This window comes from Pelecanus crispus, chromosome Z, assembly GCF_030463565.1.
Source record: "Pelecanus crispus isolate bPelCri1 chromosome Z, bPelCri1.pri, whole genome shotgun sequence".
Lineage (NCBI taxonomy): Eukaryota > Metazoa > Chordata > Aves > Pelecaniformes > Pelecanidae > Pelecanus > Pelecanus crispus.
Window position 1 is genome coordinate 51,454,725 of NC_134676.1, and position 288,358 is coordinate 51,743,082.

Consider the following 288,358-nt stretch of genomic DNA (forward strand, 5'->3'; position numbering starts at 1 on the left):
ATTCTCTTGTGTGAGTGAGGGAGATCCCCATCTCAACAGTATTCTTAGCCCCTTGCCCTAATATAGAGCACTGTACAAAGGGTTTGCAGCACTCACAGTGTTTTTCAGAAAAAGAAGTAACTTAAGTTTTTCTCTCTCTGTTCACTCACTTTTTGTCATTTTAGCTCATGTTTTCATTGTCCTGAATTATTCAGAGATGTATAAACTTAATTGTCTGAGTGCTCTTAAATTGTAAATTTTGGTCCTTTCATTTACAAAGACCCATTTTCACAGCATGGCTATATCACTTTCATCTTTTTAAGGTGTATTCTAATTCCACTTTATACTCTAGTACTCCACCAATTTTGCTCCAGTTTTTGATGCATCAGATTAAAAAAATATTGGCCTTCCATCTTCTGGGGTGACAGAGATGCTACATGTTTAAAGAACTTGACACACAGATGAAGAAACCCTGTCTCAGGTCTCAGGGAATTCTTTTGATAGAAGCTCAGTGGTCTATTTTTTGTTTTTCTTCTCTGAAAAACTATGGAGAAACATTTATGCATTTAGGCTAGCTTTTTACTAAGTGCTGCATCATTGCAGCAATGCATTTAGTCACTAAGTAATGTGTGAATTTTTGTTTTAGAATTCTTTGGGATATCTTGAATGCCGCTTTATCATACTTTTCTATATTCCAGTAATACCTATCATAAAAAGATGAGCAGGATGGTAGGTGTTTATTAGAACAAATAGTCATATTATATGTACCATGCCACACACATACTGACCCAAATCACTAATCCAAAGAAGGTGGCACTGAGAAAAGTAGCATATTTATAGTTTTATTTCTTAATTATACCCATAAGGAGACATTCTGCCATGCTCAGAGTATTTGTCTCTTTTCACGATCAATTCCTTATGCTGCACAGGAACATTGTAAAATAGTGATGTCAAACAAATTGTATTTGTGACAAAAAATTGGAATTCAAATAAAACAAGGGAGGGGAATAGCTTAATAAAAATATTTATTGAAAACATTCCCATCAACATCATTTGGCTGTACTAAGTAAGCAAAATGCTGAGTGTGACTATGGTAATCAGGATGCAAACAGCTAGTACCATGAGCAGGATGATTCGACAACATTTGGAATGCTTTTTTTCTCTCTCTTTCTTTTTTAACAAGGTATCGTACCCAGGAGTATAAATATCCCCCATCCAGAACTGTAGATCATTAGGATTTTCCTAAAAGAAAAATCAGAAAATTAACTCAGTTCCTCTCTGTTGCACATAAAGTCATTAGAACATAGCCAGAAGTATTTTGGCTATCATCAGATAGTGATTAATGAATTTAAGGCATCACAACACAAATGCAAGAAACTTTCACTTGAACATAGGTTGCACTACTTGCCAGATGCTGCAAATGTTCCACCGGGGAAAATTAAACCCACACTTTTCAGTCAGGAACCAAATGTAGGACACCAGCCATTGAAAGGTGATTAAAAAGCCCAGAAGAAACCATGTTGTCTTCTCAAGAAGACTTGTCGATTTATAAACACAGATCTGAGTCCCTTTCCAAAAAAGGGAACAGCAGAAAAAAACTCACAAAAGTTACCCTAAAAGTGATTTGTGCCAACCCACAGTGAGGCAGGATCCTGCACAATGTGGATGAAGCTGAGAAAATGTATATTATTTGATAACAGAATGATGTTATGAACAGTTATTAAAGTGGACATATAGTATTTAAGTGCCTCGTTTATAGTTCTTCCCTGTATAAACAGGGAAGCTGAGTTGCAGGGTGTTGCTGTTTAAGACTTTCTCTAGTCACATAGGTCATGTTGTGCAGAACTGAAATTCCTGGAGTCTAACCAGGTACGTAGACTTCTTTTCCTGATCAGACTCACATTAGTGTCATGTCCATACCAGAAAATGCATCCGTATTTACTTCTGGAATCCCCCCAAAAGAACCAAGTGGGCTGCGCAGTGGTTCATGCATGTACCTCACAGCTCATAGCAATTTACTTTGCTCAAACACAGCACAACAGTGTGTTACCTTTACGTGGCTGGCCAAGTTAGAGTGCAGCGAGTGCCTGTCATAGTCTTGCACAGTCCAGGAAGGGGTCTTTTTCTTCTCCTTCCATTTGTCATCCACCTGGATATCACTATACAAGGGGTTGCTTTTGATTGTGGATTTCAGGGTGATGGGTGTAATGTGTTTCCCGAGGGCTTTGTCTATCATTTCTTGGCTGACCTCATTCGAGTCTAAGCCTGGCAGCTCAGTGACATTTCTTTTTTCTCTCTGTAAGGCACAAGTTAGATCAGAAGTTGGCTTTCATCTTCATTTACCTATGACACATGTTCCCTTCCAGAGTTATCATTTGTAATACAACAGAATAATTTTTAAAATTCATGCAATCATTTTTCTTGTTCTGGCAAACATCTACCGTACAGTAAGGGAGCCTGACTGTTCACTCCAGGCAGATTTCTTCCTTCTGGGGAAAGCACGTGGGTACAATCTGAACAGTCAACTCTTTTGCAAATGTGAACTGGCATTATAATGCCTGCTGAAAGGAAGACTCTGCTTTAGCAAAAGAGTGCAGTGGAGCACTGCAGTAGAAGATGTCCCTGCTCACTGCAGGGGGGTTGGACTAGATGAGCTTTAAAGGTCCGTTCCAACCCACAATATTCCATGAATCTATGATTCTATGACTCTAAGATACAGTTCTGATGAAAGCCACAGGCATATGATGCAGAAGCAGAACTGTAAGGACAAAGCAGAATGAAGCACAGGTGCTACGGTGTGTAGCACTGCCTTGACTGGAGATGCATCTCTGACAGCAGGGGTGTGATTCGCAGTTCTGTCCACGCTGTTGAATGCTAGACCCATGTCAGGAAGTCAAAGAGGCCCTTCATTCAACTGAAGGAGAGTCCTTAATTTGGGCACTGTCAGAACTCAAAGGTAATTAAATATCTGAGCAGTCTCCCAGCAACAATTGTTAAATTGGACCTTTTAGAACAGGGGAGTGGAAAGGGAGGGGGAAGAACAACCCTGGTGGTATCACATTTTTGGAGAACTCACAAGATGCTGCTTAACACAGTACTAAGAGACTCTTCGGGAGCTGCTAAGATGGTAGTTACCATATTTTTCAATATGTAATTGCATGGAAGAATGCAACCAGACTCTCCAATTCAAGCTGTTCAACATTTTGGTTCACCACCACCTTCTGTCCCCAAGACTTTGAATTAATCTGTCACTGATCTGCAGTTCCAGAGGTGTGTCAGCTTCCTGGGAGACCTGCTTCTGGCACATCCTTTGCCTTATGCTAATACCTGTCCCGTGTCTCAGGACTGCTTCTACAGAACCATCACAGTGCAAATTCAGCTTTCCTCATTAGCAAACACCACTCACCCATTAGCACCTTTTTCCTTAGGAACTTTATGTTGAGACAAGGGGAGCCTTGGCCTGACCAGGTGACCCTGCTGCAGGCATGTTGGGAGGGGGGGCACACCCCAGCCCTCTCCCACCCTCAGAAATCACAAAGGTGTGGGCAGCACCCACTGCCAGACTCCCATAAAGTGCACGCATATCATAAACAGCCGATGAAGAGGCTGGGACCTGAGAAAATTCCTTCCCTGAAAAGATGTCTTTCCCAAGATTTTTCACTTCTATTGAGATCTCCAGAGGTTAAGGTGCCATGGGCTGGACAGACTTCAGCAGCTGAAGGGCTTGCTGCTGCTAGGGCCACTTCCTGCTCCTCCTTCCACCTTTCTGGTGGGAGCCCAGGGCATCCCACCTCCTCCTGCACACTGGCTCTGGGAGCTGCTCAGATCGCTCATCAGCCAGCGTGGGTCCCTTAGCTGATGGCAAACTGTTGGCTGCTTCTGCTTGAGTAATTTTCTGATGCCTTTGTGGGCTGGTGAATCCAGTTGCAGTGGAAGCCAGCTGCTACATGCCATCACCTACTTTATGCCTCAGTGCCTGTGCACACACATAGACATGTGTGAGTTGGTCTAGGGCAGGCAGGTGTAGAATGAAGTGGGAGGACTTGTTTCCTTCAGAAAGGAAAGGTGGAGAAGAGAAAACAACAGCCTTTGTCTAAGAAACCCTAGGAGGAAGCATCATACTGGCATTCTTATCACTCAATTGTGCACAAGTGACTAAGCATGTTTCTCATCAATAATTACCATTAGTAGGTGGGTGGATCCTCAGTGCCCTCCCAGTCCCTCTACTAGTTCATAATTTCCATATATCATTTCTTAGCCTTGACATATCCCCTGACAACATTACTCTTTGCATTGCAGTTACAGCTGGCACTGAAGCCCTCTGGGTTGTACTGGCCAGATTTCAGCTGAGCTGGTGTTTTTAATGGTTGTTTCTTTCTGACTGCATTTTATTTTATTTTATTTTATTTTATTTTACTTTATTTATTTTATTTCTTATTTAAAATTTGTCATTGACTTTAATGATGCTTCCCTCAGGCTTGCTAGATAGTTGAACTTGGAGAACATTTTGTTGAAGAACACGAACTGTCTCACCAGGGGATGCTTGGTCTCCCTAGGCTAAAATGTTGTGAAAAGAATGTGACTCGACAGTAATTTCTCAAGCTGTTTTGAATAAAATGCTCCAAAACTTGGAATAGATGGCATGATGCAAAATTTGTTCATAAAAAGAGTTCTTTGTGGCAAAACTTTTTGCCCCTTCTGTCTGTAGTACCTTCCTTTTCACGGGCATGAGAACAGGAGAATGTGGTAGCCTGGAGCAGAGGTAGAGAGGGAATAGGATAGGAGGGGCAACAGGGTTTTACCGTGAGAACTGGACTGGAATTTGGGCAAGGAGGTACTTTGCAGAAGTTTTAGAGGACAGACATTGAAGTGCCAAGCTAATGGGGAGAATACACTTGAGTGCAGACAAATGCTTGGTTGTGAAACTTCTGCAGTAGATATGTCCTGGAGACTAGTTAGGGAAAAGGAAGGACAGAAGCCTGAAGCACATATTAAAAAAAGGTTTATGTCCAAGAAATGATACAGAGAAATATGAAGAGGGTGGCATGAAACATATGCATTTATAGAAGCAGAGAAATAGGAGATTAGATAATAAAAATATACCTGCTAGTATTAATTCTAGCAAAAACTACAAAATTTTTCTTTTAAGATTCAAAACATCTCCCAACAGTTTTCACAGACTTCTGTGTTTTGATTCTGATTCATGAAGCAAATGTTTAAAGAAAGAGTAAAGTCTTCTAAACTTAGGTATCCATGTGTGTTGAAGAATTTATATGACATACACTGTGTCTAAGAAGCCAGTGTTAATGAGTGTGGAACAGACCAAATCAGAGGCAATTTATGTTACTGTTCACTGAGTGGAAGGAGGGAACAGCAAATACTCAAAGCAGCAATAGTTACGAAGAACTCTGAGAAACTGTAGTTGAAATGTGTTGACGAAATACTCATTTAACAAGATGAAAAATGCTCAACTCTGCAAACACATAACTGTGTTTGATCTACATATAGCTCATGAGCAAGAAAACTGTTATGGTTTATAATTCGTGTTTCACTGAGAACAGTTTGTACCGCTTTGACAGTCCCAGAGAGCTGGCATGTACATAAAGCGAATTCTGTAAAAAGCCTGAAGATCTGTAGAGAGTCAATGTTAGTTCCATCCCTGGGTCAAAATGTGCTTTCTCCACATGTTTTTCTTGCTGATTATTTCATAATGCAAATTATGCATATAGGTACATTGCAATATATATAATTAAAAAATATAAATTAATCTATGTTGCTAGGAAACATTTTTATCTCATTTTTATCTTGACTTCATCCTTTTGTTCCGGCTGTTGTCATTGTTGTTAGCCCTGAAACAACCTGAGCGTCTAACCATTCTTTCCTCAGTCTGCGATATAAGACATCAAGCTAATTACCCACCAAAACCAGGACATCAACAGTTAAGGCTAGGCCTTGGTGTCAAGCCCATCTACCTGCAAGAAAAGATCAAAGAGACATCTAAAAAATTAAGGAAATTTACTTCCTGCAAGTCAAATTTTTCTTTACTCCCCCCCAAAGAGAGTTAGTTCCTCTTGTCCCATGGCCAGCCATGGTCTCCAGCTGTGGCCGGGGGAGATTCTCAATGAAAGTGACAAATGCCGTTGATGGGCAGCTACGCCTAGAAGTTTTAACCAAGGGTGTCTTCAAGAAACTTAGGGCCAACAGATACTGCAGGATTTGTTTTGTAACAACCTCCTCAATCCTAATGAAAGTGCGTAGCAGGGTGATAATTATATTTGCATGGAATTTGTTTAAGACTATAACCCTCTGTTGTGCAAAAGCCTTGTAACACACCCTGGAGGACTCTCCCAGCACTTGGAAGGGCATTTTTCTGATGTAGAGGCCTGTCTCTAAGACAGACAAAAGGTCTGACAGACAAAAAGCTGCTGGCTAGTAACCCAAGAATCCCTGTGATAGTTGTAACTGTATAGGTATTGCTAGTTATTTGGTCAATAAAAAGAGCTCATTTATCAGGATAAATAAATGTTAGCTCTTTAGAATTCCCTGAACAAATCTGATCTCATAGGGGATTCTGTGGAAAAGCAATCAGGAAGGGAATGAGTAACCAAGGGTAGGTAAGCAGATCTGAAAGACAGTAGGGCAGACAGCTCACATCAAGGATTCCTGAGAATGCAAGTTTTCTTACTGAAGGAACTGAGGGGGATCAGAATTGCTTGTCAGAGACAAGGCAGCATCAGGTACTACAAAGCAACCTGGGAAGCCACCTGACATGGATAGGAAGGAGATCAGTAGGTGGTTATAAACATTTAAGCAGAAGTGACAGGAATATTTAGAGAAAAGTAGGCATTCATATGGACTATTTTAACTGTGCAGCATTGAGAGTACTTCTGTCCTCGTAATGAATTGTTTACCTAAATCTGTCATTGGTAATGGAGTTCTGCAGGGTTGTGAATGCATTATATAAAAAATTCTGTATGGTGTCAGACCAAAGCTCCTGCCAACCTTGCAGCTGGCTCTGACTGTGGCCAATTGCAGATGTCTAGGGAAGAATACAGGAAAGAGTGGAAGTATGTAACACACATATGAGCCAGGGGACAAACAAGCGACTGTAACCCAGCACCTGACTTATAGGTAAAAAAAGAAAAAATCTTGTCCTGGTACACTGAGAAACAAACAAAGGCAGGACACAGGCGTTGGCTCAGACGAGAGACCAGGAGGGGTTAGGAGTGCAGTTAGCATGACAACTGTAATACCTGCAGGCCAAAATTTGTTTGGAGTTGTGAATTCCTAAGCAAGAACAGCATGACAAGAAGTAGCATGGTGTTCAAAGACCAAATGCTCTCTAGCTGTCTTCCAGAAATAGGGAAAAAAGGGAAATACAAGCAGGAAAGAGAAGTCCAAGCATTGCAGAAAATGACCAGGTAGACTACAGGGGACACATGCACCCCAGCTATCAGAAGCAGATACAGGGGATTAATCATCAGGTGTATGCTGAGCACCAAAACATACGGTGCGTGACTGGAAATTTTCAGGGCATTCAGAAAGCGGTCAGTAGCTAGCCATTTGCAGGAGAAACAGTCTGTGGTTTTTATGCTGCTTTTCACAAGGAAGGGCCAAGATTCCTCGACTGCTTTATGGTTTGTTTTATTCAAAGTAGATGATGAAACTATAAGCTAAGCAGGGAAGCTGTTCAGTTTGCCTGATACAGAATAGGAAAGTAAGGAGAAAGAGCAGCAACTTTTTGGTCAGCAATAGGAATCGTCGTTATGTCAAGCTGCTTTTTATAATGGAAATAAATTTAAAATCTTATAGGTGGAGAAAACACATAAGAGCTTAAGTGCACTTGAATTTAAGTGATCTTATAATAAAGGTCTGGAAGAGACCACAAACACACCACTGAGAAGTCACTTTATACAGGGAGCCCTGAGCAGCAATAGGTTCTTAAAAGAAAATGATTTTCTAAAGAGGGAACTTAGGCTACTCTCAAGGTTTAACGACTTTGCAAGTCTGTAGGTCACGCACATATGTTCTGAAATGAATTCTCCTCCCTCCCCCCCCCATTTCCGTTTCTGAATTAACTAACCCTTAACCCCATTAGCTCTCTCATCTTAAAGCAAAACATGTTATTCCTGCGCCATTAGTTCTCCACTGTGCCATCGTGTTTATTCTAGTGTCTGGAACTCATCAGTTCTTTTCCCTTTATTTGATTGTCAGCAAAAGGGAAAAAAGGAGGCGAGCTCGTAAGGGAGAGAGAATAAGGCTCAACGAATTTTATCTGGACAGCTTGAATTCTCTAATGAATACACTTAAAAGTATAGGTTGTGCTCTAGGTTTAACATTTATAAAACATACCGCATTGCAAACTGCATTTCTGGAGACATGGTGAGCACAGACATTTCCTTTGAAATGGCCATCCCAGGGCTAGGAACAGAGTTCCAGGAAAACCCTCTCACTGGTGGCGAAGGGCAGAGCACAAGTCGAAAAAACACAGGGCTCCCCACACATTTTTAATCCTCCTGCAGCTCTGCAGCCCTGGCTCGGTGACAGTGCGTCCTGTTAAACGACAATAGGGAGAAGGATCCCTGCTGCGGAGGAGGCTCTGTGTGTGGCTGCCTCCCTCCTGCACAAAAAAGGGGCTTAGGTGGGGTGGGAGCAAGGCCAGCATTGCACCATACCCCATTGTTTGGGATCCCGCAGGCTCCTTCCCTTGGTTAGGGCTTTTTGCATGGGAGATGATGGGCGACCGTGCGCCGCCCCCCACCCCCCGCCCCCAGCTCTCCTTGGGGAATTGCCAGCAAAGATTACACAATATGAGCAGACGAGGCTGGAGGCATTGGGGTAGGCAGAGGGAAGGGTGTTGGGGGTGGCAAGAGGCTAGGGAAGGTGGGGGGGAGGGCCATGGAAGTGGGTGTCAGGAGGGGGAGGACTTTTGCATGTGGCTAAGGGCTGGAATGGACTCTAGGAGGGAGTGAAGAGGTTTGGGGAGCCGATGGGGAGAAATGTCTGAGAGGGGAGAAGCACAACTGGAAGTAGCTGTGGGAGACTTTAAGGATCTTTTTCTTCCTCTCCTCCAGGTTGACGGTTTCTCGGCTCCCACTCCTCATTCCCCTGGGGAATTGGACCCCCACTCTAAGGATCCTCAGGATGCAGACCGTTCTCCATCCCCCCCCGCAACTGCTTATGTGCGTCTCCATCCCCTGACAAGAACCAGACCTTGGAGCTTTTGCTCATGCTAGGGGTGGGGAAGGCAGGGGGCTCCCTGGGCAGCAGGGAAGGAGCTCTGTGGAGCAGCAAGTGGGGCCCAGAGGGGTGTGAGCTGATGCAGCTGTACTGCTGCTAATCCAGACATGAACTTCGCCGCCGCCAGCTCGAGGGCCTCTGCTAGGCAGTGCACATTTACATACTTACCAAGAAACTGCTGCTACCTCTATATAATAACCTGGATTAATAGAGTTAGTGTGTTTCACACTTTCAACAGCTGTCTGTCAGGATAACAGAAGGTCAAAGCAGAATGAGGAAAACAAGGCAAAATAAAGAGGAAGATACAGTGAACTGTGTAGGCATATATAAGCTCGCAAGACACTAGCAAGAATCTCTGATGCTCTCGCTAATGTCTCTTTTAATCGAGTTTGAGGGATATGGCCTGGCTTTCAGGTTTAGTTTTTTTCTTATTTTGCCCCTTATTGCTCCCCTTATTTTGCCCCCCTCAGTACAATTAATCGGTATTTGATATCAATAGAGTTTCTGGGAAATGGTATGAAAATGTTATAACAAGCAGTAGAAAGCCTAACGTACTGAAACGAAGTCAGTGGACAGCCCTGAAGACAGTGACTCTTCTCTTGGAGCCTGGTCCTCACTGAAGTCAATGGGAAAACTTACAGGGATATTTGTGATTCAGATTCAGAGATTCAGGAAGCTGAATCCACAGCTGAAGTCTCAACCTCATGTAATTTGTCTCCAGATCCCCAAAACAAGGTAGGAAAAATGTCAACCTCTTTTAGACCTTACCTGTAAATAGACCCTGTTGTGCCACCGCTGCACGCCAGGTAAAGCTGTTTCTGGGAATTTTGCCAGGCTGGCTTGTGGAAAGGCAGAGTTTTTCACTAGAGACTTCACCTCCAGTTGCAGAAATTTATCGGGATGGTTGTTGTTTGGCAAAACGGAAAAGTCCATGTTTCTGTCCTGTAAAGTAATAATGAAAACAGCCCCAGCTTCTGCTTCCTGGCTGTGCACGCTCCTTCTATTATTAATGACGTGAAGAAGGATACGACAGTTTCCTGAAACTGTATCTGTCCCCTGTTTGGTGTCAGGCTCACTTATATCATCTACGAATGATAAAAGATTGTTTAGAAGCGGCAGAGCAGACAGGACATGTTTCTGTAAGTGCCTAGCTTAAGTTTTCAAGTTCAAGGTCTGTTTTGATAGATACATATGTGCTCATTAAAGCTAACAGAGTACCAGTGAGTAGATGCATGAGACACTTAAATGCATACCAGCACTTCCTCAAGTGACCTGCCAAAAATGTCAAGCTTACAATACTTCAAAGCAAGCTTTTTTCCCCAGAAAATTAGAAGCAGCTCCCAGTGCAAAGCAAGTCCTCCTTTTCTGTGGCGGTACTCAGAGGCTTCATTGTGCTGTGTGGGTTGGTACCATTTACCACGATGGCTATGACATACACTTCTTTAGGTTCAGGAATTTCTTTCACAGTAAATTCTTCTTGATCCTGGGAAATATTAGATTGTTTCAAGTAATTGATAACAGAAGTTTTCAGGGAATTGATTCTGCTCCTGTTCAAGTGAATGGAAAAAACTCTTGCTGACTTGAATGGTGTAGTCTCAGTCCCTTCACTTTTATTATTTTATTTTGAGATTTGATATTTTCATCATCGTTTTACAAGTCTTTTGACTTCCAGCTAATGAAATTCCCCTTCTCATCATGGCCATTACTTACAATCAGCAAAAGTAGTCTCCTCATTTTTATTTTAACCTTTTTCTTCAAACCTTTCTGTTTTTCTAAGATATTTTTTATTTTTGATGACACTGCCAGAGAGGTTTTTGAAAGCTCATTGTTTGAAGTCCAGGAAAACCTATTTTGGATCAAATTAGTGCTGAGAATTAGGGCATCACAAAAATTTTAGCCTTGTACTTAGACTAGAGAATCTGACCAATCTCTTTTCCTTACAGAAGACTGCTGAAATTTAAAAAGAAAATAAAACCAGTAAACTATTTTTTTAAATGTTACTAATGTGAGATCCTGATGTAATAAATGAATACTTTGATATATGTACAAGTTAAAAACTTTATCTACTTAGAAAGTTCATTTTTTCTTTCATGTATTTATTGGTGACTATTTTACAGTGTATCTGTTAAAAATTATTAATCTGTCACCTTTCAGTTGATACTCATATTAGAGTATTTATGAGCAGCCACGAAAGAGACTGTAGTGACTCTGTTTCTGAGTGGATGTGCATGCTTCTGGGCAACCTACTGCTACATTTAGAACTGTTTCTCCCTGATGTAATGAAGCCCTGAAACACTAACACACCTTTACAGTGTACCCTAAGGAAGTACCATGAAGCTTCTGGTTTAGACTTACAATGACATGTAGTCCCCCTTTTTCCCTGTGCAGAACTAAGGCAATAATAATTTGTGCTCTAAAATAGGTGGTACATATAACCTTGCCTTCTTTCTTGAACATATATACGCCCTTTCCAGCATCTTTCTGAACACAGGATTCTTCCATGCTACTGTAGCATATGATGTGGTGTGCATCTGTGTGAATTTACTTACCAACACTACTTCATTTCATTAGACATGACATAAGAACATAAAAAAGGTCTCACTAGGTCAGACCCCACCAAGCCCAGGATCTATCACTGTGTTTGAAAAAGGCAGGAAGAGATGCTGCTTAGGGAGACTGTGTAGCCCTGGCTGCTTTCTGCAGTTCATTCTTCTTTTACTCCCCCAAAAGCCACACAATTTTTTGTGCTAGTGTGTTTCTTCCCAGGCCTTTTATTATCTATTTATGAACTTCTTGTCCATGAATTTGTCTAATTGCTTTTCAAATCTTCTGACACTACCTCCTCTAGAAGCAAGCTTCAGAACCTCATGACCATCTGTCTAAAGTGTTTACTTTTACGTGTTTTAAACTAATTTCCATACAAGTTTTATCAAGGATGCCCTTTTTGTTGTACTGCAGGATTTTAAGAACAAGAGCTCCATATGCAGCTAATTTATCACCTTCAGGATTTTTTAAACCTTGACCATGCTCATCTCAGCCTCTTCCTCTCCAACCAGAAGTACCAACTTTTTCAGTCTCATCTCATAAGCCACCTGGTCTATCCCCTTGATCATTTACTTGCCTTTTTTAATGTGTTGCAGTGTAATTCCACTACATTGTTCATGAGAACACAGCAACCATAAATGAATGCAGTGCCCAAGCCGTGGGTACACCACAGTTCCAAAACCAGGAAAAATGATGCCCTCTCTTCTGACAACATCCATCAGTTTTTGGCTTTTTTTCCTGCTATTCTCACAGAGCTCCTAACTTCAGACTACAGTAAGCAATGACGCTATGATTCTTCTCCACCTCTATGACTGCCAGTTGCAAGTTCAGTATCTTGTAGGAATAGTTTAGGCTATTTTCCATAGCTACCATCTTACTACCTTATATTTACCCACATCAAAGTTTATTGGCTAACGTCTTGCCTAATCACTCAGTTTTGTGAATTTCTTGCCAAGTGAGGCAACAGTTTAACAGGTTAAGCAGAAGAGCTTACTGTCACCTGCAGAGCTGGAGATCTCCATTTTTGCTCTCTTCCTCATGTCATTGATGAAAATGTTGAAAAAACAAAACCCAGAATCATTCCTTGGGGAACCATACTGCTGACTCCTCTCCTTCCTGAAATATGACCATTTTGCTTTCAATCCTTTAACCAGCTTTCAAGCCATAAAGATTGCTCCTTTAGTCCTGTGTGAATGTTGTTTCTTGAATATCCTGTAACATGTAACCTTGTCAGAGACTTCTGTGTCCATCAGCTCCTCTTTGCTCAGGACACAGCTGAAGCCATGCTGACTCTCCCAACAGCCCATGCTTATCCAGGTACTCGGGGATCTTATTCTTTTTTATTGACTATTACGGCACCAGAAAAGGAACTCAAGACTCCTTAGTCTGTAGTTCAAAGGATGCCCTAAAGTTCCCCTTTTCCACAGGCAGGAATTACACTGCAATCTGCTAGTCGTCTGGCAGAGCAGCTGTTTGAAACAACAGCTTAAGCACCATGGCAAGCAGTTCTGTTTCCTAATTGTGTTCTTCCAGGAATCTCATGTGATTGCCACCCTAGATACCTATTAACATCCAAGACACCTATTTGGTCTTACATTCCCGTGTATTTCCTTCAGCTTGATCCAGCTTCTCTGCCATTTCTGCTATAAGCATGTATTGGGTTTGCATGGCAAAGTTTTGGTAGGGGCGGGGGGGAACTACAGGAGTGGCTTCTGTGAGAAGCTGCTAGAAGCTTCCCCTGTGTCCAGTAGAGCCAATGCCAGCCGACTCCAAGATGGACCTGCCACTGGCCAAGGCTGAGCCCATCAGTGACAGTGGTAGTGCCTCTGTGATAACATATTTAAGGAGGAAAAAAAGTAACCAATGGGACACAAACAGCAGCTGGAGTGAGTCGTGAGAATATGTGAGAAGAACGACTCTGCGGACACCAAGGTCAGTGAAGAAGAAGGGGAAGGAGGTGATCCAGGTGCTGGAGCAGAGGTTCCCCTGCAGCCCCTGGTGAAGACCATGGTGAGGCAGGCTGTGCCCCTGCAGCCCATGGAGGTCGACGGTGGAGCAGATATCCACCTGCAGCCTGGGGAGGACCCCACGCCGGAGCAGGTGGATGTGCCCAAAGGGGCTGTGACCCCCTGGAGAGCCCGCGCTGGAGCAGGCTCCTGGCAGGACCTGTGGACCCATGGAGAGAGGAGCCTGCGCTGGAGCAGGTTTGCTGGCAGGACTTCGGACCCCATGGGGGACCCATGCTGGAGCAGGCCGCTCCTGAATGACTGCACCCCGTGGAAGGGACCCCCGCTGGAGCAGTTGGTGGAGGACTGTCTCCTGTGAGTAGGACCGCACGCTGGAGCAGGGGAAGAGTGTGAGGAGTCCTCCCCTGAGGAGGAAGCAGTGGCAGAGACAACATGTGATGAACTGACCACAACACCCATTCCCTGTACCCCTGCGCCGCTCGCGGGGAGGAGGTAGAGAAAATTGGGAGTGAAGTTGAGCCTGGGAAGAAGGGAGGGGTGGGGGGAAGGTGTTTTAAGATTGTTTTTATTTCTCATCACCCTGCTCTGATTTGACTGGTAATAAATTAAACTGATTTTCCCCAAGTCGAGTCTGTTTTACCCATGATGGTAATTGCTGAGTGATCTCCCTGTCCTTATCTCAACCCATGAGCTTTTCGTTCTATTTTCTCTCCCTTGTCCAGTTGAGAAGGGGAGTGATAGAGGGGCTTTGGTGGGCACTTGGCATCCAGCCAGGGTCAATCCACCACAGTTGCAACCCACGTGCAAGGTACAAGAACCCCTGCAACATTTCAGCTGGAAAGACGGTCCCATTGACTCCCTAGCCAGCTTCCTGCTTTCAATATATTTCAAGTCCCTTTTACTATTAGTTTGAGCATCTTTTCTACAGAGCTCTCCAAATTCTTTCTGAGCACTCTCAATTTTTTTTTTACAATTGACCTGCTAGGCTTTAGGGCCTCCATTGGTCTCCTCATGCAGGCAAGCTTTCCATTTTTAGTGTATTTTTAGAATAAGCAAATGGCTGCTTCTCTGTCACTAAAGATGACAATGAAAATTGAATGAAAAAAACCCCCAAACAACCCAAAACCTAAGCCACATCCTCCAGAACAAAGCAGCAAACTCCCTCCAGAGTAAATGACAACACAATTAAAATTCAGGTATTCCTTTTCTTTAAGAAAAGTATGAGAAGTGGTAACTATTGTAACTTTTGGTCACTGCTGTAGCTAGCCAGCATGCATCTGGGAAGAAGCAGGCCCACTGCACACCAGCCTAGCACAAACCATGTGCACCACTTAAATCCCACTTAATCCAACAAAATAGAATCTAAGTGGGAGTTAATTAGCAGAGGCCTACTCTAGCCCTTGTGAGCTGGAGTGTATTTCACCTTTACTTGTCAGCTGAACTTGACTGATTTGATGTTCATTAGCTGAAATTTTACATATTCATCAGGCTGGATGGAATACATATTAATGCAGAGGGAGCGTGCTGAAAAAGCAAGACCAAATCCAAAAAGCGAGTAAACTTGTGTGGGAATGTCTGTAAGTGCAGAAGGCTATTCCTTCCCTGAACACAGCTGGAAAGGGCTGCCTGCTGTCACCCTGGGCTGTGGCAGAGCTCTGCAGGGCAGGCACATGCACGCACACCCCCTGCAGCGTGCTGGGACTTGGGCCACAGGCTGGGCACGTTCTCAAAATGTTCTTACCATTTTCTGACAAAACAGGTATTCTGGTCTGTGCTGCTTCTCTGAATGATGATAGAGTGTATCAAAGCAGTAAAATTAACTTGCTTTGAAATTCATGCAGAGAAGGAAGAGGCATTTTTGCTGTGTAGACACAAAACTGCTTCAAAATTATTCACACACATCTAATTAATAGTTTTGTACTACGGATGCGAAGGAATCGGAGCCAGAGCTATCAGCATTATAACATCCTGATTTCACTCATTACAGTTAAAAAGAACATAATTTTACTGTGCAACTTTCCATCCCTGCTTCCCATCCAAAAGTCTTCTTTTATGATGCTGTGTAACGGTGATGGGAGGATGATTTCAGCACAAGTCACTCATCTGTTTTCAATGGATACAGGCAGAGTTAAAATGTACTTTTCCATTTTGAGATGGAGCTGACATTCTTGTTAGTGGACTATTCAGAAACAGCAGAGCATAAACATTCAAAATTGCGTGGATGATATCACTGGCTGATGGAAGACTGTCCTCTGGCCCCTAGTCTGGGGGCATCTTTCCTTTCGCTTGATTTTCAGTTGTTGTGATTCAAGCAAGTGCAGGAGTATTAGCAGGACTGGGTAGTAATTAAGTATGAAGAAAATGTAAAATAATGATTGTTTCTTTTGCCTTCCAACTACAATAATTCTGTTAGACTTTCAAATGCATGTCTGTGACATTGAGGAGTTATGCCCAAGAGCAACTGAATTTTCTGTGCATTGAAACTTTTTAATTATACAAAATGTAGTATCACATTCCATGATGTCAGAGTTACTTTTCTTTCCTTGTTTACTTTTTAAAATCAGAAGATACTTAGCACATCATGAAAGTTGCGGTTTTTGAATGCACAGCAGTAAGATGCCAAACCAAAGATTTTGACAGTACAGTTATTTGAAAGCACATATGTTGATTTCAGTGGGAATTAACACTGCAGCTAAGTATTCTTCCTGGACAGAATCAGAGTCCTGATTGGGGGGGCCTCAGTTGATTGAATTGTGTGGATATCTACATCACATCTATACAGTAGACTCTTGCAGAGAATTACAAGGAACAATCACTCAAATAAAGATGAATTCCTTTTTTGCTTTGAGTAGAAAATATTATGCCTTTCAGACTCATTTCTCCAGCTGTCTTGCCTTCAGGGTTTGCTCTCCCTACATATTTTCAGAGGGTGCCTAAAGGCTTGCATCACAAAATGAAGGCAGAGGACCTACCCCTCTCCTCTTGCCAAGTGCAGTGGTTATAGAACTCACCTGAGATAAAAAACTTCTCCACTGAACAATACTCTGTTATACCCAACTTCCCATGTATCAAGGCTCACAGAGTGGCATGTCTGCCTGCAGCTGCAGAAAGGTGCCTAAGTCAAGAGGCAGGAGAAATTTGTTTTAGGGACTACTGTAGCTGTCCCTGCTCTGATGCAGGGCTTGATGGATTTAGCTACCAGACATGGGTGCCCAAAACAGGAAAAATGCAAATAACAAAAGAAGCTTTACTTTTTATTGAAAATGTAAAAATCATGTGAATCATGTACAATATTTTCTCATAAGGAAAATTTTAGCTGTTTCATAACGTTTCACAAAACTGTAAAACATTTCATTTTTATAAAGACTTTTTCATAAAACAAAGATAAAACTAAAGTAGTATTACAAAGCTATTTTCTAAATCGTCAACAGAGAACTGAAAATGTTTAACAGATTAATTCATACAAGTGGCAGGAGGAAGGACTCTTCCATTTGTAAATCTGCAAGAGGACACACAAAGGTATAGAGGGGCATGGGTTTTTTGTTTCAAAACGTTTAAAATCAAGTGACATGTTAAAACAGTACAGACGTGGATTCATAGGATGGTACAAGTTCTAGGACTGCATTTCTCTACACTACCTCAAACAGTGCAACAGTGATTCAGTGTAAATCTCTACAGTGTTTCATTGATTCAATACTTGTGTTCAAGTATGTGTCCATGAGAATGATCAAAATCTCTACTTAGCTATTTTAATTTTCTTGTTTATAATATGTTATAAGTTACAGTAGATTATCCCCTTCAGTATGTTTCTAAATCAAATGAACTGGTTTCACAATACATTCTGTAATAACCTGTTCAATAATGTTAGCTTAATCACCTCAACATCTGTTGCAAAATACACAAGATCATTCTGACTCTGAATGCCAAAAATATAATAAAATTAAAAAGGGCTTTATTTCCATATACAACAAAACTATTCAGCTAAATTAAAATAGATTCAAGATAACATGACTTTTTTTTTTTGGCAACAGAGAGATGACCCTACTGAAAATAAACATTTAAAATACTAGTTACTATTTTTTAAAAATTCTGATAAATGTATCCAAAATTGTTCATATAAAAATTAATTACGAAAATGCCAGAGTATAAAACAAATTGGCTGTCTAACCACAACAATTAAGGATGTCTGGCAGGCAAAAATAAATTAATTTGATTAAATTATATGTAATCTGATAATATTTGGTCTGAAGAAGCGTGCGTGTGTGTGTGTGTACGTGTGTGTGTGTTTATAAATAAAAAGATTGCAAAGAGCTGAGAGCCAGCCAGCCTGACAGAGGTCAACTCTTTTGTTGCATTTTTTGCGCATAAAAGTCCCTGCACGTCTCACAGCACCGCTGATACCACCTCATGTCTTGACAGAGGTTCTTCTCTCTTATCACTCTGCAGTACACAGGCCACTGGTCTCCCAGGCACTTGAATGTTAAAGCAGCTGTGAAACAACAACAAAAAAATCAAATATGCATTTATTAGTTTTATGTTTATTAGTGAAGAATCAGGTAGCAAAGGTGCAAAGGACACCAGAAGTGTATCTGGGGAAGGAAAAGGAGAATAGATGTAGATATGCAACAAAAGACAGACAAAAAAATCCTCCTGCTGTTGATATTCTCAACATTACATTTTTTTAAGGCCAGCTTAATTTATAAATTGGATTAAGTTGCATTGAAAGTAATTGGTTTAATGTCATGCACCTGTCTCCTCATGACAGAATGAAGCCCATCTTTCTGCCCTATACAGAGGCGAGCTGGGGCTGGGGCCAGGGCTGCATGGAGCAGCTGCTCCAGCTGAAACTGCCCTCAGTCTGAGACGGAAGTTGCCACTGGAAAAACAGGAAGCCTCAGCTTGCGTAATACCAGAATGGGGTTCTCAATGACACCTGTGACACCTGTAAGGGATTTTTTTTTTATCAGAGGCAGGTAGGGAAATGTAGGAATTAAAGCATGGAGACTGCTGCTGGTTTTGTGATCAGCCTTTGCTCAAGAAATGAAGACTTTGTGCCATGTTGTCAACGAATGGAAATTGACCAAAACTACATGACATCTTATAGCATCTTTCTTTGTAACTGAAATAATCTACTAGACCTTTAGTTTTGTCTGGCTTCTTTGTTCAAAGGAACAGAAATATATTTTCTTGCTAGCTTGAACACTACAGATGCCATACTACGAGGCACTCATAAGGTTTGAAGACAGTTAGCAAGTCCCATGGTATGTTTTGTAATGTAAATCCATTTTATCTAGAAAAATGAAACTTACAGTATGGAATCAATGACAGTTGTTATGTTGGCAAATATACGTGTCCAGGCCCAATTATCACATTTTGTGCTTCTCAAATGCACAAATACTGTGCGTTTCTTACCTTCCTGATCTTTTTGTCCCCTCTCCAAGTACATTCAAAATGTTTTTTTCTTTAAATTGTCTTCCAATACATTGGTCTGACTGCATCACTCTCTTTTTAATCACTCCAACACATCTTCCCTCCTCCATGTCAAAGGCACGCTGTTAATCCTTACCTTCAAATCTTTCATGTCTTATCTTCACCCAGTTATTCAGGTTGCTCTGTAAGTAGTCTACGGCAGCTTTCTAACTGTGAGAATCCCTGACTACCAAACTCCTCCTCAAAAACTTTCTAAAATGACAAGACATCACACTAGCCAGAAAAGCTGCTGTTTGGTTTACTCTACCTACTCTGACGGTTGCTGTAACTATTCAATTCTCTCTAGCAGTCATAAACATTCAGATGCAGAAGTCTGACTTCTGTTGTACAAAATAGGCATATATTCACATGTGTTGTCTTTTTTCTTGTGAAGCCCTCTATTAATCCACCCACCTGTTTTGCTTACAAAAGCCTCTTACAGTGCTTATCATAGAAGGACCCTGGTACCAAATTTGGATCTTTGCACATTCAGTTATTCAAGCTGTAGCGCATACATGGAATTAATATGGCAAACCAGTGAAAAATAGGGCACAAGAAACAGACATCACCCAAAAACCATCATAAACACTGAACTGAAAAAGTCAATCTCACAGAAGATTTGAGTTACTTTCCTTTTTTAATAGAAGGGAAAGAGAAACCAAGAGCATATTTATAAAAGAGTAGAGGTGGTGCAATCCGTATCAGCTTCCACTAGCCCTACCCCCAAATCTAGAGCACCTATACTGCATAATAGGAATGGAACTGGAGGCCAAAATGATCAATAGATTCAAGAGCAGCATTGCTTTATGTATTTTGGAGATGTTAATATTTCTACCAGACTGGATTCTGACTTCTGCTGGATGAGATTGACCTGTAGATTACTAATATCAGTGCTACATAATCCATTCTACGAGGACAACATAGCCCAGTCTTTTTTTGTGCACTTTACATTAGGTAAAATTTTAATGAATCTGACACTGTGTTTTTTCTGTGAAACTTTGTGATGTTTACTCTGTGACACAAAGCTGCTTTTACCTCACCAGAGGGAGAGCATCAGTGATGGAGTGATGGCCTCTTGCTTCTGAGAGATCAGTTGTACAAAGAATAGATAAATTACAAAGGGCAACCTTACAACAGTGAAAAAGTAGAGGAGAGGACCCTAAGCAACAGCTGCCATCTCATCCAGCAAACTGAAACAATGACTACTACACAGAAATGTTTAAGGGTTAAAAACTTCAAAGAGAAATACCCTTCACTGACTTAAAGGAAGGATTACGCACAGCCTGCAATGTTAGACTTGCTTTCCATGCAGGAGTAATCTATGTGACAGGAGGGTTTATCTTAACAAGGGCTCTGGCAAATCATCTGGAAAGGGTATGCTGTCTTACAGCAAGCTTTTGAATATTCCTCAGTCATGCTCAAGAAGCAGATGAACGACTTGGGGAACTAATGGTAAGACCATCATCAACAACCCACTAGGAAATAACAATTAACAGAATTAACAGTTCTGTAGTTATTCAGTAACATAATTTCTTGAAGACCAACAAGAGACCTGAGTTCCTCCAGGGACAGCAAATCTCTTCATCTTAGTAATTTTCCTTCATACATCCTAATCCATCACGCACAGATTGTAGACATTTGAACTAAAGACAAGTGGAAGGAGCTATTTGTATTTGAGAAACAAATAAGGGCCTCCTTGACCTCACAGATATCATGAAAACATAGTTTGCAGAGCTTTTAAAGAGAAAACAAGGTATTTTCTTATTGGTAAAAGTGAGTGGGCAAATATATATAAACATACATAATATGTTTATAGTGTGTCTAATATAAACGTATTTTCATGTTGGATGTTTTGTGTCCATAATATCATACAGTCCCATAATACGGTCCTTCCTTGGACAGCAAAACCCTTCGCGATTCTGAGGTACAGTCTCTGATGTACACACTGGAACACTGAGGCAGAGAGATGAGTCTCTGCATAGAATTTACATCTCCTGAGTCCTAGCCCTCTGTTTTTAAACTGGGATCATCATTACTCTATGGAGAGAAAGAACTAAAAAGAGATTTCCAGTGAGAATGTGTCATTTTGACTGCTTACCTAACCTGGGTGATGTTATCGTGTTAACATTAATTTTCTCATTGCAGGGGTGGAGATGACAGGGTCTGTAGGCTGCAGGCTTTTCTGAGGAAAAGCATTCATTGCCATGCCTTCCCGTGATCTTGTGCATGCACTGGATGACTCGGGACTGCATCCCTTTGCCACAGGTAACAGAGCACTGGAACACACAGAAGACACATGTTCATTCGAAAGGTATTTTTGCCTGTAAACATGAAGGTGAAATGCCAGTCCAGGTGAAGTCAGTGGCTGCTCCTTCAGGTGTCAGCATTCCAAGATTTCTGCCTTCCATAATGTTAGCTAAAGGCAAATCAATTTAAAAAGCACAAATACATTGGCAGTATTTATTGAAGGACTGATTCCAGCATCCTGTTGCTGTCAAGGCCCATTTTGTAGAACCTGTGATGAAACTGAAACACAGCAATGTGCCTGACAGGAGCAAGGGCTGTTCTCCTTTATCCATATCCTAATTTACTCTTATTAGAGGTGAAAATGGTGAAACAAAAGAAAATGCTTACAGACACTGACAGTGAGAAGCATTTTTAATTAAGCCATTATTTCTGCCAGTGCAAAAGTGCTTTTTCTACTGAGCAGAGTGTATCCCTCCTGTCTTTGCGTCACATCTTCATGTTTTCACATGTGTCCCACAAACGAAATACACAGCGTGAGTCATGCTGCCTGGCCTTTAATCAACCTTCCCATCTCGTTGCCACAGAGAATGAGGTGAGAAAATAAAAGAGCTGAGCACTGTAACAATGGCAATGTTCTAGTTCTATCACAGTAACAAAATATATTAGAAAGAAAACTTGGGCAGTGCTGTACAGATGCATACAAAACCTATTCCAAAACAACAAAATACATGCTTTCCCGTTTGCTGACTTGTGAACAAAATTTCACAGGGCATGAATTATTTTTGTGTCCACTGACATATGTTCTATTGCTTTAACTACAAATTCATTAAAAAATTTCTATACTGCAATCTGCTCCTACCTGCTAATGATTTTGACTTAAGTACCCACAATTTTAATTAAGTTTTGGAGAAATTTGCTATAGAGGACATCTTCATATATTAATCAATTTCTTGCAATGAATGATATGAGCAGTGGCTGAAAATTTATGCCACTGTCATCCACATAATCCTCCAAATCTTTTTATTCTAAAAAATCTCAGTTACATAAATATTCAGAACACGCTTCCTCAGGAAGCTTCAAGAAGCAGCTGAAAAAATATTGAAATGAGAGAGAAAGACAAGGAGAGGGTGCTATAACAAAAGACGTTTCCCAACCATTCTGTCTCAAGATGGAGAAGTATAGTTTTCTGAAAAGAAAGAATAAATTTTGAGTGTAGGAAACTCTAGAGGGATTTCTACTGTTTAGTTTTGTTATCTATGTGCTTTTGAGTCACGTTTTAAACACTGTTACTTGGAGGAAAGATTTACACATGCCAAATGGGCAATAGAGGGCTTTACCCTAATATGTACATCAAGAGAAGTGAGACTCATGTCTTTTGGACTCATGATACGCCGGGAGAAGTACAAGAGACTAGGATACACACTTGAAGGGTGTTTTCACAAGGGACTGAACAAGGTCCGAAGCACACTTCAGTTGGTAACCACATGAAATCAAACACTGGCATGCTACAGAGGCAGCAAATGGACTTGATTTTGCTTCTGTTCTCAGTGATGTACATCAGGAGTAACTCCATAAAGTCAATAAAGAACTATAATTTCTTGTGAAGTTAATCAGATACAGCCTGCATGAGCCAAGGCATGCAAAGACATTCAATTACGAATACATAATTTTCTATTCAATAGCAACCACAGCTTAATATATGAACAAATATGCTGTTTACAGGAGGGAATCTAGCTAGTACTGAAGTCTTTTCAAAGCAGAAGTATGTCATCAAATTTGAATTTAGTATACTGCTTTTAAATTGCATGAGAAAAAGCATCTCCCTGAATTCTCCGCCTTTTTCCAGTGCAGCTAAAAATAATCTGACTTCCTGCAATGGCCTACATGATGCACACGGTAAACATTTATAATCACACATATATATATACCCAAATTTAATCATCAATAGCAGCCAGAACATTGATCTTAATCTTGGCAAAATTCCATCCGCTTCTTGGATTCCTCTCTCCATAATTTCAGAGAGATTTCTCTTTGGAATATTTTAATGGAATAGCAAGTGAGACAATGGAATAACAAAATTAAAAAAAAATCCCAACAACACAAAAAGCCCCAAAACCTAAGAATGAAGGAAAGATGAAGGTAATACGACAAAGATAATATGATGAAGGTAGTAAGATGAAGATAATCTTTAAAGATTATCACAATGATCTTAATTTAGAGTAATTTTGCACACACTATTGTATTTTTTTTCCCTTCAGTAAAACACTTGCATGCTTATTAACCAAAGTAGAGTATGTGTGAGCTTGTAGTATGTGAGCTTCTTTTATCAGAGGAGGCGGACAGGACAGGCAGGTGGATCTGGTACATAAGATCTCCTAAAAATAATTTATCTGCCCTTAACCTTTGGTTATCCTAAAATGACTAGGTGCAACCTAGCCATATGGAGTACTGGAGGGGAGAATGGGATTTGAAAACACTAGACTTCTGCTGAGAAAATGGACTCCAATGGTTTACCTACTAATTCATAATGCATAACAATTCATGTATGCAGGTGCCTTTGTGGAGGGCGCTCTGGCACCAGTCATATCTTCTCTATATCAAATGAGCTCTGGCCTGAAAGCTTCTCGTGACTGTAACTGAGACAATATGCAACAAGCAGACAGATCTCCCTCTGGACTAATGAATGTTTAGGCCCTGAGTTTCTGTGCAGAATTTGGCAAGATTTTGACATTAAATCTTAATTGGTGAATTACCATCCCTTTAATGACTGAGCTGCTACTGGCCTTTGTGAGATATTTCAAAGAGTGCCATGAAGCATTACAAAGTTGTTTTCTATCCAAAGATGTATATGTCTTGCAAACAATTGATTTTAGTCTTGCATGACCTACTTATTAACATCCTAACTTTAGAGGAAGGAACTGACACTAAAGATGATAAAACAAAATGTCTTAGTTCATATAGGAAATATGTGGCAAAGCAGGAAATGAAATAAGAAAATTGCCTTCTCTTTTATCTTCTTTTCTTCTCACAGAAATGAACTGATTTTTAACTTTGTATTTATTCTCATTTTACAAAACTGAGAACTTAATTTATTAAGTCTTGTAAGATGTTAGGGGGAAAATTGAGGCAGGGCTAACACACTGATTTGCAATCCAAAACTTTCAAAGCCAGCCTGATCAATTTACAAGTAAAAGAGTTTTTTCCAAACCACTAGTGTTTTAAAATCAACCAGGGATCTGATAGTCAAGCTGTGCTGTTGCCTGTTCACACATCAGCAGCAGCAGTGGTGTCTGACTTCAGAATTAAGAATTCTACTGATTGCAAACCAGAAAAAAGTATCTTTTTACCATATCAGTATTATCTCACATTCAAAGTAGTAAGAAATAGTATGAAATAGGGAAAACACACTTCAGGTATGGCATTTAGCAGTGCATTTGCTAGCTACACAGACAAACAGTGAGATTTCTGTTTGTCTCCATGAAGTGGTCTTAAACCTGAATTTGTGCTGCACACACACCAGCCAACTGCTGATATAAACTGAAAGCAGCCACCGAATACTGGAGAATAAAAGGCATCCATAATATTTTTCTTTTTCACTCTGCAAAGGAATGGACTTGGTCCAACTTCACTAGGAGACACCTCATCTTCTGCAAACCAGCTAGATGCAACTCAGAGCAACAATTGCATCTCATTTTACTGCATATGCACATGTACATTCTAGCTGAAGCAGACTCTTCCAAAACTGTCTCCTAAGCTTGCCTCACTTTTGGATTTCTCTCACTGAAAATATTCAACCTGAGGCAAATACCTCTCACTGGATGTGCAGCTGTCACATTTTAGGTAGCACTTGTGGCAGGTAGCTAAAGCTTCTGCACAATTCTGGAATTTCCATGTTTAAAACTGTAACAAAGCTTTCAACTTAACAGCAAACAAAAATAGTTTCACTTTTACATATTTAACAATTATTTTAATAGAAAGCAATCTATCTGTCAAAATGGCTTTTATTTCCCATGATTTTGTATATAAATATATATATAAATACAAAGCTTATATATAAAAAATGTACAGAAAAGGCCCACTCCAAACCAATCTGTAGCAACTGCATCAATTCAGCAGATTTCAGATTAATTTCAACCCACAGCTTTTATTACTAGTGAATAAAGAATACTTTTCTGTAGCTCTTCTTCCCACCCCCTCCACCTCCCAAATGTCACTCTTGCACACGCTACACTTTACTTTTGTGGTGGTTAATTACATTTTATTTCTGACTGTTCAGATGACCTACATTTTAAGGCCATGTAGCTGATTAGCAAAAATTCCCATAGGACAACTGTGTTTGTAGGTTTAGACTAAATGTTCTAATATGCAGCCAGAAGTTTTTTATGTGGCTGTTAATCTGTGCATTTTGGACACAGTCCTAAAGGTACTGTAAAACCATTCAAGCAGCAAGACATGTAAAACATTCCTGTTAAAGATTACAAAAAATTCCTGGATAAATATAGTTAACAGCTATTTTTTTTGAAAGTTTTTCTTTCTTTCAAATAAAATCTACCCACCCTGTTTGAATTTTGTCCTACTTTTGAACTTCTTTTAGACATAATTTCAAGGACAGAAACCTAGGCGTTAAATATAACAATCCTTACACTTGGCATGCACACCCGTTACCCAAGATTCCTTCTTTCTGTTCCCTGCCAAAGATATATATTCTGGAGAGAATACATATTCCCAAGGCCAACAGCTGAGGAAGGTGCTGTAATGCCTTAGCTGCTTCCAGCTGGCCTTCAGAAGAAGTAGGAATTCCTAAATTAAGGGAAAAATTGTCACTGGCAGACAGTAACGGTCAAAATGCATCTTTCTGCCAAGACAACAGGCAATCACTGGAGAGGCTGATACAATCCACAAGAAAAACCCAATCTGTGACAATATTAACAGAATTGACTTGGACAATTTATTTTCAAGAATAAATGGATTGTTCAATAAAAGGTTTTTACAAGTCTAAGTAGCATTCAAAGTGGAGAGCAATGTGCTCATAAGGAAACTCAGTGATGAGTTCTACTGGAAATTATTAGCAAAGCATTCCTAATCATTTATGTATAGGTTCATCAGTTCCAGCATTTAAGCAGTTTCAACCTTTTCATAAAGTGAGTGTGAAACATGGATAGCAAGCAATCAGACTTTAGCAACAGGATTTGTATTTGCTGACATACTTGCAATCTGTTCATATATCTTGTATTTTTATGAAGTTTGCTTTCGAAGGCAGGTAGTAGATAAAGTGGTGCATTTGTTTTCAACAAAGACTTTATACTGAGTTTAGCAATATTCTTAAAGATTACTAAATAAAGCAAATAATCTGCAGTTTATTTAAGAACTTTTTTTTTTTAAATAAAGGCATTTGTGAACAGTGTAACTAATACAAAAAGAGGGACTAATGGATCCAAACATAAGATGGAGTCTGAGTTCTCCCATGCATCATTTCCAGGAAGGTCTTTCTGCCTCTCTCATTTCTGACACACCCAACACCTCAGTATGTGAATGCCAAATTTAAAATTCAGAACTTGTGCTAAGTTTAGCTGAAAAAAATCTGCTGTTGGTCTCTCCTAAGTTTAGCAAGTTTGAGTTGTCCTTATTTGTTTTATTTTCCTTTTCTCCTTTTTTTTTTTTTTTCCCTTCTTTCGCCCCCTCATTTTTCTTTCTAGCTGTTCCTTCTGGAGTAATAATTAGTACTGGATAACTGTTTAAAAGAAATAAGATTTTAAAGTAAGATAGACAGAACCCCAGCTCACCTTTGGCAAGTTGGGCTAGAGATAGGGTTCCAATAAAGGAAACCCTTATCACCTCATTTCAGGAATCTGGACCTACCTTTTCTCTTTTTTCTTTTTTTTCTTTTTTTTTTTTTAAAATCCTTGTTAGCTTCCCATGCAAAACAATGCAGCTGTTTGGTGGATGATGAGAAACTAACTTTGGTAACAAGACAAGAAGCAACTGAAAGTTTACGAGTAAAATTTGGTTGAGGAAAACCACATAGAATTTGGTGTAATATGATTATTAATGACACAACAAAACCCAATTTTTTCTAGAACAGTATATAAAAATCTGTACTTGAGAATACCATGACTCTTTTGCTCCGAATCAATAGTGGGGTTTGATAGGCATCAATCTTAACAGAGTTGTTGAACTCAGCTCAGAAGTAGCAAATTCTTTGTCTGTATTTGAAACACAGGTTCAGTTCCCCAATTTCTTTCTTGGATGAACTAATGAAACACAGTCACTCACTTCATGATTTAAAAATCTTGATTGTCCCAATTAAACTAGTTTGGTTTGTTAGGACAGTTGGACTTACTAGTTCATTTAGGAAGCCCGCTTAGAGAAGTAGTGGTAGGACAAGAATCTCCTCAAGCTCAGGGAAGGCTAATGCTGCAATATACTTCTTATTGGACTAAGCAAGGAATGAGTAGAAGACCCTTGAATTTTTGAAGGGAAAATTTCTTGCCAGGCTAAAGAGTTTTCTAATGTGGCACACAGGATAGATTTGGATCCCTCTGGAACCAGAAAAAGAGCAAAAGGGAAGGGTATTTTTTTCTGGTGGATTCTTCCACCACCTTTATAATGAATTAAAAGCCTTTATCATGAAAATTTTCCTTTCCTCCACAAACAGTAATCTGATTATGATAGTATTATTTTCCAAAAAACCACCAGGATAAAAGTTCCTGAAAACTTCAAAGTGAAGACTAAGCTTCAGCATTAAGCTGCAAAAATACCATGTATGACAACCTGGAACCCTGATCCATAAAAACTATTGCAGCCTCTCATTTCCCCCTGCAAATCAAGGAAGGTATCAGCATTTTCCTCTCATCATTAATGACCTATGTCAAAGAATGGACAAAAACTGTAATACTGTAACAGATACAGGAAGCAATGTTTCTCTGTATGCTCCAGATGTTCTTTCCTTTCACATCATTTTCACTTTTGTATTTGTACTCGCCAGAAGAATGAGATGTTATCCAGAGGCACCTGGACAAGCTGGAGAGGTGGGCCTGTGTGAACCTCATGAGGTTCAACAAGGCCAAGTGCAAGGTCCTGCACCTGGGACGGGGCAACCCCCGGTATCAGTACGGGTTGGGGGATGAAGGGATTGAGAGCAGCCCTGCAGAGAGGAACTTGGGGGTACTGGTAGATGAAAAGCTGGACATGAGCCGGCAATGTGCGCTTGCAGCCCAGAAAGCCAACCGTATCCTGGGCTGCATCAAAAGAAGCGTGGCCAGCAGGTCGAGGGAGGTGATTCTGCCCCTCTACTCTGCTGTGGTGAGACCTCACCTGCAGTACTGCGTCCAGCTCTGGGGCCCTCAGCACAAGAAGGACATGGACCTGTTGGAGCGGGTCCAGAAGAGGGCCACAAAAATGATCCGAGGGCTGCAGCACCTCTCCTGTGAGGCCAGGCTGAGAGAGTTGGGGTTGTTCAGCCTAGAGAAGAGAAGGCTGCGAGGAGACCTTATTGCAGCCTTTCAGTACTAAAAGGGGGCCTACAGGAAGGATGGGGAGAATCTTTTTAATAAGGCCTGTAGTGACAGGACAAGGAATAATGGATTTAAACTAAAGAAGAATAGATTTAGACTAGACATAAGAAAGAAATTTTTTACAGTGAGGGTGGTGAAGCACTGGCACAGGTTGCCCAGAGAGGTGGTCGAGGCCCCATCCCTGGAAACATTCGAGGTCAGGTTGGATGGGGCTCTGAGCACCCTGCTCTAGTTAAAGCTGTCCCTGCTCACTGCAGGGGGGTTGGGCTAGATGACCTCTAAAGGTCCCTTCCAACCCAAAGCACTCTATGATTCTATGAGATATCACTGCATGGTATTTTGGCAGAAGATGACTTTCCATTGATTATAACTATCAAACATGGAAACAAGAATCTGGAAGCAGTTAGATTTGACGACCTCATAATTACCTCTGTCCTTCTGATTAAATTAGTTGGAGTATGTAATTCTGGACTGATGAAAATGAACTCTTAGAAGTATTTGAAATATTAGCCTTTGAGTGTATAATTTAACGTTAGCATATATGACAATGCTGGCTTGCTGCTCTGTAGAAAAGCTTCCAGGGAAAAGCATATTTCATCAGCACAAAAATGTAATTAAAGGATTATGGCATTGCTAATGAAAAGACACTTTGAAGAACCCATTAAGGACATAAAGGAAATGTCATAGCAGGGGAAAAAAAACTCCAAGAAACCCCTTTCTCTTCAAAATTTCTACTATTTTATCTATTTACTTTTCAGAAATAAAAGAAACATGCCAAAAAGCTGTTTTGTACCACATAAAATTAAGTATTTGGCTTTAAATAGCATTATGCTATATAGCACTCTCAAGTTTTTCCAGTAGTAGTGTAAGTAAAAGAAAGAGCTCATTCCTAACAATGACTTTACTGCCATTCACTATATCTACCAAATTTTAAATCATGAAGATCTGAAGTGGTAGCAGGTAACTCAGCTAAAGGGATATGAAAGATACTAAAAAAACCTCATAACAAATTGAGAGTTTATGAGGAAACTGAACCCTAAGGACTTTTTTTTAGCTGAAACACCGTAATCCCACATATGGGTCATTACTTTTGAAATAAAAACCTTAGAAGAGAAACAGAGAAAATGAAGTAGAATAATAACTTACAACTATCAATAAAACTTCCACTGGTTAATTTTTTCTTCAAAATGCCTAAACACATTTTCCACTGGAAGCAAATGGATTTCCAGAAAATTATTCTAGCTGCTTTATTAGTAGGAAAACCATACTGAAGGGTAACACTTTCATTATGTATGATGGGGCCACCCAAAAGCAAGACTGTCCTCAGGGAGCTATCAGAGGGCCAGGAGATAGACAATGTTGACCTGAGTTGTTGTGATCCTGTAATAAACTTACCAAAGAATGATCATTACTTTTGGGTGAACTCTGTTTTATGGCAACATTACTGGAAGTATTTGTGGCAAGATTAGATGAGGAAACTCTGGAGATTAAACATAAATCTATGAACAACAGCCTGAAACAGCACTGGTAAAGCAGAAAAGTGAATCTTTCTTACAGTATTTAAAAATATGTAATATTGCCAGTAATTCTTCAAAACTGGTAAATGAATAATGTTAAGTAGCTATTCTGATTCTCTCTTGCCAGTCAGAAATCAGACTTTAATTTGAAACAATTATTTCAAAAGAATTTTTCAAGAATTAGTTATTACATATATAGAAAAATTTTATTTTTAAAGTCTTTTCAGCTAGTAACTAGTTACAAGCTATTAGAAAACAGTAAAAAATCACACAGATTAAAACAAAATAACAAAAAATAAACAACAATAAATACTTTTTTGACAAGATGAGGACCTCATAGAAGATCACATTTATCACAAGAATGAACACCTGAAGCAGTATTATCTACATTAACTGCATGAAAGATAGGATAAAAAATGCATGCAAGAAAAAGGTTTTCTGTACCACAAAAATCAGTTAGATCCCACAAGAGCAGAAGGATTACATAAATTCTAACAAAACCCAAGTGAACTGGCTAAATGAGTTACACGTTGGCAGATGATATGGTCAGAGATGCTGAAGAAAACATTTCGAAAGAGAGAGAGATGATCTTAGAGATGGAGATACACCAGGCAAAAGAACGCCTACTGGACTGAGTCTCAGCACTAGACTGAGCAATTGGATTTTCCCACGAACATTGACAGCTTTGGAATGGCTTGTCAGCTATCAGAGAAAAATCCAAGCATTATCATGAACAGACCAACAAAATGATCTGCCCAATGTGTATCACTAACCAAAAGCAAGGAAGAGCATTAAGACAGAAATTAGAGTAATGAACGTGTAGCAAAAGCCTATGCTGAGAAGATAAAAAAAGTATGTGGTTCAAAATGTCAGGGGACTGGTGTTCTCCTCCAAACTGTGGGACCAGCCATGAAAAGCCAGACAAACTGCAGCATTTTCCAGTTTGTATACTGAGATAGTCTTACAATGTAGACTCAGGTACATAATCAGTTATTGTAAAGAGACTGGAGGTCCTTATGTAGAATGGGCTGTACATACACAACATATTCATTTCAGTTCAGTGAAATTCTGAGAAGATAAAACAGAAGTTGCTGCTTTTGTTTGTCTTGTCCTCCCCTTTACTGTCCAATGTTACTTCGAATTCCATTAACTCCTTTCTTACCTACTTACTTGTGATATTATGTGACGATATTTTTTGCACATAAATTCAGCATAACTCTTTGGGATGCTGAAATTCTGATGGTCAGTATAGTCCCTATCTTATAAAATTTTGTTGAGAATAATCTTTTTAAACCGAGCCTGATTGAGCAAGAATTGTCAGCACAAGGACACTGAAGGGATGCTCAATGTTAATACTCTTCCTCATTCAGAAGAGTACTCTGGCATACTCATCCTGCTAGTTGGGCTATGATGTTCTGTATTGTAATGGTTGTGTAGTAGAGTGTTAGAGTAAAGATTTCCCTGGTAAATACCATTTTTCTACCTGCTGAATTATGCATCAGCCTTCCAGAAGACTCATTGTTCAAAGATCCCAGCAGCCATCAACAAAAATTGGTAGGCATTTCTGGCAAGTCCTGGATATAGGACATCGCTTCTATTCAGCAATTCCCAAGAATGTTTTTCTTTATTTAAATCTATGTTTATATGCATATGTGTGCATATGTAAGTCCCCTGCAGCAGTAACGCCTGGCCTGGCGCCACCAGAAAAGGTTGGGAATTGCTATTTGGCCTGATCTAGACTGCACTAGAATGGCTTGGAAGACACCGACAGTGACGGGAAGCTGTTACTGATATCCTCTGTGACATATGCCTTTGTAGCTGCATGACACATCTCCTGCTAGCTGTTAACTAACTTGTCTCCTTCTCCTGGCCTTGTCTGCTCCAAGAGATCACAACATCCAGAAGTTGAAAGACAGTACTGAGCAAGCCTCAGCACAAGCAAGTGGGTTCCTGCTGTCTTCTCTGTAGTAAAAACCCTTAACAGTTATTCAAAGGCATCCTACTTGTATTTCTAGCTCTAATAATTATAGCTAAGGTGGGTATTTTTTTCCCTAATTCTAGTTTTCTAGTTTCTGATTCAATTTTTTTATCCTGAAGGTAATCCCCATCTCCTTTTTAAAAGTAAGATCCAGCATCAAAGTTTAATGTTGCAATACAAATGTACCTGTAGGTTTTTCTCTTTGTGAAGACATTCAGTAAATGCCATGATGCCATGATGCCTAACAGTTTAACCAAACTTCCTCCCTGAAGCCATACTTTTGTATTACTCTGCAAAATTTCAAGAAGCCTTTCACCTCATTGGTCTGAAAAAAGCCATTCCAAGAACTTAAAACAGTTGACAGTATCTTGTTTGACCAATCCACTTCTCATGTTGTACTCCATGAGAATGTCATTATGGGCACCCACTTGTTTACTTCTTGAAGGGAAAGTTCAAAACAAATGTATAAAGCCTGTACCTTCTGATTGAGACCCTCTCCTAGGACACATTGGAAAAAAAAGAGTAGCTGTTATCAGGTGGATTTAAAATGTTTTTTCCATTCTTTTCATTATCTATTTGGTTATATACTTCTCCTACCATGTCACTTGTCAGGTAAGACTGCAAACATCTTTCAGCAGCAACTGTAAGCTTCTTTTGTTCTTGTTTGTTCTTGTTTGTTCTTGCTTGTTCTTGGTTCATTTTTCTATGGGGCCTAGCAAGGCTCAATCCTGATGGGAACTACTGATGTACCACAACTTAATTTTTTTCTAATATAACCCCACTTACAGATAATGTAATTCAAGATACAACACAACATCCGCCCACAGTTACCTTTTGATTCCAGTTTGGCATTCCCAAAAACTTTGCTTACCCTAAAGAGGCTTGTAGCCAAAAACCAGCATAGAAATCCCGTAGATCTAAGTGTGATACAGATACCAGAATTTCCCATTTATGTGTGATTTTGTGTGTGTGCACAATGGGTAACATCTACTTTTAAAATCCTTTCCAGACTTATCAGTGCTTTTGCCTATTATTAAGGGTGGTCTTGTTCTGTTTTTCGAGAAACTGACATGACATTACATTTATTCCAGGCAAAATACTACACTGATCTATTAAAAAAACCTTTATCTGAAACAAATGATGTTAGTATTACAGGATTGGTTAGAAATGTATAAAAACCTCCTCACTCTCATTTCATTATATTGACATCTTCCATATGATTTGCTCATACTTCATTTCTGAAACAAAGACATACCTCATTTGCTGGAAACTAACTGTATAATGAAGTCAATATAAAAGTTATTAACATGATGCCAGTATTATTTTGACTTCTATTTTTTCACAAAAGTCACATAATTTCTTTGTCCATAAATCTATTAATAGTGTTACACTTTGACTCATGGCCAGCACTATCCTGTTCCCAGAATCTAGAAGAGCTAACAATTTTGGATGGGGACCCAAAGAATAAAACCAAGGCTAATTACCTTGTCAGTAAAACTGTAACATTAATATTATCCAAATTATTTTTTTTAATTGAAGGAGATTAAATCAGTTGAGTCATTTGCTATGCAAATTCAGGGGTTGTTTAAATGTTTAAGCACACTTTAAAGGTTGAATGCCCCATGCTGCTGAATAGTTGGCAAAAAAATAATTTCTTTCTTTTCCTCTCCATTTTCACATGTTCTTTGATTGGGACAGAAGAGAAGCAATCCTCATCACTGACAGCTGCTTTTTGTACCACTCAATTGGGAGATCTCTCTGTCACCTGTTGGGTTCACTGTCTCCACACAACAGCTGGAGACTTGACTTCCCCCCCGATACACACGCACACACACACCTTCTAGACAGCACTGCATATATTGTCTTAAATAAATAATTTGGAATAGGTCATGAATTCTGGGACTCTTTGGTGTAAAAAACCAAGCAGTCGCTTCAGATGTCCTTTCAGACTCACTGGAAAAAATTTAGCAGATTAACCTTTGTTCCCCATTTTTGCTTCTTCAGCCTATAGACAGAGTGAACTCCATCGCAACCATTGGGACCATTATCCCAGATGTTGTATTTGACTCCTCTGCATCTCAGGTCTAACACATAGATACTATTTAGAAATTCTGCTGCTGCTGCTTCATTCATTTCTACCGAATGCATCCTCTTTCCAGCCTCCACAGCCAAATGTCTTTTTAGAACTTATACCATATTATATTCTCTGGTCTCCTCTACACATACACATTATATTTCTTCAACTTAGAAATGGCTGCTCTTAAATTCTACTCCGTTGCCCAGTATTTTGTTCCTATTATCCCCTGCTGAATGTCTCCAAAAATTTCTGCTATAATATCATATCAAACTTAAGCTTTTAATTATTATTTTCAAAACCCATTCTCCAAATTATTCTCCCCTCCAAAATTCATCCTGCCTCTCATGCTTCATTTATTCCACCAATGTTCTGAAGATTATAAATAATAGCAAAAAAAAAACCCCTAAACCACAGCTTCCTACATAAAGTACCCTAGACCTGCCCTTCGAGCACCCTATGCTGTTGACATTTAAGTCTTTTTTCGAGAATGACTGCTACAATGACATGAACTTCTCTAGTAAGCCAGGTAGATGCATAAACACGCAGTCCATATGTATTTCATTTCACCTGTTCCCTGCCTACTTGCTTATCCTTGGATGATGAATTCCTCTGAGCATGACCCTGTCCTCATATAGCCTTGAAATGGGTGGCAATGGGCAGCTTAGTAAAAGACACTGCTGCTAATAAGACTAAGGTATGCCTCACCCTAACTGGCACTACAGTAGCTATGAGCTATGAGATTTCCTCATCTGAAGGTAACTTTTACGTGGTATTCCAAGGACAGCATTCATTGGGAAAAGGCAATGTAATTGGTAATGTTGCTCGGTGCTGGCTCCAGAAGCTCAGTTTGAGCATTTATTCTTTACATTCTCACCGTACTCATTTTCCTCATGAAGGCAGGCACAGAGCCCAACTGATGTTAAGAACAGCAATGTTTAGCATATTGAGCCACCTTGCTGACTTAAGAGCTATTATGGAGTTTAAAGCTGCATACAGGCCAGGTTATACAGCACACTTTTAAATTAAGTCAGAGTTTTAGAAGGATTGATGTGCTTATTGGCCTATTGGAGCTTGCAATTTTGGTCAAATTTTCTTTGATCTTGGTATTATTGTTAAAACATTGAGCAGAAGAATTATTTGATCTCTATGTGACGGTACTTCTAAAACAAATTAACTCCATTACAGCACTACTATGATTATTAATAATATTATCTTTTCAGTAATAGTGCAATTTAAGCTTCATTTAAAATTATGCCTTAGGAGTTCAAGGGGAGCAGCAAAGCCAATAAGGATCGCATTAAGCCTCTTGTTTCAATGTGTGAGAAGTGTCATTTAAATTTTTCAAGCCCAGTCTTGGCATTAGCTTGGGGGAACTTGGCTCTGCTCAAAGGAACAGCCTTCTGTCAATGTCAAGAACAATCCTAAAGAGTAAAAACAGTGAACACAGAAGGCTGTACTGAGCCTCTGAGTTAGAAACAAACAGTGAGCAAAGATTAACATTTATCCGAGCTTTCCACTTGTTTCCCCCATTGCAGACATATTAACATGTATGCCATGATTTCATGTTGCTATGTACTCTACCAATGGAACAGAATAGTAACAGGGAAAAAAAAAAGGAAATCCAAGTATATTTTAAATTGAACTCATGTCTTGGTAGAGAAATTAAAGTATCTATTTTTTGGTATAAATCTTGGAAACTCTCAGCTGCACAAGTCACAGTCAGGCTGTATGTTAACTGTTCAAAAAGTTTTGTCAATTCCATATGAAATATTTCCTTGTCTCCTAATTTTGAACTTTAAGGTACAATTTAGGTGACTGTTACAGCTTTAACTGTAGGGGGAAAGCAGAACATACAAGATGTCAGTAAATTTTAAACAGGAAGAAGTAAGTTCTTGTACATTCATCTATGACATAGATGTTTGTGAAAAGCACTGAATTAGCGAATAAAGCTCTTCTTTTTTCCAGAGGGCACTGGGAACACAGTGTAACCGTCTGAGCATCCCCACATAGCCCCAGCAACCCCGATTTGAATGACTGCTTCAACTAAGAAAGCAGATGGTCATTTCTCCATAGCCTACTCCCTGCTGCTGATGCTAGTGCTAAACGATGCAGGTTTTTACTGCAGTTCTGTGGCATGGAAATGCAAATACTAAACTTTATTGCCAAACACATCTTCTTGTAAAAGTAACCCTGCTACTGAAGGTTAGTTCTTTCTGTTGTTTAAAAAATTAATAGTTATACCATTTTGTGCTTTTGAGGTAGCTAAGGTAGGGGGGTTCTCTTCTAGTTTTTGTGAGGCTGTTCCAAAATATTTCCAAATATTTTAAATGATCATCACTACAAAAAAAAAAAAAATCATTTGACACTAACCTTTATCCTTTAAATGTGAAAAAAGTAAAGAAAACAGAGTAAGTAGTAATGTCATAGTGACAATTTGTACCCCATCGTCATAAAATGGGAGCTCCCAAGCAGAATTCTGTGAAACACTAGTTGCCCACAGAGTACTTGCAGCTAATTCTTGGAAGGCTGGCTAGTCATACACTGCTGGCTTTAGTCCTTGTTTCCAGCTGTTACATCACATGAAAGACAACTAAAAATACATTAAATACTTCTCCATACAAGCAAGTTAAAAACTGCCACAATAATGTTAGGCACTGAAAGTAGAAGTGTTGTGTGGAAAGTTATGAACAGAAGCAAGGTAAAAAAAAAGATTACAATCTCTCTGCTAAAGTGAGGTCTGTAATATGGCAAGAGAAAACCTTGACTTTTAAGGTTCAATTTCAGTATTTCAACATGTTTTGTATATTCTAAAGTGTATCAGATGTTCAAGGTCCTGGTCCAATAACACTCTCAATCACAGATCTAATTAGTATTTTCTGTTACAGTTTGGTCTATGCTTATATGCCTCACTGAAATCAAAACCCATATGCCCAGGAAATAATGTACTGACAACTGTGTCAAGTGTTCAGAATAGACAGTAATAGATGTTTCCCAGATATATGATTAAATGGTCTATGTGGAAATTAAATAGGCTAAAGGTGCTTCCTTATAAGGCTGGATGATGTAACTTAGTGGAAACACAGATTAATAAAATGTGCAAGCACAACAAATGAAATGTGCAAACTGTGAGGTTGGAGTGAGCTGCAGTAGAGGAAAAGAATTATAATTGATTACAACTGTATAACATATAAGCCGGAAACAATATGTTGCCTTGGTTGGGAAAAGGGGTGGAGGGACATCCAGTAGGATGGCCAAAGCAAAGTATTCTAAATGTTTAGTAATGGAAATTAAGTTGTCTCCTCAGAACCATTCTGTTAAGCAATCCTTGAAAAAGTCCCATATCACCATGAGAAATGCATGACAGAATCAGGACAGAGAACAACAAACATCAGGTCCCTGGCAGCCTAGAACGGAGGTGGAAGGGGCAAAGAAATGCAATAGAGCATCTCATCGGAGTGTGTGTTACACATAGCCAATTGATAGCTTCTACTCTGCAATCCAGAGACAATCAGAAAGCTCTTGCTGTGAGCCAAACACAGTACACAATGCATATGACACCTTGTCTCAGTAATATATGAATCCAGAAACAGGAGAGAAAGTAAGTCAAACTAAAAATAAGCAAAGACTACAGACAAGATAAATGCTACTTGATTTAATCAGATGTCATTATTGTTCTCTAACAGGTCTGAAAATGAAATAATCCTGATAGCTGTCTTCACAAACAGAAATGCCTGACTGTCTAGTACTCTTCAGTTTCTGAAGTTGTTTGCCTGCCTACTGACAACAGTAAATTTATATAACATTTGCATGATACTGAAGATTCATCTCATGCTTTCTTCATATTTCTGATTTTTATTTATACTCTGGCCTCAGTGTGACTACTTGTTTTGTTTTGGTTTTTTTGTAGCCTTATTGTTCCCTCAACTGGGAGACTCCTACACTTCTGATAAACACAATTCTTACATAGAACTCAGCTTGCAAAATGCATTATGCTGTGGGATGCTAGTATCAAGGATGCCTCACCTTAGACCAGTCTCCCATTCTCCAGACATAGCATTTGGAATAGTCCTCACAGTCCTCTGCTTCTTTAGGTCTTGTGGACAATACACATTTCTTGCGGGGATTGGTGCACCTCACAGTCCGATGCCGTACTCCCTTACCACACTTTACAGAGCACTGTTGGAAAAAGATGTTTTTCAGGTTTCTAAAAAAGTCATAGTTACCCCATGTTAGCCACTTCTAATGACCTCTGCCAGGCTAACATAAATATTTCAAGACTTCAGTGATTTCCTGGCTTCCAATCGTCAATTGCATAGACACTGGATTTGTTAAAAACTAACAAATGAACAAAAATTCCTTATGGGGCAGAACGATAATTGTTGCTCTTTCAGCTAAAAATACATAATTAGATCAAAAATTATTTGCTTAAGAAAAAACTAGGCTTTTGCATAAGGAAATATCTGAAAAGTTATGAAGTGAATGCAAAATGTTATAGTGAAAAAATCTAAATAATGTTCGTAAGAATAAGGTATGAAGCAACTTCAGAAAAACTTTACTTATGCCTAATAGACCTTTATTGGGAGGGAAAAAAGTTAAAATGGAAAAGTAAATATTCTAAAACTATGCAAGAATCCAGACTGAATTTGAAAATTCAAAGTCACTGCATATACAGAATGTGAAAACTCTCTTTGAGTTGCACAGAAGGTCTTAATCTACATTTTTTCCACGATTCCCACTTACACTGCCAAAAATTATGCCATTTCCTTCTCAAAACATTATCATTGCTTTTGATCATCCCACTGCTTGCAGATCAAAACTCTCCTTTGCCAAGCTGATTATAACTGCAGGAAGCAGTAATGGCCAGCTTCCAATATAATGGTGATAGTAGGAATAGCCATGGGAAACACCTCGCTCTTCAAAATGTATTTATTGCTTCCAACAAAAACACGCTTACTTATTTCTCGTCTCTCAAGTAAAACAAACCAACTAAACAATCTGGGTTTCTTTCTCACACCTCTCTAAGTGAATACCATTCTTCTCACAGCCAGCCCTTGCATTATAAACCTCTGTGTACCAAACCAGGAACTGCTGCTATTTACTTCTCTTATCTCTACCTTAGCATCTGCTTTTCATCTTTGAAAACATTCCCTATGTCTTAGCTCTTTCTTCCTTGGGGATCAAGGGGTGGTCCTGAGCAGAGGAGCCCAAAGAAGGGACTGCACCCATATGCAGAAGCTGCTATTCATATTTTGAACCCAGAGGGACCCATAGCACAGTATGGGTCCTCTAGTACGGGAGGCAATCAGAATTGCCTTGCTCTTCCAATGGGGAGAGACACTTCAAGTACACCCTTCAGCTTGTCCAGATGGCAGTGATAACAACACCCTTCTTCCACCACAGTCAATTACTTTTACAAGTAGTATAGCTTTTCAGAAGAAGAAGAAAGCCAAATGGACATGCACATTAAAAGATCTTAAATTAATAAAGCTTTTTGAATAATAATTACATTCTACAGCAATGCTTCAGGATGCAGTGTATGCAAAATTTTGTTATTTACAAGCCCTTTTGCCCACTGCTTCTGGTGTTCTTGGAAAAAGAGGTAAGAAGAGAGAGGAAGGGAAGGAAATGTCAAGCAGCTCCTCTCATAGCCTCTTGAAGCAGAATGGCAGCAACCACCTGCTGATCAACACCCTTGGTACTAAAGGATGTCAGAGATGACCCACCCTGAACTCAAGGTCTGGTAGCTGATAAATGGTGGCCTTAATTCCATTTACCCCTAGTTACCCAGTACTGCAGTCAGGACATACTTGATTACACGTGCTTGAAAACTGGCCAAAAGAAACTGTTCCACGACATTAACTAGGTAAAATGTAGTAGTTCTATACAGCTAGTTTTCCTAGTCCCTGATCCCTTTGCCAAATCATTGCATGAGGACCGTGAAAATCATTAGGCTGAGCTGTGCCACTTGCTGCTGAAAAAATCATATTCCCAGAAAATAGTAAGGTTTACATAATCGCTATAGACTATTTGTATAAATAAATGCAGCACCTCGGACCAGACGCCCGCCTCCCACACGGTCATGCAGTCCTGGCCTTCACAGCGCTGTGCAGAAGCGGGCTTTGGCCCAAGGCAATCCCTCTCCCTAGCTCTGATCAGGGTCCCGTTTCTGAGCTGCTGTGTGCAGGCTACTTGTCTGTTCTGGGTCCCTTTTCCACATGTCCTTGAACACGGAGTCCATTCTGTCATCATCCATCTACAAAGAAATACAGGCAATGCAGTAACATGAAATCAGGAAGGGAAAAGTACCATCACATCATCTTACTCTCTTGCTTACCAGTGCACACACCCAAGACATACCTGCGTATTTTCCTCCTCCTTTTAGCTTCACTTTGTTAATGGGCTACTTATTATTCTAGCATATTTTACAGTAAATAAGGTGTTAATGTTCACATCATTTCATTCCCCATGTTTTCAGAGTACTCTCTCATTATAATTCAAATTAGAAAAGCTCCAACATACACACACATTTTAAAGATGACAGGTCACTGATCAGGCTGTCTGTTATTCTCTATCTATATGACTGCCTATATGTCAAGTGCATGCCATGCATTTCTTTGAAAATACTTAGTTGCAAGACAGAACCACTCCTGTGTGAAAGGATCGTTGCTCTGGAGGAAGTATAAAAGCTCAGACTTCTTCATGTTCTTCAGGGTCAGGCCTAACTCCAGTTGCGTGGTTTAAATCCCAGCAGCAAGGAAGGCTGATGCAGCTTAGCAGAGCCCACATACCTGGAGAGCAATCATTCTAGAATATAATTTTCCCTAAATGTTCGGTAGCTCCAGACTATGGCCATGTGCCCTGAAAAACCAAACAACTCTGCCACTGATGCAGTACACAAGTGTATCCCAGCAGACTTAGATTGCAAGGGAGAGTTTTTAGGAAACAGAGATTTAATAAATCTATTCCAACCTTCTGTCATGCATTTGTTGTAAGAAAATAAAAATATTTAACTAAGTTTTTTTTATTATCAGTCCAGAGACTCAATTTACTACTCAAAGCCTGTCAAGATAGTGCAATAGTTTAAGATACTTCTTCAAGTGCCAATAGCAAGCAAGTCATTATGCAAGCGTATGCTTTCATTACATTTCTGTGGAAAGATAACAGTATTTGTTTTGTAAGAATCACTGACACAATGTATTAAAAACTGGATATATAGGTTAAGGATCATGATATCTTTCTGCATTTCTCCGGGCAGCATCTCGAAGTAGCAATTAGCAACATTTAAAATATTTCATTTAGTAAGCTGGAAAAAGTACAGAACACTGAAAATATATAGTTGACAATGCCTCAGAAAAAGATCAGAATCTTCCATTTCCATCCATTAAGTGTACAGTGATATTAATAAAATAAAATAAAGATCTGCTCAAGTATGTATATAATGAAATACAAATAATCCCTCCAAAGTGTAATGCCCCAGTTTGGGGAAGTCCAAAACTCAGTGGTTTGGTCTTACTTAAAATGTATCATAACTTGCATTTTATCAATTTCAGTATTTCATCCTTTCCAAGAAAGCTAAGTATTCTGTTTTATTTTACATGCTTTCTTCAGCAATATTTGTGTTTTATTTACTTTGCATTGGTTTCTTTAAAAACACCATCTACCTCTACTCGTCGATTGCAGTAGATCTATCCCAGTGCTTACTCCTGGGGACGCTAGCCAACTATTGCTAGCTACTCTCCCCTTCCTTGAAAGGTGGCAGATACTTTACCCAAGTTCACACAATATTTGGGGGCTTAGTCATAATTCTTAGTTGCCATTTGGAAGCAGGATGGCAAACTCTGGAATAGGTCATTGTGCCAGTCTGGACAGCCAGTGCAAGGAGCAGGCTGCCAGCTAGGCTGCAGGGACAGCAAATAGGGTGGGCTTTGCAGGGCACAGGCTGCGTGCTGCAGCTGCCTCCTGGGGTGAAGTTCAGAGAAAAAAAGCTCCTCCTGCTTCTTCCATCATTCCACCATCAAAGTCCAGTTCTGCCTATTGATTCACATACAAAGGGATGGGGGAGAGGGAGGAGAGGAGTGAGGGGAAGGTGTTTTATACTTCAAGTTGCATCAATGTAGAAAATCCGATTAACAGGTATTTATTTATTTATTTATTATTTACTACTTAGTGCACCCAGAGCTAACTGAGAGCTTTTAAAGGAGCAAAGCCCTGACTGGACAAAACACTAAAATGTATCATTAATTAAAAGCATGGGATTAAATCCATCTTTATATAAAAAGCATTTAAATTTCGATTTCATAGTACGTATCAGTCCGTGAGAACTCTTCCTGAGGAAAGTAATGAGCTGCTTTATTGAATAAGAATTGATTTAGGCATGTGCTTAAAGGCTCCCTTTCATTAAAACTCGGGAGAAACAACAGCCAGTGTTTCCATTTTCCCTTCATTTTGAATTACAACTTTTTGGATGTATGTATTTACTGTACATTCATTGCCAGAGGCAGTCAGCTCTCTCAGCTCTTAGGATTGGTACATCTAGATATGACAGTTTAATTTAACCAAATCGCTATTACCTGGTCTGGCATGGCTGCTCATTGCACTTGCGGATCTGTGGTTCAGGTTTTGTTAAATATTTGCACTTCTTGCTGTCCACAAGACTGATATTCTTGTTCATAATCTTTGTGCAAGAGACTGTTGTCTTTCTTTCACCTAGCAAAAAAAAAAAGGAGGAACGTGGGGAAACAAGGAATATGCAACTTTGTTAAAAAAGGAAGCACAAAGGTATCTTTATCAGATACAGCTATTTCATGCACAGTTTGGCTGAAAGAACTGTAAAACCTGTACAAGTGTAAAATCTCAAAAGAAAATCAAAGTTAGCAGGGAGTCCAAGACAGATATTAAAGTTTGTAGGGAACAGTGTGATTTTCTAATCCAACACTGTCAACAGAGTTTTTGCTGCTTTATTGCTGTAACTAGTCATAGGCCAAAACCTTAGTCTTACTGGAATAATTGTTTCTTTCTCAACCACTGAGACCCCAGCGCTGAGAAAACCTTGCACTTATTACATAGAAAGTACGTTTGTTCATTAATAAGTAAAGTAAGGAAAGGAATGACAGGTCCTGCTTCTCCGTATTGCTCTAGCTTAGTAGTTCTGCCTGGTTTAGCAGCATACTGGCAGGCGTGGCCGGCACTCAGCTAAACGGAATCAGCACATGCAACCTTCAGTAAGGAGCCTGCACTGTTCCCCATGAACTAAAGAGGCCACATAACTGACCTGATCTGTAGGGTAATCATTTAGGAAGTTGGGTACTGCCTGCAGAGACCTACTGCATGTTCTGTCCAGAAACCTTGCCCTGATGGGTGCGTTGGAACCTGGTGTCTCTCAAAGCTGAAAGCGCTGGAAATCAGAATTTAACGTTAACACCTACCGCAAGCAGTAACTCGTAATTAGGCTGGAGCCTAATTTTTAGAAAACTAGCAATCCTTGAATTAAAGACTTAAATTGGTAGAAAATAGGTGCATAACCATTTGTTCCTATGGTTACATTATAACACTCTGTTTCTATCTGGAAGTTTACTGAGAAACAGGGTGCATGCAGGAGCGGGGCAGACTTAAGCATGCAATGTCCACCAATGGTCAGAAATGTGCCTGCGGATGGAGCAGTTAAGTTATAAATGCGCATTATGTGTGTGACCACAGCTGACATTTTACACAGTGCTTGTGTATCTGAGAGCACATGCAACTAATCTATCATATACGCCATTTGAAATGTTTTTCAATTCTTTCTGCATTTACATAAACATCTGTGTATTCATATTCGCTCCCACACAAGGAAAGCTTTTCTGCAACACAGGAGGTTGCAGACCAGATACATATATAAACATGCACAGAACCACATGGTATCATCAATAGTTTCATCCTGAAATACACTTCAAACATTTAAGCAAAACTATTGATAATTGTTATATTCTTTAATCAGATTCATCAAAATATTGATGTTAAAAACTGAAACACAAATATTTACACAGGGTACAAGCTGCAGCATTTTAATTTCATTATTGCTTCATATTTAAGCCAAGAACTAAAAGAACAGTTAAAATGGTTTTGTCTAAAGTAAGAGAAATCTTTCACTTGTATTTCAGAGTATTTGCAGTAAAAATACCTTTTATGGAACTTTGTATTAACTCAACTATTTTAGACAATAACAAAAAATGAAGGCCAGTTACAACAGAAAAATATGAAAAATAAACATTACAGTAAAACACTTAAATATTTATTTAAACATTAATGTAGAATAAATTACCGACACACTGAATTTTATGACTTCTCCAGATAATAGGTAACCTTAGAAATATTTGGGGCAATAATGAGAAATTTTAGTGGCATTAAAATTATTCTAAAAATACTTCAGGAAACTGTAAAAAGCATGAATACTCCAAGTGAATAGGAATGCACTACTAAGAAACAGAGGATGCTACTAGCACCACGTACAAAATACCTTCAGGGAAGAAACTTTCTTACCAAACCACAAAAAGCATGTTTGTGGAAACTACAGTAATCTGTCATGACACCAGGGTTGTTCACAGAGTCAAAGGAGCTAGAACACTGTGTTCCTTATGCTGTTGTTGTGAGAAAGTAAAGTATTTCCAGGCCTTCTTATTCAATATCACAAGGTGCACAGCAGTTTTCAGAACTGCTGATCAGAGCAACCATGACTGTCAAGGTTGTAAGCAGGAAAGACAGTTATCAAAAATCAATATAGTATTCACAGTGTAGGTCTAACTACACAAGGTATGAACAGATCTCTATAGGTTGCATTCATTAAAAAAAACTCTGAAGTATTTTTTCAGTGTAATTACCTATTTGAATAACCAGCTTCTAAACAACAATATTAAAGGATTTTATTATAGCAATACTGTTCACGTTCCAATATTTGTTTTCATATCTGTATTTTGTTCTTCCAAATTCACATTTTTTATGGTTTGTAAACATAAACATAGGAAAAATATCACATTAGCATGCTAATATCTGCTGTTATATTATTTGTTCCATATGTTTCCGGATCATCCTCAACTCATGTTACTAACTGTACATATTTGATCTGAGATTGGGGTTCAGCTTTTCTGTAGTTTGCAATGTCTTTTACAGATCATTTATCTTTAATAGTTCCAAATACAGAATGGAATGCATATGAACTTTCTATTCTTGTTCTAGCTCTTGCACTTGTGTTTCTTCTTGGAAATTGTGTCCTGAATTTGCTTTGTTAATCTAGATTTTGTTCCTTCACTACTTCACTGTCTTTTTCTACTTACTTCAGTTACTTTGAATCTTTTCCTAGAGTTATCGCTATTCTTTTAATATAATCAGGAAGCATGAGACTGAAGTATGTCCACCATTGTGTGGAATCATATAAGCTGCAATGAGGATATTACCGTTAAATATACAACACTGACCATCAAAGTCTTAAATATTAATACACCATGTGTTTTCATTGAGAAATATATACACACATAGTGTATATACATAAATATGCATATTGTATACACACACATATATGTATCGTGTATGTACATACATACACATTTTCAACATATACATGTATGTGTGTGTCCGTACATTTTTCTTTTCTTTTACCTCCTCCACATACAGCATCACAGTCCTCCCAGCCAGAGTGAGTCCACATGAAAAGAGGCTCTGGTACTTTAGAGCTCTGATTCTCAGGAAGAGGATCCAGTGGGATTGTGTACTCATAGTGTAGACCATAGCTCTGGTCATGGAAGAGCAGCACCTGCAAGATACAGAGAAAGAAAACCTACATACGTACACAGACACTGTGGAAGACAAACTCCGAACTGTGAGGAGATCATGTTGAAAAGCATGACAGAATGACTTAATGCTCTATAGCCATTCAACCCTCCTGATGGATTTTGTAAAAGAAATTAATGAGAGCATCTAAATCAAGACAATGGAAAAAATTATTTTAATTAACATAAAGGTCAGAAAGCCCTCCATGTGAAATAAGCAAACAAAATTAATCAGAAATGTGGAGGAAGATTATGTCCTGTCATTTCAGTGCTCTTAAATAGAGGAGGTCTTTCCTAGATTCATCAGATTTAAAACTATTTTTGCTACCAGCCAATTTCTTGCATTTGAAGTACTTCCTCATCATCTCTCCCTCTTTCTTTCAGGTGGCTATCAACATATCCTCCCCTACACTGAAATGCATCAAAACTTTCCTTCCTCATGGAAAACTTGGTGATTGCAATCCTGAAATGGCAATGCTGTGCTATAGTCAGCCAGGATAAAAAACATATGATATTAATTTGAATCTCTCTTCTTAAGCGGCATATCAATTTTTTATGGCATTTGTAGGAATGCTGAGACCTTCCATCCTGCCTCAACAATGTAAAGATTATTCTTGGATTTAAGTGCATTTTTTTAGAAGTGGGCTGACAGATCTACATATATGAGGTGTGTGTGTGTGTGTGTGTATATATATATATCTATCTAAAAGCAGGTGTATCTTACATAGATCTCATTATCTTCAGGGGCCTGGAAAAAAATACTAGTTACTACATTATATGATAGGAATCAGGTAAAAAACCCCACTCGATAGTGTCATACCAGTAAATGTAGAGGTGATGTTGTGGGACCTTTGGCTGATATTTTCTCCCAGAGGCCTCTCCGAACATAATGGACAGTGGTCCCAGCAATATTGAATGTTCCTGAATGCTCTATCTTCCAGTCACTATTGATTGACTGTTTTCCAGCATCTCGAAGAGCTGCAGAACATATGAAAAAAGACCAATATAAAAGGTGTCTGTTCAGTAGTGATTTAGGCCTCCTTTCACTTACTGTTTGGATAATTTATCAAGTAGGAGAAATCACACAACTGTTTGCAAAGATACTTACGGATCCTACTATACATGAATTTCAACTGGAACATGCTTCAGAAACACTTTCTGGAAGGAATGATTGGCAAAACCATGTGAGTTTAACATTGCTTGAAATTAACACCAGTGTTTTAATGCCTAAAGAGACTGACAGGCTCCTGCATAATTCACAATCTGATCACTGAATTAATTTAAGGCAAAGGCAATGATTCTCTATTCCTAGGGTGGTCATTTCTATAATCCATAAAGGCATAGGAAACAAAATTTTCACAAAACACTCTTCAAGATTTGTGGAATTAGGCTAAAACTTCAAAACAATTCTATTTCAGAATTCTTTCCCCTCTAATAATTACATTCGCCTTTTTCTCCAACTTAGAATGTGACAATTCTACTGTTATCCTACCTAAACAATTTTTTTACACACTTTCACCACACAATTTGATGCTTCTAACAAATAGGAAAACCTTGTCCTTTTTGGCTGAATCGTTCCTCTTGTTGGCCCAATTTATATTCAAAAGCATCATCAAGTCAGGTAAGATACATTTCATACATTGAGAACACAGCATTTTACATTAGTTTTCTATAGTAAACTCAATAGATTCTTCTGTAAATGACTTGTAATTTTATTTATTTTATTTTATTTTATTTTGTTCAGATCAGGTCTGAAATAATCATGTGAAGTAGAATATACTTGAAGTCACCTTCTGGACAAGAAGTTTTACACATTCCTCTTCACTGAAATTGCATGTTTGGCATCAGACTGTTGTAAGAGAACCTCAACAGTTTAAGCCTTGTCCAAAATGTCTTTTTTAAAGTTGTAAGTTAATGTGAGTCACTCCTGTAATCATCTTCTCTCCTATACATATTTATACTGTTATGTTTTGTTTCTATGGGAAACAATGGCAACAGGTCTATGGACTGGCAGAAATACAATTGCGTAACACACCACTGATGTGTACCACTGCAGCACTGTGTAATAAATGTTAAGGCTATAAAATCCATTAACACTGTAGAACAGCCCTGTACTAAAAATAATCAGTCATTTTACAAGATTAAAAATTGGTATTTTAGGTTTAAACATTATATCATTAATGGTAATTAAGTTCTATTTAGTGTTTAAACTGTAGGGGTCAATCCTCTTCCCAGTGGAGAAACAAAACAAATGTACTCGAAAGTGCTGAGGTCCATTTGGATCATGCTGCTCAGATGGAGCAGCATCCTCTCCCTGGAGAGCAGAGGACTTTGCATTGTTTTGTCTTGTCTTTAAAATGAACATGTGTGCCACAGCACACAGCTGGAACCCCAGCCCCAGAATACAGAAATAGGTCAGATCTTGCATTTTCTGCTTTCAGATTCCTCGCTTGATCCACTGAGGCACAAAGTAAGAATGGGTATCCTCAAGCCTAAAATTTAGGCTTGGATTCAGGCAGTCCAGCTTCTGTTCTTGACTCTGTCACACCCCATACTGTAAGCAAGTTCACTGAGTTTTATTCCACACCACACACGTACTCCCACTCTGCTTAGCTTTTGATAACAGAGGATTTCCTGTACAAAGTAACACAATACAGGAAGAAAATTCAGCACACAAGTGTATCCCCTCTCAGGCTGTAAAACAGATCGAGCAATACATCTAAAACTAAAAAGACAAACAAAGAAAACTCAGACTGGGAAAACATCCTGCAACTGTAGCCAAGACCCAAATTTCAGTGCTAAAACAAGGGAGCTAACTACAAGTGCATCTCTGCAGAGCATAACATAGCCATCATCACAATGACAATTAAGTGATAAGTGATGGTGATGACTGCAATGTATTTTTTAATTACTGTACCAGGGATATACACTCTTCCAATTTTAATGAGGTGTGAGAGGCTACACAGCCACAGAGATGCAATATTTCAGAGTTCAGCTATTGCATCTCCCAGACCTCAGGGAGGAGCAACAGTGCCCTGGTCCTGGTCCTCCACTTGGTAATCTGTGCTTACTAATCCTTTTATTGTTTTCTATCAAAAACTCTAAAATACTACTGCAAAACAGCACTACTGTATTAACTTTGAAATTTTTGCTTAAGTTGAAATCGCCACACTTTATGGAGAGGTTAGGTGTCCTGGTTTCGGCTGGGATAGAGTTAAATTTTCTTCCTAGTAGCAGGCATAATGCTGTGGTTTGGATTTAGTAGGAGAAGAATGTTGATAACACACTGATGTTTTCAGTTGTTGCTGAGTACTGCTTATGCTAGTCAAGGACTTGTCAGCTTCCCATGTTCTGCCAGGTACACAAGAAACTGGGAGGGGGCACAGCCAGAAGAGGTGATCCAAACTGACCAAAGGGCTATTCCATACCATATGACGTCATGCTCAGTATACAAACTGGTGGGGGTTGGCCGGGGAGCAGCGATCGCTGCTTGGGAACTGGCTGGGTATCGGTCAGCGGGTGGTGAGCAATTGCAATGTGCATCACTTGCTTTGTATATCATTATTATTATTATCATTATTATACTGTTACTATTAGCATTACTATTTTACTTTACTTCAATTATTAAACTGTTCTTATCTCAAGCCAGGAGTGTTTCTCACTCTTACTCCTCCGATTCTCTCCCCCATCCCATCGGGGTAGGGGGAGTGAGCGAGTGGCTGCGTGGTGCTTAGTTGCTGGCTGGGGCTAAACCACGACATTAGGAAAAAAGGCATTTGTACCAAAGTAAGAGGAAAGTTGACATCTTTGTGAAATGTGAATTTTGCCTTTTGTTCTGTGCAAAATTTAGTCACAGTCTCCAGAAAAGTACCAAAACAATGTCATTTTGACTGACGCCTATTTTTCTCAACAAAATTGACAAATACAAAAATATCTGAAATTCAATTCTAAATGAGAGTACCTTCACTGACATCTTTTGTCAAGGAAGTCATTGTTTCATTTCCACTCAGGTTATTACATGTTCCCTTCAAGCCATCTGAAGAACATTAAGACTTGAGATTTGAGTAACTTTTTGAAAAAATTAACTTATAAAATCATAGAATTGTTTAGGTTGGAAAAGACCTTTAAGATCAGCCAGTCCAACCATTAACCTAACACTACCAAGTCCACCACTAAACCAATTAAGGATAGAGTAATAATTAATTTCATGTTTCCTGGCGTGGCGGCTGGATTATTTTTTAATGAATGTAAAACTAGGAATCATTAAGGTTGGAAAGGATCTCTAAGATCATCAACCCAACACCACCATGCCCACTAAACCATGTCCCAAAGTGCCACATCTACCTGGTTTTTGAACACTTCCAGGGATGGTGACTCCACCACCTCTCTGGGCAGCCTGCTCCAATGCTTGATGACCCTGTCAGTGAAAAAATTTTTCCTAATATCCAATCTAAACCTCCCTTGGCGCAGCTTAAGCCCATTTCCTCTCATCCTATCGCTAACTACGTGGGAGAAGAGACCAACACCCACCTCACTACAACCTCCTTTCAGGTAGTTGCAGAGAGCGATGAGGTCTCCCCTCAGCCTCCTCTTCTCCAGGCTAAACAACCCCAGTTCCCTCAGCCGCTCCTCATAAGGCCTGTGCTCCAGACCCTTCACCAGCTTCCTTGCCCTTCTCTGGACACGCTCCAGCACCTCAATGTCTTTCTTGTACTGAGGGGACCAAAACTGGACACGGTGTTCGAGGTGCGGCCTCACCAGCGCCGAGTACAGGGGGACAATCACCTCCCTGCTCCTGCTGGTCACACTATTCCTGATACAAGTCAGGATGCTGTTGGCCTTCTTGGCCACCTGGGCACACTGCTGGCTCATGTTCAGCCAGCTGTCAACCAACACTCCCAGATCCTTTCCCACCAGGCAGCTTCCCAGCCACTCTTCCCCAAGCCTGTAGCGTTGCATGGGGTTGTTGTGACCAAAGTACAGGACCTGGCACTGGGCCTTGTTGAACCTCGTACAGTTGGCCTCGGCCCATCGGTCCAGCCTGTCCAGGTCCCTCTGCAGGGCCATCCTACCCTCCAGCAGATTGACACTCCCACCCAATCTCCGCACTCAATACCATCATCCAGGTTGTTGCTTTTGTCCACAAGGGACAAAATTCTGTCTTGACCTTACATATACGGTGCCACTACAAATCATCTAGAGTTATACAGAATTTGGCATAACACGTTATTGTTTCTGTTTAAACTATTTAAATTATTTTAGCTTTCTATTTAAAGTATTTTTTCCAACTTTTTGTTAAACAGGAAGATACTTAAAGATGCTGAAAGCAACTAAGTTTTCAGTTTGTAGTACCATACAGGACATATTATTGTTCAATAGATATTATAAGAAGAAACTTCTATTGGACACAGCCTTTCTTCTACAAGGTCACATTTGAAGGTTGATAATTCCTTGCTGTTTTCTCCAAAGTAACTAAGATTAGCCTTGATATTATCATCTGCAGCAAACTTTCCTTTAGTTGCTGCTTCTTCGGTCTTTTCCTAATCGCTGTTTTGATGTTAAGGAAACTAAAGTAAGAGAAGAGAAACGAAAAAGAACTGCTATCAGGTGGGCATACAGCAGATTGTCAAATGTCAGCAACAGAATATCTTCCTCCTAAATTCCAGAAAAATATTTACGACATAGTCCAGCAATTAATTATTTATTTTAAACCTAATTAATCACGGCTATAGTTAAGGAACTTAACAGCTATTACTAATAAGGCCAGATTACAGTGGAAAAATCTAATACGGAGAAACTCACAGATAAAAATTTCACTGCTCTTGCTGAAGTGTTTTGCATACACATTTTTGTTCTACCACTCACTTATAAGTATTGTTATGAATGATAAATATTTACTGACTGTGAAGTGGGGTTTTTTTGAATAGCAGATGTGATTGTAAACATCACTCTTGCATTCATGTGTGAATAACACCAATGAATAAGCAACACAAGCTCACAGGTGCTCTTCTGTTTTATAAGCAGTAACTATCAAATTATGTGCCACATTCAGAGGTCTACATATTGCTAAAAGCCATTGATACCATTTCAGCATCACCTCGGCTAATTAACCCCAGGTGGTCATTAGCATCCAGAAAATCCCTGTGTTAAGGTCATTACTGCTATTATAATGAGAAGCTGATAACAGGGAAAGCAACATGCATGTTTGGACATGATGTGACAACAAATGTAATTCATATAAAAAAAGAGACTGCTTGTATTTTCTCACAATAACTCTTGAAAATAGAAAGGAATAATCAGGCTGTCCAGCTTAATTCTTCTAAGTTGTACCAATCATTCCACACTAAACAGTAATAAAGGTACCAGTTTACAAGTATCTCACCTGAAGGCATATATGTAATCTAATGAAAATCAAGGACTCTTAAGACTATGCTTAAAATCAGTAAGTGCTCACATGTAAAGTTAATTTTAACTCAGAAATTGATTTCTGATTTATCTGCCTGTTTTCAATCATAGTTTTGATGACTTGTTTGTACTTCCTTTATCCCTTTTATTTCACAGAACTAGAACACAAGTTCTCTTGGGATCAGATAACAATTGCACAGGAATATTTTATTAAGGGTGTACGTATATGAAAAAGGCTCATTTCTCTGTGCTGGGCTGCAAAGGGAGCCCGAAGGACGAGAGGAAGCAGCCTCAAGTTGCACCAGCTGAGGTTTAGATTGAACATTAGGAAAAACTTCCCCAGTGAAAGGGTTGTCAAGCACTGGAACAGGCTGCCCAGGGAAGCACTTGAGTCATCATCCCTGGAGGTATTTAAAAGACTTGTAGATGTGGTGCTTAGGGACATGGTTTAGTGGTGGACTTGGCTGTGTTCAGTTAATGGTTGGACTCGATGACCTTAAAGGTCTTTTCTGACCTAAACGATTCTATGATTCTGTGTGCTTGTATACATATCTATGTCTGTTCCATCACTCTATGTAGACAAGGAACATTTATTTCTAGAAAGAAACAAACCTGACATATATTAAAATGTGTACATGCAAAAATACAGTTTTATCTATCTGGACAATAATTCAAACTCACACAAGACCTTCTGGAACTTGTCTGCTTAATTTATATTGTTACAAACTACACAGTGCCAAATTAATTGCTGACAGCTTTCAAAGATATGAATTTAATCACAGATGCTAAAGAATGCAGATTTCATAGAATCATAGAATGGTTTGGGTTGGAAGGGACATCTAAAGATTGTCTAGTTCAAACCCCCTGCCACATCTTTCACTACATCAGGTTGCTCAAAGCACTGTCCAGCCTGACCCTGGATACTTCCAGGGACGATACATCCACAGTTTCCTGGACAACCTGATCCAGTGTTTCACCACTCTCCTTGTAAGAAGTTTCTTCCTTACATCCAATCTAAATCTACCCTCTTTCCATTTGAAACCATTGCCCCTTGTCCTGTCACTGAAGACCACGGTAAAAAGTCTCTCTCCATCTTTCTTATAAGCCCCTTTACGTACCGAAAGGCCACAATAAAGTCTCGCTGCAGCCTTCTCTTCTCCAGGCTGAACAACTCCAACTCTCTCAGCCTTTCTTCATAGGAGATCTGATCATTTTGTGGCCCTCCTCTGGACCCACTCCAACAGGTCCGTGTCTTTCTTGTGCTGGGGACCCCAGAGCTGGATGTAGTAGTCCAGGTGGGGTCTCAGGAGAGTGGAGTAAAGGGGGAGAATCACCTCCCTCGACCTGCTGGCCACACTTCTTTTGATGCAGCCCAGGATATGACTGGCTTTCTGGGCTGCAAGTACACATTGCCAGCTCATATCCAATTTTTCATCCACCAGTATCTTGAAGTCTTTCTCCACAGGGCTGCTCTCAGTCAGCTTACCACCCAGTCTGTACTGAGGATTGCCCCGTCCCAGGTGCAGGACCTTGCACTTGTCCTTCTTGGACTTCTTGAGGTTCACATCGACCAACTCCTTGACCCTGTCAAGGTCCCTCCGTTTGGCATCCCTTTCCTCAAGTTAATCAACTGTACCACTCAGCTTTATGTCATCTGCAAACTTTCTGAGTTTGCACTCAATCCCACTTTGTCATTGATGAAGATACTAAATAGTACTGGACCCAGTATGGACCCTTGAGGAACACCACGCATTATGATTTCCACTTGGACATCGAGTCATTGACTGTAACTCTTCAGATGTGGCCATCCAGCCAATTCAACATCCATCTAACAGTCCATGCATCAAGCCCATTTCTCTCCGATTTAGCAGCAAGAACGCTGCGGGGGACCGTATCAAAGGCCTTACAGAAGTGAAGGTAGATTGACATCAGTTGCTCTTCCCTTGTCCACTGATGCAGTCACTACCTTGTAGAAGGCCACTAGGTTAGTCAGGCACTATTTGCCCTTGGTGAAGCCATGTTGGCTGTTTCTACTCACCCTCCTGTCTTTCATATGTTTTGACATAAATTCCAGGAGGATTTGTTGCATGAACTTACCAGGCACTGAGGTAAGGCTGACTAGTTGGTAGTTCCCAGGGTCCTCCTTATTACCATTTTTAAAAATGGTGAAATATTCCCTTTTTCTCTAGTCACTGGGGACTTCACCTGACTTCCAGGACCTCTCAGATATGCTTGAGAGTGTCTTGTCAACTACATCAGGCAATTCCCTCAGGACACTTGGATGCATCTCAAGTCCCATGGATTTGTGTATGTTCAGGTTCATCAGGTGGTCTCAAACCTGATTTGTGATGGGAGGGACTTAATTCCACCAGTCACTGCCTTGATGTTCAGGGACTTGAGAGATGTGAGAAGAGTGTTTACCATTGAAACTGAGGCAAAAAAATGTTAAGTACCTTCATCCTTTTCCATGTTCATTGCCATTAGTTCTCCTGTCTTATTTATAGTGTGTGTGTGTGTACATTTTCTTTGATCTTCCTTTTCTGACTAACATACCTATAGAAGCCCTTCTTATCCTTCACATTCTTTGCCAAATTCATCTCCAACTGTGCCCTAACTTTCCTGATCTCATCCCTACACATCTGGGCAGCAACCCTATATTCTTCCCAGGATATATGTCCCTGGTTCCACTGCCTATGCAGGAATTGAGAGCTCTTGTGATCTAGGAAAAATATCATAAAATCATTTACGTTGGAAAAGACCTTTAAGATCATCCAGTCCAACCATTAACCTACACTACCAAGTCCACTCTAAACCAATTAAGGGTAGACTACACTAAACCATGTCCCAAAGTGCCACATCTACCTGGTTTTTGAACACTTCCAGGGATGGTGACTCCACCACCTGTCTGGGCAGCCTGCTCCAATGCTTGACCACCCTTTCGGTAAAGAAATTTTTCCTAATTTCCAACCTAAACCTCCCTTGGCGCAGCTTAAGCCCATTTCCTCTCGTCCTATCGCTAACTACGTGGGAGAAGAGACCAACACCCACCTCACTACAACCTCCTTTCAGGTAGTTGCAGAGAGTGATAAGGTCTCCCCTCAGCCTCCTCTTCTCCAGGCTAAACAATCCCAGTTCCCTCAGCCGCTCCTCATAAGGCCTGTGCTCCAGACCCTTCACCAGCTTCCTTGCCCTTCTCTGGACACGCTCCAGCACCTCAATGTCTTTCTTGTACTGAGGGGACCAAAACTGGACACGGTGTTCGAGGTGCGGCCTCACCAGCGCCGAGTACAGGGGGACGATCACCTCCCTGCTCCTGCTGGCCACACTATTCCTGATACAGGCCAGGATGCTGGCTCATGTTCAGCCGGCTGTCGACCAACAGCCCCAGGTCCTTTTCCGCCAGGGAGCTTTCCAGCCACTCTTCCCCAAGCCTGTAGCGTTGCATGGGGTTGTTGTGACCCAAGTGCAGGACCCAGCATTTGGCCTTGCTAAACCTCGTACAGTTGGCCTCGGCCCATCGGTCCAACCTGTCCAGGTCCTTCTGCAGGGCCATCCTACCCTCCAGCAGATCGACACTCCCACCCAGTTTGGTGTCATCTGCAAACTTACTGAGGGTGCACTCAATCCCCTCATCCAGATCATTGATAAAGACATTAAACAAGGCTGGCCCCAAAACAGAGCCCTGGGGAACACTGCTCGTGACCGGCTGCCAACTGGACTTAACTCCATTTACAACTACTCTCTGGGCTCGGCCACCCAACCAGTTTTTTACCCAGCAAAGACTACGCCCGTCCAAGCCATGAGCTGCCAACTTCCCAAATCATTAAGACTGGAAAGGATCTCTGAGATCATCAGTCCAACCATCAACCCAACACCACCATGCCCACTAAACCATGTCCCAAAGTGCCACATCTACCCATTTTTTGAACACCTCCAGGGATGGTGACTCCACCACCTCTGTGGGCGACCTGTTCCAATGCTTAAAGAGCTTCCAGCTCTGTTCTGCTCCTTTATCCCTGAGGGCAGTTTCCCAGGGATTGCCATCCACTAATTCCTTAAAAAACTGAACATTTGCTCTCCTAACATTCAGGGTCCTGGCTTTAGTCTTCACCTGGTCCATATCCCTCAAGACTGTGACTTCCACTAGGACATGATCACTGCAGCTCAGGCTGCCACCAATCTTGACCTCTCTAAATATTTCATCTGTGTTGGTATGCAACCAACAAGATCCAGTAACGCTGTTTCTCTGGTTGGACTGTCTATCACCTGGATTAAGAAATTTTCCTTGATGCGCTCCAAGAGTCTCCTGAACTGCTTACAGCTTGCTGTGCTGTTCATCCAGAAGATGTTGACTGGAGGGCCAGCCTGGAAGACTGGAGGCAGCTTGGGCTGCAGTGATCACGCATTGGTGGAGTACACGCTCCTGAGGGACATGGGAAAAGCGAGGAGTACAGTCAGGACCCTAAATTTTAGGAAAGCAAACTTCCAGCTCTTCAAGGAGTTAGTCAGAAGGACCCCCTGGGAGACGGTCCTCAGGGACAGGGGAATGGAACAGAGCTGGAAGATCTTTAAGGACACCTTCCATAGAGCACAAGAGCTATCAGTCCCCAAGTGTAAAAAATCAGGCAAGGAAGGGAAGAGACCAGCATGGCTGAGTTGAGACCTGCTGGTCAAACTAAAGAGTAAGAGGGAACTGCACAGGCAGGGGAAGCAGGGACAGGTGTCCTGGGGGGAATACAGGGAAACGGCCTGGTTCTGTAGGGAGGAGGTCAGGAAGGCCAAGGCGAGGATCGAGCTGAATTTGGCAAGGGACGTAAAGAATAACAAGAAGGGCTTCTACAGGTGTATCAACCAGAAAAGGAAGGTTAAAGAAAGCGTACCCCCCTTGATGAACAAGAAAGGCGAACTTGTATCAACGGACGAGGAGAAGGCTGAGGTACTCAACAACTTCTTTGCCTCAGTCTTCACCAGCAACTTCTCTCCTCACTCCTCCCAAATCGATGGACCAAAAGATGGGGACCAGGGGGGTAAAGCCCCTCCCACTGTAAGGGAAGATCAGGTTCAAGACCACCTGAAGAACCTCAATGTACACAAGTCTATGGGACCTGATGAGATGCGTCCCAGAGTCCTGAGGGAATTGGCTGATGTAGTTGTCAAGCCACTCTCCATGATATTTGAAAAGTCATGGCAGTCAGGTGAAGTCCCTGCTGACTGGAAAAAGGGGAATGTTGTGCCCATTTTTAAAAAGGGAAGAAAGGAGGACCCTGGGAACTATCGACCTGTCAGCCTCACCTCTGTGCCTGGGAAGATCATGGAACAGATCCTCCTAGAAGCTATGCTCAAGCACATGGAGGACAGGGAGGTGATTCAAGACAGCCCAGCAGGGCTTCACCAAGGGCAAGTCTTGCCTGACCAACTTAGTGGCTTTCTATGAAGGAGTAACTGCATCAGTGGACAAGGTAAAAGCAACGGATGTCATCTACTTGGATTTCTGTAAAGCCTTCGACACAGTCCCCCACAACATCCTTCGAAGTTCAAAGGGCCTATATCCCTGAAGCACCTTGATCACATGTTTTAGAATGATACAGCTAATCCGCTTCTTTAGTTCAGCTGAAAACAAATAATTTCTCTCATTTCCAATTAGCACAGAAAAATTTCAGGTTTTAGATTGTAAGTAATTTGTATAGTTATATACCATTAACCAATCTTATTAATTCATTATGGGGCCTGGACCTGTCATGCCATTATACAGGTGTCACATGAATGAGCTCTCTAAAGTCAAAGCCTAGTGTATCTCCTATACAAAAATACTGTAAACTTCCTTTTTGTATCCTACATTAAGAACCTTTTTTGAAAAAACTTTTAACATCTGCCAAATGTAAATGAAAATTTATCTGCAGAAAAGGCATTATCTTAAACCACAGGAATCCACATAATGCTTGAAACAAGTTTTTTTATCTGCTCTTACAATAATTTTTTTAAAGTAACTGACAATGAACCAAGTCTCATGTCAACACTGTTATATGCAGACAAGGTTATCACTGTTAATTTATCCCTTAAAGATAAATCTCAAACTTCTTTCTTAAAATAATGAATTCTAATTCCAAAAGTAGTAAGTTTATGCTTTAGAAAATATTCTCAAAGTAAATAAACACTTCTCCCCCCTCTATACTGCTACAAATATTTCCTATTCCTGAATACTCTGCTGATGAAAGAAGAATCATCATCATAGAATCATCATCATAGAATGCTTTGGGTTGGAAGGGACCTTGAGAGATCATCGAGCTCAACCCCCCCTGCAGTAAGCAGGGATTGAACCTGTGAACTTGGCGTTATTAGCACCATGCTCTAACCAACTGAGCTAACCCCGCTGGTCAAGAGGAGAATCACAACCTCTTCTGCATTTTCTTATATAACGTCAGTAGGGAGGAATACCTACTGTTGGTTTGGCTCTATCACTGCTCCTATCTCCCTACAGAGGAGAAGAGACAGGACAGACCTTGACAGATCCATCAATTCAGTAAATGCAGTTGCAAGTTATACCTTATCTTTTCTCCTAGGATGCCAGAGCTCCTGTTACTCTGGTGTATGTTGATACATCTCAGATAAAGAGGATATCTGAGGTGTTCAGGAAGAACTCCTCTGAAGATTTGCTTCAACAGCACAATCACCCAGTGATGACACTGATATGGGCTTTATTTTTACTAATCACTTCAGCAACATCATTGCAGCTTCCAGAGCATAGTGACTCTGCTTTCTGATCACCAAGTAAATCCAGAGAAGGGTGTTTTCTGACTACCTCTGTATTTGATCTGTGCTGTACAACAAGGACCAAATCTTCCCTCAGTTTAAATTAGCTTCTACTTTCTAAGCCACAGCTCTTAGTGTACACTGGATTAAATTGTGTTTACAGCTGTATCTTTAGTTATACAATTACTAATTATATGAAGAGGTATATTATTTAAAAAACTTAGTGGTAAAACGTGTATATGACAATTAGCAAAATAGAAATAGCGTTGGCCTGTATTGACTCTTTTCAAGTACAGAAATGCAGAGCGCAAAGTACTAGGCAACATAAAATCAGCGTACAGAACTGTAAAGATAGAAAAAAAATCAGAAACACAGGAGAATTTAATCTGCATTATATTTCACATTTTTAATCACACTATTTTGAAGAATATTGTTTCTAAAATGAAAGATTTATGCATTCTCCCCAAAACTTTCAATACGTTACTGCTATTCAAAAATGTTCCTATTCAAAATGTTACTCCTTTTCAATTCAGATTTTTATGCTTTTAGAATAAATCTCCTATAAGTGAAGAAAGTTTAAATACCTTCTGCTAGTAAAAAAAGAAAAAAAGGTGCAACAACACAAGTTCTAATTCAAAATACTGTGACAGACCTGTTCCTGCTTCCCCATAAAGGCTTAACAAACAATATTGCAATGAAATACTGGCTGATCCTCATTCAGACTGACATTAGTGAAATTAAGAAAAGTAAAATTAAAGGGACAAGCAATTAAGAGCTGATTATGTGCTAATTAATATCTTTCAAAAATAAGCATCATAACCGACATTATTTCATGGGCATAAAGAGCATTACTGTCTTTTTGCCTTTTGTAAGGTAAGGGATGAATCAGTTTGCTAGTCATGAAAAAGGGATTAATTTTGCTAAAAATAATTCCAAGATTTAGTTATTTTTGCATTATTTTAAAAATAAAAAATAATAATATTTCTGTTGTTCACATATGCTAACACAGTAGACACAGAGGGAAAAAAAAATTTGGAAAATTTAGAAAAGATATCAATGAAATTTCAGTTACTGATTGGACACTCTTACATATCCAACTCTACAGTACATTGGGGAACAATGAAATAATCCAGATCTCTAAATCTCCTGTGGTATCTTAACAGGGCAGGTGCAGACCCCATGATAAACCAAGAGTCACTCATTGATAACTTAAGCTGTCATAATTAAGATTCACCAGTGTTAGCATTCTGTCATTTGAAGTACTGAGAACACTCAGGTAAAGAGTTTCTTAAAATGTAGATATTACCTATGAGGAGAACTAGGAACAGTGACCAAACCAGGGAATTTTTCATTTCATTGTCCTATTTCTCATCCTACGTCTCTCTCAGTTTAAACGGAAGCAGTGCATGGAACAGCACCAATTATGATATTCATATATTCACTTAAACCCTGTAACAATAATAGTAACAAATTACACTCTCCTACAAAACAGCTTTAGAACTCACTAAAAGAGAAAAGCTTTTTTTTTTCAAAGAAAGACAGTTTCATAGAAATGGAAAAACTAAAAAAAATTAATTGTGATTAGAATTGTCCATTAAAACATTCAGACAATTCAAAATAATGCAAAGAAATATTTTTCTGCTTTCTTAGTCTAATTTTAGAACTTTTGTTTTACTTTATTGGTGATTTGCTACGTTGGTCAGTGTGGGTTTTTTTGTTGTCTGAGCACAAATTATTCCATGTTTCAGCATAAAACTCTTCACTGTTTTTTATGTGAAGTATTTTCTTTAGTGCTTTCTGTATGAAAAATTGAAAATGTCGAAGATAAAGTATGCAGAATTTTTCTTACATCATCTAAATACATTCTTTGAAATATTCTCTAAACAAAATGAGATGAGACAAAAGTTCAAAATAAAACCTATATGAAGAATGGCGCTATGAGCATTCTTTGATTTTGTTATTTCTACAAAATTTCTTTAGAAGTATGTTTCACAGATTTTTTTTTTCTAGTCAGAGTTTTGTTTTATCACAAAACCATGTTTAGCTAGCACTCCTTATTGCTGACGAAAACAGGACATGAACACTAAAACGTATGACATTTACCTAAATAACTGTGAGCTGGTTTTTCTTCCACAACTTTGATTCTCCTTGCTCCTGCAGGTATCACCAAAGCTTCCACATAACCTAGACACGAGACCAGATGTCATGAGTTAAATACAACAGCATAGAAAAGTACATCTTGTATGTTTTTTCATTTCTTCTACCCTATTTTGCCTTTTAAATGTAAAGTTATAATTTATATAGCATTGATTTGAGGGTTCTTGCAAAATGTTGAAACAAGCTATGAAACCGTGCATTATGTGTAATATATATACCATGATATACAATTAAAAGAGTATAGCGAAGTAAAACATAACAAGAACCAGTGAGGCTGTGCAGGTTGGGGCTGGAGCTGATGAAGTTGTCTCTGGCCAAGTAGTTTAGTGTCATCATCACTGCCAGACAACTATAAAAGAATTCCAACTTCACTCAGCATGTAGAGACAAGCGGTGTAGCACTAAAACCCAAACATCCTCCCATGTTTTCGGGTTTTGTGTTTTTTTTTTTTTTTTAATATTTTATGCTCCATCTCCCTCTTCTTGCTCTAACACATTCAAACCCTGTTATGAATGGCTTCAGTTTTGAAAACTACTTACTAGTTACTTGCTTTACATTACACTTCCTTCCTTAGAGTGTGGGAATAAGACATGCTGTTGAGCAATTTGCTTCAAGTAAAAAGGGGTGAAAAGGCAATGCAGGTGAAAAACACTGTGCAAGCAGGAATGTTATAAATAAATAAAAACAAATTTTAGATTAACCAGGTGAACTTCAAGAAGTGGACAGTAAACCAAGTTTTTATTCCATGTAGCTATGTAATGTTCTATAACAAAATACTGAGCATTTACAACACCTTTTCAATAAACCTGAAACATGAAAATTAAATTGCTGCAAAGAAGCATTATTTATCTTTAACTTCCTTAAGAGCTAATAACACTTTCTAAGTATTGCTGATAGTCCAACTTCTTGAGAAGGAAAATAACTTACGCAGTTGTTTAGAGGGCAATACCACAATATGGATTGACAGAGAACCCTGAATAAACTTGAAAGTGCATGGATATTCGTATTAGCTATAAAAGAGAGCTGACACATTGTAATTTGTATAAGAAGCCACCTTCTTTGTAGTTCTTGATGTTCTAGTCCTCCAGACTCATCTGTGGCTTGGGATCCCTGCTCTGCATTACCTTCAGCTTAAGAGAGGGCCAGAGATAAACATCTGAAGACTGACAGCTTTTTTTTAAAAAAAGTACTATACTTCAGTCTATAATGCATTGAAGTCCTTGATTTTTCAAAGATATACTGTCTGCTTCTAATTACAATATTTTTTGATGTGATTTACTCACTGTCTTGAAATTCTGCACAATTTCTACTCAAGAAACTGAAAGTGTAATGGCAATCAAATACTGAAAACAGTTGGCCAAATGCTGTTTCAAAGAAAAGACTTTTCTTGGAGAGAAGGTATTCGTGGTGCATTGTGCACATTATTAGGTTTTCAATCCTCTACTCTGTCAACACTGTTGTGCTGGATCCAGTCAATTATTCTCAATCAAAGAACGGATCACAGGCAGTGTTTGAAAATCTCATGTTCATTCTGTATCAGAAGATCCATTTGCTTTTTATGATATGTTGTTATTATTATATAAACCAATGAATAATGAAAAGATAAAAGACTTTTTCACACATTTGGCTTTATGTTCTTCCACTGCCTGGCTTGGTTTAATGAAGTTACTCTAGGTAACAGATCATAATTTGGATATTTATTTTGAAGGACACTAAGTTAATCTAAACACTATAAAAATTTACCAAACACTGTAAGAGTTTACTGTTTATTTATTTACTAAAAATAGAAATTTTATTTCACAGATTTTTTAAAAATCAGGTTCTTCTATGAAATAATGTGTGTCTTAATGGAAGATAAATTAGATAATTCCTTAACTTTATAATTGAAACAATTTGCAATAATTTTGCAACAATTACATTTAAAAATACTCATGCATTCTTCTCTTAAATGTCTTATTATCTTAAAAAAAGTAGATCTGAAGTTCTTGTGAGGAACTGCATAATTTTAAGAAGTATAGCTTTTTAAAGTTCCCAGTGGTCAAAGTAATCAAACAGCTACTGGTTTCCTGAGTATTTGAAATAAACTGACTTACCTGCTCCTCTGGTATGGTTAAAATCACCTTTAATAACTTTGCATGACTTTCCGTTACCGTTGCATACACCGCAATGATCTTCACGAGCCAGAGATCCTACTATGCCATCACAGCCAAATTTCTGTGGGAGAAGAAAATAAAGCTATTGAGACATATTTTTCATGAAGCTGCCTTTAGTGGTGGGCATCTCACCCACATGATCTAGCCCTGCTCAGAATGAGGATATGCCATCCTGATCCATCCCACAGGGAAGTCTGCTGCCTACCTGGGGCCCGGGTTAGGCACGTTACTAAGAAAATCCCCTATCTGGTACAGCCCTCCAATTATTACTGACTGCTGGTTACACAGGTTGGCAGTGATGAGGTTGCAGAGGAAGTCCAAAGCAATCAAAGGGGACTTCAGGGCACTGGGGCAATTGGTTGCAGGATCAGGAGCACAGGCAGTGTTTTCCTCTATCCTGTCAGTGGCAGGGAAAATGCTAAATGGAACGGGAAAACTCACCTGATTAACAAGTGACTCAGAGGCTGGTGCCGTCGGTGGAATTTTTTCTTTTTTTGATCATGGGGAGGTCTACATGGCACTGGGCCTGCTGGCAGCAGATGGAGTTCAGATATTTCCAAAGGTGAAAAGGATTCTTGCTCATGAGTTGGCAGGACTCATTGAGCGGGCTTTAAACTAGGTTCGAAGGGGGAAGGGGATACAACCAATCTCGCTAGAGAGGAACCCAAGGGTGGCATGGCAATGTTGGGGGTGAAATTGATAGCACAGCTCAAATGCATCTACACCAATGCATGCAGCATGGGCAACAAACAGGAGGAGCTCGAAGCCATTGTGCAGCAGGATAGCTACGACTTAGTCGCCATCACAGAAACATGGTGGGACAACTCTCATGACTGGAGTGCTGCGCTGGATGGCTATAGGCTCTTCAGAAGGGATAGGCCAGGAAGGAGAGGCGGTGGGGTGGCTCTGTATGTTAGGGAGTGTTTCGATTGTATAGAGCTCAACAGTGGTGATGATAAGGTCGAGTGCTTATGGGTAAGGATGAGGGGGAAGGCCAACAAGGCAGATGTCCTGCTGGGAGTCTGTTATAGACCACCCAACCAGGTTGTAGAGATAGATGAAGCATTCTATAAGCATCTGGCAGAAGTCTCACAATCGCTAGCCCTTGTTCTCATGGGGGACTTCAACTTGCTGGACATTTGCTGGAAATACAACACAGCAGAGAGGAAACAGTCTTGGAGGTTCCTAGAGTGTGTGGAAGATTAACTCCCTGACACAGCTGGTAAGTGAGCCTACCAGGGGAGGTGCCTCGCTTGACCTGCTGTTTACAAACACAGAAGGACGTGTGGGAGACGTCATCATCGGTGGCCGTCTTGGGCTTAGGGACCATGAGATGATAGGGTTTTCGATTCTTGGTGACATAAGGAGGAGGGGCAGCAATACCATTACCACGGACTTCCGGAGGGGAGACTTTGGCCTGTTCAGGACACTGGTTGGGAAAGTCCCTTGGGACGCAGTCCTGAAGGGTAAAGGGATCCAGGAAGGCTGGGCATTCCTTAAGAAGGAAGTCTTAAGGGCGCAGGAGTGGGCTGTCCCCATGTGCCGTAAGACAAACTGGCAGGGAAGACGACCAGCCTGGATGAATAGGGAGCTTTCGGTGGGACTCAGGGAAAAAAGGAGAGTCTACCACCTTTGGAAAAAGGGGCAGGCAATTCAAGAAGAGTACAGGGATCTTCTCAGGTCATGCAGGGAGAAAATTAGAAAGGCAAAAGCCCAGCTAGAACTCAATCTGGCCACTGTTGTAAGAGATAATAAAAAATGTTTTTACAAATACATTAACAACAAAAAGAGAGCCAAGGAGAATCTCCATCCTTTGTTGGATGCAGGGGTGCACCAAGGATGAGGACAAGGCTGAGGTACTTAATGCCTTCTTTGCCTCATTCTTTAACAGTCAGACCAGTTATCCCCAGGGTATTCAGCCCCCTGAGCTGGAAGACAGGGATGGGGAGCAGAATGGAGCCCCCATAATCAAGGAGGAAGCAGTGAATGACCTGCTATGCCACCTGGGGACATACAAGTCTATGGGGCTGGATGGGATCCACCCGAGGGAACTGAGGGAGCTGGCAGAGGAGCTTGCCAAGCCACTTTCCATCATCTGTCAGCAGTCCTGGTTAACAGGGGAGGTCCCCGATGACTGGAGGCTTGCCAACATGATGCCCATCTACAAGAAGGGCTAGAAAGAGGACCCAGGGACCTACAGGCCTGTCAGCCTGACCTCGGTGCCCAGGAAGATTATGGAGCGGTTCATACTGAGTGCACTCAACAGGCATGTGCAGGTCAACCAGGGGATCGGGCCCAGCCAGCATGGGTTCATAGAAGCCAGGTCCTGCTTGACCAACCTGATCTCCTTCTATGGCCTGGTGACCCGCCTAGTGGATGAAGAAAAGGCTGTGGACATCATCTAGCTGGACTTCAGTAAAGGCTTTGACACCGTCTGCCACAGCATTCTCCTAAGGAAGCTGGCAGCTTGTGGCTTGGACGGGCATGCTCTTCGCTGGGCAAAAAACTGGTTGGGTGGCCGAGCCCGGAGAGTAGTGGTAAATGGAGTTCAAGTCCAGTTGGCAGCTGGTCACAAGCAGTGTCCCCCAGGGCTCTGTTTTAGGGCCACTCTTGTTTAATAACTTTATCAATGATCTGGATGAGGGGATTGAGTTTGCCCTCAGTAAGTTTGCAGATGACACCAAGTTGGGTGGGAGTGTCGATCTGCTGGAGGGTAGGATGGCCCTGCAGAGGGACCTGGACAGGCTGGACCGATGAGCCGAGGCCAACTGTACGAGGTTCAAAAAGGCCAAGTGCCAGGTCCTGCACTTCAGTCACAACAAGCCCATGCAACACTTCAGGCTTGGGGAAGAGTGGCTGGGAAGATGCCTGGTGGAAAAGGATCTGGGAGTGTTGGTCAGCAGCTGGCTGAACATGAGCCAGCAGTGTGCCCAGGTGGCCAAGGAGGCCAACAGCATCCTGACTTGTATCGGGAATAGTGTGGCCAGCAGGAGCAGGGAAGTGATCTTCCCCCTGTACCTGGCACTGGTGAGACCACACCTCGAACACTGGGTCCAGTTTTGGGCCCCTCAGTACAAGAAAGACATTGAGGTGCTGCAGCGTGTCCAGAGAAGGGCAAGGAAGCTGGTGAAGGGTTTGGAGCACAGGCCTTATGAGGAGCAGCTGAGGGAATGGGGGTTGTTTAGCCTGGAGAAGAGGAGGCTGAAGGGAGACCTTATCACTCTCTACAACTCCCTGAAAGGAGGTTGTAGTGAGGTGGGTGTTGGTCTCTTCTCCCAAGTAGTTAGTGATGCAACGAGAGGAAATGGGCTCAAGCTGCACCTGGGGAGGTTTAGATTGGATATTAGGAAAAATTTTTTCACTGACAGGGTCATCAAGCATTGGAACAGGCTGCCCAGAGAGGTGGTGGAGTCACCATCCCTGGAAGCATTCAAAAAACGGGTAGACGTGGCACTTTGGTACATGGTTTAGTGGGCATGGTGGTGTTGGGTTGATGATTGGACTGATGATCTTAGAGATCCTTTCCAACCTTAATGATTCCTAGTTTTTACTTTGATTAAAAAATAATCCAGCCACCAAGCCAGGAAACATGAAATTACTACTCTACCCTTTATTGGTTTAGTGGTGGACTTGGTAGTGTTAGGTTAATGGTTGGACTGGCTGATCTTAAAGGTCTTTTCCAACCTCAGCAATTCTATGATTCTATGATTGCACTAGTTTATGTGCAGAGATCCCTTCCGTACTACTTTTTGCCATGATCTTATGTAATTGTTCCATTCACTCTTCCTATATGGTTGGCTATCTCTACCAACTGCTCTCCAAGAGGAACACAACCTTGTTCCTACACCCCCTGGAGACCTCTGGCACTGTGCAACACACACCCCACAGGCCCTCCTGCTCAGCGACTGCAGCATGTGCAACTCTACTGCTTTCTACTCCAAACACGTGAGGTTCTTTGCCACACCCACAACGGTAAATGCTGCCTAATGTCAACCTAATGTCGTATTCTGAATAGGATGTGAACATGTCTGGGATATGTAAATTAATAAATAGTTATTTGTGATTTGCTAAAAAGCATTCAGTTTAAAACAAACTAAGTTTACTCTAGCAGCTCCACATTACTATGTTAGACAGATTTCTATCAATAAATATCAGTGGTAGCTTGAAAAAAGGAATACAGTTAATATCATATGCTGGCCTGATATGAAATAAAAGCCTTTTAAAGTCTAGAGAAATCATCACAGGGTAATCTCGTGCACTGTATAAATGCATCTGATAAAACCAATTAAACTTCAAGACTGTTTGATAAATAATGGAGATAAAAGCTAGGTTAAAGAGAAAACAAAGGATTCCTTTAAGAACAGAAACCACAGCCTATCAGGGAGCCTCTCATTTCCACGCACATTAAGACTGTTACTTCACTTTATGCACAGAATTTTTGTTAGAGTTCTTCTACCTAAAAAAGCAATTCAGATTTCAAAATACTGATTACAGCATAAGCATTCAAAGACCTGTGTATCCAAAATGGCACATCTACAAGATATAAGCACCCAGCTCTACAGCTGTAGTCCCCAAAGTTCCTCCTAATGGGTTGTCTAAAAAGACACTGTAAAATGTGGATGACCTTAAAAGTTAGACTTCTAAATCCCATTAGTACCCATCTCTCTGACCCTTGATATGCCAAGAAGTCAACTCAGTCTTAGTCAGGTGGGTTTGGTTTAAGGGTATTTTTGGTCTTTATTAGTCAGTTGTGAGAAGTGAATGATAAAACAAATGACATTTTTTCAGGGAAAATGGGCTATATATAAACTTTGTGATTAAACCTGTAATCGTTACATGGTGAACTAAAGCCCCAATTCAGCAAAGTATTTAAGAGTATCCTTGTGGCTTGCACTCAGTCACTCGAGAAAGGATAACTATACGTAGTTACATACATTTGTATGCATATATACATGCATGCATACATCTATAAATTTGTTGAAGTTATTGTAGTATCTAGCAATGCTGTTTCTGCATTAAAATTGTTTTTTCTACTGAATTCAATGTGTGCAATGAGAAGCAGACAAAATAAAAAAACAGCCCTGTGGGATTTTTATATAAAAGAGTTTTCATATGAGGCATTATAAAAGCGACAGAATAACTTCTATGAACCAAATGAATTCTAAGGATCAGGAATAGCATAAGCACTCAGCTTTAATTATCTGTTATTCTGCTCCTTTGGTCTTGGTTTATTTAGATGTAAACTTTTGTACTGTTGAAAAAGGCAGAATTAGACATACATACATACATACATGCACCCTATCGCAAAATTTCCCAACCTGTTGAAAGCTGAGGCTTCCCTTAGAAGATGAAATCAGTTATATTAATTTTCCACTCTGCAGCAGTTTTTTAAAAGCATCCTTATCATCACAGATACACATTCCCCAAGCTAACCCTTCAGCTGCTTCACATACTGTGTTGCACTGAGTGAAATTAACTTCAAGTATTTTAATATGATACAAAAAGAGCCATGCAGTCTTGGTCACACATATTGCAACATGCTGTCAGAGAAATAACACATATACGTAACAAATGCATGTGCTTGCATACATGTGCCCATGTAACCAGGTTCAAAACAAGTAATTCATACCTGGCATCTACCATCTGCACAGACATCTAACCCATTCTGGCCACAAGAAGTCCCATCCATCACCTTTTCTGTTAGAAGAACGGGTTGATCCTTTCCAGCCGGTGAACAGAATAAGGCACATGGCTTTTCTGTAGTAGCAATTGATGGAAAAAACCACCAAATTGGTGAAAGGTCACTTAACAAATACAGAATTATTATCAACATTATTTTTAAAACTGATATTTGCTTACCTGTGTGGCATGAATCTATGCTAGCATAACAAGTTATCTTAGATAAAATGAAAACAAAAAGATTTTGATCCTTTTCTCAGCTGTTTGAAAAACTCAAGTTCTTTTTCTTGTTAAAACATACTGGTGCTATAAACTCAGCCTACATAGTACTCATGTCACGTTCGTTGTTGCAATTAAGAATATGCACATTACAGCTGTCAGAATATTTTGGTTGTAATCTATACTTTCATTCTACTATATTTTTGGCAGATCATAAATATTGGTTAAAAAAGAAACTTAACACTTTCCAGACTTTCTAACTATGCAGGTCAAAGAGAAAAAAATTAAGTAACTGAAACACCCTGGGAAGAAAAATATACGGATTTACAAAGTCCACGTTAAAAAAAAAGAGACAAAAAACTGAACACATTCTTTCTAACATCTTTATCAAGGTCAGGTAATTTTCTACTACATTTCTAAAATATTCTGCAAACCATTTCTAATTTTGAAAGAGAATGAAAAAGGTAATAACATCTCATATATCCATGTATTCCTAATGGTCATCATTTATAAATAATAACGTTTGCTTCACCACTTGCAAAATAATACCAATAAAATAAACTAAGTCTCCTCACAGTGGTCAACTGAGTACAAAATGACATGATCTTTTATATCTTTATTCGCAAGTGTACTGACTCAGAACTTCTTGCTAAACCTATTGCAGATTTTTGAAAGGATAAAGTCAATCCTGAACTTGAAACGGATTTCACTTGGACACAATCTACACCACTCTGACTTCATACTGACTTCTGGATTCCTGGAGTGTGTTTTTATTAGTAAATTAAACAGTTCCAGGAAACGTTCATGGGCACTGGAATTCTACTGTCTATACAGCTGAACTGTAAAACAGTCTATGCCACATTTTTTCTCCTGTGCTAACTAGCACTCACTCGGTCTAGACCGGAAATTGCCACCAGCAAATGACCATTTCCAAAAAGCAGTCTGGATGTCACCATCCCTTTTAGAGCGCAAAAGGGTTGAAAAGTAAGAACACAGGACTTCTGTGCCAGCTGACATACATCCAAAAGTGGTCTGGGCACATTTAATTTGCTAAAATTGACACAGCCTCTGGGCATCTCTAGGGGACTGGTGCAAACAGATGTGATCTCTTTTGCCAATGTGTGAAGCCAGTCAGACACAAGCCATCTCCAGCTGAGAAGCGTGAGTCTCTGCCTGATTTTGTGTTCTCTGCATTCTTATTATACTCCTTAAGTAGTAATCCCAAAGTTCCCTGGGAGCTTTAAGCATGTATCATCATTTTTTAAAGGAATACAAGATTAAGAACCTAAATATGATTTTAAGGACACTGAACTCAACTCAACAGCACCGGACAACTTCAACAGACTATAGGAGACTTTATTCAAATACAGCAACTATTTTGGACATGGTGCACAATTAGTGTCTATGAAAGGCTAAGAGTGAAAATAATTAAGGGTTTGGGAACAATGTATTTCTGTAATACTGGAACTCTTTAGCTGGTGTCCACTTCTGTGTCTCCTGAGGGACACCTCAAGACAACAAGATTTCTCAGAACAAACTCAGATGAAAGCAACCATCCGTACTCCTTAACATGGGACAGGAGAATGTCAAGATTTTTCATAAGATGACTGAATTATTCAGAGCCAGGCTGAAACCTTTTGATGCCTTAGGATATAAATTATCTGTTCCTGTACTAAAATGAAATTTAGTAAAACGAACCAAAAAACTAATTCACTAAATAAGCACCTATAAAATAGCTGGAGAGAGTTCTCCTTACTATGAACATCGGCTAACATACAAGCCTAATGAAAATAGTCTCACAAGTTTTCACTTTGGCACCTTGAGCAAAGACTTAGAAATAAAAAAACCCCTTGTTTAGCTAGGCATATATTAAAATAAGTTCTTGATAATAAATTCACATTTTTTGGGATTCAGAAAAATAGTTCTCTTAAAATCTATGCTTTCTAATGGTTTCTGATAATTTGTTTCAAGAGTTAAATATAAATGGCAATAATGAACTACTTAAAATGTGGTAACACATACTTACGGTACTCCTGTGTCATTCCAGGCTCTTCTTTACCACCAGTTGTTATGATTTTGTTAATTTCTCAAATTAACTGTTTTCATAACTAAAGTCTTTCTGTTGTTTTCTTCTTTTTTTTTTTAAATTAAGTAAATTACATCATAACAATTTAGAGAAAATTTGGTGGAATGGCAGCTGTTGTTCACATTCCTAGCAAGAACTTGGGTTGGAACGTTTTTTGATTTCTAGTTGCTGATATTTTACACCAACATTCTCTTTGCACGTACTGTAAGTTTGACATTACTCCTACTTGAGCATGCTCCTAATAATGTGGTATCTAAGCAGATTTGTTATACTGAAGCATGCATGCAGTATGCCAGGACTTTGCATGCTGCAGCTGTTAGGATTTATAGAAATCTTATCTAAGTTTGCAGTATGCATTGCATATGGATTTCTGCCAAAATCAAACACTGGTATGTGAAATACTCAAGGGTTAAGCTAAAAGTGCTCTCTCGTTCCTCAAAAATAGAAGCTCACAACATCCGTATTGTCTTTTTGGCTTTGTAGGTAGAAGAATAACCGATAGACACATGCTTAATGATGTAGCATTCCTCTAGAAAGGTGTATTTCTGTATCACTTCATAATATATTTCTGATTAAATAGGACCAAACTGATATTGAATTTCAGTTCAAACACAGTCATTACATATCAAGAAGGACAAATTCAATAGGAATATAAGACAAAAGATTCTGGAGCACATGAAAATACCACCAAATCTTGTCTATGAAATAAAAATGACTTACCAAAAAATCTTGGGCTTGGGGTTTGTTTGTTTGTTTGTTTGCTTTAGTTTTTACAATACCTTTCTTAATCAACAACAATACCAACAAGCTATAAGCCACATGAGCAGATGATAAGAACATGGGAGATGGTTTATACTTACCATCATCAATGACAGCCTGCCACTGGTGCACGTGCTTCTGATATGAAGATCTGACACTGAAAGCCTGGCACTGCCAGTCCCTGAAGGCAGGCACGCCAGCAGGACAAGAAGGATTTTCACATACTCTATACTGCATCGTGGGACCATGACACTCTCCTTCAAGGCCTGAACTAGAAAAGATGGCATAAATATCATGCGTTATTGTTGATAATATTTTGTAAAACTTACAGCACAGTTTATTTATGCTATACACAAATTCAATTTAAATAGCAGATTTTTTGTTGACAACACAACATTAAGAAATCACCCACAAAAAATCGAAGTCACAGAACAAAAACATGTTTGCCTTCTGTCTGTACTGGTTACATTACATACAAAGAGTCATGTGTGCTAAACCATAATTTACACTTTGCCCCAAAGAAGCACTAGGATTAGTAGGAGTGTTCAGTAAGGAGAACCTCAACTACAGTTTTGATATAGTTCAGGTGATTTTTCTCTAGCTGGACTGAGGCAAAGATGCCACTGAAAGGAAGTAACACCTGCAGATTTGCTACCTCTCCTTTTTTACAAGTGCGATGTTGCCAATTCAGACAATATGCTTTGCTTCTTTTTGGCCACTCCAGTTGTGCTTGCATGTCCTAATGAACAAATGCAAAAGAACAGTGAACTGCAGAAACTGGAGTTAATCATTTGGAACCTTGCCTGGAAAAATGAATGAATGAAAGTGAAATTAAGGCATCCCTAAATTCTAGAAACAGCTTTTAGTCATACAGCTGGAAGTGGTGTTTACATGGCAGGAAGTATGAAATCATTCTGCATATCTAAGTCTTCTGTCAAACTACCATGCTTTTGTATAGCCATATCCAAGTTTTCCTCACATTTCTTTATGCAAACTTCTCTTTTTTAATCCCTCTGTCTTTCCTAGTTTTTTGCCCCAAATGTTATATCGCCTTTCATCTTTCTTTATTTCCCCCTTTTGTTCTATTATTTTCCTAAATCCTCTCCTCTCCTCTCCTCTCATCCTCTCTACACTTGTCTTTATTACTCAGCTCTACTCTGTTCCCACTTCTCCACCTATTTATTCTTTTTTCTCTTGGTGTATAAATGACCCATGAAAGAACTATGGTACTGAGTAACTAAAAGCAAAGCACCTTTTAGCTGACCACTGAGATATGGTGAAGCAGACTCCATTCAAGTCAATAGTAAAACTCCCTTTATCCCCCATAGCACAAGGTTTTCACTTTCACAAGATATGTAATCTAGGTGTTGTTTCCAGATACTCTGTCTAAATGCCTGTGAAACTGGTAGAAAGACCTCCTTGTAAAAGTTGCAATTGCTTGGCTCTCCAAATGAGACAGAAGTCAATTTTCTCCAGCAAAAAATGGAAAGACTAGAATTACACACTGATGCTCTGCAAGTCAAAAATTATGAATTTAATTTTCTGTTGCTTCTTTAGGTGAAGCTTAAAAAAAAATTGTATTCTCCTATTAATATTACCTAAGCTGTTGACAGAAGCAGAAAAGAGGATAGTGTTACCATGCAATAAAAAACCCTGAAATACCTATTCTCCTAAGTGTTTTTCAGTATTCATAAAAAATTAATTGCTTATGTATAGGACAACTATACCTTAATAGGTTTTTGTACTCATAAGGTTTAAATTCTGTTCGGAAATTCTGATGAACAGCAATGGAAACCTGAACTTGTTTTTACCCAGGGCATTTGCGTTGTCGACTGCTGATTCCAGTGTTGCAAGTACGGCTACAAGTGCTCCACGCGCTCCACTCCCCCTCCATATGCTCCGCAAAAGAGGTCCGATTGATACACTCTCCAGCCTTACACCACTAGGTGAAAATTCAGCTCTTAGGTAAATAAATCAAGGCATATGCAAAACAATTCACTGCTCCACAAGCACACAAGAAGCACCACATAAACGTTTTGTTCAATACATAGTTTTCATGAGTCAGATATATTTTTTTCCTACTGTTCCCCATAGGTTTTTTTTCTACCCTAGTAAATACAACAGCCAAAGACCTTTCTCTGGCTCAGTGGCCAAAGAGCAGGTGCAACTCTTGTCCATAAGCTTGAGCACAAGTTCATTCCCAATAAAGGATGCCTCTTGGAATAGCCTGCTGGAAATGGTCCCCAGAACATGCCAACCCCTTCATTTGAGCCCGGACACTGCCTAGGAAAGCGCTTTTGGGTCCAGCCCAAACCCACTGCAGGGATCATCCTCCAGCTGAACTGTACAGATGATCACAGCACAGCGTTCAGGGCTGTTCTCAAGACTTGTTTGGTTCACTGTTACAGTTCCCACTTGACTAGCAGGAACTGCATTGACACCGATTATCCAGTGATGATTTCAACAGAAGGATATATTAGAAGTAATAGAGTAAATGAGATTTTATTCACAATGTGTATTCAAAGAGAGAATGGAAGTCTCAATAAACTAGTGCTGAGAAAGTCAAGAGAATTTCTGGCATTCATTTCAATAATAATAATCCTCTCAATAATCTTGCATGCATATATTGTTTCCCAGGAGAACTGCAACTTCTCACCCAAAAACTATTGTTATGCTCTTTAACCTATGTCCATACCTGGTATAAATCATCATAACTCTGCAGAAACTAGTCCTTTATCAACTTATACCAGCTGAACATGTATTATGAAATTTCAGCAATTTCAAAGCAATAAGGCTACAAATAGACAATGAACACTTAATGTCATTAACATCAGTAATTTAACCCATTTCTCTTTGTGCACTGAGTTATTGATGAATTACTGTTATCAATAGATAAGGTTCATGAAGAAGTCTCATATTTTGAGCAAAACAAAACATATCACTAATGCCGTCAATAAAGGCCTTTGTCACTTTTAGAATACATTTCTGTTACTTGCAGTGTCCGTGCTAAATCCTTGTCTGGTGATCTCAAACTTCACCTTCAGTTTTTAAACTGGTCTTCAGTGATCAACTGATCTTAATTTTCTCTTAAATCATGGCATTACAATGATGGCATAATTATACCAGCTTTGAAAAGTCTTCACATAGGATGGTTCCATCATTATATTAGATTTGCAATCAGAAACTACAAATTTTGTAATGCTCTTGGATGTTTCAGAACAAAAATGCTCATATTTATTTAAAGATATTCCTTCAGCTGTAATAGGTAAAATGTTTTTTTCTCTAAAGACAGCATCTGCATTATGTAGAGTCTGAGGGATGCTTATAAATCCTTGACTTAGAAAACAACCAAGTTGGACAGGCTATGCAAATGACATTTCCACCACTTCGTAAGATCCTAAGAGAAGCACAAGAAAACAATACTCTACAATATAAGTAAAATTAAAAAAAATGCAGAGATTTGTGTAATCTGAAGCTCATCTTGGACAGATAATAAAGTAAACAAGAAGAATAATCCCTTCTAATCCTCTGAGATGTTTCAGTGATCTCTGCTTAGTTTTTTACTGCTAGACATAAATAAGGCATCTCATTAGCCTGGCACAAGGCTCAATTTGTCATTCTAATTAGAATCAGTACTTTGTCTTACCCTTACCAATTATTTACTCCCTACTAGGTAAGCTCTACAATAGAGAGAATAGTGTTACATTTCTCATTGGACTTTCCCAGGACCCATGTCACTGCCATATCATAGTGCTCCCACAAGTATAAAGTTAGAGTGAGTCCTCTGCAATGAGTTGCTATTACCACCTTTTGCAAGTCAGATATTAATATGCACATCACACTAATTTCGGGTGCCCAGTTCATGATGGCGATGGTTTCACAATGAAAAATTCTGGGTAGTCTTACAAGAGGTCCTGCTTTCTTATTCCACACCATGGGCATGCCAGTCTCAATGTAAAGAATGTAACATTGAACAAAAGGCATGTCCCTGACTTTGCAGGTATTGACTTAAGACAGAATATCAACTACACACATTTATCAGAATCAAAAGATCGCAGCAAATGTCATTGTTTTAGAGATACGAAAATGCATAAAGCCTGTTTTTTCCTTTAGCATGTAAAATGATATTATCTGAACATTTGATCTTACTCAGTTGATTGATTTGTTTACTTTTTTAGGGGGATGATGACAGCCCTGGTGAATGTAATATGATTCGAAGAGAAAATCACCCCTGTGGGAGACTGCTGTCAGCACAATATCATGAAAATCCCAAGATACATGTGTGCTCCTTCTCTGTTATCTATTTGAGGTTATTTATCTTCATTTAGAGTTATGTACAGAGACAATTCTGATTATTCAAACAGGAAAGCTCTTGACGGACATTTAATGTAAGTCTGACTTCAGGTGACCATTTAATTTGTCTTTGATGGCATACTTTTAATGACATTTATCACTCTTTTACATGCACTGACACTATAAGTATTTCTTTACAAAGCTTATCCTGAAAAGTTTTATCACAAATATGTCTCAGTTCCTTTGACAAGACTATTTCTAAATCTTAAATCATAGCTGAGAACTTTGTATCTTTGAAAGCTTGTTTCTGTTCACAGTAAGCAGTGCAACAATGGCTTTCCATTCATAAACAGGATACAAAACCAGAATGAAGGTGAAATAAAACAGTGTAAGCACTAAAACATCTGTGGCTTTGGCTAACTTTTTAAATTCAGTGTTTTTAGGGAAATGTACTTTTTTATCATACCTATATTATATAACACATAATACATTCAACTATATATATCTATGATTTTTATGATAATTGAGGTAAGCAGGAAGTTAAACAAGTGCAAAGACCTATTCAGCTTGTTTCCTTAGCTGTTTGGTGTTTAATATAATTTATATTGCTTTTCCACCAGAAACATACCTTTCCAGTGTCACAGTCTGTTCCATCCATTGGTGGATCCAGTTTAGTTTTGCATTCCTTCTCACTTTCCACCTTACACCACAAGCCAGTGCAAATGACATGCTGAAAACCAAACTCACAGGTAAGCACAAAATCTATCTTATGCAAAATTATTTTCTGCATGCAATCCACTAATGTTGTCATAAAGTTACCAGTTTGATGGTAGTGAAATATGCTTAAAGTCAGGTTAAACACGCACAAAACCTAAAGTGGGCAGATTCTGCTTAGACTTTTACTAATCGCGAACACATGGAACAAGTCAAGCTGGTGTGTTGATAGAGAGGGGGAAGAACCTTCTAAGTCTAACCCTAGGGGTCACAGTCTTTGCATATGGCAGATCTTACAAAGCACATAGGAACAACTTTGCCCCATGATGTGAAGTGACCACTGTCCAGATGTACTCCCCCAGAGACTGGAAGAAGTGTGAGCTTTCTGGGAATTATTTTTAAAATTAATTCATATTTTTACTTCTTTTATTTAGTGCTCATTGACTTTATGTGAAAGGGAGAAAAATAGCATGGTTACTAGCAACAAAACCCAAGGTTTTAAAATTTCTATATACAGGGACTAATGAGTCTTTGTGCAACTACATAGAACTATGTTCATGGCAGTTTTGTAAAACTGTGTTTGTAAGAAACTTGGAGGCTTCTCTAGGACTTCCAAATCTCCCTTGTTCATACTATCCCAATGATTGCTGCTATCTTATGCTCTTCCAATGATTCATAATTCCTCTAGAATTCATTCATTCCTCTAGAAATATCTCAAAGAAGCAAGCCAACCTGATAGCCACAAAGAAGACACAAAGTAAACTGACAAATCAGGATGCAATGTTTTTGCTGGGAAGAAGAAGAGAAGGGAGATGAGAGGAGTACTAGTCATTAGTAAATTTTGGGGATGGAAAGAAAAGCTGCTTATTCTGTCCCTTTTAAGCATCAGAACAAGATAGTTTTACCTTCTTCAAAAGAAAGTACAGCCTTGAAGTATGCTGGCTCACATGTCCCCAGATTTCCTTGGCAGCTTTCCCTATTTTCCTCTAAAAAGTTCTCCTTCTCCCATGGTTTTCAGTCATGGCTTCATTCTCCTTGCTGTCTTGTTCCCCCCTTACCAGTAAACCGAGTGACTGTGTGGAAGTGAACAGAGGGCATGGGGGGGCTCAGCTGTCACCTCAATGTTACTGCATGTGCGGATTGATTACCCCCGAATAAGTATAATACACCCAAAGAGGGGAAAGAAGGATCAGGAGAGGAGGAGGGGTTGCAGGGAGGATAAAAAATAAAAGATTTGCTAGTTTTTTGAAACCAGGGTTGCCAGAAGACATGTTTTTCCGACTGAAATGATTTGTTACATTGGTAAACCCTGCAAGAATCTCTGTGCCTTTTACACTATCCATGAAAAAATGTGTGATAAATCTTATGCTACCTTGAAAAAAGTCCTACAGCACAGGAAACATAATTCAACAAAAGACTGTGTCCGAACCAAGGAACAGGACTGTTCCAGTGGGAGTCTTGCATGTGAAAATGTTGGTTAACATCAGCTTTCAAAAAAAGTCAAAGATTGTAGAGGGCTGAAGCATTGCACAGAAACAAGAGACAGGATGGCAGCAGTCAGATTCACTCCTGATTCATCCTGTAACAGTTTTGTGCTGAAGCTGATTAACAAGACAACAGCCTGTGCGTATCCTAAAATATAGCTACAGAAGTCCTATCCTGTTCCTGGATAATTTTAAGAAGCATTTTTCAAACATCAAACTGTAATTTCTGTTCTTGTTCAAGGGAGAAAGAGACTTTGTTCTTTCAATTTTTTTTTTTAAATTTGCACTTCAATATATAACTTCAGTGATGAGAACTAAACTTAGCAAGAAGACTTCTGGTCAGTTTTGGAAGACAATGTAGATGACACAGAGTATCAGATGTTCATGACAAAGTGCTTCCATACCAACTATGAAATGACACACTACACAGTTGGAACAACTCCACAAAAATATATGCTAATTTAATGTTCCTAATTCAAATAATTTTTTAAAATATCCCTAAATCTTCATTTGTCAATGACTACATTTGAGGAAAAGCCATGCAGGTTTTCAAAAAATAAAGTCAAATTTTCCTTTATGTCATCACATTTTAGAGTACGTTATCCTTTTTTCTTTTTCCTAAACACTTTGATCGTGTGCTCAGTTTCACTTGTGTATGAGAGCGGAATGGCTGAGAACAAACCTACAGTTCCTTACAAATCTGTAAACAATTATTCTAAACATAGGAAGACATGAAGGAAGATTAGCAAGGATTTGGGTACCTGAACACACAGATGCGCTTGAGCTGTGTAAAGTAAATCAAGTAAATCAAATCAAGACGCTTGACTTGCTAATGGACTTTTATATACATCTGCATGCTTCTGCAAATACTTGCATACCCCCTCCTTATGAATCATGAACCTAATTCCCCCAGTTAGAAACATCTTCAAGCCATAAGTGAACTGTATTCTAAAACCACTCACTTCACTAATTTTTAAAATAAGCATTCAATATTACTATTACTAGACTTTGAGATTCCCCAAACCCAAGAAAATGGAGATATGAAATTACTAAAATTGGAGGATGACTTGTAAGGTTTTTTCCTGGGCTTTCCATTTCAATCAAATCACAAACAGACTCCTTAGTTACTCTTCAGATTGTACTTCTGCTGCAGACATAAGAGAAATGGAGATTACTGTTACCATGTAACTTTCACCATTTGGGTATTTCTGCATGTGGCTGGGGCAAAAACATGATGCACAACTTGTTTTTTTCACTCGCAACCTGCAATGCTGCAGATCAGGACCGATTTGAAAACTAACAGAAATCTGGAGACCAGTGTCAATATTACAGTCACTCCAAAATCAGAGCACAAACTTCTAAACCAGAAATTTACTCCTCCGGGGAGAAAGTTTCATTCAGTCAAAATCAGGATAGCTGTTAAAGTTCACAGAGGTTTACTAGTTATCTATCATAAGCACAGTTCAACAGCCATTACAGTTTTTTAGACTAGCCAAAGGAAGTAAGCGTTATTGGAGATTATAACCATACTTGTGATACTAGGCTTTTCATAATCTGTTAAATATTTCATTGTGTGTACACTGGAAAACAAAATATTGCCAAGCACACACAGAGGATTTTTTTCTGAAAGGCTGTGTTAATCATGAGTTTTTAACAGCAAAAGCTTGTAAAATACAACATGTAAGTCACAATGTACTACAGAAAAAGCAGAGGTCATTCCATCTTTTGGGGTTTTTTTTTGAATGAAGACTGTGAGGCAGGACTGTGTGCATCAGAGAGATGTTTTTCCAGTGATATAAGCACCTGGAAAGAAGTTCCAGTTGAGAGGAAAGAACAGACAAAAAGAGCATTTCAGAACTGTATTTGTGCAAAGTCAAGATTGTTTGAAGTGTGGTGGTGGAGATGAGGACAGATATTTCACCAGGGCTATAATATTTCCATGACTTTCGTTCTTTTCATTGTGATCTTTCCCTGAAATGCCTTAAAAATCACCAAGAAATATAACCATTCTCCTACTTCGCAAAGATCACAGCTGTGTTATGACAAGAATTGTTTTAGTGGAACTGACTAGATAGCATTCACATCCTGGACTTTAATCTCAAAAGCCAACATTTAATAGTTCAACAATTATATTAAATTGTCAAGTTCTACAATCACATTTAATCATCAAGAACTACTTCTGGGCCATGATCTCACTATCTGTTATGTGAAACAATGTTAAGGTCTAATTGATTCTTGTGTGGGACATCATGGGCATAAAAGCAAACTTGGCTCCCTTACAAGATAAGCATGGTGACATGGTATAAATCTTGTACTCTGAGATCCACTCACATGTTTCTCAGGGTCTATAAATTTTGCTTAGGGTATGGGAAAAAAAGTCTTTGAAATAAAGATGAAAAGGAAAAAATAAAGTCTGGACACCATTCATGAAAGAGGAGTGGGAGAATATCACTTAGGAAAATACGGGAGTAGGCCCTCTGTAGTCCTTTCAGTCCTTTGCTTTAGCCATTAAATCATAAAGAGGAATTCCTGATAGCAAGGGAAAATCATTGGCATCTGCAGTGTTTCTCAGAGGCTGTCATGTAATGTGACTGTAAATTATCCAAAAGTGCTGCTTAATAATAAAGTTTGTAGAAAATCACATCTCAGCAGAAATGCATTATTGATTGTACCACTGATATTCATAGTTTATTTTTAGATCATTAAGAAAATTATTTTCCATCATTACTCAATTGTTTTCTTAGTTGAATAGCTGTTACATGTTGAACATTCTTGCTTAATGTCAAAGGCTGCATGGAAGTCTGGTCATCAAATTATCTTCCAGTCACAAAAAATGTAAGATGCTGACATAGTTCATAATTTATCTTTTACATAGTTACACTGAAGTGCCTGAACTGTTCAGAAAGTAGAATGCATCCAAGAAATGCTGGGCTATAAATTGTTGGGTTTACTGAAGTTTAAATGAACGTTCAAGGAGTATGTTTCTCTCTCATGTCCTGGCTTGTGGACAACAACTGTAACCACAGTAAACTGCCAGTTACTGGCAGAGTAGAAGAGAGTATACAGAGATAAAAGAAAGTAGCTTGGATTTCATGGAAAATCCAGTGATTGCCAATGTATAATAAAATAATTATTTTAATAAATTAATACCGCAACTAATGAAATACTGTATTCAATTTAGAAAAGTCTTCCAAATGTTGACTTCTCTAATGGCAGCCGCAATAATCTGCACAATCAATGCAGTGAACTTTGAATCGCCTTCATAATATGTAAAATGCAATTATTTGTTAGGTTAAATTCAACATATTTGTTATTTCCATCTAACATCCTTGTATTTCAGAGGGAGCTGATAATATTAGCTACTAACAGCATTTTGCAGTTAGACAATGTTGGTGTTGCACAGTCCATGTAGTAGAACTCATGAAGGATTTCTGGAAAGTTTATATAGTGTGTTTCTAGCCCAATTTAAATTGCAACATCTTTTTTTTCCGTTCTCTTCATACATAGGAGAAACATATGTAAGAGCAGGATGGCTTTCTTATTCTTTGGGCTGTGCTCTATCCATTGCTCTAGGTTTCCTCTTCACTGTAGAAATCTTATTTAATTGGGCTTAGGACACGGTAAACTTCCCTAACAGAAGAGCTGAAATGAAGACCCACAGCAGGGAACAAAAGAAGGAGATCTGAATATAGTGTCTAAGCTTGCTGTAACTAGCTCTTCAGGTCTACAGTCTGAGGATCGAATTTCTTGGATTTTTTTGTTGGCAGGGAGGTGGGAGTGTAAATTTTGCTTCCAGAAAAAAGAACACAGAGGAAAACCAACAATGTGACTTTACGGAGGTTGGCAGTGGAGCTTTGGAAAATTTCTCTTCTGTCTCAGTGCCCTCACCAGATTTTTCTCAATTCTGTCCTTAGTGCCTTTTATTAATTTTTATGTAATTTCTCATAGGTCCAAAGCTCTTAAAGATGCATTACAATAATTTTGTGGTTTGGTATTTGCTTACATGATTTCCAGTTCAGGGTTACTGGTTTTGCAGAGGATTTTGGTGCAATTGCAGAAGGTTCTTCCCCTTGCTCTCTTCTCAGAAACTGTTACCAAGTTCTGTTTTCCTTACTGTTAAGACCATAAGCTTATCAAGGAACAGATTTGGTTTACAAAGAAGACTGAAAATTAAATTGCAGTTTGTCAGAAAACAAAGAAAAGTTGAAAAGACCACTGGCCTTTGCATCATTACCAGGTTCTTTCTTCAAAGCAAGCCTGAATGTCTTTGGATTTAAGTTACGATGGTTATCTTAATGGTACCTTAATACCAATATTTAATAGGAATTTTTGCTAAACTAACCATTTTAATATAAAGTAATGATCCAATAAGTGGGAAAAAAATAAGGATGGTACAAGTGATTTAGCTGAAATGTGTCGTCTTACATACAAAATGCCAGAAGAGGAGAAAAATGATTGAAAATTATTAGAAATGGACAATTAGGTACCAGCACCCAGAGCCTAAGTACTCTCTGTGCAAACAGTTGAACACTTCCAGGGTAGTGTTAACTGAATTTAACCTCCTAACATTTCTAAAATAATAATGAAAACCAAAGAAACCTTCGAGTCAGGACCCCGAGAGAATATTCACTGCTGCTGTGAATGAAACACAACAGGCATGGGACCACCTGGCTACCTGAATTGAAACGCCTGAACTAGAACTAAACACAAGAGTATTAAAGGAGGGAAAGTGCCCAGAGAAATTAAAAGCATATTAAGGTATTACGCAACAGCAAGTGTCCAGGTTTGACTATCTCTTTGATTACTTTTGAAATTCTTTTGCCTGGCAAAGAAGACCTAGAAGAAATAATGGGCTAACACTGTACAATTTGCTTGTTCAAAATAGGTTTCTAGAGAATAAGAAACCAAAATCTCATCTTTTAATTGAAAACAAGTACTACAAAACAAGAAACAGACTACAGTTCATGAAAAAAGCACTTAGAAGTAATTAAGAACATTTGTAGAATTGTTACACTGAGTTCTACTGCTCATCTCTCAGAGTGAAAATGTTTTCAGTAAGACAGTTAAAATAATAACCAGTAACTTACAGCTCCTTTTTTTTACAGCTATGCCACTCTCAGCACGGGGTAGTCATACATGTATTGCAGTATTTCTTTTCAGAATCTTTAGGATAAATACTACTCTCACTGAAACTCGCTAAAGAAAGAGTACTATGTCCAAGCTGAAAAGATGAAGAGAACTGAAGAACTAAAGGAGTAAGGAATTACGCTTTCATATTAAATACTGACTCTGATGAAATTTTATTTCACAGTGCCTCCTAGCCCCCACTCTATCAATCCATACTCCATGCTCTTTATACATTTATAATATCATCTACCCATCTTGTCTTCGTTACCTTCAAGGGCATCCAACATGTTCAGTACCTGTACTGTTGACATTAAAGAAGGATGATTTTTCTCCGTTAAAACCATTCTTAAAATGCTTCTTCGATCAGATGTCTACTAGTATTAGGCTGTAAAATCATGAAGAGCTCTTCAGTTTTGTTCATCTGTCTTTTCAAGGTATAGTGACACTGTGTCGTGCAATGGCATGAAGCAATGTCAGCAAACTCACTTAAGTACTGGAACTCCTATTTCCATGGCACTGCACAGCTCTGCCAGGGCTCAGAGGGGACTTGCTGGGAGGCAGGGTATATTCAGTGGTACAGAGAACCCAGCTAACAACACTATTCTCCGTTGGAGCTAGCACAGGCACAGCATACTCTACTGAAGGTCAGATATGGAGGTTCAATACCCAAAACATAATGAAACGGACCTATATACGAAATCTGGTCCCAGTGGAATAAATTACAAATATTCCATTTGCTGCAACGAGGTGACTTCACATTATGACATTTTCTATTTCTAAAGTACAAGGAACATATCAGTGGTATGCTATGACACAACATGATTCAGGATGTTTGGAGGTCCAAAGCAAGCCTTACAAGACAAATGAAAATGTTCATATTAACTTCCAAAAGTAAAGTGTAAACTTCTTGTTTCAAAGGTGCTATGTTCTCTTTCTCTCAAACACATGCACAAAAATATCTCTTACAGAAAAATGAGTTGGCAGGTGTATTTTCGGAATTATACACCCACCCTTACCTGCATTTCTTGGCAAAAGGAAGCAGTTGGTCCAAAAAGAATCTGACACTGTTCATCTGCAGTGTACGTCATTCCTGGGAGCTTGGAGGGAATAATCACGGAATTGAGGCTCTGAGGATTTGTCTGTAGCAGACAGTTACTGGCCTTTGACCTGGCAATATGCAGAGATTCATATGATCAGCAATCGTAAAGAGTCTGATTGTCATGCCTACTTAATGCAGTTGACATTAGAAAAATGTGGACTCTGAGATTTTTTTATTTGTCAGCATTGGGCTGTCATTCAGAGAAATGACTCTGTATAAATTAATATGGCTTACTTGTTATAAGTTAACGGTGTGTTCTGATGTTGCGCACTTGCAGAAAGACAATATAATTTATCAGCTGTAATAGGAATTTCAGGAAATCACTGGACAACATTTTAGTGTAAAATTTACTTAACTGATTAAGGTTTGGATAGAGATTTAAACAATTATTAAAAAGTAGACAATTTATAACACATAGGCAGTTGTGTAGCTTAGTTTTCACATCTAGTAGGACCTCAAATTAGTCACTTCAGATTGTGAACATACATTTCTCAGCTGGTAGCTAGAAATTTAACTTTTCTCAAAAACTGGAGAAAAAATATTTGAAAATACTTAAACCTGTTAAAGCACCAAGTCATGCTTTTGATTTCTGTATAGGTTCAGTACAAATGTATCAGACTGATGCATCTAACTTATACCAACTATTCCAGTGTCATAAAGCAGACCTTTTGAGGACTGCTTAACTGTTGCAAGTAAATTCTCAACAGATATATTTATAACTTTAACAAAGGAACAGAGCTTTAGGGACCAGATCCTATTTAAGGATATAGAGTGAAATTTCTATTTAAAAGAATAATGTAATTATACTGCATGGTTTGATATTGAACAGCACAACATAGATCAGAGAATCTACATAATGTTCATAGGTCATTCACTGTCCAACATTCTTCAATACATACCCTATTAATATATTTTAAACATATTTAAACTTATAAGAATGTATATATAAATATATGTAACTGTAAACATCTACATTAACACATGAAAATATAAAAATACAAATAATTGCTGAAAACAGATTTTAATCAGTCTGTCAAATACTATATAGTTCACGATGATTTAAATTATTTTGATGGGCTACACTAACACAAGTCTCCCACAGAAATGGTAAAAAATACTGAAACATTATTTCAGGATAGTTATTGGAACTATTTGTAAATGACATACAGTAAGAGTTCTTTTTCTTGAACAATATACCTGAGAAATCTTTCTAGATCTTCCCTGCTGCACCGAGACCATGAAACATCCCCAAGATTCTGTCCTTTAATCCACTCCCCAGACATGATGTGGAGACCATCTGCACAGGATGGGTGGTCATTGTCGTGGTTGATCCCCATGCTGAATTTTGAAATCATTAAAAATAAACCAAAGCACAACAAAATAACAAGTTGTTTTCGAAACATTTGTAAGTTATAACTCTTGCAAGATGCTATGAAAAATTCACGTATATTACATATAGGAAATATCTTTTGATTTTTTTCCATGATACCTTTCAGAGAAGTATATGGAACCATGTGTGGAGGACAATTCTTTGAAATGAAATGTGAAAGTGAAGCCTCATTCGTTTGATGAGAAATACTACATTCTAATCAGCTGTTCAAGATATGCTTTGGACAACTTCTTGAATGTTTAGAACTGCACAACTACTGCAGGTTTAATGAACTGTACTTCTCTCACTAACGGGAAACAAAAATACTGGAAATCTACTTTTTGAGATCAGTGAATTGTTTGATATTTTGGCAGTGATTCTCTTCATTCCATATGGAACTGGTTTGTTGAAATTTTACAGAATAGTGAAATGCTTACTAGTGTATTGCATGATTATTGTATCTAAAGAAAAATCACCTAAATGTGTTTTCAATGTCTACTATTAGAAATAACACTGATGAAACATTTCAGTGGATTTTGATTTTAAAGACCCAGCATCCACATGCACCCCAGTGAGTTCTCACACAGGGCACTGCAATGAAACATTCTACTAAAAATCTGCGTGAAGCTGCTACTTTAACTGAAGACTCGCTGTCACTCATTCACAACCAGTAAATAGAGAGGAAGAAGGTGGACTTAAATAAAAATAAAGTTAACGAAGTGGATACATGCTTGACTGGCATTAAGAGAAATAAAGGAAATACCCTCGGCTGTTTTTGAAGATTTGTAAATGAGCATGGCACTGCTCTCCAAAGCACTGGATTCAAAGGGGTGCTGGAGTTTTGCAGCCCTATTCTGCCCTGCAGAAAAGCAAAACTTTAGAGTGAATAAAGCTTTATACTTTGTATTGATTCCTCCAGCCAAAGAGCAGTCAAATCACTTAGAAACTGCAAAGATGGGAGAAGTTTGCTGCCTCCGTAGAAAAACTGGAGTTCATCTTGCTGCTCCATATTTCACCACACTGCAGTGCCAAAGGGCAAAAAAGGGCTGCCACCCACCACTGAAAACACCATCTCCCTTTTCTTCTGCACTCTATCCCAAAACCCCATCATGACTAGATCAAATTTCATGTTTTTTTGCAAGTGCATTACCTTGTGTTTACTAATGAAATGAATTTAAATGCTGCGCAGGGCTTTATCTTGCCTATCAGAATGCTCAGCCTCTTACAGTGATGTGTACACCCCACAGCCTGAAGCACTGGAACAGCTGCCTCTGCATGAATTGGGTAATTTTGTTAGTTGTAAACAGTGTAACTGAGGTAAACAAATCTGTCTGACTCTCATCTCAGCTTCTGTCTTTTCCTGAACTGCCTGAATGGGCCAAAACAACTATGCAAAAGTGCCTTTGCACTTTCCTTACATTCTTCTTCCTCACATGCAGAATTTGAGATGTCCTTATGTCCAGAGTTCTGTCCATAAGAACTATGGAAGGAGACATAGAAAACCTAGTGACACTTTTTTTTGCTGACTACACAAGAAATAGATTTTGCTGACACCTCTGCAAGTTATATACTTACTGTAAAAGTACTCATTTATCAGTGTCATATATCTATCTACCTATCTATATCTATGACCTGGTGATCAGCCTGGTAGATGATGGAAATGCTATGGATGTCATTTAGCTGGAGTTTAGCAAAGCTTTTGACACAGTCTCCCATAATATTCTCCTTGGGAAGCTGGCAGCTCATGGCTTGGATGGGCGCAGTCTTTGCTGGGTAAAAAACTGGTTAGGTGGCCAAGCCCAGAGAGTAGTGGTGAATGGAGTTCAAGTCCAGTTGGTGGCCGGTCACAAGTGGTGCTCCCCAGGGCTCTGTTTTGGGGCCAGCCTTGTTTAAGATCTTTATCAATGATTTAGATGAAGGGATTGAGTGCACCCGCAGTAAGTTTGCAGATGACACCAAGTTGGGTGGGAGTGTTGATCTGCTGGAGGGCAGGATGGCCCTGCAGAAGGACCTGGACAGGCTGGACCGATGGGCCGAGGCCAACTGTACGAGGTTCAAAAAGGCCAAGTGCCGGGTCCTGCACTTCGGGCACAACAACCCCATGCAATGCTACAGGCTTGGGGAAGAGGGGCTAGGAAGCTGCCTGGTGGAAAAGGATCTGGGAGTGTTGGTCAGCAGCTGGCTGAACATGAGCCAGCAGTGTGCCCAGGTGGCCAAGAAGGCCAACAGCATCCTGGCTTGGATCAGGAATGGTGTGGCCAGCAGGAGCAGGGAGGTGACCGTCCCCCTGTACTTGGCACTGATGACACCGCACCACGAACACTGTGTCCAGTTTTGGGCCCCTCAGTACAAGAAAGAGTTGCTGGAGCGTGTCCAGAGAAGGGCAAGGAAGCTGGTGAAGGGTTTGGAGCACAGGCCTTATGAGGAGCGGCTGAGGGAACTGGGGTTGTTTAGCCTGGAGAAGAGGAGGCTGCGAGGAGACCTTATCGCTCTCTACAACTCCCTGAAAGGAGGTTGTAGTGAGGTGGGTGTTGGTCTCTTCTCCCATGTAGTCAGTGATAGGACGAGAGGAAATGGGCTTAAGCTGTGCCAGGGGAGGTTTAGGTTGGATATTAGGAAAAATTTCTTCACTGACAGGGTAGTCAAGCATTGGAGCAGGCTGCCCAGAGAGGTGGTGGAGTCACCATCCCTGGAAGTGTTCAAAAAACGGGTAGACGTGGCACTTCGGGACATGGTTTAGTCTAGTCTACCCTTGATTGGTTTAGAGTGGACTTGGTAGTGTAGGTTAATGGTTGGACTGGATGATCTTAAAGGTCTTTTCCAATCTAAACGATTCTATGATTCTATGATTCTATATATGATTTGAAATAAAGCATTTGCAACATACAAGTACACAAAATCTTGTTGATACAATTCATTATAGAATTGATGGCTACTATTTATGCAGAGTGAGAATTAAGACATTCATTTTATTTAAAACATTTTTTAATTTTTTTTTAAATTAAGAAGCATTTTCTGATTACTATTGTTTCACGTCCACTCTGAAGAGCAATTCTTGAAGTCAGACTTTGTCACAAACTAGTCTGTAAAATCACCCAGAAAAATATGTGCTGAGCTGAACCAACATCTCTGCTGTTTCAAAAAACAATTCCATTACGCACCATTAGAGACAAACATCAGTGTAACCCTTTTTTCCAATCTGCTACCACAGAAGTGTTCTTTATCAGTACATGAATTCTGAAGACAGCATTCTCTTTCAAGGTAAGAAGTGGTAAAAACTCTTGTATTTATAATAACTCTGTATATCAACAGCATTAAGCACTAATAAAACCATCTTCCAATACTTCAGCTGCTATACTTCTTTAACACTTCTATTCTGCTTTGACATTCAAATGTAGTTCAGAGTACCTGCACTGACCCAATAGGATTCATTCCTCCATATGCTTCCACCTCCAACTTAAGTACACGTAACAAAATATCTAGCAAGTAGTGTAGACCAGTATGGAAGCCTTTGACTATCAGAATGAATAGCTACTTCAAAAGTGAAGTACAGGTCATTATGTTAACATCAACTATTTAAATCACAAGACAGTATGTGAGGAGAATGCTAAAGTAGCAACAGAACCCGCTCTTAAACATTCTCAAAAATGTTTTCCTCAATACCTACTGTCAATCTCTTCTATAGCACGGTAATGACTGCATACTTTTCTCTGACCTAGCATCAATTAATTACAAGATCACATAAAAGTAGATATGCAGTAGTACTGACTTCTGATTTAATTCACTACATCCCATTATGTGTGTGGTGAAAGAACAGTCATTGCCACCTTCCTATTCAGCAAGAGAGTAAGCAATGTAAACATGTATATCTACTTCTACATTAACAATCAACGATATAACAATATTCAATGCTCACACTTGTGGCCATGGTATTTTCTAGCCTTCCTTGCTGTACTGTCTACAACCTTTCACTAAAACAAAGGCACTGCGGAAACTGTGTCTGTATAAGGTGCTGTTCTGTGCTCTTCCTATAGAATTTATTATGCTAGCACTGGGCACATTGCCCTCTCTGTCCATGAGCTCCTCTCTCCCACAGCTGTGATCCTTCAACCTCATGCAAGAGTAAAGCAACACCATGTGCATGTGGGAGGAAGACAAGGGAGTTTGGGGTAAGAGGATAACTTTGTAACAGTCTGAAAAAACATAATTAACAAAGAAGACAGTGCTGTACTTTAAAAAGCAGTAGATCATATCTATATGGAAGTAAATCCAATTCTGTTTTAAGAACAGAAGTATTGTTTTTTCACTGATATACTGGTTAAAGACTGTATACGGCAGATATAATATGAAAGTAGGAAGCATCCTATGGAATGCATTGCCTAACTAAAATACTAGCAATATTTCAACTCACACTATGAAACTAAACTATATTTTAATAATCTCAGTTTAAAAGTATTTTGACAAAGAGCCTTGGTCAAATAAACTCTACTAACATTATACACGGTTGTCAAGTCAACTGAAAAAATATTTTTATCTCATAAAACCTCTAAAACTTGTTTAAAAACCAGTGCCAGATTTTTTTTTGTGATATCATGCAGCAAGTTGGAACAATCTCTGCTAAATTTTGAAGATGAGCCCTGTTGATGTTAATGTGCAGTAGGAATATTACAACAAAAATCCTTAATTCCTCTGTGCTTAGAAGTCAGAATTAACAACTCAGGCCACCAAAAGTAGGAGGCAAATATTAGTTCCATTTTTCAGTTAAAAAGTAATTCTTTTACAATTCACTACTGCTGCAATTATATGTGTACAGCTGCATTCAGGATAGATGACAGCATCTCTCATGCCATCAAGGGAATAGGTTATATTCTCACAGGCACAAAATGCATTCCAGTGTCAACCCACACACCAAAAAAGTACCAAGTACCACACTTTGATTTGATTTGATTATGGCCGAATATTAAGAAATAAAAGCTCTTTTAAGTCTCAACAAAGGGTCCTCAGTCATTATGCTATATTTACATAAGTTAAATAAAGCTACACACACACCTTCTGGAAAGAATTAGGTCTGCATTGTAAAGTGCTATTTTATATTTCTTCTCACCACAGGACTCCAAAATTCTCCTGCATGTGCTACATTCATGGCATCATGGATGTGCTCAGTGACCCCACACTCTTCCAGGTGGAAAGCTTTTTATTATTTATTCAAGATTTTCATTGTGCTTTGCAAATGGCAGATGATGACCTGATTATCACCACCACCTTCCACTTAAATGTATGGCAGTGCAGGTGAACAAGAATGATTCTATTAAACTAGAAACAGGCAATGCAGGCACAAAGACTAAGCAGTATCAAAACCTTAATATAGGAGCAATTAATTGGGAGAGTTCAGATAGACATGGAGAATTACTTTAGGTCCATCTAATAAATCTATCTATCTAAATAAAAAAAAGCTAGAATTAAAAGGATTAAAGAGAACTACTGCTGTTCAGAGTTTTACAGTCACTAACATGAGATGGGTTAGGAAATAAGAGATGGATTAGGAAAACTGCAAAAGCAAGTACCCAGGGAACCAGGGGTAGGTTGTTGAATATTCAGTGTAATAGACAGCTTCCCAAATCCTAAAGGATAACAGTTCAGCCCAAGAGATATAAGCAGCAGAGGAATGATGAGTATAAACTGCAGATCCAGGATAATAGTTCTAGTTTAAGCTCATGACAGAATGGAAATTACTGAAAAAACCCTTCACTTTCTGAAGGAGATAGTAAACCTCTGAATGCTGCTGCCAGTTTATACCTGTGATGGGAACAGGGTGCCGTCTGATTTCTTTCAAAATTCATATTTTTATAAATGATTGCTACATAGCATTTGTAAATTTACTGCAATTATTATCCTACAGATATTTATCCCATAGATTTTTTTCCATTCTAGCAAATAAAACACAAACATATAATGGATAGTATTACTTTAAAAAATAAAAATAAGAATTAATTTTAAATTATTATTAATTACAAGGTGTTACCCTCCCTATTATTTCCACTGCTTTCTTTTTTGTCATCATTACGTGCAACAATATGTTGAATGACCGAAACGTCTTAAACTATGGACTTGGAAACGAGGTTTAAAAGCTTATATGGCATTTCATAGTACAATGATTATCCCAACAATCTGTCTAATCTGAAATTTTTCATATGACAGTATCACAAGGATGTATTTGGTAAGTGAAAATAACACCACTCATTTACTATCACAGACAGGGAGATGGAAGCTGCACTACATTGTTAGTACTTGTATTGCATTGTTTCAACAAAAATCCAAAGCTTTATCACATTGCTATCTATACAGAGAAAATTATGTAAACAGACTAGCAGCAGGTTTCTATATGCTATTTTACAGAATTAATGCAAAAAATATGTATTACTATATGTTGGCTTTTTTTTTTAATCCCAGTTAGTGGAACGGTAAGTCTTGTATGATTTTTTTTATAAGTGTTTTAAGACATATGAGGCCTTCACAGACCATTGCATAAATGGGATAAGACACATGGTTCTGCTTGTAAATGAATTATTTAGCTTAAAGTGAATTGAAAGGCAAGTAACCCAGCTACAAAAAAACTATGATGGTAAAAGATAGAAGATGATTTCTTCGGAAAAACTTTGTTTTCAAAGGAAGAATCTACTGGACAAGGAAACCTCCATCTTCTCGTTAATAATTCGATGATAAAAAGAAAAAATCAAAAGAAATATATTTAGGTAATGAATATTTATCTTTTGTGAATCAATCATTCTCTAGGATGTTGGCAACTCAGATTACATAGCCTTAAAACAATTGGGTAAAAAAAGCAACATGTATATTAATATAAAGATATTAATATACAGATACAGATATTAATATACAATATTATACAGATACAGATATATATTAATATATAGATATATACAGATACATAATATTAATTATGTATACTAATATACAGATGTACAGATATTAATATACAGATATTAATATACAGATATACCGCAAGCTACTGTCCAGCTGAGTTGGTAACTTTTGCTAAACAGCTGCTTTCTGCTCTATCACTCCAACACTTCTACCACCATGCTTCAAGAAGCTGGATGTAGACATAGCATGGCATCATGGTCCTTTGACTTAAGTATATAAATAATTTAAAACTTTGATGTGACAGAAGTATTTAGCATCTTAACATGAAGATACATATGGATCCTTGCTGAAGTTTTTTACAGAGAGTATATAATATAGGAAAAGTATTCGGTTCTGGCAAATACAATACCCATGCCACATCCTGCAAACTGCAGCATTTCAAGATAAACAATTATGTCTATGGTTTATGACTAATCTTATGCCAACGAAAAACATTGACATATAACATGTCTTCAAATTGAAGAAAATATGTAATCAGGAAAAAGATTTTGAGCTAGCACGTACTCACTGAATAGACCCCCCCCCAAAGAATTAAGTTTCCGTATTAAAAAAAGCCATTGACACTATCATGATCTTTTGCCAACTTTTTCACAGCTATTTTAAATGTATCAGACTATCAATTAAGCCTATGCATCCTGTAGGCTGTTGTTCAGTTACTAACTGTTCATTTTACAAATGCTATTCTAAAATACATCCTGGAGCATTATAGTCTGGCAGAAATGGAAGCCTTGATACCTTGCTAGAGAAAAAGTTGGCTCATCTTCTAGATTTCAAGTACAAAATTACCTATCTTTTTAACTTACCAAAAATGCTGATGCAGTGCTACTTCACTGTCTCAGCACTTCATTTCTTCCTGAGCTGTTTCTTTCTTCAGCTGTCTAGCTACCAGAAAAAGGTTAGAGAAGCTGGATTTCTCCTAGGCATTGTTGTGATGTGTTTGCATAAAATAAGATCTTTCTTGAGTCTCTGTCTGTTCTTAGAATTAGCATTAAAATGTCACTTTTTAACGTTCCAATTTATTCTAGAAAATTACTTATCCCACTTATTCCCTTTCTGGAATGTAAAATAAATGTAATTAAATAATTATACAAATAAGAACAGTACAATCTGTTGCATGGCTAGAATCAACTATCTCATGTAAGAAAAAGGTCCTGTGGAAGCACGTAACTTCCGCAGTGTGATTCAAATCATGGTTTGTTCCTCTAAATTGTGTTTTCAGGAATGAAAAGTGTATTCTCTTAATACAGATACTGGAAATTACAGCCCTAATACAGATACGATTCCCTGGTTGGGGAAACAAAAGAAAGCTATGCTTCTCATGAGTCAGTAGGAATTACAAACTCTGCCTTTGTAGTCTCTCCCAGAAAAGAGGAAGGCATATGGAAGGGGAGGGACTCTTTCATCTTTCATAAGAAAGACTGCTGTCGCTGACCAAGTAGACAGAAAGTTTTCTTCTCCTATTTTTTCCCAAATGAATCTCCAAAACCCTCTCCTGGTGAAGGTAACCTTTGACAAAATTGCTGGACTAACAGGTAGGAGACTCAAAATTCTTGGTATACCCCACAGATAGGTATTTTGGAAAGAGAAAAACAGTGCCACTATCCTGTAAAACCTCTCTACTCGTCTTTCTCATGACAGGAAAGTCATTAAAATGTCAACAGCAGGTGGTCTGTCTGCATATCCACCCAGGTATCAAGTCAGGCTTCATTCTTTCTCTCACAGCTGAATGATAAGAGATCAAAAGAAACACTAAACATATATTTTGACTTAACATCTGAGACAAAATGCCACATGTCAAATGCCTTAATTTAGAGATCCTTACTAATATGAATCCTACTGTGCACAGTTTTATCAGTGGAAGTGACCACTATTGCTCCTGAAGTTTCTCATTATAGTTGTGACTAGATGATTTTCAAGATGTAAGGAGGTCTTCTATCAAACCTAATTAATACCTTTGCTTTCCATGTGCTAATCTTGTTAAACACCAATTCAATTGTTAAATTCTACTTTAACTTTATAAATAGGAAGGTAACTTTTTTTAGTTACTTTAATGAGATTCCCTACTCCACATTAGTAACTCATTTACAAAAATTGGTAGACAGTTGCTTTTATTATTCTTGTTGATTTTATTGTGTTCTGTTATCATATTTGGGACTGTGATAAAAAAATGCATGGAGTAACTGATGCTCCATTAGCATTTCCTAATCTCCCATTTAAAGCTCTCCAAGTTCCACTGGATTTCATACAGTTGTTGAATATTGTCACAAAAAATGTACGTTATTTGCTTATGAGTTATTAAGTAGGTGATCGAAAAATTCCACAGACTTCCCATTTGGAACTACAAAATACCTGGTAGAATATCCTGGACTTTAAAAATAGGTACATATCATATTTCACAAAACACTTATGAGAAAAAGAATGCAGATGTATGTAAAATTGATTCTGAGAAATTACACCAGTATCTCTTTCAACTAAGCAAATATGATACCCATCTACAAGAAGGGCCAGAAGGAGGATCTGGGGAACTACAGGCCTGTCAGCCTGACCTCAGTGCTGGGGAAGGTTATGGAGTAGATCATCTTGAGTCCCTCCACATGGCATGTACAGGACAATCAGGGGATTAGGCCCAGTCAGCATGGGTTTATGAAAGGCAGGTCCTGCTTGACTGACCTGATCTCCTTCTATGACTAACCCGACCTCCTTCTATGACAAGGTGACCAGCTTAGTGGACAAGGGAAAGGCTGTGGATGACGTCTACCTAGACTTCAGTAAAGCCTTTGACACTGTTTCCCACAGCATTCTCCTAGAGAAACTGCCTGCTCATGGCTTGGATGGGTGTACTCTTCACTGGGTAAAAAAATGGCTGGATGGCTGTGCCCAAAGAGTTGTGGTGAATGGAGTTAAATCCACTTGGCAGCTGGTCACAAGTGGTGCTCCCCAGGGCTCTGTTTTGGGGCCAGCCTTGTTTAATATGTTTATCAATGATCTGGATGAGGGGATTGCGTGCGCCCTCAGTAAATCTGCAGATGACACCAAGTTGGGTGGGCATGTCGATCTGCTGGAGGGTAGGAAGGCCCTGCAGAGGGATCTGCACAGGCTGGACTGATGGGCCAAGGCCAACTGTATGAGGTTCAAAAAGGCCGAGTGCCAGGTCCTGCACTTGGGTCACAACAACCCCATGCAATGCTATTGGCTGGGGAAGAGTTGCTGGAAAGCTGCCTGGTGGGAAAGGATCTGGGAGTGTTGGTCAGCAGCTGGCTGAACATGAGCCAGCAGTGTGCCCAGGTGGCCAAGAAGGCCAACAGCATCCTGGCTTGGATCAGCCATAGTGTGGCCAGCAGGAGCAGGGAGGTTATTGTTCCCCTGTACTCGGCACTGGTGAGGCCGCACCTGGAATACTGGGTCCAGTTTTGGGCCCCTCAATACAAGAAAGACATTGAGGTGCTGGAGTGTGTTCAGAGAAGGGCAAGGAAGCTGGTGAAGGGTCTGGAGCACAGGTCTTATGAGGAGCGGCTGAGGGAACTGGGGTTGTTTAGCCTGGAGAAGAGGAGGCTGAGGGGAGACCTTATTGTTCTCTACAACTCCCTGAAAGGAGGTTGTAGTGAGGTGGGTGTTGGTCTCTTCTGGCAAGTAACAAGTGATAGGACAAGTGGAAATGGCCTCAAGTTGCGTCAGGGGAGGTTTAGATAGCATATTAGGAAAAATTTCTTCACCGACAGGGTCATCAAGCATTGGAACAGGCTGCCCAGAGAGAAGTGGTTAAGTCACCATTCGTGGAGGTATTTAGACAAGTAGATGTGGTGCTTAGGGACATGGTTTAGTGGTGGACTTGGCAGTGTTATGTTAATGGAAATTGGACTCAATGATCTTAAAGGTCTTTTCCAACCTAAACAATTCTATGATTCTTTTTCAAAGGTACTTTTATACTCATCAAAACAATGGCAATTGTGAATGTATCTGTTTCTTTGTTCTCAGGCTGATGAATGAAAATCTACAGAGTATACTGCATACATTTTGAGTCTATTTGAATGATAATTTATGTGCAAGTGTATTATTTGTTGTACAGAAGACAAAAAAATTAAGGAGTTTTTCTTTGTACTTTGAGAGCTGAAGTCTTTGAGAAAGTTTTTGCCTCTCCTATGTTGCTGAATAGGACTGTCTTCACAACAACAAGAGCAACTAGAACGGTTAAAGATATTAGGCAAAAAAAGAAAGTAATAGTTATTGACTTGAAGATTCAGAAAGAATTTGTGAAAATTTTCTAGAAAACGATGTGTTGAAAGAGGAAAAGACTTATGACTGGTCTAGATGGTGACCATTTAATCTCCATTTCTTGAATGAGCAAGACAAATCTCTGCGAGACATACTCTCGTTGTATTTGAATCTCTTGAGGCCCTTTTCAATGGGACCTTCATTCACATGTTTGTCTTCAAATATTTTATATTGTCTCTCCACAAAGGGTCAACTACTTCCAGCGTGCTCTTTGCAGTCACCAGGGCTAGGCTGCCAGACAGAGACAGTCATGCAGAGAAATAAATGTCTCTAGAATATCACCTTACTCTCTTTGGGGCAAGACCTCTGTATTTTAGATTGCAATGGTTAAGGACTCTGCCTCCACAATGAAGCAGGGATCGAGCTGAATGCCTCTGCATGTTTTGCTCTGCATGTTTTGCATTGGAGGTTGCCCCTTATTGGGTTGGGGTTTTTTTGGTCTGTTTTTTTTTTGTGGCAGCTGTTTATGTATCTCTGGCTACCTATTCTTTCACTTTTGTGGTAGTCTTCCTAACTTCCACATCGCTTGTTACTAGCCTTCATGAGGTTGAATTTCTTGAAGAAATGTGTGGTTCAAATAACATCCTGTCCTTTACTATGAAACCAGATTTGGTTTATTCTTTGTTTCCATTGTTTTTAAATGTCTATTACAATAACCTGTGAAAATCTCTCTAAGGACATCCAAATGCCATTATTACTGTGACAACATGATGGCTGGGGTATCATAATGATTTGTTTTTCCAATTTATTTGAATTAATATGGAGGGATTTGAAAGTTCTCAAAATCCATAGCATAGACTGTAACATTTTTTTCCAGGATTCATATATCAGCAATTCAGATTTTTATGTCCCTGTAGGAAGACCATGCTAAATCCTTTCTGTTCCTCAGTCCTACAGCAATGCAAAGCCATGAAAATATTTCAAGTTGAGGACTGAATGCAATAAAGGTTGTAGAGCCTGGCCTGTGCAGCAGTCTTGGAAGAACTGCTAGGATGAGTGATAACAGCAACTTCCCTGTCTAACTTCTTCCAGATACTGCTTGGCATCCAGCAGCCTTTACAATGTCAAAGATAGGTCTGACTTGTCTGCTGCAAGACAAAACATTCTTTGTAAGATCAGTATCCCACATTCTCAAATTTGCTAGTGCTGAACCAACACATCGCCCATAACTTTGCAAGAAATTTATACCTGCTTCCTGTTTTCCGCATCTAGGATTTTGTACATCACCATTTCTCAGGAAGCATAAGGTGTTACATTTCTTGTTGATCAAGATGCCTCTTTTTCAAATCCAGTAATTCCTCTGCCAAGCTTTTTATTCGCTAAACATAATTCTACTGTGCAGGGCATAAAGCAGTACTTATATTTCTCTGAATTATCTGGTATTATCATATCTGCCTCAAAAGATTTTCTAATTTACTCCATCAGTGAACTTACCTGCAGATCATATTCAATTATTGCTTCTTTCCCCTTATCCTTGACTTACTGTCGTAAGAACCAGTATACAGAAAATTAGTCTTCCTCTACACACCCCCCCTTCTAATATTAGCAAATATTACAGTGAAAAAAAGAAAAAGGACAGCATGTGACTGCAAAATACAAGCAAATTTTTCCTTTGAAGTCTTTCCTGTTTCATAATTATCACTCAAACAGGATGGCTTATCTTAACCTGGAGTTACTTTCTGCAGTTATGAAAGCTCAAAAAAAGGAAAAACAGAAAAGATCAATTTCATGCAGCATGTCATATTCACATCACCCTTTCCATCCAAGTTATATAATGGGTCTGAATTTGCTTATTTTGCATCCAGGAAAATTTTAAATGGAAATATTTTAAGTTCCAATTCTTTCTTGTAATCAGCTGCATGTTTCAACATTAGATGCTATGACCGCCATTTGCAGACAGCTTTGATCAAAGTTAAGACAAATCACTCTTAATTAAAAGTGTTTGTCCTAAGATACCTAACCTCAATGTTCAGAAGTTCAGACTATTTAACAAAGCATCCCTCTCTGCTGTCACTCTGAAACGTCTCTTCTAAAAATGTATACACAGATACATGGAGCAGACACTGCAGGTAAAAATGACAGATTAATACACATGTCCCTTTTATTTATTTATTTATTTTAAAAAAGAACTGTCCTATTTATTTTTCTGTAACAAGTACTGAAGCCAAGAATCAAATACAACTTTCACTAACAAATTTGATTATTGCAACATGAGAATTTTTCACTTTTGCTTCAAAGTATTTCTCACAGAATGAGTAAAAACTTCCAATCCAGTTGTGAAGGATAGTTACCTTCACCTTCACTTTGTTGTCCTGTTCTATTAAGGGGAGGAAAAAACGATATTAATGTTGCAATGACCCATGACCTCTTCCAACTCATGATCTCATTAAAATGTTTGTTGGCAACAACAGTCAGAGCTGGATTTGATACACAATACCACAGTCCGAAAAGAAAAAACATCTTGGGCACCTGCTTTTCCTCTAGACACTGTCAGTCCTTCCAGCTAACCTGGTTATGGTGTAGCTGTAAAGATTCCTGTACTGCTCCAAGTTGTAAACATTTGCTTAATTTACATACCATATATCAATACATGTCACTATCATTATTAATACAAAAACTTTGTTTTCAAAATTTTTCATCAAATTGAAAAGCCTTTCTAAAAGAAAAAAGGGAAACCTGCAGGACACAATCAAATTAATCTAATCATAGCAGTATTACGTGCAAACAAATGAAAACAAACTAGGGTTTGTTATCCACATACTTACTTGTGACCCATTTCATGGGCAATGGTGAAAGCGAGATTCAGACCATTGTCCTCTGCAATTATACATTTTCGTTTTTCACTGCACATTCCACTCAGATATGCTATACCTAGGAAACATAACCATCACATTCAATTATTTTTTGGTATTACTAACCACATGTATTATGGCATCATTGACCCCAAACAGGTCTGAAACCTTATTGTGGTCAGAGCCATCCAAATATGTAAGCAGATACCTGACAAAGGTTTATTTACTCATAAGTTACAATGACTGATTTTAGCACAAAATTGGATAAAAGACAGCAAAGAAATCACAGGCAGTGGTAATATAACGTGATAGTAACATTACCTGATTACATAGACTGCTATGTGCAGAAAATGTATTATATAAAAGCCTTGCTAGCTACCTTAATGCAATATGATACAACATGCACATGAATATCGATACTACTGTAACTGAAAATACATATCGACAACAATAGGACAAAAATCTGAACACTAGGAAGAACAGAATGCAAAGGACAGAGCCGTGCCCCTACATTATAACTGTTAAGTACTGATACAGGGTTCAGCATGTTAATGATTTTAAAAATGCGTAAAAGAGTCAGGTGTCATAGAACTAGGAGAATTTGTAGGATACTACAGCCTGACAAACACATTCATTGTAGAGGCTATAATGCCTCTACTATACGATACCTAAGTTTTAAAAAAATAGACAACTGAATGGTAGGCTTTTGAGCTCAAGTTCAGCTTCTAAAAAGTAGAATGTCTTTAATTGTAAAAGCTTGAGGAACATGCAGCTTAATTTGGGTAATGGTAATGTTTTTCAAACCACAAATACGTTTAGTAGGGACGTATTGTCGTCACTCATCGTTTGAAATTTTGGAGTAAGCAATCAAAATGCTGTTTCAAGTGTTTGGCCTTCTTCCCAGGAACATCCTTTCAATGGAATGGTGCCCTCTGGATCAACATGTTTGCTGGATATTTACATGTAAAGGTCAAGTTTGAAATGTCTGACAGTGTTTGAAATTTAGTCATAACTAGTATTCTTAGTTAACAAGATAAAAGTCATTCTTCTTATGAGCCAAGTATTTGTCAGTCTGTGAGCACAATGCCTTATCTATAACATGAAATTCAAGTAGTAACCCCAACACTAGTCTGGCAGTGTTGCTCTCAACAGGGCTGGCTGAAAGTTTTTGGACACAGAACTCGTGACAAAAAATGCTGTTCAGGAAGGAAAAAACCAATCACAAATTAGATTTGAATACGGCAGAATATTTCAACTTTTACTATGTCTTTCCAAAGAAGGGAGAAAAGATGGCGCAGGGGTAAAAGTAATTTGGGATACAAAAAAAGGCAAAACGTTCACAGCAAAAAACCTGAAGTCCTTCAAATGACACCACACTAAATGTAGGTATCATTTATATTAACTCCACTGAAAATAAGAGAGGTAAGAAACGTGCAGAAATGTAATGTTTTATTTCAAATGTTAGGCTCCACTGGCTGAAATAAAAAGAAAAATAATTCTAAAACCATTTTGTGCCATGTAGTTCCACAGTCGTTCATTTTCTTTCAACTCTTCAAACTGAAAAAGATAGAGCTGCTTCAAATACTGTAGTTCTAAGTAGTAGAGCTGGTAGCAATATCAGAAGAAACAGACATCAGATCTCTGACTTCAGCTAACACCAATGAATTTACACAGTGCTAAAACAAAACAGAAAAATTACTCTCACCATAGACAAAATCCAGCACTGCATTTTGAAGTGTTGTGGGCATTCCTATTAGTTTAATGGAAAATGTTCATAAATACCTTCTGTACTATGCTCGTTTCGGCTGGGGTAGAGAATTTGCTTCACAGTAGCTGGTAAGGAGCTATGTTTTGGATTTGTGCTGGAAACAGTGTTGATAATACAGGGATGTTTTAGTTATTGCTGAGCAGTGCTTACATAGAGTCAAGGCCTTTTCTGCTCCTCCTACTGCCCTGCCAGTGGTACCCTGGGGGTGCACAAGAAGTTAGGAGGGGACACAGCTGGGACAGCTGACCCCAACTGACCGAAGGGATATTCCAGACCATATGACATCATGCTCACCAATAAAACTAGGGGGGAGGCTGGCGGGTGGGCTGCTGCTCAGGGACTGGCTGGGCATAGGTCGGTTGGTGGTTAGCAATGGTTTTCATTTCCATCACTTGTCTTTCTTGGCTTTTCTTTCTTTCTTTGTTATTTTCCTTTTCGTTACTATTATTATTATTATTATCATCATTATCATCATCATCTTTAGTATCTTTAGTATCTTTATATTTAAATTAGTAAATTGTTTTTATCTCAACCCGCAAGTTTTCTCACTTTTACCCTCTAATTCCCTCCCCCCATTCTGCTGGGGGGGGAAGGAGCGAACAGCTGTGTGGTGCTTAGCTGCTGGCTGGGGTTAAACCACAACACTTACTGATGATGGCTATCCTCAGCTGGATAAAACTTACTTGCTGGGATCTACAGAAAGAGAATTCCCAAACCTCCCTCTGCCTGTTGATGTTGAGTACTAACTGAAAACTGTCTGATGCTCTCCAGTTTTTTGTATGGAAAAGAAGTCCCCTAACCTTCTTCTGCCCTCTAAAATGGCAGGGTCAAGTACATTAGCAGTATCTTTCTATACAACACATGAGTACTATCAGTTGCTGTCTACTACCCTGCCTGCCCCCTAGTTTATTCCCAAAGAACTATGCATATTGCAAGTTTCATACATATTCTGCAGAAAAAGCAGAAATAGGTATTTTCAACAATACTCACTATATATCACCAATAACGTTTTTAGACTTGGCATTGCTTGAAGGGAATTGATTATGTTTGACCTTTTTAAGTGTAACATATGAAACATAAGACCTGCATTTCATTTAGATTAAATTATATTTCTAATTCTAGAAATGTCCAGAAGCATCAAATGCAATTAATGCTTTATGACTTTTCCCTTATTAAATAAAGTCAACCTCATATGTGAAAGCCACATCCAACAGCAGCTACTGGATGTAAATCAGCCAACTACTAGCCGTGAACTAGTTTCATGTCTTGTCCTTGGTTATTAATTTCATATGTAGAGAAAAAGAAACTGACTTCAGTAAGCAGCTGCTCTTGCTTAGTTGTCTCTACATTAGGTAAGAGAAGGAATTTCTTCTTTAAATATATGCATGTTCACTGTAGCTTCCTGTGGCTTATTAACACAGCTGGAACTGCTCCAAGGTTAACTCCACAAGAAAAAAACCCAACAACGAACAATTGGTCCCTTGTTATGATTAAGGTATTCCTAGTGAACCCCCCAGTCTCAACACACAGCTTCAAATTAAAACACTTAGCATCTGAAAAGTGTTGGCTAGAAAGCAGTAACATCATCTCACTGACAATTTAAGGAAGGATGCTGTTATTTATCTATAAAGAAAGCTGTGCTTTGAAACAAAAAAACACTGAATGAATACATGCCAAATGTAAAATATTCAAATTACCTCACTCTGTAGATAACTATTTCTCAAGTTAATTCAGAAGAAAATACATGTAATATCAATTAAGAGAGTAAAGATTTATCATTGTACCCTAGAAGAACCACAATAAGGGACTACATTTTCTTATCAAACATGTAAATATCCAAATTAAATACATGCTGCTTCAGAAAAGTAAAACTTTTGCTGAAGTCACAGCAGTGGTTTATTATTACTACCATTACCACTACCCATAGAGAGCAGTGGTCTATTATTACTACCATTACCACTACCCATAGAGATGGGTATTTCATTCTAGACAGTATGATAAATTTTCTTTAAAATTTTCTGATTTCTTAATGAACATCCTCATCATGTCAACAAACTATTTATTTTTTCAAAGTAGGCACACATTTACAACTTTTCTGTTGAAAAGCTGTGGTTCAGCTCACAGGGATGTTATACAAAACATGTTACCTGATAAAGTATCCAAAGAAATTTGTCAGTTTTACCTATTCATTCCTGGCCTGCTGCCCATAACATAAATCCACTACCTATATTAAAAGGCTACTGTCAGCATTGCCCGCAGGAACAAAAACTCCACAGTAAAAAATCCAAAATCACATTAAGAAATACGCAGTCACACATACAAACATTGCTCTTGCTTACGGTGACCACGCAACACGCAAGTATGATTTGAATATGTCTGCATTTGTAACTATGCCTTCTAAAAGGCTAGAGAATGGTTATTATTTTTCCCTTTACAGTGATCCAATGAAACACAGTTCATACTCTGGAAATCTTAATCACACAAATTACTTAGTACATTTGAATTTCTTGTCCTCTGAACTTCCTTGGTTTCACAACACATTCAAACTTGGTTTGTCATGCCATTAGCTATGCACTTATTCTGAATCCCTTCCCTCATACTTGCTCCAAAATCTACTTTCTAATTTTAGATACTCTTAAAAGAGAAAGAGACCCTTCCACATACCACCAGTTTAACCCATTGATATCTCCTGGGTATCACCCCTACACATTTCTGAGCTATTTCACAGCTCTTCTTTTTTGGGAACAGTAACGTTCTGCCCAACAGATTTTTTTTCTAGATCATAAGGCAATAGTGACCATAAAAAACACAGAATAAAGTTCCTGTAACATATTGTTTGATGAAGAGGGATAGGGGATCACCCAGATACCCCTTCTACTACTGATCAAGAGCAGAGTCTACCTGAATTTCCAGTCATATCAAAATTCCATAAAAACCAAAAATTTATGTTCCATTTCCAACACAAGAAAACACAAGCTGAAAGAACTGAAATGAGCACATGTTTGTAAAGCACAGTTCAGAAAAAAAAGCATTTCCATTTTAAAGCATTTTTTAATGAAGGAGCATGTTATATTCTCAGGAATCTAGGGATAGTATGCTCCTTGTTGTGCTGTCTATCCACCAGTAAAAATTGTCAAATTTGACCTAGATGAAAAACAGTAATACAGAACAGATTCCCAGTGCCTACTGCATTCCCTGTCATCTAGGTAAAATAATGCAGCACACTATGATTATTTAATGCACATTAGATATAATTCCAAGAATACTGAAACTGTTCATGAACTTCACGAACGATGCATCTATTTTTATTAAATTAGTATACACACAACTGATTGCTTAAACACATACTATGAATCAAAGTAATATTTATGTATGGAATTTTATTCTAAAGCTTCTACACCGAGCTTCACAAACAATAGTATAAAATGCTGATGAAATACAGGTAAGCCTGAAACCGATAAAAAACTTTTAAAAAACTCATGGTGATTTGAACCACCAACTTTCAAAAAAAATCTTTAGCTTTCAGAAGGCACCATGCAGTGATACACTCCTGATAGCATGACTTCAGTTTGAATTACTGATGATGTATAAAATGAGTTAGCCAATGCAATAGAAACATAATTTAATGCCCATCTGGCTTTTGATTCAAACGTAACTGGCAAATCAATGGGCCTGTGAGCATAAATGATGGTGCTTAACTGGACTTGACTACTAATCTAACAAATGATGTTTTTAGCAGCCCAGATGCTTTTCTTAAGAAGCAGGAGAAAAAAGCTTTTCACAGAGCCGACACTTGAAAGTCTAATTAGCACAAACTCCTCTGAAGAGAGTCCCAGACACTAACGATTTCCAGGAAAAAAGAGCCTTGTCAGTCATCAGTGAATCAGCAGCCCTTCAACATGTCAACAATCAAAACAACTCAGTTAACAAACAGGGATCTCAAATACAAACAGAAAAGCCTAGACATGTTTATTTTTTCTTTGTAGAGTGAGAGATACCGACAGTGATGGTAGCTATACCTATATGTGTGTTGTGTATATATATATAAATGCACATACACACCAATGCAAGACATTAGAAAAAACAAGGGGATAAACCCAAATCAACTGCTGCTGCATTTTACGCAAACATAACTCAAATTTTATTTCCCTGTTTTCTAAGTTTATGATTTATGTACATCTTACAAAAACTAACACTTCCAGAAAAATATTTTATCAATATCTAGTAAGTATGTGATTTTATGTTTCAGAATAGACTATTAAGCTCACTCTTCTCCCTTTAAACAAACTGCTGCACTTTAATCCTTAGAGTGAGGAAAAAGTCTAAAAATGGGGAGGGCATCTGAGTGTGGCATTGTACAGTTTTATGTCCTTAGTTCTTACACCTTGTGAGCAGTCCACAGATGTCTAATATGTTATTATAGGGATGGGATGGCAGAACTGCTGCAAGATGCTAATTTGCTTCTAAAACACAGCCCACACAGAAAACAGTTGTCTCAAGATGAATACACAGATGAGACATTAAGTGAATTTCCCCACTGTCCACTCCTGGCCTTTGCTGATAAGTGTCATAGGGATCCCCTGAGCTAAAGGGTGGATCTATACTGCCATCTGTAACAGCCACCAAAGCATTTATTCTCTGAATTTGGGTATTCCTTCCTAACCTGCTTCAGAGTTTGGGTCCGTAACATGTGAAGTTAAATAGCTCCAGAATGTAACTGTGTACAACAGTACATTTTTCTCTTTTTATGAAGACGGATAGTGGGTATTCTAACTCAAATACAAAGCTATATATCAAATATACAAATATATCTATTTATATATACAAATATATCTATTCAAAAACATCTGTGCCTTCCTAGATCTCTGTCAGCTATCTCAATGACAAACTGAGAAGTTCTAGCGACTCCTCAAGCAGAAGCCAACCACACCTTTTTGACATCTTATAGCCCTCTGCATACCTTACCATCTCTTGTTCTACTACAGTCTGACAAAAGTCATTATATTCAAAAGGTGTACTATCGGTTAATAAAAGACCAGCATTATGATTTTTCTATGGTTCCCTATTCTTTCCTAGTCAGTCCCAACGGTCACTTTACTAAGCTGATCAGCGAGCTGACATTTTCAGAGAATTGTCCACTATCATTCTCTGATCTCTTTCCTGAGTGGTAGCAAAGCCCATGGTTTCACACATGTAAGCTAAAGACTAAACACATTACTTTGTGTTTGGCAATACTTAACTTCATCTGCTCTTTCACTGTCTTTTCAGTATCATGACAGTCATCTACAATTCTTCTCGTCAGCTTTATTCTGATCTATCCAGAATGCTTCAAACCATACGAAAACATACTTAGACCACCACTATTCCGAGTACTTTACGAAGTGAGGCAGCTCTGAAATCAAGGACACCTTCTTCTAGTGTAAAAGCTGACAAATAATTCCTGTGTCTTGTTTTTTAACTTTTAAGCAACATATGAAAAGAATTTCTTAAAAACTTAAAGGAAAAAATTTAAAGCAACAATACACTGTAACATGGCCACTGAGTACAGCCAGTATACTTTTTTAAATCTTTTAATTGCCCTTTTTTTTTTTTTTTTGTGACGGCAACATGACAAAGTGAAAAAGTTGTCCATAAAGATATGCATAAACAGGAAAAGACAAAGGTGCAAAAGAAAACTACATACTAGAAAATTAAAAGAAAAAAGCCATAAATTGAAAAAGAAAAGTCACAAATTCCTTTCCTCCATGGTTGACTTTCTTTTGCACCTGTAATCTAGAAGCAAAAAAGAAATTGGTTAGATCCTGTATAATTGACTTTGAAGAGGTCACAAGTCATTCTGTTCAGAAGAAAATGTGAAAAATCACAGCATATGCAGTAATGTGCAATAATTTCTTTGCTTCGTATTTTCTCATACTATTAGTATGAAAGAAAAATCAAATGTAATCTTTCTAAGCAAGAACTCAATCTTCTTCTAAGAAACAGAACTAGCTTGATCCATTACTCTAACTTCCTCATGGCATGATTTGCATAAACTGTTTTTCTAGATGTTTGTTTTACATGGCATGGAAAATGATTAATAATCTTGATCTAAATTTATAAGTTTAACGTTTGGACAGAGGTAGAAAAGTCTATTTTTAGGACTTATACAATAAAGACTTTCAGTCCTTAAATTACATGTGTAAATTATAAGAGTGCCTTATGAAAGCTTCATGGAACTCTGCTGTATACAATCAGATAAGATGTGACTTTGAAAAGGAGACACCTCACTTCTTTGGCAGCAAAACTGAATGGGTCTTTCCAAAGTAAAGTGGAAGCTTGTTACTTAAAAAGCCAGAAACAGGTTTGAAGCTAAGCACCAGCCATTTCAGAACAGCTCTCACCAAATACGTGCATAAATAAATTCTTCTTGAGGATATGCTTTTCACTGATGCATTGAACAGACATAACAGATACACACTTTATTTCAAATGAGTATCACATGCCTCAGATTAAGAGTTGGTGCCCGTTTCCTACCATAAAACTCTGTTTGTGTACATTGACAAAACTCTTTTTGCTCTACAGGCAAGATGGGGAGATGATGACAAAGAACACTGTGGTACCCTACAAGAAGTATTTTTAACAACTCAAACATGTTTTCTGTGTTTTCCAACTTGTTCTACAATTACATTTCCTTTACAGGTGGGCAATGTGACAACGTTGTTTTGCAGTCTTTCAGCTGTATTTGTAGTGTTCTCTATCAACCCCTTCTGGGAATCATCTATTTTCCTGGGGTAAAAATGAACAGGAAAAGCTGTTTGTGTGAACTAGCCATTTCCAGTCCTCATGGTATCTAAGCATATGGCACTTCTAACCTTGGGATCAGCTGTAGAGAAACAGGAATGAGAATTTACTCTTTACAAAGGAAAGTTTTTATTATTGTCTATTACTTTCTTATATACATATATTGCATAAAGAAGACCATTAGGAAGAAACATCTTTTAAACATTATGCTAGATGGAAAAAAGCAGAGCTTGAATTCTGCTTTTCTGTGGTAGAATGAACCCTAACCTAGAAGCTAAGGAAAGACTGCTATTAATGGATTATGACAACAACTAGAAAATATGTAAACCCAATCATAGATTTTCCTTCTACTTATTTACCTGTGTGACCAGATACACCACCACTCCATATTGGCACCTACAGTTGCATAAAGTGTTACACGATGGTATGCGTGCACGTGGTATGAAGGCTGTGTCTATTCCTTTGACTAACTGTCTCTACATTTCTGTCTACATATATATGCACTTCTCTTTTTTTCCACTCGTTTGATCTTTATCTAGCCCATCTTTCATTTTTCTTTTCCACACCTGCTTTACTTAAATAAACCTATTTAAAAAAAAAAAACCACAAAACATCACCTTTTTGTGTCTAGTCAATAAACCCTTAAAACAGAAGAAGGGTCAGATGAGATGGGCAAGGGAAGAATGTAGGGAGTGACTGACTGGCCACAGCTGTTGCAAAGAAAGCTGAACTTATCTCGACGGAAAAGGGACTGGAGGGTTTGTTTTAGGTAAATGCCTGTACCAGTTCAGTGGATTAACTGCTTGTGTAAATGTTTTTCCCTGAGTTAATCAAAAGAGCGTGAATGGCTTCTTGAGTTAGCCAGCCCAGCAAGGGGTAAGCGCATATATGATTCAGCCCAACAGAGAGTACAAAAACTGAACAACTGACAAAATGAACTTTGAAGAGAGTGATAGGCTTGAGCTGGCTTTAACTCACATATTCCTTTCTGGCACTGGGGATTTCCAGCATTGTGATAGTGAGCATATGAAGGCCAGTAATGGGAATCAGATTCATACTGCGATGTTGCAGTATATTGCAACGGCTATACCGTGTTTCCACTGTGATTTCAGTACATTGCTGTGTCACTCTGCTAATTCAAAATCCCATGTAACATCAAATATCTTCAGGTAAGTAAATTTTGCTTTAAATGTTAAACCTTCCTCATGTGGAGTATCTGATAGGGCCTGGGCAGAGAGTATTGGATTCCGATACACTTGCATTTCATTGCTTCTCACAGAGGATATTCTTTCAAAAGATGGAAGCAAAAGTAATACTGATCTATACAGCATCTACACAGAATCGCCCTTTCTAAAATACATTCTCTTCCCTATTGCTTTCAGTCTGAGTCAAGTTCTGTTCAGTTGCTGGAAACTAACCTCATGTCAGAGCATACAGGAGCTCTTGAACCTGTCAGGAAGCAAGTAGGAGCACTATGAACATCTGGGATATGAAGTGGCTACCTGTGTCTAATAGTGCCACACAAAAGCCTGAGAGACAGAGGCATTCTTGAAAGTGGGAAATTCTCTATGAAGTTCTTCAAAGAAAAGAATTATCCTTCAGATGTGTTTAAAAATAAATGTTCCATTGTAAAAACAGGTAACGGGAAAATGATTATCATGCCTATATATGTCCTTCTAGAACACTTTTTGAGAAATAAACCACCTGATATATGGGAACAAGTATCTCAGATGATTAAACAGCCTGATGAGTATTGAATGACTCATATCTGGTATTTGCCCATTCAAAAATCTGTAAGGAATAGATGGCATAGATTTACTGTGACAAGTACTTTAAAACAGTTATCTTTCACAGAAAGAGAGGAACATGTCAATTTTCTAGCTCAGTATAAATACTTCATGCAAAACATTTAGAGGCTTGCGAACTGGGGCTCCTGCTACAATATGACTTTAAAAGGAAAACTAGGAATCACAGACTCTAGACTGAATTCAAAGGGAAGTACCTTTGCCAAAAAGGCAAGTGAAATTTTAGTTTGCCAAGAATACCAGAGTATTACAAGAAATTGCAATTTGAATACTTGCTAGCATTAAGAAACACAAACTGACCTCATTTTATGAAGATGACCTTTTCTAATAATTTGTTACAGCTTTGCTGTTGTATATTTTCTTGCCACTGCCAATTGTTTAAATTACTTTTTTTTTTAATGTAAGCACTATTTTAAACACACTTTTCTAAAAATAACATACAGAAAGGCTTGGTCAATTTAAATATATTTTAGATGTCTGGAATACATTAAAAAACCCCAACATTTTATTTTAAAGTATATTTAAAAAAAGCCTCATCATTTAATGTCAAGGGCCCTGGCACAAGGAAACAGGAAGCACAGTGCGCAGAACAGCATATTTATGAAAATGCTGATGTAAGGATAGGCTTTAGACTTCCAGGAGAGCTGCACACAGTATGGGTACTTTAAAAGTTCCCCTAGTTTTCAAGATCAGTTTTGAGGAGTCCTGACTTTCTAAATGGAAATTTTACATAACTTCTGTAACCTTAAAAAAATTGTGCTGACCTTAAAACTTGAGTATGTATTTCATTTCAAGATAATTAAATGTTTTCTGTAATTTGTCAAAAAAAGCAGCAAATACTTATTGCACTCCTATTTTAATGCAAATGCTGTGTTTTTAAAACCATCTCGTCTCTGCTTCCAAGAAAAGCTGACTCTCTCCATAAGAAATACGATGAATAGATGTTATCCTGCAATGTAAGATGGTCCAATTAGCTGTCAGAACTCCTTCCACTGCTATGAAGTGTGACTTCACTTCAAGATGTTTTAAAATACTTTAAGCCTACAACTCTGAATACTTGGGTCAAAATATGTTAGCATCACAGAGTAAAATATATACTAGAGGTAATTAAGAATTATGTCACTCCATCCAAATAGTGAAAATATTCACCCAGGTGCTTATCTCTCTTCTTGCCTTCCTGACATCTGGGTTTCAATTCTCACATTCATAAAATGTACAGCTGCTGATGTTGCCCCCATGCTCTGTACATCTATGCACATTGCAATGCCTTTGAATTCACCTCTTGTCTCATTCCATCAAATCATTTTTTTTCCTGAATATGCTACCAAGCCTTGTGTAACATCAATTCCCCTTACTGATTTGATCCACTCATAATATATCACCCACACTTTTCCTTGTCTTACAAAGATTCCAGCCTTGATACCCTGTTAAGCTGATTTTCCTGTAATTTCATTTCTGGCGCCTTCTTCCCCTTGTCTTGGTACCATCCTCTGTGCAACAAGCTGATGTGAAATCACTCATGAGACCATATCATTGTCACTCTAACACACCTTTATTTCTACAGCAAACTATGAGGAAAACAAGACTGGCTTTCTTTTGTAATTTATTTTCTTATACCCATGCTACGGAAATGACAGTGTGTGACAGAAACATAAAATTGTTTCTTGACAAACAGTGCTTCAGCACAGTAATACCTTTCCTCATGTTCTGCAATCTGGGTGATTCCTGTAAAACATTTCTGATGTTTTAATGAGATAATCAAGCTAAAAGTGATATGGAAGTGATTATTTTAATGTTGTTGAGACCCCACCTGAAGAAAATATTTAGGATTTTTTTCCCTTTTTTTTTTTTTTAAGTATGGTGTAACCTGCACTCTCTTTTGTCTGAGACAAGGGGCAGCTAAGGGAATTGAAAGAGGTATTAGGCTGCTTTTTGTTTGTTTGTTTTTTAGAATAACCTATTACTTTATGGACAAAGTTTTGAAGTTTCTCATGTGAAGAAATTACACTTTGTTTCATTATGAGAGAGATGGACTGTAGGAAAATGACTGATCTTGGGACTGTTTATAGTAGACACCAGCAGCACACCCTCTAGGAAAAGTGAATTAAATAGCTAACTGTTCCCTTACATAGAAAACACTGTCTAGATATGGATGGCTAGCTTACCTATTATCTTCTGATAAATGAGAAGAAAGGCAAAGCTATCTTGAGAAGAATCTTCCATCATGTGTCTTTTCAGCTAAAATGATTTGACTTAAAATTACTAGTTATCTCCAGATATCCAGTCTGTATTCCATCTTCATTAGTGTAACTAAGCATATTTTGTTTCGTGCTGTATTAGCACACGTGATGAAAGTAGTTATGCTACCTAAGTGTCAGCAGTAATGGATCACTGGCCCAACTTGTACCTCTACCTGATGAGTTTCTTCAAGTCCACATCTCAATGCTCTTGCAAACTGTTTCCAACTCAAAAATTCTTTGAGTTTGTTGTGATGGTTCTCAAGAAGTTTGAACTCTATGAAAGCAAGCTGAAAAGGCTGAGAGTATCAGGTCTTTCTTCTTCCAGGGAATCCATTATCCACACTACCTTTGCAAAGTTTGCAAGATGCAAGGTGATTGAGAACTAGAGGAGGCTCCTGTATCTCACATGTGCAGCACTGGGCCCTGACTAGCCCCTGCTTGAGCAAGCTGAGTAAAGGATGACTTACTTGATGAGAAACTCATGTTTTATTCAGGGTGCCATCATCCTGAGAACATAAAACCTTCAGTACAGGCTCAAAACAGAAATACAAAAGAACTTGTTGCCGTTTACGTGTCACAAAGGGGAGCTATGAGATGGATTCAAACAGAAAATCTGCCCAAAGGCATTTAAATGATGAGCGAGCCCTGTCCCTCTGTTCCTTCCTGCTTGTATTTGTGGAGCACTTTTCCTTGTATTTTGAAACAGTTAGATGCAGTTGTATGGATCATCGGCAGTTCTCTCCACAAATATGGAGCTCCTTTTGTTTCCTCCTCAATTAAAGGACTCATGTATCACCACCTACCTGTCCCATTCTTCAAAATCCAGAGAAAAATATGCATTCATTACATAGTCTATCTAAATCCATTACGCTGATGGTTTTTTTCCATTATATAGCTATGGGACACAGAAACTGATGCATTAAGTCACAAGGAGCTACCTGGTCTCTCTTATCTTGAAAAAACTTCCAATAAAAAACAGTGGAATTTTTTCAGTGCAAAGTGCTATACAAGGTTGACTACTCTATTCAAATATAACTGTGCAAACGTTTCTTTTGAAGGGATGAAAATACTATACACAAGCATATCTACCAAGAGCTAAAAACAAGACGCTAATATCAGAGATACGGCTGGCTAGCCAGAGAACAGGTATACCTTACATCACAGTCATATATTCTGCATGTCTTTAATTTGTAATGCTTGACACCAAATTTTATTTTTAATTTTTAAAATTTAATTGTATGCATGATACATGAAATGAAGAGCAATTCTTTATACAAACTAATACAGAGTATATATCAGTATTATAGCATATAGAGAGAGTAACTGATTATCAATTCACAATTATTTGCAGTTGCCAATCCACACAATTTTACTATGAATGTACACAAGATTTCATCCAAATGTTTTTCACATAAAAGCAACCTGTAAAAGATAAATACTGAAGTTGTAAAATCCACGAGACAATGAAAGATATTTCTAAGAGCTCACAGCTGCTTGGGCCTGACTCAGTTTTTCAACACTCTGGATGAATAAAATGACACAGGACATAATTCACTGTTCAATGCAGTGAGGGAGTCACTAAATCACTCATGTGTTTATCTCTTGCAGTCTGATTAGGTAAAACTGTAAATTTTCTCCTGGTGAAAGAATTTTTGCCAGCAGAGACCTGACCTTAGTTAAGCCATGCCCACTTCTGTCCTCTGCTTTGTGCCTCACCACCCTTCTCTAGCCTTGACATGAGCACCTCTTGCATACCATGGCAGTATTGCTCTGAAGTTTCACTGAGTTTTCTTTTTCGAATCTGGCATGCACAGCTGAAGGATACATACATGAAGTTAGAAAGTACACATTATTCACAAGACAAACACAAATTATTGTGATAATTAGCTTGCAATTTCCTTTTGTTTTAACACAAAGCAAATATGCACTGTATAGCATTACAAATTCTTTTGTCCTTACTTGGGAATGCCTTTTTCTGATGGACACAGGAGTTTCGCCTGTGAAAAAAATTGAAGTTCTGGCTCCAAGCACAAATATTCTAAATGCTATTAAGTGTAATCTTAAAATCCTTTACACATAGTAAGTATCTCTGTATTTTAAATCCCTTTAAGACAGAATCTTAAACACCTCAGGTAAGTTGAGACTAAATACAGGAAACAATACGAAATAAATACAAAAATTTACCTAGAGATGAAGTAGTATAATCTGTAGAAAATGACAAAGTTATATTACATTTTCATGGAAGGGATATGGCTACACATGAAATTACAAAGAACTATGGATGGTATTGCGGCATATTACAGGACCACTTACTGAGGTCAAGAACCAGTTCATCAATTGAGCATGTAGTTTACTCTGCTGTGACTTAAACATATGTTAAGAACAATCATAGCACATCACCCAAATGAGAAAGAGCACAACTGAATGTATCTGAACTGGAATCTGTAACAAGAATTAGACATGGATCTGAATGGATGTAATAGTTATTATTACAATGTAAGAAAAAATAATCGCTAACCTCAGAGATATTTCAACATAAGCACAATATCTGAAAAAGTTGATTTCTTTAGTAACTGAGGAATGCACTTTTAATACTATCTTAACTATCCTGTATTTATTTTTAATTTATAGCTATTATACAAATAAATACTATTAATGACAACCATAAATACCAACACTATACAAATACACAAAATTACCCTACACATCAAATGAGTAATGTGTTAGACTGTTTCATTCTCACAAATTATTATTCCGTGAACCAGAACATCCACGGGCTAAAGGAAGTTCAGTACAGGTGTCATAGATTTTCTCAGCTCTATCTGAAATTTATTTACAGATTTCATTGTAAACTTCTGAAACTGGACGTAAACATCAAAATTACCCTTCTGGTCTTCCTAAACACATTCATAGGCCCTATTGTTTCCTAAGACAGATTGTTAACACATACTTAGTAAGAAAGCAGTGACTTCTATAGTATAATTTGAAAAACAAAACAGAAAATGTTTTTTTTTCCCCTTCACTTTCAGCTCTCTACATGCATTGGCTAAATATTTCTAAGTAAAATAAAACAAAATAAAGAAAAGGAAGGAATTGCCTGAATCAGTAAGTCTTTGATCAATTGTTTAAGGAAGAAAAGACTTGTTTTTTAAGTATGATAAGTGGTTAGTAATTAAAAGTAAGCTCAGTGATTATGAAATTGCCATCAAGAGTCCATTCAGAGATATTTATTTTGTGTTACCCTACTACTGTTCAGATTAATTAAGATTTAAACACATAAAATAAACCACTGGAAAATAAAACAATCTATTGTGTTGTAACCTAGTTATTTTGTGTCTGAGTTACAACACAGCCTGAAAACAAAGGTTTGGCTGTCTTGCTGTGAAAACCTAGCTCTCTGGTCTCACTGGAGTGTTGCCATTTAGTCCAACCCAGGAAAACAAGAGACAAGGTAAGATGGGACTGCATCTTAAGAGTTTTGCTGGAACCAAGAATCTTAATAATTTTTAAAACTGAATTTAATACATCTAGAAAAGGAATGAAGTTGAGGCTTGCAATAGCAGACGTCTGGATTTGATGACTGAGCACATGTATTGCAGTCCTATGGTCTTCTGCTTTCCTGAGAAACTGCACCAAGCATGCATAATTCATTTGACATTTTCTGAACACAAGGTAGACTAAATTGTATTTATTTATTTAGTTTTGTTTTTTTACATTGATTGGAATTCACATCTAATTAGGTTCTGCTTTGCGGTACTTACAGACATGTAACTTGCCAACAAAAGCAAGTTTTATTCTGTAGACTGTAGAAGTCAAAATTTCCCTGCGAGTTAAAATAATCTCATGTATTAAAGGTATTTGTATGCCAGACATACTGTACTATCATATGGTTATCAATTCCTAGGGAACTTACGCATTTCTATACTTCTACATAGTTCAAATTATACTAAATAAAACATTCTAGCAATGTCACAGGAGAAATCAATGTTCAGAAGCCACATGTGAACATTGTAGTTACTCAGGCAGTTACAGCTCCTGGATACACATCTGAGCTACAGTACTTTTAACAAAAACAAAAGCTTACGAAATGAAATTGAGTGAGATCTCTATGGATCACTTTTCCACTAAAGCACTTAAAAGACGCTCCTGTTCTCACTGTATGAGGTGTTCCTTTATATACAAGTCAGTGAACTTATGATCTTGCTGTAAAAGAGAATGTTGTATGAATGCAAAGTTGTATGTATTGTAATAGTCATATGAATGGCTTAGATTATGTTATACATTGGAAATCTCCATAGGAAGTCTTCTGCAGATTAAATGGTGAACCCAGTTCTCTGAGCGTCAGCAATGTTATCTTTCCTTTACACAGGATATGTTTAGAGTATCTTCTATTCAGGACAGTTTTTGTATTTTGGGGTAAACAAACTCACAGGGCAAAAACTCAAAGCTTACAATGCCTTTGCTGTTTAGGCAAATTTTGTGTAGCAGCAAGCTTGGAGATACATGAGAGAGCATTTTTGACCTAGAAAGTTTAACAGACTGCACCTATGCCTTCACTGGGAGAAACGTGCTGTGGTTGCTTCTCCTCACGAAGGCTGTCCATCCAACTGCTCATGCTCCCACTCTGAATTCCCCATGACACCCTGGAGACTAACATTCACGACAAAATAAAAAAAATTAATTACACTAGTGATGAATATCAGAAAAAAATGCTGGTCGCAGCGGTCAGCTGGAAGGCTAGGTGTACATCTCCAGATATGGGCGACTTCAGTCAACAGAATCTTAAAATGGCAACCTCAAATAGTATTTCTTTACTTAAAACATAACACTCTTCATCAATATCCAACCCAACTGCATGCAATGCTAAAATGTTCCAAAAAATGGATGTATGCACACACCTTACAAAATTCATCTTTCTAACCTCCACTGATTTAATTCTCTAAGCGTGTCTCCTACATTTCCCTCCGCAAGACTGACAGGACTACCAACTCCCTACCCCCACCCCCTCTGCTATATAGAGGGCAGGACTTATGTATAGGCACTACACTCCATCCTTTGTAGAAGTAGTTCTTGCCCACACCCTACATTCAACCTTATCTGTCTTGTGGAGAAACCTGTTCCCAAAAATGCGTGTTAGTGTTAGGACATACTGTAAACAACAAGCCTTGGGGCTTACGGATTCCTGTTTGCCTTGATGGATCAAGAATCTCCCTTGCCCTCTGCAAGTGTCAGAAACTGAACAACCTACAGTATTGATTTTTAACTGCCTTAAGTGCATTTCTTCCACAATTGTGCCTCAACAGAAGAGAAGAAACAAAAAAAAAACCCCCTCTTTCTAGAGAACATAAACAACAGAGACCCTTGTTAGTGTCTTCTAGAAAAACAGACACATGCTGCAGGATCCAGTTCTGGTGGTGGGGAGGGCCTGGAAGAGGAGGGACAGACTTCTGCTTGCTTCTTTATCGCAGTTAAAACAAATATGCCTACTGAAAACACAGTGGCAGCACCTCTTCCCTCCTTTCCATTCCTCTGGATAAACACAGTGCAGGGTCCAGTAATCCCAACCTGTCCAGCTGCAGACCAGAACCCAACCACACAAAGTGTTAGAGAGGCAGAAAGACTAACCCTGCCTACAGGGCTTACGTTTCAAGGGCTCCTGTTTTGCAGCACACAGGCACTTGAACTAGCTTTAAATTAGTGCCGCATCATCCAGTGCCCACAGGAGTTCAGCCACAGTGGCATACGGCTCAGCATGAGAGAGTTCACCTTGCTTCTCAGCAAACTGTTACCACTCTCCTAGCTAGTTAGGCTAAGGCCAGCGATGCAAGACTACAACAGAGCAATTTTCTGGATAAGAGAAGGTACACCAGATGGATGCAGATGAGGAAGCACAGGGAAACAGACTTCTTAAGTTTACTTCTGCAGTGCTGCTGCCTGTGTTCTGTGCAACTTCTTTGGCTGCTTGTTCATTGGTAACAGGCCCTAAGCATTACACTTCAATATTTCCAGCATGAACCTCCATTGGACAATGATAGCCTACCCAATTCCCTATTTCTGTCATATCTCTTAATGCATAGGGCTGGACTAAACCTTTGTCCCTGGGGACAAGTTTTGGAGGAAAAGGCCAAGTCCTTTGTATTAAAGATCCACAGCTTTCACGTTATAAAAGAAAAGTAAATAAATCTATCTTTGGCATTTTGCTAAGTTGGATGGAAGACGTGTTCTTTCACTTCATTTTGTTTTGTGGTCTTTATTGTGTAGATGTTTGTCTGATTCCTTACCAGTCATTATTTGTATCCACGCTATTTAGATCCTTTGCAACAGCATGAAGACCTGATGGCGCCTCAATTTTCTGCTATTGTTTTTATCCCTGCAACCCTAGCCGTTACCAAAGTTAGAAACTTATAATACACTATATTTGTACCCTCCCCTTAAAATAATCTGACAAGAGTTTTTAAGGGAGTTCTGTTTAGAGATTGCAATGTCAGCATTTTATTGGAAAATGCTTTCTATTTCTAGTAAATAGTTTAGATGGAAGCATGTTTTTGGGAAACAATGTTCTCAGAGCTTATGTTGTACCTGAAAATGCTACCTGAAAGTACTGGATCAAATGGTACAGTATCAGGTTTTAAAAAGATTTTGTTTGTTTGTTTTTTGTTTAGGAAATGCTACTCTTGTGATATCACAAGGTACAAAATATTGTTTGAAAACAGCATTTAACTACCTTCTCTCCAGGAGACCACAATCAGAACATTGCACTTACACTCCTCTGAGATCAATGAAATGCTGGAAACCCTGTCTTTCATGAAGCATCAGAAAAGCTCTATTTACTATTCCTGAAACATCCCATTACTTGGGAATTTCAATCAGGACTAAGAGTACAAGCAAATCGTATCAGTTTAAAGGAAATGTGTTTGTGCAGAACAATACAGGTGTGTCAGCCAGAGATGTATTTAAAAAAAAGAACCCTCACCCTGCTGCAGTAAGAAGATAGTATTGAAACAACCAGCTGAGGTCACTCTATTTAAGGCAAAAGCTATCTTCGAAATGACTCATAATTCTGACATGTTAGGTCAAATGGAACTCAATTCATACATGCTGAGAAAATTCCTGACCTTCCTTTGACAGAGGCATATTTTTTTACTGAGTGCAATAAAAGGCTTACAGTAACTGAATCTGCAAATACTACTTTTTGTTTTCCACTTCGTTGCAATCAGTGTTATTAGGACATTTTATTAGCTACCATGTATCTTTCAAAACAGTAACTATGGTCACAACATTTTACAGAGCATGTGTTGTACACCTGTAGACTTTTGACAAGGGATGAGAGAAGGTATTACCTGAAGAATCAGATGGCATAAGGCAAGGGATAATACCAGGATTCAGGTGCTTAGTGTCTGATATATGGAATGGTCTATCTTCAATAAGGACTTAGGAAAAAAAAAAAAAACTACCAGCAGGAACTGCAGTTATTCACTACAGGACAGTATTACTAAAGCAACAGCTTTCAAATAGTAGAATAGATGATTTTTTTGTCTACAGAGTATTTTCAAGTTCTGCATGTTCTTCAAGGATAAGCTTACTTGAAGCTTTACAACTCACAGTGATATGACAGCCTACCAACATTTTAGACTTTCTTGAAAGCTACATCACAGGCAGTAGAAATGCAGACTGAAAAAATGGATGTATGCACACACCTCACAAAACTCATCTTTCTGATGAGGCTGAATGGAGGGGAAGAACGTGTTGGGTTCCCTTCCTGATTCTATCACTTGCTAATTCATTGATCTTGTGTGGGTCATTCAGCCTGCCAGTATTTCCAGCTGTAGCAATTATGCTCATTCCTACACCTTTTGAAAAACATTTTGAGATGATACTGCTGTGAGACCACCACTATGCATCCCTGAACACTTCCAGGGCATCAGAAGCTCTCAAGCACCCTGCTAGAACTTACCTGTCAATCTAACCTACAGCTTTGATGCAAATAGTGAGCTGCATGGAAGCTACAAAAAAAATTTTACAGCTAGTTAAGTAAACAATCACAATTTCCACTGAACACAAATGCATGTTTGTGCTAAGATTTGTGGAGTCATTTTACCGGCACAAGGAAAGACTAGAAAAGGAGCCAGAGGGATGCTAAACCAAGGCAGTGAGCAGCCTCCAAGTGGGGCAGTCCCAGAAAGGACACAGCCTCCCTTAGAAACAGTCATTCCCTCAGTTCCTGCAGATTAACAAGGCTCCAAAGTGATGCCAACACAAGATGAGCATCATTTTACAATCTGCCCATGCCTGTAACATCTCACACTAAGAACTCTCTATCATAGTGTGTCCACAGAAGACATTAGCTAGCAGCAAACAACAAATGTAATCCAAAAGAGGTATGTCTCAGAGACTCAAAATCTTACTTGCTGCAGTGGAAAGGTAGACAAAGGAAGGGAAATTAAAATGTGCATGGACTTGCTTCAACAAACAGTTTTCCTGTGTTTACTTGTTAGCCTAATCCTTGAAGGGAGTGAGAAAATATCTGTCTATTTCCATCTGCTGGTACCAAGGTTTGGGCAAGAATCCACTAACAAGTTGCCCTACGAATCATTGCTCCTTTCAGTTACTTAAATATGATAATAACAGAAGATGCATGCACAAGAACAATACAGCATGTACTAGCCCCCCGTTTACATTTTGTACTAATTCTTTTAGTACAGACTTAATTTTCTGAAAACTGTCAACTGAATTATTTCTTAGATTTGTCAGAAATTTGTTAAGACATCTACACTCATAAGTTTAGCTGTCTACAACACAAGAAAAAGAACACCACTCCAAATCACCACAGATTTAAAAGATAGGTCGCTCTGACTAAGCTAACAAAACCTGTCTGGAGGACAGAAATGCCACGATCCCAAAGAACAGTTGTCTTCTGGGGGAAAAGAATCTTGGACAATTACAGGTCTAAACCATTTTTTTCATTAGCTAAAGTAAATTTAATTTGTATATACACTTCTTCATATTTTTCCATCCCAGACAAGCCCTCTGTTTGTTTAAATCATAGTATGTCCCTAATGATTGGAGAATAATGCAAGGTCTGAAGCCTCTCTCTCCTTAAGCTACAGAAGAGCTGTGAGAATCAGTGGCAGAGCAACAGGATCTCACTTCTGTGCAGGAACAGGAGACATGGAGCATACACATAAGCAGAACAGTGGGTGGGGGGTGGGGGGAGGGAAGGAGTGAGGCAGCCAACCAACCAGAGGAAGCTCAAGAACACTTTGGTCTGGTCAATTTTGAGCCTAAAACAATTGCCTCGTGGTTCTCCACCCAGAAGGAATCTGACAGGGGCTGTGACAATTGACAGTTCTGAAATCAGAATAGCTTAGCTGAAATCAGTTGACCTGGGCTGACTGATAGATAGCACATGAGAGTCTAGGTTATTGTTCTACAGAAACATGAGATTAGTCAAGGAAGGCATTCATTTGAGTTACTCTGGATTTACATTGTGAAGAAGAAAGTGGCTCTACAACTCCCCTGGCTACAGCAGAGCTTTCCAAACACATCTAGCAATAGTATAATACTTAATATAATTCTGAAAAGCACAAAATAAAGACACTCTGCTTTCTAAACCTCAACACACTTTGGGAAATAAAATAAAATTCCAGAACTAATTCTTCTATTTCTGCCTACTTTTCAAAACTATAAAATATGAAGTGTTAATACATTTTGTGCTTGATCACCAAGATAGCCAGAACTTTTTTTCCTGTTTAAGAATGTAAAAATCTGACAAACATTCCAAAAGATGTTATCTATCACTATGGAAAAAAATTCTTACGTTTGTCCACCTTAAATGCTTTTGTGCAGGAATATTTGTAAGATTGGCACCATGTATTTTGTTTCAAAATCAAGAATGAAATTATATATTTCTAGGGAGTTTTGACACATGTTTTTGATTTTGAGTAAACATTTTTTCCTGGTTAACAGAGTTCTTGGTTAATGTTACCTTTAAACCATTTCATCGTCATATAAATCACTCTGTTATTTTAAGAGACAATGAAAACATACTAATTGAAAAGTGCATAAGCTCTGTACTTTGAGTAGAACAAGACCGGAAGCACAGAGAAATGTATTATTTGCCACCTAAATACATGAAAACTTCGTCTATATAACAGAATACTGGCACTTAACTCCATCTGGCTTAAGTGGGTATTCACGTCCAGTCTGAAAACTGTGAGTCTTGGCATTAATGAATAAACAATAAATCCAGTATTTGCTTGTTTAGTATCCATCACTGGGAAGAACTATGATCCAACATGACAACCCTTTCCAGTAATGAGGTCCATCCTGTAAATTTTCTTTTCTCATGACTTTGATTTCTGGATTGTGTAACGTGCTATAAAGATCACCTTGACTGCCTCACGCACATGTACAGTTATGTTAACATTTCACAGAGACTTGCCTTATTCCACTCTTTATGGTAGACAAAAGTCCGTATTGTGGTGTATTCTTCTGGGGTCTTTTGGAGGGAAGGAGGGGCAAGCTCTGGACAGCTGGGAACTGTACAGTTGATAATACATTAGCATTTCTCATCTACTTTCTTTGGCAAATTCCATAATTTACAGCATGTTAATCCCTGGAATGTGCTGTCTCCTTTTGCCTATAAACATGTTGCATGAAAATCTACAGAAAGATCAAACCTTACCTGTCAGCGAACCTTTACTTGTGACCTAATCTAAGACTACAAAATCACCATTTGGGTTTTCCTAGGGAAATCAAAAGTGAAAGAAAAGATGCCAAAATGAAACAACCATCTACCTACATGTACTTTCAACAATTTTGCATATAAACCTGCAATCCCAAAAATATTGATGTAATATAACCATGCCAGTAAGACAATTTAAAAATTCTCTTCAAGAAATGCACAAAGTTCTCCCTAGTTTTTGAACATTCTTCCTTAGATCAGCTCACGGATGATGGTGGACAAGAGCTTCAGAAAGACATCATCTTCTTAAGAGTGAGCATGGACCCCCAGTACTGTATAATGTGCATGGAAGAAATGATACACTGAATTTATGGAAAGGCGTTGTATTCATCTGGAAACCTAATGATTAAATTCATACAATAACTGATGGAACAACAGGAAATTAATGACCTTAGCTTTTGCTGCACAACTGTAGCTGTACAGAAAGAACTACACATATGAACTGTGTTTCAATTCCCAAAGAAAACTCTAAACACCACCACATGGAGTGGGAAAGTCCACAATGGCCATTCCACAAAATGGCAAATTAGGCAGCAAAGGTCTCTACTTCATTTTGCTTATCACTATCTTAAGACTACAAACTCTTTACTTCCTGTGCACTCAACGATTAATGCACTGCCTCATTTTCAAGTTTCATCCAAGCTTCTTCATCACAGAAATACGAATGACTGATACTTGAGTCAGTTCAATCTTATCTCATTCACAATTCCATGGACAAATTCAGACATAAATAGTCATTCTATTACCTCCAAGGTTCAACCAAAGAGGAAACATTTTTCAGGGAAAATCCTTGAATACAGTCACTTCATCTGTGAAATCCAGAGAGCAGCCTATCCTGATCAGATATACTGGAAGTATTCTAGATTTGATCTTCAGCTTACATCAGCGTAAAATGCTGAAGACTTCTTGTCACATCACTTCCTCTTTCAGCTGGAAGGAAACATTTTTCCACTTACAAGACAAAAATAAACGCCTCTGAGTACCAAGCACTCACACGAAATTCACCTAAGACCAAGATACCTATTAGTGGAAGAACACTATGAATTCTTAACCACTAACTGCTGTGAGAAACATTCTGTTCTTCATTTAGAAGGACTCTTTATTGACACCAACCCCACAGCCATGCGCACATAGACTTGTGATGATACAGCAGTAAAAGAAAAAAGACTAGCAAGTAGTGAGGTCATACAGTTTACGCGGGAATTCTCAAACTTTTGCCACTGAAATTACACAGGGGAAAAAAAAAATCTAGGGTAAAAACATGCCATGACATTCTTCATTTAGTGTCATGGCATGTTTTTACCCAGAATTAAGACTGAACAGAACAATGGCTACATTTTGCTACCTCTTCCACCAGACCTTTACACTGAAAAACTGTCTTCCCAGAAGGGTGTGAACTAAATTAATGATTGTTGATACAAAAACTCAGCGCATCTAGCACTCACTTTAATCAAAGATGTCAGAAGATGCCTTGCACAATAGTTCACATTCTGTACGCTTCAGAAGTTGCACAGTTCATAAACACCATATTACTCTACTACGTTACATTATATTCTTACAGAAACTTTTTTTAAACGTCATAGACATATTCTCACCAAAGATAAATCCACTGCATAAAAAAAGAATCATAAACACATTTGTTTAGCTTCATATTCTGAATTATTAATATTAAAAAATTTGGTATTAAACTGTCAGTGAGATTAAAAAGTTTAAAAAGTTTGTTCTATGAATGAGATAGAAATATTGTACTTAAAAATTATTCTGGTAGAAGCATACGTAAGTCTAACACGGTATTATTGGCATTTGAGATGTATTTTGCATTTTAGCTAGTTACAGCTATCCATCACTGATGCTGTTGTCATCTTTTAGCTTCACATCTCTATTTATGTAACACTTATTTTATGAAGTGGTTTATACACACAGACTCTTACGCTTGTTTACTTACCAACAGTATCACATGGTTCGTCTTTATGTACACAGAAATCCTTCCTAGAATCAGGGGGGAAAAGAAAAATGTTAAGCAAGCCAAGCTGTCAGACTGGTAACGACTCTGTGACCTATTTACAAATATTTTGTATGGCTCAATGAATAAATACAGAACACCATTATCTCAACAAAGAGCACGGGGAAGCAAAGGCCAGGATTACCCAGAACACTTAAACTTCAGTTTATTCTCAGAACAGATTTAGGAGTAGTCAAATGACAAAACATGTACCATATATTTAAATTGCATGTACCTAATTTCTGTTTGTTTCCCCATGTAAGTATCTTGAAATGTAACAAGTCTAAAGTTAGTCTTTCTTCCATTTGAAATGAAAATATCTTCAGTGCTTAATATCAGATCCAAAAGCAGCACTGTAATTCAGTATTTAGATCAGAGATAGAGTTAGAAAATTTCAGTGCTAAAAAGCCAATGTTAAAATGACTAACAGGAATACATTCTGGAGAAGAATTTCTGCTAGGGCATCTCATTCTAGTAGCAGAAGACTTACAAATTAACTGACTGGGAGAAGACTACCCTATCACCAACACAGATTTTGGTTCAGCCAAAGCTCTATCAATAAGACTGCTCAATTGCATGAAGTGGAATAAATATTTCACCTCCGTGTTAAACAACATCTGCTTGGGATTCATCTTAATTTCACACCTATTTTACCTGTTCCCAGAGATACATAACAAATGTATCAAAAAGAGCAAAGGAAAAGCTTCCTTTTACTGGAGTGTTTATAAGTCATGCTGATTTTTTTTATTTTAAGTAAAAATAGGGTTGATGAGGCATGCATGAACTGGAGAGAGGGGGTGGGAACCAATGGGGAACAAACAACAAAAAACCCACACGTACAGCATCTAAGCAAAATACAACCTCGTTACTTGAACTTCAATCCAACATGTACTCAAATAAAGAAGTTTCTGTTCTTTAGCTGTACCACAGAGTAATGGTCACTATATTTAGAGAGGGACCATATGGGCCAGAGAGATTTCATATTGATATTCTGTCTAAGAAGCTACATAGATATACACATAGACTGATACAGATAAAGATACACACATACAGAAACACTCATTTTCCAGGAACAAAATGCGGGAATTGTTTGGTGCTTGAGATGAGAGAGTAGACTAGTGATACTTATCATTTTTACAAATGTAACTATTCAAAGAGCTTTTTGTTTGTTTGTTTCCCACAGACTATTCCCACAGAGCGATTTAGACCCAAAAGCAATCTCAAGAGGCTGGCAAATTTCTGACACTTGTTAAAGGCCACACAGCCAGAGACATGGGGTTATATAGCTTTTGATTCGCCTGTCACCATTGCCAGATAATTACAGAGTAGGAAAGCAAAAACAACAGTGCTAGAAACAAGTCTTGCAAATAAACTGACAGAGAAACTCTGGGAATCCACTTAGAAGAGCCTGGAAATTGAGCCAAAGGTGGTGAACAAGAAACTATAATCAGATACAGAAGGAAGGTCCTTTATTTTTTCAAACCTGCAAGAAATTGCATTAATACACTGGGTTGTAACACAATCCTTTGTTTTGTGCTATGTGACACAAGGGACTTATTGTCTTGTTAAGAAACATGACAGAACGATTAGAAATATGGGACTTGTGGTGAAGCAAGAGAACGTGTAAAGAAAACCTAAGGACACAGATTGTCTTCCATGCACTCTCATACAACTACCATAAATATTAACTGATGTAACAAGAAGTAAAAAAAAAAAAAAAAGAGAGCATACCTTCAAATGTACAAGAATACCATCTGACGTTTTAAAACTGCCCATATCCAAGAGGTTTCTGCTTATGTAATAGCTTTGTTCTCATACACTTACTGAGCTGTTTTTGTTTTGTTTTTCCTTCTTGGCTGACTCTGACTATGGTTATGCTATGCATCCAGAGTTTCATTATGGGACTTGGGGGGAAACAGTACTGCTATGATTTGGCAAGAGGAAAGTACAATAAACCATTCTTAGTTCCTGATTTACATTGAAAGAATGTAATACCTCCTTTAATTTCCAAGAATATGAATGCATTACATACATTTGAGACTAGGCTCCTTAGTAAAGATTTACAGCTCTAGCCAGACCTACCAATGACTCTCACAGAAATCGCTCTCCAATTCCCACACAGTAACTTAAATATTCCATCATATTATAACTATGTTCCTCTGTGTGTATATAACATACACATACACATATATACACACCTCTACACTTTTTATATATATATTGAATTGGCATACTGAAACTACACAAAACAAAAGAGAAGATACGGACTCTTCCAAGTAAGAGAGGTATAAAATAGAGCAATAAAGCACACTACAAAGCCCTCAGGAAAGCCACTGAGACTATTTCCATTTGTTCTTTTCCTCCCTTCTCTTAGTAAAATAGGGCAAAGATATTATCATTACCATTAATGCATATAGAAGCTTTTGTGGCACAAGTTAGTAACCGAGTCTAACACTGAAAGCAAGAAACTGGTTAAATCACACTTTAAAGTCTCCTTCTAACCACTATCCAGCACACAACTTCCATTACTCTAAATGGTTACTTTGCATGCACATGGAAGGGAAAACAGGTCCTTATTCAAGTGAGAGCGAAGAGGAGCTTTGAAAAGATTTAGAACTGATTTCCAAGCTTGAACGAGTTGTCTAACCCTAGAAAAGAATTCCAAGCAAAAATGGTAACTTCTGATTCATTGTTTCACAAAATTACATTTAATTAGTGCATTTTAAATCGACTACATAAAGCATTATGAAAGGCCTTCACAGCAAACAAAAGCTAACTATCCAATTTTCAAATAGAAAGTATCTCATTATATTATCTTTGTTAAAATAAATCCTGATGTGTAGATGGGATGTACAACAGCAGACATCAAGAACAGGAGAGGAAGATTAAAGAAGAAGCCAGACTTTTTTTTTATTAATAGTTTGCACCAATTTGTCCTTTTAGATAAATTCAACACTCATTTTAGGTATACTAGTCAAAAGACCTATTCCTTGTCCAAGCTGATTTATCATTTCCTTCCATAAACTAGATTAGAGAAAAGAAGACAGAGAAGAGGTCAGATAATGGATTTTACCAGTCTACCAAATCTTCATTCTGACTTTCACTCTACTTTCAATTTCTTAACTTCTCTGATGCTCATAATTTTCATAGAATAGAATCATAGAATCATAGAATCGTTTAGGTTGGAAAAGACCTTTAAGATCAGCCAGTACAACCATTAACCTACACTACCAAGTCCACACTAAACCAACCAAGGGTAGACTAGACTAAACCATGTCCCAAAGTGCCACATCTACCCGTTTTTTGAACACTTCCAGGGATGGTGACTCCACCACCTCTCTGGGCAGCCTGTTCAATGCTTGACTACCCTTTCCGTGAAGAAATTTTTCCTAATTTCCAACCTAAACCTCCCCTGGCGCAGCTTGAGCCCATTTCCTCTCGTCCTTTTTTTTTTGAAAAAAGTAGTGCAGGCTTGAAACTGCAGTCTAACTCCTGCTGTTGTCATTAATTCTAGGACTTACAACTTTTTAAGATACATTTGAGGTTTATTGCCCAAGCAGCAAGTTTTCTCAAATCATAAGGTTTTTATAAAAATAGTTGCAATTAATGTCCCCTGTGGCATTAACGTTCTCATCACATTGCAGATGCCTTCGTTTTTGTTGTGCTAAGTGAATAATGGCAACACTGAAGATGTTCTTCTCTCTTCACGTAATAGGACATTCTGAAATGATTCCCACATATAAACTAAGCACATACATACTAACTAATAAATGTGCTTTAAAAAAAAAAAAAAGAAAATAAATTTTGGAGTTAATGAACGACAAGATAAATTACACATTTACTGTTCAGTTGGGAATTTAAGCAAATGGATAATGTTACTATCATAAATGCTATTTCAGAAACTGTTTAGTACTTTGAGGTGTCCTGGTTTCGCCTGGGATAAAGTTACTTTTCTTCCTAGTAGCAGGCATAGTGCTGTGTTTTGGATTTAGGATGAGAAGAATGTTGGTAACACACTGATGTTTTAGTTGTTGCTAAGTACTGCTTATGCTAGTCAAGGACTTGTCAGCTTCCCATGCTTTGCCAGGCGCATGAGAAACTGGGAGGGGGCACAGCCAGAATAGTTGGTCCAAACTGACCAAAGGGCTATTCCATACCATATGACGTTATGGGCAGTATATAAACTGGGGGGGGTTGGCTGGGGAGCAGCAATCGCTGCTCGGGAACTGTCTGGGTATCGGTCGGCAGGTGGTGAGCAATTGCATTGTGCATCACTTGCTTTGTATATTATTATTACTATTATTATTATATTGTTGTTATTATTATTTTACTTTATTTTATTTCAATTATTAAACTGTTCTTATGTCAACCCAGGAGCTTTTCTCACTCTTACTCCTCCAATTCTCTCCCCCATCCCATCGGGGTAGGGAGAGTGAGCGAGCAGGTGCGTGGTGCTTAGTTGCTGCCTGGGGCTAAACCATGATAGAGGGTAAACCTCAAATGCACCAGTATGCACTGGGCAGTGTATTTTAGCAAATCAGGAAATATTACATTTAAATACTTTAAACAATTAACACATCACTTAGGCTCTGTAAAGTTGAACTGAGATTAAAAAGGATAATATAAATAGGCCTTCTTCTATAGTTCATGTTTCAGTCAAACTAAAAAATAACGGCTCAGAAGTGTGATAGTGAACTAACAGCTGAATTGAAGGTGTAGCTAACATCTCAAAACAGATAGAAATACTAGGAAGCCAAGGAAGGTGTTTTTCAGTGGAGTCCAACAGAATCTAGACTCAGCACTGAACAATGATCTGGAAGAAAATAAGAGAGCTCTACTGGTAAAGTTTGAAAATTAAATGACATCTGGTAGAATACAAATAGGAACGAAGACAAATACATTTTAAAGATGATTCATGTGAGTAACTTTTATTTTAACATAGCCAAAACAGGACCCCCAGACTTGATCACATATGGCAACAGCATGACAACAAAAAGAGGTGAGCATTTGAAAACAGGCAGTAGCAGTGAACAGTGTCCTTGGATAAAGATGCAGGAAAATACCAGACATGGCACCAGTACAACCATTCACACACTACTGTGTCTAATTTTGGCACTTATGCTTTAAAAAACAATTTGAAAAATAGGAAAAGGTCTGAAAAGAGCTAAGAGAATTATTACATGTCTGAGAAATGGGCTTAAAAACCTCTCTAAGTTAATCTAAGAGAAAGATGAGTTGCGACTTGATCACAGCCTCCAAGTGTTTACCTAGGGAAGAGCTTTCTAGCAGCTTTTTAGCAGCAAAGGGTACAAAGAGATCCATGGTTGAAAGCTGAAGTAACTAAAATTAGAAATAAGACACAACTGTCCATTCTGAAAGTAAGTAACTGCGGCAATGGTCTACTTCAGGACACAGTTCATCTTTCTTTCTTTCAAATGTTCGTGTCAAGACTGGCTAGCTTTCTTATGCACCAGAAAAATAAAATGTGAAAATAACTGACTGAATTTAATGTTAGGGACTTGCACTAGATAATCACAGAATTAAAATTCAGTTTAGGTCCATGTAATGCTACATAACTGATCTGTACAAGTAAACATAACATACGCAGCCTGAACACTAAAGCTTGAAAGAACAAGCTGACAGAAACAGGTAAATTCATGCAGATTTTTGTCATACTTATTATTACAAATGTTACCACTTCACAGACTCAAACACCTTGAACTTAGAGAAGAAAAAACAAAAATGAAAACACACAGCATGTAATGACTTAAAATTAGTGGGATTTTTAAAATACACAAGATAAAAGTACATGTCTTAAAATTAAAGTAACAAATAAAGAAGATTGTGGGTTTTTTAAAAAAAGACACCTTTGATTTTAATGTATGCTCTTGGCACGTTTTCATGCCTCCTTCTGCATCTACAATCCTATTAGAGATTCTCACGAACTCCCTTGATGTCCACTGTTGATGTCAAAAGAAAAACAGTAAACACTGTAAAACTTTGCAAAAAATATCAGGAGTGTTGGCAGTATTGAAATTACAGTGAAAAAATACCACTATGAAGACAAAATTAAGAATAATTTCATCTCTCACCATGGACTTGCAAGAAGCCATTTATCCAGCACTGAATTTCACTAGAAGTTTAAGGACAGCAGTAGCAGCTTAATAACCCAAACTCTATCCCATTACATTTCAACACTTTTGAACTGCCAAACACTGCAAACTTTTTGGGTGACCCTGTAATGTAAATTTCTGTGCAGGGGTCATTCACAGTCTTCCACCTCTGACTTTCTTGAGGAGGTAGTTTTGGTTCAAACCATTATCATCACAAGGGAAGTAAAAAGCAAAGTCAGGAAAAGAACTGTACTTCTTGTGTGCGTTGGAAGGTAACAGCAACACTTAAGGAATTCTTGTCCAAGGTTTGGGAAGAGTTCTGGAGGGTTGGAACGAGTGGAAATGAAACAATATTCAGCAAATCTAGGTGCTGTTTATGCCATTCTCTACTTTTATAGAATGAGGCACTTTTCTTACAGCGAAAATGCCTCACAGCACTATTTCAATTATATATCACCCAGAGCAAAGAGATTTCAGATACTGAAGATCAATATGAATTAAGAGCTGATGTACACTGTCAACATGGAATATCACTGTCTATCTGCTGAATATTAGGAGAATCAGAGATCCACTTTCTATCACAAGTACATGTGAAAATGGTAATTCTGAGAAGGAGAATATAGAACTTGATTTTTTTTAAATTTTTGTATTTACATGTTTTTCTAAAAAAACACTGTTATACAGATTGATCTATGTACTGGAAAAGCAGCATGATGCATAATTGTTCAGTGAAGGTAGATTCTGCCTCATTCTTGTATTCTTTTTTTTTAATACACTTCAAAGCTGTCATTACCTTGTTTGCAATAGTGGCAATGTAAGAACTTTATCATCATAGAGCAACTGTGGATGCCATGGGCCTTTTCCTGCCTTACTGTCCATTACCTCATTTAGGTCAAACAACCTATGTAGACAGCAACTGGTAAGATCTCAGTGGCCACCAAAAGTGGGGCTTATCTCTGTGTACTCACACTCTGTAACTTAAAAGGCAAGGAGGATGTTGATGTGCCATGGTATATTTTTCCATCAGAGAAAAGTACTTCCCGATATGTGTATTTTTAAAGTAATAGTGCTAATTTATAACTGTGAATCAGATAGCTTTTTTATCAAGAGTCCTTAAAACAATTTCTGTCTTAATTCTCACATTCTTCTTACACCTAACCTCCCTGGGGATCTTTTCTAAATACACTATTCAAACTTTTTCTTTCTGTCTTCCTTTTACTTTATGGTACCACATTTTAAACAGGACATTACTTCATCAGAATATGCCAATTTAAAGGGAAACTAAACAAAAACTCACAGGCTGAAAAAGGACTACGGTAAAGTGAAATGAACAAATTAGTAGCAGATTCATATGTATCATTACAGCCTATTTGGGCAGCAGAGAAAGTTGTGGGGAGAAGCTGGTTTTGCTTTCTGCTTTATGTAACAAATGTAAAAGTAAGTCTTGAAAAGTACCTTTTTCATGAAAAGACTATGACAGCTCTTTGACTGCTGAATAAGTCTCTGTTATATACACACCACACTCTTTGTAGTTAGGCATTAAAAATTAGCTCTGCAGAATACTCAATACTTCATTTCTAACTCTTTTGGTTATGAGACACAACTGGCATGTGAATGCACAGGAAAGCTTTTTCAAAGCACTCTTGCTGCCTCTATTATCATGTGAGACAAAAAAGGAGGTGTGGTAAATTTTAGGAGGTCTGCCACAGAATGTGTTAGATAACCAAAACTTAACACTTTCACTTGAAAAATACCAAGCAGTTGGTGTTCATCTGTCTAAACAAAATTATCTCCCTCAATAAAGCAGGTCTGCTGTTCACAGTTGTTTGGAAGTTGCGACAAAGGAGCTTGTTCTGTGTTTGCAAAACAGAATGAGACTCTGAATTAACAAAACACACCAGTGGAGCCACACATGGGGTTAGCTATACCATAAACCTGATGATGTGCAGAGGGAGCCTGGATTAGGAAAACATTCCCACAGTCAGCAAACCGCACTGCTATGATTTATTAGCAGCTAAAGCAGCTCTGAGATGGGAGGCAGTATAGTCCAGAGAATAATACCACTGAAAAAATAAAAATGTCAGAAGAACAGATCTTTAATTTCTGGCTCCAGCACTGACTTACTATCTGACATCCAACCAATCACTTCCCTGCTCTCTACTTCAATTTCCTTAACACTGATCAGAGATTTACTCCAAAAAACATATTAAACCTGACAGGCAAAAATTGTAGGCAATGCAAATCAGACTATCAGTATTACAAAGCACATCAGAAAAGCATGTCTTAACATATGATTAGACTTTCCAAAAGCTTTTTTACCATTTAAAAATGCTGCATGAAATTCAAAAAGCTCTCTGGCCAAACACACTGGCTTCTGAAGACATCTCCAGACCACTGCCTCTCAACTGCTTAACTAAGACCTCACTAGTATCAGTTCAGAACTCTTCTGCCTCTTCCCATAAAGGCTGGTTAAGATGAAGATGAAAAAATGAGAGGAAAAAGGTGTTACATGCTTTATTTCATAGTATCTTACTACTTGTGAGATACATCTCACAAACTGAAAAATGCAGCCCTAGACACACTCTCCTGGCAGTGCCCGAGATGCAGGCTTGAAGTGTTCCTCAAGCTTCTGCTGCTGCTGCAGATACTGCTGTCTGTCTCCAGTAAGAGAGCCAGGGGATAGGTGAGAGGTACTCAATAACCCCATGTTTCTAGCAACCAAGCAGTATGCAATTGATTATCCTTGGACAGTCACAAAGTACAACTGGATGTCAGAAGGTCTGTTCCCCTTTAGGTACGCTCATCAACCCAATGCCAGGTATGATACCCTGCCACCCTTTATGCCTTGGCCCAAGTTCACTCTTTCCTACTACTCACACCTTTCCTTCTCCATCTAGACTCTTCCCCCACTGACACACTCACTGCTATTAACATCAGTCTTGGGTCTTAATATGAAAAATTTCTTTCCAGTCTGTCATCCCATGTATGTTTTCTGATGAGCTAATGGAAATTTCTTACAGACAACATTATTTCTCATGTCTTCCATGGTAGTTCAGAGGAGCCTGTGTGAAGGACTGCAGCTTAGCTAATGTACAAATGTGTAATAAAAAATAATCTGCCCCCTCAAAGCATCAACGATCCATAAAACAGACAAACATAACAACTAGAGGAGGATGGCACATGGTAAGAAGAGATGGGGGTAAGAAGAGATGGGTGTGGCCTTTTCCAAGAAAAGATAAGGGATTAAAAAGCAAAAGTAGCAACAAAGCTGTCACCACAGGCAATTTGGACTTCTTCGTTTTCCTGCTTCCAGCATGTGACTGGCTCTCCAAAACAGGGAAATTTAGGGAAGCATTTTTCTACTTCAGAAAATTGAAATACCTTATAGATATTGGAGTAACCAGAATGTAAACTAATTTAAAAAAAAATGCATGTAGCTCCTAGTGAGATTGCCCTGAATAAATGGTATAAGGTTACACATAAATTTAAAGATTACACATGGTTTTATGATACCAGGTCACCAACTAGCATGGGACAGCACAACAGTATTTTAATATATCCAATAAAGGAATGTTATTTGGAAGGGAACTCCAAAGGTCATCCAGTCCAAGGTCCACCTCAAAAATGGGATTAAGCCCAACCCTAGACCAGCTGAACCATCATTCTGTCCTTTTCTTTGGATAATGGCTGTATGCTGTCTGAACATCTGTGCACCACTTACAGCCTAACCCATGACAGCATCTGCCTGGGAGGAAAGAGGTGAGGTACAGGCATACTGCCTTCTGAATGTGTGAAACACCTGATACCTAAAGAGTTATAAAGAACTGCAGATCTGGGATCACACCCCTGTGGCTGCAGAGCACATACTGTGTACATGATGTACCTTCAGCACACAATGAAACATACTAGTTCTAGATCCATTAGAAGGAAGCGTAACTCAGTAATGTGCCTAGTGGCATGCTGATCCAGCTCTGAATGCTCTAAATACACTTTTGTGTTTTGAATGAAAGTATCTACAGGTCTGTGTGTGCTGCCTCTTTTAAATGAAGGCACATGGAGAGAGGCATCCAACCTTTGGTCTTAGCTATATCACCAAAGAAGAAACAAGAGTGTGACCTCTTTGTCATTTCACATGTTTACCATGGGGGAACTATTGCTTTCTGAACCGTCTTTATCACCACTTCACCACCTTCTTTGAGTTCTGGAAGGAAGCCTCAAGTTGCACTCTTCCTCACTGCAAAACTAAATCCTAACTGTGTTGGTCATCGATCAGTTCCTTTGCTCTATGGTCATATTAGGCCACTGCCTATTTTTTAATGCCTATCTTTCACTAGTTTACCTTGTGATCAATATGGCTGCATCAACTGAAGACATGTCTTCTCCCCAGCTTGTTGACATTTCTAAGTGTATATCATTCTTCTTGCCAAATTCTTCATGTTGCCACTTACAAAAGCTTTCCAGCATTTTTTCCCCGTGATGTCCAATATACATATCTGCCTGGAAATAAAAATCAATTCATTTCACTGAAATTATAATTTTGTAAATAGAATTAAGACCATTTTTTGACTGAGTTAAGCAAAAATATTCTCCTTTTTGTGGCATAATATATTCACAGCAGAATGACTTGAACTTCAGGAGCAGAGACCATCTTTTTCTCATGTTAAAGATATGGTGAAGACAGCACTGAGACGCGTTCAGTGGATCTGTTCACCTGAGCTCCTGTCTCATTCATTTGCTGATTTTTCACTATCCATAGTGAAGAAAAGATTAATGATGTGAATACCCAGAATTTGAATGTGAAATGAGACTTTTCCACCTGCTGAGAGGACACTGAAGAAAGAAATACTTTCTTATTCATTGGAAAAATATATCTTAAAATTAGAAACATGGATAAGGGAATCCCTTTTTCTCCTGAACTAACCAAAGTTTTTGTAGAAACAACAAGAAATCAAGTTGACATTGTCCTGAAATATGATATACAAACCACAGGTTAATAGAAAATATCAATCAAGATATGGGCTGACTTGTCTTTCTTGTCCACTGGGTTTAAAGATGATTTTTGTATTGTGCTATATGAATGGACAAAAAGCAAAGCACAAGCAGATTTCTTAAGAACTAGCTGATTTCCACAAAAGAACTTTGTTTGATTGATTTCCAACTGCAAGCACAGAAAATTCTCAGTACGTACAGCACATAAAGTAAGAGATCCTTAATCTTTACTGAGGCTGCGCAGCAGTGTAAGAAACTAAATAATGCACAAAAGCTAACTGAGACAATATGTCAGCCGTTAAAGTCGGCAAATATTGCAAGCCTTCATGGAGCAACAAGTTAAGTAGCATTACCCTCTACAGGCTAAGAGAAAGATAATATATACTTACTGGAGTCTCATGAAGGAGGACAAGCTTAGTCACACGAAGATTTACTTGTAGTCCAAGGCTCTTGTGCTGGAAAAGGTTAAAAACCTAAGATAAAAAACAATAAATAAAAATACATGCTTGAATTGTACACAACACATTGTAGACTAAAAATATCAAAACCTCAAAGAACCTCAAGAATTTCTCATATTCTACTGTGACTGCTTTAATTGTCCAAAATTTGAACAGAACATTAAGCTAATATATTGTGTTGGTCTTCTGAAGAGAAAACAGAACTTAGACAGTATTCTTTCTGGGAACACAAAAAGACCTTTTCCCCTCAATGGCCATGACCACTTTATAAACTGTAGCCTGCTTATCTAAATATTTACACATGCATATAATACTATTCACATGAAAATTTCTATTCAGTTAAAACCAGGATCGCGGCCTGAGTAGTGTGAGCCAGGACATGGCAATAACTCTTCTTATCATTCAGAATAGCTCCAAGTTTTTATTTATTCTTCAGCTTATGCTCCTTCTTTGGAACAGTCTTTCCCTGTACATTACAGATGCTAGTTTTCACTGCTTTATGCACCAAACAAGCGTGCCGCAGCTCCAGATAGAGCTGGGAGGGGATGTAATTGTCCAAGTGCATTACCCTTTGGTTTTTTTCAGCCACTAATTATCACACAATCCTTCTCAATGACAATGTCACCTCTTCATAACAAGCATAGATCATGAGAAATCACCCAATGCCCCAGCCTTCCCGACATCATGAGCTTCTAACCAAAAAATCACCTTGTTCAGCTCTCACTTTCTGGCTTCATTGCTGAAGATATAAGACAGTACAGACAAGCCTGCAGCACCATGGTTTTATGCTGCAAAATATATGGACTAAGTCTTCACAGCCTGCTGATGGTCATGTACTGACTGTCCCTTACAGGTGCCCAGTCAGAAGAATTAAAAGGAGCAATGAAATCAGCCTGCAGTGCATGCATTGTTGGCAAAACACCAAAATTAATTTTAAATTTCCTACCATGTTTAAGATGGTTAGAATAAATCTTCTGGCAGCATCTGTTCCATGATACGAAACCATAGCTGGATCCGCCACCACAACAGTTTCTATATTGTACTCCTGAGGTAACTTGTAAGAGTATCGTTTTCCTCTTCCACTTTCTGATACTTTTTGATTCTTGGATTTCCTTTTATCTGTAACATAAAACACTGCTTGACAAACTCATCCTTCAAACTACCCCTACAGTACTTTTAGGATTTGCTACCTGTGATTATGTTACAACTGATTATGTGGAATGTAATAGCTATGAACTCTAACACATACTTATTTAGCACTGCCAATGCTAAGGCTCAGACTGAACGCCTGTACTACATATAAATGTTAATTCACCCCAAGAAAATAGGAACCTTATTCAGCTGCTCAAATAAAGTCAGTCAGATTCTTTGCATCCTTTTGCCTAATATATTTATAAAAGACTATGCTCCTCCTAGTTTGGTTTGTGAGAGAAAACTAAATTCATGTTAGGTTTGACAGAAAAAGTCTCACCAAGATTGCAGAATTGTTATCTGCCCACCTTCATAAATCACAGATAAATCATATTGATGTAACTGTATCTTAGCATAAAAGACAACAAATATAGATTTGCCACAAATTCAATATTAAGAAAATACATGGAACAATTCACTGATTTGCAAAGATGAAAAAAATATTTCAGACAAATGACAGAGAACAATATGTACGATATAGGTTTGTTGGAAACAAAAAAGTGAAGTTTTACTAACATGACTTCAAAGTCAGTGGTGCTGTCATTATGAGCAGCTAAAGTAAAACAACAAAAACAAACCCTGGAAACAGGCTTCTAAACCTACAGAAAGCTCCAAACCCAAAACATGTTACATTTATGGTAAGCTAGAGGTTACTGCTCTTATTAATTTTAAGATTCCCCTCCAAAAACATAACAAAATCCCCATTATGGCTACAGTACATACGGAAAAAGAAAAACTAACTACACAGACACAGTTCAAGCCAGAAGGTGGTCGGATATGCATACAGCAGTTAGCAATGATATTTAAAATAATTTAATTTAAGACAAAATATAAAATGAAACTCCCTGTTGTAATAGCCAAATTCTGTTAGATCCCCTTGAGAGGACATAAAACTTCTGGGACTGATCTCATTGAAGTCACTGAAATCAAGTGAAATTTTTTCCAGCTTCCGCAATGGAATATTGGGCTCTCTGTTTACAACAAAAGTGATGCTGGAGATGACAATTATAAACACATGTTCTGGAAACAATCAAATATTCAGAAATTTTGAGGAAATGTTTTGCAATTAATCAGTCTCATCTCTAATAGGAAAGTTCCTGAAGTTGGTTTTATAACACATGACTACTCTCCAAAAAATAAGTCACTCTTCAGGGAAGTGCTAAAAATATGCCTTAAAAGTCACTGAACTCACAAATTAACTTTAAAATACAAGATACCAGTGGAATAAGGATACATGATTTAATATATGTGTAGTATAGATTTAATGTAAATATAATGTAGATGTATACTTTTCACTTAAAAAGTATAAAGCATCCATGCTTAAAAAAGGTCATCTATCTTTTTTTCTGTAGTCATTTGTTAAAGATTATATACGTGAGTGATTTAGTCCATCCTGCTACATTTTAGAAGGACTTAACTGACCACTAAAACTGATAAGCATACAAATTTGCATACACAAAAAAAAGTATATATTCTCCAGAAATAAATATTTGGTGTTTGATTGCCTAGAAGTAGAAACAACTTCTGAATTCATAAGCTATCTAAAACTAACTTTAACCTCTCTCATTTTGATCCTTCAGACACTTGCTTAGCCTTATATGTACAGCTAACCTCTAGCTTTACTTGTGTTTACTAACTGTGGATACACAGTCTAGTTTATAAAACATTATGTGTGTTTTCATCGCTCTTTTGAGAATAATTTTTAATGAAACTTCAGTGTCAGGATTTGTGCCAAAAAAGCCACACCCTATAAGCTATACAACTATGACTTACCATACAAGCATCTAATGCTGCAAGAGTAGGCTATAGATCTAAGTTTAAATAGTAAACTCATTTGGGTTAAAAAAGATCTCTCATGAGCCATCTGGTCAATCCGCCTTCCTCCTAGGAGCAGTGATTGATTCCAGTGCAGTTTCCAGCAACACAGTTTATTCATTGTTCACTTCTTTGTAAAAAACAGCAGCTAGTGGCTGAAAACTTCAAATTTAATATTAGCATGGCTGTTCAGAGAAGTCTGCTAACACACCTCTCTAAAAGTTTTAGCTAGCAGTGCATTTTTATTCAGAATTGACAGTAAGCAGCCCACAATAAAATACAGCATTGTGCTAAACACTAAGGTCACTACAGTCCCATGAACTGTTGAAACCTCTGTCTTTCAGGATTGTAGTGGATGAGAAGACTGCACAGCTCTGTAGACAAGCTGGCTGCGAGGGGCAGTGCCCATCATTTGCCTCAGATATCTGCTGGGTTAACAAATCAAAGGAAAATCTCTTCTTGGCCAGCCAACCTTTTCTAAATTGCTGGCAGAATTCCCCATCACATGAGATCTCATTATCTGAAAATTCTACCTCTTCCCTAAGACCTTTAAATAAATGGAATTAGTAATTTTGGTACCAGCGGTATTCAAACAACTGCCACAATTACTGCCAGATAGCAGGCAAAACAGGCTTTAGGCAAAAAAAACTTGTTTCTTTACATATTCAGAAATAAGTAAAAATTCCAAAGAGTTGCTCATTACTGAAGATACAATATGTAAGAGGTAACAATTCCTGTAAAAAAATATACCTACATCAATAATGCATATGCTAGCAAGATAAAAGTCAGATTAACTGAAAAAAATGCTTCTTGGGATTAAAGATGCATAAATTTATCTTAAAAATTAATTACACTGGCAAAATAAAAAAAAAATATATGCTACAGGAGGGCAATAAGACTTCTATGTTTTGTGCAACTATAGAAAATATGAAGATTCCATATCAACTTATTAAACTCAGTTGACTGAAAGGAAAGCTAGAAATACTCCAGTATTCCAGCAAGAAGGCTAGAAATACTACAGCAAGTACATTTGACATTCAATAGGCAATTAAGAGAAAATAGCAAGAAGTGTTAACAAAACAATAAAAATCCCCCCCCCCCCCCCCCCCCCAAAACTAGAGCTGAAAATCCAGTTACTATAACCACAGATTGCAGAAAGTATCTGAACCAACATTAAGTACAGGCTATGACTACAGGAATCCTGGACACTTACAAGTCCTCAGGCACAAGAGCATTCCCTGAGAACATCCACATGAGGCCCAGACTACAGAGCAATCACCACCACTCTCCCAGCTTTCTTCTTCCATGGAAAAAAAAAATAGGTACCCTAGCCATATGGAAATTGCAGTATTCTGGCTAGGCAGGGAATATTCAGAAGCTTAGGAGGCCATGAGCTTGGACAGGGATTTAAACGTCTTAATGCAGACTGACAACTTGTTTCTAACCCATGGAATGGAAACCAATACCTCAAGCAGCACCAGTTTCCATCTAGTGTAATCTCACAGATCTATACCTATGACCAAGATTGTTTATGCATTTTATTTCATGATTATCACATGGAAATAGGCTGTAGAGCAAGAACAAACACAGCTCTCCCAGCTGACTGCCCAGTCTACGCCCCACAAAGTCAAAATTCTGCTTTTGATCCAGTGAAACTAGCAGGCTTTTCCCTACAAAATGGCATCACTCTAAGAGGAGAAGTACAATCTGATCATAACTCAGAACAGTATATTATCACTGGAACTGAGAAGTAAAAGAGGAAGCTTCCAGTCTCCCAAATACAGAAGGGATTCAAAATTCAGATCTACTATATCCTTGATAAGACCTCACACTCACTAGTCTATGTAAAAAGGAATGACCACTTGAGAAGATAACTATTTTTCTTTTCCCCAAAGTGCCCCATGTCTTTACCATGAGTTAGGTTCACTGTACAAAAAACTTCAGCCTGGAACAAGTGCTTCAGATTAGGTAGAAGGAAAAGAGCTTAGCTTTCCAATGTGGCCCTTTGCTCTAATAGCAACTGCTTCTCTCACATTTTCTCTGTAACACACTTACGAACTGGTTGCTTTGAAAGGTTTCATGGGCCATGTGCTAAAGAAAGGGGTGGAGTGTGAGGTCTGCATATGAGCAACTGGTTCACACATGTAAATAAATCACACACACATTCAACAAAAGCATATACACGCACACTCTTACAAATCCAGAAAGCATCTGCTTCTGATGGTATGATTCTCCCCCTCCCCTAATTGAGAAGAAAAATCCACTCCATTCAGAAAAACAAGTTCTTTGTTCTCTCCAAACAAGTCTGGCTGTGTAGCATCTTTCAGTCCAGCCCACAACAGTAATGGACATCAAACAATACCATCTTTGATTGTCTCCTGTAGTTCTGCATGAAAAGCCATTATTTCCAATAGTGATCCTTCAACACCTCCAGCACATTCATTCCTTCTAATAATTACAATTCATCACTGGCAATACACATTTGCTTGATATGTAGCCAGTCTTTGAGATCAATTTGGCTCAAACCAGCAGCATAAATACCTGTCCCAGAGCACCAATTCTGACACACAAGTACTGTAGAAGCAAGAGATCCTGTTGTAAGACAGGTCCACGTGGCTGAAAAATTGCCATATTGCTCAGATAATAGTTTCTCTGTTTCACACAGCTACAACTCTACCAAAGGCAGCTGTGCATAACCTGAGAGTATCAGACAGCCCCATATATTAATCTGTTTTATATTTGTTTCATTGATCTACTTAGTTCAGGATTTGACTTAAAATTCTCAACTATGGCTGTAAAGGCTTATTTTTGTTGCTTCAACCCCCCTTTAAGGCTGTGCTCGTACCATGAATGTTCTGGTGATATTAGCTAACTGCATGTCACACCAGCAAATTGCTCCTAGCATAGACAGAGCTTTTATCCATGTAACTTACTGCAGTCCCACTTAGTAAAATAACCTGCAGCAGCAGAGTGAGGGACTGGTCTTGTTAGTACAACAGCATCAGTGAGAAATTGCAAATATTTATACCCCCCCTGGCAATAACGTTATGCCAGCAGATGCTAATCAGTTATGCACAGCTTTAGTTATTTTGAAATTTCAGGCTGGTAGTAGAGATAATGAAACTTATTTCAAGCAAATATTTGAATGTCTGTTGACAGACTATTTGCACCAAGTCAGAGCCTTGGGCATAAGATTATTAGAACAGAATAAGCTGACTTTCCCATTTTAGAGCATAAAAGAAGGTGAAAGGATGACTGGTAATGAACATGACAGAAAAATGTCCTTACAGAAGAGTTTGCATCTTTACTTATTTTCATACACACCATGTTTTGCTATTTATCAGATGCCCCTCTCCCCTTTTCCCAGTGCATAATGCATACGTTTCATTTTCTCTCTTTTTCTCACTCCCAAACACATGCAGGCATGCCTGCTCTAACTCACTTATCACTAATAAGGAAGAATAACCAGCTTTACTTTATGTGAACAACTTCTGCTAATACAGAAAATTTCACTTTTAGATAAGCAGTGGCAATGTAATACAATGCCTAGAAGAGAAACATAGACCCCGCTGGAGGAAGTTACATGTAATTTACTTAGTCCCTCTTAATAACTACAGAGCCTTGCTTTGCTAATTCATCCTTGATTTCAATGTGTGGATGGATGCTTAATTATAAAAACAATACTTCCAAAATGGAAAAAAAACCTGTCACATTTATTCTGTAACCCTACAAAATGGACAGAGCAGTATAATGTTCAGTAAGAACCACACAGCCACAGACAAGTTTAGGCTAGAAGGGATCTCCGGAGGTCAGCTAGGCCAACCTCCTGCTCCAGTCAGGGCAAGCGTCAAAAGAAGATCAGCTCTCTTACAGCCACTTCCAGCTATGTTTTGTAAATGTCTGAGGATGCAGACTCCACAGCCTCTCTGGGCAACCTCTTCCAGTGAGCATTCTTGCTGAGATTTTTTTTCCTTATGCCCAGTTGAAATTTCCTTGAATGCAAGTTACAACTGTTGTCTTTCATCCTGTCATAGCATACCTCTAAGGAAAGTCTGGCTTCACCTTCTCTCTGCAGCCCCTCAGGCACCAGAAGACTGTAGCTGCATCCTTTCTTTACCTTTCTTTACCTGTTTGAAATAACCCAGTTCCTTCTGCCTCACCCCAATTATATAATCTGTCTCCCTAGCCATACCAGTGCACATCTGCTATTTTTTTCCACTTTGTCAGTATCTCAATTATACTATGTTAGGAGACATGAAAAAAATGCCTGTAAATGTGCACTCATTTTGGTTTACTTCCTGGGAAAAAAATAATTTCTCACAACAACATTAAAAACACTCTCAGCTCATGCTGAGGTCAAATGCTGGGATGTCCTCTATCCTTTGAAGAAGAGGAGCCAATGATGAAGCAGAAGAGGAGCTGATGACGAGGCAGGAACAACAGAATGTCATCTTTCACAAAAACCATTTTTCCCCTCTCTATTGAAAACTATTAAGTCATCACTGTGTACCAAATTTTTGTTGAATCCCTTCTACTTCAACAACTTCTTCTACCTGCCATTGAGGAAGATGCAGTAGGCTTGTTTCATGCAGTTCTTCTAAGTGTCAATCATAGAACAAGAACGCTGTTATCAAGATCATTTCAATTCAGTGTCAGACCCATTTGGAAGTTCAAGAGTTATTACTAAGAAAAAATGGGATGAAATGTGCTAATGTTTTAAAACAGAAAATTAAGTACAAACACTGCACGTAGTAAGTAATTAAGCAACTACAAAGACAGAGAAGGACAAGAAACAGGTTGTAATATTAAGCTGAAGTAAAAAAGTGACCTAAAGATTTCTACCTTCAAATATAATTCAACATTAAGAAGCAGTGTCTACTCCTCAGTGGACAGTTCCCTCTTCTGACAAGTGAAACGGCAGCCTGAGCACGCCACCTCAAAGTCCACCATAAGTTACTGCTACAAGAATAATCAGATATGCTTTCATTGGGGGTTGTTTGTAACTACTACCTACATATCTTAAAAATAGGTCTGCTACATTAGATCTTTTCAGTGAGATTTGTATATTACCTGTAACAACACCACAGTACTGATTCTGAGAAGCTGGCTTTTCAGTAATTTTCTCCTCTATGGACCTTTTTCGTCTGTACACCCTGTGTGCATGACCTGTCACAGCCAAAGTGCGATTGAGTGGCTCAATAAATATGAAGTCCTCATTAATCTGTATAAACCCCATCTGCAAAGGAAAACAAAAGGAACACATAAGATAAGAATTTAAGAAAGTATGAAATTGTGCACAGTCCTGCAGAAGAAAAAAATCCACAAAACTCCACTTAAGAAAACCCTTTGTTTTAGTAACCTTACCAGCAAGGTGACTACCTTTATATTTTACAAGCCTTTCCACTTAAGTGAACTAGAATAAATTTCATTTATTTCAACTAAATCTGTGTGGGTGGGTGGCTACATGCCAGTAACAGATGCACGGTAAAAGATCTGGAATGTTAAAAGTTTGCTTTGGGAGACCCATGGGGTCATTTAAATATGTACAGCATGTACAGAAAAGTCTATACACTAGTTTTATTACTCAGTGTATTGTCACATTTTTAGATAACAATATTTAATGAAATAACAGGAATAATCTAGGGCATAAGAATACATCCTGAACAGCTATGAAGCTGGAAAAGACATCTTGTGACACTCCTTTTACACTTTTTCAAATCTACAAAAAAAAAAAAGTACAAAAAACGCAGCCCTCCTTGGTTGCCAGCAGCTAAAACAGAAAAACATTCTAATACAGCTATTTAGTTGGTTAGCTTCCCCCCTGCCCCAACATATTTATACACACAAACATACATAAAAAGCTAACACACCAGATGCATATCTAATATTACAATAGTGTGGCCAAAGTTAAAAAGAATACCATAAAACGTATTTATATCAATACCATACAAATCTAACTTAGCTCAAATTGTTAAGCTGCCAACACACACAAGTTCCTATCAAGAGTAAAGCTGGAGACAGCAAGGTTTTGTGGGTTTTTTTCCTCCTAGAAAATGTCATCAGCAAGACTGACAGTTAACTTTCTCATTCTCTAAACTTAAAACCCTATTAAATAGTTTTGCTACAGAAAGAAAACAATGTGGTACATCTGGCTAAGAGAAGCAAAGAGCTCTTCTGTATGTTTCCATGTAGTATGAATGGAGAGAAATAGAAAAGAATTTTGTTTCTTCTGGAATTATGTAGATGCCATTATCACATTGGATATCCTGCCTGACATATGGATAAATCATCAAAAAGAAATTCTGATCCAAGCAAGAAAACAAAATAAAATTTTATAGGTGGTACAAAACACGACTTCCTTCAAACATAAGTGGGCATTACTTTAAAAAGAAAAAAAACACCACAACCTCTCTGCACAATCACATTAAATAAATGTGAATACATGTATTTAATTTTTCAATCAGCTACACAAGCTGCAGAATGCTGAACAGATGTTGAAAGGTCATCATTAACATTGTACAGAAACATAGAGTAGCTGGGTTTGTTTGCCTGTCCCGTTTCCTTTTTGCACGTACTTTTTAGGACAGTTTATCTGCATCATGAGCTTTAAATGTTACATATTTAGAAGATTAGCTACTTAACATATTGCTAGGTACTTTCTATACACCTTCTTGAATAACATTACCTTTACATAACAATTACCTTTTCTAATATAAACTGTAAATTATGTTAAATGAAATTTTATTTAAAAGCATAGTTCTAGTAAAATGCATAAACTATTTTTCATTCCATTTTTATGTCTAATGCTGAATTTCACTCAGGGATATATATTTTTTTTTTTAAAATCATTATTTAGCCTATGAGAGATGCTGATAAACTCTGGATATAGAACAGGAATAGTAGCCCATCAGGTGGTGCTGTAGGTTTCCCCTGTCCACCTACAAAACCCAAGGCCTTAGTCCACCTTGAACAAAGACTCAGTCATAGCAAATGTGCCATATTCCTTCTGCCTTCATTCTCTTTGCTGCAAAATGAAACCAGGGCTTTAAGATGCTGTTCTTCAGATTGCTAACTAGACATACTGAGAAGCTGTGCTAGGACCATTGACGTTTTATGTTTTCTCTCAGCTCCTTGCATAAACTGAAGGTTAATCCCTTGGTAGAGAACTACGAAAATTATTGCCAGTCTCCCAAGTCAGAAGTTAAAGAACTGAATGCTGATGTAAAGTTTATTGAATAAAATTAACCTCAGTTATATATATTAAAATACATAATTTTCAGACAAACCAGAATAACCAAATCATCTCTGTGATCACTTTGACTGCTTTTGAAAAAAAACATGACTATTTCTCCATCTCTTGGACAATTTCACAGGTAGAAAGGGAAGATGAAGCTGTATCCTTGCCAACCATGCCCTTATTTCTAAGTAATCATTAGAAGTGGAGTTAGGAAGATCTTCTACCATAAAACTAAACACAGAAAGCAGAAAAAAACCAAAGCCATGCATTAAAGCACCACAGTTTCAACATGTTTTCAGATATTGGATGCCAGGGCCAAATACAGGCTTCAGACAGTTCAAATGGCAAAACCTCCATATCATGAAAACGCACAGCAAAGCAAAGATCAAAAACATATTAAAAAAATAATATGCATCTGGGGTAGAACTGTCAGTGAGTTCTGAGGTCCATCTCCCACCCGTTTCATCTGAAAAGCTACCACTGCTCACAGCTGCAACTGAGAAGGCTACCAGGATGGTGGACTTATCTTATGCAAAGGTAACATAACATGCCATTCTTCCCCCTGCATTCATGTATCCTTGCATTTTCAAGTTTCTTACCTGAAATAAAACAAAACTTAAATGTAACACACATACATCTCAGTAGAGTTCAAGCCCAGGGCAACCTCATTTGGCAAAAAATTCCTCAGACCTCCTAAATAAGGATGAACTGGGTACTTGCTCTGCATTTTGCTTACTTTATGCAGTAGAGAGACCTTACGTACAGGGCAGACTTCATCAAACGAGCATGTAAAGCATTACATGGGACTAAGTATGGACACACTGAAATGGACTCACATCCACCACACGTATTTTAAAGTGGATAGTTGCCCTCATAAATGAAAGCTTTCTGCAACATACATTCAACTCATATCAAGACTTTTCACTTTCTTAAAAGAAACAAACACAAAAAAGCCATGTGGAAACACTAGCCCTGAATGAAAACTAACCTTTTGTCTTATCTAAAATAAAAATAGTTCACATCTGAAACATGCCAATATTTCAAAAACTAGGCAGATCAGACTTCTTCTGAAATACGAAAGCTTATATCCAATTGGAAATGTCATAGATGAGAGATGAAGAATTAAGAATATCTGAATATTCTGGGCAATTGCATCTGGTAAAAGACATTGTAACAGAAACTGCTATGCCATCTTATTTCTAACATCTATGTTAGAACACTCATGCTAAACTTTTCTGCCCAGCATTTCTTTCCTAAAAGGACAGCAATTTTTTTTTTCCTATTTAAAGCATATATAAGAACTTGACATTCTGTCATGTATCCTATGAAAACGTAAAGTAAGTCTACTGTTTCTAATGAAGTTATATTACCATGGGAAGTTATACAAACATAAAACTGAAGTAAATTTGTGAAGACCACCTATGCACGTAGTTACCAGATACTGGTTTAAGCCAGGAAATGTCAAGATTGGCAAGGATTTCTTTAAACTCTTGTACACTCTTCCTTGCATACCAATTCAGACTGGCAGCTTGTTATCATTCAAAGCTGAAACAATGCAGATTTTGAGCATAATATTGTTTCTTGCACAATTTATACAAACAAGGCAGCGAAGGAATGTAAGAAAAATGAGTATGTTTTCCTAAGAACAGGAATTAAGAAGTAAGAAAAGAAGAAAATATATTTCCCTTGCTATCATTATCACAAAAAAAAAGGGATGTCAGAAGAATATCCACAAGCTTGTACTACAGTCAGAGATTAAGTAATTTCCATTTTAATATCCCAGAGAAGAGATGGGGCACAGATAATACTGTGTCAAAAAACTTTAGATACCACAAGACAGTTATGAAATAGCATTTTGCCAATACGTTGTGTAGTTTTCGTTACAGAGATTCACTGAAATGCAATAATAAATGCAGATGACATAACAGAGACTTCAAAGAAACGGCAGAACATGAAGGCTTTTTTCCTTTTTTAAACAAAGTAGTTTGTCAGCTCCAAAGGATGAGTCTCAGTGGTCTACAATTTATCATTAGTGGCTTATGTAGTAGCAGTTTCTAATCCTGCAGCTTGACATATCAAGGCAAAATACTTCATTCACTAAACAATTCACCACTGTGGTTGTTGACTTTGGACAGATGCCCACCCAGCCGCTCCCCTACCTGCCTCCGCGACAGGACAGGGGCAGAAAATAAGATTAAAAAAAAACTCACGGGTTGAGATAAGGACAGGGAGATCATTCAGCTATTACCATCACGGGCAAATAAAACCTGACTTGCAGAAAATGAATTTAATTTATTGCCAGATAAAACAGATTTGGATAGTGAGAAACAAAGACAAACGAAAGCAACACCTTCCGCCTGCATCCCGAGTGGCACAGGGCAGGTGAGGAATGGGGGAGGGTATGGTCAGCACATCGCGGTTTCTCTCTGCTGCTCCCTCACGCTCACCCTCACACTTTACCCTTTCCCCCTCCCCACAGGCTGCAGTCCTTCAGGATAAGCCTGCTCCAGCGTGGGCTCTCCACGGCCTGCAGTGTCCTTCAGGGCACGCTCGCCTGCTCTGGCCTGGGGTGCTCCGCAGGGAGGACCCCACGGAGGACCTGCAGTGGGGACAACTGCTCCGGGGCCTGGAGCACGGCCTCCTCCTCCTCCTCCTCCTCTGCCCTTGGTGTCTGCAGGGACCTTTCACTTATTGACTGGAGGCTTGCCAATGTGACGCCCATCTACAAGAAGGGCCGGAAGGAGGACCCGGGGAACTACAGGCCTGTCAGCCTGACCTCGGTGCCGGGGAAGATTATGGAGAGGTTCATCTTGAGCGAACTCCACAGGCAAGTACAGGTCAACCAGGGGATCAGGCCCAGCCAGCATGGGTTCACAAAAGGCAGGTCCTGCTTGACCAACCTGATCTCCTTCTATGACCTGGTGACCCGCCTGGTAGATGATGGAAAGGCTGTGGATGTCATCTACCTCGACTTTAGCAAAGCTTTTGACACCGTCTCGCATAATATCCTCCTCGGGAAGCTGGCAGCTCACGGCTTAGACAGGCATACTCTTCGCTGGGTTAAGAACTGGTTGGGTGGCCGAGCCCAGAGAGTAGTGATAAATGGTGTTAAGTCCAGTTGGCGGCCGGTCACGAGCGGTGTTCCCCAGGGCTCTGTTTTAGGGCCAGTCTTGTTCAATATCTTTATCAATGATCTGGATGAGGGGATCGAGTGCACCCTCAGTAAGTTTGCAGACAACACCAAACTGGGTGGGAGTGTCGATCTGCTCGAGGGTAGGATGGCCCTGCAGAGGGACCTGGACAGGCTGGATCGATGGGCCGTGGCCAACTGTATGAGGTTCAACAAGGCCAAGTGCCGGGTCCTGCACTTCGGTCACAACAACCCCATGCAACGCTACAGGCTTGGGGAGGAGTGGCTGGAAAGCTGCCTGGCTGAAAAGGACCTGGGGGTGTTAGTAGATAGCCGGCTGAACATGAGCCAGCAGTGTGCCCAGGTGGCCAAGAAGGCCAACAGCATCCTGGCTTGTATCAGGAATGCTGTGGCCAGCAGGAGCAGGGAGGTGATTGTCCCCCTGTACTCGGCGCTGGTGAGGCCGCACCTGGAATACTGTGTCCAGTTTTGGTCCCCTCACTACAAGAAAGACATTGAGGTGCTGGAGCGTGTTCAGAGAAGGGCAACAAAGCTGGTGAAGGGTCTGGAGAACAAGTCTTATGAAGAGCGGCTGAGGGAACTGGGGTTGTTTAGCCTGGAAAAGAGGAGGCTGAGGGGAGACCTTATCGCTCTCTACAACTACCTGAAAGGAGGTTGTAGTGAGGTGGGTGTTGGTCTCTTCTCCCAAGTAGCTAGCGATAGGACAAGAGGAAATGGGCTTAAGCTGCGCCAGGGGAGGTTTAGACTGGAAATTAGGAAAAATTTCTTTACGGAAAGGGTGGTCAGGCATTGGAACAGGCTGCCCAGAGGGGTGGTGGAGTCACCATCCCTGGAGGCGTTTAAAAAACGGGTAGATGTGGCACTTCGGGATATGGTTTAGTCTGGTCTACCCTTGATTAGTCTAGAGTGGGCTTGGTAGTGTAGGTTAATGGTTGGACTGGATGATCTTAAAGGTCTTTTCCAACCTAGATGATTCTATGATTCTATGATTCTATGATTATTTTCCTCACTCCTCACACTGCTGGCTACGTTCTACCCTTTCCTCTTCCCAGGGGCACTGCCATCTTGGCCAAGGGGCTCAGCTGTGCCCCGCAGCAGGTCCACTGGAGCCCGCTTAGACGGCACAGGGCAGTCCCTGGTGTCATCCCACAGAGGCCATCCATACAAAGTTACATACCTGTCCCCCCCCTGCAGGTTAACACTACCAGCTGCACGCTTGCACGGACACAGGCATACCTAATAATGGTGCGTTCCCCTAAACGAGCAGTAGATTCAAAATTTCCTAATTCTCACCTGAAGTAAACTCCCGCTGTGTTACACCTTTCCTTTTTTCTCACTACTCTTTCGTCCCTTCATCCATTCAACAGGCATCTTAAACTAGATTTCAGTAATAAATGGACATAGAGTTGCCATATTGTGACCACAAGAAGAATTTTCCCTGCAGTCTACTCTCCGCTAAGCAGACGCACACAGTGTGCAAGGACAGGTTGTACGAAGCTGTACTTCTTCATGCTCCCACCACATTGACCAAGGCAAGCAGCAATACTGTCGTAGGAAAAATGCATCCCTATCAGATGTAGAAAATGTACATATGTATATACAGCTTAATAATATTACAACCATCAGCACCAAAATATTAATGTCATCTGCAGTATAAAAATGAAAGGTTTTCTTCAATGTACAGTGCAAAAGACAATTCTTCTTTACTAGTTCAATACTTTCTAGTTTTGAATTGCATTCTGGTAATCTTAGACTTTGCACTAACTGTAAAATACCCCAGACCTTCAGATTTATTCTTGACTAAAGAGGCAAAACCTTTAATTTGCGTATTGGTATCCCACTTGAAGAAGATTTTCCTCCATGATTTTAAAAGTCCAGATTAAATTTAGTATCATGATTCTAACAATGCTATCCGGACCTGACTTCAGCTGAAACACAACAAAAAAAAAAGTCTCTAGCTCTTACTAATGCATATAATAAGGCAAGCTCAAACAACTTTTCAAACTGCGTAAACAACAGGGTAAGAACTTTACATGTTCTTGTTATTCAAACACACTACAGCTTTCCATCTTTAAGTACCTTCACTGCTGAAGGCTGAAGAAACAATTCATCAGTGCCAGGAACTTGTGTCTTCAATTAACGGCATTTCCAGGCTTTGCACACACAGCATACACAACTGTACTTCTCATAGAGGTTTTCTCTACCTACCTCCTCACTCCACCCTGCTGCATAGTTAGAGAGAAGTCATGGCAGGGAGAGAGTCAGAATTATCTCTGTTGACTGGCTTTCAGCTGCTGACATAGCATTCAATCTAATCCTTCCTGGGATTTTTTTTTTTAATGGTAGGACTGCACCCTAAGGAAGTACACATACATCACAACGCCATACCTTATAGCCCTGATAGAGGAAAAACATTCAGACTGTTATGCAGAGACTCCTGAGTTAAAAGCATGCGTTCAGGTACTAGCCCCCAAATTTAAGATCTGTAGAAACAATTTTTTCCATAGCTTTTAAACTCTTCCAAACGCCTCTGCTTCCAGTCTGGTTTAAGATACACACTACCCTGAATCTTTAGGAAAACCATACTCTATAGGATGCTGCTCTCATGATGTTTAAGACGATGACTACTTTTATCAAAACAAGCTGATGCTGCACCTGCGAAAGGATTTTGTCATTTTTGTTAGATATGGATGAAGCAGAATAGTGAAGCATGCAAAATTGAGATGGGTTTGCATATTCTGACACATTTCAACAGGTGCTGTTATTCACATAAGCTTACTCAACTGAGCAAGACTCTCTCAAGCTGACAGTGGAGAGTGAAGTGTAAGCTGATTACAGAAAGGACACAAATCCAAAGCAGTCTGATTTGTTGAAAAGCAAATGAAATAAAGGGGGCCAATGGATAAAGAAACTATAGATATCAGGTCTGCCCAGAGGGTCTGTGGTTGTTACCCCTCAAACTTCCATTTGCCCATTAATTCACTGCCAGCCAAACCCTAAGACGTTTGGCATCTCCTCCAGATACCAAATTTTATGTTTCCTAGCCTGAAATAAAACATATCCGTTTTTAGGCCTAAGTCTCCCTCTGTGAACACATTATTAGAAATTACTGCTGTCTTTGGTACACGAGATGCTTAAAAGGCAATATTCTAATATTTGCTATGATTTTTAAACTGTCTTCACAGTGCAGGATGGTATCTAAACAAAGTACAGTCTACTTAAGAAATGACCACAAACAATCATTGACTAAGTCCACAATAAAAATATTTTAATAAGGTTGTGTGTGCAATAAATTATTTTGTAACACAACTTTGATATCTGTTGCAAGATGTTACCAATTATTTCACTATTAATTTATAATACAGTAAGTTACATGGCTAGCTTTTCACATTTGGGATGCATTTTTAATTTATGCAAAAGGCATCTGCAGAAATGTCTTAGTTCTGTTTAATGTATTCTTCATGATGGGCTTAGGTTTTATTGGAAGGTAGACAAAAATGCTTCAGTATAATTTGTACCATTAGGCTATGAAGTCTATAGCTTATAATTATCAGTAATCACACCTCCAAGATAAAAACCCAAAATTCAGAATTTTTGTAGGGCACTTGGGAAATTCTCATGTCACATCTGAGATAATTAACTCTCAACCTGTATCCTGTCTGCATAGATGCAATGCAATATCTTTAAAGGTAGAAGATGCATTTTGCACACCTATCATAAGCTGATAACACAATAAAAACAGATATTATAAAATTAACGTAAGTGTAGATAGTTCAAACTGTGATTTTCCAAGCATTTCAAAACAACTTTTCAATGCTTACAGGTAAACTTCTCATTAATAACACTAAGCTTTGAAGTGTTTCAATTAATTTCAGCTTTAAATAAAGGAAGGGAAAAGCTGTAAAGGCACATATATCAACAAGGGTCTATGTCAAAAATTTATCTGTATCACTACGACATTATAATCTGCTTATCAATGTTTCACATCTGTTTTTTGGCTCAGCATTGTCACTTTTATCAGAGGTCCCATGGTATCTGGGTTTACCATGAAAATTCTCATGTCTTTTCCTCTCTCCCGTCTCATGGAGTTTTCTAAATCCACAACAATCCATGCCAAAGATGAAAAGCTGAAATATTCCCCATGATATAATATATGATCATCATAACAAATGTGTAATGAAGATATCATATTTATATTTCATGGACTTTATACCAAATGGGCTTTAGCCTATGTGATTTGTAGTTAAGATTCTTTGTAATCAAGATATTACCTAAAGGATGTGCTACAAATTGGTACACAAACGTGAACACAAGGGTACAAAACCCTTTTTTTGCTGAAGTCTAACACAAATTTCAGTGCAAGTACAAATTCCCTAACTTCCAGAACAGTGTATCCGTCTGTCATGACCACCATCTTAAGGCAATACTATTTAAAAATCTGTAATTTTTGAAGAATAATATTAAAATGCCGAAGTAGTTAATACCCTTGTTTCGCTTGCCATTTTACAGTGTTTTACAACGACTACACATACACACAGAGAAATACACACTCCTCAATCTCTGAAAAATGCACACAGATGCAGGAAAATAACTATGTTATCAATCAGCAGCACTCACTATGCTATTCACTAGTCAACAGGCATTCACTACACACAAAACAAGATTGCAAATAAAATACAAAAAATTTATCAATTGTAATCTTTCCCATTTCTTTTGACAAAAGCACAAAATGTGCTTCCTAAACTCATGGTGGTGTTTTAAAATCAGATGTTCAGTCACTGCCATCAGCAGTAAAACTCATGAACCTGACACAAGTTCCTCCAAGTGACACAGCTTTCTGTGCAATGTAACAGGCTGGTCATCAGGTTCAAGTGACCACCTCTTCACATGCCAGCTACTCTCTTTTCATTAGAAATATCAACTGGCTATAGACTCTTGCAACACTAATGTCACATCACTCATGGAGTCCACTTGTTCAGCTTGGGCCACTGTTTCCAGAAAAGTCACTGCATTTTCAACTACTGTACACTTGCTCTTTGATCTCCAGAAGAATCCAGTAGAAGTGACAAACGAATTGTCAAATGCTGAAATTATGTGTTCAAACCCCGTTTCCTTTCCAATTTGTTATTTTGAGGTCATTGTAACACCTGACATTCTGTTTTTACAAAAATACCTTTTTTTGTCTCAATTTCCTAGGTCTAACTAGTTTTGTCTGTTAGCATTTGCTGCTACTTACTTGTCCTGTATTGTAAGGCATACAACATGTTACTAGGTAGATGTGGTGGTGAAAATTGCTTCTCCTAAGTAATGTGCCAGCAGGTTCATTGCAACATCATGTATAAGCTTTCATAGATTCTCCTTTTAAAAAAAAACCCAAGCTTTAAGAAGAAGTTTACTGAAATTAAACATATGTTATTCTTTTCACAGATTTATTGCTTCAACAGCACATTGTAAATGGACTCCACTGTACACTCTTTTTTTGGCAGCAGCTATCCAGAAGTATAGTTTAATTGTAGTTCGCTTTAGTCAAATTAGTTGTGTCAAAACACTGGAAGAGGCTCAATGCTTTAAAATGCAGAACTCATCTCAAACCCTTTTAAGTCTGGCACTGAGAAGGCATAGCATAATTTAAACATACATAAAAAATTTCAAAATCAGTAGTGCACCATAACTCAAATTTCAAAATATTAAATGTTAAAAGGAGGTAAATAGGACACTGGTGTTGAGCAAAACCCTATCGTTCTTAAGATGACTTTATGGAACAACTACAGAAACCTTTATAAACAATCACCACCCTATACAGACTGTCCCATAAACTAGGTGTGTGTATGCTGTTTTTTCTCTCTATAGAGACAAGTCTAATCTGTTCCAGTTTGAGGTAGCTGAAGCATCTTTAACAATAATTCATTGAAAACTACTACCATAAGGCAATTTAAAGTGCTATTTTCAAACACTTCAAACAGGAATGTAACAAATATGAATTACAAACTCCTAAAGCTAAATGTACCATTCTTTCTGTATAGTCTATTTTTCTAAAAAATAGGTGGCAACCAAACCAGCTGTGTTGAACTGCAGATAACTTATTCCCAATGTGTCACATTAAGATAATTTTGTTACCTAATGATTTGCACTATAGATAATAGTAACCCTCAGGCAATTTAAAATTGTAGAGATTGAAGAGTTATAACCAGATAAATGCCATCTGTGAGCCAGATTATGACATAAAGAACAGGGATAGCCAACAAGAGCCCCAGCATCTTTACTGAAGCCAAAGAACGATGGAAATGTGGATCTCATGGAGATACCAGTCACTCATGTGACCTCATTTTAGTGCCATCCAACCTCTGCATATAAAATACATCCATAAATATATATTTATGAATAGTTATCAGCAGGAACCTCATGAAATTCAGCATGAGTTCAAGGATGAGTGCCTATTCCAGCCCCTGGGACAGATTCACCTGCTGCACTGGTATGGACTTCCCATTAGGTGGGGGGGTGGATGGATGGATGGGTGGATGGATGGATGGATGGATGGATGGCAAGCAGATCTCCTAAAATGGACCTGGTGGTCTTTGTGGGCAGTAGGTGGGGCATGGAATACAACAAAGGGATGTATGCAAATAAACAGAAAAAGCATAATGAAAAATTTACATAAACCTACTGAAGCATAACATACATGCAGAAATAAAGGAAATGTACTCATAAATATCTTTGTCCAAGGTATTAAAAAAAAAAACCTAATAGCGCTGCAATCCTGCATGAATAACAGAACATTTCTGTGTACACAATTTCTAAAAGATGTAACAGCTTATTCAGCGCTTCCTCAGTTTAGGCTGAATAATCCCTACAACTCTGTTCTGCTGGAATTTGTTTTTTTCTGGTAGTAACAGCTGATCTATGCCACTGTCTACATCAACATCATCACCTCTCACAGACGGGACATGTACTTGGCTGTGATGTTGTACTAAGTTGATACTGTCCTGATCTCTAAATTTTAGTCCAATTCTATTATTTACTTTTTCTCTGTCTTTGTTTTAAGTTTTGAATTCTAATCTTGTTCTGTCACTGACTTGCAGTATAAATTTGGCCAAGATATTTATGCTCATGTATTCTTAACTAGCATTCAGTTCGGGGGGTGTATATGTATATGCTGAATACTAATAATCTGAGACATTCAAAACTAGTGGTTATATTTTAAAATTTTGACATAAACCACAGTTTAAAGCCTAGCTTTCAGTTGTAATACCTACAAAACAAACAATTGCAGCTGCATGCAAACATACATACATGAAAAATGTTTGACAGAAACATAAATACTCTAAATGCCTCTTTTTTTCCTGTTACCATGTTACACAGATAATTCCTACATAAATAAACATATATTTTTACTAAATTGCAGCTACTCAGATTCTGAATACACTGTCCACAGCTACACTTCTATTAATCTATCAAGTGTTTAGGTTCTACGTCCTTTAAACAAAGGGGGAAGAAAAGGAGAGGGGAGAGACATACTATACATAGTATACAATATTGAGATGATCTGGACTTTGAGTTTGCACTGCATGAAATTCCATTTTCTTTCACATACACAGTTTCATGTTCACTCAGGAAAAGTGTTCCACAGATCTATCTTTAAAATCATAAATTCAAAATTATTAACACCTAAAGATTTATACTTAGAAACTATAAACTAAGAAATGCAGACTTACCACAGGCATGTTCTTATTTCTTTTCCTTATGCAGCACTCTGGAAGTTTATGAGGTACAGAAAGCCTACTCCTCTTAGCACAGATGACTTTATTTTATAAAATTTTAAAATCAAATTAGCGTTTCTGATCCAAGTGCTACAAGCCATTGTTGAAATGGGAAATGAAATTTTACATTACATATGTGACAGTCAATTTAAAACCTATTTTCAAGACACACTGGATTAAAGACCCACTGAGAAAACTTGATTTTTAAACTAAAATTAAAAAACTGTATTGTATGCATTTGCTACAGGTAACTATTGCAAGGATTGACTAATATCACTAAGAATGGAGACAGCTATTGGCAAGCCAGACTCCATCAGTGGTGTAGCTATTAAATATGCAGAATATCTATAAATGCACGCAAGGTGCACTCGGCAGTCCTTAAGAAAACAAATATGATATTTTCAAACTTAGATGCCTAAAGAAATACAGATTTTATGGCAACCAAGCCTATGTCACAAAAGAAAACATCACCTATTCTGCCAACCCGCCATGTAATGAATTACTGGTCTCTCTCTGATCATTTCTCCTTTTACTCAGTAGCTCCTACTGCTTATCTCAGAAGGTTGAACTGATTAGTAAAACTAGTTAAGAGTCTGGAATTTTTCTTATCTCTCAAGTAGTTTTGCTTCTATTACAGAAGAAACAGAAGTTCTGAGGAAGGGCTAGAAAGCCTTAAATGTTGTCTTTTTATTCCAGTGATGTAAGCTGAATTACTAAAAAAGGTATCTTTTCCTCAGAAACCTGCCTACTATTAAGTATGTACTATTTTTTTTAGAATAATGACACTAAAGACCATCCTATGTCTCTTTCAAAATGACTGTGTTTATGTCACCTATGATCAAGCACTGATATTATGGTAAGAGGGTAACCATATTATAGTTAAGATCAGAAGATAATTTCTCAATTTTAGAATGTTAAAAAGGAAGACAAATGAGGTGGTTGTTATGCAAAAATCATTTCATGGATGCAGCCCTCAAAACTCTCGGTCTGCTCTGGTCAATATATGCTCAATAAAGCAAGATGCAGTATTCCACCCTCTCTGTCTAAACCCTAAGCAGATCCAGATCTGATTTCATATCAATTTACATCAATGGTAGTGCTATGATAGTAAATGTAACGTTATGTTGTATAATCAAGATTCTGATTTTATGGTGTCTAGAAAAATTCACTGCCTATATCTTTATGTTACAAAATTAATTTATTTAAAAATAATAATTAATAAATGGAGCTAGAGCTAGTAAAGAGAAGGAAACTAGACGGCAACATCTGTGCAAAAGTAATGAACTGGCCACCTATCTTATTCCTCTTCACTTGCATGAAAAAATTCTATTCATCAGAAATCAATTTTATTAAAATGGAATTTATTATTCTACTGAGAGAACACATAAACTTTCTGTACCTGCAGCTCTAAATGGTCAACTACAATCAGAACCTTTTTTTTCTTAAAGAAGTTCTTTCAGCGGTCTCCCAGCATTTTGGCCTTCAGGTTTCATATTTTGATCTGTCCTCATGTGGGCCAGTGAATGACTTTTTTATTTTATGAATTCTCATTTTCATGCAGGCCTATGTTTCATGAAGCTGGAAGACACAGTAATAGCAGAGCAACTCACAAGGGCCGTGCCTTCAGCTTGGTTCATAGAAACACAGTGATCAGAGCTGACCATGATTCAAGCACAGTTTCCAAATGAACTAAAGGAAGTAACTACCATTACAAAAGGAAGCATTAACCAACTACCAGGGCTGATAAACCAAAAGAAAAAATTCAAAGATATCAAATGCTTGAGTCCCATGGACAAAGATCTTCATTTTGTCCCCTACACATTCATACATTAAATACATGTTTTATGTGGTTGTATGACTTCAACTCCACTGTTGGTGCATGCACCAACTGACTAATGAATAAAGATGCTTCTTGTCTGCTGCCTGAAATGTTCTGGAAAGCCTGATTTTATTTTGCTTCAAGAAGTATGCTGGAGCAACATGCTCAACCAACCACAGACAACTAATACAAACCAATAAAATAAACTACTATCAAACTGAAAACCAAGATACAATTATACTTGAACAAGCATGATACAGCCCTTTACTTTCACAATTCAAAGCAGAACTGGCATAAAAATCCATTTTTAAAACAGCCACCTAACCTGTAAATTATGTCTATCATGTTGTCATAACTGAGTGATGCATAATGTTAATAATCACTTGGTTTTGCTCATCAATTATGTGCTATATTAAATGGAACACCACCACTGATTTACTATTTAAAAAAAAAAAAAATCACAACCCCCATCATATCACCTTTCCAGAATAATAAAATAACAGCTTCTCTAAAGTATGCCAGGATTTAAAAAACTCTATTCCATAAAACTTAAGTTCAAAATTCTTTACAATGAACTGGTTCATTTATTGTATTTCATTTATTATACAACATTACAGTAATTATTATTATTGTATTAGAAAGTCCCTTTGCATAACTAAACATGACTAGTCCTAGAAAAAGCAGGACCTATGGAAACATATCACCTATGGAAAAAATCCTTGCAATTAAAGACTCAGTGCTTGTAAAGATGTGTTTCTTTACAGCATTTTGGTGTTACATGAGTAACTTCAGCACTTCTTGTGGTAAGACTAAAAACCACTCTTTTGGAGTGCTACTGCTGTACCTTTAGCTAATGAAACTGCATTAACTCCATTTCTTTAGCGCACGCCTGGATTTAATCCCATGAGAATCTGAAAAGCTATTTTATGCAGGCAAAAATGTAATAGTACACAAAGGATGAGCAGAAAGCATTCTACACTTAGTCCCATGCAGGAGATTTAAATGGAAAATATCAGCAATTGTGTGTGTAACCTACATTAGATAAAACACCTAGTCTAGTACCAAAAAGACCAATACAAGGGATCCAAGTTTAAATTGATTCATCCATGTAAAACATTCAAATAGTGCATACCAATGAGCTACCAATGAGCTACCATTGTCCAAACCCATATGCTTTCATTGCAGCCACAGAGGGGTGTGGCACAGCTCCAAAACCCACCCATGATTGCCCATAGAGAAATTTAATCTCTGCTAATCCTTATTGAAATATCTATCCACGACTCCATTATTTTGGTTTTCTTCTGAGAGGGGCTGAACTGCATTCAAAGACTACTTAATTCACAGCAACATTCCATTAAACTCCATTTATTTCAAATCTACAATTTGCCAAAACTACTAACTGTGGAAAACAGTAATTCAAGAAAGGAAAATATATTTATGGGCATAGAACTAGAATCCAACAAATTAAGTTAGTCCACCTATAAAATAAAGTTAGGCTTAGGCTTTTTTATGTCTCTATCTAGAATTACATGAATCCAGAACTGGTGGCTTTAAGATAAATAAATGAAACTCTTACAATTTATTATCATTTTTGATTCACACTGCTTAAAAAAGGCAAAAATATACAGAAGTCATATACTTCTATGACTCCACTCCTAACTGATATTAGTTATCTAAATTTTTTTTCCAAATGATGTATAGTTTTTTGCTTTTAACTTCTAAGCCTAGATTCTCCTTCGCCTTTTTGGGGAAAAAAATATTAATTTACGTTTGCTTACACATAGAAACTAAAGTTCTGCTACCCTCATAAAAGAAGGAACAGTATCTAATTATTTTTCAAGAACTATTATTTTAACTGAAAGGAAAAAAATAGATTTTAGAAGGCCTTTTTCCTTTTTTTAAAAGCTAGAGAGCTTGATTGTACGTGCATAAGAATACAAATGGTAAGCAGAAATAGAGTTTTGATACTAGCATCTTGAACCAAGTAGCATCAGTTTGGTCGCTTTTAAGGAAATTTGCTTATATGAAACAAGCAAAAGATTTATCACCCAAAATGAAATAAAAAAGGAAGGAATTATTTCCTTCCATTATTTCCAATGCAAATAATTTAGTGTTAGAAGCAAAAACCCCCAAATGGACACAGAAGAAATCTTTGTTATTATGCTTCCTGAGATAGGTTACTACAGAAGAAACAGGTGATCAGACAGAAAAAGGGAAACATGCTAGGACTATCAGCCAGAAATTGGAAAATGAAGTTTTTTATATGCATGATTGTATCCCTTTTAGTCTATAAACCCTCTTCTATTTTTAACTCCCTCACATGTTACTTAATAAATATTTGGGGTGAGGGCCATTTATGTCATAGCGGGACAAATGAGATTGGGGATCTATCTAGGCATAAAGTCACCTAGGCAACTTCCCAGCCCCTAACTTGTTACAATCTTGTAAACTCTCAGAAGACTTAAAAATTGCCTGTTAGAAGAGTTCCACGCAGCGCTTACAACAGAAGCATAGATCCAGACAGCTTTATGCTTGGAGAGTATTTTTAAAAAGCAAATTAAGCAAGACCACAGTTAAATATTAAGTCCTGAGAGTATGTGTACAAACCTGGCTTTATGTTCCCTGCACGTACATAAGAACTCACCCTTCACCCACTGCTGCATCCCTGAATAACAGGCATTCAGCTTTTTTTGCCCCTTATCATGTCCCCTTTTTTTTCCCATCTCCCATCTTCAGAAGAAAAGCAAAGCACTTCATACAAGAAGCCTTGAAGCCGAGTTACACCTGAGTTTTCAAGGTTACAATCACCAGGCTAGTCAGTGCTCCCACTGACAAAAAGAGCACTGAGAAGTTTAAGCACATCTGAAGCACAGTTCCAACATTTTATATAAAAGATGGCATTACTATAATGGCTCTAGCCATTACTTGGGCACTCCTCCCAGGATGCCCTCATCATCCCCTTAAGCCCAGAGGGACGTAACAGGACATTTACTCTGTACTGAACCATAAAAAGTTGTCCCCAGCTGAATTAACACCACCTGCAGAAATATATGTATTTTCCTTAACATACTGCTATCTAAATAAGCTTGACCTGACTTGACCCAGTTAAACTTCTGACATCTAATGAGAACTTAAGGTAGCCCAGCTGAGATCATAAAACAAGCATATGCAATTGTTGGAGGATAATCACACAGAAACTAAATCACTTCACAAGTCAGTTTTGGGCACATTTCTACATTTTTGGATGCAAAACTCATTCAGAAAATAATTCTGACTGAAGTACTGGTAGACCCAAGAAAAACATTCACAGCACAGGCTTCCAAAAAATTTTACTTCTATTCACTTACGTGCAGATGCATGTATTATTAGTAACTAATGTTACGATATTGATTTATCATTCTAAATACATTCTTCTACAATTAACACTAGAAATGTTCTTCATTCTTTCCCTTCCAAGTAATGCTTCTTTGCTTATTTATGCCATTATTAGAAGCAATAGAAATAACCAAGATGACCAGATTGTCCAGGCAATGACAGGTTAACAATAAAAGGTTAACTGAACTGCTAATGCACAACAGATGTACATCTGATTTTAAATCTAACATAGATATTTTGGGCTATTGGTTTATAAAAGTTTGACCAACTACCATCTGGATATGCAATATAACACACACTTGCAAGTGCTCAGCATATTTCATGCTATTTCCATTACATTGGTGCTTCTGCTAAACAAAGAGCAACCAACCAACCCTCATGCTATGTCCCTAAAGTCATCAGTGAGAGACCCAAGCAAACCAAGGAAAGCCACACACTCTGCAGAAGAACTTCTGCCAACATCTCATTCTCCCCCAAATCCAAATGGCTTCGACTTGTCCCTTTCTACCCTGGTAGCTCTCTTTATCATGTAGCAAAGAGAGATGTGCATCATTTGCATGCTACCTCTACGTGACCATCAATTTTCACAGACTCCTCCTTGAATATCCTCACCTACCATCAACCCCACAATGACTCTCGTACCTGATGCTTCGTACTGTTTCCCCCCCGCTTCCCAGCTCCCCTATTTTTATGGTATTACATCTTAGTAAATCATGGATGTTCCTAATTTTTCCCCGTCACAATCTGTCATTAACTACCACAAAGAATCTCCATTCTTGCAGGTCCAAGAAATCTTTTTAAAAAGAAAGACAAAGAACTGTGCTTTTAAAATAAAATTACAAGGCTTGCATCCCAGAGAACGTTTTTTTCTTTTAAAAATCCTGGTTCATTTGATACAGAAGAAAAAATCGGCACATATCATGAGATACAAATAAAAGTCAGGGACAAAAGACTTGAAGAAAATGCTGATTTCACTAACCTTAATAGTTGTAACTGGGAGAGGCTCAGTGCTCTGTCTTTTTAAAGCAGTTACTTTCAAATTAGGGGGTCAAAACTTTACTAATTTAATTAATGCAAAAACTTTACTCATTAATGGACTTACCCAGTTTTTCTGATTTACTGTCTCACTTCTGTATCTTGCAAAATAACCTTGATAATTTTATATTATTAATTACAATGGGTAGAAATCTCAAGTGATTCACAACAGTCTCAATTTTTTTTAAATAAAGCTACTCTAGAGATAACATTTCTCATTTCTAATTATGGCTTGGAAACATATTGCAAAGGAAGTATTTGTACTGAAACTAAGTACTTGAGGAGAACAGCAGGCTATTATAAGCAGGATTGGAATCACAAATCAAACCTATCTCAAGATGGAGTGATTACATGATTACAGGATAGCTCTTAGAAGGAGAAAGGAATCATTACCACATGGTCTGAGGCATCTTGGCCCAACATCTTGCATACCATGCCACAGTGTTGAACATTAAAGGAAACAGACATCATTACAGTTGAAACATAGTCTCGGCCTAAAGCAAAACTAATTTTCTAAACCTTTCAGCTTTACATTAACACTACTGTTCCTATGTTTAGAAGTCTTATACTTCTTATCAATTAGCAAGAGCGCTCAGATACACAAAACAAAAATTCAATCAAATGATTTTTCATTCAGAAAAGCAAAGATTAATAGCAACAGACTGCAGCAGCAGAGCTCGAGAAGAAAAACAGAAACAGTTTTTAGTCCTTTATCTTTACATAGATCTTTGTTGTTTCATGGTTCACAATGACACTAATCAAACATTTAAAGGGATATAATCTCCAGTACTCCTTTTCTTTACAAAAAAATAGAAACGAACCATATTTAGTTGTTCTGTTTGCAATTAGTTTGCTGTTCAGGTGTGATAAAGCAATCTTCGTTAATAGTGCTTTGCTTGTACATATATGCTGGTTATTCCAGCTGGCCACAGTCACTTTCTTGATTTTAATTTTCTCTCACTTCTCTACTGTGTTTTCAGTTGTGCTTCATTAGAAGTTCAAAGTGAGATTATAATGAAGAGGTTTTAATATAACAGAGAGATTAACAAAAATATCAGATAAGCCTATGCTGGAGAAAGACGCACCTCTGCCTAAGCGTGCCAAAGCAACCTCATGTAAACAACTTGTGTTGTTTTGCTGGAGACCAGACTTCTAGAACCCTGGCTGCCCTGCTCTCTCCCATGTTCCACTGCCATGTAAATCCAGGAGGAACAACCCAGCTCAGATTAAACACATGCATTGAAAGTAAGGGTATTCTCGCAGGAGCACCACCACATTTCATTGGTTCTTCTACCTTATGCAGAGGTGGGAAGCCCAAATTTTAGTCCAACACTCTATTTTCCCAGGGGTGCTTCTGTTTTTTTCTGCGAAGAAACCCACTTTCATAACAGAGCAAAGCTGCTTTCTGTTCAGGGCTAACAATTCCACTCATGCCCTACCTCACCCACCTATTTCTACTGATGACAAATTTTACACTGCCCATTTAAAAATGTTTAAAGCACAAATAAGGCATAAGTTAAAGCGAGCAAAATAAAACTTGGTGAACCTGTGACCTCTCAGTAAGGGATACTCACAGAGTACTCTCCTTCACATATTTCTGTCCCTCTCAGCAAGTTTCATTTCTTCAATAAGCTCAAAATGCAACAGTAGGCAGGCTGTGCACTACGAAATAAAGAGTTTAGATAGGTAACTGAAAAAGTCTCCAAAAAACCCACTTGTGATTTCCCATATCTTTCCGTCTTGTGTTAGCCCTAGCTTTTAAAAAGAGGGGATCTAAACACATATTGTACTACTTGTATTTGTCCTCTCTTTCATTCAAAGATCCCAGGAAGCTGGGTGTATAGGAGGGAGCGTGTACTTCATTTCATCCTGGCAGCCTGTAAGGATAATCCTATTTAATTTTATAATCCTCCTTCTGCAATGTCAAACTTTAGCCTGTATATATCAAATGGACCATGAATATTGCTAACGATCTTTTTTCTTCCCCCTTTTATGAAAAATTGTTGGTGACCTCTGTTTTCTAACACTTACCCTCAGCACAAAAGAAGCTGTAATTGTCTCCAATTTCTTTTGGAAAAGCATCTGGTGTGGAAGTTACTCAATACTGATGTGTAACTGCAACATCACTGAAGTGGGGAGGCAGGGGTACTATTTTTGGTTGACAAGAGGCTTGGTATTTAACCCATTCAAGCTTGTATGTTGGTACCGTATGGTCCAGGATGTATAATAGGGTAGTCGCTCTCCCGCTTGATCGAAGCAAGGGAGAAGTCTTAAAGGTCTTACACTAGGAGCTCACAACCTGTAACAGCACAGCTCGCCAGGGAAATTTATGAAGCCCATGAGTTGCTCCTGACCACCTGCTCCAAGAGCCCCACAAAAGCAGGAATGCTCACAAAAGCAAGGATTTACCTTGCATGTGCACTGCACAGCAAATGTCAGGGTCACTACTCACACCCAATGCAAACAATCTGTGCATTCCCAATCAGTCTGACCCTGTGCCAGGAAAGGAGTTGCAGCAGGTTAACCAAGTACTGCACTGCCACTAAAAGAAGCATACAACCAAAAGCCAGAAGCTCAGTACAGCTCTCCAAAACTGTCCAAGCTGTCCAAAAATTCAAGTATACGTGCCATGTCAGACACTGCTCTCATTGCAGGAATCACTAGGAAGTGTAACTAAGAACTGTATTCACTGGGAGTTTTCCCATATAAAAATGTTGAAACACTGTGGTTAAAATCCTTCTCTAGGAGGAGAGATGTCAAAACAAGGATTCAGGCATTTCTCAGGCTGAATCCTACCCTCAACAGTGCCTGTGTGCAGAATTTTAGGAATACAGATTTTTTTTTTAAAATTTTATTACTATTGTTCTACTACGATTTCATTCTGCTTGTTCTGAGACAACCTGCAAAGTCAGACTATCCTTGATGGACAGGTACAAAATAAAACATTCCAGTTTTGTAGAAGCTCTATTATGTGTCCTGAATTTAAGGGTCATGTGAATTTAGAATATCCTAAAAAATCTAAAATCTTTGAATCCATCATGTGTAATTCCCTCACTATTACTTAACAGCACTAATCTTCAAAACACAGTTTGTCTAAGAAATAAAAAAAATCATACATTTCCTGTAAAGGTGATTCCGTTTTTTTTCAAATCTTACTGAAGTACCATACAAGCATTCCAGGAGCCAAAGAAGGCACATACTTTTTTTCACATCCTAATTTCTTTCAGTTTTCTTGTAAAAGTAGGATGTTACCATCAGAAGTATTTCTTTAAATGTTGTTGTCCAATGATATTTGGCACATCTCTGCACGACACAGAACTACCGACATCCATTCTTTTGCTGATACTGGCAGCATTGCTCTGGATAGTATGTATGTATGTATGTTTTTATGTATGTATAACAGCTGGAGTAAATCTGTGACTACTTGTCTATAAATTATTGATCAGATTTTTAAATACCAGCCTGTTAAGGGCAATGAGGCCTAATAAAAGCACCATACACTTCTCTAGAGAGAGCTCTTCCCTGGATTGGATTGGAGATGTGTTAGGACTTGTTCCCACCAAAGTCACTGGGATGCACGTTAATTTTCATTGCAAATCATATTCGACACTGACTCTCCAGGGATTTAGAGAACTATAAATATGCCATTGATGATTTCACATTCCTAAGATCCAGTAAAAATACAGAACCACACAGACAAATTTCAAAGCTTCTCTCCAATAAATTAACCCAGCTGGCAATGCTGTCTGTTTGGGCAGACCTCCACACATGTTCTATTAGACAACCTGCTAAGTGCTGCGATGAACAGCATAGCTGTATGGAGCTGCATTCTCCCGTCCATCCTCTGTGTATACATTTGCTCCTGTTTGCACTTCCAAACTGTCTAAACATATCCCATTGCTTTAGTTATAAGAAGACATTCAAATCCTTTCTCTACCTAGCTGTTCTCTATTTATTGCAGACTACTTCAGGTAAAAAGAAAAAGAAGAAGAAACATTGGGAAAACCCCTGCCTGTCACCACATAGCCATAGAGTACTACCTTAGCAATTCAGTGCTGAGAAAAAATGACATTAAATGCCTCTCTTTCTGAAATGAAAGGTGTCAGGGATAAAGCACGCTTTTGCCATGTTTACAGTTCTCTTTGGGGAAATGCAGTAAGACTGCTTCAACTTCCATGCTAGCAGCAGAGCATATCGTTGGTAAAGAACCAGTAGCCAGATTTCTTAATTTTAGGTCCACAGTAAGTTTCTCCTACAGTATGCTCTAAAAGAACTACCAGTTGTAAGTTATATATATTACCAGTTACAAATAAAACTGTTTAACAACATTTGACATGCTTTTTTTTCTTATTTCAAATACTATGGCAAAACACAAGCAAGTAGTAGAAATGAACATTTAAATAATTAATGGTCCAGCTCTGCAATTCATCACTTTCAGAAGAGCAGTCTCACTGGCATCAGGAGGACTGCTTACATTCTGGTATTTGTCTAACGATGAACAACAAGTAGGCAGTCAGCATACAGATGGAGAATTCTTGGAAACCTCTCCTTATTAATCTTCACACAGCACCAGTGCAGAATCCCAAAGCATACTCTGAGCCAATCCCATAGAAGTACAAAAGGATGTAAGAATCCACAAGTGTTTTACCAAGGAGTTGCATAGGGCTGTCACCACTGATCATGTGAGCTCTGAGATTACACCAAGGTCACGGTGATGGAGTTTCTAGACAGTCCGTGCGTATCTCCAGTTTGATTAGAAAATACCCACTGAGTTGTTTTTCCTTCATTTGTTGAGAGAGATTGCCAAATGAAGTCAATGCTGGCCGTCCGAATTTGGTTAGTAATTATCTGGGAGTACAGCTCTCATTTTTCACTTGTATATTCTCATGATTAACATGGTATGTTATGAACCCCATTATTATCACCCCTCCATAGTTGCTTTTGACAAACAGCTCAAGAAAAAGCACACTACTGAAGCTCTACAAGAACTGCAAAGTAAGAAATAGGGGGGAGCTTTAATATTGTGCTGTACATTACATGTTTTACCCAACTGCAACTAGTGAACTACTTGAAAAGCATCTAAATCCCACTTCAAGGGGATAAGGTGCCTAACATCTGCAACAACATTCTTCTGTCTTCCTGCCTACAGAAGGAGCAGTTAAGACTTCTACATAGGCATTTTTTCAACTTCATGAATGTCACTGGCATGTCAAGTGTCTCCATGCCTTGAGAAGTTGGCACCAACACCAACATCCTAACTTGGATGGCACAACAATTTCATGCAAGGCCTTTTTTTCATTTTACTGAAGGTCCAGTTTCTTTTCACAAAAGTAGTGCTACAGCATCAGCCACACATCTGTACTGCCATGTATGACCCTCCCCTGCACATAATAGCCAAGCTTTTCTCTTGGCCTTTATATTACTTCACCCTTCCTCCTGTGTGGCAAAATCACTGTTGTCTGTCAGACTACAGTTACTTTCCTCAGTGAATAAAGAGATTCACTAAAAGGCTACTATCGAACGAGCAGAATGATGGAAGCTTTGCTGTTAGACAGAGATGCTGTATTTCACACTGCAAAGAAAAATTGCTGAGTGGAATCTAAGCTGCACATTAAGGGACTTACAGCCCACTTGTTTGGCTTTCCAAAGTGTATGCAGCCTAGTAATCCTAACCCAAAGTCTGCAAGACTTTGAAATGAGAGTATATCTAAGACATTCATACCGTATTTTCTCTGAAATGTCTTTATATTTAAAATGAAAAAATAAATTGTAATTGAGGTAACTACAATAAACTATTTGTAGGCTCACATTTTAATGGATTTTTACATCTTAAAAGAGAAAATGTAGTTTGAAATATTGCTTGGCTCTTTTTGCAGGGCAAGGCCTAGAGGAAATGGTGGAATATGCAATGTATGTATGATGTTTTTTCAAGACTCTTGGAAACAGAGGAACTTATATATGTAATAGAGCCCAAGCAATGACTGAATAAAGAATGACAAATAACTTAAGATTTGTTATGACAACTTTGACATAATAGCACTGTGCAATTTTTTTTAACTATGTGCCTGATGCGGCAACGCTCACAGGAAGAACAGCTGCTTAACTATTTCACTGCAAACAAGACTATGCAGTTGAGGATCATGACACCACCAGTCAACATCAACAACAGTTTCCAATTTTATTTGAGATACATAGAATAGTTTGTATTTCAGCTGCAGCCTTCTGAATGGGGAACGTGATCTGGGCACATGCATGCTTAGACAGCCAGTAGGCCAGGAGTAAACTGGTACTCCTAGGAAGAGTCTGACTGAATCAAAAATTACTAATGGGCCTCCTAGGGAACTGGGGTCTACTTAAACATTGAATTTCAATTTATAAATCAAGTCAAAGGAATTACAGATATGCAATGATGTACATCACTTTTGAGCAGACATTTGTGATAATTATCTCTACCAATTTCTTTGCAAAGAGTTGCTCTAACCTAATTTTACCCATACTCTATGTAAAAGTAAGTAAAATTCTAACAAGAGGGTACAGAAGTCAAATGCTTTTCCAGAACATAAAAATCCTTTACCTGGTTGCTTTCAAACCACCTTCAGTTGACTTTCAATATTTTTCTCGACAATTAATTCTGCTACCATGCTTTGGAAAATCTGACAAAATGTCAATAATTAGATGCCAACCACTTAGAGTTGTGTGAAACTTGGCGGCTTCACTTTGCAGGAGTGCAGGCAAATATTTTATTTGGTGTCAATCCACCTATGTTCCTATGTTTGGGTTTTGACTTTTGAATAAGTCCAAACAGGCAAATGAATAAGCAGTCAAAATTTCCACATTTTACCTGGTTTCACTTCATGACCATGCAAATAAAAACCAGGCAGGCATATCTTCATGAATCAACAATGGAACAAGTTAGATGCTCAGATTTGGAAAGAAATACAAGAAAACATCTATCATGTGATTGTGGCGACTTACACCCATCTAGCCACCCAAAAAATCCAGGGTCATGATGATGTTAACTCTCCCTAGCGCCATTACTGTTTGTATTCTATATTCTGTAAAGTGCTGCAGGCGTGTGCATTTATGATGCTATATAAAGGTCCAAAATGAGAATAATAGCAGTAAGAATAGCAGTTTTTGTTTTAAATCCTGCCAGCATTTTACATCATCCCAGCTGCTTTCTACTCTTTCCATCCACCCCCAGGTATCTTGGGATTGCAGCTCACTGGATCACCACTGCTGTTGTCAGTGTGCCCAATTCTGGTCTTTATCTGGTAAAAATCGTGACTGATCCAACAGAAATTATAGCAGGTGAAATTTGTCTTAAATAAGGGAGGTATGCCACAGAAGTAATAATCATTCAAAAGGTCTGACTGTATTAACATTTCTGCTGAGAACATACTCATTGTGTACTTCTATGGAGGAACTGAAAGGAAAGAAGGGTGTGGAGTCCCAAATCCAAGTAACTACAGGTACCACATGTGGGAAGTTGTGAGGTAGAGAAAAAAGGCCAAAGGGATGACAGGAATGAAAGAAAAGGAATAATGAAAATGAGAACACAGATGTAAAATATTGGTAGAACAGTCTGAAAGACAGAACAGTCTGAAAACTGAGAAGATAAGGAAGATAACACAGATGAGAACTTGAGAATGTAGGATGGGAATGAAAAACAAATGGATTGCAGATGGACTGGAGGAGAGATGATGATAGAGGGAAAAGGAAGGAGAGTGAGCACGGAAGTAACTAATTACAAGTACACACTGAAGACCAAGATAAAATTAGGGATGGAGATGAGAAAAGTTGAAGAAAGAATGGCGTAATAATAATAATGAGATCCAAAAAGAGAAAGGTATGGGACTGAGAGACAAAAGCCTATCTGGAAATGGGACAAAGAACATCAAAACTTTACAGGATAAAGGCAGAAGTAGTATTTGAGAAAAAATTATGAGTGGGATAATAGAAGTATGAATGGCAAAATGGTTAAAAGTGAGTACAGAGGTAGGACCCAAGAGGATATGAAAGAAAGACAGCCTCAGGAAAGGGATGGGACTGAAAAGCAGCAGATGAAGCTGACACTTGGATGGAGACCTTGGTGCTACCCCTGCATGCAAGGTCATCTTACCAATCCACCACAGGTACTGAAGGAGGCGAAGGAGCCCGGGTAGCGGAGGACAGCACCACTGTAGTAACAAGCTCTCTCAGGTTGCGACTGTGCAGCACCGGGTGGGCTTTTGCCGTCACCCCCGAGTCGCTCCTCCACAGCAAAGCCAGGAGCCAGGAAGCGGCTGTCCCTCTTGAGCAGCAGGTAGAGCTCCCGAGCAAAAGCCGGGATCCTCAGCAGCACCTCATCTCCGTCCTCTGCTGGAGGTGGTGGCGGGGGGGATGGTGGTGGTGGCAACTGAGAGGCAGCACCAGACCCCTGGGGCAGGGGGGACCAGTGGTAAAACTCCTGAGATTCATACTCATCCTCAGTGTCCTCCTCCTCTGCCGCCTCCCCCACAGCCTGCGCCTGCCCCTCCACCGAGGAGGAGACTGAGCGCACCTCCCGGGAACTGCCGGCCACCGGGCTAGGTGTGACAGGAGCACTGAGGGTGCTGCTCCGGTTCCCACAGCTGGGGTCAGCGCTGCAGCCCCCACCACCACCGCTGCCACCCGCCGGCTCCTGCTGGCCCCTGCTCCACAGCGCGGGGAAGACGATCTCCCACTCCTCAGTTTCTTCTGAAGCATGGAGACCTGTGGGAAGGCCAGCAGATGCTTTAAGTGAGTGGAGCACCCAGCAGCACACCACAGCGCCTGCCAGAAACCTACCCTGTACCCCCCACAACACGCTCCCTCAGGCTCCCAGCCTACCAAGCATGCCACCCAAAATACAGTGGGGTCCATTTGGCCCTTTCATCCTGTCCTTTCACAAGGCAGAGGGGCCAGCCACTAGATGTCTCTGTGCCTGTTCGGGGGTCTGGGACCCACCACGGTCCTGGTCAACACCAAGAGGGAGCTGGAGCTCAAGCTGGGCAGAAGTTGTGTTTGTACCAGTAGCTGGGGATGCTCTCCTTCATGACCGCCACCTCCACCCAAGGAGAGCTGCACAAGCCTTTCATCATTTAGACGAAGTGGCAACTTTTTCGTACGGCTAAGAAAAAATTGGTACTTTGGCAGGGAAACCCCGAACAAAAAAAATGTGAAAATTTCAACCTTGGTTCTCAGCGTGTTTTGCAGCACCCGCTATGATTTCAGAAGTGCGGCCAAATGCACACACCCCCCATTGGCCACACGTTCGCGAGTGCGCGTACAAGTGGCAGAGGTATGCGCATGCTGTGTCACCGTTATAATGAAACTGAATTGTAACTGCTGGTGTGCGATGCCTGCGTGTTGCATACGCCGTATCAGAATTTAAGCAAAATTCCCAGCACACCAGCATTATGTTTATAAACATATGAGTACACACAACCTCCAAGAGCCTGAGAGAGAAGCCGGGTTTATGCACCCACTCATCCTCCACGCTCCAGCAGTAGCACTGCTGAGGTGACAGGGCTGCGTACGAAAACCGGTACGGAGGAGCGCGTCGCAACGCACCCTCACAGCAGCGGAGGCGACGTTCTCTGGCCGCCCGTCGGGTGCAGGGGCCGGGCACTGCCGCTCAGGCGCTCAGCGAGGGGCAGGCATCGGCTGCCGGCAGCCGGCGGGGCAGGGAGGCCGCCGCGACGCTCGGCCCCGTCCCGCGGAAGGCGCGCACTTACCTGCGGCGAGCCCGCTTGACAGCACGCACAGCTGGTAGAAAACGCAGCAGACGCGGCTCAGCCGCATCCTCCCGCCCATCCCCACCGGCTCCGCGCCCGCGGGACGCCGGCGGGCGGGACAGGGAGGGCCGCGCCGAGCCGGGCCGGGCCGGGCCGGGCGGGGAGCGCCGCGGAGCGCGGCCACCTGGGCGCCCGCCGAGAGACCGCGGGCGAGCGCCAAGCGGGCGTCCCGGCGGGGCGGGCGGGCAGCACCGGCAGCGCTGGGTGCGCGGCGGGCGGGGGCGCGGGGGCGTGCGTGCGCCTCTGCCTGTGCCTCTGCCTGTGCCTCTGCCTGTGTGTGCCTGTGCCTCTGGCTGTGTGCCTGCGTGTGTGGGCGCAGGCAGGCAGGAGCGCGGCCCGTGCGCGCACACAGCGCCCGGCGGCGGGCGGGCAGCTGCGCCCCGGCGGCGGCGGCGACCGCGCTGCCCCCGCCCGCCGCTTCGCCCCCACGGGGCGGGACGCGCCGGGCCCCGTCCCGTCCGGCCCCGTCCCGGCCCCGCCCCGCCCCGCCCGGGCGGGCACCCGGCGCGGCCCCCCCCCTTCCTTTCCTTCCCCCCCCCCCCCCCCCCCCCGCAGCCCCGCCGCCGGCGCCCGGGCGGCTCCGCGGGCAGCCGAGTGCCGGCCGCGCCCCGCGGGCACCTTGCGCGGGCGCGGCCCCCGGGACACCGCGCTTCGCGCCCCGCCCGCCGCCAGCGGCCGTGCCGGGGCACACGCCGCCTGCGTGCCGGCAGCGGGAAGGGCTCCGCTCGCCCCCGTCGCCGAGCAGGCGTTCGGCACGGCCTTCGCCTCAAATTCAGGGAGCAGCAGAGATTGACCGTTTCTGCCTGGTTTTGTGTAATTTGATGCTAAACTCCTTTTGCCCCCGCTGCGTAGCTCTCCATGGAAACCCATCGCTTTCCACCCCGACCCTTGTCAGCAGAGGAATGATTAAATGAGGAGTCGAGCAAAAGCTTTAAATACACGACTAAGGTCAGCATAAACTGCAGAAGCAACAGGTAAACGCCTCCCTGTAAAAGCCTGATTTCTTACAATAACTTCTGCTGCTTTACCTACTGTTGGCGGTGTCAAAGGTGACTGCTCTGCCTTAGGGGGAAGCAGAGCAGTCTAGTGCGGAGAGGAAAGCCATCTGTGCCGTTAAGGGTAAGCTATGAAGTTGAAAGAATTCTTTCTGAAAGTTAGTTGTATAAAATGAAAAGCAAAACAAACAAACAAAAATCACATGTTAGGGCTCCAAATAGAGAACATGTTTAGACTCCGCAGAAGCCAAATGCAGCTGGGGTTCGCTCTCTGCTGTGTTCACTATCTGCTTCAAACCTATGCTGCATGGGTACGTATTCTCAACTACCTCCAAACTGTATTTTCGATTAGTTGCTTGGTTTTATAAGAAAAAAATTACCGTACACTGGTCCTTTTTTTTTTTTTCTTTTTTGGCATCTGAGCCAACTTACACTAAGCAAAATCAGAGGGACTTAGTAAAAACAAGATGACAGATTTACATCTAACAGTTTAGGAAGAGGGGAGTTTTCCAGAGGCTGCAAACTAGTATTTGCCTGATAATTAGGATACCTTAAAAATGCATTTAAAGTGAAGCTTTGTTTCCCAAGTAAATTACAACATACGTACTAATTTACACTGGATTAGTTAATAGGCCCAATACTGCAGCCTTTCCACAGCCAGAACTCTCCTTACAACTGATTAGAAAATGCTGTAAGATGTGGTTTATAGGCTTCTGTGCAAATACTAGATAAAAATTCTGATTGTATTTTTTAAAAACAGAATATGTAGACAAGATGCAAAAATACACAGAGAAAATCTTTACTTACAGTGTATAGTTACATCCCAAAGGATATAAATGGACAACCAGCAGGAATAAGGAAAAAAGACACAGCATGTGCATTTGCTCATTTTAAAACTGTGAATTGCTGTAACTGTTTCCAGTCTGCTGAAGTTAACTTAGTCTCTTTGGACCAAATTCTACTTCTCTTATTCGCATGTATAATCTTACTAAAAAGACAAAAGAACTGCTTTTGTCAGTAAGGTAAGCAGAATTTGGCCTTTTCAACACAAGCTGCGGGGGGTGAAGAGACTGTAAGAAGCCAATTGAGAAAGACTTTAATATGTTTGACTTTATCACCAGCCAGGAAAAGAGGAACATTTCAAAGAAGTCTCCGCATACGAATACAAGGCAAGCTAAAGTCAACGTGGGGCTGCAACAAATTTCTTTAGCTCATTTTATGTTTTCTTTTTATCGTTTCAATAGTTAAAGTAAAAATATAGGGGGAAGTTCTCCATGTTTAACTTTGGGGAAAGTGCACTATAAAATAGAGCCCCTACTGGCGTTCATTAGTTTTAACAAAGAGCCTGGTCATAGGTTAATACTGGTAGACGGTATTGTAGCCCACCACATGCTAATTGTCGTCAGTGTGAAACTAGTGCAGAGACGTCTATGTCTAAAAGAATAAGAATTAAAAGAACAAAACAATGCTTTCATACTGCAATTATTTTGCAGAGAGAAAAATATTGTATCCACATGTCCCGTACAAAAGACTTTATTTTCTTAATCACAAAGCCACCAAAACTCTTTGCAAAGTAGTTTTTATTTTACAGAACATACTGCATGTGGGCTAGTATTAACTATGTCTTCGTAAAATTGGAAGAAATAGTATCGTCAAACTCAATATAGAGCAAAATGGAAAGAAACATTTAGTTTGCTCCAGCAGATTCTTAAAACTGTGCTTCCTGTCTGAAAGGTCTAAGCCTTTTGGCGTTTTAAGGGACTTGTGCAGAATCACAAATGCATGAAGTAAAGAATGTGGTGATTTGTAAAGTGTAACAATGATCCAGACCATCTCACTGACATGAGAAAAAAATTACAGAAAATGAGGTAAAGAATGTGTCCTCATCAGTCCTTCCTGATTGAGATAAATAAGCCTAATTTTGTTGAAATCAATAGAGATTTGGTAATTTCCTCTCTTTTAGCCCTCCCTGATGTTACATTTACAGAGTTGTGCCATCAGTCCCTTAGGGGCTGGCAGGGCAAGGGCTCTCTCAGGCCCTACCACAGGCTGACTTCTCGTTTCTTCTGTGTGCCAAGATCATTCATGATAGTGCCCCAGTCACTGGTGACATACCATAGACATCTCAAGCCATATTTTGAAGACATGGATGTTGTTCTTCAGCCTCCACACCCTTCACCACCATGGTTTTATTTAAATCTGTGCTGCGGTTACTGTCTTACCTTATGTGAGCAAGGGCAGAATTTTCCCCCATCTCATAGTGAATCTGTTTCAGTGATTTAATTCTGGGGATTAAGATAAGTATGGGCAAATGATACTGTTGAATTAGAAATGTCAGCTTCTACCAATACAATACAAACTTTCCTTGGTTTATTTTTTCTCTTTACTTAATCATCTAACTGTAAAAGCTATCAAGTTTATACATACAAAAGTGATTTAAAATTACCTCAGCTTTACAATATATACAAGATTGCCTCAGGTAATTGTTAACAAAAACCCCCAAACCTTTAATCCTCTTCACAGGGAAATAATTGTTAATTATTTGTGCATATGCTTTATATATATCTGATTTGTGATATCATGGCTTTTTTTTAAATCTTTGAGTACATTTGTTTTGAATTTTTACAACTTAACAAAATATGCTATATGAATGGAAAAAAGCTATTCTGTTTTGAATGGTACTTACTACCTTATGGCCACATATCATATGACCATTGAGATTAGAAACAGAAACTCATATCTTCCTGTTTCTAGGGTGCTTTGAAAATGTTATCTCAGTATAAATAAACTTGTTTAAAGCGGGTTGAACTAATTTTTTTTTTTTTTAGCTGCAAGATACATGTGAACTGATGTGTATTTTCTCCACTTAAGCGTGAATGAAATGACATTTTTTCCATTTTAGAAAATGTTGTGTTCCCTGTCCCTTGAACTGAACGGTGAATTTCCACTGCCTGTTAGCTCAGGACTCTGAATGTTTAGTCTGTAATTCTATACTGTTATTTACATGCTCAAAATTAAGGGTTTATTTAAAATGTATGTATTTGAGACCACTTCAAACAACTTCTCTTTAGCAGATCTTGCTTCCGAGCAAATCTCACAGTTACATCTAAACTCAGTAGTACAATCAGATGACCTGGGGAGTAAGATGTGTGTCAAACTGTTGTGAGCTTAATACCTCTACTGGTTTAAAGTGCTGTCGTGGTTTAACCGTGGCTGGCAACTAAGCACCATACAGCTGCTCGCTCACTCCCCCCTGGTGGGATGGGGGAGAGAGTTGGAAGAGTGGAAGTGAGAAAACTCGTGGGTTGATGTCCTGGTTTCAGCTGGGATAGTTAATTTTCTTCCTAGTAGCAGGCATAGTGCCGTGTTTTGGATTTAGGATGAGAAGAATGCTGATAACGCACTGATGTTTTAGTTGTTGCTAAGTACTGCTTATGCTAGTCAAGGACTTGTCAGCTTCCCATGCTCTGCCAGGTGCACAAGAAACTGGGAGGGGGCACAGCCAGAACAGTTGATCCAAACTGACCAAAGGGCTATTCCATACCATATGACGTCATGGGCAGTATAGAAACTGGGGGGGGGGGGGGTTGGCCAGGGAACAGCGATAGCTGCTCGGGAACTGTCTGGGTATCGGTTGGCGGGTGGTGAGCAATTGCATTGTGCATCACTTGCTTTGTATATTACTATCATCATTATTATATTGTTATTATTATCATTACTGTTTTACTTTATTTCAATTATTAAACTGTTCTTATCTCAACCCAGGAGCTTTTCTCACTCTTACTCCTCCGATTCTCTCCCCTATCCCATCGGGGTAGGGGGAGTGAGCGAGCGGCTGCATGGTGCTTAGTTGCTGGCTGGGGCTAAACCACAACAGTTGAGATAAAGACAGTTTAATAGGCAAAGAAAAAGCCACGCACACAAGCAAAGCAAAATAAGGAATTCATCCACTACTTCCTATCAGTAGGCAGGTGTTCAGCCATCTCCAGGAAAGTGGGGCTCCATCATGTGTTAACGGTTACTCGGGAAGAAAAACGCCATCACTCCGAATATCCCCTCCTCCTTCTTCCCCCAGCTTTATACGCTGAGCATGATGTCATATGGTATGGTATATCCCTTTGGTCAGTTGGGGTCCACTGTCCCAGCTGTGTCCCCTCCCAATTTCTTGTGCACCCTCAGCCTGGCATGGTGTGAGAAGCAGAAAAGGCCTTGACTCTGTGTAAGCACCGCTGAGCAGTAACTAAAACATCCCTGTGTTAACAACACTGTTTTCAGCACAAATCCAAAACATAGCCCCATACTAGCTACTCTGAAGAAATTTAACTCTATCCCCACCAAAACTAGCACATTCTCCACCCCTTATTCCATACCATTTACGTCATGCTCACATACCATACTATCTAATACAACCTCATTAACCACCATCTCCCTTCCCATCCTTTCATATAATACACAGGCATCATTCCCTTAGACTATGGACCACCCTTATAAAATGTCTTTAAAATGTCCACAAATGTCCGCAAAATGTCCATTGAATTCATTTAGTCCGTGACTTTGTGTTCCAGCTGTTAGGGTGGTCATTCGGGACAGGAGAGATGGTGTGTTGCATGGAGTTATTGGGCACCAAAGCCAGCTCAAATCAGGTCACTCTTGCGCTTACACTGCTTCCTGTAAGGCCTGTCTTCCATTGGTTCAGGTGGTTCCTGCTATAGTAATTCCTGTAACATGCAACTCAAATCCCAGGTTACAACACTTTAAAGGTATTTCCATTACAATCACCACCCCTGGTCCCTTTGGGCGAGACCATCAGGTTTAACATTACAATGAACTCCTCCCCTTGCCCCTGCTCTGGCTTGGACTTATCCACAGACTGCAGTCCCTTAGGGGTGTACCTGCTCCAAGTGGAGCCTTAACTATGCGCCACAGTCTCTTCAGGGGTGTTGCTGCTGCAGCGTAGACTTATCCACAGCCACAGTGGCTTTGAGGTGCACCTGTTCCAGCATAGCCTTCTCCATGGGCCACAACAGCTTCAGAGATAGACCTGCTCCAGCATGGCCTTACCCACAGCCACAGTCCCTTCGGAAGTAAACCTGCTCCAACATGGCCTTAGCCGTGGCTGCAGTCAGGCTGAGGAGCTTCCTCAAATTTCTAAACTGGAAGTCATCTATCAAGCAAATATATCACTTGATCAGTTATGGTGAAAAGGCAAATCCAGAATGATCAACAAATAGTTCCCATTTTTGGAACACCTTAAAGGAACAAGACTTCAAATTTGAAAACTGCAAGTCACCTGTTGGAGAAAAAAAAATTGCTAATTTGTGAGAAAGCTTCTCTGAGGCAGAAATCGTTTCTCTCACTTTTGAACATAGGAAGGAAGTTAAACCAACACAAGAAACAACATAACAGGTCTTTAAAAAAACCCCAAACACAGACTTTCTCCCCCACCTTTAAAACTGCCCATGGGTAGTGACCCAGTTACTAAGGTTTCTTTTGTACGTTAAAGATTTCAAAGCTCTGTTTGATTTCTTCCAATACAAAAGCAAATCCATAAAAATTCTGAGCTTCTCTTGAAATTCAAACAACTTAAGAAGAAAGATATTTGCTGAATTTTCAAAAACATGAAAAGAACATCCTTCTGAGTTTCTTCCTAATTAAAAAGATGGCAAAGGACAGCTTAATTTGCATTTTGGGAGATAGCTGAGAGTTGAGAACACATAAACATTCAAACGAATGCAGAGTTCTGTCTAAAAATGTCTAGCTTTAACCAGAGAAAAGGCAAAAATAACAATTCAGGACCTTGTGTGGCATTGGGAATCCCTGATAATTTTTTCCATTGACAGTAAAAATGTATTTGCTTTGATTCTGAAAGAAATTACTTGGTTTAAAGAATTAGGTGGAAGAATGATAGAAAAAGTGACATGCATAATAAAAAATATTTGGAAACAGTAACAGTTTAATTAGTCTATCCTTTAGACTTTTGTCCTTTGTAATATCAGAACATTATTATTCAAAAGATAAAGTAGATAAAGACACTGGTTTTTAAGAACTTTCGAGATTGCCTTTTGAATCAGATCTCCAGTAAGAATTAAGGTTTCAACATTTCCATAGTTTACATGCATGCCTGAATTTAGAAGTGTAATCCTTTTGTGGTCACTGTCTATAAGTTTACAGTTGTTGTTTTATAGGTGCTATTGAAAACTTGTTCCAGTCTTTATAGAACTCTGCCTGTAATCTGTAATCAACAGCATGTACAGTTTACCATCGAAAACGGTATATCGCTATTGCTATCATAGGGTGTAGAAGAGATGCTGTAGCACAGACTACTTATGGAGAATACATTCACATTATTAACACTGCACGGCTCTTCTTGACAATTACATTTTAAATTAATACAATAAGCATGTCTTAAAATAGTGTATCTTCAAATTAAAAATACTGTTTACAACTGTATTATAATTTGTAAATGTATATGAGAACATGGAAACATTAACTAGTGGGAAAAAAGCAATAAAGGAAAATATCTTTAAAATAGCTTGATGGACATGAATTCTCACAGTGGAGGGAAGTCTCTCCCTAAAATAAAGATAATGAAACTGACTCCTCTGCCAAACTGTTAAGAGCAGGTTAGAAGATTGAAGAAATTATGCATCATCAAAAATGTGGAAATGTGGAAAATTAGACTTCTGCTTCCTGTTGGAAAATTACCCCATTAGTGACTGTAGCATTTGTGTTTTTAAAAAATTCTAACCCCTTCTAATTAATACCAGAAACAAATTCAGGGAACTTGACTAGGCTACTTCATCCTCTCCCTACCTGCATGTCCCCACATGAAAAGGTGGTGGGGACAACAGGCAGGAATACAAGCTGTACAACAAAGGAAGGCATTTGGTAAGAACTACAAACATCTGAGACTTGGTACAAAACTCTATGGCATTTATGATCAAACCAGAATAATTGACAACTGCATTAGATTGTTAGTGAACGTTATGTAGATATCTGCTATGTTTAAACTAGTAAGTTTAAAAGATTCTGTAAGCAATAGTTATCCCAACCCTACTAGGCAACCAGTCTGTTTCAGAATTTATGCTGATTTTATGCAGAGAAATGAGGCAATCATGTTAAGAATTATACAGTGAGTTAAAAATACCTTTCCTATACTTATGTTCATAGTTTAAATGGCTGAGTGGTATTACCATAATGTATTTACACTATTTTAGCTTCAGAAAAAAGCCAAAAACCTTTTCTTTTTTTTTTTTTTTTTTTTTGGTCAAGGAATCAGATAACTTGAAAGCATATAAACTTGAAGATAAAAATGAATAATACAGAAATGGGAATTATAATATGTAAGTGAGAAATATGAAAGGCAATGCAGGCAAATCTTGTATAACATGAAATATGGAAATATGGCTTCAAGAAAGGTTTAAAAAACCAAATGAGTTTTAGAGATTCTGGCAGTTAAATTGCTGTCTGGTCTTTAGTTGATCAGTATAGATGGATTACTATTTTTATTACATAACTATATATATATTACGCTATTAACTCACACAGAGAAATAGAAGACAAGAGGCAAGAGAATGGATCCAGGATCAGGAGAAGCCAGTGTAGAGATGATCAAAAGCTGATGGGGATAACAAAGTCAACAAGAAAGGATAAAGAGAAGATAATAAGATACTACTTCAAAAGCTGTAAATAAATCAAAGGGAGTGGTCCACGCAGCAAGGTTCATTTTGTAAGGTGAGGCATATAAAAAACCTTGCTTTCTGAAACACATCTATTTTTCTGTATAAATTTAAAGAAAGCATGCAACAAGATAGCTGAACAAAGATAGTCACTGATTTCTAGACATCCTTCTTCAACATGTCACCTAGCTGCAAGCACTGAAGATATCATGAAGCCTTATAGAAATGAAGTTAACTGGTTTCCAAGTCATTATTCATTTAAACGACATTGCGGATATCCTATTTGCACTTTTCCCTGCCACAGGAGAGAAAGACTTCATTATATCTACCAGATAAAAAACAAACATTGTAGAAATGATTTATTTTTTCCTATCTAAAGGATTTATTCATAAGAACTGCTGTGTGGTAGCCTGCAGAACAGGCTGCCTTGCTCTTTTAGCCTCTGTAACTGGGAAACCCATTAAGACCACATGAGTTGTCAAAGCATACGGTATGTTACATACCATATGAGTACTGTCCACAGGCACTCGCTTTGAAGGCAGGCCAATGGCAAACAGTGGCACCAGGAGACCAGCTAAAATATAGAGAAATCAAGGTGACAGCACATAAAATACAGGTTGTGCAAGACCTCTGTTAAACAGGCAAAAAGCCAAGGACACATGGCTAAGGAGTTTCCAAGCTACTCCCTAGTAGTCTTTTGCTTGAATTGAGGTGGAAAAAGAAATACTGGTGTCATATGAGATGTTCTCAGTTTTGCCCCTCAATTCTTAATCTCCACCTCCCTCTCCTTCCCATTATGCTGAGACAGATAAGAATAAAATCACAAAAGTTGGTATACTTATGTGAGGTCAGGCAGTAGAAATAAACAAATTGACAAGCTGCACAACAGTGATCATGTTCCTGGCCAAAGCGAGGAAGTGTCAGTCAACAGAGAGCTCAAAGATCTACATTGTAGAGGACACATTAGTTCCTATTTGCAGAGCACCCTGAAGATTAAAAGTGCTGCATATCATTACTATCCAAAACACTGTTTTCCAGTAAAATGCAAACTATGATTTTTTTTTTTTATTGTCAGAAAAACTAGGGATTATTTATAAATACTTTTTCTAAACCAGCTGATGTAAATCTGGTGTCCGTGATTGCTCCTGCTTTTCTGCCAGTGTAAGAGCTTGTAGACGAAGGGTTTCACCTCCATATCTAGATAGCAGAATAAGCCTGTTTCTTGACCAATATGAAGAAAATGATTTCTATGAATTGAAAGTAAGTACTATACTGTATGACACCTGGAACAGGTAGTATAAACATACCAGGGAAAAAACAGAAGGAATGGCTATCCTGCCAAGAAAAGGCTAGCAGTTGTTCTGATTATAAGAAATACATGGAGCAATTTTCCTATCAATAGAAATATTTCCCATAGGACATCAAAGTAATGGCTTATTACAAATCCAGTTATGTGGTACTTAACCCTAACTTTTGAAGGTCCTACTATCATAGCCTTTTACAGTTTTCAGTACTTTTAATCTACTGACATGCCTGAACAATAGGAAAGTATATTTGTATCTCCATTTTTGGCGAAACAAAGAACCTAGACACAATACAGTGATCTGTTGAAAGCTAAACAAGGAGAAAGTAGTAAAAACTGAGAATCTATGATTCTATAATCTCTTACTTCCCAAGCCGGTGTCCTAGATACCAGACCCAGTTATTTTGATATTTATGTTTTGTAAAGAAGATAATGTTAATCGACGTTGTTATACACTCAGTCATTTCCTAAACAAGTAAGATGATATGCATTTTCCCCTCCCATCTTTTACCTTAATTTTGATGTGAAGAAAAGGAGAAGACGAGTTTCTAGAAGCATATCAATAGGGGTGGCTGACTTTACAAGGCCGGTGTCAGTGTGACAGTTCTTCAGAGATAACATCTAACAACAGGAGGTACTCCCATATGTTTCTGGTGTTCATTTTACTGCTGCTCCCTTTGATCAGTACTGATTTAGGCCTTGATTTGGATTCTCAGTTGCATATCACCAACAACTTTTTAAGCTATCTAGCCGCACATCTTTTCGGTGAAATACTATCATCCCAAAATCTATAGTTCCACTTTCCCTTTATGAGGAATGTCTCTCCATGAAGATGTCCCACTCTTCCTCCATGGAATTTGTGAGAGTTGCATCCATGAAGTGGAAATAAGCTCACCCATATAGCAATCTGACTCACAGAGACCTGATTTCTATACAGTGTTTCCTGACTCTGTGTACCTTCCATAAGTCTTCCTACCAGCCAGAGCTTTTGAACACACCTACAAGAAGAATGAAGCCTTGCAACCAATACGGTCAGTTCTGACTATTAGCTTATTTTCCAGTAGCTCATACATTCAAGGAAGTGTAAAAATGTGGGAAGGCGCTCAAAGCAAGGCTTAGATGTGTTTCCCTTTTTCTTTCCTAAGGAAGCTGACCTTAAGTAAATCGAATTACATAGCTATTCATCATGATGCTAGGGAGAGATAGGGTAAGCATACCAGAGAGCTTCCATCTCCCTTGCCTCTCCACATCATATAATTCTGAAAAATATGGTTGGGCAGGCCATTTATCCACCTTCCTGCCCAAGAAACAGTCGTAATGTCAGTGTGCCATCTGACAGTTGTTCAACAAATCAATCAGGAGATTTAAAACCTCAGTGATGAAAAATCCCTGCTCTCCAGTTGATATTAATTCCAGCATTGAACTATCATAACTGTTAGAAAGCCTGTTTTTCCTTAGGTCTGTTCTGGGTTTTTTTGTTCCACTTTCAACCTGCTACTTTGCTAGTTGTAGATAAGAAGAAAATTTGTTTCCCTTTCTCTTTTCAACAGTAGCCTACCAAACATTTATTGCTGCTCTTTGGGGTCTTTGTGCTCTAGACCCAACACTTTTTTTTAGTGTTTTTCCACTGGTCATGTTTTCAGATTCATATTTACTAGACCTGTGATGAGCACTGTTGCTCTCCCATGGACTCTCAGACTGTCCCACATCTTTCTGGAAATGTGATTACCCAAACCACGTCCTTGCTGAAGCCTTATCATTTCTCAGTAAGTAAGAGCAAAAATTAACTCTGGGCTCTGAAGGCCTTAGTCCAGTCTGTAATGCCTCTAGGGATGTTTTGGACTTTCCTTTGTGCTTGGAATCAGAATAAGGGTTTTCTGTCTATAGAGTAAGAACTAATAAAGTCTTGGGATTACAGTGTTTTTTAAGCATCCCAGTTAGACCTTTCATGCTTCTTACACCAAAATAATGGTGCAATGGATCATAAACTCAATTAGATATCTTATCCTTAGAAGCAGAGACATGTAGTAATAAAATCAGCAGAATTATAGCTGCTGAGCAGAGAATGCAGGACCTTTGTGCAAGTGTGAATTAAATGTGACTTGAAAGTGGCTTAACCTGTTGTACAAACCAAGTTATTCATAAATATACTCAGAAGATGGCTTTGAAGGGAGAATACCATATTTTAAATTTAAGTATTATGCCTACCTGGCCTGTGCTCTTTTTTAAAAAATGGAATATACTTTTTCATCTTGCAGTTACCTAGGAAAGGTAAGTATTTGCAGAATACAGATCAGAGAATACTGGGGTTTTTTTGCCTCAGGAAAACTGTGTTTGGTACCTGCACATTGGTGCCAAAGCAGTACCTCCAGTTTCCTTCATACGTGGCAAGATTTTCTTTGTACATTACTTAACCCCTCATTCATCAGTCTGCAGATATTAAGAGAAAGACTTCCTTTGATCTTTGGAAATAAAGATATCTCTTCTGGAAGAGTTTCTCAAATGTTAAAAGGAGCCAAAGAAATAATTTTTGCAAAGCAATGAAGAAACCTGGGTGGGGCTGGAGAGATGGAGGTTTTATAACACAACCTGCAAGTTAACAAATTCAAGTTATTACAGAATAAAGGGAAGAGTGGGGTGCCTTGCCTGTTTAAATACCTTCCTTCTTTGTAGCTGGGTGTTCCAGCACAAATGGCCTCTTATGATTTCAGCTACAGCTATGGGGGTTGTGAAGGCAACAACTTACACAGGTAGCACTCTTGCCACTTAATCAAAATCTTAAATTCAGCTTTAAGCCATTCGTTAATCAGAAGAAACCTGAGTCCAGAAACCTGCATTCAGGCTTAGCTTAGTGCTGGCGAGGAAGGTAAATATAGTTGTTTGTAGTGCATGTGCACCATGGTAGCTATCACTGATATTTCACAGTCTATATAAAAGCATAATTGATATTATCTATTTTCCAACTGATATTTATATAAAGGTAGATCAATTTTGATTCCCTTTTGACCTGAGGTTGTGAATGTTGGAGTCCTTTAAGAAACACAGGTGTTTTTACATGCTAGGAGGACTGTATCATTTATATTCTCCTTTAGTATGATTTCTAGAGGAAAAAAGAGATGAAGGCACAGCAAAAGCAAACGGGGATATGGTTTGGTTGCAGGAAATTATGTGGAAATTGACCAAATAAGCAAGCTCTTCCTCTAACTGTCCCTACTGACCCATGAAATGACTGTCTCAGTAGTGGAAATGCACCAAATGAGCAAGTTGTTCCTCCTCTTCTCCCTTTTGGCCTAAGAAAAAGCTACTGAGAAGGACCACTGCCTCATTCAAAAAAGTATCCTTAGAGGGCAAAATCTTCCTCCCCTTTTAAACACTGCAAAACACATCATAGTAAAGTGTTCAGTCCTTAGTACACAGGAGATTGGCTGCATTTGTTGAACCAGCATGAGTGTGCAGTTCAGATCCGGCTGGCAGTAAAGTGTCATCTTGCCCATATTAACACATCATAATTTTTCCCTCTGTATTTTTTTTCCTTTCTTAAATACTTGCCAGTACACAAGATTGTGTCTCTTCTGTTAAGAAGTGTGATCCATAAATACAAGCAAAGCTGATGAATGAATGAGGAGACAACGAAAAAAGAAAAAAAAAGTAAAAAGAGAGAGAACATCCTATTCCCTTCAATGGTTATGAATACTGCAAGGTTCGTCTGGTGGCTCTTTGACATACCAGCTTTCGGCTTGAAACCTGCTGAAGTTTTGCTCCTGCTTTAGTAACCTACAGAGCCTTGCAAGAGGCATACTATTTTAAGGCATTTAAGGCATTATGTCAAACTTTTGCATGCTCTCTTCTAAAGCAGAGTTTCTATTAAAAGAGAAACACCCATCTAAATAAAATTAATTCCACTTCCATCTTGCAAATGATTAATTTAAAATCCCTATCAGTAGGTTACATTGTTTGTTTTCCTAATATCCATCACTAGTTTATATCATTTAAGAAAAACAAATGCTGTCATTGTTTTTAGACAAATGAATATGCCAGTCATAGTAGATCAGCAGTAGATATTAAAGTTCTAGGGCTCCTGGGGTTTGATCTTGGGAAAAAACCTCCTTTCTGTTTTACTGATTATTCAAATACGATTTGTGTGTTTTAATAGTTCCATGGAGGCAGTCATATATTAATGAGACTGCTCAGTTTCTGTTCCTCAAAGCTTTGGGGTGACATTGGTCAAAAGTGGTCATGATACCTTTTATTACCTTTTTATTTTTTTCCTTGATTTCTTCCTACACCTTCAATAGAACATTTTGTTAGAAAAGCATTTAGTTTATTTAATTAAGAAAAAGAAATGTACTTCTATAGTACATAAAGTAAAGCAGTAAGCAGATGATGGCTGTTAGAAAATCTGCTGCATCGTATCAAATATATTTTGTATCAATACAAATCATAAAGGGGATATGTATAATGAAGATAAGAAAAATAAATTTTATTAAAAAAGCAAATGCTAACAATTAAAGAGTGTTGCAGTCAAGTTTCGTGGTGAGATTAATGTATTTTCAACTTAGCAAAAAATGAAAGTTCAATTAAATCTATTTTCTATAAAAACAACTTTCATAGAAAGATTGAACTGGCTTTTCTTTAGTTAATGTGCCTTCCCAATTTACCAATTACAAACTTAAGAACCACTCCCAATTTTATACACAGTGAAAAAGAATGATTGGGTGTTTTGGTGGTAATGTACTTGTCATCATCTTTTTTTAAGCACATTTGACATGTTCACAAAAGGGTGCAGGTGACTGCAAATTCAAAGCTCTTTTCAAGTATCTTTTCACCTCTTTTTAAGATAGAAGTGGTTTCTCCTTCTCTCTTAGGTCTGTGATTAAAATAATGTTCCTGTATTGTATATATCTCTTTCAAAATAAGTTTGATTCCCAGAATATCTAGCCTTAAGTTCTGAAAAAGCATCTATATGAAAAAATTTCTTTTAAGAAAATAAAGAGGAAGGCAGTTCTAGAACCACTTCAGAGGACACACTGGATAAAATGTGAATAACTAAACTCTGCTAGAGGGAGCTCTACAGCTACATATTTACTCAAACAAGGGAACTTCACAAGAATTTGCAATCTACCTACTGTTGTAGGCAAAGTTAGTCGAGACTTGGAGCTAGCAGCTTAAACATTAATAGCTAGAGTAGATAAAGCCTACAGATTGTGGCATATGAAATGTAACAACTATATTACAACATGTCAAGTAGCTAACTATGGAATTGGCCAAAACTGACCTAAGAGGATGTGATATTGTCTAAGAAGATGACCACTTAGCAACCACTAAAGAAACAGCAAACAAATCAAATGAATAAAAAAGCAAGAAGACCCATATCTTAATATTACTATTGGTCTGAACTCTTGCGTGAGGGTTGGGGAAATTAGATTTTAAGGGTATAATTGCTCAGGGATTTCTTTGCTTGGGGTCCCTCCTCAGAGGCACCCAGCTTGAGCTATAGAGCTATTAATAAAAAGGACTTTAATCTCTTTTTGGCTTATTGATTCAGCAGAAACCTAGAGTCAAACCCTGTTACGGTGGCTAGCATGTGTAATTTCCATAACACTACACAGAGATATGATAAATTAATGTGAACTTGAAATGGCATACATATATTGTATGTCATCCCAAGCACAACATCTAGGTTACTGATGATCTGTAAAACATTAGGTTTTGCTTTGAACGTTATTCTTGTTATCAATTTAGAGTCTGCTTTTAACAGCAGTATCTTTAAATGGCAATTCTGTTACAGATGTAAGAGCATGAATACTGTTTTATGATAAGGAATAAGCTTTCTTTCCTATTTTCAAACCTAAATGTAGACAGAGAACATGATGCTGTACAAGAAACGCAGTGAAAAGTCTGATCCTGTGTTAAGCAAAACATCCATTGGTTTTAGGGTACAACCAGACAAAACATAGGAGCTCTGAAAAAGGTGCAATTTCTACTCATGTACTTTAAGCTGTCAAGAATTCAACTCCTTTTCTCAATTAGGCCCATAAATTACAGTCAAATTATCTCGGTTCACTTCATCTGCTCGTTCCTCAGTAGGTAAGTCTACCTTCTTACCCACTGTTCAATTTGCTACCTCCATGCAGCTGTGCTGCCATGACCTCTCAGCATCTGCTTTGCATTAGCATGTCCTGGCATTGCTAGTAGTCATGAAATTCCCTTGTGTGAAACAGCCCCAGTGCAAAACCTGTGTGGAGCAAGAAAACATTCTGACATTTTACCTGTGCTAAATGCTCTAGCCACTATAACTGTTGCTAGCAAACTGAAACCTACTAGTTAAGGCCTGTTTCAGAGGACTGTACACTACACTGCAGTGCTATGCACAGAGATGACCTCTAAATGAAGGAAAGTACAAAGTTAAGAAGTGTCTGGTGAGAGAAAAAAAATAAGAGTTTCTTTATTTGTGCTTTTGCTTTAATAAAAACATTTTATTTATTAATCATTGCAGAGACAATGAATTTATCTCATTATTGACTTCTGGCTGTATCTCCCTCCTGCATGCATCTTACTGAGCAGAAGGCAGAGCTCAGTATTAAAAAACAGGGAAGAAAAGCTGACTATTACAACATACTAGTGACATGCTTCAACTTCCTATGCTGTGCTTACAAGAAAGCTTTAGTGTAAGACTTCATTAAATACAAGGTAGCAAATGGTTCCAAATAAATAAGAGAACATATAAGCAGTTATAAAGTAAATAAAATACAGTGTGATTGAATTTTTTCCCCCTTAAAATGGGAAAATACAGACATTCTAATTTAGAAATCGTTTAAATAGGGTATTTTGCAAAGAATTTGTTGTTAAAAATATCACAGAAAAAGATCAAAATAACCAGCTAAAACAATGACCTCTTGAGTCCAAGCATCTTAACAGATGGTTTCTGTTAAATTTCTATTGCTTCTTCAAGAAGAATTGCTTTAATGTCTACTACAGTTTTATTATTATTATTAGTTTGAGAACATACCTACAGTATTTTAGACATATAATATAAGGGCAAAACTATGCCAAAAATCTGACAGAAGCATTTCTAACGGGCTTAACTTCTACTCTTTTTTTCAGCTGCTGATTCAGGTCACGTTTTCATTTACTTTCTGCTACTGTTGGACTTGAATGGTTCTGTTCAACAGGAGGCTCTTTCACCACAGTTCAGTTTCTTTTCAGTGTTTCCTCATGCTTTTCTTCATCAACAGCACATTTGAAGAAAACGTGCTTAAAAATATTTTGTTTCCTTGCCTTTAAAAAAGCACAGCTATTTAGGACTTACAAGAAGGCATCCAGCAATCCTTATGGAAATTCGTTGACATAGAGTTTGGTCCTGATCCCAGATAAGAAAACTCTCATGACTTTAAAACTTTTGTAAGCAGAAGAGCTAACTATGTAACATACTTATCTTGTGTTATTTCATAGGAAATGCATTCCAAAATGACTAAGTGATGTAAGTCAGTATTGGTACATTGCTTTCCAGGACAATATACCATTTCTTCTTCTAGAATAAGTGTTATACAAAAGCAAAGACACATAGAAATATGATAGATTTTGCTGAATTCAAAAGGCCAATGAAAATAGGTGTTGGGGGTCTAGAGATTTGGCACACAGAGCACTCTGATTTCCCCTATTTTGCTGTTAGAGTGAAATGATAACTAGAGATCTCTAGTATCTCTGAGTGAGGTATATTCCAGGTATTAGCTGGAATAAACTATATATAAACTTCTTCAAGGTGTATTTGATAGGGTGTTCTCTGACTCTATATGATTTCTCATATCTTTTGGGTTCAGCATTAGGAAACATTATGGTGATTTTTTTATTCTCCTTAGCAGATTCTTAGTCATAAGCCGAAGAGTTATGTCTATTCACATAAGCATTTTATTAACCTGTGACAGCTATAAGGCCGTGTTCTTCCAAATGGCCTTCAATTTCAATTGCTCATAGAAATGGTAGGTACAGTCTTACAGTCTTTTTAGTAAACCTCTCTCTCAATTTAATAGCCAACAAACAAACAGAAAAAAATTCTAAAAATATGAGACTTTAGGCTACAATTTTTAAATAAACAGAGCATAGTAGTTCCACAGACAGCACAAAATTTACAACAAAAAAAATATTCACCTGTTTCTATAATGATCTCACCTAATCGAATCTAACTGAAAGCAAATACGATGATGTCACCAAATGTCTGCCTCCAAAACCACCATGGTTACTACTAGCATTGCCTTTTTTGGAAATACTACATGATGCTCATGTGAAAGGAACCCAAACTGAATTTCATTGGCAACTGTTATTCTGGTTTTCCCAACCTCAGGGTTATGCAATCAAGAACAGAGAATAAATGTGCTAACACAGTACAAACATATTTTCACGAGCCACCCTCTGGAGGGAAGTGAGACTTTTGCTGGAGAGGTCAGGTTCTCAAGCTCTGTAAGGGTAGTTATAAACATCATCATCATCATCCTTTTGTTTTCTTATGCATTTACATTTTCCTCTGTGTCCTTCTAACCTTCTGTCTCTGTTCCCCTCCTACTACAAGGGGGGCCTCAGCCGTGGCTTAGTAAGGCTGCTGAGATGTTTCATCATTTCTCCATTGCCCTCCCTAGAAACTAGTCAAAACAACCTTACTGTTCTCCATTGCAGCGTCCAGCACCAGAGTGATTTAAGTAAGCATTTAATATGGAATCTGATAATGCTATCCTTTAACCTGTCCAAACAGCCTTTATCATGGGTAGAGATACACTCCTGCGTACAACACGCATGGGTACAATGTGGGCATATATTCAACAGCAAATAGAAATTGCGATTGGTCTGTGTGAAAATCTAGGAACAGACAAGGTTATAACTGTGTGTGAATCTTAAAATGCTGGAGCACATGGCAGTCAGAGAGGATTCACTTTTTTGCGGTAGAGATATGTCTGAATTAGTTGAACAGGATTGTGTTATTGAATAATAATACAGTAAGATCACAATTATTATCTCTTGCTGTCTGTAATACAGGCAAGTACAACAGTGTGGAGGAGAGAAATAATACAAAAGAAAACAAAAAATCTTTGTGCTAAGGATAGGGTACTTAAAAGACAGAACTAAAAACCCCATAATATGACATCAAAAAATCACTAATTAGAGTCATTCAGCTCAGCATGGGAGCTTCTTAAAAATACCAGAGAGGGAATGCATAACCTTGAGCATGAAAAGAAAACAGCCAAAGGGTATCTTAAATTCAACCCTATCAAGAAAAAACAACAGAATACATGTTCTGTCAGGGACAATACAAGACTGAATTTATGGAAGCTATCAAGTCTAAAGGAATTTAAAAAGATTAGTTAAAGAAAAAAACAACCAACCAAACAAACAAAAAACTAAGGTAAGAGTCAGGAAGCCAGAGAACTAAAATACAAAATTAGATTGGTGGTAATAAATAGAAGTAAAATAGCAAGTAGAATGAACACTATGGAGAACTGCTGCTAGCCCTCTACCAGTAAAGATTGTTCTCCTTCTATATAGCCATGGAGATGGTAAAATTTTTCATTAGCTTCAACAGCTGTGCAGCCAAGCACTGATTTTCACTATCCAAATGTCTAGGCAATCCATGGCACAAAAAATAGGGAAGTAATACTGAATGAAAGAGACAAAATTCTTTTACTAAACAAAATAAACAAAAAAAATATGGCTGGGATCGAGACTATGAGCAAGATTATTTTCATGTCCACATCACAGTTCCATACTTCTATGTACTTGGACATCTAGTAAGACTACCAGGGTATCTGAGGGCCTCTGAGCTATTTGTTTGTTTGTTTGTTTGTTTGTTTACAGTGGGTCAGCTAAATAGACTGTATATTTTATCTCAGTGACCAATTAATTACATTTCTGTTCTGGAAGATCTTTCTCTATCCCTTTCCATGAGGGTATAATTCTTTTCATTCACTGTTAGCACCTGGAAACTAATATTTCATTGTATTTCACCACAGTTGTCTTAAATTAAAATCTTAGCTCCCAGTTTTACAACAGCAAGTGACTAGGATGGGTTATAACATGCTCCTAGGTCAGCCAGTTTCATGCGTCAATGTATACGTGAATTCTGGCACTTGCTGGTATCTTTTCAAAACCAATTTATGTAGGAGAAATGTGGGTTTGGGCTTTTGCTTTTTTTTTTTTTTTTTTTAAATATGTTATTTGCTTCAAATGAGTTCTTAAATCAGAAATGAAGTTATTTTACCTTGGAGATTTATTATCTCAACTTCCCATGTAAAAGTTGTTTTGCTTTATGCAGTGGTTCTCCTTTCTGTTTTGTGACAATAAATGCTGACAGTTTTCAGCTTTAGGTGATGCGAACTGGTTAGAAAGATTCCGTTTCCATTTAATCAATAACAATATAGAATCATCAGTGAACATAATGTGTTTGTTCACAGTCTGAGGAGAGGCATACCAAAAAGTTTGTATTTTTCTGAGTACTGACTGAGGATTCCAGCTGTGGGGTGCCAGGAACAATCTAGAGGTACGACTTAATTGCACAGAAAGAAATTTGTGTGAATTGCCATTTTCCCCCTTCAATCATAACAAGTTTTTGAATTTCTGCCATGAAAGTTAGAGTGAACTCAATGTCCAGTTTTGTTCTGGACATATATTTGAGGCTTGCCTTAGATCATGTTCAACAAAAACAAGGATACCAGGAACAATTTAAAATCCACTGAGATCATGAATATTTTCCCCCAGGCACACCCCCAAATACAATACTTTCAGTAGGTTTTAGTAAGTAATTGTGAAAAGGATCTGGACCAGACAGATACACACACACACACACACAGAGAAAAATAGCATCCTACTATTCAGTTGAGAGGAAGAAATGGGATCTTTACCTTTCAGTGTGTAGGGGAATTTGTAATAGGTTGAGAGGATCCATGAGTTAATGGACTGAGAGACAGAGGCACCGAAGACAACCTGGGTCATAGGCTTGCAATGCAGCTCCTGGGAGGTTACCAAGAGCAGAGAGTCCTGCTCTGTGTTCCTCTGATTCACCCAGGAATTTGGGAATGCTGCTTAAGCATATGGACAAACCCACAGGCCTGTCAGTAAAGGGAGTGTCTGTACTGCATGTGAATACACCTACACACAAACACAGTGCCTGGGTTCCCCTTCCTCAACTGCTGAACATGTTGAATAATTAAAAGTAATGAGGATGACTTGAGGTTCCTAGGGAAGAAAAATCAGAGGAATATCAGACAAGAAATTGAAACAGAAGGATGTAAGGAAGAGTCAGATGGAGATTTGTCTTCTTCAGCAAAGAGAAGTGGGCTCCCTGGACTGTATGAGGAGTGAATAAGGGCACAGAAAGAAAAACAAAGAAACAGTCATTATAGTAAAAAAGAGAAAAATTGTAATAACAACTGAGGCAAACATCTAATACTAGAAGATGTCAAATAAATGAAAGTCAAGTAAAACATGCTGGAACAACAGAATTTGCTCCAAAAGGGGATACGTACAACAACAAAGACAGACACTGGAAAGTATGCTTAGTGGCAAACCCACTCATGCAGCAGTAGGACTGCATGAAGGCAGTCCTGTCTAATCCCATATCAAAAGGACTGGAGAGTGCCTGAGTATTATACTTGAAAATTTATGTCAAAGGACTAGGCCTTTTGGTCTCACTATAGGTACAGCAAACATATGACATTGATCATTTGTAAGCCAAACAAGGCACATGAGGGATCAGAGGGCAAGAAATGTAGGAGTTATCTTTGCCAGTTCTGCCAGGTTTATCCTAGTAATTATTACAGTTTAGCATAGTTGAATTGGAGTTCTGTTTGTGTAAAACAGAAATTTCTTAAGGATTTCACTTATATTGATTAGCATTTTCACAAAAGACTACAGTAACTCCATCTGGGATTTTTAACTATGAAAACCTCTTCATTCAAAAAGACTTTGCTTCCAATTTCTCATGAATAAATACTCAATTTTAGCTTGACTACTGAAGATATTCTCATCTGCTGCGGTAGCCCTCTTCTGAGAGTAGCTGTCTTTGAGTCACATAGGAACCCATGAAATTAAGGAGATGAAAGTTTAAAAACAGAAACAAAATACAAGCCCAAACTTTGTATTACATCTGGAAATGAAGTGAAAGCTGAACATTGCAGAAGTTTGCTTTCTGAGAAGCTCTTGCTAACAGTCCCTGTAATCCTCTCAGCTGAAAGCTATTGGGCAAAGTCCACAGTTACAACCATCCCTGTAAGGTAGGACGGGGGGGTTGGGCTCATAAACCTTGTCCTGGACACAGCCATGCTCCAGTGCTGTGGGTTCTCCCAGCTGATGGGGGCTTGAGGGGTGAAACTGCCCTCCATGGGTGTTAGCAGTGAGCATCATCACTTTCCTGCTCTGGCCAGCCCTGAGGAAGTCCCAGCTGTGCCTAGCCAAGTGCTGCACTTTCAGAGATGTATGAAGGAAACAGAGAGAGAACTGGAAGGTAGGACAACATCATTAGCTCTTCTGATGAGTTTTTACAAGGGTAATTCTGCTTATTGTCATTCCCCATTAATTTACCTGCATACATGCCCTGAACAAAAGAGACAAGGTGACTACTGGTATTGTACCTAGTAAATTACAATGTAAAGCTGAGTAATAGATACAATTACTACTATTTTATCACCATCACAAATTGTCTTGAAAATGGGAATAGAAGACCCAGAAGATTGTTCTTAGCCTAGAAATAAATAAATAAATAAATAAATAAATAAACAAATAAATAAAATGAAACATTACTCCAAGTTGGATTTATCTCTGTCATGTTGGACTATGGTATAACCTCTTTTGTTCAATTAGTATCAGTGGCTAGAGTTTACACTCTTTATTCTCATTTATTGCGAGGTGGCAAACAAGCATTAAAGATCAGCACAGTATTGTGCCACAAAACATAAAACATGAGAAAAACAAGGATTTAGATCTGTTTTGCTCTGCCTAGATGTGCTGTCATAGAAGGAATGTTTGATAGCAAGTTGGTAATTAGAGAATTTATCAGTGCACAAAGAAATGAGAAGTAAAGCAAGTTTTCACCAGTTTTAACTACAAATTAAATGGTATCTTGTTTTCTCCCAGTAATTTCATTGATCAAAAGCAACTTGTGTGTTTGGCTTATTTATCAGTTTGAAACTCCCCCAGTGCTTCTAGAGTCTCACCAAGAGATACTGTTGACAAAAATTCAAGCCAAGAAAATATTTGTCCTTTCTGAAGCCAGCCTTTTTCTTTGCAAGCCAAAAGTCAAGTCTGACTTTTAGTGAGTTTATCCAAGTATAACAAAAATTCCTCATCATGAAACACTCAACCAACCCCAAGAGTAGACAATTACTTGGAACTAGACACTGACTGAGATGTTACAGATGTCATGGAAAAGAAAGGTCATATGTTTTTTTTTTGAACAGTCATGGCATAAAACAGTCTTTACCAACATCTTTGTCACTGACACTCTGGTTATCTCCTGTGATACTTTAGGACATTCCTATGCTAAGTCTTGAAAATTATTATTAGGCAGCATTGCACCTATAGCTGTGAGCACATCAGTTTAACAATGACTTAATAGGCAACAAAACAGGTCTTCAGAGCTATTTATAGCCAGTCAGGATCAGCAAATGGTCCAGACTATAACAAGGAAATCCTGAATCATAATGTATTAGGGTGATAGTTCTAATTGGAGTTTATATGGAATATGGACTCTGTATATTTCATTGGTGCTATCTCCAGTTCTGTACAAAAAGCAAGATCCAGAGAAAGATGCACTAAATACGCAGGGTCCGTAATGACCTTAATTATTCATTTCATTGCTACTTACAGAAACTATGAATTTTTGCAGTTGTTCTGAGGATTTGGTGTTCATATGGGTACTACAATTGCCCAGGGCAGTAAGTTTCTTCACACTTGATAAGCTCAAGCAGAAGTATTTTACTGAGCTTGGCATCAGAATTGCTGGAGAAATCCAGCAGGAAAAGAAGCAGCAGCAGCACCTCAAAAGGTGGCAGAGATTGTAATGCAACTTATGTTTGATGAATCTTGATGCAGTCAGCCTAATAAGCAGGGGAAATCGACCCAGTTGGACATTAATATGTTCAAATTTTAATTTTGTTGTTTTAAGAGTACAAGTGAGTTACATTACTTCTACCATGTGCAAAAAAAGATGTCACAGTGCAATAATCACAGAACCTATACTTACAGAATCTACAATGTTCTGTTGGATCATGTCAAGCTTACATAAACTCAATGAAAATGTACGAGTCAAGAAATGAACTCTTCGCTGCACAAAGAAGGTGAGAATTTCTTACCCTGCTATAAAAGTTGATTAGGCTTATACATAAGCAATTCACACATGGATTATAAAAGTACTTCAGACTTCAACAGGAATAGCCCATGAGGTCTGCCTGCAGGGTTGGAGCCTCAGAATGTGACTAAGAAATGCAAGGCATCTGCAGCTTCTATTTTTTCTTTTTTTTAAAGCTGGAAACCATCCCAAACTGGGTTTCCATGCCCAAAACAGCAGCACCTGTCTTTGTTTACACTTTGACAGCTATGTCTTAGAAGGAAAATATTTCTAATGAAAACTGCAAGTGTGACAGAAATTATGGACAGACTGTACTGGTTTTGGCTGGGATAGAGTTAATTTTCTTCGTAGTAGCTTGTATGGCACTATGTTTTGGATTTGTGATTAAAACAGTGTTGATAACACACCAATGTTTTTGTCATTGCTGAACAGTGCTTATGCAGTGTCAAGGCCTTTTCTGCTCCTCACACCACCCCACCAGTAAGTAGGCTGGGGATGCACAAGAATTCGGGGGGGACACAGCTGGGACAGCTGACCCTAACTGACCAAAGGGACGTCCTGTACTGCCTACAGGGGTTAAACCATGACACAGGCCCAGGAAAGATGCAAGCACCTTAACATATCCTTAAATATACAGGTTTTAGGGATATGCTAGTACAAGTCCCTTGATTGAGATTTCTATACCTCCAAAACTGGTACCTTTCACATTTTGTCCTTCTTTAACTCATACTTTCAAAAATCTCAGCTGATTACAGGTGTCATCCTGCATCCCTGGAAGTCTACCTGTGGTTCTTCCTTCAGACACTAAGATATTATTGACTCGGTGCAATCCTGGTGAAAATTCCTCACTCAACCTTTCTGATGTGTCCCTCTTAGATTCTGTACTTTTACACAAGAGACTTTCAGACTAGAAATTTATTTCTCATCTTTTTGAAGTATCTTGTACTATGAGGAAGAAACCTGGCAAGATTATTTACAAAGAGGAAATACAAATTCATTTACTACACTGTTTATAACAGGCAAGAACAGGTCTCTACACCCTGAAATGCACAGGAGTAGGAGGGTCCTAATGCAGTATTGAATCCTGCTATCTGTTCAGCGTGCCAAGTAATGTCATCCACAGATGGATTAAGAACCATCACTCATTTCAGTAGTCTATTTTTCCATCACTGTTCCTGTTGGAAAGTTGTTGTATAGCACACTGATGGTTAGAAATATTTAGGTTATAAATACTGATGATTTATATCTATTTGCTTTTGTGTCATTATCATTATTGGCCTTAATAGCTGATGTATCTATAAGGCCCTCTCATTTAGAAGAATTCTGACAAAACAACAAAGCCCATTTATTATTCTCTTGTGAAACACTTTCTGTTCATTTTGTCAAAAAATCCCATCTCATCACCTATTTCACTTTGCACCCATCCTCCTTACAGGTGGGATCTCACTCTGCATAGTAGAAAAGCCACAGTATTTCTTGACGTCTGCTGGAAACAGCTTTACTTAGCAAAGCTTGGGATAGCATGTGCTGCAATCACAACAGTATCCCATCACATTCCTATGATTAATAATCCAGTGAGCTTTATGTCCTTTTTTTTTTTCCTGCTTCCAAAAGGTTAGCCTCCAGTTTAGAAAGGAAAACTTGTTTTATAATTCACAAACATGTAGCACGTGCACACAAAAAATCAGGTTAGATTTTCACTCTATATTAAAGACCTTCCTCTGAGCCCTGCTATACCATAGAGGAAAGCTTTGCAGGATTCTGCAGTGAAGACTGTGAATTTCCCCTGACTTGGGGGCAGTAAATTAGTGAAATTCTGTTACCATCTTTAACACAATAATTTCTAGTTCCATACTCGCACGCCGTCTAGCCATTCTGCCTTGGCCCTTGAATTCAACTTTAGCATCATTCTGGAAAGGTAAAATACTAATTTAATTTTGGCTTATGCCTATGTTGTCTTCCCTTTCAATTCCGTCTTCACTGCATAGTGCCACCACCATTATGCTTTTGTTGTTTACATGACTAGAGAAACTTTATCGTTGGATGCAGATTTATGTGCAAGATCTTCTGATTCTGTTTTTGGCTCCATACAAAGATGTAAATTCTGGGACTATGGTACACATGAAACCACTGTATTTGTTCAGAAGCAAATAGCCTTGATAAGGGGTTGCATGTGAATACTCATTTATCATTATATTTCTTGTATTTTATTAAGATGTTTAAAATGTTGTGCAGTTACTTTATTTACATAGAGAGGCATGCTGCAAAATGCTGAATATTCTTCTAAAGGGTAAACACTTTCTTTAACATAGGTGGAATTTGAGAGATAAGGTTCCTTGGTCTACAGATAATATCCTTGACTATTACTACTCATTGTGCAAAGACATAGAATAGCCAAAGGTTCTGCTTCACAATGAGCCAGAGTTGACAGTGAGCTGGGTCACTAAATCTGAACACAATCCTGTCACTATCCTGAAAGAGGCAGGAAAATATCAGCACTACTGAAGAAAATGTGGTTCAAGCATGGCAAATTCTCCCTCATGTTTTTTTCTCTACAATTGATGAAAGTGATCATGTTCCTTTTGTGCTCACTACTGAGGTCCTCTGAATAGCAGCCAATGGCATTACAATAGAAAAGAAACAGCTGCTGACATCTTGCCAGCTACAGGTTGTTTTCAGAGTGAGGATGAGACGACATATATAAAAAACATCCAATGCTTGTGCTACAAGAGGGGCTGAGCATGAAATTCAAACAAACTTATGAATAGTAGGTGAAGTGAAAGAAAGACCTTGTTTGTGATCTTCAGTAATAGACATTCTAATTTTGGACAGTTATTTTTAAGCAGAGAGTCAAGTGTATGGGAGTGGAAAGCAGCCACAAGACAGATGATGTAGAGATGGTAGTGACAGAAATCTGAATCCTGAGGTTACCGTGGCCTTGTTCTTGGAGCACTAATAGTCACGCTAACTATGTCCAATTCATATCTCATTAAAACCTGAAGTTATATTCACTGACCAGTTCTACCAATACAGAAAATAATATTCTTTAAGAGCTTACAACTCATTGTGAATATGTTGGTACTATTCCCTTAGATCAAATAAATAATTTGTATATATAACTATGAACAACTCAGGTATTGTAATTACTACTTAGCCTAGACTCTGAAAGTTTAATTTAGATTCAAATACATTGTCAATCACCCTTGTTGGCTTTTAAAATCCATTTGAAAATGTGATTTATTAGATTTTGTTTATTGAATTTTACAAAATTTATTCAGGGATTTGTATTTACAAGTCTGGAAGTTTTAATTAATTTGCCAGCATTTCCAAGCTCACATGCATATATTTGGGGTGAATATAATTCTATTTATGTTTAACTGCTTGATTCTTTCTACATAGTATTTTTCATCATAAAACCATTACTTTAAGTGGTATGGAACCAGTAAAATTGATCCCCAATAAAAAATAATTTCCCCACCTTTTTTCTGATATATGCTGTTTATCCACAGGCTCTTTTTCCAGTTTGTAAAATGATTTGTATTCTGAAGTACGTATGATTAAAAGTGGTTCTTTAGAATTCCCTCTAGAGATTCAGTCTGGAGACAAGACCACCAGCAGGATATGACTGCCTTCTGGGAAAACAAAACCAACAGGCTTCCTGGTATTTTCTTGAACGATCTTCCTTTCAGCATTGATAGCAATTTAGATAAAGTAAGAATCACACTATTTGCCCCAATATATCTTGCTAGTTTCCTTTTGGTTTTTTAATGGTAACAGAGAGTGAGACAGGTAGCTGGGGATTTGCACCTCCTGCATACACTGCACTTTTGTATGGGAATAAGATTTTCAGGCAATATTGATGGGTGCCTTACCCTGTCCAAGAAAGATAGTCTTTTGGCCAACCTTGAGGGAAAGGTAAGTATAAAAATAGTAAGGAAAAACTAGCAATAGCGGTGATCTAATAGAGGAGTTCATCGTGGAAGCTCAGGCAGTTGTTTTCTAAACCAACACCCTTTTTCAGTTTGGACGCAAGCAGTAATGGATATCTTCTAAGTTAACTGTGAGCATCTAAAGCTGTGTGGGCTAAAGTACAGCTCACAAGGTTTGTTGAAGCCAAGGTCAGCAGACGCTCCCAAAAATACTAAATGAAATTTTGTTTTTGTGTCCCAATAGATTTACAAGGTTAGAAAGGTTTTTTGTATTGCTTTTTTTTCTTAGAAGCTAGTGAGCTCTTCAAAGACAAAAATCTGTTTATTCCCATTGGCAACTAATAACCCCAATGAAATAGATATGTGTTTTCCATTGGGGTTTATACCATTTGCTCTAGCATTTATATTACTGGCTTGTACAAAGGAAAGAAATAGTAGCTTGAGCTCATAATAGGTTGGGCAAAATATCAAGAAGATTAGGCCACATGGTAGAGCAAAGTCTGATGGAAAACATACATTTACTGCAGAGAAATAGTTATGCCAGAATCTAAGAAATTCTACTGCAAAACAGTGTCTGCCTTGTGTCGTGGTCTCTTACTCCCTCTCTCTCTCTAAGGTTTTCTTAGCAGGAAAATGGGCCTTAGCAAAAAGCATCTGAATAGCAGATTACTTCAAAAAAGACTGAGAGAGTTACTGTGGGAATAGAGAAGGGGAAAGATGGAAACAGAGAAAATCTAGACCAAATTTGATTAGCAAAACTATTTATCTTTTCCTGTTCCATAAAGTCATGGGTGCACAAATACTAAGCAAACTACAGATGTTGAAGGAGACCATCAAATGTACTGTACAATGTTTATGATATTTATTATTATGACCTCATTTGAGATTGAGTCTAATAGTAATTATGCTTTGCAGCTGCTAGTCCACTGATGACCTCCTTCACTTCCATAGGGAATAAGGAAAATGCTCCCACTACATCACGTCCATGAAAAACAAGCTACATGTTAGACAAACTGTTCCTTCACACATTGCAGGGCTGCTGACTTCCTCTACCCTGTTCAGCAAATAGTTGTAACCCAAAACACAGCTGTCGTCTACAAGGCTGAGCAGCCCAACATCTGCCTCTTTCACCCTAGCCAGAACTGCACTGATGGCACCCCTTTTTTCACTAGTTGTCGCCCCAGGGAGCACGCTGCAGGGGAGGCTGAGCTCGTGGCAAGCACGGCTGTGCAGGACACAGCCTTTATGTTCAATGCTTGCTAAGCTGGCTTCAGCACCTGTGTGCTGCAGAACTCACCTTCACAAGCACTGCTTCATACTACATGCTGTCTTCCTTTTAAATACACATTGGTGCACTGCATAATATCCTGTTTCCTACTGACACAGAAACACGCTGGGTACAGTTAAGCCCATCCTAAAGCCTTAATGATTTGACGTTTGCTTTGGATCTTATTTGTTGAAGCTTGCAGCTCTGATAGTAGCAGTTAGTTATGGTTCTTCCACTGACTTGCCTTCCATTTTTGTTGTACCAAGATATAGAGAGAAGTGCATTTTTTGGCCCTAAAACTGAGAAAGGTCACTAGTCATTCTGCCTTTCAGACTGCACTGGGATGTAACTCTAAAAGTAAGGCTGCCTCCCTGTTTCACACTTTATCTCCTGAATTCATTCTCCCGTTGTAGCAAAGTCACAGTTTGTAGGTGGGATCATTTGCTGCAGAGTTACTTTGGTGAAATATTTACTAATCTTTGAAGATGCTACCACAAGTACTGTCTCTGTTGTAACATCGTCATCTTTCTTTCTTCATAGAATCATAGAATCATTTAGGTTGGAAAAGACCCTTAAGATCATCCAGTACAACCATTAACCTAACACTACCAAGTCCACTACTAAACCAATCAAGGGTAGACTAGACTAAACCATGCCCCAAAGTGCCACGTCTACCCGTTTTTTGAACACTTCCAGTGATGGTGACTCCACCACCTCTCTGGGCAGCCTGTTCCAATGGTTGACCACTCTTTCCATAAAGAAATTTCTCCCAATATCCAATCTAAACCTCCCCTGAAGCAACTTGAGCCCATTTCCTCTTGTCCTATCACTTGTTACTTGCCAGAAGAGACCAACACCCACCTCACTACAACCTCCTTTCAGGGAGTTGTAGAGAGCGATAAGGTCTCCTCTCAGTCTCCTCCTCTCCAGACTAAACAACCCCAGTTCCCTCAGCCACTCCTCATAAGTCCTGTGCTCCAGACCCTTCACCAGCCTTGTTGCCCTTCTCTGAACACGCTCCAGCACCTCAATGTCTTTCTTGTACTGAGGGGCCCAAAACTGGACACAGTATTCCAGGTGCGGTGTCATCAGTGCCAAGTACAGGGGGACGATCACCTCCGTGCTGCTGCTGGCCACACTATTCCTGACACAAGCCAGGATGCTGTTGGCCTTCTTGGCCACCTGGGCACACTGCTGGCTCATGTTCAGCCGGCTGTCGACCAACACCCCGCGGTCCTTTTCAGCCAGGCATCTTTCCAGCCACTCTTCCCCAAGCCTGTAGCATTGCATGGGGTTGTTGTGACCCAAGTGCAGGACCTGGCACTTGGCCTTGTTAAACCTCATACGTCTTTGGGTTCTTCTGACCACAGTCACAGCAAAACATGAGCGTCTACCAGAATGGTTAAGATGCAGCCAACTACTGAAATTTTAACCTTTTAAGCACTGCCTAAACAGATGTCAGTACTCTTGCCAGCTCCTGAGTTCTTCCAACTTCTGGCTCTTGCCACTACAGCAGCTTTTCCCCTCCTCCACGTCATTTCCCTAGAGGACTGGTTTATCTCCCACAGCTTCTTTTAACCAAGAAATCATTCCCTCACAGCCATTTTTGCCACTGAGTTCAAGTCCTGTCCCTGGTCCTGTTTTCACCCCTATGTCTTCCTCAGCTGCCTTGTCCTTATTATTCATACTCAGCTGTAAGGGGGGTTGGAATAGGAAGGAAAACTCTTGTATATATGACACTGGAAAAGTGAAGCTGTGGTGAAGAGATAGCATGAATAGTAAAACCACTTGATGTGTATATTGAAAAGATCCTTATATGTACAGATATTTGTATGAAGTTGTTCAACAGGGTTGTGTTCTCTTTCATACTTGCCAAAAACCAGGGGTTTGACATTCTTAGCAGCCAACCAGACCATAAGAGTATGAAGAGATGTTAAAAAAAAAAAAAAAAAAAAGAAAGAAAAGCCCTGCTGCAAAACAACTTCTTGTTTTTTTCTCCATTTGGAAATGAAAAAAACACGTAAAACATCCTGCTATGAAACCAAAACAATACATCCAAGGTTAATTTCAAGCATATATAAACTTTTTACAAGATGTGTGTATAACATGGAAATTATTAATGACAGTCATTGTGTAGCTTTACCGTTAAGTAAGGTTTACCAGACAAGCTAATCTAATTTTTCTAACATGAACAAAATAAACGCCAGCATAGCATAATATGTCCATCTGAGCATTTACGATATGCTAAACATTTTATTTCTGCTTTACTCAAAATGAAATAGAATTATCACTTACAATGCTAGACACCATGCTAAACCTCAAACAAAATTGCTGTTCTTAATAAATGTTCACTTTTTGCTTATGCTTCTCTTTGAAAACTCATAGGATAAATCCTGGTCTATTGGCTGATTTCATTGCGCTGAATCACACCATGTGATAAGTAAGAGCAGGATTTGACATACGCTTGGGGTAAAGAAACTGGAAACTCTTTAATTGTTTAGAGCTGCCACACAGCACAGAGCGTGATGGGGAAATGTAAAGAGTATGCAGCTCTGTAGTAAGTCTTAAGAGTTTCAAGCTCATGTAAGCAAGTAGGTATCTGTCAGCCTAAAATTCAAAAAGGGTTAGCTTGCAACACCACCAAATGAGTTTATTTATGGGACCAGTCCCAAGTCCAGTGAAGGTGACAGGAATATTGCAGTTTACTTGTGGTCTGTATTATCTTAATGACAATTTTATTGCTTTGTACATTTTCAATTGTACAAATACTGACCTCCTTATCTGCAGGAGGTGCATTCCTCCATGGACATCTCTCTTTCAGAAGCATCAGATTGAAGCTGTTTACACTTACATTGCATTTGGGTCTTCAGGTCCCAGAGTGCCCCTGAAGATCTCAAAGCTCCCAAACTAGCCACCTTGCAGTCCCATTTCCCTTGCAAGCAGGATGAACCCAAGCCAGGTTCAAGCTACTAAAAATCCTTGTGAAAGGTGACTTCAGGGACCTTCCCAGAAGAACAACAAGCCTTACTTATCTGCCAGCTATCTGTTGTAGAGTGCCACCACAAGAAGGAAATGGAGGATGCTGAGTCCCATCGCTGTGCTGGGGTAAATGAGGAACCTGGCACATGGTCCTTCACATGCCCTCCTATGTCTTTGTGTCTCTCTCATCATCTTCTGTTGTCTTTCTGTTCATCAGCCTGCTTCACAATGCTGTACCATGCTCCAGTTATCTGCTCCTTTCTCAGCTTTTTGGGGACATCTAAAAATCCTGACCCATATTATACCAAATCTCAGCTGTTAAGAAGAACTCTTACCCTCTTTGTGCTTTAGGTACAAAACCAGGTCTGGGACTTTGTGTGCGGTGTATAGATTTAAAAACAAATTAGTGCTAACTGTGCTTATGGTTCTTCAGCTTGATGTGAGGAATAGCCTGGTGTCTAGCAGCATGAACATGCATGAGGAGGCTATTACAAACAGCCCTCAGCGGATGCTCACAAAACACAAACTTTAAACAGACTGCAGTGTGAGCCTGCCATGTAGGATGCAGCACATGTAACTCTTTAGTGTCGATAGCTGTGGGTTGGACAGACATTTACAGATCAGTAAATTCAAAACATTTGGTGTATTTTAAATGTCATGGGGCACTCATTCAGGAAAGAGAGAGACTTCCCTCAATCCCTGGCAGGAAAGCAATTAAATAAACCAGAAGAAGAGGTGGCCATATTGTTTTGGAGCTGGACAATATATACATATGTTTCCCTTTTGTGCAAGCCTGGCTAGAGAAATTATCTTCAAATTGAATTAAATGTGACAGTAGCTGTATTTTACTTTTAGATATAATGCTTTAGGTAAACTGTGCACAATCCTGAACAAAACCCAATTGAATCATGATTATCTGTTCCCTCTTTTTAAAATTCCTGAATTTTATTTTCCTAAGAAATTCAACCCCCTTGATAGGTCTTCAAATTTTTTCCAAATTGTGGGATTGATTTTCACCCAGCTGCAGAGCAACAACAAGGTCAAGCGACATATGAAAAGCAAGAACACTCAAAAGTTAAAGCTCATGTTCTCAGCTATTCAGTTACTCCTGAGGAAATGAAGTAAACCAGTTTCACAAACTTAAACATAATCTGAAAAAGTGACACTGTAGTCAGTATATTCCAAAAATCTTTGTGTTTATAGATATAATAAATACCCTATATAAAAATACATTCATTTGCTGTGTTACGCCTGAAAAAGTTTACTTGGTCTTTAATAGTGATCTATTTGTCCCCTAAGGATTTTGTGAAGTTCAGGGGTTTTTTTTAGTAAAAGTTTCCACAGTATTGTCAAGGGGAACATACAACATAGATGCTTATCATGAATGCAATAAGTGAAATATTGTTACTGCAGTATTTATAAGCTGGTTGCATTTCATAAAAGAGCCACACAGAGTGGAAACAACTGAGAAGACAACTGGTAACTGGGAAGCAAGGCAAGATTTCTTAATAAAGAAGCTCTTATTCTGGGAATGGCCACATCTCATGAGGAAAAGTCATGAGCACATATTGTGATTCCCTGGCTGTCAGGAAAGATAAGCGCAGAAGCAGAACAAACCAATTCAGTCCACACAGTCCAAGACAGAGCAATACCAAAACCCAGTAGTAGCACAACTGAATATTTTGTCAGATTTTTACAAGGCACAACATTGCTGATAGTTGCAGGAAAGCTACTCTGAGGAGCAGCATTTACAAACAGTTTATGAAGATTATTATAGACACAGCTCTGTTGGTGATATTGTGCTAATGTAGTAGACTTTCAGACTTTGCTAAACACAAATAATATGGCATGTGTAGTTAAGGAAAAGTGTTTGAATGCAGAGCACTGCATAAAATGTATCAGATACTTCTGATGTATCCATGTTGTTTCTCAGTGGCTTGAATCTGTGGATTCTCCCTCAGGCACAGACACTACTTTTCATAGAATCATAAAATCATTTAGGTTGGAAAAGACCTTTAAGATCATCCAGTCCAACCAGTAACCTAACACTACCAAGTCCACCACTAAACCAATTAAGGGTAGAGGAATAATTTCATGTTTCCTGGCTTGATGGCTGGATTATTTTTTAGTGAAAGTAAAACTAGGAATCATTAAGGTTGGAAAGGATCTCTAAGATCATCAGTCCAACCAACTTGAGGACATTTCCTCTCGTCTTATCACTTGTTACTTGCCAGAAGAGACCAACACCCACCTCACTACAACCTCCTTTCAGGGAGTTGTAGAGAGCGATAAGGTCTCCCCTCAGCCTCCTCTTCTCTAGGCTAAACAACCCCAGTTCCCTCAGCCGCTCCTCATAAGGCCTGTGCTCCAGACCCTTCACCAGCCTTGTTGCCCTTCTCTGAACACGCTCCAGCACCTCAATGTCTTTCTTGTATTGAGGGGCCCAAAACTGGACACAGTATTCCAGGTGCGGTGTCATCAGTGCCAAGTACAGGGGGACGATCACCTCCGTGCTGCTGCTGGCCACACTATTCCTGACACAAGCCAGGATGCTGTTGGCCTTCTTGGCCACCTGGGCACACTGCTGGCTCATGTTCAGCTGGCTGTCGACCAACACCCCGCGGTCCTTTTCAGCCAGGCATCTTTCCAGCCACTCTTCCCCAAGCCTGTAGCATTGCATGGGGTTGTTGTGACCCAAGTGCAGGACCTGGCACTTGGCCTTGTTGGATCTCATCCCGTTGGCCTCGGCCCATTGATCCAGCCTGTGCAGATCCCTCTGCTGGGCCTTCCTACCCTCCAGCAGATCGACACTCCCAATTTGGTGTCATCTGCAAACTTACTGAGTGTGCACTCAATCCCTTCATCCAGATCGTTGATAAAGATATTAAACAAGGCTGGCCCCAAAACAGAGCCCTGGAGAGCACCGCTTGTGACTGGTCTCCAACTGGATTTACCTCCATGTACCACAAGTCTCTGGGCTCGACCACCCAGCCAGTTCTTTATCCAGTGAAGAGTACACCTGCCTAAGCCATGAGTTGCCAGCTTCCTTAGGAGAATGCTGTGGGAGATGGTGGCAAAGGCTTTACTGAAGTCCACATAGATGACATTGACAGCCTTTCCCTCATCCACTAAGTGGGTCACCAGGTCATAGATCTTGCTACAGATCTTTAAGGGACCTCTCTGCTTTGGTAGAGGCATTAGTCCTAACCTGCTGTCACTGTTGTTTAAGATGTCCTTGTACAAACTGGCAGGTTTCTGTTGCCCCTCCCCTTTGTTTTTGCATGATGCTGGGATGAGAGGGCCTACCTCTCCTCAGTTTCTGACTGCCAAATTTTGGGGACCCCACTACAAGCTATTACTGTTGTTGTCCCCTGTAAGATATATAGTATCTTCTATATGGGAAAGACCTTCAGACACCGTACCATATTGATTATTCTGTTTGGCCTTGTTTGTTTCTTTGTACTTCTGCAATCCCTCATTTCCTCTGGCATCAGTTTTAAATATTACAGGCTCACCGCATCTGGTTTTCTATTAAATATGACAGCTGTACTTGGTTGATGCCAAAATATAATTCGATAGTGCAAAGTATGAATGACTCCACATGTATTACTAAAGGTACTTAGCTACTCTGAGAGTTTTCCTGTTGGATTGGAATGAGTGATTTTATACCTAACCCTAAAAGTACTTTGCTACTCTGAGTGTTTTCTTGTTGGATTGGAATGAATGATTTTATACCTAACACCAGACTTCAGTATCTGAAAGCACTGTCACTGGTCTGTGCATTATACCTTGCTGCTATGTTAGGTATACCACATCTTGAAAAATAGAGTGAAAAATCATCGCTGTTTTCTAGCAAACTTACCTTTGGAAAATGAGATTTATGGGCTTTTGGGGAAGCTCTAGGGCCTGTAGGTTTACTGTGGGTGTGGACTGTAGATTTGCTTTGGGTTTGGATCCCACTTACACCCAGTCAATGTACCGGTTTTTGTCTTCTGAGCTTTGAGGTTTGTCAGTTTTTGCTCAGACTGCAAAACTAGATTATTTTGTTTGATTTTCTCTTCATTTATGGCATATGCAGGAAACTATGTCAGTTTCTTCTAAATATTTTGCCAAATACTATTTATGGGTGTTCTAGAAATCTCACTCTGTTCCTGATTTTGACCAGTCTTTCTCAGCCTTACAAAGGCCTAGGCCAGGCCAAAGTTACAGTCTGCAATGGAATTTCAGGTGGAGAATCAGATTCTTCCATAATTTTACTTATATTTTGTATCTTTATACACATCTTCTTTTCCTATAGAAACAAGTGTTAGCACACAGTGTAAATACCTACCTACAACTTCCTGTTGCACCAGAGAACTACTGAACACAATAAATGTTTTGGTACAAGAAGTTTAAAAAATAAAGCCACTGTCTGAAAATCTTAGTTTGTACTGGTACCCATTTATTTGTAAGTACAGAATGAGGTACTCCTCAGCAATCTGATTTTGCAGATCTGCGTCTGCCAGTATCTCAGTTCTGGTGGCCTTGCATCTACATATGAGAAGCCTCCATTGCAAGTAATATTATCCTCTGAAGTAAAGAGTTTTTAAAAAATCATGGCAATATCTTTGAGTATAGAGTATACTTTCTAATGATATGTATCCATTATTTGCAAATCAAACTTAATTTAAAACACGTAATTTTAGCAAAGTATCATTTATGGTAATTTTGGGGGGGATCTCAATTATTTCAAAAGAGAGAGAAATATCAGATAAACTTTTTTGCAATCTCACTTCATCCAAATTTCCAGCATCATGTTTAATGATAGTTAAAAAGCAATGGAATTTTGTAGCCTACCACTGAAAAAAATTAGGATTTGATTAGGTTAATTCTAAATTACTTAGGTAGCAGATATCGTCACTTCTGTATGGAAACAAGGCAGTAACTCACCTTGTTCTTAGATGGGGCTCTGGCTATACTTGTAGAAAATACTCATTTTAGAGATACACAGCTAAGCTGCCTGAGCAACCTAAACTTTTTGCTGTAATTATGACTGTATTTGGATGGGTTTTAGCTAGCAAATAATCTTGTTCTTTTGCACTCTCAACCAATACACGCCATGCCACATTAGCATGGCATCATTCCTAAAATAATATACAGTGCTTCACAGCATAATATACAGTGCTTCACAGCAGGGCTTATTAGCTTGGACTCTGATATTCTGATGGAAGTTAAATGTCTCTTGTTGGCTCAGGGTCTGGGAAGAGCTTGCTCATGTCTGTTGTAGCATACCATTTAGTAATACCTCATGTAGTAAACATATTAATTAATGTAACTGACTGCATGGGTGGGGTTTTTTAATTTTGTTTTTCAGATGAGAAATAGAGTGGAATAACAGGTAGCAGGGTATTTTGGTTGTTCTTTAGCCTGAATTCTGAGTAACCTGGACTTTTAATAATTTTTAAAGATAGTCGCAGATCCTGACTTTAGTTCATGTTTAAATTAATATTTATGTCTTTTGTTGGTGTCTGCACAATAATTCTTCACTGTTCCAAAATCCTCACTCTAACAGCTGTGTGTATCTTTGCAATTGCAGTTACTGTCCCTGGAACTCCTCCCTGTTGCTGCTTCTCAGATTGGCTTCCTTGAGGGTCCAAGCTGAAACGGTCCAAGGAAACCAATCTGTTCAACTCTGCACTGAAGGACCACTCATAAAATTGATTATATCATGGTAGGTGGAAAGCCTACAGACATAGCTCAGCAACTACTTAAGCAATAGTCAATAAACTTCATTAAGCTAGTGGTTCTTGGGCTTTCCCCTGAGTTGTACGGTCATCACATTCACAAGTCCTCTAAAGGTCCCTTCCAACCCAAAGCAGTCTATGATTCTATGATTCTAAATCTCTTTCAAGATGTTTTTTAGGTATACCAGAAAATCTTATCCTTTTTGTTCATTAATTTTCCAAATTAACTTTTTTCTCTGTCTTCATTATTAAAAAAATCACTTTCTTTCTATGTTTGGGTACGTTTCTTCACATCACATGGCTTTATCTAGGAATCGTGGTAGTTTTCATACCAAAAGAGAGGGGAAAAAATAGTAAGTTTCTAAATTAGGTTGTTTTATGGAAAAGACTGGCATGTTTCTGTGTTGCTAGTTCTAAAATTATTAGTGGTAATTACAGGTTAAATTCATCTGCATTCATAGAACCTTATTTAAATCCTTTCTAAATCTGACAGAAGGCATGCTTAAATGGTGCAAAACGTGATCACCCAAGCCTCTGCACTGGCATGTAATTTAGATGTATACAGTGCAACCTCTGGAGAAATGACATAATTCTGATTTCTAATATTTTTTTCCTTTTATTGAGATAGTTTGTGCCCAGTTTTCTTCCTTCTAGTCAGGAGAGTTTGAATTACAAAAGAAATGGTGAACAGTCAACTACTGTCAGTGTGCCGTATTGTGATTTGAACATGAGAAGTTGTGGTGACCTTGCCGTTATATGAAAAGAATACACAAAGTTATTTAAGCTGTCAACCTAGCTGTAACTGAAGAGTGTCCACCAGATACTCAGGACTCATATTCTAATTATAAAATAAGTTTCCAGGAATCTATTCCTTCATTCCTCTATCACACTCATCTGTCATTTGCTAAATCTCTGAAATATTCCAGACTTGACCTTGTCCCTGTTTTCTGTTTCTGTTTCTCTCTATTACTGTTCTACTGGCAGCTTTCATATACCATGTGACGTTTTGTACCTCATTGAAAAGTCAGGGTGTTTCATAAGTACAGTTTCCTGGATTGTAGCATCCTTATTACTTTAAATTAGACTGTACAGAGCAGCTCTTCAAGTTAAATCATACAGTAATTCATAACCCAAGTTTAAAAAAAAAAAAAAAAAAATCCCTTCAATTAGTCTGGTAAAGGAAGGATTCTCCTGTAAAACTCTGTATAACCAGGGCAGTAAAACTGTGAAAAGTGCCTGCAGTAGTGCAATTACTTCCTTCTTCAGTTTGCAAGTCAACATTTTACAGAATGAAAGAAAACAGAGCTCACACATTATAAATTAGTCTCGTTGTGACACAGATGAGAATTCATCAAACAAAATACCTATACTTGAATTTTTGTGGGTTTTTTTATATAGTATTCAAAATGTGGCTAGCGGAAAGAATGAAATAAAATCCTTCAAAGGATGATTCAAAGCAGGGATATTCCTTTCCGTTTATTAGAAAGGGAACTCCTCAGTGTAAGTGTGCCTAGAAGTGGGTGCTGGGTTAGATTTAAGGCTTGCCATCAATGTGAAGTGGTTTTGAGAGTCATAAGTCTGTTCTTTCAGGCTGTACTAAAATGTCACATTCTCATAGCCTTACAAAGTTTTGTTGCTTTTATGAACAGTGAAGTGGTCATTTACTCAGCTTGAAGGGGAATTAGTCACAAAACCCCCTGTATTAGAAAAAGGTAATCCAGATTTTAGCATTGGGATTAAGAATTATTATGTAAATCCTTTCTTTGAATTTGTTCCTCCTTCTATGAAGCATTTCTCACAACTTATATCATGCTTCATACCAGAGAATTTTCATCAAATTTTTTTCCTATCTTGAACTAAAGATTTTTAAACATTTTTTCAAAAATAAAAATACTAATACAAAAATTATTGCTTGCTAAATCTTTTATTTTTGTGCCTAAGGCTTAGAAAATACATGCACTAAATGCATCTAAAATGCATCAATTTATAAAATTGAAAACCTTCAAATTCATCATGCAGCTATAGATTTCATATTTTTATATTTGTATTTTTAATGTACACTCCCCTTTCAATTTTGGGGATTAAAAAGAACAAATTCTCGACCATTTTGGGAATACTCATGTAAACAAAAGCTACACTGAAAATGCATATGTGAGCTTAAGTCATCCAGTATGAAATGAAAGAAACTACTGATTTACACAGGATTATCTTCTTGTTTTATTCTGCAGTCTCATATTGGCAAATTCTGAAATACAATTCTGTATAAAGCAATATCATACATGGATTTGCACAAAATCAAGCAACCTATGCTAAAAAAAGTAATGTGATTGGTCACAGAGGCCAACTTAATTGGTCACAGAGACACTCCAAAGATGAAGAATCTCATTTGGCTCAAATGAGACCTTAGTAGTCAGTTCAAATTAGGGAGCAGAGACAGAGAAGATACCAAGATGGAAGAGTGGAGTTAGGTATAGTTGGACAACAAGTTAATATAATGAATTAGAATAATTTATGAAACATTTTGAAAAACACCATTTTGAGGTTGATTAGAAGGTCAGTCTAAGTAGAAGGCTAGGGAATATTCTGGAAGATGAAGCTGATCTCATGATATTTACTGGATAGGCAGAACTGTGTGGCTATGATACTTCAGTCCCCCTGAAGTTTAGATAATAAGGATTTATGATTTACAAAGACTATAAAGAAGGAATAGCAATAGTCCCGATAAGAAGTGATTAATGTGTGACTGAGGATTTCAGCAAATGAAAGGCCATTATAAGACCAAATGCAGGCAATGTTCCATAGGTGGAAAATTTACAGAAAAAAAAAGATAAAAAGGTTTCTTGAAAGACCAAGATAATTCACAGGGCTTTCTTTTACCTAAATATGAAAACTAAGAAGAATTAAGACAGTTATGTATTTTAGAACTATGTTGTTTAAGCAGGACAGCTTGAAAGAAAATCATTATGGAATATTCAAGTTTCTTGTATGACAGAGCTGCTTTTCTCTGCTTTTATACTCCTACCTCATATGAATTGCTTATTAAGTTTTCCTTGAAGAACTCCACCATGTCTGATTGCCCATGAACGAAGACTACAAAGTGAGAAAATAATTGCTTCTGCACAACTACTATTCTCTTAATGAGTTTTTGTTTGAAGGACAGGAATATTGTATTAGGCAATTGTAATAGGCAATTTGTTATGGTTTGCAGAAACTCTGAATCTTCAGCCTCGAAACTGTTACTCAGAAATGTAAGGCTTGACTGCTGTACCAGCTAAATTACATTTAGTTTTAGTTCTTCTTTACAAAATGCAAGAAAATATTCTGCCAGCCTCATACATACCTGTATAAGAGAGTATTGAAGAAGAAATAACATTATTTAGGCCAAATTCCTCTTACAGGACTACATTGGACTTCTCTGGAATTGTAAAAAAATGGCAGGAATTATTTAAAAATGCTAAAATGCTATATACTTTTTCAGTTCTGAAGAATAAATATATTTCATGCAGGCCTGGTTAGCCCATACGGCAGTAACAAAAAAAAACCCCAAAAATAACATAATCAAAACTGTGTCATCTCCACAGTTTGGAATAACAAGGTAAAGATGAATAGCCAACAACTGACTAGCTATAAGGTTAATCCCTGTTTTTGATAAAATTATAGGACTCTAGAGGGAAAAGTATCCTGTGGCAGGGAGGTAACTTCAGAAAAATCTAGAAATCATATAATGCAATCTAAATTCAAGAAGTTAACAAACCAGCAAAACCAGGTGATTTAGAAAAGAGAAACCACATTATCCAAATAGCAGTCGTAGGACTACTTGGAAATGCTTGTTTTATTAGCCAGATGCACAAACCTACAATCTGATGTACATCAATATACTTGCCAGTCAGTTTATATGGATTTTTTAAATAGATACTGGTTAGCCAGAAAATGCATACCTCAATTAGTCTATCAGAATTACCTTTGATATAGGTGGGACCTTTTTTTGAATAAACTGTAATTTTAAGCATTAGTCAACAGGCAAACAGAAAATATATGCTACCACATACATGCCTGTGTACAGTAATATACAACAGTATGCAGAATCACGTCCTTGGACTGTAAGTCCTTTGGGGTGGAGAACTTATTTTCCTGTGCATGTTGGCAGCATCTAACCAACAGCACCATTAGGAATAAAAGAAATGGAGATGGTAGATTGTAGCTTTCCCAGGCAGTTTTCAATATTTTGCTCTTTAATCTACCATATGACATTTTGTTATCATTATCAGAGAGTAATGAATTTCTGGACTAGAGCACCTTTCTAAATACAAAGATGCAGATTCACTAGTTCTGCTGGTGGGAGCCCATGCAAGACACGCTGTCTTGGCTGTGGGAGAGCCTCCACAGTGGGGAAGCTGGATAGGGCATCTGTGTCAACGATCTAGATGAAGGGATTGAGTGAGTTTGCAGATTACACCAAATTGGGTGGGAGTGTAGATCTGCTCAAGGGTAGGAAGGCCCTGCAGAGGGGTCTCATTGGCTGGACCGATGGGCCGAGGCCAACGGGATGAGGTTCAAAAAGGCCAAGTGCCGGGTCCTGCACTTCGGGCACAACAACCCCATGCAATGCTACAGGCTTGGGGAAGAGTGGCTGGAAAGCCGCCTGGTGGGAAAGGACCTGGGGGTGTTGGTCAACAGCTGGCTGAACATGAGCCAGCAGTGTGCCCAGGTGGCCAAGAAGGCCAACAGCATCCTGGCTTGTGTCAGGAATAGTGTGGCCAGCAGCAGCACGGAGGTGATCGTCCCCCTGTACTTGGCACTGATGACACCGCACCTGGAATACTGTGTCCAGTTTTGGGCCCCTCAGTACAAGAAAGACATTGAGGTGCTGGAGCGTGTTCAGAGAAGGGCAACAAGGCTGGTGAAGGGTCTGGAGCACAGGCCTTATGAGGAGCGGCTGAGGGAACTGGGGTTGTTTAGTCTGGAGAGGAGGAGACTGAGAGGAGACCTTATCGCTCTCTACAACTCCCTGAAAGGAGGTTGTAGTGAGGTGGGTGTTGGTCTCTTCTGGCAAGTAACAAGTGATAGGACAAGAGGAAATGGGCTCAAGTTGCTTCAGGGGAGGTTTAGATTGGATATTGGGAGAAATTTCTTTATGGAAAGAGTGGTCAAGCATTGAACAGGCTGCCCAGAGAGGTGGTGGAGTCACCATCCCTGGAAGTGTTAAAAAAAACAGGTAGACGTGGCACTTTGGGACATGATTTAGTGGTTATGGTGGTGTTGGGTTGATGGTTGGACTGATCATCTTAGAGATCCTTTCCAACCTTAATGATTCCTAGTTTTACTTTCATTAAAATAATCCAGCCATCAAGCCAGGAAACATGAAATTATTCCTCTATCCTTAACTGGTTTAGGGATGGACTTGGTAGTGTTAGGTTACTGGTTGGACCGGATGATCTTAAAGGTCTTTTCCAACCTAAATGATTCTATAATGTGGCCCTTAACTGAAGACCCTTGAACACCTGGAGTTCTGTATAGTAGTGTATCAAATCTGGTCTTCCATTTTATTTTCCACTCGCTATTTCTTTTCTTTCTATTTAATGAAATAATTATATGGAGAAAAAGAAACAAAATCTAAAATGTAAGTTGCTGGTATCTTGCAACTACTGCTACTCTAATCCATCCAGCCATTTCTGGCATCACCTTTGAAACAACAATATTAACCTAGCATATCAGTTCTTGTATAAACCACCATGTGGACTCTGACAATATGTGATTTATTTTAACTTGGTTATTTTAATTGGCAGTATTATTCAACCATTGTGTTCAATGAGATAAAATTTGCTGTTGACACTAAATCCTAATCACACACAGTACTATATATTTCATATTTTAAAACAAGAGGAAAAATCCTAAAGGTATCATATCACATGAAACGCTTTGTTTTCTGTCATATTATCGTCTTGCCCTCTTGTCAGCTGAATTGACTGACACTGTTCAGAGAGGGTTATATCCCAGAAACCTCAGTTCAAGGCATGATATCCTACCACACTGCAGTGAAAGACAGAGTGACTACACTATCTAGAAGCTTTTATGTAATGATTATGCCAATAATCAGGTGCAAACATCCTAAGCCAGGCAGACCTTATGACAAATGTTCCCTCACCCTCTGCCTCAGCATTCAGCTCCAGAATGACTCTCACTGGGCTGTGAGTAAAGGCTACAGCAAGAGGTGTTTTCAGCATCCTTGGCAGTCCCCAGCCAATTATGGAGCCGGTACCTCTGACTTTGCCTACATGTTGAAGAAGGTATTTCACACTCCCTGACTGATACCAGTATGACTTTACCTCCTAGTAAATTCAGTGAAGCTATTAAGCACTCAGCTCCTTGCAGAATATGGTCCTGCATCTGTTTAAACCAACATGGTTTCAATCAAAACACTTGATGACAACTGTCCAAAGAATTTTTACTTCAACAGGCTGACTGACTACCTGAAGCAGAAGTTGCCAGTACAAAATGTACTACATTTTAGTTCATGAATAAACATTAGGGCAAACTGCCAATTAAAAAAAAAGTTCTGGTGAAGCTCCCTCTCCCCTTTCCTCTCTTTCCTGCCATCCTCTCAGTGTCACTGTCATCAGTCCACTGTTTGCCCTGCTGTATTGCATGCCATGTGATAACTGTGATAACAAGTTTGAGCTCTATCCAGTCCTTCCTGGCACACGATCATAGAATACCTCTGTGAAGGGGGAAAAAATTACTTCCAAAGATTAGCGTTACCACTTCACAGACACTCTGAGAAAAACCACGAGCTAGGACCCACAGACCACTGAAAGGCATTGCAAAGTGAAAATTTGGGTGATTGTCTTCTGCATGATTTTAAGTAAAACATTCATTTCCTCTGACGTGGTCACTGAGCTGCAGTTTTGTTTACATAGGATTCTTTGAAGTGCTCCCTGCTACTCTCTCTATTTTTTTAATCTTAGTTCAGTTTCAGCTTTGTTCATTAAAAAACCATCAGTGAACTATTGTGCTGAATTCTGACTTAAACAGGCCACTTGGGGGTACTGCACTGTAAAGCCAACCGAGCAAGCAGCGTAAAAAAGGCAGACATAATCTCATTCACAGCCTAAATTTGCAGAAGGACACCTGGAATATAAATGTGTCTGGATAGGACCAGGATTTTTGTGATTAATTGCCAGCTGTTGTCTGTAGGAGATAGAACTATGCTATGAAACCAGGAGAAAGTGTTCCTTGGGGCTTCCACTGCTCGCCTTCAGATGTACTAGGGCAGGAAGGAGCACAGTGAAACTCACAAGCAGAAATAGATCTTTTCACAGGAAAAGAGTCCAGTATTGATACACTATTTATTTGCTCTCTTGTTGTGGCTATTCCCAATTAGGCTTTACACAAGGTGGTTTAATTGCCCATGGTTTTCCACAGCTTCCTTTTAGAAAGCATACCTTGCCTAACCATAAATTCAATTAAGAATCACAAGCTGTGCTATTTAAGCATATAAATGTGGTAAATGTCTGCTGAGCCGCAACTTGTGGAGTATTGTCAGCAAAACCAGTAATTTGCTTAAACTGTCAACTCAAAAATAGCCTAAAAAATAACAGATAGTAACTGGCAACATTACAGCAGTGACAAACTTTGATACATTGTTTTGATGAATTGCATAAACACAGAAATAGTAAAATTGCTTAATATTTTACAGATCTATAGTGCTTGTCATTCATAGGTATCAATTTTATACTGTGGCAAGATAGATAACCATGAGATTTGAGAATTATCCAATTTCAATGTATAAAAAGAAGCTGATATATCACATCAAGTCATATGCGGAATCATAAAACCCAGAAAGTAAATCCTAGAAATACTTCAAGAACAGATCTATCATTTTCTGTTGAGATTTTCATAAAATAGTTTTTAAAAAAAGAATGTTTCTCTGGTCATGCACTTACAGAATGAATGAGTACAGATTTCAAAAGCAAACAGGTGATTTAAGAAAACAAGTACTATTTCTAGCAGCAACTTACTTATCTCAGAGAGTGGGGTATAAGTTCCTAAGTAGTAATTTCTTGAAAATAGTCATTTCATTTTGATACTTTTCAATATTTTAGACAGTCATTCCAACTGTGTAATGCACTGAGTACTATCCCTTTTGAAAACAAACTCAGACTCTCTTGCGTTAAGTACTGACTTTTCATATGTGGAGCTTCAGCAACTGCATAATAAAAATCAGGCACTCCATTAATTTGCAGTTTTCTCTAATCTGATGTAAGAACATAAAACTGGAAAGATCATCTTGGCATATTAAGTCTAGTCCCTTTCTACTGCAAAGAATCTGCTTATGCCCTCTCTTCCATAAACATGTAAACTTCCACTTAAAATTAACTTGTCCCTTTTCATCCAGCTAGGAAAGTTCCTCCAAAATGTTATTTCTTGAATTCTTAGGAATCTAATTTCCAGTCTGTGTTTAGTCATAACAAGTTTGTACTCATTTGGTTTTCCTGCATGTGTCCCTTCCCTTCCTGATAGATTGATAGAGATCAATTGCTGGGTTTTTTATGTCATATTGGATGTGTGAAAGATGTTTTAGAAACATCTTTAGAATGATGTTAAATTTTAGAAAGATGTTTAAAGGCCAGCTACTGCAGATACTGAAGGTCTTAAAACTTAATTTTCAGCTTTATGAACCTTACCTAATTAGAATCAACATCAGTTTGCAAACGCAGACAAAAAAAGATGAGATTTCTCTGCTGAATCACTGAGTAGATCATTCTGATTAATCCTTTTAATCTAAAAAATTCAAAAGGGCAAGTTTTTCAAAGGTTTTCAAAGAATTGTAATTTCTGTTTATTTTATCAGTTGTTGCTAGATTTTGTGATTTGGAGCAAATTTGTCTTCATTGAGTTACTTCTTCATTAACCTGTTGTCTACAAATATGTGTGTTTTCTGGATTCTGCTCTTTTTTTTGTACACACATCCAGAATTCCTCCCACAGCTGCTTTACTGTTTCCATTTAATTATGAAACTTAATTTGTGCTCTGAGATTATGAATACATTAGAATCCTTTCTCTTTTTGCAAAACCACAGTTTTATCCTACACCAGCATAAAAATATAAAATATTTTTTTGTTTCAGTCAGTGATTGGCTGAATGAATGGCTTCCAACAAGTCTCTAGGGAAAAATCCCAGGTCTACAGAAAATCTCAGAATGGATTGCCTTTCCTATTTTCTAAATCCTGGGAGCACACAGCTAGAGAAAAATTTGATTTTTTTTTTTTAAATTCCTATTTTTCATAAGAAAGCCTTCCCCCCCCTCCCCCCCCCTGCCAAAGATATACCTATTCATTCTGTCAGTAATATATGATATGGCCATGCCATGTCAATTCCATAACCCTCTCTATCTGAAATACAAGTGCTTCAGGAATCATCACAATCACTTCTGCATCTCACAGCCTCACATAAGCTGGGGAAAAAGAGACAGACCAAGCTGTTCAGAGCAAATTTCTCTCTTCGTCACAGAACCTTTACAAACTATTTGCAAAAGAAGTCTTATCACTTAATGATTTCACTGATTGTCATTAATATTGCCAGACAGTAGATGCTAAAAAAAAATCTTACAGGAATACTGCTTGTTCAGGTCATGAATTTGAATGAAAACATGATTCTGTGTCCTGCTTCTATGGATATTAATTAGGGCACTTTTAAAGGAAGAAAAAACAATCAGCCATTCACTTCTCCATCTGCAAAAGTTTAAAATTGGTTCAGCTTTTTCTAATATTTGTTTGACTGAAATACTTTGTACAAAGAGAACTAACAATAGAGAGACATGTGGAACATCAGACAACGTATACTGAAATGATTTTCTAAGCACTTTATAGTGGCAGCTGAAGAAGAGGGAGATTTCATCAGAGTGCATAATGTGACTGAAGGTATGCAAAGTTGGTGAGCCAGATAACTGGGCAGGCTGGACATATTGGTAGTTTTGCAAATAATTGTACTGAGCAGTTTATGTTTATGATAATGCACAAATATTTTAGAACTTTTTTCAAGCAAAAATAAACCTGGGACCTATGCTTTAAGCCTCTCTTATTCTGAAGTTATAGATAGCAGAGTGGCCTTGTATTGGACATGCGTAATAGCCATAGAAGTATTAGACATAAGTATGGTGCTTCAGGGATAGCGTGTTACTGGCTTGGCTTGCCTCTACAGTCAACAAAACTGTATCTAACAGGAAAACAGAAATGGATTTTGAAAGCAGACTGAGGTTTGGTATTTAGCAATAGTGTCTCATTACAAGAGGATGATGTAGAAAGGCAAGAAAATCTGAGAACTCACATTGCCTTGGAATAGGGGCAAGTAGAAGAAGGACTTGAAAGTAGGGAAAGGCTGAATTGTGTGAGACTTTTAGGGTATTTTTAATAGGAAAGACTGAGCTATTAAAGAGATTAAAGGATAGAGATGGGTAAAATATGTCAGAAACAGACAAGACCGCATGCTTTAAAAAGGATTTTTAAAAGACTATCATTTTACTGATATTTTATACATATAATTTATTCATAAGTTTGCAGAAAATGGAATTGTTATACACATACACTACATGCAGATGGTCTGAACAGGAGAAAGGAATATACTTGTGATGATTTGACATATGCTTTCTAAATGAGCAACTCTAACATGCAGGGCCAGAGCTCTGCAATAAGGCCTCCATTTCTAGCTACGCATAATTGCTTGCTCTCACATTATACCTAACACTGCCCACTACTGAACAAAGCAGAATGCTTGGAGTGTTGTGCTTAACTGGTATTACAGATGGCAGGTTCCTTTTGTGATTCAAAAAATTCCTCTGACAACCAAAATCCCAGCTCCCCCGTGTGCTGAGAAGCATAAGTCTGCTGCCGTCTCCTGGCAGGCTGTGTCACGGCAGACCGTGATGAACCAAGTTCCTTCCAGCAAGACAACAGGAATTAGCGGGAAGCCCCACAGGGGAGTCCTAATACCTACCTACACATATGCTGTAAACCAAAGGTATTTCATTACTCCAGTTACTGAGCTGATGAGAAGGCGGCAACCAGTCAATGGGGGTGGCTGAACACACGTGATAACAGAGCAGGGCTTGGATTAACTCAGGAGTGAGTGAGTCTGATGAAATCACATGTCCCCACCAGGTTGAGGAGAGCTGCTCTTAGTCCCCTTTTGCTCAGTTTGTTTCGACTCATGCGAACTGTAATGGTAAACTGGTGCTCCGCTGAAGTGCTCAGCATCACTTCAGAGATGGCAGTTTAAGATAAAGGCTACATAAAGCATTGCTTGGGTTTGATTACTCTGCATTTGCTATAGGGTGGGTGTACCTTTCATTAAAAAATTCCCAATACTGGAAAATTTTAGGCAGATTTCCTAGTTCTATGACAGTGAGGTATCCACATATGAGTCACTAGGAGGTTACTGTAGTTTTACTCCAACACAGACCAGAATGCAAAGGTATTTAGGGCTCTCTGGTAGGTTGCGTTTCCCACTGGAAGCTTTAGGACTGCTTTAGGACGTTCCCTGGCTCTGCTGTGCATCTGGATGGAGCTGAAGGTATGGGGCACACAGAGCCCAAGTCTGCCTCAGGCTGCCTTGCCACCCAGCTCATACTGCCACAGCTTTAATCCTGTCATGGTCTCAGGTTGGAATTTCATTTCTTTCAGAAGGGAACTTCAGCAGGAAGTTTTTCTTTTTTAAAAAAAAAATCTCAGCTTTACAGTGCACTTCCCTTTTCTGAGCCGAACGCCGTGTAATGCAGAATTTGCTGAGTCTCTCACACTTGTTCTTTAAGACAGAGGCAGTGAAGGCAATTGAGTAGATTGTGCTGCATGGCTTTGTTATTTTACAAGTTGTGTTTTGTAGTTGTCTATATAGGAAGCAATGATTGCCATACAGTTTCTGGTGTTCTATATAGAATATAACATTAATTTGATTGCACTAGGTATGTGTTTGTCAGAGTTAACATGAGTTCTGAGTAGTAAATGTACTCTGTCAATACCTTTCCAGTAATAAATGTATGTGCTTGTACAGTCAGTTGTGTCACCTCGCCCAAGGGCAGTTCCCTAGGAACAACTTCTCTAATTTTTTGTGGTACTTTTCCTACTGTGTTGCATAGTGACCAGGAATACAAATCACACTTTGAAAAATGCTGAGCAGCAGCAGCTACATTTGCTTCTTAGCTACATACTATAGATACTTCTCTGTAACTAACGCCACATGTCCTGGATTGAACCCCAATTGCAGCATTCTTAGCTCTAATGGAGAGAATGTGTTAATTCATCTTTTGTTTCTCAGTTTATAATCCTCTTTTCTCCTGTAGCTTTTTGATCAGTTCTCAGGCCCTTCGCAGATTGCTGTTTCTATTCTTTTACTGCTCTTAAGCTCCATATATAGTGTTTGATTCAAAGCAAAGAAACACGTCCAGCTTCCACACCACAGAACCACCAAAAATAGATTCTCCAGAGTATTTGCAATCATACCCAGACTTCCACAATGCTGAAGCCAGCCACAGTTTAGCTGGCCATTTAAGGTAATTGTCTTCATTTATATTCTTCATAAATTTTCAAAGGTTTGCTGAAAATTTATTTAAACATTGAGGCTAAGATATGGAAAATGCATTACTTAAGCAAAATTCATTCCCCCTGTGCAAGCAAAGTTCCTCCTTTTAGCCTTCTCTCTCTGACCCCTGACAAGATCTGATGATCTCTGACATCAGATATTTGCACTGCTTGATCACTGGGTAATATAAACCAGATCTGGAATAGGTGTATTTTGAATTAATTAGCTGGAGCATATAACATGCTGTTTATGTAGCATTTGCCACAAAATTGTCACCTATGGCCCTGATTGCTTGTGTTTGTTCTCTTCTTGCATGGTGGTGGTAGGGTCTTACACTACACGTCTGTGATGCTGAGCCTATCACCACCAGTATAGTTACCCTCATGACTTGATGGTTGTACCTAGTTCCCGGTGGCTATCCTAGGAACTGACTTTGTTTTTAAGGTCAGATTCTGTCAGTGAAAGCTTAAATAAAATGACAGATCTCTATACTAGGATGGGTGGCAGGGGGCTGTGACACAAATCTCGGAGTTTGGGGAAAATGTCAGGTTGAAGAAACTTGTTTCCATGGACAACAGTGTTTACACTCTACCTTGGTAAGGAAGCTAGCCAACGGGAGATTTCTTTTAGACAAAGAAATGCCAGGGTTATTTGAAAACAACCAGCCACAGACATGTATTGTGCTGTTGCTAGTTATTTTGGTGTAAGTCAGCATCTCACTATGATTCAGGGGGCAATATATGCTATTCAGAAGGCATTTTCATTATGCTAACTGCAGATGGTGCACCCACAGAAGGTCGCAACAAGCCTTATTGACATGGGTTTCCCTACCCGTGTCAGAACAGTCAATTGGATCTATATGATGTATACTTTTGTTCTCTTCTCTGGGCACTCCTGATTTTCTGTAAACACTGGAAAAAAGTACTTCTCCGTTGCATTTTAGACTGAGTCACTGTATCACAGTGAATGCTTTACCCCCATGTCTGTACATTGCATTGTCACTGGATACAACACGTAGGTAGAGAGCTTTTCCTAGTCAAAACAACACCAAGAAGCCAGAATGTCCCTGATGCCAAGTCCCTCACCACCACTATAGTTACACTTGCTAATGGATGAGTGTTTCACGTTTATCTGTTGCACTTCAAACACAGATAATTTCATTGACTTTATTTTCAATGCTATCCCACAAAGAATTGCAGAGGAACAACCAAGGACTTGGTATGCTGGGCCACAGAAACAGAAGCACAATTTGGAGGTTAGGGGAGGGGAAGGGTACATCTTCGTTCAGCTTTGCTGCCTGAAGAAAGTAATCATGGATTTGTGTGCCAAATACTTCTGAAAAATTGTGAAAAATAAATGCTGCAGAAGTTGACTCTCCACCTAAATAGTGAAATTTGAGCCTATGAAATGTAATGATCTAGATTGCAGAGTACACCAGCATGTAATTGTAATGACTAATCTCAAAGATAGAAGTTTAGTCTGAATGTCAGATTAATGCAACTACTCTACAATCAAGTCTGCAGTGTAGTGCGAAATATTAATTCATATTGATAATGAAATATTAGTGAAAAGTATTGTTACTAAAGAATATATATATTAAGAGAACTAACTGCATAAATTCTTCATTAGAAGTAATCTGCCTAGCTATTTTAAAATTCTATTTTAAAAAGAGGATAACTGGGGGAAGTGATCTTGAAGTTGATTGTAGTAACAGTGACAACTAGTTTCTCCCTTTTTTTAATCTTTTCTGTTTATGATTAAGGTAGTTTAAATTTAGTGTATAGCATCTGTTTTCTTTTCTTTACTGTTGAAATTACATAATTGAGTCTCCATGGACTTGATGTTTATATAGCCTTTTACAATTTTAAAATCTATGTAACATACATGTTATTTGGTTTTAGGCACAATATTTTAGCAAAGATTATACAAAGGCTATGCTGAATGGGGACAAAGATCCTAGGAAAGTGATAAAGCTATTAGAGATAATTCTAAATGTCAAACAGTAGGATTTAACTAGGTGACAAATAAGACATTAAACAGGCCACAGTCTTTGCAGAGATCTTGACATTACTTTGTAATGGAAGGAGGATTGCAGACATGAATTGAGTTCAAAGGCTTCTAGTGGAAGCAGGGTGGGGAAGTCTCCTTAGTCAATAAACTCTGTGTGGTACATGATTTAACCCTTGAAAGGCAAAAGATCTGCATGAACTAAATAGAATAAAATAAAAAGTAATTTAAAAAACTCCACCAAACCAACAACAACTAAAAAGTAAAAAAAAAAAACCCAAAAAACAACAACCCAGATACACATATGAAACTGGCCATTTGACTTCTTTTTTAGGACAGCTTATCCAGCCCTTTGCTTACAATATTTATATTAGTATCTTTCCACAATGCAATGCTCTTAATAAGCTAAGTACAAACATGCACACCCCAAAACCCACAACTTGAAACAATAATCTTTAAAAGAGGAGCCTGCATGCCATTTGGATGAGAACAAACAAGAAAAAACAAATTTCTGGAACAACAATATGCCAACTACCTACTGCAGTTGAATGTGAAGTTCAACTTAATTTAGTGTACAGTTTCTGTATTGAATTTGTAACCCCCAGTACTTTAATTACTATGAAACCAGCTCTACTGGGCTCAAAATTAGAGTTACTAAAAAGCCAGAATGACTTTCACTATGTTTTTTATCCAGAAAAAACAAAACTATAAAATCTCATGTCTCAGGAATTTCCAATGTTGGGCTTTTAGTACTGACTTCAAGGATGAAAAAGAGTTATCATTTTTCATCCCCTATTTCTAGATTGACAAGGATATAAGTACAACTCCCAGTAGCTCAAGGGCAAATATTTCTATGAACCACAATTCAGCTAATTCTGCTACCGAACTCTTTATGTGAAGGCATGGCATACAGAGGAGATATTTGAATTACAACTAATAAAATTATCATGTTATTGAAAGGAAAGAAAATTACATAAAATAGTAAAAAAAAAAAAACCAAACCCCCAAAAAACCCAAACCAACCCAAAAAAAGCCCCAGAAAACATTTTAACTTCTTTGGGAGAACAATAATTTCCAAGTTGTTTTCATCTGGAGTTAGAACTTTACAAAATGGAAAAAAGCTAGAATTAAATAAAGTTTGATTTGTTTTCTTTTGCAAGCATCCCAAATGAGAATAATTAGTAGTTGGAATATGGGTGAGGAAGGAAAGGTATCCAAGTAAACTAACAGTCCACTGGTCTTTGCAGATTATCACATAGATGTTATTATGCAGAATCACATTGTGGTTGAGGCTGGAAGGGACCTGTGCAGATCACTAGTCCAACTCCCCTGTTCAAAGTAGTGGCAGCTGGAGCAGGTTGCTCAGGGCTGTGTCCAGTCAGGCTTTGCTTATCTCCAAGGGTGGAGATATTACTAAATATTTTAATACATGTACATTATATACATTATATAACAGACCTTTGAGGCAGTAGGTACTTATTCTTTCATTTATTTCACCTGATTCAGGAGCCTGTTTGGCTGGCATTATGAACCCTTTTTCACCTGCATCCTTTTATGCACAGCAGGCTGCATCACAGGGACTCCTGTTGTTGAATACCTGGTTTCCACCTGAGCAGACAGCTGCCACTCTTTGGCATCCATAATAGCTTTGTTAATCTTCACTTAAGAAAACTCAGGTCTGTATGAATATAGTATAAAACACTTCTAATTTTGATTAGAGAGTCACTTGCAAACCCCAGACAGAGTTCTGAATGTAACACCTAGGGACAGCAAGAATCATGCATACCTTTAAGGGTAAGAAAGTGTTTCCTATTAATGGCAACAAGCTTCCAAAATAAACAGTTATTCCAAAGAAATCCTACTACATTGCAAGCATACTGAGAGCTTATGCAGGCTTGACTTGCCGTGGAGTGCAGTGGGCAAAGTATTATAGCTAAATTGTATGTAGGCATTAGCTAAAGTTCCACTTGGCAGCTTCAAGGACAAAATAATCGAATAACAGTAAAGTGTTGGAGGGAGCTCCCAGTGCCTCATGTGAGACCTTTGCTAAAAGGTTACAGAGCAACCTCCCCCTGAAGATGCATTCAGATAATCCATGCCAGAGATAACGTATCCAAGGGACACTGCCTAATACATCAGAGAACATTTTATCCTTTTGGAAAAGTAAAGACTATAGCAGGTGTGAAATATTTTCTCATAGTATCCACAGTGAACATGCCACAGGAAACCCAAGAAGACCTTTAACTGCTCCCCTTCATCCTGACCACCTCCTCCTTGCTTGGTGTCAGAAGATTTGTGACATATGTACATCTCTTGTTTCCTGGACTGCAAGGGCAAAATGGAAATGTCACACCCTTTTGAATGAAGTACGTATCACCCACCCAAGGAATTGCTCTTCTGACTCATATGGAGAAGGAAATAAGATTATGATCTTTACTCCCATCTGTTTCTCCTGTATGTTTTGTGAAGGCTGGTGCACCGTTGTCAGTAATCTTCTACTCCAAGAAGTGGAAGGATGATGATTTCTCCCATCTTCTTCTCTGAGTACTTTCAGGTTAAAACCTGATCTCATTGTATTACATTTAGGCCAGAATAGGAAAAGAAAAACAAAAATCCAGAAAGACAAGATTTCTCCCACAAAAATAAGAAGTGGCTATAGGAGTTCAACATATTAACTTTTTTTTTTTCAGAAAAAGGCAATTTTAGGAAAAACTCTTAATCTTTTTTCTTAATTTTAGCCCTGAATACCTTGGAGTAGTAAAAATAATATTTTTCTTGACACTTTAAAAGCAATTATTCAGTGGTCATTAGTTGCTATTTGGTTTCTTTCTTTTTTTTTTTTTTTTTTTTTACTGAAGCTTGTTTATTTCATAATAACTTTTGGGAAAATGCAGAGGAAACGAAAAGTTTGGAAAAATCTACAACTTCAAATTAATAAACTATGGTAAATTTTAGATTATCCTACTATCACACATATTGGTTCCAGAGGTAATGGAATTCTCTTTTAAGGAACAGAAATAGTTTTTAAAAATGTGAATTCAATTTTGTGTGGAAAAATAACTGAGTACATATTTGCACCGCAAAATATTTGCACCTCAACTGCTAATTGCACCCAATTGTAGCTGGATGCATAAAAGTTTTCGTACTTGTCTGGTAATTCATGAGGGATGAAAGTGATTCTGAATATCTGAATCTAAGTCCTTTGCAATTCTTGGTCTTTATTATCTGGGTGATCAAAATGGCACCAGTAATTTCCAGAAGGAAGTTTTACTAGCAATGGTTCTGAACTGAGGGCCATTTAACCTCTCTGTGAATACCTGTAAGTTACATGTGTACTATTAAATGGTGAGAGTAAATTGAGGTTAGTAATCTTTCCCATCCCTCACTCAAAGAGCCACTCAGTAATGTATTAATTTAGCAAATAAGTCATCAGATTATTTTTAAGTATTAAGTACGGTAAATATATAATTCCTAACTTATCATTATGGAATTCTCATCCTGTTTTTTACACAGGTATGGATGTACAAGGAAAATCTCTGGTCATCCACATGGGAACTGATTCTTAGCTGAAAGAAACTGTAACTGTCATTATTTCCCAATCTGCACTGAAGATTACAAACCAGTAACAGAGTCACTGCACCCTATGTAAAAAAGCTGTACCACACATTGTTAAACCTCATTATTTTCCATGGGATTTTGCACATCTCTTTGCAGAAGAAGGAACTGTCATGAGACAAGTGACAGAAGATGACTGCATGGGTAACAGTTGATGACAAAGGTGAAGTCACCACAGTTATGTAGTCATTCTGAGTTGTTCTTTTAATTTACCAAAACTTAAAGTGGGGTTTTTTGGTTGTTTTTTTGGTTTGGGGTTTGTTTTTTTTTTTTTTAAAGCTCTTAATATTGAAGACAATGAGTGTTTTAGTATTGAACTCAGTGGAAGAAATTTATAAGACTTCTTGAAAGAAGGGATGAGAAGAGCTTGAAAAGAGAGTCAAGGTATGCTAGATGACACAAAGAAGAGGATCTAGGCAGACCTCAACATTAAATGGCCATGTTAAAAAGAAAAGAAAAAAATGTTGCATCATTTCATGCTGAGAAATCAGATGATAATACCAAAAAAGTAATTCTCCCCATTCTCAGAGCTCCAAGATGACATTAGAGTCAGAGCAAAAATGTCAGATTACAGATAATACTTCTTGGATTTCAGTCTTATTTTAATTACTTGGAAACACTGAAACATACAGTCCCAAGCAAGTTCATTTTCTCTTTTCTGTGTGGGTTTTATCTGAGGAGTGCAAAATTAAACCCTACTAACTGCTCTTAGATTTCTGTACTTTTGTTCTAACTCTGGAGCTGACTTTCTCATACTGTACAGGAAGTGGTAGAATACCAGTTGGGGTTTTTTTATTATTATTTTTATTATTAAATGTTGCCCTCAGTATTTATTAAGCAGTGTCATGTTTCTTATTTGATGCTTTATTTAATACTTATTAGAGTTTAGATTTTCTGTCCCAAACACATTTTAATGATAATTTGAGTGTGTTACTAATTTCAATAGTTATCATCATAATGGTGAAGTGGTAATTTTATTTACCTTAACAGTAGATATAGTCATGGATGAAAAGATAATTCTTCATTTTGACAAAACAATACTGCTTCTAAAGTTTTGGGACAGGTGAAGGCTACAACAAGCAGACTGTGTAAGAATAAAACAGCGTATCTGAGAAAGAAAAAATTGTCTAAACCCCATAATATCTTCAGAGGCAAAAGTTCATCTTAGCAAAAATAGATCCCCAGAGACAAAACCCCATTGAATTAGACCAGAACATTTAAAATATTCACAGGATAGATTGTACTGTAATAAAGGAGTTTCACAGGACTCAGAATGCATAATGATGCCCTACTATAATAAATCTTTTCAACATCTGTTAAATTCCCCCCACCTTCACCAAACTGTGTCAGGCAGCCCTTACTTATTTGAGGATCGGCGTCTGGTAGTGAAATGCATGCATACAAGAGCCCAAAGCACTGAAATCTGGAGAAAAGAAGTTAAGAAAAAACATCATTTTCATGGTGGAAAATCTTCAAATGATACAGACATATTACTGAAGTTTAATACATGGGTAACTGGCTTACATAGAAATGTCCAGTTTATCCGTCTCTGAAACTGGACAGAAAAATCCTCCACCTCCATCTCTATAATTTTGCTAAGGAGTAGGAGTTTGTCAAACCTAAATTTTTAGTTAACCCAGTCATATGCCAACCTGAAACCAATGAAACCTGGGTTCAAACTGTCTGTCTGGCAAATCTAGGGCTATTCATGTACTGTCATTACTGAGAAAGATTTTGCTCTGATCATGAAGGTTTGATTAAAACCTGTAGACTAAAAGTATTTATACTTGTAGCCCAGATTTTCATTATACCTGTTACGAAATGTTTAGGAAATCAGCCATAAGTATAAATCCAATTACAAGGAGCACACAGGGAGCTAAAAGCCTGCTGATTTTGACTAAAAAATCAGGCCTTCAGAAATCCACTGTGTTTACACCTGTAGCTAAATCAATCCTGAAGCAAACATGTCTGTGTTACAAAGTAGAAAGGATTGGTAGAAAAGATAGTGGAAAGAATGAAGAAAATTATAAAAGCTACATAATGAGATACATTCAAATACACAGATTTTTTCCTCTCAAGTTCATGAAATCTAAATATGGTTCAAATACTCATTTGAAAATCAAACTTGTCTTGAACATCTATACAAATGACCCAAATTGCTTTTACATGGGAAAACACCTACTACTTACAGTAAAAAAACATTTGTGCTATTGGCCTGGTGTTTTGCGTACCAGTTTTAATAAAAAATCAATTTTCCATGGATAGAAGCCCTGAAAACAATGATTTACCATGGAAATATTGACCCAGTGCAAAACACAATAGGACCAGTTCTGCTTTTAGACATAAATGATTCATACTGCAATGAGTCACTGTTCTACATAGGGGACTTGATTTCCTGGCTCCATCACTGCTCAGTTTATATCCTAAAACATTATTCTTGAATGTTTGCCATAATATTAACTTGCATAACTACAATTGTTAATAAAGACTACCAAATTATCTACAGAGGTATGTAATTTGCTCTCCTGTGTCACAGATGTAGATACCAATGCCATGCTTCATCAAAAGCCTCTCATTCTTGTACTTTTGAAGATTAGGTCAGTATGCCATATGGTTAACCTCAAGTTCCCTCAAGGAACACACTTCTTTTAGTCAATATATCTAAAAAGCTGTAATTACTTGGCCTTAATTCTTTGGGATTATCTCAGTTGTACTCTCTTGTGCTTATTTGTTTTTTCTTATGGTTTATTGAGAGCTGGTTGTTTGCCTGATGCTGTGCAGACATAAAGAAATAGATTGAATAGTACACTTCTTTATTTCTAATGTTCCTTTTTTGTACAATAGAGTATTGTCATTTTGAGGTTTCACATAGACACCTGTAACTCAAGCTGAACTGGGAATTTATATACCATTTTCCAGGGTGACTGCATGGAGGCAGATGTACAAAAGACGTGTATTTCAAGTAGACACATAGCTTGTACTTTCATGAGCTGAAAAATATAACCAAAATACGAAACATTTAAATTCCATAATCCCATGTTGTCCTGCTGTTACAAAGAAAGACAGCTTGTAACAAAACCCCACTTCCAAGTTAGAGTTAGAAAAGTTAGTTAATTCCAAGTTAGTCAGAAAATTTAGGTTCACGTTTTGAGGCTACAGCCCATTTCTAGCCAGAGTTATCCAAATCCTTCCTGATTTTAAGCCAAAAGGCCACAGAATTAAATGAATGGCCAAATAATTTGTGATGTAAAATGATTTCTAGTATCTTATAAAAACATTTTGGACCAACTGGATGCTAACCAGTTAGTGCTTTATATGGTCAGAACAAACACCTATTTGCTTGCTGCTGTACTACAATCTTTGCTTCAGGGCTTTCTAGGTGCAACAGCAAGAAGTCAGTATTTTTTCAAGCTAATAACTGGGCATCTTGCTGGATAAGGAAAACCACAGTGAAAACCATGATGGAAATACAGCCATGCCTCTCTAAATAATATGAAGCATGGCAGTCATAGCTGTTCAGTTGTTCCTGCTCAGCATTACAACAGTAGGAAAAAGCTGATGAGGAGAAATGTTGCCACGTGGTGGATTATCTGTTCCTTGAAATCCTGAAATAAATGAATTATACTTTTCTTAGCATTTAGACCTTTCCTTAAGGAAAAAAAAAGTATCAGACACAGCCAAATGCGTCAGGCAGATGTGGCTGGAGAACTTACCTGAGGTGCCAGCTGGATTTGTACTAGCATTCTTGGAGAGACTGAAGACACAAATGGCTGCTTTGAAATTAATATATGTTGTTTCCTGCCTGCTGGCATTACTTACAGGACATTTGCTGTCCACTCTGCTGTGCCCTCTGAATGCTTCCCCCCCCCCCCCCCCCCCGCCTTCAATTTTTTCTTCATTTTTAGTATGGACTTTTCATGAAATGAAACAAAAATATTAAATTGTTGCCTTAAACATTTGGCTCCAATCACGTAGTTCTTAAACAAAGACAGACAGCAGTTCGCGGTAAAGAGTAAAGGCAAATGGTTAACACATTTTAAGATAGATTTTTGGCAATGAAAGAAATTTGTGAAATAGTTTCTGACTTTTTTTCTGAAACAAAGCTGCTTACTAGAACTACTAGAATGTGTCTGTGACACCATCGCCCTTGCGAAGCTTATTTGCAGCTCACATTGTAATTATGTAATATGAGGCCTGCTGGTGACAAACAACATAGGTTAGCCAAAAATTTTATTTGTACAAACAAAGCTTTACAGTAAAGTTGGTGGGCTTGACCCTAATCTTAGTGGGTAAATACTCCACCATCTAGAAGTGAATTAACAAATGACTGTCCTGTTGCCAAAATGCACTGGAAATAACGAGAGCACAGAGTTTGAAGTTCTTTATATGGACTACGTACATCAGATTATGAAGGTTCCAGGATTAGTGCATTCATGTGCAAGTAAGCATATATATCTACATGCATATACGTGCTTACATGTGTTTTGGATGTGTGTGTCTGTTCCCATAGCTTGTAGATACTGTTTTCTTCCTAACATATGCATTGTACATATAGTTTTGAGAACTGTTATTTGGATGCTAGCAAGTGAGTGTTGAACCCTGTGTTTGGTTTCATCATTTAAGTAGTTCTGTGACAAGGGACAAATAACACTGCAGAGGTTTTGTTCTTGATTTTTTTTTTAAATTTGTTTTATAGAAAGGTTCAATCCCAGTGCCCTGCAGTCCTACACAGCCATATCTTTACTCCTGCATGAGCCTGCCCACAACCCGTCAGGTCCCTATCTATCTTTTCTTGGCCTGACAGCCCAGCAAGAAATAGCACGCACTGTGGCTTTGTGAAAATCACAGCCGTGCCGACTGACCAGCAGCTCTCTGTGAGCTGACTGCCCGGCTGGTTGCTGTTTCTTGGCTGCTGGGTGAGCCTAAACAGAGCAACTCAACTTTGATGGATCAAACAAACAGCTGTGGAGCCTGAATGAGGCCCCTGGGCAATAGTTTGTGCAGGCCAGTTGAAAGAGCTTAATATCTTTGAAAACTCAATGTCTTCGTCAAATTCTGTTGAACCTGTCCAAGGGACTCCAGGGTACTAGTGAGAGACACTGACACATAGACAGCAAGGCCACCTAAGCCTGGTTTCCTGGGGAAAAATGTGCCTAGAGATATTTTTAATGTCCCAAACTGTTAAATAGTCCTCAAGATGAGGAAAAGAAATAGCTACACTATATATTGTTTGGAAGAAGATTTCAATGTGCAAAATGAGAAGAAAAGTAAAAATCCATTCAATGCTATCTAAACCAATGATTTTGGACTGAAAAGGAGTGCCAGTGCTTGCCACAACTTACGCTTGAATGAAATCAGCACCAATAACTACAACAATTATAAATGGCTGTTAATTATAAATGCCTATAAACCGGTTCATGGTATTAGCATGTCTCTTGTTGAAGAGAGGTTATTCTTATTAGACCCGCTCAGAATGTCATCCCATATAAATTCTCTGTCACATGTTGTGTTTTCATTCTCTTCCAGAATGAAAGTATCTGTACAGTACCCACCCTATAGTTTGTCTGATATTTTGTGGTTCTGGCTCATGACTTCCAGATCATATGCTATGTTTTTAATTGAAGAGGAGGCTAATGCATCTTGAACATGAAAAAAAACTAGCAGTCGTGGAGGAAAGAATATTCTTTTTTGTATGAGAGTGACTATCTAGACATAGTGTCAAGAAGGTTAATGCAAATATGCACCTGCTATCAAAGTATGACTAAAAACTGTCAAAAGATGGGGAGGGTGCAGAGTTTAAGCATATACTGAAGATGCTGCCTTATATTTTCATAACTTTTAAAATGTGAACAGTCCCATTGACATTAATGAAATCATCTACAAATGTAAAGTTACTGACCTGCTAGAGGAGTAGAATTGAGGCCTATTTGATCAGCCTTACCTGGGAAACCATTCCTACCATGAGCTCATAACTAGATCACTCCTTCTAGAATTGAAGTATAAGGTGTAGAAATGAATCAATGTGCTTTACCACTGGAAAAGAATTTATTCTCTTCCATTATATATTTGCATTTCAGTAGGCACAAATGACTTTTGTTTCTAACAAGATGATCATTCAGAACTACAACTCATTGCAAGAGAGGAGTAAATTAGCAGGTCTTGCCTTTTCTGCAAGGTCTCGATTTTAGTAGGGGCCAGCCTTGAGTGAGTGCTGTACCAGGACTTTGCAAGCTTATAAGGAACCCAAAGGAAAAAATGGGTCTGTGTGCTAATACAGAGAGAGTGAATTCCCTCCTGTGCCTGCCTGCTCTGCTTTGTCATTAGGATGCTCCCTGGTGCTGTTTTGGCTGAAGCCAGCTTGTGCTTTCCCAAGCATAAATGAGGGGGATAGCAAACTCCAGGAACTATTCCCATTAGGAAGACTCCAGTGTGACTGTCCTGTTTTAGGAGATCTAGCTGCAGACAGGAATAGGAAAGTTCAGATGTGTTGACTCAACGCAGGCTTTGTTACTTGGCTTTGGAGCCAGAATATGGGTCCTGGTTTATTTTATTTAGCTATACAGACAAAGCCTCAGTGTCTACACTCGGGCATGATAGCGCATGATAGTGCTCAAGCCTGCTGTGAACAAGCTGGCATAGCAAAAATCAGTTTTTCTTCAGGGAGAGACAATTCCAAACATAAAGGCAATAAGAACATGTAGAAATATCACACAGCTCAGAAGAATTTGCAGGAGCAGATAAGAGCTTGCAGAACAACTCAGCAATTCCCCTGGCCCCCATAAACCTCCTGCCCTGGTCTGCAGGCTCCATGGATAGACCACAACAGCAAGTGTGCTGCAGGCACTAAATCTGTAGATTCAGCATGCAGGGTAAAAACTGGCCACCTTATTTTGGAGCTAGTAGCTGTGCCTTTGGCTATTTCACAACTGTGCTTGAGCAAAGCAGGCAGGAGTTCACTCAAATTTGCAGTTTGCAAACTGCAACTGTATTACATTGCATTGCAGTGTATTACAAGGAAAGGTGATAGAACTCTTTGGAAATTGTGTCCCATCCCATGTAGCCTGTAAATAAATTAATGGAAAATTTTCTTTCCTTTATTATGTTACAGTATTTACATTTGATGAGAAGATTCACTTTCATGAGTCATTTAATTTTACTTTGAAATGCATTTACTTTGGTATGCATTCTTTGATATGAATTCTCATGCATATGCAGGAGAATGCATAACCAAACAGGTGAAAATACCTTGAATTATTTAGTTAGCTGGTCTGTTAGGATATAGAATCATGGATTTCTCTGACATGCCACTGTGCCTTTTGTGGGTACAAATGAGGTACATTTAAGCTCTCTCCTGTGTATCTTTTATCTGTTACATTATATTGGATCTCCATAGTCTAATTCCCATGTGATTTTACCATACACATTGCCTCTAGATTACTGGGAGACTAGATTCATAATGCACCATTTCAGCAGTTCTTTTACATTCATTCTATATGCCAAAACAAAAAGCTTTGAAATTTTTTTCTTTTTTTCCACAAGTGTGCCGATTTTCACACAGCTGAAATCCCAATCATTTGAAAATACATATGTGCAGAAATACGCTATTAAAAAGAATTCAGAAAACATTGGCAAGCAGCACTTCCCTACCGTGAGCAACTGATTTATATTTGTAACTGCAGATTTTGAAAATCAGGAGTAAAAATGAAGAATAAGAAATAATAAGTAATTTTCAGACAGAAGTATCTGTCAACTTCCTACTGTGATTTTTGTCTTGTATGAAGCACTGCTGAAAGTTTTTATTGCATTTGGCAGCATAGATAGACCATAGTTAATGTTTAAATTTGTAAGTTTTAAATATGTTTAAACTATATGTTATTATTGAATGTCCAAGGTCCATATACCTGTTTATTTGTTACTACACTTTGAATAGCTGAAATTAAAAAGAAATATGAAAATTTCTTAATGTACTCTGTAATTACAGCTTCAGAGAGTATGCTTGTGATTACCGGCCCTTTGAAATAGCAGTCTGCCTATCTATTGAATCAAGTATTTTGCCCACATGGTACTTTTCAGGTGATAGTATTCAGACCTCCTTTATATGCAAAACAAGGATAAATGCAAGCAGCCTTACAGCACTGCTTTCCAGCCATTCTTGTAACCTGAGAAGATAAGCAATGTTCTATAGCTGCTTATGGGCATCTGCCACTTCTTGTTTGCTTTCTTCCCTTCTTCTTGCTGTGGCCATCATCTGTTTCTCATCCTTATCCATTTATTCAGTGGTACAGTGCAGCTGGTGCAGAGAGTGCACTGATAAATTGAACTGAGCCCATATGCCTCTGGCCCAAGTGCCTGGGGTTGTTTCCCTACTGAGCTCCTGGTGTAGGGGATGTACAACAGGGACACTGGAGCTGATTGAAGGCCAGACACATTTGCTTGAGTTCCCCACTCTGTGCTAGTATTGCCAAGGACAGCTACTGCCTTACCTACCTGGAAAGGTGCACAAAGTTTCATATTCTTATGGTTTTGAAGTGGTTTGGGGTCTTCAGGCAGAAAATACTATTAAATTTAATTTCAAGGTAAACTCTTTTTCTTCTAAAATGCAAAAGATATTCAAGTTTTAGGCAAATTTAGAATCACTAATAAATTATTTTAAAATACATTTTAAAACCAAGCTGTTGAAAATTAATTTTTTCTTCATTTAAATACCAAAATCTGGGGTAATGAAGGCTATTTCTGATTCTCTGTTTTGTTGGTTGTTGGCTTTTTCTTTTTTTCCCCCTTCTTTCCAGTTGTGGTTGATGGCATCTCTAATACACAAAGCAAATATGAGGAGCAAATTTGTGTTGCTGCTTTGGATGTTTGTGGGGTCATCTGTTATAAAAGAAAAGCATCACTCTGAACTCATGTTTTGGCAGATAAAAAAGTTGTTTACAATGTTTTGTGTCTTGCTTTAACTGCACTGTGAAGACATGGTGATTAGAAATGTATTTTTGTTTCCATCTGTTTGTTATGACTACCAGTAGAGGGCTTACCTAGTTATTTACAAAGCCATTTTTCATTGATAAAGAAATATTTCTGAAGACAGTGATTTCACGTAATTTTTGTATGTATTAATGATACCACAATTTACAGTTCCTTTCACAACAAAAGGGGAATTTTTCTAATGTAAGTGACAAGATACTAGCAGTAGGAGCCAGGTAACAAGCAAGTGCATTTACATTTAAAACCTTTAATTCACAGGAAATTATTTAATACCACATACTAATAGCTCAGAGTTGTAACATCAAAAATATTATTAATAGTCACTTCCTGAGGACATTTTCTAAGCTTGGTACTGAGTACTTACTGAACACTCTTTGCTGTATTTCAGTGAACCTGGAAATTACTCAAGTTACAAGGAACCTAGTTAAAAGATCTAAGAACTGTTAGGTATAAAACTGCAATACTATATAATGTACTCCACTGAAAAAGAGATTGAAGCTGCAGTGTTCCTTTGAAATCCCCTGTTATTATGGGTACAATGTCTTTGATAGCAACATCATGGGGTTTAGCATCATCGTATTAGATTCAAGGAAAACTGTATACATCTGATGAAGTTTTTTGCAGATCAGTTAAAAGACAGATTTAAAAAGTACTGTTTACATTGATGAACAGTTTGAGATTGATTAGATGCATTATGAAAGAAACAGTGAAAATAGCTTACTGGCTTTTTTCATCTGTCCAGTTTATGTGAGCCTATCAACAAGGAAGCAGAGTAATAAAGTAGGATCATTTTTTCAGTGTTACATTTCAGTACTACAAAATTTAAAAATGTGCACATACGCTATTATGTCATTAAGAACATCATTATGGATGCAGATTCAAGCATGTACAGGACTTGAGCTTCCCAGAGCACACAGGCATCTGACAATATAGTGGGAGACCTCTTGACGGTAAAGCCAAAATATAATGTATAAACACATACATAATGTGAGATACATCATTTCAGGATATAGTGGTATTTCATAAACAGTAGGATAAGATGTTATGTCTCTTCTTCAAAAAGAAACCAGAAAAATAATCTCAAAACTTTTGCAGTTCATCAGAGTCTCAAGAAGAACTAAAACTGAATAGCAATTTAAAAAAAAAAAAAATCATCAAAAGGTGACAGAACTTGAGTGTATTTATTCTGGTTCATTGCTAATCTTTTGCTCATGAGTACAAAACAGCATGAGTGAAGAGTTTACAAGAATAAAGACTTCAAGACAGGGACATAAAAGAAATGGAATACTAAGGAATGCTATTAGCACAAGATTGATAAACATGACTGATCTATTGTTACACTAAAACTCTTATGTAAACTTGATTAATCATTGTCACAGATGTTAGTATGTATGTATTTTTAAAATAGTAAATCAATTTGCTTTGCTCAGCAACATATAGTATTTGTGTATTCTTTGAAGAACAGTTTTACTCTAAATATATGTTCTTCAAGTATTTTTAGAACCATCTGTTACAACACACTCTAACACAATGTTAAAACAATGTATACTAGGAATTCCAGAAGAAATGGTGTTCAATGAAGAAACGGATTGTTCCCTCCATTGCCTTATTGAACGAGTACTGAATAAAGCATGCAAAATTAAAAAAATGTGGAGTATGGAAATATAAGATATGTGTATTGGTAAAAAGGATCTGTAAATGTTAATAAAAGTTATGTATTCCTATGTGCTTTACATCATTGTAGTCACATACTTGGAATAAAAGTCGGTCTGGAACAAAAGTTATGCTTGTCCTCATACAAACTTTGTGTCTCAAGTAGAAAAGTAGATTATTTCTTAAAAAAGAAGAATAACAATCAGAGAAAAAGATAAGCTCATTTTTCTCACACTGTTAAAGCTGGAAGACAAATTAAGTTTGAACTGTTTAATGATGTTTTTTTAAAAATTAATTAAATCTAACAAATCAAGTGTTTACTCTGTACTCTTGAAAGTTGAAGGACATTAATATTTTAGGTCTATTTTCAATCTTCTATATAAAATAGCATATCTATTATTTTATTCCCTAGATTTCCAGTAACAATGATAATTAGAGAGAATTACATCTTGGAAAACTAGTTGCTCTTGATATTATAATCTTTATTTCAAGAAACCTTTTTATTGGCTTTAAGACAGTCTTGCTGTTGTATGTCATAGTATCCAAACGTTTATTACAAAATTAGGTGATTACCATGTTAATTCACTCACTAGTAGTCAAACAAATGAGCCAAGTCACTTCAAAAGTTAAAATGGTGGCACAGATAGAAATTGTAGAAGTTGATGAAGAGTGTCTCAGACAACAGTGTTAGACTCAATTGCATGGAATCCCTTGGGGAGGTATTCCTTATAGCAATTTAAATATAAAGGTTATCTTTAAAACTGTCTTCAGGACTTACAACTGAACCTGTCAAAATCAGACAACAACTTCAAAATAGAAGAGATGGAAAATGCTGCAAATTCTTATAGTGTGTAAGAGTTTGGGCCCCAATAGGCTGAATGAACAAAGGTCAAGAAGACAGAGAAGATGATCATAGAATCATAGAATCATAGAATCATCTAGGTTGGAAAAGACCTTTAAGATCATCCAGTCCAACCATTAACCTACACTACCAAGCCCACTCTAGACTAATCAAGGGTAGACCAGACTAAACCATATCCCGAAGTGCCACATCTACCCGTTTTTTAAACGCCTCCAGGGATGGTGACTCCACCACCTCTCTGGGCAGCCTGTTCCAATGCCTGACCACCCTTTCCGTAAAGAAATTCTTCCTAATCTCCAGTCTAAACCTCCCCTGGCGCAGCTTAAGCCCATTTCCTCTTGTCCTATCGCTAGCTACTTGGGAGAAGAGACCAACACCCACCTCACTACAACCTCCTTTCAGGTAGTTGTAGAGAGCGATAAGGTCTCCCCTCAGCCTCCTCTTTTCCAGGCTAAACAACCCCAGTTCCCTCAGCCGCTCCTCATAAGACTTGTTCTCCAGACCCTTCACCAGCTTCGTTGCCCGCCTCTGAACACGCTCCAGCACCTCAATGTCTTTCTTGTAGTGAGGGGCCCAAAACTGGACACAGTATTCCAGGTGCGGCCTCACCAGCGCCGAGTACAGGGGGACAATCACCTCCCTGCTCCTGCTGGCCACACCATTCCTGATACAAGCCAGGATGCTGTTGGCCTTCTTGGCCACCTGGGCACACTGCTGGCTCATGTTCAGCCGGCTATCTACTAACACCCCCAGGTCCTTTTCGGCCAGGCAGTTTTCCAGCCACTCCTCCCCAAGCCTGTAGCGTTGCATGGGGTTGTTGTGACCGAAGTGCAGGACCCGGCACTTGGCCTTGTTGAACCTCATACAGTTGGCCACGGCCCATCAATCCAGTCTGTCCAGGTCCCTCTGCAGGGCCATCCTACCCTCGAGCAGATCGACACTCCCACCCAATTTGGTGTCGTCTGCAAACTTACTGAGGGTGCACTCGATCCCCTCATCCAGATCATTGATAAAGATATTGAACAAGACTGGCCCTAAAACAGAGCCCTGGGGAACACCGCTCGTGACCGGCCGCCAACTGGACTTAACACCATTTATCACTAGGATTACACAGGAGAAAAGCCTTTTCTTTCCCCTGGGTTACTTTAATTCTGTGAAAAAGCTAACCAGTTTATACCAGAATTCTTCTTAAAAGAATTCATACAGACTTACACATACTCAATGAGGGGTTTTCAAGGAAGTGTAACCTTTATTTTCATGCAAACAACTGACCCCACCAGCTTCTGAGTCCCTCTGAAAAAAACAATCCTTACTTAATAACTAAATAGGAAATTCACTCTTTTCCCCACTGAAATTATAGATTACACTGAAATGAGCACCTTCAGATTACATGTTTTCTTCTCTCTGGAAAAAAGAAAACCGTGCAAAACATCTCACTCCAGTTCTTCTTGCCCTCAAGGCAAAATAAGAAAGAAAAATGTTAATATAACCTGACATTCCTAAATGCAAGGAGTAAAAAAAAAATTACAGTGGTTCTATCTGCTTCCTAAACAAAACCCCCAAAGTCTCTCTCATTTGGAAGTAACCTCTAAAAATAATAGTGTTTACTTTGCATATATACACAAGCACATTCATAGACCCTTGTCAAAGAAATCTGGAAAATAAAATCACTTGTTTCATTGTAATTTCCTATTATAGCTAGATAAATCCTTCACCACATTATTATTTCTCCAGCTTTGAAAGGAACTGAGATCATATGTAGTCATTCCACCATATTAGACCTTTTGTGAAATAAATAGAAACATTTACATTTGTTGTGAGTTTCAGTCAGTTACAGTTCAAATCTGTAAGGAAGAACCAAGTATGAAATACAAATGAAGTTGGTTAGCCATATGACCAGTTGATACCACTGCTTTACTATACCATTCTAATAAATCAGTAAAATAAAGCCCAAACTCTAAAATATTGTCTGATAAGGGAGACAGAGTTTCAAAAGTCCACAAGAAAATCAGAACCAAAACCGGATAAGAATCTCCATCTTTGCCATTATGTATAAACATTCATATATATAATACCTCATCTGAAAACATATCTGAAATATATATCTGTACAGAATAGTTTGGTATTAACAAATTGGACTGTGTCCTGAAAGATGTTGAGCTCTTTTTAAAGACAGGAATAGAACCCTTGAAATCACAAGAAAGACTTTTGTTGACCTCTGCAAAGCCCATGGAGAGCAAATCTCCCACTGCCACGTAATGAACAAAACAAAATCACAATGATAAACTGACATTAACAGCTGCATAGTGTTTGCAAATGTTATTTGTTCTTTTAAGCCAAATTTTTGTGATTTTTATATAAAATTGTAATGTGTGTGAATAAACAACTCTTTAATAATAAATCCCTTTATTGTTATAAATGACAGAACATATTTTTCATGCTGATATGACCTGGTGAAAAGAGAGTTTTATCACCATTTGTTTCAGCCACATGTTCTCATTCACAATATTGCTTACAGAACTAAAAAATATTTATCTTATGGATTAGAATGCTGGTTTATAGCAGATTCCACAGTGTTACATGATGCTAATGGGGTGAACTCATAACACAAAATATTATAGCCTCTTTACTAAATCTTCACTCAACCTTAGAACTAAAATCTTTTTGAAGTACTATTTACTTAAGTTTTCTGATCCACATTTCTGATACTACATTTCTCTACTTTAGAAAAAGGGACAGACAGAGAGAAAGGAAAACACGAAAAGAAAAGAAGGAGGAAACAGAAAACGGATCAGGTGTATTCTTTCTATATCCCATGGCTTTTTACTGTTTTAATCTTCCCCAGCCCCACACTTAGTGAGTATTTTGGGGGATGGCAGAACCCTTTATTTTGGCATTTTGCAGATGTTCTGGAGCCTACAAAGTAATTTCAGAAGTTGTAGCCGAGTTCTATCCTTTTCTAGGTACTGACCTCTCATTTCACTGGGATTTTTAGGTTATTACTGGATTACAGACTTGCCAGACACCAGCTAAAGTACTGGAAGGAAATAGTGGACTTCTTTGTTAGCTCCTTTGCAAGACTTTGGCTAGGCAAAGGAGTTCAGCGTTCACTTCTAAAATATTTTTGTTCTTAGTTGTAAAGATGGAAGGGAATTTATCAAGGTGAACTCTGCCAAAACGAAAAGAAAAAAAAAGAGGAAGGAAAAAAAAAACAACCAAAAAACCCGCAACTAATAAACCATAAGATTGAAAATCTTTATTCTACTGTATACTCAAGAATTATTTCAGGATGTGGCAATTAAGTCCTACAGTAATTTAGCATTCAACAATGAAATTCAACCAGTTGTTCTGAACTTGGCAAAAGACCCTCATTCCTTTTTTCTGGCCCTGCCCTCCAATAAAGGATACAGAAACAAAACCAAGCCTCATGTTTTGCCGTTTTTTACCACTTTCAAGACTTGCTCTGCAAAGACCAGATGCACAGTCTGTAAATCCTAGAGATTAGAGAGCTTCTCTGATCTGATAGAGAACCACAAAGGAACTATGCACAAATTAAGAGCAATTGAATAGAAAGTAAACAAAGAGAAGTCATGTCTAAAAGAAATATATTAGTTTGAAATTTACAGTCTAAAACCAAATTCAAGTCAATGTATTTCTAGATTATCAAAGATTGACTTGATGCTCTAGGTTGTACTGAAACCCCTACATTTTTTTGCAAGTTCACTGTCACTATACCCTTTGGAGTTCTGAAGTTCTGCCTCTGCAGCTTCAATAGTGAAGAAATTAAGAGATTGATAGAAAAAAATTCATCTAAAGCCTCTGATTTTAGTGAAACTAGCTATGGAGTGAAACTCTGTATGAAGTACAACAATTATGCAAACTCTGAGTCTGAGACTGAAGGAACTCAGATTGATTTCCCAATCTGTATCAAATCAATGCTTATGACAACTTTAAAGGAATTTATTAAACTTAACAAATTAAACTGAGTAAACTTGCACTGTTAAAATTCTCATCTCTCTCAGTTAAAAAAAAAGTCATTATGATAGATTGTTGTTCACCTACTCTTCTACCAGTTTTAAAAAGCTGAACTAATAGTACAGGCATAATATCATTTACATCCTTCACTGATTTGTGTCCTTCATTCTTTCATGGTCTAACCATCAACTAGATTAACCACACATATTCAATACAAACATCATTTTTCAACACTATAATATATATTTAAAATCTAAAACCACTGTGATAGAGTACAATCATGAGAAGGGTCTAAAGATACAACCTTCAATATAGTTAATATTTTACTGTGAGGTAATACACGGATTTGAAAAATTGCTTTTAATTTTTTTTTTTTTATACCCTATAGAGTTTCCAGTCTAGGAGTGAATTTTAGGAGATTGGGGAGAAGACATGGCGGCGGGGGGGTAAAATGAGGGTTGAAAATTTATATTCTGAATTAAAATTTTCATTCAATCACAAGTATTCAGTAGTTAGGATCTTAGGAAAAACAAACAAATAAATGCTGCAACATTAACAGTAAGAATCAAGTGAAATGGTAGCACTGCTATGTGTTCAAGATTTGGTTTTTAACCTGTTACAGATACTTTCACTGCATCTCCTTGAATCCTACATCGCAGGCTGTGACTGCCATATGAAGTGACAAAAGCAACTATCAGCTCTAGCTGCTGTCACTGTAGCAAGGTCCCTCCTTAGAGCCCTGCTCAGCAAGAAGCCATGTGAGCAAGTGCTCACCAGTACTGAAGACAGAAGGACATTTAAAAAAAAAAAAAAACAAGCAGACCCATGCAAAAGCAATAAAAATCATTAATAAATTCAACACCTACAAAGCTCAACTGTGATGCTAGCCCTGACTTACATTAGATTAAATTGCCATTCTTTTTAACAGCAATTTTGCAGGGAATTTTGAAAATCATCATGTACTTTTTTAGAGAAATATGTACTACATCAGTTCAGTGGTTTAATACTTACGACTATTTGCACATCTGCAGTGCCAGTAAACAGAAGAATGGGTAGGATGAAGATTATCTTTGTTTACTTCTTGAAGTATCAGCTACCTGCTATATATCTGAGTGTTAATAAGCCCTCAGCATAGTGCCATCATAGTACATATGCACCACATGTGGCCATCCATTACATAGGAAATAACATCATGCAAAAGTTATAACATACTTGCAATATATTAAAAACTAAATCCATATATACATTACATGCACTTTCTTGCAATGACTATAATAAACCTTAAGAGTAAGCCAGTTTTCACTAATTATTTCATAGTTTTTTTCAAATATGTCTATTATAAAGTTAAAAACAGACAAGGGGGGAGGGAAAGGAGGAAGGAAGACAGAAAGGAATTCTGACCAAATTCCCTAACGGCAAAGTATCACCCATGAGGAAGCTGTGACATGCTAAGAGCTTTATCCTGCAAAACAGGGCTAACTCTACATCAATAAAACTGTCTGCATGAATTCTCACAGCTGGGTGATAAAAAGGGAAGGAGGAGAGGAGCTGGAGAGCAGCTCAGCCTTTCTTCAGTGGTTTATGCATCTAATGCAACAACTGGAGGGATTGATCCGGTATGTACCGTATGGGTGCAGTATGTCAGACTGCTCTCTGTGCAAAAAGTGCTGCACCCTGAACAGTTGGTTTTACTCTCGCATTCGTTTGCTTCATTGATGCCATTTCAGTGTCTCTCTCCCTCCCACTGAGCTGAATTTCAGGGACAGAAGATATGACCACAGCACTTTTGTGACATAATGAATGAATGAATCCCTGGTTGTCAAGCCACAGATGGCCTAACTAGTTCTAAAGTTTATAGGAAAAGGAGAGTGGAGACAAAACCCCATTGCCTCATTATTCATGTATTTTGGTAAATATTATTTCATATTATTGTTGGAGGTTAATAACATCACTGCTATCCCTCCACTCATGGGCTTGGAAATTAGGGACACTACAGAAATAGGCAGTATCTGAATTGCTTCTTCTTCCAACACACATGTAAATTTGAAAATGTAAATAAAACAGATGTTATGGATGTGTAGTTAATTTCCTTCATATTTCACATGTGATGTTCTGATAGTCTTCCACAACATAAGATACATCAAAACTTCACTGCATTTCTCCAGATTTTTCCAGAAAAGCAAAACAGGAAGAATGTGAATGAACTAATTTTTGGACGATCTTAGTAAGGACTGCACTAAACAGAATGAAACTAAAAGCTTCACCTAGGAAAAATCCTTGCAAGTAATAAATACATTTAAACAATATTAACTGCAGATTTTTTTCTATACTACAGAGGAAACATCATTGATTCACTTAGTAGCAGAGAACTTCCTGATAGCCTTAGACCTCTTCCGATTTGTCCTCTGCCAGGATGTACAGATGAGCCCCTGTGTGAAAACACTGAGTATGTGTCTTCACTCAGTACCCAACAACTGTACACTTTTGCAGATGTGTAGGTGTTATCCTATCTACTAGGGAGACAGAAAACTGGCTGTACTAAAGCAGTCACAAGATAAGGGCTTTGCCTTTTGGGGGCAGCCATGATGAATACTGCAAAAGGAATCAAAGAACAGTAAAACAGCTTCCTGTTATATGGAAGAGAGAAAATAGTGCACCACTTACAGCAGCAGAGAAATACCATCAGTTTGAAAGACTGCATATATGTACAACTATGCCTGTTGGATGCAGGAAGGAACCTAGACACAGCAAGTCAAGAACCAAAACTTATTGAAGACACTCTCCTGTAAAAGGAATCTGAGGTTTTCAGACTTCCAATTTTATCTGTACTGGCCAAGGAGCCCACTTTCAGGCATTGGACATCCTTTTTGAAATCTAGCTATGACAATGCAGGAAATTATGGTCCCCCACTGCTGAATCCCTCAGACAGCACATCCCTTTGGATCTGGTGGTAGAGATATTCATCTGGTAAGACTTATCCTTTTTTTTCAGTTAAAATATGTAGATTCAGGGCACATCCAGTACTTAGTCAGCTTACGGTAGGACAGCAGATTTCAACTGAAACAGGTTAAGTAGCTGTTGTTCGAGCAACTTAGATGGCAGCTTTAAGCAAATAGTACCCTCTGGTATGAATGCAGTGATGAACATACTTTCCTTTTTCACATTAAGAGAACAAGAGAAGGTGGATGTGAACATATTGCTTTGCTATTCCTTCAGGAATAACAGTGGTTTAAAATTCTTTACAGTAAAAACCTTTTCAATGACAGCAAGACTAATTAAAAATAAATAAATAAAATCAAGAAACCATCATCTCCCTGAGATGTCTCCAGAATTTAAGTGGGCAAAAGTTGCAAAACCAGGTTCTGTGATTCTACAGTGACATAGAAGTAAAAGCTGGAAAGAGAAAAGTCTTAGTGTAATCATAAGCAGCTACAGAAACTCTGTGTCCCAGCTGTGATCTCAGGAGAGCCATATTAACATAGGGGTGTTGCTAAATGTATGTGTCCCAAATAGTTGAGACCCATGGAGACCAGCTTTAGATAATGAGCAAAAGGAGGTTAGCAATTGCTGAATACAAGCAGAAGTAGCACAGCCCTTCATGTATCTATCCCCATACCACCTATAAAACTTGAAGTGCATTGAACATAACATTTAACTTTGGCTGAACTTGATAAACAACTTGAACAGGGTAAGAAATGCTTAAGTAGCCTCTCCTGCTTTCTGTGCTAACCCACTAATAATTCAAACATATTTAGGCAGCTTCAACTGCAAGACATAACCCAGTATGTCCTTAAGCTTTCCAGCACTAAGTACTATGGCTCAGCTCTGCAACAGTATTTATGCATGCAAGTCCCACTGGAGTCAGTGCAGTACATCTCTGGGTGTCTAGGTGCCTAGACATTTGTGTTGATTTTTGGATACAAATTTCTTTTTAGAACAGGCTTTTGCACAAAAGAGGAACCATGTATAATACAGTGGTAAAATCGCAAAAAAAGCAATATAGTTTGCTTTTGGCTAATGCCACATTAATCTTTTTATATATATATATTGTTTAAAATATTAAAAGGCCTTGATTTTAAGTTCCTCACTCATCCACATACCATTTTGCCTGGTCCCCCATGTTTGTGTATCTTACCATGGGAAGTTCATTATGTTCCTGAAGATGAAAGAGAGGAAGGCAATAACTGGGAGCTTCCTGGTGAGTCAGGAGAGCATAGAAGGCAGCAGAGTTCTATGCAGAACCGTCTGTCAGAACTAAGGGGATGCATGCACTGCTGAAGTGCTTTCTTAGGAGATATTGCAACAGAGGTGTACCTGCGAATTTTCAGTCCAGATTTGTTCATAAGTTACTTATTCATCCATTTTTGACTTGCTAACATGTATCTAAGCCCATTCACTAAAATACAGTTAGTTTCTGGGCTGAAATAAAAGACAGTAAATGATAAGCATGAGATGCTTGCTTCTAAAACAGTTTTTCAAATCTTTCTAACTTCTAATCTCTTTCTTTCCAGTCAAGCAGATGAGGTTAAGCAGTTTTAAGATACTTTGTTTGGCTTTGTACCAGAAAGAAGTGGAAGAAGAGATAAGTGCAGACAGAAACTCATTTCACCTGTGTGCCAGATGACCCCTGCACTAGCTGCAAGCAGGCAACCTGCAGCTGAAATCAATGCCCAAACTCTATGTGCTACAGCTGATTGAAGTGAGTGACTTTGATATTCCCCCAAAGCACCCAAACGAGGAATGCTGAGGCAGTCCTATCTGTCTTCACACTCAGTGAAGTGAGTGGCAATTTTTTTTCTCTTAGACCTGAGAGCTTTCAGTGAGGATGTGATAAATGACTATCACTTGCAGACACTTCCAAAGCAAAATCTAACAAATCTGTCTTGGCCAGAGGCCCAAAGTACATTTTAGTAAACTGAAAATTGCAAAATTATTTTTATCACCAGTTACCTTAGTTACGTCATTCCTTAAAAGTTTGATGGAGTTTGGCCTCACAAAGTAAGAGTGGGTTCTCTCATAGCTGCAGCAGTTCCTGGTATACAGGTCTGCATAAATTCACTGAAGAAGTTACTTAATGTTTTATGTTACTAGTAGCTTTTGTCTTATGGCATCACTGAGAGGAGGGGAAAACAGTTTATAAAAAAACAAGGAACCCATTTTACCCCATGACCTGAACCTTCATTCTTTTCTCTCATGCCAGACCAAACTCTCTTGCAGCCTTGGAAATGTTTCTTTAAGTGTTTTCCTGCCATTAATTTTCATTGTTGCATACTTCTGCACTTGTGTAAGGAGAACTTTAGTGACAGATGAAACAGAAACAACTGTGAAACTACAATAAATAAATTGTATGTCAAAGTTTTCCAGGGAGAAGAAAAGTGCCAACAAGCGAGGTAAGCTTTAGTGATGAGCAAAAAAAATCAATTAAAATACGGCGACTTTAAGGCATATAAAATTTTTTTTAAAGAAAATTATTCTTTTAAGAAAACATTGTTAAATAGCTTTAAAATATAGGAAAAACATCCTTCTGTTCATAGCAGAAGCTCTTAACTCATGAAGAACAGGAGAAATTTCTTCAGCATAAACTAAATTTAATGCTTTCATTTGATCTAGCTAAAAAGACAAGAAATAAATTGATTCATTGAGAAGGGCATATCAGTCTTTCTGTAATTATCTATTAAACATTGTCATTTTGTTTTTTTCTCAGAATTTCTTACAGAGGAGCACAGTCTTTTCATATTTCTTAATATCTAAACCTGTTTATCCATTTTTACCCGTGAAAAATTGGTGAAATGGTCAACTCAGAGTTAAAAATTTTGAAGTGAAATCATACCCTTCCTAATATCAGCGATGTTTTTTCCCACTGATTTATATCCTAGATGTGGAATTTTTCTATTTTTCTGAGTCCGGTTGTCTGTAACTGAGCACACATTGCAGTATGTTGTATGTTATAGAAAAGTTAGGTATGAAAAATGTCCACCACTTACCTTTCCTTCTCAGAAGAAATTCATTCTAAGGAGGTTCAGTTGCATAATTAGCAATGTACAGTGAATACAAATGGTGTTCAAGGTTGACCAAGCCCCTCTTGTTGCAAGTTTATTTGAATACTTGGAGTTTCTCTTCTTTTATAAATTACCCAGCTCTATAACTAAAGCTTTTAAGCCTGACTGCAGATTGGATGACTTAAGAGTCACAGTGTTGACAGTAACACTGAAACAGAAGGATGTACCAGTGGTTCAAGGACCAGGCAATGTTGCGGGAAATGCAAATCCCATTCTTTTTCTGTCCCAAACTTCCTCTGTGGTCCTTGACATGTTATTTTAGCACTTTGTACAAGTGTGCCCAGTTCTGAAATATAATTATGCCTTTAGGGCCCCACATGTGTTGTGGTAGTGATGTGACTTACACAAGAAACTAAAATAAAAAAGGAGCACCTGGCCAAAGTGAAGTTATTTACAGACCATCTGTAAGGGTATGCAAAAGTAACATAATTTTTGGACTTCAATCCCATAGGTAGTCCCATGTGAACAAACCTGTGAGCTTTTATGGACTTTTTTTTTGTTTGTTTTGGGTTTTTTTTTTTTTTGGTTTTTTTGTTGTTGTTGTTGTTATTTATCTTTAAGGCAGCTACCTAGAAGCCTGGGGCTCTGCTCACGCTGTTCTAGACTCAGAATCAGGACAATCAATGCACTTTTTTTTTCTTACAATAGCAATGCAAATAAACAGCTAAATCACGGACTAAATTACATGAACTGAGAAAATAACTTTTGATAGTGTAACAGTGAAGACTAATGCAGAAGACCAGCCAAGAACACTATTAACGGCAAGACAGGACAAAAAAATTATGCTAGTGATGAAAAGAAGATAGTAGTGGTGAACAGCTTCACCTCAGATAGGAGGATGGTGTCAAGTGTAGTGCTTGTAAGATGAATGCAGAAATGCCAGTGAGTTGGATGGAATAACACAAAGAAATGAAAACACTTATTGTCTATGCTGGCTTACTGGGTAAACCCAAATTCCCCAGTGGTCATTCTCCCAACACGAACGTTTTCCTGAAATGACAGTAAGAGTGCTAAATCCTGTCATTTTTCCTTTAAGTGAAATCTGGATGCAAAGATGGAAAAAATAATGGCTTAACAAAAAGTTCACTTTATTGTATAATAAGGCATACATATACACGCACATACAGACCTGCATTGTAACAGGCATAATTACTGTGTTTGTATCTTGTTCCAACATACAGGCCATTTGCTGAAATGAAACACCTAGGAGAAAAACTGTAATTCATTTTGTTGCTTAACTTTTGTTATATTGGTGGGTTGGCAGCCACCTTCATATCTCAGGCTGGAGCCCACAGAGCAGACTGAAGAGATACTTAACCTCTTAAATCATGTCTCTTATTTTCTGTTATCTTACAATTCTAAAATTTCTTGGCAAAAGAAGCAGGAGGTTAACAAGAGAAGTTCTTGTTTGTAAATTGTACTTGTGTTTATGGCCAAAGTAACAGCCCTTAAATGCAGGTTCACAAATAGGATTCCAATCTGCCTAAGTGTATCAGGTCTTGTTCAGTCAATTCCAAGCTCTTTCAACACATTGTACAATTTGCACATTTCATGATTAAATCTCAGTTTTGTTCATTAAATGCTGTGTCTTAAGGAACTACCAAGTTCAGAAGGACCTTATATTGATTTAAAACTCAATTTTCTAGTTTCTCATTAAGAAGAGTATTATAGCCAGTGGGATGTGGTGACACCAGAACAAGGTCTCCTTCAACTCAAGCACTAGAAGTCAAATGTTATGTTGCGTCTACCCCATTTTTGTTTTCTGTTCTTTTTCTGGACATGTATACTTCTTCCTAGGTGTAAATATGGATTCAGGTTGTATTGTCAAGAGTTTACACACATGTACAAGAAATAGCTCAAGAAGTAGAAATACTTTTCCATTGAAAATGTGACCTCTTAAAAGTATTGTAGAAATTATAAAGCTTCCTTAAAGAACTTCCCTTAAATGCAGTTTGGAGAATACCTGACATAAAAAAGGAAAAAAAAAAAAAAAAAAAAAAAAAAATCAGTAGGGCAGGAATTGGAAAAATACAGCCAACTTTTTAGTACACGCTGACCTGAGACAATTCTCCCAAATATATATTTCCCCTAAGAGCTGAATTTGACAAAATTTTCACTTACACTTGCCTAGTTTTAAATCAGTATCAGAATAGAAGAATCTGAAATAATGTTAACTGTACTACTGACTTGAAATTGTATTTCCTTCTGGAAAGCTAACAGTTTTAAGTCAGGTAATATGTTTATATCTAGGAAAAGGTAATGGATTTTCTTGAACTAACTTTTAAGTTCACTCTCAAAATTCACTGGTGATTCTAATTTTTTAGGACCTACCCAGTAGAGGTTATTACATACCTCACAATTAACAGTGAAGAGAAACTTTCCAAACGTCTTCAGAAAAAGTAACTGATGGACTCAAAAATGTTTTGCTGCATTATCAAAAGTTTCATTTATTCTTTCACAGTGCACATCATAACCTTGAAGCCAAACAGCTGGAAGCTGTGCTGTGTGTCTATGTTACACTCCATACGTTATTACTACCATCTCTGTTAACAAAGTACATTCTTTAACTAAATCCTTCTTCTCAAAGTAATATTTCTTTAAGTCTTAGACACAATGTGATCAATGTTCTGCCACCAAAGTTTATAAATGAAAAACAAATGCTGAGGGTTTGGGGGATGGTGGCTGGAGAGTAATTTTTATTTAAATGTTGATCCAAGTTATCCACTTTTTAGTTGATCTTGTGTTATCATTTTATCTACATACTCAAAAAGCCTTTCAGTAATTTGTCACTAATAATACAGTAACACACCATATATCTAAACCTGCCCTGCACTGTACCCCAGGAAATAAATTGTATACAATGCTTCCCATTAATTTTCTAATGACATCATTGTAGAGAAGACGAGTATACACATTTTTTCAGCTATTTGTATAGTGAGCAACTGCTACTACTTTTAGGTGGAGGAAACAATACTAAATTCTGGTAAGAAGACTCAGAGGGTTTGCATTGAATATGGATGCCTACCTAAATATCAAAAACTTGTCTATAAAGCCAGCAAGAATAGTGTACCTCTAGAGACTGTAAGGACTTCTGGCTTCTGGTTGGGACTCAAGCTCCTGGTCTGTTTTGCTGGGAACTTTAGATGGATCAAGTGTGCAGAGCAATGAAAAGAGATATCCAAGATGACCCCCTGCCTCTAATTTTGAATGCCTTGAAAACTTACTGTCAACATTGAGACAAAAACTTTTTAAGGACAGAGACTCTTTTTACTGAGTTACATCTTTTGTGTAGCTTTTTTGCTATTTTCAATTTAATCGTAGAACGATAGAATCGTAGAACAGCTCAGGTTGAAAGTGACCTCAAAAGATCATCTGGTCCAACCTTTTGTGGGAAAAGAAGCCTAGATGAGATTATCTAGCATCCTGTCCAATCACATCTGGAAAATCTCCAGTGATGGAGACTCCACCACATCCCTGGAGAGGTTGTTCCAGTGATTGATTGTTCTCACTTTAAAAAGATTCTTTCTTCTATCAAGCTTATATGACAGTTTACTGTTTCTGAATCATTCCGTGAGGTCCTATCTGCCTAAAATCAAACTAAATACAATTCAAACTATTGCTTACGTAGCTAAAACATAACCTTTAATATGGCTACCACCCAGGAGGCATCACCTATGTCCTGATAAACAATCTCTTACCTGTATTAGCAATCAGCTCCTGTGTCAGCAATCCAAAACAGAGCAGACAGAACTTTTTAGCAACCTCTGAGAGTAAAGAAGTGGGGGATTGTTCTGTTGTTTGTTTACATTGATAAGTTTTTTTTTTTTTAAATCAAAAAGGAGAAGTAGCATTCCTCACCAATGACATGTAAACAGTTAGGATTAGATGAGTAATACTTCAGTGGTCATATCATTCAGCTGGAAAGTTCCCTCAGGATTTCAGAGGAGTGGTGAGAGATGGGAAATGCTCTGACACAATAACCACCTACTCATTCCTTCTCCACAACCTGTTTTCCATGAATTCTCTCGTTTCTCTCTGCTATCTTCAAAAGACAGTGCTCAAGAGTGCCCCATGCAGGCAGTACTGCAGACAACGACCACACTGAGGGGAGACACTAGGCACCACTCCAAGAAGGAGGAAAGATGAGAGAGAAACCGCTTCAAACAGTGGAGGGGGTCAAAGGCCTGGAGGTGTACAATGGAGGAAGCTCTAACTTTACTTTGCAGGGAAAGAGTTATATGAACTACTGGGGAAAATATTTAGATTGTAGACAGTGGGAAAATTACATTTTGCCTGTATGAAATGATAACTGCTTATTCATTTCTTTCTACTGACTTGTCTTCCTTCCTCAAGAGTTGACAATGCCCTCAGTAAAGCCCTTAAAAATGTAGTAAACCACAGGAAGAGGCCTGGAGATGTTTCCAGTGCCCTGATCCTTTTATTTCATTTCAGCTTGCATTATCTGCTGGTTTTACATATGTCTGTTTCAACACATGCTGCTGAATTTCACAGCCTTGTTGATCAGTGTCAACCTTTTTTCTCTAAATGAGTAATTCCTGACCTACTGACCTGAATCTCCAGCCACAGCAAGTTTGCTTGAAAAATGCTAGTCTGGTATGACCAGAGCTCATTAAAAGACTACCATATTCTCATTTTCTTCCTCACTTTGTCAGTAAGAGAACAACACAGCACAGGTCATTAAATAAATATGAAGAAAAAGATCAACTCCTTGTATCATGATCTAAGGATTACACTATTTTACATGGTTCACATCCAGGTAAACTACAAGCTAAATTTTGAATACAGTAAATGCAAAAATAGCAGCTGTTTTCATGCTGTCTGCCTACCACTAGCTGACAGAGGAACCCAAATAATGGCCTTGGGGGGAAATCTGAGTTAGAGAATGCAAATAACTGCAAATTGTGGACCCCAAGCTCAAAGCAGAAGTCCACTTTGGACAGCTGTCCTTACAGGACTGTGTTATATGGTATTTTGGTATGATCTTTAGAACAAAAGAAAAGGTTAATTATTTTCAGTACCTAAGGATGCTGCTAATATTGTTTACAGATTCAGTGGCAAAGGGGTTTACTTCTGTTTTCTTTTTTAGTTTTGCTCTTCTTGCAATCCTGTATCCTAGGGCAGGGGATTGCCTCTGTGCTTAAGGATTTCTGCATAAAACTAAGAGGTGAAAGCTATTCATATGCTGAGTCAATCATTATGTAACAAGTTCATATTCTTTTGCTAGCTTCCACATTCTCACTTCAGTTACAGCATTACCCTATGCATTTTCATCTCACTATACAATCAAGGACATTGCATGGAAGATCTGTGCATGGGATTGGTATGGTTATATTAAAAAAATACTTAATTCAGCATTGACAACTTCACCACATGAGGTCAAGAAGTGCTGACATAATATCCCCACAGGGCTTTTGGAAATAAAAAAGGCGAAGACAAGAGAATGGAAACAGTATGTAAGACAGAAAGACTGAACAAAAAGAACAAGAGACTGTTTTGTAGAAGTGATTTCCAGGGTTCAAACAGTTACTGCACATCTAACTAAAATCCAATTGTTCTCATCCATGATCTTTAAAGCATTTCTGCTTCTCACAAAAAGTTACACAGAATATTTTTGTTTTCTGTTTTATAATCCATTAAATCAAAAACACATGAATGAGGCTTATGCAATGACATATGGAAGTCATTAATGCTGCTTTAGTTCTCAACTAAGTACCCAGTCCTGTACTCCTTAAGTAAGAAAAACTCTTACTGAAGTCACTGTGAGTTTTTCTTGCATAAAAGGAAAAAAACCTGAGTACTAAATGTAATGATCTGCAGGCTACTAAAATTGCCCAGTGACCCCTATGTCAGTCCCTTTTAATAATAGACACTCTTTTTTGCAGGATATAAATTCTTGCTATACAGTGAGTGATTGTTTTCTGTTCAACCGGGGAGCAATTTGGCTTCCACAATGTCAAACACAAAACTCTCACTGACCTTTATAGGAAGCAGGATTAAGACTTTTACATAGTTCCTTTATAAGAAATCTTCTGTCTCTACAGGCTGTCACCTTCTCAGCTAGCTGTAGATATGAGTGGGCTGCTGTATGTGTCAGTCACATGTTTCTTGACAAAAAGAGTGCAGAAAAGCTTACCTGAACATTGCAAGGTGAAAACTGCAAAAATCAGAGACACTCAAAGCCCTATATCTATTTTCTACAGAAAGGCTCCTATTAGCCTTTTAAGGAGATAAACAAAAAATCATCATATACCTTTTTTTTTTTTCCCAGTTAACAAATGCTCCAAAGTACTATTGATCTTGATCTCAGCACAAGCTCATGGAAATCAGTGGCAAAAGAAATCTCTCATCACAGTAAATGGGAGTGGATTCAGAAATGTTTTTGCTTTTGTGAATTAAAACATATAGATAAGAAATTTCATTATCATTCCCAGTAAAGACAGAAATGGTATGTGAAGTCTCAGAATTCAAGTATTCTGCACCAAATTCTGCTCACATTCCCTGTTATTCTGACTTTTTATATTTGCATATTATTCTTCCATAAATAGGTCACCTTGGTGATTTCTCCATCCAAGCCATAAAGTCTTTGACACTGGAAAATAAAGATGGAAACTGAAGACTGGAAATAATTTTCAGTAAAATCATTAAAGAGAAATATGACATATCCTGACCTTCATGTGTTCCCTGCTCACCTGAACAACTGCATCTATTTATTTGTGATATAACATTGTATATTTGTGAAAATATATGTGCAAAACCCAAATTTATATAGACTTACATGGTCTCTGTAGTCCATTAGAGTATTTAAACATTTTTATTTTAAAAGATAAAATCTGTTCTTCAACATTGGAAAGGAGAATTTAGATAACACTGTGTTGTAGTACGATGATTACTTGTTCCAGTATTTTTCTTGGAACTGACTGATGATTCAAATCTCTGTGCATTCATTATCAGCTTTCTAGTACTTCAGAAATTCATTGCAAGATTTGATAGAAAGCAAGAGAGAGAAAAGAAAGAGAGGCAGAAGAATGAAGGGGGAGGGGAGGGGAGGGGGGAGGTGGGGAGGGGAGGGAAGGGAAGGGGAGAGGAGAGGAGGGAAGGGGACACAATGAACTGCCATCTAAGTGTCTTTCATGATGTGTAACAGGAATTCCATCAGGTAACATACTGCATATCAGTCCCACTGTAAGTGTGGCCAAAAGCAAGCTAATAAAAAAAGTAAGATTTCTACAGAATTTAATATATAATCTGGCTGGCAGTGAAGGAAAACAGTTCGGGCTGGGGGGAAGCTATTATTCTAAGTGGAATGTAATGAGTCATCACCAAGGTTGAAATAAACTCACTTGTTTCAACTTACTTAATGGAAAATTATTTTGTAGGTTACTTCGTAATATAGTGATTAGATTCTTAGGAAATTCAATGCTGAATGTCAGAATTTCATGGAGAATTAGATTTTCTCTATTCACTAGTACAGCAGTACACCACAAATTACACCAATTCCAATGTGCATTTCCTTCAAAATTTTATTTTACTGTATCTCTTATAGTTGTTTGTCCTGCAAATTATTTGATACAGTGTTCTCCAATTTGTCCTTTTTTTCAAGAATCAGATTGTGTCTAGGCAATATTTTGTATGGTTATGAGAACCTGAACAAACCAGCACTCCTCCTAATGGGCCATAAATGGCTTGTCTTCTCTTCTTTGCCCCCCTCAAATATCTCTCAGCTGTGAAAAGTCAAAGCTATCAAACAGGAATCCTCAGAAATTCTTGTGTTCAGCCTTACTGAATGCAACTCTTGACAGTGATCCTTCTAGCTCAGGTTGTCCAGTCTAATGTCCAAGCTCACAGAGAAGTTATAGCCTACAGAAAATTTTTCCTCATGCTAAGTTCAATAGTTCTAGTTTAGAATATTCTGATAGTAAGACAGGGAAAAATGAAATTAGTTTTTTCCCAGATCAAACAATGCTGAACAATAAGGACCTTTCATAGAAGAAAAATAGTCTGGTTTATGATATTAACCTCCAGATATGTGTGAAAGCCACACATGAGCCATGAAGTCAATGATTAATCAAATGAAATTCTTTCTATTTTTCTGAGCTGGAAAGGAAGAAGAAAGCCTTCATCCAGCTTTAACAAGCTAAGCTACATAATAACACACATTTCAAAATTAAAGTGCCAATTAACATTATGACAAAAAGTATTTCTGGTCACTTTGACAAAGCCACTAAATCCTTTACTATTCTAGAGTCAGATTTTAACATAATTCTATGCTGTTGTGATTACATATTTACTTAGAAGTGGACTACACAGAAATCACTGGATGGGAAAAGGCCAACTCAAACAGTTTTCCAGCAACCCTTCCAAGTTAAATCAAAGGAAGTGTTTGGGTGACAAAGAGCTCTTTACTTTAGCAACCACTGCTTACTACCTTAGGGACTACTGACTAAGATTCCTGTTTCCTGGTTGGTTTCTTGTAGATTTTGGACAGATGTTTCTGAAAGGTCAAGAGGATGGTCATTAATTTGCATGTGGCTTTTTCAGAGATGTGTGCATGAAATGTCTGTGACTCCTGTCTTCTTTTCACTTTAATGAAAGGAAACTCCCCCCCCCCCGGAATACAACTAAAGAGCCAATTAGTTGTCAATTAACTTATTATTAATTGTCTGCCAGTGGCACCTAAAAGATAGCATCTTATCTGCAACTAGAAGAGGTAGAAAACAAAACACGTCTCTGACACTGACATTATGAAAGTCGTAGGCTAATGTTTCCTCTATTTTAATTTCACTAGGTGGTAAGAAACAGGAGGGGGTATCGTGTCCCAGTGGATAGAATGGCAAAACCTCAGATGATTGCAGTGCTGCCAGAGTTTTACCCAAGAAGTTCAATCAGAGGGACAAGGACTGCTGGATGTATAGACTCCTTGTAACGTTTCATAAGAAAATGCTATTGGGCAAAGTTTACTTTTACTTTACTTAAGGTTTGCTGATACACTGGAACACTAACCTATGTTGAATGTGAATACAAGGTATAAAAAAAATATTATTTCCATGCAGTTATTTTGTTTACCTCATACATTTAAAACCACTTCATGAAAAGTGGGCAAGTATAAACATTGAAAGAGACTGTCTGGAGACCTCAGAGTGGATGTCCTGTTGTAGCTTAGGAAAAGAAGTAGACTTACTGATTAAAACAGCATGAAGCTTGTCATGCCATAAGTTCCCTTGTACCTCTAAAACTGCTGCAGATGAACCTCATTACCACTTTGTGGAAATAAAATTAAGTCCCATGATTGCTAACCAGATGTAGTTGGAGAATCCCTATCTGATGCAACTGGAAGTCAAAACACCTCAGTGGGAGCTGGCACAATGTTCAAGTCTGTAATTATCTTTGAATTTAAATACATATATGTATAAAAATATATGTGTATGTGTGTATACACATATATATGCATATATGTACATGTGTGTGTGTGCTTCCTGAGAAATTAAATTGCTCTTTTCAATAATTCTGGTCTTTTTCTTGCATTTCCAGGACAACATCTTCAAGAACATAATTGTGTGCTCTTGTACAGAGTTGAGTACTGAGATTGGGTTTTCCACTGCCCATTTAAGTAGAGGATTAAAACAACTTAATAACCAGGAGGTGAATAAAGACCACTGTATCCCATGCATCATCTCTCTACTACTTTTTAAATTAGCTTATATCTAGTGTCTTTCCTCAGATTTCTTTTTCCTAAAAAACAAACAAAAAAAAGGCAGAGTCACAGTCACAATGAATACTTTGTGATACTTTTACTACAAACATGGGAAGCATCCTATTTCTCACAATTAAAACAAAGTTTTTAATGAGTTTTATTAGATTAAAAATTATACTAGGTGAAGGCAGGTAGCATGGCCTACGTGCCAGCAAAGACACAAGGTAAATATTCTAAGATGCAGAGACAGTCATTATAGTATGTATGACATATACTGTAGAATTACCACAGATAAATGTCATAGGAATAGACATATGTATACAGGATAATTAAGTATCTGTCATGGCTGTTGGAATGCATGACACACCCATGAAAGGATGGATTCACCCATAATCAAATCTTTCCAGTTATCATAAATTTATCTGAGTGCATGCATCCAGCTCAACTAGTGGCATGTCATCGTGGTAGCTTATCCCAAGAAAAATCAGTTCATGCCTACTCTCAGAATCACACAAAAGCTATTTAGAGACTGTAAAAAGAAAGGCTCTGGATGATAGTTGTATATGATACACAGAAGTCAAGAACTGACAGAAAGTTTTACAGATATTCAGTAAATGCAAAAATATGCTTAAACCCATTCTTTTGCATCCTGGGCATAAGCGTCCAGGCTGTAGCAATGAATCTACATAGATTATGGCAGACAATTTACAAGACATATGTTTTAAATTGCTTTCAATACTTACTGTAAATGACTGGAATTATTCTGGATGAATTAAATCTAACGTAATGCAGATGTTGGATGTGTTAAAATTAGTGTTGTAGGGACAGAAGTGTCTGAACATATTCTGTCAATGAACTTAACTCACACTCAAGAGTTTCTACTGCTTGTCAAAAGAAATGGCTTCAAAAGTAACATCAGTATCCAGCAACAGATAGTTTAATATAAAGATTTATTAAAAAATTAAAATGTAACTGATCAACATTTTCCACCTAATGAAAATCCTATTTGAAAAGATATATTGTTTAGGCTTAAAAATTCCTCTTTATCAATGGAATGGATATAAAATATTCCATATATCAGAATTGTTTTGTTTGTTGCACTTAATCAGTTCAACATTTTCTTAGCAACCCCCTGCCACATAAGACAGGTAATTCAAGGTACCATTCTTTTTTCTGAGCCCAGATCCTTGAAGATTTCCTCTCTTGCAGTGCAGTACATCCTTCCCTCCTACCAAGCCTTATCATGGGCCTCATGAGGTATCCATGAGAAAGGGCAGTTCAGCAAGCCAAACAAAAACATTTGGAGATGTTACACATTTTTATTTAAGTAGGAAGTCCATTAGGAAACATATAATCCTTTAATGAACTGAAAGCTTCTGACACTGTTTCTGGGATTAACATTCCAAAAGTTCAATTTTTCAATTTTGCTCAGCATGAGAACAGAACTATGGTGCTTCAGAAGTTCCAGGTGAAACAAAAATTTCAAGTTTTACACCAGTTCTAGGTTTGGGCAAGCCAGTAAGAATACACATTTTACCAGGTCTTGCATATTAAGCATATTTAGTAAAAATTATTCTTTAAGCTTAAAGAAATCTGCTTCTTCATATTATGTGTAATATTTAAAGAGTTAAAGGCAAACTTTTGTCAATTGCTTGCATTAAACTTTTAACTCTAGAAAGGCAAATATCTGACACCAATTATGAACTTAATTTCCACTCCCCTTAGCCCTGTCACATCAACCTGTTGTTAATTTGGAGTCTTTTTTTCCTTTCTCATAGGTGTATTCATTCACAGTTTGGTCCCCTTCTGAGTGATCCCGTTAAAGATAATCCCATTTATTGAATCTCCTTTCTGAAAAACCATTTTATCCATTGCCCTGTCCGCCACAGTCCTGGAAGTCTTGCCCTGCCTAGCAGGGTTTGCAGTGTAGGTCAGAGCTTTCCAGGTGTGCTACTGGTGGAAATCTCTTCTAGGGAAAAATTGGGATTCACTGTTCTTTCCTCCAGCTATTGAGGCAGCCCATCAGTAGACAATGACAATAATCCTGGGAATAGAAGAAAGGAATATTCTACTTTCATAGTCTTGGTTACCTTTTCCTTTATTTTGGTACTGTTAGGAGAAACAATTAAAACCAGAAGCATTTTAAATGAGCCCAATAACTGAGAAGTACAAGGATCAATACTGCACTTTCCAATTCAAAAATGATGTAGTTAGAGGAAAAGATCACCTGCTCTCAAGGTCATTCCCTGTTAAAGGCTCAAATCCACTTAAATCTGTGGGTATGTTTTCAATAGTCTAAGGATATATCCCAACGTCGACAAAATACCAGCAGAAGAAACCATTAGCATTCCTATGAATTATTCCCTTGCACTGTAGCAAACTAAACTTCCAAAATAATTGATGTCTGCTGCCAAATGCAGCCGGATGCCTCCCCACCATGTAACAGGAAGTTTGTGCTCCTGATGATGGGAGCCCTTAGTGGGGAATTACAGTACCCTGGCCTGCTTGCTCTCTCCTTCTCTGTGAGTTATGAGCTGTGAAACTAATAGTTTTGTCATTCATTGTGTTTCCTCTGAAGCTGCTAAAAATTAATGAACCATTCAACAAAATTCACATGTTCACCATCTAAGAGTCTGATCCTGGCAAATAAATCTATGTGGAGCTGGTTGGCTTTATGTCTCCCTGAGTCCTGATGATATCAGTGGGATACTGCATGGGTCCAACAGAGCAAATTCATGTCCAGGACTGAGCCTCCTGCAGCCTCTTTCTAACATAAATCTTTATGTGATACCATGAGTGGTTCACATGCTCAGAAAGTTGTTTGGCAGGTGTAACTCTTGGGCCAAATCCTTTTTTTTGTCTTATACTTACTTTCCTTAGGTTGAGACAAATATTTGGAAAAGACTTCTTTGATTATTTTGCAAAATAAAGGCTTTTATGTAGTATTATAGTTTATTTTGATGTTTTTATGGCACAAAGCAATCAATGAAGGTAGTTCCTGCAGATTTTTATAGTCAAGGAACCTTAACTCTAGAAGCCTAGAAGACTACCTTGTGTCGTAATTCTTTTGTGATACCTACAGCTAAAGAATAAAAAATCAAATGCACAAAATAAAATGGAAGTACTACACAGTCAGAGAGACTACAGTTTCAGAGGTATTACTATCCATTTATTTAAATTCTCTTATATTTAATATGCAGTTGTCTGGGTATCTATTGTCAAGGCATTGCAAGACTCAGTTTCAGTATACAACATTTAGATATTCTGGTAGGAGGTGGGAACATCACAGAGACTAGATACCAGTAAAGAATACAGGGCAATGACATTTCTTACATCTATCCATTGGATTGCTGAAATGAGCTTTCACATCTGTCAAACCAATTCAATAAAACATTTTAAATACAAAAATACTTTTAGTCTCATAATTCAACATACCAAGCCAAAGTGCTTTCAGCAAAAACAAGGAAGGAAGCAAGAGGGGTGTTACAGGGATTTAACAGGTATTGCATAATGAGTAAAGGGTAGTAGAAGTTGACCCAAGACATGCAGGAATAAATCCCTTGAAATCACTGAAGTTTGTCCCTTTTGCACTGAGATTTAATTTAATCCCAGGTGCAAAACTACTTCGACACTGTAACAAGCAAGCGTTATTATCGTCAGCCTGAAATGACACTATAGCTACAATGACTTTGCTTTGGTATAGGATGTCATTATTAGAGCAGAATAGTTCTTACATATCTGTATTTAATTACAGCAAAACAAATTAAATAACTCACTTATGATTAATTGGAAAATTAAATATTATGTTCTTATATTTGTCATTAAAATACATTTAGCTGTGATATGGAAGTAGTGCAAAACAAATTAAATGTTTTTTACCTTTTAATTAACAAATTAAATAATTTGTTAATACAAAAAATGACATGACAATATTTTCAATACTCAAATACCAGTAATTAATTATTGTAAAGCAAATTAATTTGTCCTGCATTTCAGTTAATGGTCTGAGCTAATTACATGGTAACGATTCCATTACTAACAGCTCCATCTTTTAAGTCTCTGCTGAAATTTACAGATAAGGCAGAAAAAGAATCCTGCTGCTTAGTTTTGGGGGCTAAATATTTGCTAAACACACAGTGTCTTCTCATAGAGCATAGAACAGTGTTAAGCTTACTATCTCTTATAAAGAAAATATTAAAAATTATTTCTTTGGATAATTTCTCCCAGTTTTTCTAACATTTATTTAGCTTTCCCTACATAAACAACTGCAGCTCCTACCAGCTCCAAAAACTGTGATAGCATCTCCTGCATAGGCCAAATTCTGAAGTTTTAAAATTAATCACATAAGGAGCTGATCATTCCTTGTAACCTAATTGCATTTTGCCAAGATTTCCTGATGGGACCACTCAGATTAATCACCTACTTCTGTTTTCCAGTTTTGCCAGCCCTTCTTCCTGGCTAAAGTGAAATTTATGATGAAAAACAAAAATGAAGACAATTCAGAATGTTAGTTTCTGGTTTTCATCAACGTGTCAAATTTGACCAGCTGTGCTTTCCACATGCCTCTGAGAAGACACAGAGCCACAGGAACATCCAAGATGTTGATCTCATCTGATAAGAAGACTGAAGGATGCTGGGACTCTACAGAGAGTTTGAGATTAGAAGTCCATCACCTCTGTAGTGAGATGAAGACCCCATTTCTACTCCAGGTCAGGTAAAATAAACCAAATTTCTGCTTGTATAAATTGTGTCACCTTCATCTAGAATGTTGGCCCAGCCTCCTAGCTCAAAAGACCATGTATTTCACCCTTGCAGCTTTGCAACACTCATCAAATGGGCCTGCTACTTCAGCACAGTCATCACTCTGATGAGTCTTTGTGTTGCAAATTTCTTTCCCTCATCTAAACTGCTATATTTCAGGAAAATGATCTCTTCAGGCAGTGCAGAGCTGTGTGGCCTCCTAGGACTGCATTGGAGACTAAATGTTTTTGTCTCAACACTTTGAAGACTGATAGTGCTAAATTCCCTTTGAAGTAATTCGAAGACAAAAGCTGTTAACCTTATTACCTTTGAAAAATCTTCTTTCTGCAAACACATAAAGGAACTTTACAGTTCCTTTTCCTGAATCTGATTTCCTGATTCTCAGAGTTCAAGCAAACTGGACTATAGCTGTAAATAGATATTAAAAATTGGACATTGACATTATGTCTATCTTAGCCACGATGAAGTTACTTATTGATACTATTTCTATTTTATTATGCTTTTTTCTTCATATTTACACATGCTGTCTTTAATACAAGCTGAGTAGAATGTGTCCTTCTGTAACATTATATGTAAGACTGAATATAATAGAAAAAGCAAGATACTGTACTACCTTCCCATATTGCAAAGCATATAAGCAAAGGAGCAACACTCACCTGACACTTCCTGACAGAACTGATACTTAAGCAATACTAAGTATTTCTTAATTTTTGTAGCTGGCATGATTTTGAATCCTATAAATGGAAGACAAATATCAGCAAGTCCAGAACTAGTGAAAGCAGCAGGGAGGAGTACCCAACACTCTAAATTACATGCACCTTTGCCAGGTAATGTACTTTAAAAGGTAACTTTTGCTCTTTAATCTTGGACCTAGATATGGAATTCCCACTGACACCAATAAAAATTACAAGATGAAGACAAAGGGAAGAAATCATCAAGACTGTCTACACAAAGTACAGTAATTAATGATTTTTTTATTGTTGTGCCAGATCTAACAAAATGGAAGAATATAATTAATGTAGGACAGGTGGATCCAATACAGTTATATTCAGATTTGCACCTGAACTTTCTTGTATCTAGAAAGAGCTTTTGTTACTTACAACACTGCTTATTCAAGGATATCAAGTGGTTTTACAAATATCAGTATTATAACCTGAAAAGTAGTTAAAGATGTGGAATGCATTTGGAAAGGTGAGGAAGTGTTTTACATGGAATAATACAACAAATCATTGAAAGAACCAGTGATATAAGTTAGCAATCCTAATTATTAATCCTGTGTTCTACCAAGGTAATGATGCTTTTTAATGGAAAAAAAAATCCATTACTATTTATAACAAGTCCAATAGTTATGCTTTTATACTGAAATAAATCAATTTACAGAAATAACTAAACATCTTCAAGTTTATAGCTGAAATACTCTAGTTTGTAGTTTGCATACAGTAGGTGAAGAGCTAATGGGTCTTTTTCCAGACTAGAAAAGCAAATGACATTAGTATTTTTGAAATCTATCCAAGCTCCAAGTGTTTATATAGTAGTTGGTAAACTCTAACAGCTGGCCTGAACTGTAACTGCTGAACTGAACAGGATACCTGGTCTAGACATTTAGACACAGATGACAGAATCCTAAATTATGCACTGCTAGTATGTGTGTTGCATATTTCATACACTTACACTGCCTAAGTAGACTTCAGTGAGCAAAACTGCTAGGACAATTCATACCTTTTCCAAAGAAATCTGTTTTCATAGCACTCTCTGGGTTCTAAAATTACTTTTTATAACGTTATGCTTAAAAGAGTAAGCCTTAAATGCCACACCACAAAATTTCAGAGACCAAGTTACTTTTATTTTACACTATTATCTTGTGACCTCTGCTAAGTCCAGTGTTTCCCTTTCATGGCACAAAACACCTGATCTTCAGGTAAGGATCTTCACTGGGGTCAGAGAGCCCTGAGCACAAATCTGTACTCTGCAGCAGAGACAGAGAGGGGAAAGAGCAGCTTGGGATACCTTTCCTCCCAGGGAACTTCACTTGTGGGCTATAGGGTATTATGACACTCCTTCAGTTGTTAGTCTGATTATACTGAATATTTTATCAGATGATTAACATAAATAATAGCTGAGTAAAGAGTTCAGAATGGAGGTTGTTTAGGGCATTCATTCATGACAGGATAGCTAAAATTGATCTAATGAATATTGCATTAGACAGAAAACAGCCTATTTCAAAGCATCCTATAGCCTGATGATCAGAACACTTTTCCTGAGGACATATGATGAGGACTATTTTCTACCTAAAAGAGAGGAAAAGATATAAATGTTGTCCTCCATGCACTCAGTCAACCATTAGATAAAACAGTGGGGATGTTGGCAGCAGCAGTAGCACCAGTTTGAGCATTCTGGATCTGGTCCAAACATGTTTTCTTCCAGCTAGAATTATGCACTGAATTTAACTCAGCTTCATTAATCTAACTCAGCCTTTCACATCTGTCAAATTCAAATTGCAAACTAAATTGGAAAAAAAAATGAGAAGGAGAACAGGTAGATGTGATATCTCTTATAGTCCTTGTTTGCAAGGTGAAGAGTAGATAATTCTCATTCAATTTATTATTACCAAGTAAATATTTCCTACAACAAGCTTAATAATTGTAAAGAAGAACGTAAATGTCAAGGATCTGAAGTAGGTAAATGGAAGGTTTGCAACTGAGCATAACGACATAATCCTTCCAGGGTAAGAAGAAATTATTGCATTGCCTTCCCAATGTTAATTTGTTACTACCTTATGCTATAGTAACAGCCACTATAGAGCATTGTTAGTTCATTTCTGTGCAACCAGGTTAGTCTACAGTCACCTTCAAGGTAATTCAACTTTAGTCCCTCTAATTTCAAGCTGAAAAGACCAGGAACATTTACGTGTTTAGTGACAATGACAGGTAAGAACTGGAAGAAAGCAAGAGCAATGGTCATCTGTAAAACAACAGGAATAGGGGAAGGACCACTGGAACAGGTTGCCTGAGCACTGGCACCGGTTGCCCAGGGAGGTTGTGGAGTCTTCCTGCTTAGAGATATTAAAAAACTGTCTAGACATGGTCAGTAGCCACTGGCTGTGGGTGGCCTTGCTGGAGCAGGGGGGTTGGACCAGATGACCACCAGAGGTGCCATCCAACATCAACCATTGTGTGATTCTGTGAGGTACGTACACATCCCTTAGTTTAACGTCCATGGAGCCAAAGGGAAAGAGTAAGTAAACAAATGAATGTCAGTTCTTTGACTAAAACAAGATGAGAACAAGTTAAATTGGAAACACCATCAAAAACCAAATAATGTCAAAACAATCTCTTTTTTTCCTCTAACTGTTTAATAGCCTTCTGAGCAAAGGAAAGCACTATTCACATGTATTGGGTTTGTCTAGAAAACCTTTTGACAATGTTGCACGTGACTTTATATGCAACTACAGAAGCATGAGCCAGTGGAAAACAGCACAGGGTAATGCCAGAGTGCCAGTAGTCATTATTAGCACACTACCAACATAGCTGTCTTGAGCACAGTTTCACATATGGTTTTCCTTTGGGGTATTTTTGGTTTTTTTTCCATTTTTTCCCTCATAATCTGAATAATGGCTGAATAAGGTTTATTAGATTTACACCAAAATGGAAAAAACAGTAAGCATACTAGAGGACAATATATGAAAACAAACTTACAAATTTGGAGTCATGGCCTGAAAGGTCCTACTTGCTTATATGAGTCTATCACCATTCTCATTCATACTTTCTTTTAGCTAGAGCAGTTTCATGTGTTCAGGTACAGATATATTTATATTTATTTGTATATACTTGTGTGTAGATATACATATATACACATACCCATATGTGTATATATGCATGTATGTGTATGTGGGTAAATACACATTTATATGCATATAGGTGTTTGTGTCTATCTTTGTATGTATACTTAGATATCAGCTGAGGCACATGATTGATTTGAAAACAGAGATGTCATGGACAAGGTCCCCCAGAGAGAAAGAGCAATTATTCAATGCCATGTGGTCTTCTAAACAGGAGTTGAATCAACACTTTAGGAAGTTTTGGTCAATGCTGCAAGGTTCCTTAATTGAGTTATTAGCAATGTCTCATTGAAGGGGGAAAGGTTATGATAGATCTAGTAGGTATTTGACCTTTCTGCTGAACAGATCATTACTATCAAGTAAGATTAAGAGTGGTTTCCTGTTCCAGTCCAACTTGAAGCTTAAGCACATTGGGGAAAATATCCAAGACCATATGCTGCAGGAATGATTTACCGTTGGAAACAAAAATGCACTGGAAACAGTAATGCAGAACAAACTTGACTTGCCCCCTGCCAAAAGACAAGAATAGAAGGATGCACTTGTGAACACGTGTGCATCATTTTCCTAGCTATAAACTAAATAAATAAAAAGCATTTATAAAAATAATATATTTAAATAGTTTACCACCTTCCTGTCTTGATACTGATTTTTCTGAATTTTCCCAATTTTTATTCTAAACACAAATCCCAGCCCAGTTATCTTCCCAGGCCATCCTTTTGCAACAAAGTGCATAGCCGTTCCCTAGAATTAAGCTCTGATAAAAAAAACTAATACCAAAACCTAAACAAAAAACTGGGATTAAACTAAAATATTACTAAACCTAGTAATTAATAAATCTAGTCTGTGTTCCTCAGTTCTTGTTTCTAGTTTGCAGAACTTTGCTTATTGTTGTTATCCATTGCTTTGTAATTATCAGTTTAATTCTTCATTAGAGAAAAGAGTGTGTGCATTTTCGAAGGGCAACAATAAGCAGCAGCAGACATGTGCAACCACAGGGCAAGCTTGCTAGCTGATTACAGCTGATTAGCTCTTCAAGTTACAGTCACTGTAGGTAATCTAACCAGGAAACTGGAGAGGTTATCCAGAATGGCAGAGTTAAATTATTGAATAAAGTATTGCCAGTTTACACATTTAAATGATATTTAAATGGTGACACTAGCAAAGGGAAGTGAAGTAACAGGTCATGATAGCACCGAGCTTGAGGGACAGCGTGGGTGGTTACTGGAGAGGAGATTGATCCTTTTCCAGACTTCTCAGTTTATACTCCAAAAAATAAATAAACAACTTGTGAGATTAATTTTAAATGTGTTTCAACTGCTTCAGTTTTCCTCAGTAATTTCTAGTGCCCTAAATTATGAAATATATCAAATCATTTTTTGTGGCTGATTCATCCACAAGTCAATCCTATCAAAGCAAAATTACATGCACAGACTGACTGCACCATCTGCAGCATCCGATAAGCTTCCTTAGTCTGTCTGTGAACGTGGTATCCCTTCCTTAAACAAGTCCAGGTGCTACATCACAGAAACAAGGCACTTGATTATTCACAGCATATTTTTTAGGACTGTGCTAATAATCAGTGCCTTGTAAGAAGGCAGGTCAGTTGGACAAATGCTGCAATTTCTTTGTGTTACTCTATGTCCTTGGATTCCTTTCCCATGAATCAGTACATTAAGCAGGTCATGTTATCTTCCTTGCTTCCTAGCATCTCAATATGCCTTTCACCCAGGAGGGTAATCATCTCATACATAGATGAAAATTATTTTAAAAATATATGGAAGAGCATTTTCCATTGTTCAAAAACATAAGTGAATCCTAACTTTTACCTTAGTAGGACAGCTATCATATAAACTAAAAGGTTTAGCAATACCTGGCATGCCTACTGCATAAAAATTCACTTAGCCTTTCAAGAGGAAGAAGCTATGGCAGGAAATGAGAAGAAAACCTCAAATAAGATGGCCTTATTATGCTAGATAGAGAATGTCAGTATGGCATTACTAATTTTTTTTTTTTTTTTTAGTCACAGTACAACACACTACTGAGAGGCAAGCTCACAGTGGGGGCTAGTGATAGGTAAAAAATATAGGGAGGGATTAAGTATTTTCACAGAAGTATAGAAATATTGTGAATTAGCCAAATGCTTAAGAGCTCAGCTGTTGCAGATGTCTGTCCTTCTGGAAGATGTTTTCTCAACACTACCTTAAGTACAAGAGTGTTCTGCTTGACTGAAAAAAGAGTGCTTGGAGTTGCTTACTGGCTGGCAGTGTAACATATTTATGAGTATGTATGAAGTACAACCAGAACAGATAATAAACCATCATGTTAAAGTACTACAGACTTCTTATCATTACTATGATTCTTTTTGCAAAGCAAATATGAAAATGACTTATTAAATGTGTAATACATTAGTTGTTAAATGTGTAATATAGGTAAGGTAAAGAGTTTCATAAAGCAAGTATTGATGTGAAAAAAATTATGAAAGGACAGCTGAAATAAAAGCAAATGAAAGACCACATGTCAAAGCCTACTTGTCATTCCAGAAATTTACAACCTGAAAACCAAAAAGCACCAAATGACCAAACCTTTCAAGTAATAAACAAGAAAAAGTTCACCCAAGGACTGGATTAAGCCCATGTTAAGAACACAGTCCATAGATAAATTTAAGCTATGTTTCTTTGTGCACTGGTATGGAAAAGCTGATGAAATACATTCAGAAATTAACAGGGAACAAGTGCGATTCATCACACAGTGGGGTAAAATTACTGTTACTTTTTTCTTCAGCAATTCAGAGAATCAGGCTATGCCCTCCTTATGAAGAAATGAAGTTGATTTCCACGTAGAAGAGCAAACTTTTGATATTCCTGAAGTCAGTTTACAGAAGCAGTATTTCAGGTCCACATTCAATTCTATTTAAAGATAAAAAGAGTCTTTCCACCTATTCAGTGGTATTCAGATTAGACCTTCAGTGGGTCATGAACAAACAAACTGAGATGCTGAGAATTGGAAAAAACATAAACAGTGATTACTTTTACAATAGTTGACATTCATACTTTTTGCTCAACCTATCCTTTAAAAATCGCTTATATGTATTATCTACCCACTATAGGCATGTTCAACCTTCTTCATGCTGCAAGTCATAGATTTGCTCACATGACTGAGAGCCATATAATACATATGTAAAATGTAGCACATGACTCAGATAATTCTCCATGGTAAGTAGGACAAGGCCAGTTTAAGCACACCCTGGCTAGCCTTAACACACCACATGGCCCAGGGGTAGATGGTCTTAGGGGAGAAACCTTTTTGCAGGCCACCCCTTCCTTTAGCAACCTCTTTGCAGCCCCACACCAATGAGATTTCTAGGCTTTGTCTCTCTCCCCAGCCTAACCCTATCCCTAATCCAGGACCATGGATGGAGTTTATGCATGTTACCATAAATATTATTTATTTTCTGAAACTAACATGTACTCAGAGGTCAGAAATTCTGAACAAGCACCAGAATGTCTGAAACAATGGGGTCACAACCTGAGGTATCCCATTCATGTTAACTTGGCAACTTTTGCTATAGAGAATATCAGTGTGAAAAATTTGTAGCAAACACAGGGAAAAGAAAGAAAGTGAATAGCAGACTGTAACAAGATACCCCAGTTCTCAAGGCAAACCTATACAGGCAGCTGCAGGGAGATGTGAACTCAGTTCCTCTAACCCAAGCTGGCCCAAAGAAGCCAGATCTGGTCTGGAAGCTGTGGAGTTCAAACCATTTAACTTCAGACATGATGTGCTGACACATTTCCGTAACTTCTAGGCAAACTGCTGAATTGCACCCAGTTGCTGATAAGAATCAGCAAACCTTTTCTAGTCTACTTGCCATTTAATTATTAACAAGCTAGCAAGGGTAACACATGGTAATTCATGAATGTCTTAGTTCAGCAACTGCCTAAATTTACAATTTCAAGGGCACCCTGTGAAGTTGTATGTGCAGCCAAATATTTAACTAAATTCTACACTAATTAATAGGTCATCTTTTTTTCTTTTTTTCAGACAACTGCAGTTATCTATTCTTCGTACTGTTAACAGATGCAAGACAGTAAATGATGTTTTACTAGCACTACTCACAATCAAATTCATGCAGGAAAGAGAAAAAGTTATTGACAACATCTAGGGAGTTCCTTGAATCAAAGATCAATTGATTACAAAGCATTCATCAAAGAGAAATATATAAGAAAACAACCTGAAGAAATAAAATAATTTCCATAAATTACTAGCAGTAAATGGAAGAGAGGAAGTTGGGTTCCCAAAAATGTGGTTGACCCTGCCAAGAGGAACAGCTCTTGGCAGCTGTATCAGGTTTATACATTGCAACTACCTCTGAAGTACCAAGAAGGACACAAGATCTCTGTTTCTTAAAAGATGTAGCATGTTAACGCACTGAGAGAAGCTATACATCCCTGGCTGGGAATTGCAATATACTGCTAAACCAGCATAGAATTCTGATAGTTACAATGCTAAATGCATATTTTCTGTGCATTCTGTTCTGGAATATTTAAAGGATCACCCTAAAATAGTATGATGAATTCATGTTAATGCCAGAATAACTGCAGATAGTTTATAATGAAGTATGCTGGATGCAATGTCTACGCAGGGCAGCTGTATCAATTTAGCTGAAGGCTAATTTCAGGCATTTTTCAGAAATGAACTAGCCATTAACAGAGACTGCATGTATCATGCCCCTGAACTAGCTTGTTAACACAAAAGCTCTCCTGTTAAAATAAAATTTTGGTTTTGCTACAATGTCCAGAGCTCTCATATTTTTTGCAATTATTTATCTTAGGTAACAAAAGTAACTACAAAGAGATGATAGCATGGAGTGGATTTTTTTCCATTCACTTTAATGACTACAATAAAGCAAGCCAAACAGAATAAAAGGATAGAGCTGAAATGTACTAGAATTGAAGTGGATATGAAAAAACCCCTTCTGATGTGAACTCTTTCAAACCATTTCTATGTTTTGCAGATGCAGAGGAAACAGCAGTGAAATGAAGACCATAGTGAAGATGAACCATTAGGCTAATAATTCATCTCCTGCCAAAAAAAAGAAGCCCTATTAGTCTCATTTTACCATTACCCTGCACATGAAATAATGTTTGAAATGTCTTAAAGGTGTCAAGTAAATGTCCATCCATCATCAGTAAAGATGGAAGAAGCTGGCCATGAAGGTAAACTTGCAGAGGCGTTGACTGTGTGATCTGTACTCCTGAAATATTTTCTGTCTATGTATTAGTAACTTCCATGATTTACATACTAGTTCTAAAAATCTTAAACACTGCTACCACCTGCTGGTTAATTTACACTTGAATCTACTAGCTCATCAGCAAAGTGAGAAAGGGAAAAAGGAGGAAAAGCGTACTCTAAAATGCTTTTAAGAAATAATTTAGCTTTGGTATTCCCTCAATATATTCTAATTCAGCTCTTTCTACTGTCACACATGAATGATCTTAGTGTCATAAGATGAAGAATCCTTTTATTTCTGAATTATTCACAGGAGGAGCCACTGATAGTAAGAAAGAGTGGCCTGTGATATTACTTTCCTCCATTTTCATTTTTATTTCCTATAGTACCTCTTGTAACTAGGTCACTGTTGTCCGTTGTGTAGAATCTTCCATGTTGAAAGAGGGAAATATGCCAGTGCTCGGTATTACTGTTTTAGCAGCTGAGCTGGTGTTGAATTCACTTTTATGGTGTCTGTGGTTCAGAAAAGAAAAAAAAAAAGTCTCTTGGAAAGTTGTATTAAGCAGCAGCAATAATTTCTCTGTATTAAAAAAGTTACACGTACAGTAGTTGCCATGACAACTGAAGTTTGCAGAGTTATGGCAGGAAAAGTTCTTACCCTTAATGTTAATTAAAACTAATGCTAAACATTTAATTCCATGTTTAAAAACTGATTGCCTCTACCTTAGCAATTAACATTTCATACATAAAGGAAAACACTACCATCACTGAAAAGTGTACTGTTTGACTAGAAAACTGAGGAAAATGAGAGGGTACTAATCCTAAAAAGATTTCTAACAAGGTTGTGGTATTGAGCAGTTCCATTAAATAACCACACAAAAGCAACAGAAGTCCCTGTTAAACTATCTGCTTGGAAAAAAATCAGCCAGCAGTGTCTGGCAGTGACATCCATGGGCAAAAGAACAATGATGGGTCTAAGCCAGGCTGTTTGGATGAGGATCTACACTCCTTCATGTTTCCTCCATTTCCAAATCTAGGATTATGATCCAACCCAGGTTCCAGGTCCAGATCAGGATGTCTCTAAAGTTCAAGTGCTCTTTGCCGATTCTAATCACCTCTAAATGGGTTGTTGGTCAAAAAATAGGAAAATAATGTCCAAGGATGGTGATGCATCTTTGTCTTGTTCATCACTGAAGAACTGGATCGCTGCATATAGTAATTCATCGGTAACATTAATTCTTCTGTAACTTTTTCCAGAATTCTGTAAAAACTTCTTGATTTTGGCATTTTCATCAGGTAGAAATGAGATGCTTACAGAGACATTAGGCCAGTTCTAAAGTAGAGTTACCAGAGGACAACAGTTTTTGACTTCCTATTCTCTATGTATTGTAACCCTAGTGTTTGGGACAAAAGCAGTCTATGTGCGAAATCCTAATTTGTTTAGTGCTTATGTAAGATACTAGTGAAAATTCACTGATTAGTACTAGCCCAGTCTTGCTGTGGTGTAACCAAGAACAGAATTTGAGCCTTCAATTTTAGATCAGATTTAAAGGGGAAAATTGTGGCATTACATTCCTTCTAAATTTATGATCCCATTAAAAAAGCCCAGACCTGAGCTTACAAACAAAGGTGCATTTAAACTTTACATGTCTGAACCATTTAAGTACCTGTTTTATTTTACCTCTTTACCTTTTAGTTTTGGTGAGAAAAGAAACTATCAACCAACCAAAAAGAAAAGACAAAAAAAAAAAAAAAAGTAGTTTGTTGCTGTGATCCTTCCAGTTGAGCTACAACCAAGATATACTAGCAACCTCATAGAAATGCCTCACTGCATTTGCAAGATTTCTCGACCATTTTGTAGACTAGAGAGCTTTGACCAATCATCCATTTTTTTATGCTTATCTTAACAGAGCTCCCGGATTTTTGTGGCATTAGTCAGCATGTTGTCATGACACTTGGATAGCTTTTGAAATTGCATACATTTGTCCTACATTCCCTAAAAGCAGCAAGTTTTTTTAAGGATGAAGTATCAAAAGTGACTTTAGCCATTGAATATTCCTGGCTAACCAATTTGAAGAGTAAATGAATTAAAACAGAGCATTAATTAGATGAGAAAAAAGAGGAATAATGTGGGGTCACATGAGGTATAAGTTCTAGTATAGAACATTCTATGATTCTATGTTAAGGATAGCATTGTCAGCATTGACTTATTTCTGTTCCTGTTGATGTCAGAGGGGGCAAAGAAAGGCCAGCACTAAGCACTTTTGAAAATCCTACCCTAAGGGTTCAAATACACTTTTAACATAGTAACCAGGCCTTTTGTTTTCTCTTTCATCAATGCTAGTTCCAAAACAATGGAATCAAGAAACAAGTCAGGGTATGCAGTTACCATGTTAAAAATATTTTTGTTATGATTTTATGCTCTGTGGCTTTTTTTCATCTGGCAGTGGCTGAATCTAAAACGGGAAGTTTCCTGTCTTACATCCACACATCTGTACTACTGAGGGATCCAGCAACATGTGGGCTACATGGGAACACAAATCACTCTGTTGCTTTGTGTGCAGAACAGAACAAGCTCTGAGAAGGGAACCCTTAAAACTTCAGAAGAGGTTGTTCCACTGAATCTGTTGTTCCACATTTGACTCTTCTCAACTTAATTCCTGGGGTTGCTACTATGCGTACTAACTAACCAACCATTTCTCAGCTAAGCCTGGTCAGTGTGGCTTTCTAATTTTATAACTGGGGGGGGGGGGGGGGGGGAAACCCCAAACTCCCAACACTTTAACAAGAGTTGAATTGTTTAGATTTGTGTATCAAAAGAGACTTTAGAAATCAGCTCAGCATATAAATGGTGCTATTTTATTTATAACAACATCTCAACACCTGATTCATTTCTTTAAATAAATCTCTCTCTGGCACTATTTGCACATATCTGAAAACCACCACGTAATTTGGCACAATGTGATACATTTGGCAGCCTCTGCTCAAGAGAGGTCCAGGACTGGAACCAAGAGGGATACCACAAGCCAGCACTGAGGTGCGTTAAAAGAGTTACATGGGGAGGATTTCACAGTGGTTGCCCGCACCATGTCTGATCCAAGCCGTTGCTATTAGTTTCTCACTTTCAGGAGCACTGAAGTCATGCAGAAAAAATACATATGTGTGTATCTAAGACTTTCTCTCTCCACTTAAAGGTCTTCTGCCCCTCCCTACCTCAAGGTCACTTAAGAATAAGAATTTTCCATTTCCTAGAAGACATTTTCAGAATTGTAACCTCCAGAATATAGAACTGTAAAAGTATTTTTGTTTCCAAGTAGTCTATACTAGCATTTAGCAGATTCAGGCATTCGATGTTTTGCTTGGGCATTCATTACAGCCTATCTGAATGAAGTCCTATCATAGTCAGTGCTGAAGTTTTGTCCAGCAAAAGTTTGCAAGGTATAAACCAAATTCCATTTCTATTGGGGGCATGGAGTGGGGGTGGAATGTCTTGTGTGTGTTTATTACACTGGTATGCAGAGGGGGAAAAAAAAACCAGAAAAAACAAAAAATCCCACAGCCGTTTAAATTCTGCGAACGATTAAAAGTTCTGCTAAATAACTTCATTTTCCAATTTGAGGAAAGAGTATTGCTGTGATCCAGCTGGTTGGCCCTAACTTTCCCGAGGAAAGCGCGAAAAAGAAAGTGGGTAGAAGTGAAACAATTCCAGTCAGTGTTGGAGCACCACCTGTTGTCAGTGCGCGGATGCACAGACGAGATAGTCGAGCTTTGGCTCACAAAAAGTAGCACTGCGATTGTAATAAGAGTATTCTTATTCTCTAAATTGCATCCTAAACAGCGTACTGAGTTTGCTGTAGTTTGGTTCTTCAGAAAACGTTGCTCAACTGTTTTACAATAATCAGAGGCAAAAAAAAAAGATAGCTAATATTCCAGGTGTTATTTAATATTAATTAATTTTATAGTAGTTCGTTGACATTTATTAAAATATTCTGTAATATTCAGAAGAGCGGGAAATAAACTGTTATAGGTGCATTGTAATTTGTTTATTGTTACCTTTTAATGTGACTCCTGAATCTTCACTTTGATAACTGTGGCCACTGGCAGCATTATGGAGAGCTTTAAGACCTTTTAAAAGAGAGACAATTTTGAAAAGCATAGGCAAAGGACAAGGAAATAAAACCCTTCTGTCGGCAGTTTGGTGGAGGCTCCAGAGGCTACCGAGGAGGTTGGATAAAGGAGGGGAGGCAGCCCCCGGCCACTCCCCATGGCAGCAGTGGTGGCTGGAGCCTCCCCAAAATGCTGTCAGCCCTGTAGTGTATCAGAGCATGCCTGCACAAATCCTGTTCCAAGACAGCTATTTTGCTGATCATAAGACTTGAACATCCCTCTCAAGTGCTATGGTAGGTGATTTGATTTCGATTGTGTGACATTTGCATTTCCAGTTGTGTTTTGGCAAGAGATGTTACGTATCCTTGACAAATGAGAATTCCTCTGAAGGCTAGTTGGATGAGCCTGAAAGTGTAGTATTCACCTGGAAAAGTTGAATGAAGTATTTATATTTTGTTTGGTTAAATTTGTACTTAAGAAGAAGAGAGAAAGCAAAATTGTTTCAGATTACATGAAAATGAATGTATTCTCTACATTATATACTCTCTACTAGTACTTCAGTGGAGAGGCTACTATTGGCCCACCCTAAGCCATGTAGAATTAGGTATCAGTATCTCTCTTGAACCTTTGGAAATACAGATTCAAGTCCCAACAGAGACATGCAGGAAAGGGAATTGTGCCAAACACAGTGGGACTCAATGTGAAAGGCTCTGCCACCTCCTCCACTTCGTGGAACTAATAAAAAAAAATTGCCAAAAAATTTGAGATGAGGTGGGGAGTTGTTTCTAGCTGACTGAAATTCTATTCCTCTTGGAAAATGTTATGCACAGAAGCACACATCTGTCAAGATATTTCTGCTTTTCCTCCAGAAAAATAAATCTTGCCAATTAGAGACTTCTGAGGAGAGAGTGACACACAGTGAGGAAGAAGAAAAGGCAACACAGATGCCCATTCCTGCCCCTTCTGCTTATTCTTGAGAAGGTGCTTGATATTCCATGGGCTTTCTGACCAGGTGGGATTTCTACTCCATTGAGTGCATGGTTTTTATGGGAAAGAATTTCTTACCTTTCTCAAGAAATCAGTATAAAATGAAAAGATGAGCTTCTTAAATGCATCTGGGTAAGCTGGTTGCCTGTGATAATTAGTAAGTTGTTCCTTGCCAGTTCAGGGAGTGGGAAAGTAGCTTATATTAATCCAACTCAATAATTGCACAACTTCAGAGGAACACAATCTTTTTTTTTTTTCCTTTTTTAAAGATATGGCACTCTGTAAAGGGAAAAGAAATACAGAAACATGCAGTTCTTAAGAATCCGTGTTACCCTTACAAAGAAGTTTTGCAAGATTTGTCATGTTCACCTGGCCCAAACAGAACTGTTTTGATGAAGTATGTTAATTTGTTCATCACTTCTCATCTTTACTAGCAAATCATATCCCATCCTGTTCTTCCTAACTCTGATCTTAACAGCCACCTTTAAAATAATTTTTCTTTCATATAATTTCATTTCTGAATGTTTTTATCAGCATCTACAACCTTTCTGCCCCAACTTCTGGACTTCTCTCAAAAAACCTATATTTAAATGTGTGTTTGTCTTAGTCCTATTATTACTCCATCAACGCCTTCCACGCTGTGGTTTTGGTTTTTTAATTCTTTAATCCTGGCATATCCTCTGTCTGCTGGAGTACAGAAAAGACATATATCCAAAACTAGGACACATAGATGTGTCTTTTCAATCAAACACTTACCACGGAGCCTGTCACTGAAGGAAGACATGTTGTATAAGTTGTTGCATAAGGCACTTCTTTATTTCAGAAAGCCCTCTTCCAGATAATATTTGCTTCTTGGAAATTGTCATGTTTGGAGGTTTGGGGGTTTTTTTAAACACATTTGAAATATAAATTCATAGTTCAGGAATCATGTCTTTCTCTAAGTTTAAAAACTTGTTCAGCCCTGTGCTTACAGCATTCAGAAGAGCAAATCAATAAGGGTGCACACCAAAATGTACCTTTTCACAGTTGTTTTTTTTTTTAATAGTAAAAGAAGGTTGCCTTTAGGGAAAAAGGGCCTTATGTAATATACTACAGTAAAGTCATGAGAAAAAGCAAGTAACCTGTGCTGTGTAGGTAAAATGACCTCAAAAATTTGTATAAGGTGGCAGCTTGCTGAATAAACTTAATAAATTTGTGAGGACAAGGGCCAACTGAAGCATGGCAGAAACACCTTACTAGACCCATTAAGTGGGCAACGAAACACAAGGTGAATGAAAGCCAGTATCAGTAAACACAAGGTGATGTATACTAGCAAAACCAGTCCCAACTCCATTTAAAAAAAGGGAGGCTCAGAAGGGACCATCACCATTCCTGGAGTAGGACTTTGGGGCTATACATTCAGTGAAAGCATTATCTTCCTCTCAGGGCTCAAAGCAAGCAAATAAAACAGAAAACATTACAGTGCCACCATACGAAGCCCTGGTTCACTGCCTCTTTGAAAGCTGTATGCAGTTCTGGTCCCCTTATTCCAAGCAGAATACATGAATGCTAAAAAATGTTGAAGAGGTAGTAAGGCTGATCAAAGGCATGGAGCAGCTTCTGTGTGAGGAACTCTGAAGCAGTTTAGGACACTTCAGATGGGAAAGGGGACATTTGGGGATGAGGCAATGTCACAGATGTCTACAAAAATCAAGGTAGCCTAGAGAGCATGTCTAGGGACCTGCTGTTTTACTGTCCTTCCTGATACAAGAAGTGGCTGGCAGCAGATAAAACAATTAAGAGGAGACTTTGAAACCTCGCAAGGAGGTGGTTCTTCCTGGTAAAGAAGAAAACAAGAAAAGGACTTTTTGGATGCTATAATTTATACAGGGTGAAAGGAAATTGTGACAAGCACTTGGAAGAAAATCTACTGAAGTTTCAATAAAGACAGAAAACCACATCCACCTCAGTAAATCCACTAAGCTGAGGAAAGTTGAGGAATGGGAAAGTACGACAAATACATGTCTTGTTCTTATTCTTTTCTTGGCCTCCTAAGCATCTGTTTATGGCCACAGTTGGAGACTGGCAATTTGCCTAGATAGGCCTGTGGTCTGGCTTTGTACAGAATATGTTTGTATTCTGTCTGTGGGGCAGTAGATGTTAGTACAGAAGTCCTACTGCTCCACCATGCCTTTAGGATATACATGTAGAAGAGAGAGTTCAAAGTGAAGGTTTCCCTCCTCTCATGAACCAGGACATACTTTCCTATCTGATCACTTTTGCACCCTACTTAACTGCACACAAGGGCAAGTGGTGTTGTTTTTTGTTAAGAAATGAACACACCTTCCTGTTTTCACTTGCAAGCAAGGATATTATCTCATGCATTGGCAAGTGTGTTACTGTCTTACATATTATAGCTGGTACATTGCATTTTGAATAACAAATGAAAAGTTTGTAAGCTTTTGTAAGATGTTAAATGAAAAACTGGAAACCTACAGGTTTCTAAAAAGTGACAGAAAGAACATGGGAGAGACTTGAATTCAAGATTAAAAGAGAGTTTTGGAAGCTGAAATATGAGTTTCGTCACCCACTTCAGGGGGCATGGGTTGTATGGAAATAACATTTCTTAAACTTAGCAGAAGTAGATCATACTGATGCACATACTGAAATGGGAAAGCAGCTTATTTTATAGTCTTATCAAGTAGATGGGTTTGCTTAATTTTTTTTGCAGTTTTCAATACCTAATATAATTAAATGATGTAGAAAGAGTCTTCTCATGAGGGAGAGATGTATATCATTCTCAGGGTACTAAATCCCCAAACCTTCAATGAAGTGTATGGATTAAGCAGCCTTTCTAGTCTTTTCTGGTGACTGACTCTTCCCAATAAATCAGGAAAAGTGACAGATCTTAGTAAAGACTGAGAATGTAAATCTGTGTGCTGCTCATACACAGTCCAACAAAATAATGAAATCAGGCATCTTGTAGGTTTTCTGTTTTTTTCAGTGGGGTGGAAGAGTCTGGTAGGGATCTCTTCCTCTCAGCAGTTTGGTAGAGCTTACAGTTACATTCTTAAGACAGATCATTCAGCATATGGTAAGATCTAACTTAATATCAAAGCTTCTTTAGAAAGTAGGTAAATATTCCTCATGTTAATTTTGTGCTTTGTACAGCATGAAATGGATTTATTCTTATGTTCTTGCAAGCACCAGCACACTCTCTTGCCAGAAATCTTTACTGGCAGGTGACCTACTTTTTCTGAAGAGCAGCACTCATCTTCCACTTCCCAATTTAAATGAAATTTATTGCCAGGTTCTCCTAGAGCACCTCTTTTTCTGACAGGTTACAATAATCATGCAGGTATTAAATTCGATCTTGGCTTACAAATGAAGAACAAATAGCTCTCTGAAGAAGCAGGAAAGAAACTGAAAAGTAGAAGAATTCAAGAAAAACTTCTGAAATACCCCTAAGACCTCCCAATCCTTTAACTGCATTCCTTAGTGGACCCTTGAAAGCCCCCTGAAAAAGTGCAGTTCTTATTTTAGTGTAACATATAGCCAGTTACTGAATACTAAAAAACCCCCACCTTCTGGATATATTTCTCCTGAAAAAAAAGAAGTATCAGAACATTACTGGAGTAACATTCATCAGGCTTACCAGAAATTTTTCAAAAACCGAAGCCATGGGAAGTTTGATTTACTTTGTGCCAATTAGTCCTTGGAAGTTAGCATTAGAAAACTATTAATAATACAAATAGTCAATGCTCAAATGTTTCTATGTTGTCACCTCATATTAGCAAAGATCTACTTCGAATTTACAAATTCCATTCTTTAGCCATTGAAGACCATGTGTATTGTATCAGTCCCTCATAACACTGCCTGTTTGTCACATGTGCCTTTGGTTTAAACAGATCCCCAGACCTCTCTTACTGAAAACATTCAGGTATTTGACTTAACCCATGTCAAGAAGTCATACCAGAGAAGGGGCAAGACAAAGCTCTTACTTAATGTAGTGAGATGTATCTGAGTGAAACAGCTTCTCACCCAACAGGAGCTCTGCAAATGCAAAATTTAAGTATACTTAGTACTTCTAACTAAATTTGGGGGATAATTTAAGTCTCTTTAAATGTAAAAGATATTTTTTTGCAGCAAAGTTTGCAAACAAAATTTTACCTCAAATCACTTTTTTATCAAAATTGGTAGAGGAAGAACACTCCCAATTGAGCAACCCTTGGAGAAAACATCCTCCAGGCTCCCTCTTGCACCTTTTCCCTCTTTCTCTGCTAGAAAATCCTTCTTAGGCTTCTGGCTGGCTCATCTGTGTCACCATGGAAGTACGGATAAGGCTTTTATTTCTTTTCTTCCCAGACAAAATCAGTGTGGACGACCTGACCCTTGGCAGTGATTGCAAAGGAAAAAGGTGCTCTGGGAAAAGTCAAAGCTGTGGCAGATTGGTGGCTGGCAGTACAAGGTACACTGCTAGTCAGGTCTCTCATTCAACAGAGACCAGATACATAAACACACATCACACAACACATATCAGAAATGTCATGCCTTAAGGGGTTTGTGGTATCTGATTGTTTCCAGCATACCTTTATTTTTCTCACAAAAACCCAAGCATAGTTGGCACTAGTGTATCAATTCAGGCACTATTCAGTTGTAAAAACTTTTCTTTAGAGACTTTTGATACTTACTCTGAAAACACAGAGGAAGTAATCATCAAGACAGTTTTATATGAGTAGCTTGTTTTTATATGCTAGCTTTTTCTTTAGGGGATGTCTCTATAGGGTTGGTAAGCCATGGTAGACAAGTGGAATACTTATTTTAAATTCTTATCAAGGTTTCATGGTCTCTGAAATACAGAGAGAAATCAAGATGCTTCACATTTCTCCAGCCTGTGTTTACTGACACACTGTAGACTGACTTCGTCTTAGCAATGAATGTGTTGTTTTCTACCAGTATTTCTTTGCTAGGTTAAAAGTTAAATGCTTCTTGGTTATATTTCCTTGTAACAAATTTCTGAGACAACCTCAGCAATTTTCTAGTGAAGGTCAAGCATGGTAGTAACAAAACATATTTTTTTTCTGACTTTTTTAATTTCCAATATACAATATGAAAAAGAGTTGTTTGTTTGTTTGTTTTTTTAAAAAGAAGTCACGGAAAACCAAATCAGAATAAGATTATAGACAGAGCTCTTAAAAAAAATATCTATAAGTAATATTTTCTCCAAAGATTAATCAAATCCTATTTCTCCAAATTAAGATATGCTACCAGATAGCCCACCTTTTCTCAGCGGAAAAAAAAAAATTAAAAATTCTGACATTAAAGGCCAGAATTTAAAGACTGGTCTTCTCTACATGGAATCACTGTTTGATTGTGGATCCACTAGTCCTTAATCATAGAATACCAGAAATCATACTATTACATCAAAAACACTTGTGTTTTGAGTACGGTACCTCCCATCAGAGCTCCAAATCTGGCCTTTTTGGATGGGTCAGCTATAAAGATGCCCAAAGTGAGCTCCTAATGAGGACATCCAGAAATCACACTGGTTCATATGTAAATACAGATGCTTTGTAAACCTAGGCAGGTTCTGCCTCTGAGGGTTAAATATATCCTGTAAAAGCATTGTCCTCTGAATCAAAATTTAACTCTGAAGCATTGCCCAATTTAGCTGCCTCATACTTTGCTCCATCTCCTCACCTTTTCAGCAGTTAATGTTTTCCTAAGTACTGCATGTGTCTGTTCCCACAGTGAATGCTTTACCATTCACATGGTTACTGATTAACGTATGAGTGGAGTTAAAGGGTTATCCTGAGGCAAGACACTTTCAAGGCACTTGTGGTTTTATTAACTGACTGCAGACTTCCTTTGAGTATCACAATCCAATTGTAGTTAATTATGCAGCTCTGAGCATGTTTTTGTTTCAGTAAGCTTGTGAGGAATAGCTTTCTGATTGTCCAGTATATATATAGGTTTCACTGTATCACAGCAACTATTTGTTGAAGTGACTTCAGTTATCTTACTTTTAAGCACATAACACCCCCTTTTTAGATGTGTGGGCAGCCTAGATTTTCTTGGTGGAGAGAACATCAGGTGCTCATTAAATCTTAACTTCAAACCCTGTGCATTACAGATGCAGCATGTACAATCCTTACAATTGAAGACTGTTCCTTACATTGTTGTTTACGACCACTCCATCTGAATTGGGACACATAACATTACTTAACAACTAGTTGAGCATCTATTAATCAGCGGTTTTGCAATCCCCGAGAGCACTGGCAAATATATTGATAAAAAGAAATATCACCCTTAAATTCAAGAAGCTATGGTAAGTGAGTTGCAACGACTAACTGGAGAATTAACACAGTTGTTTGGTAGCGAGTTCAAGTGACTTTACAAAGTAATGAGCAAAATAACAAAATTGTGATCATGAGTTCCCTCTCCATTACCGTATTTATCCGTATTTTGTGAAGTGGTAACCCCACGGCTACTGGTCTGCTAAACTGCGCCTTAACCACAACAGCTGTCTCTCCCATATTAACTCCTCACATGCTCCCTCTGGCTAGCTGATGAGTTTCAAGCGCAGTGTGCTGTGGAAGCTGGCAATAGGGGCAACTGTACATTCCTTGGTTTGCTTCTGCTATCCAATGCCCTTAAAAGATCATGTTTTCTTCAGGGTCAACCTCAAAGCAGACCTCATGCAGCCTGGTGCATATCTAAGTCTTCCAGCTGCTACGCATCTGACTCACAAGTATCTCTCTCCCTGTGTTGCTCTGTAGTGAAGAGAGTCAGAATGAGCTATTGTTAAAATCAGACCATGTGGACTCACATTTTCCTTGCTGTCACATTTTCCAATCATTGGTGCTTCTGTATAGTCAGTGGAAAATACTGTCCTCTTCCGTGAGACCACAAAAGATGCATTAGCTTGGAGGCTGCAGGCTACAAGTGTGCACAGAGGGTGAACCACTGTGAAGCATGGAGCTGTAAATTGTCCCCAGACTGTCTGCTGTCAAAGTGATACATGTAGTGTAATGCCACGTTACAACAAAACAAAGATGTCGTGAACTTGAACAGGATACAGAAAACAGAATGTGTGTGCATTTAAAC

The 288,358-nt window shown here is 38.3% G+C and overlaps 2 protein-coding genes across 2 annotated transcripts; both read right to left on the reverse strand.

Moving 5' to 3' along the window:
* Window positions 1–1,041: 1,041 nt before the first annotated feature.
* MINAR2 (membrane integral NOTCH2 associated receptor 2) lies at window positions 1,042–10,206 on the reverse strand. Its single transcript, XM_075727197.1, has 3 exons — window positions 9,988–10,206; window positions 2,030–2,275; window positions 1,042–1,221 (listed from the first exon to the last, which is right to left on the reverse strand). Exons 1-3 carry the CDS (start codon window positions 10,150–10,152, stop codon window positions 1,042–1,044), a joined length of 591 nt encoding a protein of 196 aa, XP_075583312.1. The 5' UTR covers window positions 10,153–10,206.
* A 7,861-nt stretch (window positions 10,207–18,067) lies between these two features.
* Window positions 18,068–174,728, reverse strand: ADAMTS19 (ADAM metallopeptidase with thrombospondin type 1 motif 19). Its single transcript, XM_075726524.1, has 23 exons — window positions 174,650–174,728; window positions 173,035–173,645; window positions 145,609–145,774; window positions 138,479–138,651; window positions 137,464–137,547; window positions 136,425–136,582; window positions 125,916–125,959; window positions 100,607–100,712; window positions 86,456–86,596; window positions 85,176–85,326; window positions 77,463–77,564; window positions 74,353–74,483; window positions 72,643–72,812; window positions 69,428–69,555; window positions 63,739–63,859; window positions 61,592–61,672; window positions 47,154–47,311; window positions 46,164–46,317; window positions 43,103–43,238; window positions 40,581–40,785; window positions 38,556–38,708; window positions 21,298–21,475; window positions 18,068–18,219 (listed from the first exon to the last, which is right to left on the reverse strand). The coding sequence occupies exons 1-23, from the start codon at window positions 174,726–174,728 to the stop codon at window positions 18,068–18,070; spliced, it is 3,582 nt and encodes a 1,193-aa protein (XP_075582639.1).
* Between the last annotated feature and the right edge of the window lie 113,630 nt (window positions 174,729–288,358).

Excerpts from the sequence above, each read along its gene's own strand:
- MINAR2 (XM_075727197.1), bottom strand. The coding sequence starts at position 10,152 with ATGGACTTTTCCGTTTTGCCAAACAACAACCATCCCGATAAATTTCTG. Across the intron at positions 2,276-9,987 it reads ACAACAGGGTCTATTTACAG|AGAGAAAAAAGAAATGTCAC; the intron begins GTAAGGTCTAAA and ends TGTGCCTTACAG. Across the intron at positions 1,222-2,029 it reads ACTTGGCCAGCCACGTAAAG|GAAAATCCTAATGATCTACA; the intron begins GTAACACACTGT and ends TTTTTCTTTTAG.
- ADAMTS19 (XM_075726524.1), bottom strand. The coding sequence starts at position 174,728 with ATGGGCGGGAGGATGCGGCTGAGCCGCGTCTGCTGCGTTTTCTACCAG. Across the intron at positions 46,318-47,153 it reads CATCACCTCTACATTTACTG|GTGCTGCTCTTCCATGACCA; the intron begins GTATGACACTAT and ends TGTATCTTGCAG. Across the intron at positions 43,239-46,163 it reads TGATGCTGTATGTGGAGGAG|GTGAAAGAAAGACAACAGTC; the intron begins GTAAAAGAAAAG and ends TTTTTTTGCTAG.